Source organism: Nerophis ophidion, linkage group LG01, assembly GCF_033978795.1.
Source record: "Nerophis ophidion isolate RoL-2023_Sa linkage group LG01, RoL_Noph_v1.0, whole genome shotgun sequence".
Classification (NCBI taxonomy): Eukaryota; Metazoa; Chordata; class Actinopteri; order Syngnathiformes; family Syngnathidae; genus Nerophis; species Nerophis ophidion.
Window position 1 is genome coordinate 43,516,228 of NC_084611.1, and position 288,358 is coordinate 43,804,585.

The 288,358-nt window shown below is 39.7% G+C and overlaps 7 protein-coding genes across 19 annotated transcripts in view; 2 read left to right on the top strand and 5 right to left on the bottom strand.

The window, feature by feature from the left end:
- Positions 1 to 2,778: 2,778 nt before the first annotated feature.
- On the bottom strand, positions 2,779 to 11,673 carry LOC133555099 (histone H2A.V). The gene is made up of 4 exons (XM_061904586.1): positions 11,518 to 11,673; positions 5,432 to 5,623; positions 5,237 to 5,366; positions 2,779 to 3,630 (listed from the first exon to the last, which is right to left on the bottom strand). Exons 1-4 carry the CDS (start codon positions 11,518 to 11,520, stop codon positions 3,569 to 3,571), a joined length of 387 nt encoding a protein of 128 aa, XP_061760570.1. The 5' UTR covers positions 11,521 to 11,673; the 3' UTR covers positions 2,779 to 3,568.
- A 3,435-nt stretch (positions 11,674 to 15,108) lies between these two features.
- Positions 15,109 to 20,685, top strand: LOC133555050 (transcriptional activator protein Pur-beta-like). Its single transcript, XM_061904483.1, has one exon. The coding sequence runs from the start codon at positions 15,118 to 15,120 to the stop codon at positions 16,189 to 16,191; it is 1,074 nt and encodes a 357-aa protein (XP_061760467.1). The 5' UTR covers positions 15,109 to 15,117; the 3' UTR covers positions 16,192 to 20,685.
- An 18,002-nt stretch (positions 20,686 to 38,687) lies between these two features.
- Positions 38,688 to 67,792, bottom strand: ckap2l (cytoskeleton associated protein 2-like). Of its 4 annotated transcripts, none has more exons than XM_061904512.1 (10): positions 67,671 to 67,792; positions 67,482 to 67,578; positions 53,280 to 53,346; positions 53,092 to 53,152; positions 51,585 to 52,618; positions 49,879 to 50,074; positions 48,547 to 48,705; positions 48,379 to 48,451; positions 46,889 to 47,060; positions 38,688 to 39,629 (listed from the first exon to the last, which is right to left on the bottom strand). In XM_061904512.1, the coding sequence occupies exons 2-10, from the start codon at positions 67,489 to 67,491 to the stop codon at positions 39,308 to 39,310; spliced, it is 2,094 nt and encodes a 697-aa protein (XP_061760496.1). In that variant the 5' UTR covers positions 67,492 to 67,578; positions 67,671 to 67,792; the 3' UTR covers positions 38,688 to 39,307. The 4 variants fall into 4 exon arrangements, with proteins under 4 accessions (XP_061760496.1, XP_061760506.1, XP_061760488.1 ...); XM_061904522.1 differs by lacking the exons at positions 67,482 to 67,578; positions 67,671 to 67,792 and adding exons at positions 62,681 to 62,773; positions 64,376 to 64,533; XM_061904504.1 differs by lacking the exons at positions 67,482 to 67,578; positions 67,671 to 67,792 and adding an exon at positions 64,376 to 64,563 and having other exon boundaries at positions 48,391 to 48,451.
- Positions 67,793 to 67,809: 17 nt separating this feature from the next.
- On the bottom strand, positions 67,810 to 76,806 carry il1b (interleukin 1, beta). Its single transcript, XM_061904536.1, has 4 exons — positions 76,504 to 76,806; positions 71,830 to 71,994; positions 69,858 to 69,991; positions 67,810 to 68,731 (listed from the first exon to the last, which is right to left on the bottom strand). Exons 1-4 carry the CDS (start codon positions 76,700 to 76,702, stop codon positions 68,510 to 68,512), a joined length of 720 nt encoding a protein of 239 aa, XP_061760520.1. The 5' UTR covers positions 76,703 to 76,806; the 3' UTR covers positions 67,810 to 68,509.
- A 25,424-nt stretch (positions 76,807 to 102,230) lies between these two features.
- On the bottom strand, positions 102,231 to 233,937 carry LOC133555080 (metal transporter CNNM4-like). 4 transcript variants are annotated; one of them, XM_061904549.1, is made up of 9 exons: positions 232,492 to 233,937; positions 177,856 to 177,999; positions 177,631 to 177,765; positions 166,724 to 166,893; positions 144,800 to 144,896; positions 135,202 to 135,264; positions 122,589 to 122,645; positions 112,056 to 112,237; positions 102,231 to 107,290 (listed from the first exon to the last, which is right to left on the bottom strand). In XM_061904549.1, the coding sequence occupies exons 1-9, from the start codon at positions 233,921 to 233,923 to the stop codon at positions 107,033 to 107,035; spliced, it is 2,538 nt and encodes an 845-aa protein (XP_061760533.1). In that variant the 5' UTR covers positions 233,924 to 233,937; the 3' UTR covers positions 102,231 to 107,032. The 4 variants fall into 4 exon arrangements, with proteins under 4 accessions (XP_061760533.1, XP_061760539.1, XP_061760549.1 ...); XM_061904555.1 differs by lacking the exon at positions 122,589 to 122,645; XM_061904565.1 differs by lacking the exons at positions 122,589 to 122,645; positions 135,202 to 135,264.
- A 7,237-nt stretch (positions 233,938 to 241,174) lies between these two features.
- Positions 241,175 to 263,171, top strand: cfap157 (cilia and flagella associated protein 157). The gene is made up of 7 exons (XM_061904662.1): positions 241,175 to 241,378; positions 247,692 to 247,963; positions 252,449 to 252,602; positions 252,702 to 252,957; positions 261,853 to 261,974; positions 262,341 to 262,479; positions 262,540 to 263,171. The coding sequence occupies exons 1-7, from the start codon at positions 241,221 to 241,223 to the stop codon at positions 262,660 to 262,662; spliced, it is 1,224 nt and encodes a 407-aa protein (XP_061760646.1). The 5' UTR covers positions 241,175 to 241,220; the 3' UTR covers positions 262,663 to 263,171.
- Positions 263,172 to 265,117: 1,946 nt separating this feature from the next.
- Positions 265,118 to 288,358, bottom strand: part of kank1a (KN motif and ankyrin repeat domains 1a) — a 120,134-nt gene continuing 96,893 nt past the window's right edge. For all 7 annotated transcript variants that reach the window (XM_061904650.1, XM_061904617.1, XM_061904606.1 and 4 more), the window contains 8 exons: positions 280,111 to 280,207; positions 279,820 to 280,041; positions 279,637 to 279,724; positions 275,135 to 275,354; positions 274,631 to 274,773; positions 270,571 to 270,771; positions 266,493 to 266,591; positions 265,118 to 265,622 (listed from right to left, as the gene is read on the bottom strand). In XM_061904650.1, the coding sequence (XP_061760634.1) occupies positions 265,560 to 265,622; positions 266,493 to 266,591; positions 270,571 to 270,771; positions 274,631 to 274,773; positions 275,135 to 275,354; positions 279,637 to 279,724; positions 279,820 to 280,041; positions 280,111 to 280,207 (1,133 nt within the window). In that variant the 3' untranslated portion in view covers positions 265,118 to 265,559. The remainder of the gene's footprint in view (positions 265,623 to 266,492; positions 266,592 to 270,570; positions 270,772 to 274,630; positions 274,774 to 275,134; positions 275,355 to 279,636; positions 279,725 to 279,819; positions 280,042 to 280,110; positions 280,208 to 288,358) is intronic.

The window sequence follows — 288,358 nt, forward strand, 5'->3', positions numbered from 1 at the left end:
TATGTATGTATATATATATATATATATTTATATATATATATATATATATATATATATATATATATATATATATATATATATATAGATAGATATATAGATATATAGATATATAGATATCTGCCACAATTATCCCAGTACCCAAGAAAGCTGCCACAAACAACCAAACAACCTCAATAACTATCGCCCAGTAGCACTCAGACCTGTCATCATGAAGTGCTTCGAGAGCCTGCCCCTATGATTAGATTTTTTAATATTTAACGTAGGGAAGCAATTTTTTTTTATGGGTGAATGAGTGAATCTCCCATGGGAGAGGGGTGGGGGGGTTAAACATTGTGCTATGCAGTCTGCTGAAAATGATGGAAAACCTACATCGCAACTGATGCTTTGGACAAAACACATTTTAAATATACAACACTCTACTGCCATCTGGCTGCTTAAGTGGATAATGCAACAACCCAATTTGTCTCGTTTCATGTGTCGGGTAAACCGCGACAAACGGCTCCCCTTCATATTGTGTAATTGCTACTTTCGTGTTTTATATCATCATTTTACTTTACAATCACAATCACTTTACTTACCACTGTAATTACCAGACTACACAACTCTTCATTCAATGACCGTACATAATGTAAAAAATAATGTAAAATCACTTTACTTATCCCTGTAATTACCAGACTACAATCCTCTTCATTCAATTACTTTAAATAATGTAAAAAAGAATGTAAAATCACTTTACTTACCATTGTAATTACCAGACTACAATAGTGTAAATAATGTAAAAACAAGAGTATAAAGAAGTCATACTTTTCCATTATTTTGTTCATACTACTGTCACTACTCAACTGCCAACTTGTAGACACCTTAATATGTGTTGCTTCCTGTACTGTACATATTGTATATACTGTTATATTGTTTGATATTGCACTGGTACTGTATTTGACTACTGTACTTCTACTTGTACCGATACTTCTAGCATAACTTCTGTGACTTATTGTGCAACTTAATTGTCTTGTAATTAATGTACATCAGAGATATTAAATTTATTGTATTTAGTGTATTAGATTCTGTAACTAGTGTTTGGACCCAACTGTACGCAATATCTGAAGAGCATGGAAAAAAGCATTTCACTGGGGTGTAGTCTGCATGTGACCAATAAACTTTGAACCTTGAACTTGAAAGACAAAGGATAGCTAATTTCGACAATATATAAAAAACACAATATATGAAAACACTAGGGATGTGACGATACACAAACATTTCGGTTCGGTACGTACCTCGGTTCAGAGGTCACGGTTTGGTTAATTTTCGGTACAGTAAGAAAACAACAAAATATTTTTTGGGTTATTTATTTACCAAATTTGCAAAATCTTCAAACCATCCATCCATTTCCTACCGCTTATTACTACCTTTGGGGTGGCAGGGGGCGGTGGTGCCTATCTCAGCTCCAATCGAGCGGAAGGCGGTGTACACCCTGGACAAGTCGCCACCTCAACGCAGGGCCAACACAGATAGACAATTCAGTTGAACAAAATTATAGGTATAAAATAGGTTCATCTGTTTAAATAACGCAGGAACTTTTTAGTATCGGCTTGAAAAAACAACAACATTGTGCATCCCTACTTTTTAGCGCCAACATTTAATTTTTTTCTCGTTGCTTTACACATCTTTTATTCCACTTTTTATTTGCAAACTTTCCCTTTTTTATGCAAAAGGTAAGGGGCGCCTAAAGTGCATAAACAACAGTCAAGTGTCTTTTGAACAAAATTATAGGTATAAAAAAAGGTTCATTTGTTTAAATGACACAGGAACTTAGTATCGGCTTGAAAAAAACACATTGTGCATCCCTACTTTTTAGCCTTCCACCAAATATTGTTTTCTTAGTGGAATATTTGATGTGAAGTAATGGGAACCTTGAATAGGTCAATAATTCATAAAAACATTGATTTTGATTCAATATTATGAGCAGTGACAGTTTGAAAAAAAAACTAAACAGCTTTGTTTTATTAGTCAACATTGCAACTTTTTCTAAATTACATTTAACCTTCAAGCTTTTTTATTTCACTTTTGTTAGGTTTTTGTTTATTTTAATATTATTTTTAGAATGTGCCGTGGGCCTTTTAAAACATTAGCTGTGGGCCGCAAATGGCCTCCGGGGCACACTTTTGACACCCCTGCTAGAGATAATAAAAAATTCAATCTGATAAATCAATGTATAAAAAGCAGAACCTGGCGACGCATGCGCGTTTATCACAACCATCTCGCTCTCTGCCCCTCCCTCACGAATGCTGCTGTTGCGCGCACTTTGTGTGTTGTTTTAAACCCCTTCTTAACCCTGAACGTACATTGTTATTACACGCAACCATAACTCAAAATGCCGGACATTTGAGGCATTTAAGAAACTCCGCCCGGACAGCCCCGCAAAAGAGGACATGTCCGGTGCTAGCAGCGACCGAGCTAGGATAGACTGACCATACGTCCTCTTTTCACCGGACATGTCTTCTTTTGCGGGGCTGTCAGGGCGGAGTTTCTTAAATGCCTCAAATGTCCGGCATTTTGAGTATTGTTTACGCTACTTGATATATCCGTCTGAAAACTCGATCGGTTCACCTCCGCGCCGAACCGAAACGGTTCAATACAAATACACGTATCGTTACACTCCTTGAAAACACCAAAGCCCCCACGGAGTCTACTGAGAGGAATTTAGTCCAATATATTTTAAAAAGATGAACGAACATGTAACCAGACATTCCGGTTTCAAATAAAAAGGTTGGTCAGTAATCGCATACAAAGGGATTTTATTTAAAAAGACAAAATAGTCAAGTTCTTTAACACAGATTGTACAAAAGAAGAAATGATTGTGATTTTCATTCAAAGAAAGTCATGGAGTTGAATTCAGGTGTCATACTCACACACACACACAAAGACGCACAAACGTAAACACAATGAGTGCTAAAGCCCTGCTGAGGTTCAGGAAACGTCGCGATATGTCACAGTGAGGCCACACCTGCAGGGTTCAGTGCCAACAAATATTCAAGTTTTTTGTAATACTTTTGCACTCCAAATACAATTGCTCTCACAATTTTTCATTTCAATGTCATAAAAAAAAGGTCTTTATACTTATAAAATTTTGCGGATCAGAAAACAAAAAGGTGAAAAGCACTGTTGCACATTTAAGTGTTATTCTGTAAAGCGCCGTTCAAAAATATTGTGCACTATAGTAAATATCATCAAAATAGTAACCGTAAAACAAATTTCAGTTAGATATACATATAAAACGCTTTTAACAATTTTTTCTTTCAATACAAAACATAACAGGCCAATCAAACAAATTCACTGTCGCTGTTTTTCAACTCCCAGTCAAGCATTCTAACCACACACACAAAGGCTCATTAAGTCTTTCTTTGTCCTAATTGAGTGGGGGGTGGGGGGACAAACCCTGACACTCACTCTTGGTTTGCCGTCATAAAACATTAATAGTAAAAATAATAACAACAACAAGAAGAAGGACAATTGTGAACCTCTGGTCCAATCAAAAGCCAAGGCCAGGGAAGGAAGGTGAAGGGGGCGTTTAAACCGTCTTCTGTTGGCCCTTCTTGCCGATGAGGGACTTGTGGATGTGGGGGATGACGCCTGGAAACACGCAGGAACAAACAGAAGTGAGGTCACACATGAAAAGATTCTCTATTACGCAAAAGTGACTTTTCTATGACTCTTGTAAGAAACTTACTTTATTCGTCGCCATGGAGACCAGGATTAGTGATTTATAAGTATCTAAAATACTGCAGACTGCGGCTGCACATTAACCGCTAGCGAGCTAGCCATGTCTTAAAGCAGTTCTTCCTGAGGGTGTTTCAGTGTTATAACTTCACATTTATCTTTACTTTTTAAGCCAAAATGTGTCCATTCTCCCTTTTCTGTCTACACACTGTGTCTGATTGTAAGTACTGTGTGTGTGCGCTGCCGAATATGCTCCTCTGCTAGTAAAACCAGCAATGTCATGCCTGTTAAAAAAAAAAAAAGGGAGGCGGGGACCGGTACTTTTTCGAGGCCGTATAGTACCGAATATGATTCATTAGTATTGCGGTACTATACTAACACCGGTATACTGTACTACCCTAATAGCTAGATGAGTCTATTTCTTGTTAGGGCTGGACATTTATGGCATAAATAATATTTATCATTATTTTCATTGATCTTCAAGTCGCAATTAATAACACAATTATTCATTAGTTTGACAACATATTTATTTGTTGAACCACCAAAACTGAACTTTAAATATATTTTAAAAGAATGGATATAATTTAGTAACAAACAAGTAAAATAATAACCATAATATGAATAACAATACATTAAAATAATAATAGCAATTTAATAAAACAATAACATTCAATTTTTGCCCGTTTTAACTTTTACACTTATTTTACTACCAATACAGTGTGTGCTTATTTGTCATAAATACATCCTTCTATCCATTTCCTACCGCTTGTCCCTTTTGGGGTCGCGTGGGGTGCTGGAGCCTATCTCAGCTGCATTCGGGTGGAAGGCGGGATACACCCTGGACAAGTCACTATCTCATCGCAGGGGCAACACAGGTAGACACAACATTCACAAACTAGGGACCATTTAGTGTTGCCAATCAACCTATTCCCAGGTGCATGTCTTTGAAGGTGGGAGGGGCCTATCCCCAGGTGCATGTCTTTGGAGGTGGGAGGGGCCTATCCCCAGGTGCATGGCTTTGGAGGTGGGAGAGAACCCACGCAGTCACGGAGAGAACATGCAAACTCCACACAGAAAGATCCCAAACCCGGGATTTAACTCAGGACCTTCGTATTGTGAGGCACATGCACTAACCCCTGTTCCACCGTACAATTTTATACAGTAAAATGCAAAAATCTTAATGTATTTGTGCAATACAGCTTTTGACAATTTTGACCAATATTTTAAGTCAAAGCCTGCGATGAGGTGGCGACTTGTCCGGGGTGTACACCGACTTCCGCCCAATTGTAGCTGAGATAGGCACCAGCGCCCCCCGCGACTCCAAAGGGAATAAGCGGTAGAAAATGGATGGATGGATGGATAGATTTTAAGTCAAAGCACAATAATGTTGTGCTTTACGTACATTTTTCTTGTGTAAGGTACATTTATTGAAAGCTAGTTTTATGCCTAATCTTACATTACATGTCCTCTTATTCACAACACGTGAAATGTGGGCATAAAACCAACAACTTTGGCTCACCTCCGCCAGCGATGGTGGCCTTGATGAGCGAGTCCAACTCCTCGTCGCCACGGATGGCTAGTTGCAAGTGACGAGGAGTGATACGCTTCACCTTCAAGTCTTTGGACGCGTTGCCTGCCAACTCCAGCACCTGTGGCAAGGAGAGAAAGTGGCCAGGTAAAATGAGACAAACGGCACAAGAACACCTATACGTACTTCAGCCGTGAGGTACTCCAGGATGGCAGCACTGTACACCGCTGCTGTGGCTCCAACGCGACCATGGCTGGTGGTGCGGGTCTTCAAGTGCCTGTGAATGCGACCCACTGGGAACTGAAGTCCGGCCCTCTGCGAGCGAGACACCGCTTTGGCCTTGGCTTTTCCGCTGTCTTTTCCTGCCTTGCCACCAGCCTGCCATGACGATATACACAACTATTTACTCAGTACTATGACTTCACATCATAACAAGAAAGTGTGAGAAGTATAGTCAGTCAACCATCAATTACGAAGAGGAATTATTAGGGACCGAATGTCCCTTTGGGACAGAGGACCCTATTGAATTTCTAAGGTTTTATTGACCCCCTTAACAAGCTTCAAATCTCACCAAATTTAACACACACATCAGGACTGGGGAAAATTGCAATCTAATCAAAAAAACATAACTCAAAATTGTGCTCTAGCGCCCCCTAGGAAAAAACAGACAAAACTGCTTGTAACTTCCGTTAGGAATGTCGTAAAGACATGAAACAAAAACCTCTATGTAAGTTTGACTTAGACCTAAATTTCATACACTGACCTCCTTCAGCCATAATCAACAGAAAGTTGGCAAAAACCCCTTCAAAACAAAATGTTCCTAAAAAATATTTTTACCTCTTTGAGCTGTAATTTTACCCCCTTAAAACGCTTCAAAACTCACCAAACGAACACACATCAGGACTGGTGAAAATTGCGATCTAATTAAAAAAATAAAAATAAAAACTCAAAATTGCGCTCTAGCCCCCCTAGGAATAAAACACAGACAAAACTACTTTTGGGAAGAAAACATAGACAAAACTGCTTGTAACTTCCGATAGGAATGTCGTAGAGACATTAAACAAAAAAACTCTATGTATGTCTCACTTAGACCTACATTTCATGCATTTACATTCTTCAGCAAAAATCAACAGCAAGTTGGCAATTACCCCTTCAAAACTAAAGTTTTGTAAAAACCTGTCACCTTTTTTCAAACATTATCTCCTCTGAGCGCATTTGTAGTGTCAGCTTCAAACTCGCACAGGAGAAAGATCGAACCCTTCTGATTAAAAGTTGACAAAAGAGTTTTAATAACCGTTCCGGTTTTGATTTTACGAGCCTTCAAAGAAACGCTACGCTGATGGTGCTGCGCTGCTGCCGTCTCAAGATGGTCGCTTAAAAGCAGGAAGCACCAGCGTGACCACACAATGCAGAGAAGGTAGTTACTGTGCGGGTAAAGATATGTTGACTCGGTGAAAGAAGGAGGCACCAGTTTGACACCGGGATGCAGAGAAGGTAGGTAATGTGCAGGTAAAGATATGTTGTCTGGGTAATGGCAGGAAGCACCACCGTGTATGGGTGACAGAAAGAAGCACCAGTGTGACCCCAGGATGCAGGGAAGATAGGTAATGTGCAGGTAAAGATATGTTGAATGGGTAAAGGCAGGAAACACTAGCAAAAGTCGGTCCCGTCCATCGCTGCTTGCAGCTTTAATTTTACTTGAACCTGCAACAACAACCTTAACGCGGGTTAAATATATTGCATAATTAAACCAATAAATAACAGCTTAATTTAGGGACAATTTCAGGTCATTTATTTCACATATCATTTTAAATATTTACGCAAATAAATTTAAAAAATCCAATCCTGCCATGTTAACTTTAGTTATATTTAAAGACAAAAGTCATTAAAATGACACAAAAAATGCTTTGGAAAATCCGTTCTTTGGGCGCTGTTGTTTATCTTACTTAGAAATTGCTGTAAATCATATTTTTTATTTCACTCTGCACCTCTGAGAATAAGAAAATATAAGAAAAGAAACAAATGTAACTAAATTGCTGTCACTCGTAGGTGGTGAATCGATTTAAATATTAACAGTAATGATGCCAAAATCAACATCAGGATCTGATCAATATGAGCGTAATAATGTTTATTGAGTTTATCTGTTAAGTTTATTTTCAGAAATATCTCTTTTGTTGTTTATATTGCTACTTTGGTATTCATAGATTATATTACCTTGTTTATGGGAAACAGGAGAACTTTAAATAGAAAATATTTTGTGGTATTTACTTTTCTTGAGTTTTTTGTGTTAAAACAATAATGAATAATGTAACAAAGGAAATAAAATTTAATAATTTTGTTGATATGGTTACCCGGGCCACAACAATCAATTTGATTAGAATAAAGCATAGATTTATGTTATGTTGCAGCGATTAATTTTTTGAGTGCAACTGATGAACATTTTGTAAAAAAAAAGGTAAATCAAAGCTGAATACAAGGTCAAAGGTAAGTAGCAAATAATGGAAGTGAATTAAAAGGTAAAATAGGGCAAAAAAAGTCAAATAGAATGGGCCAAAAGGTAAATACAAGGTGGAAGAAGGACTAAAGGAAAGGTAAAAGAAGACATGGAAGAGGTCAAATAGGATGAAAAGGGGTAAAAGAAGGTCAAAAAAGGTAAAACAAGGAATAGGTCAATATAAAGGTAGAAAAGATTAATAAAAGGTCAAATACGATGATTAAAAAGTAAAGAGAGGGACAATAAAAAGTAAATAGAAGGAATAAAAATAAGTTGAATTGAAGATGAATAAAAAGGTATAGGAATAAATATAAAAAAGGTAAAAGAAAATCAAACATGGTAAAGACGGTAAATTAAAGATCAAATAAGTTAAAAGACTTAAGTTTAATAGAAGGGAATATAGAAGATAAAACAAGATAAAATACTGTTAAAGAAGGTAAGCGAAACGTATTGAAGTGGGTTGTATCTGATTACTCGATTAATCGAACAAACTAATCTATTACTACAAATAATCGACAGCTGCTGCCCAAATTGTTACATTGACTAATACTCTTGAATCTCCAGTAGATATCGATTATGTTAGGAGTATCGATAAAACTATTGCCCTGGCATTACAAGCCTGATAAATAAATGGTCTGCAACATCAGTATCACTATCAGTCGATACCGGCCTTCAATTTAAATGTGCAACTTAATGCCAAAAAAACGGAAATGCTGATTATCGGTCCTGCTAGACACCGACCTCTATTTAATAATACAACTTTAACATTTGACAACCAAATAATAAAACAAGGTGACTCTGTAAAAAATCTGGGTATTATCTTCGACCCAACTCTCTCCTTTGAGTCACACATTAAAAGCGTTACTAAAACCGCCTTCTTTCATCTCCGTAATATCGCTAAAATTCGCTCCATTTTGTCCACTAAAGACGCCGAGATCATTATCCATGCGTTTGTTACGTCTCGTCTCGATTACTGTAACGTATTATTTTCGGGTCTCCCCATGTCTAGCATTAAAAGATTACAGCTGGTACAAAATGCGGCTGCTAGACTTTTGACAAGAACAAGAAAGTTTGATCATATTACGCCTGTACTGGCTCACCTGCACTGGCTTCCTGTGCACTTAAGATGTGACTTTAAGGTTTTACTACTTACGTATAAAATACTACACGGTCTAGCTCCAGCCTATCTTGCCGATTGTATTGTACCGTATGTCCCGGCAAGAAATCTGCGTTCAAAAGACTCCGGCTTATTAGTGATTTCTAGAGCCCAAAAAAAGTCTGCGGGCTATAGAGCGTTTTCCGTTCGGGCTCCAGTACTCTGGAATGCCCTCCCGGTAACAGTTCGAGATGCTACCTCAGTAGAAGCATTTAAGTCTCACCTTAAAACTCATTTGTATACTGTAGCCTTTAAATAGACCTCCTTTTTAGACCAGTTGATCTGCCGCTTCTTTTCTTTCTCCTATGTCCCCCCCTCCCTTGTGGAGGGGGTCCGGTCCGATGACCATGGATGAAGTACTGGCTGTCCAGAGTCGAGACCCAGGATGGACCGCTCGTCGGGACCCAGGATGGACCGCTCGCCTGTATCGGTTGGGGACATCTCTACGCTGCTGATCCGCTTGAGATGGTTTCCTGTGGACGTGACTCTCGCTGCTGTCTTGGATCCGCTTGAACTGAACTCTCGCGGCTGTGTTGGAGCCACTATGGATTGAACTTTCACAGTATCATGTTAGACCCGCTCGACATCCATTACTTTCGGTCCCCTATAGAGGGGGGGTTGCCCACATCTGAGGTCCTCTCCAAGGTTTCTCATAGTCAGCATTGTCACTGGCGTCCCACTGGATGTGAATTCTCTCTGCCCACTGGGTGTGAGTTTTCCTTGCCCTTTTGTGGGTTCTTCCGAGGATGTTGTAGTCGTAATGATTTGTGCAGTCCTTTGAGACATTTGTGATTTGGGGCTATATAAATAAACATTGATTGATTGATTGATTGATGTGATACGGAATGTTTTTTTTTTTTCTTTCAATATTCAGTGTTTTATCGTCCGTAGTACATTTCGTAAATCCCACATTTTTCTTGTACATTCTGATTGTCTCATTCAGTAAAAAAAAATAAGACAGTGAATTTTTGTATTAATGTTTGTGAAACTAGGGCACACACACACATGATCGCCCTCTGACACTTGTCACGTGTGCAGGCCGAGGACTGGTCAACGCCTATACGCCAAACACAACCAAAACAAAACAAACGCGCTAGCAAATTAAACGGTGCTCGGAAAAGGTGTGCAGAAACGTTGCATGCCACGCTAATCGCAGCAAAAAACAACAAAAAAACAACACAAACATTTAAGAAACTCAAATCACATGATAGTTGGTTACACTGTCAAAAAGTTCCAACCCTGGTCATTTGAGGTCAATTTGGGGTCTACATTTAAAACTAATTTTGCTTGAGAAAAAAAATGCCTTTTAATATTAAACACAAACGCACGGCATTGATGTGTACCATTTCACTTGTAACCCTTTAAAGTGTATAAACAATGTTATAATGAATGCTTTAGACCGGGAGTGTCCAAACTTTTTCCACAGAGGGCCGCACACGGAAAAATTTAAGCATGAGGGGGCCATTTTGATATTTTTCATTTTCAAACCTTAACAAAATATATGGATTATTTTTTAATCCTTAGGGCTCCTGGGGAGCATAGAGGGTCTCAGTCACTAAAATGTTAAAAATAAGTCAAATTATTATTATTTTTTTTAATTTAATGCTTACAGAAAATCTCTATCAACTTGAGGTGGATAAAAAGTAAAACAAATAAGGTTTTATGCCTTTTCTGTCAAAGACAACTATTTTTTTTATAGTACAACTGAAATATGCAGTATTAGATAGATAGTACTTTATTGATTCCTTCATGAGAGTTCCTTTATTTAGCAATTAAACCCCTCAAAGATCAATAATGCAGGACACCATCCATCCATCCATCCATCCATTTTCTACCGCTTAGTCCCTTTCGGGGTCGCGGGGGGCGCTGGCGCCTATCTCAGCTACAATCGGGCGGAAGGCGGGGTACACCACCATTGATTTTAATTATTTAATATTTATGAGTAATCACAGTGAAAAGTTAAATAAAATCCTACTAAATATATTTTAGATCTGAAAGGTTCCCCACTCATAAAGTGATACATTTTTGTTATTTTTACTTTTAACAGTGAAATTTCAAGATCAACTTCCGATATATCTGTCGATTTTAAGTTTGAACTATTATTTTGTTTGTTTTATGCTCTTTTGTCAAAACTTTGATGTTTTTATATGGCAACCACACAACATATGCAATATTTTTTCCACATAAAACATTTTAAAATGATTTTTTTAAGTAATAATTCAATATAACAGATTTGTTTTGTCCTTTTTTTTGAGCAATGGAAAAAAAAGAAAATTAAGACAAAAGGAACAAAAAAACTGCTTGCATGGCAGCTTTGTGTCAACATTGCCACTTTTTCTCATTAGATTTCACTTCATTCCACTTTTTTCAAATGTTTTTATTTTTATTTTTGCAATACTATCAATTTTAAAATTTTTGCAGAATGTGTGGCGGGCCGGTAAACGATTAGCTGCGGGCCGCACTTTGGACACCCCTGCTTTGAACACTGTTGATGTTAGTGCTAATGCTAGCGCTATAGGCTGTGATTCCCAACAGCACTTTCTCGCTACATGCACGGCCAATAAAACATATTATCCGCGTTCCGCCGCACGCGTATTGCACTAGCAGGAGAGGTGCACCTACCATATCCCACTCTTTATCTGACCGAAGCCTTGCGTGGATAGCAAACCAATTTCAGCTTCCGATGGGAAAAGAAACAATAAATCCCTTCGCGAATCCTTCTACACTCCAACCCGGGTGGCAGCCCGACTCGCCCGGGCGACCAATCAGATGGCGGCTTGCTACTTCGGAGCGTTCGTCTCGGCCAATAGACGCTCGGCTTGCAAGGGGGACATCTTCCCCCCCCCCCCCCCCCAACCCCTCCCCCTCCCTCACAAGAAGCGCCTGCCTTTTGCACACGGAACCAACAAGTAGGCGGGACTTGTGAGTGTCTTTTTGTACATCTTTCTCAAGATGTACAAGGCACATCGTAGTTGTGGAATGTGGACATCGTATTACTGAACCTGACGATCGCCCAATCACCACATTTAGTTATCGATGAACGTTCACACCAAAATAGTCAGAACACTTGTAGCTATATGACTCTTACGGCTGTTTTCTACTGTATATACAATCTGACTGCTTCCGTCACCAAAAGGGGTTGTCTTTTACCTGATGGACAGGAGATTGGCCAATTAAATAGCAGGATGTTACGAGTGGCTTCCAAGGTGGCCAATCACTGGCCAATCCGTAACATCCGCTTTCTTTTCCTCAGTAAACTGGCTAGCAAAATTCAGGCCACAGTTCATATACCCTTCGAAGGATTTTTTTTAAACTTACATTTCACATGGAGGTTTATGGCTGTTATATCTGTGGAGCGGGGGGATTTGATTGGGAGATTATGTTTGTTGTTCAATAAAAAAAATGTATTAAAAAAAAAGTAGGCGGGACTTTTGGAGTGTGTTTCCAGGGGGGGCTCTTTCTCAAAATGTTCAAAATACATCGCAGTTGTGGAATGTAGATATCATATTACTCTAAACGACATTTAAACCTGTCGATCGCCCAATTACCACATTTAGTTATCGATAAACGTTTTCACCCGAAAGGTCAATACACTTGTAGCTTTAACACTCACACTGCTCTTTTCTACTGTGAATACAACCTGACTGCTTACGTCAGGGATGTCCAAAGTGCGGGCCGCAGCTAATTGTTTACCGGCCCGCCACTGCAAAAATAAAAAAGAACATTAAAAATATTGGAATGAGGTGAAATCTATCGAGAAAAAGTTGTAATGTTGACACAAAGCTGCCCTGCAGGCTGTTTTTTTTTCTTTTGTCTTTATTTTACCATGTAAAAAACATCTTTACCATGAATTGATTAACATGGACCTTGACTTAAACAAGTTGAAAAACTAAATTGGGGTGTTACCATTTAGTGGTCAATTGTACAGAATATGTACTGTACTGTGCAATCTACTAATTACAAGTTTCAATCAATCCATTATTTATTTTTTTGCCATTGCTAAAAAAAATGACCAAAAAATCCATGTTATAATGGATTATTTTCAAAGCTCCAATTAGTTCTAATATTTCACTTTAAAATGTTTTATGTGGTAAATATTGCATATATTGTGTAGTTGCCATATAAAAACAAAGTTTTCTTTGACAAAATAGCAAAAAACAAACAAAATAATAGTTTAAACGTAAAATTGACAGATATATCTTAAGTTCATCTCATAACGTAAGTGTTGAAAGTAAAATAAATAAATAAAAATGTACCACTTTATGAGTGGGGCACCTTTTGGATCCCAAATATATTTAGTGGTATTTTAATTATCTTTTCACTGTGATTACTCAAAAATATTAAAGAATTAAAATCAATGGTCTCCTGCATTATTGATCTTTTAGGGCTCTAAATACTAAATACTACATATTTCAGTTTTACTATTAAAAAAACAAAGACGTTTTTGACAGAAAAGCCATAAAACCTTTTTTTTTTTTTTTATATATAAAGTTGATATAGAGCAGGGGTCGGCAACCCAAAATGTTGAAAGAGCCATATTGGACCAAAAATACAAAAACAAATCCGTCTGGAGCCGCAAAAATTTAAAAGCCATATTACATATAGATAGAGTGTCATGAGATATAAATTGAATTAAGAGGACTTAAAGGAAACTAAATGAGCTCAAATATAGCTACAAATGAGGTATAATGATGCAATATGTACATACAGCTAGCCTAAATAGCATGTTAGCATCTATTAGGTTGCATTCATGCAGTCACCAAATGTCTGATTAGCACTCCACACAACTCAATAACATCAACAAAACTCACCTTTGTGCATTCATGCACAACGTTATAAGTTTTGTGGACAAAATGAGACAGAAAAATAAGTGGCATAAAACACGTCTTAGAAAGTCGGAGAAAGTTATGCATGTAAACCAGTGGTTCTTAATCTGTGTTCGATCGAACCCTAGGGGTTCAGTGAGTCGGCCTCAGGGGTTCGGCGGAGGTCAAACCACACCCGACTCATCGTGTAAATACAAACTTCTCCCTATCGGCGTATTACGGATACGGCAAGAGCAGACTGATTTTTGCAGGTGTGTGATTGGTTGTGGGTTTATGCACTATGCTGGTTTTGTTGTTTGAACAAGGTTCATGCACGGTTCATTTTGTGCACCAGTACAAAAAACTTTAGTATGGGGAACATATTCACCATTAAATAGTTGCCTATTAATATGCACATTAGTAACATATTGGCTCTTAACTAGTCATTATTAAGTACTTATTAACGCATTATTCGGCATCGCCTTATTATAACCCTAACCCTGATCCTAACCCTAACCCAAAAACTCTAGTCTTTGTTACTTAGAATATGTTCCCCATACTAAAGTGTTACCAAAAACATAACTTTGTCTTGAATTTAAAAAAAAAAAAACATTTTATTTTTCACTAAAGTAGGGTTGGGTGAATGCGTATATGAAACTGGTGGGGTTCGGTACCTCCAACAAGGTTAAGAACCACTGATGTAAACAAACTACGGTGAGTTCAAGGAATGCCAAAATTAGTAGGACAAAACGGCGCTCGCCAAATACTCAAATCAGTGAAGCATGTTTAATACAAACATTGTGCTTTATAGCAATTAGGGAGTTTAGTGTCATGTTTGTCCTCTGAAAGAAACCATATTAAAACAAAAAATATGTTTTTTCCCGGGCCTGTGATGAGGTGGCGACTTGGCCAGGGTGTACATCGCCTTCCGCCCCATTGTAGCTGAGATAGGCACTAGCGCCCCCTGCGACCCAAAAGGGAATAAGCGGTAGAAAATGGATGAATGGATGTTTTTTCCCCTCATCATTGGCATTTTTCATATATTTTTGAAAAAGCTCCAGAGAGCCACTAGGGCTGAGCTAAAGAGCCGCATGCGGCTCCAGATCCGTGGGTTGCCGACCCCTGATAGAGATTTACTGTAGGCGTTAAATAATAATAATACAAATTTGACTTATTTTTAACAATTTCAATAACTGAGACCCTTTATGGTCCCCGGGACCTCTAAAGGTAAAATACATTTTAAAAATCCATGTATTATTTTATGGTTTGAAAATGATAAATATCAAAATGGCCCCCCGCATGCTTTAATTTTTCCATGTGTGGCCCTCAGTGGAAAAAGTTTGGACACCCCTTGGCCACGTCATTAAGAGGGGCTGGCTTTCCCCTGAGACGGAAGATTGGCCAATTAAAACGCAGGATGTTACGAGTGGCTTCCGGGGCGGCCAATCACTGTCCGATTTGCAGCATCCGGCTTATGTTGCTCAGTAATGTTGCTCGCAGAGGGGTGGTAGTGAAAGCGAGGTGGAGAAACGGGCTGCTGGTGGCGAAGATGGCGGATGGGGACAGTGGAAGTGAGCGCGGTGGCAGCAGCAGCGGAGGGGGAGGAGGCGGCGGCGGAGGCGGAGGAGGAGGAGGCGGCGGAGGCTTCCAGCATTACCAGCGGGAGCCGGAGACCCAGGAGCTGGCCTCCAAGCGGCTGGACATCCAGAACAAACGCTTCTATCTGGACGTGAAGCAAAACGCCAAAGGCCGGTTCATCAAGATCGCCGAGGTCGGCGCCGGAGGATCAAAAAGTCGGCTGACTCTCTCCATGTCAGTGGCGGCGGAGTTCCGCGACTACCTCGGGGATTTCATCGAGCACTACGCGCAGCTGGGGCCTAGCACTCCCGAGCAGATCGCCCAGTCATCGGGCGGCGATGACAGCGGGCCTCGGCGGGCCTTGAAGAGCGAATTCCTGGTGCGCGAGAACCGAAAGTACTACCTCGACCTTAAGGAGAACCAGCGGGGCCGCTTTCTCCGGATCCGCCAGACCGTGAACCGAGGCCCCGGCTTCGGTGTCGGCGGCATGCCTGTAGCCGGCATGCAGGCCGGACAGACCATCGCCCTGCCGGCCCAGGGCTTGATAGAGTTCCGCGACGCCTTGGCCAAGTTGATCGACGACTACGGCGGCGACGACGACGAGCTGGCGGGCGGCGGCGGAGGCACGGCGGGCTTCAGCGAGCTCCCGGAGGGCACCTCCATCATGGTGGACTCCAAGCGCTTCTTCTTCGACGTGGGCTCCAACAAGTACGGCGTCTTCCTGCGGGTGAGCGAGGTCAAGCCCAGCTACCGGAACTCTATCACCATCCCCTTCAAGGCTTGGAGCAAGTTCGGGGGCGCGTTCAGCCGCTACGCCGAGGAGATGAAGGAGATCCAGGAGCGCCACCGGGACAAGGCGTTCGAGCACCGGGCGGCGGAAGAGTCCGAGGGCGACGACGTGGACGACGACTGACTCCTCACTTCTTTGTGTTTGTTCATCCAGCTGACCGGACGATGCAAAGCCAGGGAGATAAAACAAGATCCAGAGTGCATGACTTTTTCAAATTCAGAGTTTAAAAAAAAATCTATATATATTCTAAAACGTAGATGGAGATATAAGTGTGGATCCCTATTGGTTGATTGATTGATATATAATATACATATGTATTGATAAATATATATGTATACATATATGTACATATATGTGTGTATGTATATATACACACAGATATACATATACACACACACACACCTATATATATATATATATATATATATATATATATATATATATATATATATATATATATATATATATATATATATATATATAGGTGCATCTCAATTAGAATATCGGGCAAAAGTTTTTGTTTTCTTTATTTCTGGAGTCAGTTTGGACTCAAAGACCAAATTTCCCTCCATGTAGCGAATGTCTAGAACAGGGGTGTCCAAACATTTTCCAAAGAGGGCCGCACACGAAAAACTTAAGCATGCGGGGGCCATTTTGATATTTTTCATTTTCAAACCATAACAAAATATATGGATTTTTTTTTTTATCACAAAAAATTTTAAAATAAGTCAAATTATTATTTTTTTTTATTTATTTAAGGCTGACAGTAAATCTCTATATCAACTTGAGGTGGATATAAAGTAAAACAAATAAGGTTTTATGCCTTTTCTGTCAAAGACAACTTTGTTTATTAATTGTAAAACTTAAATATGCAGTATTTAGATAGATAGTACTTTATTGATTCCTTCAGGAGAGTTCCTTTATTTAGCAATTAAAGCCTTCAAAGATCAATAATGAAGGACACCATTGATTTGAATTATTTAATATTTTTGAGTAATCACAGTGAAAAGTTAAATAAAATCCTAATTATATTTGAGATCCGAAAGGTTTCCCACTTATAAAGTGATACATTTTTATTAATTGTTTTTGTACTTTTGACACTTAAATTTCAAGATCAACTTCCGATATATCTGTCGATTTTAAGTTTGACATATTGTTTTTTTTTGTTTTATGCTCTTTTGTCAAAACATTGATGTTTTTATATGGCAACCACACAACATATGCAATATTTTTTCCACATAAAACATTTTAAAGTGATAATTTTTAAGTAATAATTAATTAAAACAGATTTTTTTGTCCTTTTTTTTTTTAGCAATGGAAAAAAGAAAATAAAGACAAAAGGAACAAAAAAACTGCCTGCATGGCAGCTTTGTGTCAATATTGCCACTTTTTCTCATTAGATTTCACCTCATTCCACTTTTTTTTAAATGTTTTTTTAAATTTTTGCAACACTATCAATTTTGCTGTTTTTGCAGAATGTGTGGCGGGCCAGTGAACAATTAGCTGCGGGGCGCAAATGGCCCCCGGGCCGCACTTTGGACACCCCTGCTCTGGAATATAAGTAGCATCATGTCTGCACCATCAGCAAAGTAGCCACATTTTAAAGTGCATGCAGAGGCGTAGATTAAAATGGCGACCACTCATACGTAAAATGTTCACGCCAATGTTGGTTGACGCCAATTTGGGAATTTTTTTTGTAGCTCACGAACCTGACGACTATAGAAGACTGAGGTTGATAGAATTAGCGGCCGTAATCGTAGCTTTCCCTGTTTGAGTTTTCTTACTTTGTTAAACCTATTTGCTAATATATAACCTGAGCTGTACTTCGTAAAATCAGCAAAATAATCTGTCACTTTGAAACAAGCATACTTTTAAAAAATATTCTAAATGAGATGCATCATTATGTGACTTGTCTATCCGATAGCAGTACGGTCGAGCAGGCGCACCCTACTTCCTGGTTGAGAGCCAATCAAAAGAGCTCACCTGTCGTTTGTGTTTTGGACGGCGTCAGTCGTGACTTATACCCGCCTCTACGGACCAAGACTGGCCAAATGGAGGGTGTCCAGCTTGGACGGGACATCCCCACCCCCGCCCCGACTCACACACCGGCAGGTGTTCTGTTACAAGCACACGGCCCGTTTGGATTATGTGGACGACGGCCCGACACACACCTGTCCCTTACCTCCATGCTTCTTGGTGTGTGTCCCCTCAAGGTGCTACTTGTTTTAGAACCGGCACATCCCATCTCCACTCTGGAGGACCATGTCCTGTGGGTCAAAGCCGTCATTCGGATCTCTCCACCCGAGGAACTGTTGAATGCCCGATTGTAAGACCAACGAGGTGCTGTGGGAAAACAAAAAGATGCAAAATAACTAAATGTATACTGGGAGAGATTTAAAAAACCCAAAAACAATTATAGATAACATTATTTTTCAAAAAGAGATATTTATCGTCTCAAATGAGACTTTTATTTAAAGAAAAAAGTGGCTTATTTAACAAACACTACACTTTGATATTTCTTCATGCCTGCTTTTGTTTTCCTTTAGAGCGGGGGTGTCCAAATTGTAACTTCAGTTTATTTTTATTCTGAAATGGCACTCAAAATATATATTGTTAATTAGTATAGGTCAGGGGTGTCCAAACTTTTTCCACTGAGGGCAGCACACTGAAAAATCAAAGCACATGGGGGCCATTTTGATATTTTTTTCATTTTCAAAACCAATACAATATACTTTATTTTTGGGGGGGGGCTCCCTCAAGTTAGGTCCTAAGGACCCAGAAGGGTTTCACTCTTAAACAAGGTTCATAATACCATATTTCTTTGAATTGCCGCCGGGGCGCTAATTCATTTAAAACCTCTTCTCACTCCTGCGCTTACCAAAGGCATGCGGTAAAAATTTGAGTGTGATGTAAGCTTGGACCTTAAATCCTACTGAATAGCTCTTAATCTTCTTCCCTTTATGCAATTTCAAATTACCGGTATTGAAATCAGCCTCCTCCATTTTGGAAAATGATGACAGGGGAAGTGTCACTCGTGTCGTCACAAGTTTGACCGGGCGGTAATACTAAGCATGCGCTAATTATTTTGGGAAGCGAGTTTGACCTGACAGTAATTCAAGGCAGGCGCATACTATATGACCTGCGGCAATTCAAGGAAATACGGCAAGTCATATATTATTTTTTTCATAAAACCCTTGAATCTCTAATTCTACTTAATTATTTTTATCACATTTTACAAGCTGTTTGTCGAAACCCTATTTTTTGGGTCAAAAATACAAAATATACAATATTTTTCTCCCAAAAAATTTCAAAGTGGAATATTTGATGTGAAGTAATTTGATGCCTAAATAGGTCAATAAATAATAGCAAAATTGATTAGAATTTATTATCTTTTTTTAAAAAATTTTTAAGCAAAGACAGTTATATTAAATTCCACTAAAATTCTTAGGGATCCAAAAGTGACCCACTCATAAAAAGGTCATGCTTTTTTTTTTTTCATTCAACACTTAAATCTCTATATAAGCTTCAGATAAAATATATTGTAATTGGTTTAGTATATTTATAACAATCATTAGTATAATTAGTATGGCAATTTTTTTTTTCTAATTTTCATATTTTTATGTTTGTTGTATTTTTGTCCTTTTAGTCCTTAAATCAATAATTTATAGCAACATTGATTTTTATTCATTATTATTTTCTGAGAAGTTATTTAAAAAAATGGTGTTATTGGGGTCAACAATGCAACTTTTTCTCGTTGCATTTCACCTATTTGCTCTTTTATTCCACTTTTTATTGTTTAAAAAATATATATATTTTAGTATTTTTACAATGACGTGCTGCGGGCCGGTAAAACATTAGCTGCGGGCCGCAAATGGCCCCCGGGCCACACTTTGGACACCCCTGTTATAGGTTGACCTACATTAAATCATTTTTAAATGTCCCAAGCATGTTTTTTTTTGTTGGATCAAGTTTGCACACCCCTGCCTTAGAGGAAATGTAACAAATTATTGGCACTCCGCAGCACTCCAGCTCACTTTACAGAGCATCAGCACTCCTTTTTTTGTCACCTTTTGTCCTCCATCAGCTTCCAAAAAAACCCCAAAACGCCTCCATCGTCAACTATTTGTTCTTTTACGCCCTACCCCCAACATTTTGGTTTTGCATGCCTTGTGTTCTTTTTCTTTGCGTATACGATGTTGAGTGCTCTATACGATGGTATTTATCCCCCCCCCAAAAAATGTCAGACCATATTGTGTATGACGAGAAAAAAAAAAGTTTATGTCTAAGCTCGATGATATGTTTTAAACAAAATGCGCTTTTGAAGTTTTAAACTCAATGCGCTTTTGGGGAATCACGTCATTGTCCCACTTCCTTTTTGTGTTGAATTTTACTCAAAACAGCGAGAAATGACACACGATAAAATAGTTTTGTTCTTTTCTATTGATATAGGTATAATATATAGATATATTTAGAGATATATAACACATGAGATTGAAAGACATCCATACTTTCTGTACCGTGTTCCGTGAAATGGCAGCTGTTTTGGTCATGTGTGTTCTGCTGTAAAGTTCTTTGCAACCAGAAATAATAATAAAAAAAATGTTTTTTTGCCCATGACACGTGTGGTCATTTCCTTACTCGAACGCAGACCTCCACCAAGGCAACCGAAGAGCAATACTTGAAAAATAAATAAGTAGGGATTAACTGAATACGTGGGTTTTGCTGTCATGAATACCAACAGCTTAGTGACTTTCTCCTGTATGATAATGTCCTTGATACTTTCCAATCCGGCTTTAGGCCTCACTACAGCACTGAAACCGCTCTAATCGAGGTGGCGAATGATATCCGCCTGAACACAGACGCAGCAAAGCCTCAATCCGAGTTCTGCTAGCCCTCAGCACTGCCTTTAACATAATTGACCGTGCTATTTTATGACTGAGGTTAGGGAACTAAGTGGGAATATCTGGTTCTGCTCATAGCTAGTTCAAGTCCTGGCTGGATCACAGGACATATTTTGTTGGAAATAGTAATTGTGTCACTGCGTTTAGATGGCAGCATATGTTGTTCCAAAACCTATATGTACCTTTCAGCATTATTGGTGCCTTCACAGATGTGTAAGTTACCCGTGCCTTGGGTACTAATGCACCTCCATACCATCACAGATGCTGGCTTTGGAACTTTGCTTGGATAACAGTCTGGATGGTTCGCTTCCCCTTTGGTCCGGATGACACGATGTCGAATTTTTCTAAAAAACAATTTGAAATGTGGACTCGTCAGACCACAGAACACTTTTCCACTTTGCATCAGTCCACCTTAGATGATCTCAGGCCCAGAGAAGCCAGCGGCGTTTCTGGATGTTGTTGATAAATGGCTTATCAACTATCAACACCGTATGGTGCAGATGGTGTTCTGCTGACCTCAACTGCGGATGTTGTGGATAGGTGGAAGGAATACTTCGAAGACCTCCTCAATCCCACCAACACGTCTTCCTATGAGGAAGCAGTGCCTGGGGAATCTGTGGTGGACTCTCCTATTTCTGGGGCGGAGGTCGCTGAGGTAGTTAAAAAGCTCCTCGCCCGGAGTTCCTTAAGGCTCTGGATGCTGTGGGGCTGTCTTGGTTGACAAGACTCTGCAGCATCGCATGGACATCGGGGGCGGTACCTCTGGATTGGCAGACCGGGGTGGTGGTTCCTCTCTTTAAGAAGGGGGACCGGAGGGTGTGTTCCAACTATCGTGGGATCACACTCCTCAGCCTTCCCGGTAAAGTTTATTCAGGTGTACTGGAGAGAATGCTACGCCGGACAGTCGAACCTCGGATTCAGGAGGAACAGTGTGGTTTTCGTCCTGGTCGTGGAACTGTGGACCAGCTCTATACTCTGGGCAGGGTTCTTGAGGGTGCATGGGAGTTTGCCCAACCAGTCTACATGTGCTTTGTGGACTTGGAGAAGGCATTCGACCGTGTCCCTCGGGAAGTCCTGTGGGGAGTGCTCAGAGAGTATGGGGTATCGGACTGTCTTATTGTGGCGGTCCGCTCCCTGTATGATCAGTGTCAGAGCTTGGTCCGCATTGCCGGCAGTAAGTCAAACACATTTCCAGTGAGGGTTGGACTCCGCCAAGGCTGTCCTTTGTCACCGATTCTGTTCATAACTTTTATGGACAGAATTTCTAGGCACAGTCAAGGCGTTAAGGGGTTCCGGTTTGGTGACAGCAGGATTAGGTCTCTGCTTTTTGCAGATGATGTGGTCCTGATGGCTTCATCTGACCGGGATCTTCAGCTCTCACTGGATCGGTTTGCAGCCGAGTGTGAAGCGACCGGAATGACAATCAGCACCTCCAAGTCCGAGTCCATGGTTCTCGCCCGGAAAAGGGTGGAGTGCCGTCTCCGGGTTGGGGAGGAGACCCTGCCCCAAGTGGAGGAGTTCAAGTACCTAGGAGTCTTGTTCACGAGTGGGGGAAGAGTGGATCGTGAGATCGACAGGCGGATCGGTGCGGCGTCTTCAGTAATGCGGACGTTGTACCGATCCGTTGTGGTGAAGAAGGAGCTGAGCCGGAAGGCAAAGCTCTCAATTTACCGGTCGATCTACGTTCCCATCTTCACCTATGGTCATGAGCTTTGGGTCATGACCGAAAGGATAAGATCACGGGTACAAGCGGCCGAAATGAGTTCCCTCCGCCGTGTGGCGGGGCTCTCCTTAGAGATAGGGTGAGAAGCTCTGCCATCCGGGAGGACCTCAAAGTAAAGCCGCTGCTCCTTCACATCGAGAAGAGCCAGATGAGGTGGTTCGGGCATCTGGTCAAGATGCCACCCGAACGCCTCCCTAGGGAGGTGTTTAGGGCACGTCCAACCGGTAGGAGGCCACGGGGAAGACCCAGGACACGTTGGGAAGACTATGTCTCCCGGCTGGCTTGGGAACGCCTTGGGATCCCCTGGGAAGAGCTAGACGAAGTGGCTGGGGAGAGGGAAGTCTGGGTTTCCCTGATTAGGCTGTTGCCCCCGCGACCCAACCTCGGATAAGCGGAAGAAGATGGATGGATGGATGGATTTCTCCAGATTTTGTGAACCTTTTGATGATATTATGTACCGTAGATGTTGAAATCCCTAAATTTCTTGCAATTGCACTTTGAGAAACGTTGTTCTTGACTATTTGCTCACGCAGTTGTGGACAAAGGGGTGTACCTCGCCTCATCCTTTCTTGTGAAAGACTAAACATTTTTTGGGAAGCTGTTTTTATACCCAATCATGGCACCCACTTGTTCCCAATTAGCCTGCACACCTGTGGGATGTTCCAAATAAGTGTTTGATGAGCATTCCTCAACTTTATCAGTATTTATTGCCACCTTTCCCAACTTCTTTGTCACGTGTTGCTGGCATCATATTTTAAAGTAAATGATTATTTGCAAAAAAAAAGAAAATGTTTTTGAGTTTGAACATCAAATATGTTGTCTATGTAGCATATTCAACTGAATATGGGTTGAAAATGATTTGCAAATCATTGTATTCCATTTATATTTACATCTAACACAATTTCCCAACTCATATGGAAACGGTGTTTGTAAGTGGGAATACTTGGTTCTGCTCTTAGCTGGTTCAAGTCCTTGTTAGATCACAGGACATATTGTGAGGAATTGTGTGGAATTGGCAATTGTGTCTCTGACCAAATGGTGAGGAACCTTTGGGGTTCCTCAGGAGTCAATCATGGGACCCCTATTGTTCAACTTGTACATGCTAATATGCATCTCCAATGTGTCCTACCACAACTCTACAGATGACACTCAGATCTACGTTTCACTGACTGAAATGTTAATAGAGAAACAGAAATATTTTGGCGGCCAACAATGGGCCCTATTGTTAAAAAAAACACCGGGCTAGACTGATGTAATGGCCTTCTCACTAGGCTCTCTAAACGAGCCACAAAGCAGCTGCAGTACATACGGAATACTGCTGCTCGAGTTCTGACTAGAACCAAGAACTACAACCATATTAGTCCAGTGCTTAAGCCACGGTCAATAAGAGAATATACTTTAAAGGCCTACTGAAATGAGATTTTCTTATTTGAACGGGGATAGCAGGTCCATTCTATGTGTCATACTTGATCATTTCGTGATATTGCCATATTTTTGCTGAAAGGATTTAGTAGAGAACATCGACGATAAAGTTCGCAACTTTTGGTCGCTAATAAAAAAGCCTTGCCTGTACCGGAAGTAGCAGACGATGTGCGCGTGACGTCACGGGTTGTGGAGCTCCTCACATCTGAACATTGTTTACAACCATGGCCACCAGCAGCGAGAGCGATTCGGACCGAGAAAGCGACGATTTTCCCATTCATTTGAGGGAGGTTGAAAAATTTGTGGAAGAGGAAAGTGAGAGTGAAGGAGTAGAAAAAAAACAAAACAAAAAAAAATAACTAGACGACAGAGTGATTCAGATGTTATTAAACAAATTTACTAGGATAATTCTGGAAAATCCCTTATCTGCTCATTGTGTTACTAGTGTTTTAGTGAGATTATATGGTCGTACCTGTAAAACCTGAAAGTCGGAGGGGTGTGGTGACCGCCAGTGTCTCCGAGGGAAGCCACGTTTCTCGACGAGGCGAAGGCAGCCGGGCTGAGGTATATTTTTTTCCCCTCCTCCACGATGTAAGCATTTGACAGTCGGGGGCGGCCGGTGTGAGGAGGCAAGAGACTCCGCAGCTGCAGGAGGGACGACGCAAGCTCTCCGCTCATGTCTACGGTAAGAGCCAACTTATTACCACCATTTTCTCACCGAAACCTGCCGGTTAACATGTGGTAGGGAACCATGTTCGCTTGACCGCTCTGTTCCATAGTAAAGCTTCACCGTCATCTTTCGGGAATGTAAACAAGGAAACACAGGCCGTGTTTGTGTTGCTAAAGGCGGCCGCTATACACCGGTCCCACCTACATCTTTCTTCTTTGACGTCTCCATTATTAATTGAACAAATTGCAAAAGATTCAGCAACACAGATGTCCATAATATTGTGGAATTATGCAGTGAAAAGAGACGACTTATAGCTGGGAACGGTGCTGGACCAAAATGTCCTCTACAATGTGTGACGTCATGCGCACGCGTCATCATACTGCGACGTTTTAGCATGATACTTCCGTGCAAAATTTAAAATTGCAATTTAGTCAACTAAACCGGCCTTATTGGCATGTGTTGCAATGTTAATATTTCATCATTGATATATAAACTATCAGACTGCGTGGTCGGTAGTAGTGGGTTTCAGTAGGCCTTCAAAACAAATACAAAATAGACTTCTTTTGTATTGATCAAATTCTTTCATTTAAGAGAAAAATATATTGTTGACGCCTCCCTATTCTCTGAAACACCAATACAGGAAGTGCAGTGTGAATTATAGGTATTACAGGTCAAGGAGTCTAATTGGGCAGCTTCCAGGGTGTAGTCTTTGAGGTTTTACCCCAACCTGGGGCCAAAAATACACATGGAGGTCAACAGGGCGACACGTGAAAGTCCTGACGGGGTGCGTTTTATTTTAGAGCTAACGAAAGTTAGCCAGCTGTTGTAATCTGTCAAGACGTGCAGAGAGCGGCCACTTTAGGTGCCGGTCATGCCCCACCCACCAAGATCATCTATGTGACAAGAGCGCTCTGCTATTTGTGGGAATCTGCTGCAAAAAGGCCAGTCAAAGATCCTCTGTATAAAAAGGTGTGTTGTTCAGTTTTTTAGGACCTGCTGTAAAAATGCTACTCAAAGATCCTCTATGAAGCAGTTAAGTTTTGCCGTTTTTAGGACCTACTACAAAAACACTGGTCAAAGATCCTTCATATGAAAGGAGCACTGTGCCGTTTTTGACAACCTCAGTGAAATATCCTCTATTACAGACTTCTGATTAATGCACTGCAAATACGCGAGTCAAAGATCATCGATATGACGGGAGTGCTCTGTAGTTTTTTTAGGATCTGCGGTAAAAACCCTCATCAAAAATCCTCTTTATGACAAGAACGCACAGCTGTTTTTTTAAGGTTTGACAACCAACTGAAAAAAAAAACATTAAATCCTCGGTGTATGTGAACGGACTGCTTTTTTTAGGAATGCACTGGGAAAAAAAAAAAAATGCTTCTGAAAAGATCTTTTAGACGGGAGTGTTCTACAATTTTTGAGTAACTGCTGCAAAAGTGCACGTCAAAGATCCTTTATAGACGGGGGTGCTGTGCAGTTTTTGAGGATCTACTGCAGGGGTGCCCATTACGTCGATCGCGATCGACTGGTCGATCTCGGAGGGTGTGTCAGTCGATCTCAAGCCAGGCATTAAAAAATATACATAAAAATGAGCAATCATCAATCATACCAAGACTTCACTTTCGTCAGTTGTTTGACATTCTCGGCACCCGAGGATCTTGTGAGATGACGCTGGCTGCTGCGAGCTCATATTTAAGAAAAAAATCACTAACAGGGCGGACGCAGAGAAACACATTTTATTTCTAGAGACTCCCTACCTACTGTCAAAACTCTAAAGACCGACTGCACAGTTCCTGTCTTCACCATAAAAGACCTGTTTCATCCTGCCTGTGCTAACAAAATAAGACTCTCAGAAAGCTAGCGCGCACAAGCTAGCAAGCTACGGAGTTTGATGCCAATGTATTTCCCCCCCGCCCTCAGCGACCGCTTTCTCACTTGCTTGCCCACCCGCACACTCACTGACGTCACTCACCTGCTGCCAGACATTAAAGGGCCACACACATATGCTACTCTCATAACAAAGTGTTTAAAAACGAGTATGCAAGTTGGACAAATGAGATGCCAAATCCAACCACTTTCATGTGGTATTGGACAGAAAGGAGGACTTTTTTTTTTCCTCCATTTGAAAATGCGGACGTTATCAGCACCACTGTCTAATTCCAATCAATGCAAGTCATCAGAATCAAATACACCAACTTATATTTGTGTCTTCATGAAAGAAAGGAATCTATGTGTGTTAAACATGCTTGTATTATCATTAAACACCATTAACTTGTTAACAAAAATGTTTCTTTCATAAATAAATAAATATAAATTATAAATAGGAATGCGGTAGATCCCCTCGACTTGGTCAATTGAAAAGTAGCTCGCCTGCAGAAAAAGTGTGAGCGCCCCTGATCTACTGCAAAAAGGGCTAGCTCAAAAAAGCTGTCCAAATAACAGGAACATGCGCTGCTGTTTTTGATAAACTACTAAAATCCTCTGACAGGAAATTGTTGCTGTTTTTAGAACTGCACTGCAAAAAAAAAAAACTAGTGAAAGATCCTTTAGTTGACAGAAGTGTTCTGCAATTTTTGAGTAGCTACTGCAAAAATGCTAGTCAAATATATTTTTTTATGGAACAGGAGCACAGTGCTGTTTTTGAGGCTCAAAAAAGTCATTCTCACGACATAAGCCTTCTGCTGTTTTTGCTAAACTGTTGCAAAAACGGTAGTCAATCCTCTTCATGAAAGGAGAGCGCTGCTGTTTTTCTAAAACTTGCTACAAAAATGCTAGTCAAAGATCCTCTATAGTTGAGTTGTACTTTTTTTTAAGAACTACTGCAAAAACACTAGTCAAATATATTTTATATGACAGGTGGTGTTGTGCAGTTTTTGAGGATCTGCTGCAGAAAGGGTAGCTTAAAAAAATCTGTCTAAATAATAGTAACATGCCATGCTGTTTTTGACAACCTATTAAAATCCTCTGTGACAGGGAAATTTTGCTGTTTTTAGAAATGCACTGCAAAAAAATGCTAGTGAAAGATTCCTTTAGATAACGGGAGTGTTCTGCAATTTTTGAGAAGCTACTGCAAAAATGCTAGTCAATTATACATGTTTTTATGGAACAGGAGCACAGTGCTGTTTTTGAGAATCACTACAAAAAAGCCCTTCACACAACATAAGCGTTCTGCTGTTTTTAGTAAACTGCTGCAAACATGGTAGTCAATCCTCTTCATGAAAAGAGAGCTCTGCTGTTCCTCTAGGACTTACTGCAAAAATGCTAGTCATAGTTAAATTGTACTGTATTTATGAACTATTGCAAAAAAACTAATCAAATATATTTTATATGACGGGGGTGCTGTGCAGTTTTTGAGGATCTACTGCAAAAGGGCTAGCTCAAAAAAGCTGTCTATCAGAAACATGCGCTGTTGTTTTGATAACCTACTACAAACAGACAAAGATCCTCTGACAGGAAAATGTTGCTGTTTTTGTAAATGCACTGCAAAAAACGTAAGTGACAGATCCTTTAGATTAGTTAACTAATTTTTGAGTAGCTACTGCAAAAATGCTAGTCAAATATTTTTTAATGGAACAGGAGCACAGTGCTGTTTTTGAGAATCACTACAAAAAAGGCTCTTTACATGACATTCTGCTGTTTTTGGTAAACTGTTGCAAAAATGGTAGTCTATCCTCTTCATGAGAGGAGAGATCTGCTTGATTTTCTAAGACTTACTGCAACAATGCTAGTCAAAGATCCTCTATGGTTGAGTTTACTGGTTTTAGGAAAGTCTGCAAAAACACTAGTCAAAGATCCTCTATATAAGGAGCAAGCTGTTGTTTTTGATGACCGACTAAAGATCAAAAGGCATGATTTCGTTACAAGATAATTCTGTATTTTTAGGAATGTGCTGCAAAAGTGCCAGTAAAAGATCCACTACAAGACCGTTTTTAGGACTTACTGTACCACAAAAAGACTAGTAAGATATTTTTTATGTAACAGGAGTGTTGCCGTTTTTTGAGAATAACTACAAAAAAGCCACTTAAATGCCCTTTAAATGACAGAAGAGTTCTGCAGTTTTTTGGGAACCGGCTTCAAAAACGCGAGTCAAACAGCGCTCAGCTGATTTTCAAAGAACGAGTACAAAAATGCTGGTCAAAGATCCGCTGTGTGAGAGGAGGGATCTGCTGTTTTTCACAACTAAGTATACAACATTGGCTAAAGATCCCCTGTCACAGGGTAATGATGCAGTACAAAATTGATATTCAAAATATATTGTATCAGGAACACACTGCTGTTTTTGAGGACCTACTACAAAAACGTGAGTCAAATATCCAATGTATAACTGTTGAGATTTGTCGTTTTTGATGACTTACAAAGAAAATGTTAATCAAAGATCCTCTATATAATAGCGATTATCAGTTCTGCTCCAAAAACATGAATCAAACACTATCCGCATGAAGGACATGATCGCTTTGCTGTTTTTATTCGAGCCTATACTGCAAAAACCCGAGTCAAAGATCCTCTATAGCAGGGGTCACTAATCTTTTTGAAACCAAGAGCTACTTCTTGGGTACTGATTAATGTGAAGGGCTACCAGTTTGATACACACTTAAATAAATTGCTAGATATAGCCAATTTGCTCAATTTATGTTTAATATATATATATATATATATATATATATATATATATATATATATATATATATATATAATAATGGGCATTTCTGTCTGTCATTCCGTCATACATTTTTTTTCCTCTTACGGAAGGTTTTTTGTAGAGAATAAATGATGGGAAAAAAAACAATTGACCGGTTTAAAAGAGGAGAAAACAGGTAAAAAATGAAAACAACATTTTGAAACATAGTTCATCTTCAATTTCGACTCTTTAAAATTCAAAATTCAACCGAAAAAAAGAAGAGAAAAACTAGCTAATTAGACTTTTGTGAATTTAAAAAAAAAAAGAATTTATGGAACATCATTAGTAATTTTTCCTGATTAAGATTAATCTTAGAATTTTGATGACATGTTTTGAATAGGTTAAAATCCAATCTGCACTTAATTAGAATAGATAACAAATTGGACCAAGCTATATTTCTAACAAAGACATCATTATTTCTTCTAGATTTTCCAGAACAAAAATGTTAAAAAAAAATTCAAAAAACTTTGAAATAAGATTTAAATTTGATTCTACAGATTTTCTAGATTTGCCACAATAATTTTTTAAAATTTTAATCATAATAAGTTTGAAGAAATATTTCAAAAATATTCTTTGTCGAAAAAACAGAAGCTAAAAGGAAGAATTAAATAAAAAAATATTATTTCTTTACAATAAAAAAAAAATGTACTTGAATATTGATTTAAAATTGTCAGGAAAGAAGAAGGAGGAATTTAAAATGTAAAAAGGTATGTGTTTAAAAATCCTAAAATCATTTTTAAGGTTGTATTTTTTTTCTAAAATTGTCTTTCTGAAAGTTATAAGAAGCAAAGTAAAAAAATAAATGAATTTATTTAAACAAGTGAAGACCAAGTCTTTAACATATTTTCTTGGATTTTCAAATTCTACTTGAGTTTTGTCTCTCTTAGAATTAAAAATGTTTAGCAAAGCGAGACCAGCTTGCTAGTAAATAAATAAAATTTAAAAAATAGAGGCAGCTCACTGGTAAGTGCTGCCATTTGAGCTATTTTTAGAACAGGCCAGCGGGCGACTCATCTGGTCCTTACGGGCGACCTGGTTCCCGCGGGCAGCGAGTTGGAGACCCCTGCTCTATAGCCACCTAAGAAAACACTTGACTCTCCAAGTGCCGTGATAATTACCAATATTTGAACATAGTAGCTGAGTAGGCCTAAGTATTCATTTAAACTAGGCAGAGGTTTCATTTAACAAAGTACATTTAATATTTTTGGCCATTGTAACACTATATTGCCAAAAGTATTTGGCCACCTGCCTTGACTCACATATGAAGTTGAAGTGCCATCCCATTCCTAACCATAGGGTTCAATATGCCCTTTTGCAGCTATTACAGCTTCAACTCTTCCGGGAAGGCTGTCCACAAGGTTGCAGAGTGTGTTTGTAGGAATTTTCGGCCATTCTTCCAAAAGCGCATTGGTCTGATGTTGGTGGAGAAGGCCTGGCTCTCAGTCTCCGTTCCAATTCATCCCAAAGGTGTTCTGTCGGGTTCAAGTCAGGACTCTGTGCAGGCCAGTCAAGCTCATCCACACCAGACTCTGTCATCCATGTCTTTATGGACCTCGCTTTGTGCACTGGTGCACAGTCATGTTGGAAGAAGAAGGGGCCCGCTCCAAACGGTTTCTACAAGGTTGGGAGCATGGAATTGTCCAAAATGTTTTGGTATCCTGGAGCATTCAAAAGGTTCCTTTCACTGGAACTAAGGAGCCAAGCCCAACTCCCGAAAAACAACCCCATACCATAATTCCTCCTTGGTACAATGCAATCCGAAATGTAGCGTTCCCCTGGCAATTTACAATCCAGACTGGTCCATCAGATTGCCAGATGGAAAAGTGTGATTCATCACTCTGGAGAAGGCGTCTCCACTGCTCTAGAGTCTAGTAGTGACGTGCTTTACACCACTGCATCCCACGCTTTGCATTGCACTTGGTGATGTGTGGCTTAGAAACAGCTGCTCGGCCATGGAAACCCATTCCATGAAGCTCTCTGCGTACTGTACGTGGGCTAATTGGAAGGTCACATGAAATTTGGAGCTCTGTAGCACTATGCGGTGATCCCTCTCTCTCAGTTTACGTGGCCTACCACTTAGTAGCTGAGTTGCTGTTGTTCCCAAACTTTTCAATTTTCTTAGAATAAAGCCAACAGTTGACTTTGGAATATTTAGGAGCGAGGATATTTCATGACTGGATTTGTCGCACATGTGGCATCCCAATACAGTTCCACGCTGGAAATCACTGAGAGCAGCCCATTCTTTCACAAATGTTTGTAGAAAAAGTCTCCATGACCAGGTGCTTGATTTGATACACCTGTGGCCGGGCCAAGTGATTAGTACACCTGATTCTTATCATTTGGATGGGTGGCCTAATACTTTTAGTAATATAGTGTATGTACAGACTTCTTTGGCCTACCACAGTTTGAGAATCTCTGCATCATAGGACAGAAGCTATGTGCTTTTTTTCAGATTCTGCTACGAAAATGATGTTTGCGTTTTTGAAAAGTCATTATTATCATGACTAATATTCTAGCTATGATATAATAATAATATAATATTTTAGCCGTATTTCCGTATGTGCCTGCCTAGAAATACTGCCGGGTCAAACTCATTTAGCAACATAATTAGCGCATGCTTAGCATTACCGCCGGCTCAGGATTAACGCCGGGTCAAACTCGTTTCGCAAAATATTTTTTTTAGCGCGTCTAGAATTTCCGCCGGGTCAAACCCGTTTCGCAAAATAATTAGCATATGCCTAGAATTTCCGCCGGGTCAAACTCGTCACGTCACGAGTGACACTTCACCTGTCATCATTTTCAAAATGGAGGAGGCTGATTTCAATCATTTGAAATCGCATAAAGGGAAGAAGATTAAGAGCTATTAAGTAGGATTTAAGGTCCAAGCTATTGAATATGCTAAAAAGAACAGTAAACAGCTATGTTTTATTAATATACCGTAGCTGCGTGTGTCAAATATGAGTCATTAATTGACTCCCGCCTCCTGGTGGTAGAGGGCGCTAGTGATCCTTCTTGCGACTACTCGGCTGCAGAAGAAGTGACAACAAGCAGCAAGAGTGAGCAGCGATCGTTTATTTTTTCCTCTCGCTTGCACTTTTAACATGGAGGATTACATATCTAAAATAAAACAGTTTTCTAAACTGGACTTTCAATCAAAGCAGGAGGTAATAAAGGAAGATCTCCATCGAGACAGAGAGACTTTTAAAACTGAAGAAAGATAAGGAAGACTTCTATAAACAAGTTATTGAAGCTTTTGATCAGAAGAAGCTGCGCATGGACTTCATTTGTAAGTAAAAGTAAGACCATAATAAAGTTCTTTTTATAAAAATGTGCTTTTCATGATGGTATCCTTACATCACACTCAAATTCATAAGCGCAGGCCTAAATTTACCGCATGCCGTTGGTAAGCGCCGGAGTGAGAAGATGTTTTAAATTAATTAGCGCCCCGGCGGCAATTCAAGGAAATATGGTATATGGAATGAGAATTGTCCATGGATATTTGATAGTACTGGGTCAACATGACATCAAAGTGTGCTCGCACGCATCATTCAATTAGCTATTTTTAGCCAGTGTTGCCATGCGTAAAGAATGGCGAAAAAGAAAAAAAAATGCATTATAGTATTTGCACATTGATCCAAATGTGCATCTGGTCTAAGATGGGGGAGTTGGACACCTGTGGTCTACACGCACACACTTAAGAGTTCATTGGATGTGGGATCTGAGCCGAGGATGTCGTTGTGGCTTGTGCAGCCCTTTCAGACACTCCTGATTTAGGGCTATATAAGTAAACATTGATTGATTGATTGATTGATTGATTGATAATCACGCTTCTCCAAAGTGATAGTTAGTATATATTGCAAAGCCGGAGAGCGTACTTTAACGTGTTCTTTTGATGTCCCCAGTTGACCCCCAGTGCAGTACTAAACCTATATGACCACACGAGGGCAGCAGAGTTCAAGTGACTATAGAACTGCATTAATTATTATACAAAAACTATCCATCCATCCATCCATCCATTTTCTACCGCTTATTCCCTTTCAGGGTTGCGGGGGGCGCTGGCGCCTATCTCAGTTACAATCGGGCGGAAGGCGGGGTACACCCTGGACAAGTCGCCACCTCATCGCAGGGCCAACACAAATAGACAGACAACATTCACCCTCACATTCACACACTAGGGCCAATTTAGTGTTGCCAATCAACCTATCCCCAGGTGCATGTCTTTGGAAGTGGGAGGAAGCCGGAGTACCCGGAGGGAACCCACGCATTCACGGGGAGAACATGGAAACTCCACACAGAAAGATCTCGAGCCTGGATTTGAACCCAGGACTGCAGGACCTTCGTATTGTGAGGCAGACGCACTAACCCCTCTGCCACCGTGAAAACTAATGATGCAAATACAATATTTTGTATTCCAATTGATTTGCTTTATTCCAAACAACAATTTTGACAGGGTGTACTCTTATTTGATTCAAAATGAAACCCTGAAATTAAAGAATGCATGATCATATTGCATAATGACTGTAGTTATAATGGTACAGTTGTGTTCAAAATAGTAGCAGTCCCACATCACTAGCAAGATAAATCGCTGTTTTTGTTATGATTTCAACTTCTACACTGCAAGTACGTTTCTAAAAGGTTTAGTAAATGCATTGAAAACCAACAGATCTAACAGGCATGACATGCATGCTGCTGATTTTGTGAAACTGAATCATTTACTAAAAAGGGCATGTTCAAAAAACATAGCAGTGCTGAGTTCAATTAGTGAGGTCATTGATTATGTGGAAAAAAAAAGGTTGCCTAACAGGTGGACCTTATTTAAAGGTCAAGGCAAATGACGCTACATACGCTGGCTGTGCATTTGTCCTTAAAAAACAGAGTAAAATGGATCGTTCCAGACACTGTTCAAAAGAAGAGCGTTCTTTGATTAAGAAGTTAATAAAAGAGGGGAAAACCTATAAAGAAGTGCAGAAAATTATACCCTGTTCAGCTAAAATGATATCAAACGCTTTAAAATGGCAGCCAAAACCAGAAAGGCGAGGAAGAAAAAGAAAAACGACTATTCGAATGGATCGGAGTATAACCAAAATGGCAAAGGCTCAGCCAATGATCACCTCCAGGAGGATCAAAGTAGATCAAAGATTGCCTGTGAGTACTGTAACAATCAGACCACGTCTATGTGAAGCCAAGCTACCAGCAAGAAGCCCCCGCAAAGTCCCATTGTTAAAAAAAAGACATGTGCTGAAGCGGTTACAATTTGCCAAAGAACACATTGACTGGCCTAAAAAGGAATGGCGTAATATTTTGTGGACTGATGAGAGTAAGATTGTTCTTTTCGGGTCCAAGGGCCACAGACAGTTTGTCAAATGTCCTGCAAGCACTGAATTCAAGCCCCAGTACACAGTGAAGACGGTGAAGCATGGTGGTGCAAGCATCATGAAATGGGGATGTTTCTCCTACAATGGTGTTGGTCCTATATATCGCATGCCAGGGATCACGGATCAGTTTGAGTACATCAGAATACTGGAAGAAGTCATGTTGCCGTATGCTCAAGAGGAAATGCCCTTGAAATGGGTGTTTCAACAAGACAATGACCCTAAACACACCAGCAAGCGAGCAAAATCATGGTTTCAGACAAGCAGAATTCAAGTAATGAAAGCACAATCCCCGGACCTTAATCCCATTGAAAACTTTTGGGCTGACATAAAAAATGCAGTTCATGAGGCAAAGCCAAGAAATGCAGAGGAATTGTGGAATGTAGTACAATTTTCCTGGGCTGCAATACTTGTTGACTGGTGCCAGAAGTTGGTGGACTCCATGTGCCACAGATGTGAAGCAGTTATCAGAAACCGTGGTTATGGAACTGAATATTAATGATTCTCAAGAAAGTTGAATATAAGTATTTCTTAGTTTATACAATAAATTTGATTTTTGTAAAGAAATATGCCAACACTGCTATTTTTTTGTTTTAATACTTATTGACTTTCTGTAAAATATTATCAAATTTAATTACTTTTTTCTAATTGTATGGCTTTGAAATAGAACGTGCAGTGTCCCCAATGCATTTGTGTTCATTAAAATACAATTTATTTAAAATTTTTTTAGGTTTACTCACCTTTTTAAACACACTGCTATTATTATGAACATAACTGTAGTCAATGGGAATTTTTAGTCCCCATTATACCACACCGCCATAAGGTTTGTAATCTAACCCAGCAAAAAATAAAACAATGCATCGACAATTAATGTAATTATCAATCTTAGATCTGATCTTTGCCTCTTTGCCCACAGTACCTCAGCCCTTTAACATTTTTTAAATGAATAACTGTTTTATGCAAATTTTTAACCACAAAAAAACTGACATTAAATAAAATGGGCTTTCAAAATTTTAAAATAAATTACAAACATTGCATGTTTACTATTTTTAAAGTAAAGTATTTATTTTTTTAAAGTAATCCCTACAGTGTTATTAATAGTTCCATATATTAAACAAACCCCATTTCCATATGAGTTGGGAAATTGTGTTAGATGTAAATATAAACGGAATACAATGATTTGCGAGTCATTTTCAACCCATATTCAGTTGAATATGCTACCTGGACAACATATTAGATGTTCAAACTGAAAAACATTTTTTTTTGTGTGCAAATAATCATTAACTTTAGAATTTGATGCCAGCAACACGTGACAAAGAAGTTGGGGAAAGGTGGCAATAAATACTGATAAAGTTGAGGAATGCTCATCAAACACTTATTTGGAACATCCCACAGGTGTGCAGGCTAATTGGGAACAGGTGGGTGCCATGATTGGGTATAAAAGCAGCTTCCATGAAAAGCTAAGTAATTCACAAACAAGAATGTGGTAAGGGTCAACACTTTGTAAGCAAATTGTCGAACAGTTTTAGAACAACATTTTTCAACAAGCTACTGCAAGGAATTTAGGGATTTTACCATCTACGGTCCGTAAAATCATCAAAAAGTTTAGAGAATCTGGAGAAATCACTGCATGTAAGTGATGATATCACGGACTTTTGGTCCCTCAGGCAGTACTGCATTAAAAACTGACAGTGTGTAAAGAATATCACCACATGGGCTCAGGAACACTTCATAAAACCACTGTCAGTAACTACAGTTGGTCGCTACATCTGTAAGTGCAAGTTAAAACTCTACTATGCAAAGCCAAACCCATTTATCAACAAAATCCTGAAACGCCGCCGGCTTGGCTGGGCCCAAAGCTCACCTAAGATGGAGTGATGCAAAGTGGAAAAGTGTTCTGTGGTCTGACGAGTCCACATTTCAAATTATATTTGGAAACACAGGATGTGGTGTCCTCCAGAACAGAGAGGAAAATAACCATTAGGATTGTTATAGGCGCAAAGTTCAAAAGCCAGCATCTGTGATGGTATGGGGGTGTATTAGTGCCCGGGGCATGTGTAACTTACACATCTGCGACGGCACCATTAGTGCTGAAAGGTACATACAGGTTTTGGAGCAACATATGTTGTCATCCAAGCAACGTTATCATGGACGCCCCTGCTTTTTTCAGAAAGACAAGTGTTACAACAGCTTGGCTTCGTAAAAAAAAGAGTGTGGGTACTTTCCTGGCCCGCCTGCAGTCCAGACCTGTCTCCCATCGAAAATGTGTGGCACATAATGAAGCGTAAAATACGACAGCGGAGACCCCGGACTGTTGAACGACTGAAGCTCTATAAAACAAGAATGGGAAAGAATTCCACCTTCAAAGCTTCAACAATTAGTTTCTTCAGTTCCCAAACATTTATTGTTGTTAAAAGAAAAGGTGATGTAACACAGTGGTGAACATGCCCTTTCCCAACTACTTTGGCACGTGTTGCAGCCATGAAATTCTAAGTTAATTATTTGCAAAACAAAATAAAGTTTATGAGTTTGAACATCAAATATCTTATCTTTGTAGTACATTCAATTGAATATGGGTTGAAAATGATTTGCAAATCATTGTATTCCATTTATATTTACATCTAACACAATTTCCCAACTCATATGAAAACAGGGTTTGTATTTTCATTTTCATTACTGAAGTATAACAATGTAATCATTAACAATTTTATTGATGAGCCTATTAATAAATAAAACATTAATAACTGTGTTCATCAAATGTATACTAATATGTATGTTGTAAACATGCTTTATAAATGACGAATTTAGGGTTTACTAATGCTTAATAGTGTGTAATTATAATAACGTGTTACAGAAAGTTGCCCTAATAATCTTAAGAAACATTTTCTCTGAGAACATAAACACAATGTTACAAACATACATATTTTCAGTACAAACCCTAAAACTGGGCAACCTTGGAATTAAGTTGTAATTCTAAAATTAATTTAAAAAAAAATAATAATCACAATATGCATTATTTTGAGCATCCAGATTACAGTAAATGTTAAAACGAGTTCACAATAGTCAAAGAATAAACTTAACAGCATAATGTTGTAATTGTATGAGCAAAATAAACCCTTTTCACATGAATAGTCAGATTATTATGATCTGAAATACATTAGTCGAGTAAAACTGCATTACAATATTTTTGAGTCAAAATTAAAACGAGCAAACAAATGAAAGGAAACAAACATCCCACTTAATTATTTGTATTGTAGAAAGAACGACCTGCAGTCTCTTATTTTAAGTAAAATGTGTCCGTTTTTTTCAAAGCACATATTGCATAAAATAAGGATCCAACACAAATTTCCCTTTTTGTTTCAGAGCCGAGGTTATTTATGATATTTTTGTTGACATTTTTGTCACGGCCTGTCTTGTGTTTTCTTATTTTTTGTATTTCGTTCCTCTTTAGCGCTTTTATTTTTGTTCACTTCCTGTCTGGTTTCGCCACGCTGGCCCTGCGCTCTGTCTCCTGGCTTCACCTGTCCTTGATTGGCAACCTGGGCCCACCTGGTAACGGTTGCCAATCAGGCTTCCTTATAAGCCTGTTTGCCCCACCGTCAGGACTGGAAATGTGTCTTTGTTACTGCCATGTGTAGTGTGCTCTTAAGTTATTATAATTAAAAAGCTTATTTTACCTGCAAGTCCTTGTTTTACCTGGAGGCCAGTTCACAAAAGTATCGACGTCGGCAAAACAAGCCCTGTATTTACTTGGTATCATATCTATATCAAAGCTCCCAGTATCTCCCCCCTTTATTTAATCAAATTGTCATTTTTAGAAACATCCATGTTGTAAATGAATGGACGCCTCCCATGTATAACCTTTAATGACTCGATTAAAGCAACATTCTTTACCTGTCATACGAACTTAAAACAAGGTCAAGCAATGAGTTTTAAGAGATATTACAAAAAGTACTCACCCTTCAAAGAGGACACATGATGGAAAGGTAACAGGAAGTTTGGTAAAATCAGATGTCATTATTTAGGGTTCCGCTTCTCCTTAGGAAATTAAACATCATTTGCTAACATAAAATATTTTATTAACAGCTCAGGTAACATTTGAACAACTACCACAACATTGCAAAAAGTGTTAAACAAGAATGAAAAACTATGAAGTAACTCACCCTTTGAAAAGGACATGCAGCGAACAAGGTATTTGCGGGACTATACTGTCACCTAGTGGTCTTTTATAGGCAATTCTTTTGAAGTTGACACCAAGTGAATGTGCTTGGTACAAATGGTGTAGTAAATTGTATTGCTCTTCATCATTGCCAAGGTTTATCAATGCCTTCGACAGTTTAAATTTTCACTTGACTTCCGAGGCATTTACTTCATAAAGTATCCTGTTCTTTTTGGACCCTGAAAGGTAAAAACATTTTGTTGTTGTCATAAAAATACTTAAAACTGTCATCGGCAGGTGTACCAAAGCAGTTAGGACTCCTGCTCCCCCAGAAGCTGGACACATATTTTGTCTTCCAGCGCCTCGTTCTCCCGGTAGATGTACATGAGCGAACCGTCCTTGGAGCTCGTTTCGCCGCCTGTCTGTTTTTTAACGTCCATTTTCTCCTCCTCTTCCTCCTCTTCGGCGGCCAGCAGGTCACTGAACGAGGCCACACAACGGTCATGCTCCTGGAGGCATGCCGGGTACTTCAGCGACGTCTTCTGGATGCGCACAGAGCGCCTCACCGGTGTGAAGAAGAGCACTTTCTGGCCGTCGACTTGCCTGGGCTCCTTCTGCTGGCTTAAAGGGCCCCTGCAGGAAGGTGGAAAATTCATTGTTGGATCCCATATTCTTTTTCTAAACAATTTTAAACCCTAATTCTGACATGTGCCACAAGGGCAACTACAGTGATAAAAAAAGGAAACTGAGAAAAAAAGAATACAATTTCTATCATGTAATGCAGTGGTCACCAACGCGGTGCCCACGTGCACCAGGTTGGTGGCAAAATATCCACATATACGGTGTATCGTACGGGTCACCAACGCGGTGCCCTTGGGCATTAAGTAGCCCGTAAGGATCAGATGAGTCGCCCGCTGGCCTGTTCTAAAAATAGCTCAAATAGCAGCCCTTATTAGTGAGCTGCCTCTATTTTTTTAATTTTATTTATTTACTAGCAAGCTGGTCTCGCTTTGCTCAACATTTTTAATTCTAAGAGAGACAAAACTCAAATAGAATTTGAAAATCCAAGAAAATATTTGAAAGACTTGGTCTTCATTTGTTTAAATAAATTCTTTTTTTTTTTTTTTACTTTGCTTCTAATAACTTTCAGAAAGAATTTTAGAGAAAAAAATACAACCTTAAAAATTATTTGGGGATTTTTAAACACATATACCTCTTTACCTTTTAAATTCCTTGCTCTTCTTTCCTGACAATTTAAATCAATGTTCAAGTAAATTTATTTTTTTTATTGTAAAGAATAATGAATACATTTTTATTTAATTCTTAATTTTAGCTTCTGTTATTTCGACGAAGAATATTTGTGAAATATTTCTTCAAACTTGTGATTAAAATTAAAAAAATCTATGTCTGTTAGAAATATAGCTTGGTCCAATTTGTTATATATTCTAACAAAGTGCTGATCGGATTTTAACCTATTAAAAACATGTCATTAAAATTATAAAATTAATCTTAATTAGGAAAAATTACTAATAATGTTCCATAAATTATTTTTTAAATCTTTTTCAAAAAGATTCAAATTAGCTAGTTTTCTCTTCTTTTTCTTCGGTTGAATTTTTACTTTTAAAGAGTCGAAATATATTTATAAAAATATTTATCTGTTTCTGTATATATTTATTGTGAGAAATCATTAAAATGATCAGTGTTTTCACAAAGAAAAATGTCATTAATTATTAATAATAAGATAGAGTTAAAGGTAAATTGAGCAAATTGCCTATTTCTGGCAATTTATTTAAGTGTGTATCAAACTGGTTCCCATTAATCAGTACCTAAGAAGTAGCTCTTGGTTTCAAAAAGGTTGGTGACCCCTGCTCTAAAGTATCAGACATTTTTTTGTTTTGAATAGTAGATCATTTACCAACATTATCATCATTGAAAATGTAGTGTAAAATTATAAGACATGCATGCAAAGAACTCAGAAAACATTTTTGACAACTCTATCCTGTAGCCACGCCCCCTCGGGTAATAAACATCCGGTGTTGTGACCTCTGTTTACATCCATCCATCCATTTCTACCGCTTATTCCCTTTTGGGGTCGCGGGGGGCGCTGGTGCCCATCCGAGCTACAATTGGGCGGAAGGTGGTGTACACCCTGGACAAGTCGCCACCTCATCGCAGGGCCAACACAGATAGACAGACAACATTCACACTCACATTCAGACACTAGGGTCTATTTACTGTTGCCAATCAACCTATCCCCAGGTGCATGACTTTGGAGGTGGGAGGAAGCCTGAGTAGCCGGAGGGAACCCACGCATTCACGGGGAGAACATGCAAACTCCACACAGAAAAGATCCCCTAACCCCTCTACCACCGTGTAGCCCGTTTACATCAATCACGTCAAAAATATAACTTCTCGCTGGCGTCTAATAAATACTCTAGAGCAAGGGTGTCCAACTCATTTTAGCTCCGGGGCCGCATGGAGGAAAATCTGTGCAGACGCGGGCCTGACTATTAAAATCATGGCATACAAACTACAAAATAAAGACAAATTCAGATTGATTTCCTTGTCTTACTTTGGCCAAAAATAGAACAAACACATTCTGAAAATATTACAATGAAAACAACCGAGCTATACCGGGCGGTATAGCTCGGTTGGTAGAGCGGCCATGCCAGCAACTTGAGGGTTCCAGGTTCGATCCTTGCTTCCACCATCCTAGTCACTGCCGTTGTGTCCTTGGGCAAGACACTTTACCCACCTGTTCCCAGTGCCACCCACACTGGTTTAGATGTAACTTAGATATTGGGTTTCACGATGTAAAGCGCTTTGAGTCACTAGAGAAAAAGTGCTATATAAATATAATTCACTTCACATAGAAGAAAATACAGGCAGCGGTAAAGTTTAGATCCATGAAGGAAAGAAGAAAGTGAATGAATTTTTATAACTGAATACCATACATTTGTTTTCTTTTGTATTATTTTTTTTTTTAGGAATGAAGTAACGTTTATTACAACCTTTTTGCAAAACACACTATAGCAGTGGTCCCCAACCACCGATTGGTACCGGGCCGCAGAAGAATTTTTTATATTAAATAAAAAAAATAAATAAATAATATTTTTTTTTATTAAATCAACATAAAAAAAATCAATATACACTTACAATTAGTGCAAAAACCACAAAAACCTCCCTTTTTCATGACAAAAACGTCCCTTTTTTTAAGACAAAAAAAAGGGACCCCCCCCGGGCCGCAGGACAAATTATTAAGCGTTGACCGGTCTGCGGATACAAAAAGGTTGGGGACCACTGCACTATAGAATGTGAGATATAACAGGATAATGCTTTACATTTATAATTTGTTTTCAAAACGCTTACAAAAAAGGGGGATCCCAAAAATGTACTCAATGCGGCGTTTAGGCAAGTGGAAGAGCGAGCACCTGCAGCTGAGGCGAGCGTTCAACCAATTTTGTTTAGATCCTATTTTTAGTTTCTTTGAACAAACGCAGAAGTTATATTTTGACACACAAATGAATGTTTAAAAACGGGGACTTATATCTAAACAACCAATGACACTTTTTGACAATTTATATTCTTCGGTTAACAGATCTTCTATTTTATTTTCTGTTACGCCCCTCCAGGAAGAAAAAAACATTTCACGTCCCCCGCCCAGCTCACTACCGCACCTATAAAAAGTATAATTTGTCAATAAAATTGTTATAAGTACACTTCGGCATAACGTCGATCCATTCGTTTTATACCGCTTTCTCTGCATAACATTGTATCTTTACTAAAATTAAAGAAAAGCAAGATATAGATCACCTTACATTACAGGGGTGTCAAACTAATTTTTAGCTCAGGGACCACATGGAGGAAAAATCTGTTCCCACATGGGCCAGACGGGTAAAGCCATGGCATAATAACTTATAACTACAACTACAACAACTTCAGATTGTTTTCTTTCTTTTACTTTGGCCCAAAATAGAACAGGCACATTCTGAAAATGTACATATCACAAATAATCCTTGACAATATACTTCAAGTGAGTTGAAAATTCTGAGGCAAGAAATAGTCCAGTTTCAAAAACACCATGAAGAACACAATGCTTTTAGATTTAATCTCAGTGTATCTACAAAAAAAATTAACTTTAAGTCACTGTCCGTCAAGAGATTAAACAAAAAACTAAATAAAGCATTAATAAAAATGCTTTTATGTACAAACCTCGTTTCCATATGAGTTGGGAAATTGTGTTAGATGTAAATATCAACGGAATACAATGATTTGCAAATCCTTTTCAACCCATATTCAGTTTAATGCACTACAAAGACAAGATATTTGATGTTCAAACTCGTAATTTTTTTTTTTGTGCAAATAATTAACATAGAATTTCATGGCTGCAACACGTGCCAAAGTAGTTGGAAAAGGGCATGTTTACCACTGTTTTATATCACCTTTTCTTTTACAACACTCAAACCTTTGGGAACTGAGGAAACTAATTGTTGAAGCTTAGAAAGTGGAATTCTTTCTCATTCTTGTTTTATGTAGAGCTTTAGTCGTTTAACAGTCTGGGGTCTCCGCTGTCGTATTTTACGCTTTATAATGCGCCACACATTTTCGATGGGAGACAGGTCTGGACTGCAGGCGGGCCAGGAAAGTACCCGCACTCTTTTACTACGAAACTACGCTGTTGTAACAGGTGGCTTGGCATTGTCTTGGTGAAATAAGCAGGGGCGTCCACGATAACTTTGCTTGGATGACAACATATGTTGTTCCAAAACCTGTATGGACCATTCAGCATTAATGGTGCCTTCACAGATGTGTAAGTTACTCAAGCCTTGGGCACTAATACACCCCCATGCCGTCACAGATGCTGGGTTTTGAACTTTGTACCTATAACAAGCCGGATGGTTATTTTCCTCTATGTTCCGGAGGACACCACGTCCACAGTTTCCAAATATAATTTGAAATGTGGACTTGTCAGACCACAGAACACTTTTCCACTTTGCATCGGTCCCAGTCCCAGCGAAGCCAGCGGTGTTCCTTGGTGTTGTTGACAAATGGGTTTTGCTTTGCATAGCAGTTTTAACTTGCACTTACAGATGTAGCAACCAACTGTAGTTAGTGACAGTGGTTTTATGAAGTGTTCCTGAGCCCATGTGGTGATATGCTTTACACACTGATGTCTGTTTTTGATGCAGTACCGCCTGAGGGATCAAAGGTCCGTAATATCATCGCTCACGTGCAGGGATTTCTCCAGATTCTCTGAACCTTTTGATGATTTTACGGACCGTAGATGGTAAAATCCCTAAATTCCTTGCAATAGCTCGTTGATAAATGTTCTAAAACTGTTCGACAATTTGCTTACAAATTAGTGACCCTCGCTCCGTCCTTGTTTGTGAATTACTTAACATTTCATGGACGCTGCTTTTATACCCAATCATGGCACCCACCTGTTCCCAATTAGCCTGCACACCTGTGGGATGTTCCAAATAAGTGTTTGATGAGAATTCCTCGGCGGCAGTGATGACCAAGAAGAACGCAGAGTTGGAATATAATTACAACACTTTATCTACATATTTATATAATATTTACATATTTATATAATATGTAACTATAAGCTCCATTCACAGACAGATTCCCATTGCTTTTATGAGCGGTCGAGCGAGTCAAAAGTATTTAAATAAGCAGGGTTTCCCACACATTCATTTATTTGTGGCGGCCGTAATTCTTTTGTGGCGGGCCGCCACAAATAAATGAATGTGTGGGAAACCCTGCTTATTTAAATATTTTTTTTTACCAACTTGAACAATTTGACACTGAAAAGTAAAATCGAATAAACTCAAAAAAAAAAAAAAATCTAATTGACCAGCAACCTTAACTCAGGAGCACAATATATAAAACACTTGAACTTACAAAACAAATTGAATACAACTTTTTTAAAGCAAAATTAGGAAATAAGAATTAATGGCTACAATGAACACGTTTGGTAGTGCGCAGCTTTTCAAAACCAGGTTTCAAGCATGATACTGATAAAGGACGTTCCCTAGGGGTCACCGCCCCAACCGCAGTATTTTTGAAAAACAGAAATACCTTAACATGCATACAGTTGTGATCAAAATTATTCAACCCCCACACAATTTTGGTGTTTTAGCAAGTTGGACATTTATTCCGTATTTTGTTTATAGTCATATCAAATAAAGATGTGTCAAATAGACAAATGCAACTTAAATTGTAACACTGTATTTTACAAAATACCAAAAAAGTACATTTTTCCTAATATCTCATTGACAAAATTATTCAACCCCCTAGTTACATGCATCTTTAGTACTTAGTAGAACACCCTTTGGCAGTAATTACATCCTTCAAACGTGATACATAACCGGACACAAGCTTCTTGCAACGATCTACAGGTATTTTAGCCCATTCCTCTTGGGCAAAGGCCTCCAGTTCATTCATATTCTTGGGCTTGCGTGCTGCAACTGCCTTCTTCAAGTCCCACCACAGGTTTTCTATAGGACTTAGGTCTGGCGACTGTAAAGGCCACTCCAGAGTCTTCCAGCCCTTCTTCTGCAACCACTCTGATGTTGATTTGGAGGTATGCTTGGGATCGTTGTCCTGTTGGAAGGTCCAACGTCTCCCAAGCCTCAGCTTCGTCACTGACTTCATGACATTTGCAGCTAATATATCCTGGTAGGAAATAGAATTCATAATGCCTTGAACGTGCTGGAGATTCCCGGTACCTGAGGCAGAGAAACAGCCCCAGAGCATGATTGACCCCCCACCATGCTTAACAGTAGGAAAGGTGTTCTTCTCTTTGTAAGCTTCATTTTTTTTCCTCCAGACATAACGTTGATTCATAGGCCCAAAGAGTTCCAGTTTTGTCTCATCACTCCATTGAACAGTTTCCCAAAACCTTTGGAGTTTGTCCAGATGATTTTTGGCATACTGGGGTCTATTTTTGTTGTGCCTGGTAGTCAGAAGTGGGGTGCGCCTGGGAGCTCTGGCATGGAGGCCTTCATCTCGTAGTGCGCGCCTTATTGTCTGGGACGAAACCTGCGTTCCCCCCTCTGCAATGTCCTGTTGTAGTTCCTCAGCTGTTACCCGGGGGTTTTTCACCACTGTACACTTCACAGTATCCTCTTTCTACCACGCCCAGGTAGTGTTTCTACTGTGTCTTTAGCTTTAAACTTGCGAATTATGCTCCCAACTGTGTCTCTTGGAATGTGTAATGTCTTTGCTATTTTCTTATATCCATATCATTTCTTATGAAGAGAAATTACCTCCTCTCTTGACTTTTTTGACCACTCCCTGGACTTCACCATGTTGCAAATACACCATTGACCATCTACAAGAAGCTGAGCGTCAGTCTTTTTCAATCAGTTTAATTGTTGCTCGTTATGGTTCTAATCACATCTACAGGTGTTTTCAACACCTGATTGAAAAAACCTTATTCAAATTCTGTTCTTAAAAGTTACGATCTTCAAGGGGTTGAATAATTTTGTCAATGAGATATTAAGAGAAATGACACTGTTTGATATGTTACAAAACATAATGTTGTAATTCAAGTTGCATTTGTCTATTTAATGCATCTTTAATTGATATGACTATAAACAAAATACAGAATAAATGTCCAACTTGCTAAAACACCAAAATTGTGTGGGGGTTGAATAATTTTGATCACAACTGTATAGATATTTTTTAGTACAAAGTGGTGGGGCGGGTTTTGCGGCAGTTTAAAGTTCCCTAGAAAGGAAATTTTTCCTTTAAAAAGTGTTTTACTTCATCTTTTGTCAAAAGTGAAGGAAAGAAGTGTGGGACATAATACAATTCTTCTTCTGTTTGGTGTTCATAAACAGGCTATTTAACAATAAAAAGTAAGTTTTGAGTATTCGAGTACTCACCCAGGAGTGACTGTGATCTTGTACTTGACGACAGACGAGGAGCTCTTCTCCCCCCAGATGATGGCTCTGACAGGTTCCGGGGGAGTTACCATGGGGTGGTTGTCGTCACTCTCAGCTGCACTTTCCACTTTGCTTGGAGTTTGGCATTCTTCCTTCTCGTCGTCCTCACAGGCTGAGACGGGCAAATATTAATAAAGGAGAAATGGCAAACAATAACAATGCAGGCGAACAAGGAGGCAAGAGGAAAGGTGCAGAAAAGTGCAGACAGACACTGTTTTGCATTGTCCAAATGCCAGGGCTGACGTTGGCAAGCGCTTTTGTCCTCTCTTGCCACGTATAATAGTGGTGAGTGAGTACAGTCAGCGCTGTACAGTGTGAGCATTTTACTCGCATTTGGGAGCAGAAATAGGTTGTGTGAGCATTGAAAAAAACCTTTTGTGCAGCATGTTGGAAATAAACTTGAACCCAGTGTTAGTGACAGTGCTCACACAATTTAGGGATGCTCTCGGTGTTTGAGCGTTACAGTAGGCTTTATGGTGGCATTGTGTTTATATGTATGAATACTAAGGGTGTGGGGAAAAAATTGATCCGAATTTGAATCGCGATTCAGAATCGATTCTATTTTAAAAAAATAGATTTTTTTTATCAACCTAACAAAACAATACACAGCTATACCATTACAATGCAATCCAATTCCATAACCAAACCTGACCCAGCAACACTCAGAAATGCAATAGAAAGAGCAATTGAGGAGACACAAACAGGACACAGAACAAACCAAAAGTAGTGAAACAAAAATAAGTATATTATCAACAACAGTATCAATATTAGTTATAATTTCAGCATAGCAGTGATTAAAAATCCCTCATTGACATTATCATTAGACATTTATTTCAAAAAAAAAAAAAAAAAAAAAAAAGAACAATAGTGTCACAGTGGCTTATACTTGCATCGCATCTCATAAGCTTGACAACACACTGTGTCCAATGTTTTCACAAAGATAAAATAGGTCATATTTTTGGTTCGTTTAATAGTTGAAACAAATTTACATTATTGCAATCAGTTGATAAACCATTATCCTTTACAATTATAAAAGCTTTTTACAAAAATCTACTACTCTGCTTGCATGTCAGCAGACTGGGGTAGATCCTGCTGAAATCCTATGTATTGAATGAATATAGAATCCTTTAAAATCCGGAAAAAAATTGTTTTTGAATCGAGAATCGTGTTGAATTGAAAAAAATCGTTTTTGAATCGAATCGTGACCCCAAGAATCGATATTGAATCCAATCGTGGGACACCCAGAGATTGGCAGCCCTAATGAGTGCACATGTGTACCTTGTTAAAGTGCTGACAATTAAATTGTGATAACAAATCCATTTCATATTGCTCCAAATTGTTTTGGGTTTAGAAGTAGTAGTGAAAAAGCTAACCTTACAGCCCTGACAATCGTGACATGTAGCTTGTGTAATATTAGGAAAACGCTTCACCATCACAGCCACCTTGGGTCTTGTCCTTTTTCTTCAAGATGTCAAAGACCACCGTGCGCAACTCGTCCACAGGCTGCAGTAGGCAGACAAAGACACAAAACAAAACAGTGTACACTTTTTGCAATGAGCTGAAAGATCTCAACCGTCTCCACAATGGCGACCGCTTACTTCCAAGACAACTTTGACGGCCTCCTCAAACATGGGCAGGACGTCCAGGTCGCCCTCTTGCTCCATCAGGCGGGCCTTAAGGATCCAGAATTTGACAAACTTCCGGCAGACGGGGGGAAGCCGGGAGAGGACCTCCTTCACCCGGTGGGTTTGGCAGCTCTGCGTTGCAAAGACAGTCTCACTACCTTCACATAACACCAGAGGAAATGACTCATTGAATGCTTGATTGGCATTTGGCTGAAACAATATGATGGTAGTAAGCTAGTCAGCATTAGCTGTTATGTAAAAGTCAGTAGGGCTGTGTCAATAAAACGATACCAATATACATTACAGGCCAAAAGTTTGGACACACCTCATTCAATGCGTTTTTTAATTTTTATGACTATTTACATTGTAGATTGTGACTGAAGGCATCAAAACTATGAATGAACACATGTGGAGTTATAGACTTAACAAAAAGGTGTAATAAATGAAAACATGTTTTATATTCTAGTTTCTTCAAAATAGCCACCCTTTGGGTTAGGGTGGTTAGGCGCGGCCGGACGGCTTCCCGGCCTGCGCTTGGCGTTGGAGGTATGTGGAGGGGGGCGTGGCCTGCAAGCCTGCCACGGAACAGTGTGTTGCCAGGACTGGCCTCGAAGACAGCGACAGGTGCCCATCCATCCATCCATTTTCTACCGCTTATTCCCTTTTGGGGTCGCCATTTTGTTTTAAAAACAGCAATAATAATAAGCAATGGAAAAAAGTTTTTTTTTGTAGCCATGAACATATTTACTTCGCTTTTAATATTTTTACTCACATTTTGCAAATGCGTCATGGCCAGCAGTACAAAATTTGCAAATTCGACGATTACGTCATTACATCACTGTGGAGGGGGGCCTGGTCGGCGCACATCCTGCGGAAGGGAGTGTGTATGGCCCGGCTTCGAAGCTCAGCTGCCAGGTGAGTAGATTGCCCAGCTGGGGGAAGGTTTCTAATAACCGGTGTCCTTTCTCAGCAGCGTCCGAGGCCATGAGGGGGAAAATAAATCACTGCACTACCTCCACAAATAGATTACTCTGTGGAGTCCTTAATGAAAACTTACATAAAATGTCTACATTCCAGAATCTAGGCAAGATTTTTGGACAACACACTATTTGGGCACTTCCCAGGCACCTTTAGTGAGTGGAAAATAGCATAATATGTCACCTTTCACAAGTTCTATGCTGGCAACAGCTTTTTAAAATGGGACCAAATTAGGACAATTCCCAACACAAGGCGAGCATTGAGAGTCATGTCACACGGGCGCAGCACGACAGCAGACAGTGAAAGTAAGTGATTACTTGTCAATACCTCAGCAAGCAGTTTAATGCAGTCGGACAGGGATCTGTCCACGGCTTGGACAAACAGGCCAGCGTCGTCCTCCGCCTTTTTGGTGGTCCAGAAAGGTTCAGGCAAAGCCACAGCTCGCTTGACCGGGGGCTTGATTGTCATCGGAGGGCGCTTGTAGGAAATACCTTTGGCTTCCCGCCAGGCCTGCAGTTTCTTTCTTAAAACCACAGAAACACAGCTCACATAAATCATCCGATCCTCAGTCAAGTTTGGAGTTGGAAAATATGCAGCAAAATGTAGATACAGTATGTTGAAAAAACAGTCAAAAGTGTAAACAAGTGTTCCCATTTTTTTCCTAAACTTAACTCAAAGATCCAAAACCTTTTCTACAAAAAGAAAATAAGCCTCCAGACTATAAATTGCTATTCGTTTTAACCTTGCGGCTTATAAACCGGTGTGGCTAACAGCCATAATGCAAATAGTTTTTGTTCAACACAGGCAGAGACTTTGAAAAAGTGTTATTGTTTGTGCTAAGGCGCCATCTTTTGGACAGGTTTGCTCACTTCAGGGTGAACGTCTACAGTATTTCCTTCTGTTTAGTGCTTTAAACCGGAAGTATAAGTACCGTTCCGTCTTCTAGTCGTCCACAGCGTTTCTACTCCTATGGATTCGTCATACATCACGCCAAACAAGGTTTGTAAGTTTTACAATATATCTAAAACTATTAATTCGCTATTTAGAACCCGTGCCAGCAACTTGAGGGTTCCAGGTGCGATTCCAGCTTCCGTCATCCTAGTCCCGGCTATTGTGTCCTTGGGCAAAACACTTCACCCTTGCTCCTGATGGGTCGTGGTTAGCCCCTTGCATGGTAGCTTTCGCCATCAGTGCGTGTGAATGGGTGACTGTGGGTATCATTCCGGGTATAGTAAAGTGCGATATAAAATGCAGACCATTTTACGGTTTATACTTACTAAACCGTCTCATGTGTGATGTCTGTGGGAGTAGGAGTATTTTCATGCATACTATAGGTTCATGCGAAAGTAATGCAATGAAACTAGCATTGTTAGCGTTATCTATTATGCTAATGACATGTATTGGAATCGAAAGCACTTTTTAACGGTCCTATATAACAAAAGGTGTTAAAACAATTGCCAGTGAGTCAACTTGTTATATTTCGTCAAGGGACAATACAATATGATACAAAGTCAACATGGCTATACATTAGTCACTGTACAGTTTGTAAAGCAGTATCGATTTACTTTTGCTCTGTTTAGACACCTTGCACTCAATCCACCCTCATCTTGGGATTGCCCTCCTATGATCAATAGGGTTTAAATGTGGAGGAGACATACTTATGGAGGTATGTTTGGACTTAAAGCGCTGTCAGAATGTCTCAAAACCTGTTGGAATTTGTCTTTCCCTTCAATGAACCGCAGCTCTCCCAGTGACGCCGCCACTCGTGCAGCCCCGACCGTGAGGCTACCAGCACTATGTGTGACTGCAGGCAAGACACAATTATCTTGCCAATCACATGTGTTGCCAACCATTTAAACCATAATGTGTGTGTGTTGACTCATGTACATCTGTGCTGCTATACAAGCTGTACACTGTCTACTCTAAAGTATATCCAAGTTTATATTTTGTAGAATTTTCTCTTGAACAGGATATTCGGTAAAGTACAACCAGCGGTCAGATACAGTATGTGTAATTGTTTTTTCTCTACTTACGTTCTCTCCTCTTGTTCAGCAGTAACTTTTTTGTCCACAGTTCGGGACTTTGGCGCTTTCGTAGCAGGAGCGGGCTTCGGTTGGCTGATCGCAGTGGCGGTCTGTGGCACCGGAGCGTTTCTTCTCTTTGGAGCAGTCTTAATGGAGGCATCCGCCACCTTATTTGCAGCCTCTCTGCCCGTCTTGGGTTTCTCCACTCGTGCCACAGCTGGAGGGGCTTTACCGTCTATCTTGGCAACGCACCTGCTCGCCGCCACTCCGCCATGGACGTTGGGCCGCTGGCTCGTCTTCCTGGCTTCGAGCTCAGGTCTCTGCTTTGCCGCCTGAGCGTGTGGTGCTGTGCGCAACGAGGAGGTGGTGAATGTTGATTTCAGTTTAAAAGAAGGCGCCTGCGACTGTCTGGCGAGGATGGCTTTGTGGCGAGACTCCTGAGTCTTGTTGGCAGTCAAACAACAGACAGCTGGTCTTTGGTGTAGTGGGATTTTGGAGACGGGACAGGAAGATGAGACGCCGGATCGCAAAGGAGCGGATTTCTGAGTCCGTACTGGTTCAGAGACTCTGTGTATGATCATGGTGGGAATGAGGCCAGTCCTGGTTTTGACCATTTGTCCCAAACTCATCCTGTCGGTGTAAGTCGTAGCCGGGAAGGAAGCAGCTTTATGTGTCGCAGCCCTGAGGGTGCCTTTCGGGTTCTTCATAACTGAAAAGTTGACATTGGAAGAGGCTTTCCCTATAGGCGGCTTCCTGACTTTGGTCTGATTTGTGGGATGACTGTCTGCTTTTAGGAGGGACTTGGAGGAAAGCCTGTATGTCGCCTTAAAAGCTGGCTTTTCAGCGAGTGTGGAACAACCACTAAGCGAACCTCTGGATTTCTGTGGTTCAGTCCGGATGCTGCTTTGTAGATTCTCTTTGTTTCGAACCACAAAAGTTTTTCTGCCCAGGTTTTGTTTGGCAAGAGGAGCCAAAGGTTGAGCGTTTTTGTCTTTCTGTCTAAAATTGCTGACGGGGGCTTTGTTTTCTTTTCCCTTGATGAGCTGCAAAGAGAAGACAAGAGACAATCATATTATTAACTGCCTCTTAGAACCTTTGTATATTTGCTCTGTTGACATCAAAGTATTTCTTTGTACTGTTTTTCCATCCATCCATCCATTTTCTACCGCTTATTCCCTTTTGGGGTCGTGGGGGCGCTGGCGCCTATCTCAGCTACAATAAGGCGGGAGGCGGCGTACACCCTGGACAAGTCGCCACCTCCTCGCAGGGCCAACACAAATGGACAGACAAAATTCACACTCACATTCACACACTAGGGCCAATTTAGTGTTGCCAATCAACCTATCCCCAGGTGCATGTCTTTGGAGGTGGGAGGAAGCTGGAGTACCCGGAGGGAACCCACGCATTCATGGGGAGAACATGCAAACTCCACACAGAAAGATCCCGAGCCTGGGATTGAACCCAGGACTGCAGGACCTTCGTACTTGTACTGTTTTTAAAAAACTTAAAAGCACACCTGGAGTGAAGATGGTCGTGCAGGTTCAGACTTCTTCACCGGACCATCAGCGACGTTTGGCCTGTGGTGTGAAAAGTGTTCATTCATTTAAATATTTAAAGACCTTTAGGTTGTTTGGTCTGAAAACATGACACGGTCACCTGAGTCAAGAAAAGAACAAACTATTGGTAATAATGCAGATATCTTACTTTGATCCGGGCAATTTGGATTTTCCTTTCATTGTCAAATACTCCATCAGCTTCTGCTTGCGCAGCTCTGTGACAAAATCAATCAGTAAAATAAATTAAAAAACAAAATGAAAAAAGATGTTTTGTAAATAATCCATTCCCAGTGTTTCCCATTCATTCATTCAAATGCAGCAGGAGGGATCAGTGTTGCCAACTTTGCGATTGGGTTATAAACCACTGTACACCAAAACAACCCGTCATCCAACAGTTTGTCCCCAGGCTGATGAACGCTGTGAAATAACTATGGAAGTAATAGGTCACTGTGAATGTACTAACTCATGGTTACGTGATCAGCTTTTTGCTTTTGCTCTATTCACCACTGCACTATTATGTATTAGCCTTGCACATATTTGTTGGATAAGTAGTTAAATACTATGTATTTTTAGATGAGACAGTCTACCAAGTCTAATTCCTCCTGTTTTAAACATACTTGGCCCAAAAAATCTGATTTTGATATCTCTAAATCTAGCAAGTATTCAGACCTCTGTCAATAATCAGGGTGCAATGGTAAACATTCATAGTTTTCATCAGCCTTTGTTTCAGTACAGAAGCATTCCGAACTCCCACGCAATACGCATTAAAAGTAATTTTTATCTCAGTTTTGTGAACCCAAAATATAGAGTATTGTATTGTAGAGGTGGGGGAAATAATCGATTTTCAGATGCATTGCAACTCGGACGATTATAAAATCGATTAGTAAAAGTCAATGATCGATAATCCGATGATTTATTGTAAATAAAGTAATGCAGACTAGGGCTGGGCGATATATCGATATAAACGATATAGCGCAGGTTTGTCTCTGTGCGATATAGAAAATGATTATATTGTAATATTCGATTAAATGTTCTCCCACACTTGCTTTTAGCTGCGTGCATTACATTACTGGCGTTTCTCACTCCTCGTCTCTCCTCCTCACAGCGACATAAAACAAGCCCGCCTTGTTACATACGTCACATACTGTCGCGCATGTAGCGTCATACGCTCTTGCCCACCAGAGAGGTAACAGCATGGCTAACGTTAGCTGAAGCATGTCGAGCGAAGCGGAGCTTGTGGCAATACAAGAGAATGAAGGTGTGAAACTGATCATAAATGGAGGAAGAACAATAAATGCCCAAAATAAAGAGCAGGGGGTCCATCATCTGGCGGTGGTTTGGCTTCAAGTGGGAAGATATTCAGCAGACAACAGCAATATGCAAAGTATGCAGCAGAAATGTTACTACAAAAATGTAGCAACATTATTAATTTGTTCTTTCATTTAAAAAGTCACCCGCATAAGAATGAAGAGTATATAATAAACACACTTTTGGTCAATTGACTTAGTTGTGATTTCCCTCTCTGCATGAAAGTTTAAAATGAGCATATATGAATGCAGTATGAAGAAGAATGTTTTAATGTAGACACATAGAATCATCATACTGCTGTGATTATATGCATCAAGTGTTCATTCAAGGCCAAGGCAAAATATCGTAATATATATCGTATATCCAGGCATGAGATTTGACCACGATGAAAAAGACTGAAAACATTTCCGGGGGCCTGGGGGACGAAGGCCCCCAGCCAGGTCCAGGGCGGTGCCCTGATGAGGAGACAAGGGGGGCAACATCCACCCCAGCTCCTGGTTTGTCACCAATTTAACATGCTAAAATTAACAAACACAGCACCATTTGAAGAAAATATTTTTGTGTTTAAAGACATGAAAACATCATTAATTGAAAATACATACCCCAATTATCCTAATAAATCACTGTATATGGTTCAGTCCCAACAGTATTTAGTCACTAATATTTACATCTTGTGTTCATTTCACATCCACAGGTGTAACATTGATCAGGGTTATTATCTACAGTTTATTTACAGTATTACCACATTACTTCAGTTCACTTCACACATTTACTTGCTCGGAGAGCCCTAACATGAGCTTTCCTTGCAAATTACTGAGCAGCCTGCATTTTCCTTTTGGTCTCTGCTTTTGAAGCTCCTTTTTTGGATTTCACTGCCAACTTCTGTCTCTAGTATTATATGCAAATTTATTTCAAATAAATTGTAACTGGAATCAATAATGCGACTCTTTGAATTTCTGTAATTTCATAATATATTTTCACGTGGCTTTTTATTTTTAGAAAAAACCATTTATATTTCGCAAAGCAATAATTGGTTAATATTAAAACAAACATGCGTATTTCGCAAGCAAATATTTTTTAGCTTACCTCATTATTAACTACCCTGTCTGCAACTGAAGTGGGTTGTTTGGGTGGATCTTTCCTCTCGATGTCTACGGCAGTTGTCGATGTAAACAAAGGATGAAGTCCGTAAGGTTTGCACACTTTCGGTTGACATCCAAAAGTACCAGCTAGTGAAAAGTTTGTTTTCCTTGCTTCAAGTTGTTTCATATGTTTTTGGCGTTTCGCATGTACTTCCGAAGCCTTGAAACCACGTGATCCATAGTCAATATTATCACGACACCGCATGCACAAAACTTTTCCGGGACGATCGATTTTCCGAATAAAATCGCCGAACGAAATCGTAACTTCCTTCTTCCCAACAGTATCAGTGACTTCCCTTTCCATCCAGTCCCATCGAAACGTATTTTTGACATGTTTATCAATTTCTTTTACTCGTGAAGTGTCCTTTCTCTCGAGAATCGACATCGATTACATTTGGAAAATTGCGGTGATAACGTCATCATTCATAACAGATGTCCTGATTGGTCACAAAGAACATATCGACCAATCAACTACGGCGTATTATATTACATTACGCCGTAGTTGATTGGTCGACACTTTTTTTCTCCCCGAGATTAAAGACGGAATTCCTACTTTAGACGGAAAAATCACATGCCTGTACATCACAATATGGCATAAAAATATCACAATATTAATAAAAGCCAATATTGCCCAGCTCTAATGCAGACAGTTCTAAAATTTGGCTGACTGCCACCTCAAAGAGAGATCCGACCAGCTTCGTTATCTAAAGGCCTACTGAAATGCGATTTTCTTATTCAAACGGGAATAGCAGGTCCATTCTATGTGTCATACTTGATCATTTCGCGATATTGCCATATTTTTGGTGAAAGGATTTAGTAGAGAACATCGACTATAACATTCGCAACTTTTGGTGCTGATTAAAAAGCCTTGCTTGTACCGGAAATAACCGACGATGTGCGCGTGACATAACGGGTTGTGGAGCTCCTCACATCTGAACATTGTTTACAATCATGGCCATCAGCAGCGAGAGCGATTCGAACAGAGAAAGCGACGATTTCCCCATTAATTTGAGTGCGAATGAAAGATTTGTGGATGAGGAAAGTGAGAGTGAAGAACCACCTACAGCTTTCTTCTTTACTCTCTCCATTGTTCATAGAACAAATTGCAAAAGATTCACCAACACAGTTGTCCAGAATACTGTGGAATTTTGCGATGAAAACAGACTACTTAATAGCTGGCCACCATGCTGTCCCAAAATGTCCTCTACAATCCGTGACGTCACGCGCAGGCGTCATCATACCGAAACGTTTTCAGCAGGATATTTCGCCGCGAAATTTAAAATTGCACTTTAGTAAGCTAAGCTGTATTGGCATGTGTTGCAATGTTAAGATTTCATCATTGATATATAAACTATCAGACTGCGTGGTCGGTAGTAGTGGGTTTCAGTAGGCCTTTAAGGGTACTTATGTTCCAGTTTTCCACACATTTCCATTAATTTAGAATTAATTTAAATGTTTGTTATTACAAACGCTCTGGATTTTTATGTAATGCATTACATTCTATCGTATGCATGTTCGAAATATACTGGAAATAAACTGAACTGCACTGAATTGACAAGTGGAAGTTAGCCAGCCGCAAGGGTCGCCAGACCTGAGGGACATTCTTTGAAGAATGTTGGCTGACTTTTGACGATGTGGAATAAAAATATATTATTTTATGTGTTTGTTAAACACTTATAACGTTATCCTAACGTCAGCACGCTAACATTATCTGCGGAAATCATAAAAAATACATAAGAAATATTTCCCTTCGGTCTGCATTCCCTTTGAAGAGCTTTCAAACTTCTGTTTTGTTTCGGTAAGATGCAACACTTCTCTCATGCGGTTGTTTCAGGGATTTGTGTGCGTCAACGGCATTTAAGCTTTTTGTTTTTAATCTTGCAGCGTTTATGACATTGGAGCACTTTCCTGGTTGCATGTGTTTTTATGGCCTTAAGGTGTCGTCTGTGCATTTTGTCTGACTTTTCTGCTGTATTCGCTGTCAGCCATTGTTCTTTCTTTTTTACAGTGATAATTTTGAACATTTGTGATCCATCATCCTTATCTATATGATCATGCAATAAAAATAGAACGCAAACTGAAATCAAGCGGATCACAATTTTATTGCTGATTTTTTTTAAGTTGCAAGTGATTAACGCTTATTTAGTGAAATGAAAAGAAATGTAAAACTGCATCAATATATATATATGAAATATAGATGCATCAATAATCGATGTTTAATCGGATCGTAGCTCCTGAATCTTAATCGAACCGTGAGGTGCACTCTAGTGAGATCTGACTGACCGCACAGCAGTTAAGGTAAAAAAAATGCTTATACGGTCAAAATAAATTGCATGATTAATCTAAGTGTGCACATTTTCTTGTGATTAATCACATGACTTATCTCATTAATTTTGACAGCCCTACTTTAATTATATGTAACATTATTTTAGCCTTATTAAAAATTACTGTATATGTATTGGAGCAGCAGTTTAATTCTGTTGTACGATGTAGTTTTTATCATCTAAGACTTTTTGCAAAAGTTTAATCAGTTTTATCTTTGAACGACTTTGAGCGGGTAATCCATGCTTTTAGTTCATCACGTTTGGACTACTGCAACACCCTCTACTTTGGAATGAACCAGGCTTCAATCGCTGGATTGCATTTAGCACAAAATGCTCCAGCTCGCCTTTTAACTGGCACTAAAAAACATGAACACATTACTCCAGTTTTAGAATCCCTTCACTGGCTCCCAGTTCAATTTAGAATTTGTTTTAAAATATTGTGGTTTGTTTTTAAATCTCTTGACAGACCTTTTAAAAATCTACATCCCTACAAGGTCTCTGAGGTCAGCTGATCAGTTTCTTCTTGTCGTCCCAAAAACCCGTTTAAAGTCCAGAGATGATGGTGCATTTTCTACTTTAGCTCCAAAACTTTGGAAACATATCCCTCTTCCTATTAAGACCGCTACCTCTTTAATGACTTATTAATCACGTCTTAAAAACATATTTTTACTTTTTGGCTTTCAAACCAGCTTGACAGTTGTGTGATTTTAGTCTATTTTGGTGCAGAATAGCTCAGTTGGTAGAGTGGATGCGTCACTGCCGTTGTGTCCTTGGGCAAGACACTTTATACCTAGTGTCACCCACATTGGTTTAAATGTAACTTAGATATTGGCTTTCGCTATGTAAAGCGCTTTGAGTCACTAGAGAAAAGCGCTATATAAATATAATTCATTTCACTTATTTTAATCCCTCTGATGTATTTTATGTATTTACTATTTTATAGTTGTTTTATATATTACAGACTCTTCTACACAACCAAAGAACGAGATTCCTCTACAGAATCTCCTCTATGGTCAACAAAAGCACCTTGAAGATTCTAGCCGGAACTCTCATTCAACCCTTTTTCAATTACGCTTGCACCTCCTGGTACCCCAGCACCTCCAAAACCCTCAAATTTAGACTCCAAATATCCCAGAACAAGCTAGTCTGGTTACTTTTAAGCCTACACCCCAGATCACATCTCACTCCAACCCACTTCTCCAAAGTGGGCTGGCTCAGGGTGGAGGACAGAGTAAAACAACTTGCACTGAGCCTAGTCTATAAAATCCGCTACACCTCCCTGATACCGAAGTACATGTCAAACTATTTCCTTAACGTAAATGACCGCCATAACCACAACACCAGAAGGACCTCCACAAACCACTTTAAACCCAGATTCCGATCTAACAAAGGTCTTAAGTCATTCTCTTTCTATGCCACATATATGTGGAATGCACTCCCAACAGGTGTAAAAGTAAGTGCATCTCTATCCTCCTTCAAAAGCGCTCTAAAACAACACCTCCAGGCAACTTTAACCCTTTACTAATACCCTCCTCATTCACATCCCATCTCCTCAGATTGTAAAAAACCTAATGTAAATAATCAAATGTACTTCTAATGTATATACTTGTTCTTATGCTATCTGAACTCACTATGTTCTCTGCTCGCTGTACATATCCTGCTAAGTAAGACCTACACTGTTTCAATGTCCATTTCTCTGTTGATGAGATTGTTGATGACTGAAGTACTGATATCAACCAAAGCCCCGGATTGTAAATAATTCAATGTATATACTATGATGATTAACTTGTGTGATGACTATATTATGCTGATAGTATATATTTGTACCATGAATTGATTAACGTGGACCCCGACTTAAAAAATTTGAAAAACTTATTCGGGTGTTACCATTTAGTGGTCAATTGTACGGAATATGTACTGAACTGTGCAATCTACTAATAAAAGTTTCAATCAATCTAATATGTTTGTCTTAGCTTCTGTGCAGCACTTTGTGAAACTTCTATAATTTTTTGGTAATGTGCTCTATAAATTAAAATGGATTGGATGTGCACGTGCCATTGATAAATATGAAAATTAGATCATTCAATTGATCCAAAATTTGACCCACAAACAAAGAATCGAAATTGCAATCTAATTGATTCCTAACTTTTTTTCATGCAAATTTAAGCAGTCAAACCAAAAGAGCAGCATTTTCTTTTTTTAAGGATAATGAAAAAAGTATGCACGTTGGAGTTCATAACTTTTATGGACAGAATTTCTAGGCGCAGTCAGGGCGTTGAGGGTATCTGGTTTTGGTGGCTGCAGGATTAGGTCTCGGCTTTTTGCAGATGATGTGGTCCTGATGGCTTCATCTGGCCAGGTTCTTCAGCTCTCACTGGATCGGTTCGCAGCCGAGTGTGAAGCGACTGGAATGAGAATCAGCACCTCCAAGTCCAAATCCATGGTTCTCGCCAGGAAAAGGGTGGAGTGCCATCTCCGAGTTGGGGAAGAGGAGTTCCAAGTACCTCAGAGTCTTGTTCACTAGCGGGGGAAGAGTGGATCGTGAAATCGACAGGTGCGGTATCTTCAGTAATGCGGACGTTGTATCGATCCGTTGTGGTGAAGAAGGAGCTGAGCCGGAAGGGAAAGCTCTCAATCTACCGCTCAATCTACGTTCCCATCTTCACCTATGGTCATGAGCTTTGGGTCATGACCGAAAGGACAAGATCACGGGTACAAGCGGCCGAAATGAGTTTCCTCAGCCGGGTGGTGGGGCTCTCCCTTAGAGATAGGGTGAGAAGCTCTGTCATCTGGGAGGAGTTCAAAGTAAAGCTGCTGCTCCTCCACATGGAGAGGAGCCAGATGTGGTCGTTCGGGCATCTGGTCAGGATGCCACCCGAACGCCTCCCTAGGGAGGTGTTTAGGGCACGTCCGACCGGTAGAAGGCCATGGGGAAGACCCAGGATACGTTGGGAAGACTATGTCTCCCGGCTGGCCTGAGAACTTCTCGGGATCCCCCAGGAAGAGCTGGACGAAGTGGCTGGGGAGAGGGAAGTGTGGGCTTCTCTGCTTTTCCCGCAACCCGACCTTGGATAAGCGGAAAAAGATGGATGGATGGAAAAAAGTATGTGTGTATCCTTAAACTATTAAGTGTATACTACCACTTCACCTATTATAGAAGGGTGTGCTTTCTTTAAAGGCCTACTGAAACCCACTACTACCGACCACGCAGTCTAATAGTTTATATATCAATGATGAAATCTTAACATTGCAACACATGCCAATACCACCGGTTTAGTTTACTAAATTGCAATTTTAAATTTCGGAAGTATCATGCTAAAACGTCGCAGTATGATGATGCGTGCGCGTGACGTCACGCATTGTAGAGGACATTTTGTTCAAGCACCGTTCACAGCTATAAGTAGTCTCTTTTCATCGCATAATTCCACAGTATTATGGACTGTCTGTGTTGCTGAACCTTTGGCAATTTGTTCAATGAATAATGGAGACGTCAAAGAAGAAAGCTGTAGGTGGGAAGCGGTGTATTGCGGCCGCCTTTAGCAACAAAAACACAGCCAGTTTTTCATTGTTTACATTCCCGAAAGATGACGGTGAAGCTTTACTATGGAACAGAGCGGTCAAGCGAACACGGTTGGATTGGACCACACACACATAGTACAGTGTATTATGCAGCGATCATTTCAAAAGATCGTGTTTCGAAGAAGGTCTTTTGCGAAGGCCAGAGATGGGCATCGACACCACCCGTCGACTGGTTCTGAAGAAAGGTGCGGGGTCGACCTTCAGGTTGTACAGGTACGACCATATAATCTCACTAAATCACTAGTAACACAATAAGCAGAAAAGGGATTTTCCAGAATTATCCTAGTAAATTTGTCTAATAACATCTGAATCGCTCCCACTGTATAGTCTTTTTTTCCCCTAGTCCTTCACTCTTATTTTCCTCATCCACAAATCTTTCATCCTTGCTCAAATTGATGGGGAAATCGTCGCTTTCTTGGGCTGAATCGCTCTTGCTGCTGGTGGCCATGATTATAAACAATGTGAGGATGTGATGAGCCCTACAACCCGTGACGTCACACGCACATCGTCTGCTACTTCCGGTACAGGCAAGGCTTTTTTATTAGCGACCAAAAGTTGCGAACTTTATCGTCGATGTTCTCTACTAAATCCTTTCAGCAAAAATATGGCAATATCGCGAAATGATCAAGTATGACACATAGAATGGACCTGCTATCCCCGTTTGAATAAGAAAATCTCATTGGTAGCAGTGGGTTTCAGTAGGCCTTTTAAGGCCTACTGAAGCCCACTACTACCAACCACGCAGTCTGATAGTTTATATATCAATGATGAAATCTTAACATTGCAACACATGCCAATACGGCCGGTTTAGTTCACTAAATTACAATTTTAAATATCCCGCAAAGTGTCAGTTGACGCGTGCTCGTGACGTTATTGGTTAGAGTGGACATTTTATCCCAGCACCACTCACAGCTAAAAGTCGTCCGATTTAATCGCATAATTACACAGTATTTTGGACATCTGTGTTGCTGAATCTTTTGCAATTTGTTCAATTAATAATGGAGACTATAAAGAAGAATGCTAATGGTGGAAAGCGGTGGACTGCAGCTGCCTTTAGCAACCAAAACACAGCTGGTGTTTCTTTGTTTGTTGTGAAGCTTTAATATGGAACAGAGCGGTCAAGCAAACATGTTTCTCTACCACATGTCCACCCGCAGGTTTCGGTGAGAAAATTGTAGTAATATGTTGGCTCTTACCGGAGACATGAGCGGAGCTTGCGTCCTCCTGCAGCAGCTGTCAAAGACACAGCTACGACTTTCTTGGCTCCTCCATGGCTTTCATCTGAGACACTGGCGGTCAACACACCCCTCTGACTTTTAGGTATGACTTTATAATCTCATTCAAACAGTAGTAACACAATAAGCAGATAAGGGATTTTTCAGAATTATCCCAGTAAATGTGTCTAATAACATCTGAATCGCTCCCACTGCTGTCGCCTTTTTTTCTTTTCTAGTGCTTCACTGACTTTCTTCAACCACGAATCTTTCATCCTCGCTCAAATTAATGGGAAAATCGTGGCTTTTTCTGTCCCAATCACTCTCGCTGCTGGTGGCCATCATTGTAAGCAATGTGAGGATGTGAGGCGCTCCAAAACCTGTGACGTCACGCGCACATTGTCTGCTACTTCCGTAACAGGCAAGGCTTTTTTTATTACCGACCAAAAGTTGCAAACTTTATCGTCGATGTTCTCTACTAAATTATTTCAGCACAAATATGGCAATATCGCGAAATGATCAAGTATGACACATAGAATGGACCTGCTATCCCTGTTTGAATAAGAAAAACTCATTTCAGTAAGCATTTATAAAACAATGATGAAATCTTAACATTGCAACACATCCCAATACGGCCGGTTTAGTTTACTAAATTGCAATTTTAAATTTCCCGCTAAGTGTCTGTAGAAAACGTTGCGGAATGATGACGCTTATGTTGACGCGTGCTAGTGACGCTATTGGTTGGAGCGGACATTTTACCCCAGCACCACTCACGGCTAAAAGTTGTCCGATTTAATCGCATAATTACCCAGTATTTTGGACATCTGTGTTGATGAATCCTTTGCAATTTGTTCAATTAATAATGGAGACTATAAAGAAGAATGTTGTTGGTGGAAAGCGGTGGATTGCAGCTGCCTTTAGCAACCAAAACACAGCCGGTGTTTCTTTGTTTGTTGTGAAGCTTTAATATGGAACAGAGCGGTCAAGCGAACATGATTCTCTACCACATGTCAACCGGCAGGTTTCGGTGAGAAAATTGTGGTAATAAGTCGGCTCTTACCGGAAACATGAGCAGAGCTTGCGTCTTCCTGCAGCTCACAAAACACCAGTAACACAATAAGCAGATAAGGGATTTCCAGAATGATCCTAGTAAATGTGTCTAATAACATCTGAAGTGCTCCCACTGCCGTCGTCCTTTTTTTTCTGTCTAGTGCTTCACTCTAACTTTCCTCATCCACTAATCTTTCATCCTCGCTCAAATTAATGGGGAAATCGTCGCTTTCTCGGTCTGAATCGCTCTCGCTGCTGGTGGCCATCATTGTAAACAATGTGAGGAGCTCCACAACCTGTGACGTCATGTGCACATCGTCTGCTACTTCCAGTACAGGCAAGGCGTTTTTATCACCGACCAAAAGTTGCGAACTTTATCGTTGATGTTCTCTACTAAATCCTTTCAGCAAAAATATGGCAATATCGAAAAATGATCAAGTATGACACATAGAATGGACCTGCTATCCCCGTTTGAATAAGAAAATCTCATTTCAGTAGGCCTTTAATTGAACAGCTAGCATGACAAACATGTCCATTGAGTAATGCTAACTGCTTGGCTAGCTAGCTAGCATCTGGCGCAAACGCATCGTAACGTTATTGAAATGACAAAAACATTCACGTTCAGACCTTTCCTTAGTGCCATAGACGCCGCGGGGTCTTCTTCGTCCATATCCCGTCAAACTGTTGACTCCACTTTGACCAAGCGTGATGTTTGAATTATATTTCCCTTAGCTGGAAAACAACCGGGTTGTGTTAGTTTTGAAAGTACCGGTTTGGGGTGCTGGGCTCATTGCTCCTCTCTGATTGGACAGTTTCGAATTTATGAACGTGCCCTTGAGCAAGAAGCCGACAGCTGATTGGAGGAGATTTTATCAACGGAATGTGATTGCCCAATCACGGTGTACAATATCACGTACACATTTTAACTCTATTTGTTGGAATTAGAAGAGATGTCAAAGTGAGAATTTGAACATTTACAAATGTAAGCACATCTTTGGATGCCAGTTAATTGTGCTATGGTTGAAAAAAATAACTTTTCACTTATTCTTGTGAGATAATCATACAATTGTGTGCAAAGGAAATTAGCAAATGTCCTGCGACGAGATAGCGACTTGTCCAGGGCGTACACCGCCTTCCGCCCGATTGTAGCTGAGATAGGCACCAGCGCCCTCTGCGACACCAAAGGGGATAAGCGGTAGAAAATGGTTGAATGGATAAATAATAATTGGTGAAGTTGTACAAACCCTGTTTCCATATGAGTTGGGAAATTGTGTTAGATGTAAATATAAACGGAATACAATGATTTGCAAATCCTTTTCAACCCGTATTCAATTGAATGCACTACAAAGACAAGATATTTGATGTTCAAACTCATAAACTTTTTTTTTTGTGCAAATAATAATTAATTTCGAATTTCATGGTTGCAACACATGCCAAAGTAGTTGGGAAAGGACATGTTCACCACTGTGTTACATCACCTTTTCTTTTAACAGCACTCAATAAACGTTTCCACCAACTGAGGAAACTAATTGTTGAAGCTTTAAAGTGGAATTATTTCCCATCCTTGTTTTATGTAGAACTTCAGTCGTTCAACATTCCGGGGTCTCCGCTGTCGTATTTTACGCTTCATAATGCGCCACACATTTTCGATGGGAGACAGGTCTGGACTGCAGGCTGGCCAGGAAAGTACCCGTACTCTTTTTTTTACAAAGCCACGCTGTTGTAACACTTGTCTGGCTGAAATAAGCAGGGGCGTGCGTCCATGATAACGTTGCTTGGATGACAACATATGTTGTTCCAAAAGCTGTATGGGACCTTTCAGCATTAATGGTGCCTTCACAGATGTGTAAGTTACCCATGCCTTGGGCGCTAATACACCCCCATACCATCACAGATGCTGGCTTTTTTTTTGCGCCTATAAAAATCCGAATGGTTATTTTCCTCTTTGTTCTGGAGGACACCATGTCCTCTGTTTCCAAATATAATTTGAAATGTGAACTCTTCAGACCACAGAACACTTTTCCGCTCAGTCCATCCTAGATGACCTCGGGCCCAGCCAAGCCGGCGGCATTTAAGGATATTGTTGATAAATGGGTTTGGCTTTGCATAGTAGAGTTTTAACTTGCACCTACAGATGTAGCGACCAACTGTAGTTACTGACAGTGGTTTTATGAAGTGTTCCTGAGCCCATGTGGTGATATCCTTTACACACTGATGTCAGTTTTTGATGCAGTACCGCCTGAGGGATCAAAAGTGTTATATCATCGCTTACGTGCAGTGATTTCTCCAGATTCTCTGAACTTTTTGATGATTTTACGGACCGTAGATGGTAAAATCCCTAAATTCCTTGCAATAGCTCGTTGAGAAATGTTGTTCTAAAAATGTTCGACAATTTGCCTACAAAGTGGTGACCCTTACCCCATCGTTGTTTGTGAATTACTTAGCATTTTATGGAAGCTGTTTTTATACCCAATCATGGCACCCACCTGTTCCCAATTAGCCTCCACTCCTGTGGGATATTCCATATAAGTGTTTGATGAGCATTTCTCAACTTTATCAGTATTTATTGCCACCTCTCCTAACTTCTTTGTCACGTGTTGCTGGCATCAAATTCTAAAGGTAATGATTATTTGCAAAAAAAAAAAACGTTTATCAGTTTGAACATCAAATATGTTGTCTTTGTAGCATATTCAACTAAATATGAGTTGAAAATGACTCGCAAATCATTGTATTCCTTTTATATTTACATCTAACACAATTTCCCAACTCATATGGAAACGGGGTTTGTATTTCATACTGTGAGATGAGTAAGATTATCTTGAAAATGAATGGATGGATGAATGAAATAAATTCAGAATGTTTATCATGGTTGTGATTGATTACTTGCAAAGGCACAGCTGGATCAGACATCATTCCTGACTGAAAAACAAACAAACGCCATAAAACAATTACAATTGACAAATGCTGCAAATTAAAAGTTGTTACACTACAGAAAAAAAAAAAAAAAAACACAAACGAAAAATGCTTTAAAGGCCAAAAAAGAACCACACAAACCGCCAAAACAATTGCATGAGAGAAATGTTGAAAATTCACACAGAGAACAACGGATACAATTGCTATGATATGAAAAGGGGTAGGTCAAAATAAGATCTGCTTCTTCCTACTCCTTTTCGGACATGCTGTAATGAAACAATTGGAAATATCTAATGCATTACATTGTATTGCATGCATGTTCGAAATAAATTGAACTGCACTGAATTGAAAAGTGGAAGTTAGCCATGCAGCCACAAGGGTCGCCAGACCTGAGGGACATTTTTTGAAGAAGGCTGGATAACTTTTGACGATGCGGAATAAAAATATTTTCATTCATGTCTTTGTTAAGCACTTATTATGTTATCTTAATGCCAGCACGCTAACATTAGCTGCGGAAATCGTTAAAAATACACAAGAAATATTTCCCTTCGGTCTGCATTCCCTTTGAAGAGCTTTCAAACTTCTGTTTTGTTTCGGGAACTTGCAACACTTCTCTCATGCGTTTTTTTCAGGGATTTATGTGTGTCTGGGGCATTTACACTTTAGTTGTTGTTTTTTTAGCCTTGCAGCGCTTATGACATTGCAGCATTTTCCTGGTTGCATGCGTTTTTATGGCCTTTGGATGTTGAGAGAGGACGGCGTGGCGAAGTTGGTAAAGTGGCTGCGCCAGCAATCTGAGGGTTACGGGTTCAATCCTCACCTTCTTCCATCCTAGTAACGTCCGTTGTGTCCTTGGGCAAGACATTTCACCCTTGCTCCTGATGGGTCCTGGTGAGCGCCTTGCATGGCAGCTCCCACTGTGAATGGGTGAATGTGAAAATACTGTTAAAGCGCTTTGGGCTCCTTTAAAAAGGGGTAGAAAAGAACTATACAAGTACAACCCATTTACCATTTGTTGGTGCATTTTGTCTGACTTTTTATCGCGTTTTCTGTCGGCCATTGTTCTTTCTCTTTAACAGTGATCCTTTTGAACATTTGTGGTCCATCATCCCGATCTATATGATCATGCAATAAAATAGAATGCAAACTGAAACACAAATCACAATTTTATTGTGCATGGCTGATCCAAAGTTTGAAGCATTTGTACAAAAGCAGACTTCTGCATAAATACATGGTGGTGTACACATTGATTTTCAATAATTAAATAAATAATTACAATAAATAAATACATAAATAACTGAATAAATACATAAATAATAGAAAGCTTGCAGATACCAATCCAAGTTGCTCTACTGATCAAGATGTGCTTTCACACTTTTTCGTCCTTGTTTCATTCCTCCCCCTTTGATGCATATTTTGCTTTGTCACTGACATCAACAGTTGTATAACAATGTTGATGCTAAACATGTCACGTTAGCGGTTAGCATGTCACGGCTTATACTGAAGTGGCCCACCTTTTCACCGTGTGAATTAGGATAATTTGCTCAGAAATTCCACACATCTACTTTCTCCATATCACTATTCAAGTTATCGGCAAACATTGTTTCGCCGTCGTTTTTTTTTGGGCACCGTGGTAGTAATTTGACCCGCTCATACAGCCGACCTTCTTCCGGTTTACATTCTTTTGACCAATTAGAGAGGCGAGCAATGTCACGTGACCTGCTGTGGTGCGCTCGGATTTTTAAAGGTGTAATCAGGTAACGCATCAAAGGGGGTAAAAAAAAATCGATTTTAAAAAGTGAACTGTAAGTGTAAAAAAACACTTTTAAGGACAGTTCTTTTCCGGCTTTAACTTTGCCTCTGGATGTTGAAGGTGATGTAGCGGTTGGCAGTCCGCTGGCACATTTCCACCGGCATGCTGTCCTCCTCCGCAGTGCTGACGAACCAGTTGGGGAATTGTGCAGACATGAGGGTGCTGTTGCTCACCCCCGAGTCCCGTTTGTAGAAGAGGAAGCGAACCATCTCGCTATCGGAATTGATCCTTGTCAAACTGCTGCCGTCCTGCAGCGTCTGGAGAAAGAAGAAGTCAGCAGGCTTTTTAATTGTTTTCATTTTCATCACTTTATTAAAAAAAATAATTCCACAAGTACAACTTAATATGTGACAGCTGGTAACTGTTAGTGTGCTAACATTAGCATGCTAGCACACTAACATTAAATTGCTATCTGTTTTTTTTTTTAGCTCATTCAATACACCTTGCGGTCATATAACTTGGTATGAAACGAGCTAACTGCTAGCACGTTAACGTTAGCATGCTAGAATGCTAGCATTAAAGTGCTAACTTTTTCATGTCATTCGATTTCACCTTGCAATCGTATAACTTGGTATGTGAAACAAGCTAACTGTTAGCATGTAACATTAGCATGCTAGCACGCTAACAATAAAGTGCTAACTTTTATTTATCTCAGTCGATACACCTCGCGGTCATATAACTTGGTATGTGTAACAAGCCAACTGTTAGCATGTAACATTAGCATACAAGCACAATAACAATATAGTGCTAACTTTTTTTTATCTAATTCGATTCACCCAGCGGTCACATAACTTGGTATATGAAACTAGCCAATTGTTACAATGTTAATGTTAGCATGCTAGCAGGCTAGCATTAAACTGCTAACTGTTTTATCTCATTCGATTACCCTTGTGGTCATATAACTTGATATGTGAAACAAACCAACTGTTAGCAAGTTAACGTTAGAATGCTAGCACTCTAACAATAAAGTGCTAACTTTTTTTTATCTCATTCAATTCACCTTGCGGTCATATAACTTGGTATGTGAAACTAGCCAACTGTTAGCATGTTAACGTTAGCATGCTAGCACGCTAGCATTTAACTGCTAACTTTTTTATCTCATTCGATTTCCCTTGTGGTCATATAACTTGGTATGTGAAACAAACCAACTGTTAACAAGTTAACGTTAGCATGCTAGCACGCTAACAATAAAGTGCTAACTTTTTTTTAATCTCATTCGATACACCTCGCGGTCATATAACTTGGTATGTGAAACAAGCCAACTGTTTGCATGTTAACGTTAGCATGCTAGCATTAAAGTGCGAGTTTGAGATAGGCTCCAGCACCTCCCGCAACCTTGATAGGGACAAGCGGTAGAAAATGGATGGATAATTGTCCATTTACCTCCAAGTGTAGAGTGGGCCTGTCCCCGTCCTGGTGGCAGGACAGGTAAAGACTTGTGCCCTTGATGCCCAGAGCCACTGGTCGGGCCTCAGTGTTGGGGGACGGGCGCACGTAGGTGGACATGTTCAGGAGCACTGCAAGGACAGCAACAATAAATTAGACCCAAGGTGACATGATGGTATTAAAACGGGTGTCAAACGTACGGCCCGCTAACAGGTTTTACCCGGCCCGTGTGATAATGAATTTGCCAAGTATTAAAATGAGCTGCATTTTTTAAAATTTATTTAAAAAATAAATTATTTATTCATTTGATAGGGAAATCATAATACAGGTACTGAGAAAATACACTTTTTTTGTCCCCTACCCCCCCAAAAAAAAATAAAAAATAAAAATAATAAAAGTAAAATTATGACACCCCCGCCCACACCTGTCCTACATTTCAGTCACAGTGGGTAGCAATGTACTGCCTTCCTTTAGCAGATAGAGAATCACAATAACTGACTAAAAGTTAAAAAAAAAAAAAAAGGTAACAAGAGAAATCAAAATCAAACATCCGTTGAAACAAGTGTCACTGAATAAAAACAACAAAGAAAAAGAGTTGAGGTAATAGGTTCATTGTCACATTTATCATTTTAGATCGGGGGCCACATGGAGAAAAATCTACTCCCAAGTGTCATAGATTTTGGTATTTCATTAATGCTAAATGTAAACATGTTAGCACATGTTAACATGTTTTTAAACTCATTTTACTCCTATTTGTTGCATACCGTATTTCCTTGAATTGCCGCCGGGTATATAGTATGCGCCTGCCTAGAATTACTGCCGGGTCAAACTCGTTTCTCAAAATAATTAGCGCATGCTTAGCATTACCGCCGGCTCAGGATTAACGCCGGGTCAAACTCGTTTCGAAAAATATTATTTTTATTAGCGCATGTCTAGAATTTTCGCCGGGTCAAACTCGTCACGTCACGAGTGACACTTCACCTGTCATCATTTTCAAAATGGAGGAGGCTGATTACAATCATTTGAAATCGCATAAAGGGAAGAAGATTAAGAGCTATTCAGTAGGATTTAAGGTCCAAACTATTGAATATGCTATAAAGAACAGTAGGCAGCTATGTTTTATTAATATACCGTAGCTGCGTGTGTCGAATATGAGTCATTAAATGACTCCCGCCTCCTGGTGGTAGAGGGCGCTAGTGATCCTTCTTGCGACTACTTGGCTGCAGAAGAAGTGACAACAAGCAGCAGGAGTGAGCAGCGATTGTTTATTTTTTCCTCTCGCTTGCACTTTTAACATGGAAGATTACATATCTAAAATAAAACAGTTTTCTAAACTTGACTTTCAATCGAAGCAGGAGGTAATAAAGGAAGACCTCCATTGATTGATTGATTGATACTTTTATTAGTAGATTGCACAGTTCAGTACATATTCCGTACAATTGACCACTGAATGGTAACACCCGAATACGTTTTTCAAGTTGTTTAAGTCGGGGTCCACGTAAATCAATTCATGGTAAAGAGACAAAGATACTTTTTAAAACTAAAGAAAGATAAGGAAGACTTCTATAAACAAGTTATCGATGCTTTCGATCAGAAGGAGCCGCGCATGGACTTCATTTATAAGTAAAAGTAAGAAAAAAATAATGTTTTTTTAATTAAATGTGCTTTTCATAATGGTATCCTTACATCACACTCAAATTTATAAGCGCAGGCCTAAATTTACCGCGCCGGAGTGAGAAGAGGTTTTAAAATAATTAGCGCATGCTTGCCTTTACCGCATGCCTTTGGTAAACGCCGGAGTGAGAAAAGGTTTTAAAGTAATTTGCGCCCCAGTGGCAATTCAAGGAAATACGGTACTTGACACTATCTGTCCAGCGTGCTCACTGTTAGCATTTCATTACAGCTTTGGCTCTTTTCAGCAGTCACACTAAATTTCTACTAAAATTGCATTTTGGTAGCGCGGACACACCTTTGCGATGGCTGCTTCCTCCCTGCAGCGTGACGGCGTGCAGCTCCATGCTGTCATGGACCACCACCAAACTCTTCTTCTGGCTGTCGGTTACGCTGCACTGGTACTGGCCCGTCCTGCTGAACTGGTTGGGTCGAGACGGCCTACTCTCGGGCATGTTGATCACTGATAGAGGATGAAATGGCCATTAGTCAAGGACACACCTCCGCCACACCAGGGGGCGATACCCCGGCAACAAAAACTACAGGCAGGTCAACGCACTCTGTTCACTTAGAAAATTGCGTCAATTACCTGTATCGGCATCATTATCTACATAAGTAAGTGAAAGCTGAAAAATGTCCCTAAATTGGTTATTATGTTAACCCGAATATAAGACGACTTCCCTTTTCTTTAAGAACAAATCAAAGACCAGACAATCAACATTTTTAGGGACCGAGGACCCTATTGAATTTCTAAGGTTTTATTATTATTATTATTAGGTTGCATACAAAATGCATCTTTTTTTGTGTATGTTTGTTGTTATGATCACGTCCACAGACCACTCACTACAAGACGACTGATACTTTGCAGACATTTTATTTGACAAGATTCCGTCTTATATACACCTTAACCATGCTACAGTAATGCAATGGTTGGGCAATATTAATGTAAACAAAGGACAAACTCATGCCCGTGGGCACCAGGTTGCCCGTAAGGACCAGATGAGTAGCCCGCTGGCCTGTTCTAAAAATAGTTCAAATAGCAGCACTTACCAAGTTACCAGTGAGGTGCCTCTATTTTCTAAATTTTATTTATTTACTAGCAAGCTGGTCTCACTTTGTTTGACATTTTTTTAATTCAAAGAGAGACAAAACTCAAATAGAATTTGAAAATCCAAGAAAATATTCTAAAGACTTGGTCTTCATTTGTTTAAATAAATTAATTTATTTTTTTACTTTGCTTCTTATAACTTTCAGAAAGACAATTTTAGAAAAAAAATATAACCTTAAAAATGATTTTAGGATTTTTAAACACATATACCTTTTTACCTTTTAAATTCCTTCCTCTTCTTTCAATGATCTATTGCTAACGATGGACTCTGATGCGTCATCTATGTTGCTGCTCCTCGATCTTAGCGCTGCTTTCGATACCGTCGATCATAATATTTTATTAGAGCGTATCAAAATACGAATTGGTATGTCAGACTCAGCCCTGTCATGGTTTAACTCTTATCTTACTGATAGGATGCAGTGCGTCTCCTATAACAGTGTGACCTCGGACTATGTTAAGGTAACGTGTGGAGTTCCCCAGGGTTCGGTCCTTGGCCCTGTACTCTTCAGCATCTACATGCTGCCGCTAGGTGACGTCATACGCAAATACGGTATTAGCTTTCACTGTTATGCTGATGACACCCAACTTTACATGCCCCTAAAGCTGACCAACACGCCGGACTGTAGTCAGTTGGAAGCGTGTCTTAATGAAATTAAACAATGGATGTCCGCTAACTTTTTGCAACTTAATGCCAAAAAAACGGAAATGCTGATTATCGGTCCTGCTAGACACCGACCTCTATTTAATAATACAACTTTAACATTTGACAACCAAATAATAAAACAAGGTGACTCTGTAAAAAATCTGGGTATTATCTTCGACCCAACTCTCTCCTTTGAGTCACACATTAAAAGCGTTACTAAAACGGCCTTCTTTCATCTCCGTAATATCGCTAAAATTCGCTCCATTTTGTCCACTAAAGACGCCGAGATCATTATCCATGCGTTTGTTACGTCTCGTCTCGATTACTGTAACGTATTATTTTCGGGTCTCCCCATGTCTAGCATTAAAAGATTACAGTTGGTACAAAATGCGGCTGCTAGACTTTTGACAAGAACAAGAAAGTTTGATCATATTACGCCTGTACTGGCTCACCTGCACTGGCTTCCTGTGCACTTAAGATGTGACTTTAAGGTTTTATTACTTACGTATAAAATACTACACGGTCTAGCTCCAGCCTATCTTGCCGATTGTATTGTACCGTATGTCCCGGCAAGAAATCTGCGTTCAAAAGACTCCGGCTTGTTAGTGATTCCTAGAGCTCAAAAAAAGTCTGCGGGCTATAGAGCGTTTTCCGTTCGGGCTCCAGTACTCTGGAATGCCCTCCCGGTAACAGTTCGAGATGCTACCTCAGTAGAAGCATTTAAGTCTCATCTTAAAACTCATTTGTATACTCTAGCCTTTAAATAGACCTCCTTTTTAGACCAGTTGATCTGCCGCTTCTTTTCTTTCTCCTATGTCCCCCCCTCCCTTGTGGAGGGGGTCCGGTCCGATGACCATGGATGAAGTACTGACTGTCCAGAGTCGAGACCCAGGATGGACCGCTCGTCGGGACCCAGGATGGACTGCTCGCCTGTATCGGTTGGGGACACCTCTACGCTGCTGATCCGCTTCAGATGGTTTCCTGTGGACGGGACTCTCGCTGCTGTCTTGGAGCCACTATGGATTGAACTTTCACAGTATCATGTTGGACCCGCTCGACATCCATTGCTTTCGGTCCCCTAGAGGGGGGGGGTTGCCCACATCTGAGGTCCTCTCCAAGGTTTCTCATAGTCAGCATTGTCGCTGGCGTCCCACTGAATGTGAATTCTCCCTGCCCACTGGGTGTGAGTTTTCCTTGCCCTTTTGTGGGTTCTTCCGAGGATGTTGTAGTCGTAATGATTTGTGCAGTCCTTTGAGACATTTGTGATTTGGGGCTATATAAATAAACATTGATGATGATGATGATTTCCTGACAATTTAAATCAATGTTCAAGTATTTTTTTAAATTTTTTTATTATGAGGAATAATAAATACATTTTAATTTAATTCTTCATTTTAGCTTCTGTTTTTTCGACATAGAATATTTGTGAAATATTTCTTCAATCTTATTATGATTCAAAAAAATTCAAAAACATTATTATGGCAAATCTAGAAAATCTTTAGAATCAAATTTAAATCTTATTTCAAATTTTTTTTAATTTCTTTTAAAATTTTTGTTCTGGAAAATCTAGAAGAAAATGATTTGTCTGTTAGAAATATAGCTTTGTCCAATTTGTTATATATTCTAACAAAATGCAGATTGGATTTTAACCTATTTAAAACATGTAATCAAAATTCTAAAATTAATCTTAATTAGGAAAAATTACTAATGATGTTCCTTAAATCGTTTTTTTTTATTTTTTCAAAAAGATTCGAATTAGCTAGTTTTTCTCTTAATTTTTTTAGGTTGAATTTTGAATTTTAAAGAGTCGAAATTGAAGATAAACTATGTTTCAAAATTTAATTTTCTTTTTTTTCGTGTTTTCTTCTCTTTTAAACCGTTCAATTAAGTGTCATTTATTCTCTACAAAAAACCTTCCGTAAAAGTAAAAAAAAAATACGACGGAATGACAGACAGAAATACCCATTTATATATATATATATATATATATATATATATATATATATATATATATATATATATATGTATATATATATATATGTGTATATATATATATATATATATGTATTGATTGGATTATCCAGAGAATAGTGCTCGATACCGTGGTAGAGCGCAATATGTAGGAGATTCTCTCCTGATGATTGAGGGAACCCCTCATGAAACAGTTCTGTAGAGATGAAGTAGTCTTGTGATTTTTTCCCACACCTACATATATATATATATATATATATATATATATATATATATATCCAACCCATCCATTTTCTACCGCTTATTCCCTTTCGGGGTCGCGGGGGGCGCTGGCGCCTATCTCAGCTATATATATTTATTAAAGGTAAATTGAGCAAATTGGCTATTTCTGGCAATGTATTTAAGTGTGTATCAAACTGGTAGCCCTTCGCATTAATCAGTACCCAAGAAGTAGCTCTTGGTTTCAAAAAGGTTGGTGACCCCTGATCTATATAATGAATCACATTTCTTAGCCGTTTCTCAACTGTTGACGGTTTTGCTTCATTGGCACCGTTAGCTAAAACCTAGCATCATAACTCCCTCTTTGTTGACAGGAAAAAAAACACTGTCTTATATACGGGTCACTATAAGAGCATACAAAATATATGATTGTTTTAATAGTTTTTGTATTTAACGAGCAAAAACAAGATTCAGCAAAAAAAAAAAATGTATTCTTTAGAATATATTTTTAAATGAAATAAATAACTATACAAATCAATATAATACATTTTAAACATACATATATATAAGAAAATATATTAAAAAAATATGTATATATATTAAAAAAAATATATATTTAAAAAAATATATATAAATAATTATATATATATATATGTATATATATATATATAAAATAAAAAAAAATATATATATCAAAAAACATTTTTTTTAAACTGTTTTTTTAAGATATGCAGTGTTAACAGAACCTGCATAAAAGCCTGATTTGATATGATGGATACAAAGTGCCATTTTTAGCCTAAAGCTATTTTTTCATTGGTTTTGGCATACTGTAAAAATATAGTGACCACATTTTTATTAAATATTTCACTCTTTTACTTTGTCACCTGTTCGAACAAGCCGAGATGAAGATGTTTAGTTCAGTTAGCTTACATATTGCCTTACATCGGATGGGTTTTAGCATCTTTACTGTACAAAATGTATCAAAGCATCTTTTCATTTTTACTGTATGAATGATGGCTAGCAAAGCATACCTTCAACAACGTCCTCCATCATGATGTTGAGGAGGTTCTCCTCCGAGAATTCGGTGCCCAGCGCCGTCTGGCAGCTTTTGCCCTTTAACCTCTCCATGGCGACCACCAGGTTGACCACGCGCCTCATGGTCAGGGGGTGGCGGGACACCTCCAGGCCCAGTCCGGCGGGCAGCTTGTTGCATGTCATCTCAGCGGTCATCTTTTCAAGTGGAGCTTGTTATTTCTCTGAGTATATTTTGGTTTTACAGATCTCAGCTCGTGTCGCTTCTGTTCTGCCTTCGTGTCGAGACGTGAAGGCTTTTATGCACCTTACACACCTTACGCTGCAGGGAATTCCCCACAGACGCAGGAAGTGGCCCAGTCTGTGTGGCAATACTGTACTTCGGGCAGCGTATAGGATGATGATGTGCAACAGGAAGTCAATCAGATATGGATAACAGCTCAGGAATGACGATCATCCGATGACAATTTGCCATAAAGATAACGGATGCCTTTAAAAAAAAAAAAGATTGTTTTTGGCACCAGGCAACTTTTTTATGTTAACTCAGAAATATACGGAATGAAAAAAAAACCTCAAAAATAGTGATGGCACTTTTGACAAGGAAAAAAATCCTTATTTATTGCATTCATTTTGCATCTTATTATTAAGATTATTAGTGCTATTATTATTCTAAAAACTTGCCCAAAACAAATACAATTGTAGTTGTTATGTATTTGTCAAAATACTAAATTGAAACAAAAAAAAATAATTTTTCCAAACACATACACATAATAATATTCACATTTTTAGTATTATTTAAAACAGGGGCAAGTTTTCAATAAGAGCAATGTCGCTGTTATGGCTGTCCTGTAACAGTAAATAACATATGAAAATAAATGTACAGCACAGCGTAATGATTAGCCTCATGACATTTGTACAGAATTGTCTAAACCAATGGCTCTCAAACTTTTTTTTTTTTCCACCAAGTACCACCTCAGAAAACACTCGGCTCTCCAAGTGTGTCAATCAATCAATCAATCGATCAATCAATCAATGTTTATTTATGTAGCCCTAAGTTCTCACTATCAGATTGACAATGTTCTGGGGGGCGGTACATAACAACCAGGTATAGAGGCAGCGGTGTGACTGACCTCATAGTAAGCACCTCAAACGATTTATATGTGTTATTTAAGTTGGGACTAAGGTTAAAGTTTTTGTTGTATATTAGTGCGACCCCCCCACCCTTTTTAAGGGGACGGGCAATATTCGCATTCGTATAGTTAGGAGGAGATGCCTCATTTAGCACAAAAAAGTCGTCTGGTTTAAGCCAGGTTTTGCTGAGACCGATGACGTTAAGATTGTTGTCTCTAATGACTTCATTAACTAATAACGTTTTGGGAGACAATGATCTTATGTTTAAAAAGCCCATATTATAGGTAGTGGGCTGTTTTAAGGAGTTTTTGATCAAATTATCCGTAGTAGCAATATTAATAATGTTGCGTTTATTATGCGTAGTGCACTTAAAATAATTACGACCATATCTAGGAATTGATATGACGGGAATTTTCAGATTGTTTGCTTGGTGCTGCGATAAACTGAACGCATCATAATTTGCCACATCAGTAGAACGCATGTCCGACTCTGACACAGTCATAGCAGAAAAAACATTATGTGAGTTGTGTATTATTCTAAGAAAATTGCTATGTGTGCAGGGATTATCCAGCCTGGTGCTGGCTAGTTTTAATTTAACTGACTCCTCACCCAGACTAGCAGGCTCTGTAATTGCCTGTGACCGGGCTTGCTCTAGTGCAGTTAGTCAACTGTGACTCAAACAGAAATCTATGTTCCTAGGCAAGATGATAGTTCCATCCCGGTTAGGGCGAAGGCCGTCTCTCATCAGCAAGCCAGGTTTGCCCCAGAAAAAGGGCCAATTATCAATATACGTTAGTCCCTGTTGTCTACAGAAGCTAGCCAGCCACTTATTAAGCGAGACTAATCTGCTATATCTCTCATCATTGCCTCTCGTAGGCAGGGGGCCAGAGACAATTACTCGATGCCTGGACATCTTTCTAGCAAGATCACAAGTCCTGGCTATGTTTCTCTTTGTTATCTCTGACTGTCTCATCCTAGTGTCATTGGAGCCAATGTGTACAACTATGTTCGCATAACTAGTGGTGCGATTAGCCTGTTGTACGTGTTTACTAGGCCTGTTGCGAGTTAGCTCCCTAAGATTAGCGTCAATGTCAGGCGCTCTGGCCCCGGGAATACACTTAATTGTGGCTGGTTTGCTAAGCTTTACGTTTCGGGTGATGGAGTCCCCTTTGACTAAAGTGTGGTACTCGGTGGACTGGGGTGTAGGACTAGCTAATGGGCTGAATCTGTTTTGTGTGAATTATATTTATATAGCGCTTTTCTCTAGTGACTAAAAAAACTTTTACAAAGTGAAAGCCATTATTTAAGTTACATTTAAAGCAGTGTGGGTAAAGTGTCTTGCCCAAGGACACAACGGCAGTGACTAGGATGGCGGAAGCGGGGATCGAACCTGTAACCCTTAATTTGCTGGAACGACCGCTCTACCAACAAAGATATACCGCCCCATTACCACCATAATGACCAACATTATACTACAGTAGCGTCCTAGGCCTAAGTATTCATTAAATACAAGCCAGGGGGTTTACTTTAATGAATATATTTGTAACATTACACACAGTTTGAACAGTAACACTGGGTTTGAATATAGGAAAATAAAACACTGTACTTGAATAATGAATCAAATCTTTGGCTAGAAGGAGCCCACGTACCACAGTTTGAGAATCACATATTGACTATTACGATATATATATATTTTTTTTACGTACACTGTAAGAAAAATAAAAATCTGTAGATTTCACAATAAGTATGGTCACCAGCTCAGTCACCAGAATTTATATGTAAAAATGATGATGTTTTTTTACAGCATATTACTAAAAATGGAAAAAGAGTAGCAACATTTTTTCATTTCTGGCGACCGAGTTTTTCACCGTAAAATCTACGGTTGTTGTTTTTTTGCGGTGTATTATTGTAAATCAATTTTAAGGTAAAATCTGGTGACTGAGTTGACATTTTTTTTACCGTTAAAAGTAAATTTTAAAGGAGACAATTTGATGTATAATTTGCTTTGGAATCATAAGTCAAGCAGATATTAAAGTATTTCTTTTTATTTTAATTTAACAAATGTATGCATGAAAACGTGTGAGGTATATTTTTGTTACCTTATTATATGTTATTCAAGTTTAAAGTACTTTTACAGCCAAAATGAAAATAATTCATATATTTAGTGAGCAATGATAAAGTACTTTATTATGTATTATATTATTTCCAGGTTTCCGTGGGCCAGATACAATGATGAGTTGGAGTTTGACACCTGTGATTTGAAACGTTGCCTGTACACTTCAAGGGTTTTATGATGGCTACAGTTTGACACTGGAACATATATTTTTTTAGAATAATTCCTGTTGCAGTATAATATATATACAGTATATAGGATAAATATATGTCCAGTGTAATATATTCATGCTCTTAATACAGTATATGTTCAATATAACATACCGGTATTTATATACTATAAATGTATTTCCAGTAATATGTATTTATATTACAAATATACATGTAGTATACTAAAAATATCCAATTTAATCCAATTCACATGATCTTTATATTACTATTAACAACAAAACTGAGCGCTCCATATATAACAAACAATAAGAAATAAAAAAAAACACATTTAAAATAACTATAGATAAAATAATAAAATCAATTCAAAGATACAATAATATATTAAAAATAAAGAAAAGTAAAAAACACCGAAATAGGAAAATACTAATTTATAAAATAGAATATGAAATAAGAATATGTATGTCCAGTGTAATATATATTTTTATTATAAATATATTTCTCGGATAACATAATCATACTAGAACTATACTTACTGTATATAATAATATACTAAAAACATCCATTTTAATTATAAAAACAAAACTGTTTCCAGAGTGCTGCATATTAAACAAACAATAACAAATGATAATTTAAAAGCATTCAAAATACCAAGGTATAGAATAATAAAATCAATTAAAAGATAAAATAATATAAACAAATACAATTATAATACTACCAACATAGGAAAAAACAATCTATAAAATAGAACACAACATAGAAAATATATCTTTATTTTTAAATATACAATATATTTAACATATACTATATCTGCCCAGTATAATATATTCATACTTTAAATTTAATTAAATCCACTTAATTATATAAGACTATTAACAAAAAAACTGTTTCCAGAGTGCTGCATATAAAACAAACAATAACACATATTCAATTAAAAGCATTCAAAATAAGAACAGATAAAATAATAAAATCAATTAAAAGATTAAATAATGTAAAAATACAATAATAATAATAAAAACACCAATATAGGAGAGAAAAAAATAGAATATAACATAGAAAATATACCTTTACTTTTAAAAATAAATTATATATCTGCCCAGTGTAATATATTCATACTGTAAAAATATTTCCAGTAGTATTTATAAATATGCTATAAATATACGTATAGAACAATATCCTAAAAATATATCCAGTATATTTATATTATAAATACCTTTAGTATAACCATAGTATAAATATGACAACTGATTATTTTCACCTGTGACTCACGCACCTGTTTCAATCATGACATTATTATTTAAGCCTGTTTTGCCAGTGAGTCGTCATGGCAACATTACTCTGTTCTTGCTATGTGCAACTCTGATTTTGCTGTTCATGCCATTGATTCATGCAGGTTTTGTTTCATGTCCATAGTTTCTGCCCATGTGTTAGTTTTGTTCCCTGCGCCAAGTTGTGTTCCTCCGCTGTGAGTGCCTTTTGTTTGTACCCTTTTGTAGTTTTTAGTAAAAAATTTAATCATGTTCCTACCTTCAAGCGATATCTGATATAGTCCGTTTGCATCATCGGAAAACAATCCTCGCAGTAAGCTGTGAAAAAGTCCACGTCTTGACATATATGTCATGTATCTATCGGATAAATATATTGTATGTCCAATATAATGTATTAATCATATAAGTTTGTCATGTATACCGTATTTCCTTGAATTGCCGCCGGGTATATAGTATGCGCCTGCCTAGAATTACTGCCGGGTCAAACTCGTTTCGCAAAATAATTAGCGCATGCTTAGCATTACCGCCGGCTCAGGATTAACGCCGGGTCAAACTCGTTTCGCAAAATATTCTTTTTATTAGTACATGCCTAGAATTTCTGCTGGGTCAAACTCATTTCGCTAAATAATTAGCATATGCCTAGAATTTCAGCCGGGTCAAACTCGTCACGTCACAAGTGAAACTTCACCTGTCATCATTTTCAAAATGGAGGAGGCTGATTTCAATCATTTCAAATCTCATAAAGGGAAGAAGATTAAGAGCTATTCAGTAGGATTTAAGGTCCAAGCTATTGAATATGCTAAAAAGAACAGTAAGCAGCTATGTTTTATTAATATACCGTAGCTGCGTGTGTCAAATATGAGTCATTAAATGACTCTCGCCCCCTGGTGGTAGGGGGCGCTAGTGATGCTTTTCGCGTCTACTCGAGTATAGAAGAAGTGACAACAAGCAGCAAAAGTGAGCAGCGTGTGTTTATTTTTTCCTCTCGCTTGCACTTTTAACATGGAGGATTACATATCTAAAATAAAACAGTTTTCTAAACAGGACTTTCAATTGAAGCAGGGGGTAATAAAGGAAGATCTCCATCGAGACAGAGAGACTTTTACAACTGAAGAAAGATAAGGAAGAATTCTATAAACAAGTTATCAATGCTTTTGATCAAAAGGAGCCGCGCATGGACTTCATTAATAAGTAAAGGTAAGACCACAATAACGTTTTTTTAAGTAAATGTGCTTTTCATGATGGTATCCTTACATCACTCAATTTTTAAGAGGAGGCCTAAATTTACTGCATGCCTTTGGTAAGCGCCGGAGTGAGAAGAGGTTTTAAAATAATTAGCGCATCCTTGCCTTTACCGCATGCCTTTGGTAAACGCCGGAGTGAGAAGAGGTTTTAAATTAATTAGTGCCCCGGCGGCAATTCAAGGAAATACGGTAACATAGTTATTGGATAAATAAATGGCCAGTTGAATATGTTCATAGTATAAAAATATTAGTTGTATATTTAGAGGACAAGTATACAACATATTTATATATGTATCCATTCTGTATGATATATTATTAGTATGAAGATACTTCCTGTTTTACTTCCTCATACCAGGAAAAGAGTTTTGCTTTGATGTCAGTAAAAATTCCTCCTGCCTCAGAGGAAAAGTTTATTGAGATGTTGCAGAACTGCGGCAATGTTTGCTATTTCATAATTTTCTTCTTTTGTCATGGTGTTGTGTGTCAGCGCGTGCACGCTGCGCCTGGGAGCAGGAAGTGATGACGGTGGACTTTTCTTGCAACAGGAAGACACGCTGAGGTGGCGTCGCTGCAAATGTGTCAAGTCGTCAAAAGAACGGCAACGTGAGCTTGCACCTTGGCAACGGAGGCCAGGAAAAACTGTCTGCCTTGACCAGGGACATGCCATGTGAAATCCTGCTGCCTTTTTGCATAAAGTTCAAATTTAGTTGCTCGCTGTCACATAATTGGAGTACAACCGCCGTCACGCCTCATGAGATATATGTTCTAAAGCGACACGAGAAAGACGGGAGTCAATGTAGTTGTTCACTGTCACACTAATCTAATTGACCTTCTATGAACTAGGAGCATAAGAAATAACCATTTTCATTTTTGATAGTCCAAGATGGCTGCCAAGATTTAATGTAGTTGTTCACTGTCATGTCTGACAGAATCATCGAAAGGTAGTTGTTCACTGTCACAAATGTATAATCCGATTGTCGGTTTCATGTAGTTGTTTACTATAAGATTGACAGTGTTTCATGTAGTTGTTCACTATGAGATAGACACTAATGTTTCACGTAGTTGTTCACTATTAGATTGACACAGTTTCATGTAGTTGTTTACTATCAAATTGACACTAATTTTTCATGTAGTTGTTCACTATCAGATTGACACTAATGTTTCATGTAATCGTTCACTATCAGATTGAAACTAATATTTCATGTAATTATTCACCATCAGATAGACCAAGGGCCACTCTGATGTGGCTCAGTTGCATAATAGCCGACCCCCCCGATTCTTCGGGGGGGTTTCCGGATTTTGGTGCCTCTCCCGGACATCACCCGGGGTTAACATTCTCCAATTTTTCACTTGGACTACAATATGGAGGGTGTGCCGTGATGGCTTTACTTTTCACGTCCTCTACAACAGTGGTCCCCAACCACCGGGCCCGATGGGTACTGGGCCGCAGAAGAATTTTTTATAAAAAAAAATAAAAATAATTTATTTATTTTGTTTATTTTTATTAAATCAACATAAAAAACACAATATACACTTACAAATAGTGCACCAACCACAAAAAACTCCCTTTTTCATGACAAAGAAGAAAAAAAAAAAAAAAAGAAAAAAAAAGGAAAACCCCCCCAGGCCGCGGGACAAATTATTAAGCGTTGACCGGTCCGCGGATACAAAAAGGTTGGGGAACACTGCTCTACAACATGTCATCGCCCGCCTTTACACCATCCTATCTGCGTGCAGGCTGGACACATGCATCTCACTGCTTCCATCGTCACACGTACGAGATTGCAAGGCATATAGTCAACAGCCACACAGGTTACACTGAAGGTTTTGATACAAACAACTTTAACACTCTTACTAATATGCGCCACACTGTGAACCCACATCCAACAAGAATGACAAACACATTTCGGGAGAACATCCTCACAGTAACACAACATAAACGCAACATAACAATTACCCAGAATCCCAAGCATCCATGACTATTCCAGGCTAAATTATACACCCCCGCACCCCCAACCCCCAACCCGCCCACCTCAACCGACGCACAGCGGTTTGGTGCTAGTAGGGTGTAAAATATAGCCTGGAATAGTCATGGATGCTTGGGATTCTGGGTAATTTTTATGTTGCGTTTAAAATGTGTTACTGTGAGGATGTTCTCCCGAAATGTGTTTGGCATTCTTGTTTGGTGTGGGTTCACAGTGTGGCGCATATTAGTAAGAGTGTTAAAGTTGTTTATATCACAACCTTCAGTGTAACCTGTGTGGCTGTTGACTATATGCCTTGCAGTCATGTACGTGTATCAACGGGAGCCACGTACAACATGTTACTGGGCTGGCAAGCAGTTTGTATACATTGTAGAAAGCGCCAAAGGCAATGCTTCATGGCACGACCGTAATATTGTTATATGGGTGACCATCAGCAGATATAAGCGAGAAAGGTTGCGGCTCCCATTATCTTCTTTATTTCGTGAAACAGGTCAAAATGGCTCTTTGAGTGGTAAAGGTTGCCGACCCCTGAGATAGACACTAATGTTTCATATAGTTGTTTACTATCAGATTGACATGTTTCATGTAGTGGTTCACTATCAGATTGACACGTTTCATGTAGTTGTTCACTATCAGATTGACACTAATATTTCATGTAGTTGTTCACTATTAGATCAACACTAATATTTCATGTAGTTGTTCACTATCAGATCGACACTAATATTTCATGTAATTGTTCACTATCAGATTGACACCAATATTTCATGTAGTCGTTCACTATCAGATTGACACTAATATTTCATGTGATTTTTCACTATCAGATTGAAACTAATATTTCATGTAATTGTTGACTATCAGATTGACACTAATATTTCATGTAGTTGTTCACTATCAGATTAACACTAATGTTACATGTAGTTGTTTACAATCAGATTGACACTGTTTCATGTAGTTGTTTACTATCATATTGACACTGTTTCATGTAGTTGTTTACTATCAGATTGACACTGTTTCGTGTAGTTGTTCACTATCAGATTGACACTAATGTTTCATGTAGTTGTTCACTATCAGATTGACACTAATGTTTCATGTAGTTGTTCACTATCAGATCGACTCTGTTTCATGTAGTTGTTCACTATCAGATTGACACTGATATTTCATGTAATTTTTCACTATCAGATCGACTCTGTTTCATGTAGTTGTTCACTATCAGATTGACACTGATATTTAATGTAATTTTTCACTATCAGATTGAAACTAATGTTTCATGTAATTGTTCACGATAAAATTAAAATTAATATTTCATGTAATTGTTGACTATCAGATCAACACTAATATTTCATTTAGTTGTTCACTATCAGATTGACACTAATGTTTCATGTAGTTGTTTACTATCATATTGACACTAATGTTTCATGTAGTTGTTTACTATCAGATTGACACTAATATGTCATGTAGTTGTTCACTATCAGATTGACACTAATATTTAATGTAGTTATTGACTATCAGATTGACACTAATGTTTCATGTAGTTGTTCACTATCAGATTGACACTAATATTTCATGTAATTGTTCACTATAAAATTGAAACTTATATTTCATGTAATTGTTGACTGTCGGATCGACACTAATACTTCATGTATTTGTTCACTATCAGATAGACACTAATGTTACATGTAGTTGTTCACTAATAGATTGACACTAATGTTTCATGTAGTTGTTTACTATCATATTGACACTGTTTCATGTAGTTGTTTACTATCAGATTGACACTAATGTTTCATGTTGTTGTTCACTATCAGATTGACACTAATGTCTCGTGTAGTGGTTCACTATGAGATTGACACTAATGTTTCATGTAGTTGTTCACTATCAGATTGACACTAAAGTTTTTTTAGTTGTTGTTCTAATGTTTCATGTAATTGTTCACTATAAAATTGAAATTAATATTTCATGTAATTGTTGACTATCAGATCGACACTAATATTTCATTTAGTTGTTCACTATCAGATTGACACTAATGTTACATGTAGTTGTTTACTATCACATTGACACTGTTTCATGTAGTTGTTTACTATCAGATTGACACTGTTTCATGTAGTTGTTTACTATCATATTGACACTGTTTCATGTAGTTGTTTACTGTCAGATTGACACTGTTTCATGTAGTTGTTCACCATCAGATTGACACTGTTTCGTGTAGTTGTTCACTATCAGATTGATACTAATGTTTCATGTAGTTGTTCACTATCAGATTGACACTAATGTTTCATGTAGTTGTTCACTATCAGATCGACTCTGTTTCATGTAGTTGTTCACTATCAGATTGACACTGATATTTCATGTAATTTTTCACTATTAGACTGAAACTAATGTTTTATGTAATTGTTCACTATAAAATTAAAATTAATATTTCATGTAATGGCTTTACGGTGGAAGAGGGGTTAGTGCGTCTGCCTCACAATAAGAAGTTCCTGCAGTCCTGGGTTAAAATCCAGGCTCGGGATCTTTCTGTGTGGAGTTTGCATGTTCTCCCCTGTGAATGCGTGGGTTCCCTCCGGGTACTCCGGCTTCCTCCCTCTTCAAAAGACATGCACCTGGGGATAGGTTGATTGGAAACACTAAATTGGCCCTAGTGTGTGAGTGTGAATGTTGTCTGTCTATCTGTGTTGGCCGTGCGATGAGATGGCGACTTGTCCAGGGTGTACCCCTCCTTCCGCCCGATTGTAGCTGAGATAGGCGCCAGCGCCCCCGCGACCCCAAAAGGGAATAAGCGGTAGAAAATGGATGGATGGACGGATTTCATGTAATTGTTGACTATCAGATCAACACTAATATTTCATTTAGTTGTTCACTATCAGATTGACACTAATGTTTCATGTAGTTGTTTACTATCATATTAACACTAATGTTTCATGTAGTTGTTTACTATCAGATTGACACTAATATTTCATGTAGTTGTTCACTATCAGATTGGCAATAATATTTAATGTAGTTGTTGACTATCAGATTGACACTAATGTTTCATGTAGTTGTTCACTATCAGATTGACACTAATATTTCATGTAATTGTTCACTATAAAATTGAAACTTATATTTCATGTAATTGTTGACTGTCACATCGACACTAATATTTAATGTAGTTGTTCACTATCAGATTGACACTAATGTTACATGTAGTTGTTCACTATCAGATTGACACTAATGTTTCATGCAGTTGTTTACTATCATATTGACACTGTTTCATGTAGTTGTTTACTATCAGATTGACAATAATGTTTCATGTTGTTGTTCACTATCAGATTGACACTAATGTTTCGTGTAGTGGTTCACTATCAGATTGACACTAATGTTCCATGTAGTTGTTCACTATAGGATTGACACAAATGTTTCATGTAGTTGTTCACTATCAGATTGACACTAATATTTCATGTAATTGTTCACTATAAAATTTAAATTAATATTTCATGTAATTGTTGATTATCAGATCGACACTAATTTTTCATTTAGTTGTTCACTATTAGATTGACACAAATGTTTCATGTAGTTGTTTACTATCATATTGACACTAATGTTTCATGTAGTTGTTTACTATCAGATTGACACTAATGTTTCATGTTGTTGTTCACTATCAGATTGACACTAATGTTTCATGTAGTTGTTCACTATCAGATTGACACTGATATTTCATGTAATTTTTCACTATCAGACTGAAACTAATGTTTTATGTAATTGTTCACTATAAAATGAAAATTAATATTTCATGTAATGGCTTTACGGTGGCAGAGGGGTTAGTGCGTCTGCCTCACAATAAGAAGTTCCTGCAGTCCTGGGTTAAAATCTAGGCTCGGGATCTTTCTGTGTGGAGTTTGCATGTTCTCCCCGTGAATGCGTGGGTTCCCTCCGGGTACTCCGGCTTCCTCCCACTTCAAAAGACATGCACCTGGGGATAGGTTGATTGGAAACACTAAATTGGCCCTAGTGTGTGAGTGTGAATGTTGTCTGTCTATCTGTGTTGGCCGTGCGATGAGATGGCGACTTGTCCAGGGTGTACCCCGCCTTCCGCCCGATTGTAGCTGAGATAGGCGCCAGCGCCCCCGCGACCCCAAAAGGGAATAAGCGGTAGGAAAAAGGGTGGATGGATGGATTTCATGTAATTGTTGACTATCAGATCAACACTAATATTTCATTTAGTTGTTCACTATCAGATTGACACTAATGTTTCATGTAGTTGTTTACTATCATATTAACACTAATGTTTCATGTAGTTGTTTACTATCAGATTGACACTAATATTTCATGTAGTTGTTCACTATCAGATTGACAATAATATTTAATGTAGTTGTTGACTATCAGATTGACACTAATGTTTCATGTAGTTGTTCACTATCAGATTGACACTAATATTTCATGTAATTGTTCACTATAAAATTGAAACTTATATTTCATGTAATTGTTGACTGTCACATCGACACTAATATTTCATGTAGTTGTTCACTATCAGATTGACACTAATGTTACATGTAGTTGTTCACTATCAGATTGACACTAATGTTCCATGTAGTTGTTTACTATCATATTGACACTGTTTCATGTAGTTGTTTACTATCATATTGACACTGTTTCATGTAGTTGTTTACTATCAGATTGACAATAATGTTTCATGTTGTTGTTCACTATCAGATTGACACTAATGTTTCGTGTAGTGGTTCACTATCAGATTGACACTAATGTTTCATGTAGTTGTTCACTATAGGATTGACACAAATGTTTCATGTAGTTGTTCACTATCAGATTGACACTAATATTTCATGTAATTGTTCACTATAAAATTTAAATTAATATTTCATGTAATTGTTGACTATCAGATCGACACTAATATTTCATTTAGTTGTTCATTATCAGATTGACACTAATGTTTCATGTAGTTGTTTACTATCATATTGACACTAATGTTTCATGTAGTTGTTTACTATCAGATTGACACTAATGTTTCATGTTGTTGTTCACTATCAGATTGACACTAATGTTTCATGTAGTTGTTCACTATCAGATTGACACTAATATTTCATGTAATTGTTCACTATAAAATTTAAATTAATATTTCATGTAATTGTTGACTATCAGATCGACACTAATATTTCATTTAGTTGTTCACTATCAGATTGACACTAATGTTACATGTAGTTGTTTACTATCAGATTGACACTGTTTCATGTAGTTGTTCACTATCAGATTGACACTGTTTCATGTAGTTGTTTACTATCAGATTGACACTAATGTTTCGTGTAGTTGTTCACTATCAGATTGACACTAATGTTTCGTGTAGTTGTTCACTATCAGATTGACACTTATATTCAATGTAATTGTTCACTATAAAATTGAAACCTATATTTCATGTATTTGTTGACCATCAGATCGACACTAATATTTCATGTAGTTGTTCACTATCAGATTGACACTAATGTTACATGTAGTTGTTCACTATCAGATTGACACTGTTTCATGTACTTGTTTACTATCAGATTGACACTAATGTTTCATGTTGTTTTCACTATCATATTGACACTAATGTTTTGTGTAGTTGTTCACTATCAGATTGACACTAATGTTTCATGTAGTTGTTCACCATCAGATTGACACTGATTCATGCAGTTGTTCACTATCAGATCGACTCTGTTTCATGTAGATATTCACTATCAAATTGACACTAATATTTCATGTATTTTTTCACTATCAGATTGAAACTAATATTTCATGTAATGTTCACTATAAAATTTAAATTAATATTTCATGTAGTTGTTGAGTATCAAATCGACACTAATGTTACATGTAGTTGTTCACTATCAGATTGACACCAATGTTTCATGTAGTAGTTAACTATCATATTGACACTAATGTTTCATGAAGTTGTTTACTATCAGATTGACACTAATGTTTCATGTAGTTGTTCACTATCAGATTGACACTGTTTCGTGTAGTTGTTCACTATCAGATTGACACTGTTTCATGTAGTTATTCACTATCAGATTGACACTAAAGTTGTTTTAGTTGTTCACTATCAGATTGACACTGATTCATGTAGTTGTTCACTATCAGATTGACACTAATGTTTCATGTAGTTGTTCACTATAAGATTGACTCTAATGTTTCATGTAGTTGTTCACTATCAGATTGACTCAGTTTTATGTAGTTGTTCACTATCAAATCTACACTGTTTCATGTAGGTGTTCACTATCAGATTGACACCGTTTCCCTTAGTTGTTCACTATCAGATTGACACTAAAGTTGTATGTAGTTGTTCACTATCAGATGGACATCAATGTTCATGCAGTTGTTCACTATCATATCGACACTGTTTCCTTTAGTTGTTCACTATCAGATTGACACTAAAGTTGTATGTAGTTGTTCACTATCAGATGGACACTAATGTTCATGCAGTTGTTCACTATCAGATCGACACAAATATTTAATGTAGTTGTTCACTATCAGATCAACACTAATGTTTCATGTAATTGTTCACTATCAGATTGACACTACAGTTTCATGTAATTGTTCACTATCAGATTGACACCGTTTCATGCAGTTGTTCACTATCAGATTAACACTGTTTCGTGTAATTGTTGACTATCAGATCGACACTAATATTTCATTTAGTTGTTCACTATCAGATTGACACTAATGTTTCATGTAGTTGTTTACTATCATATTGACACTAATGTTTCATGTAGTTGTTTACTATCAGATTGACACTAATGTTTCATGTAGTTGTTCACTATCAGATTGACACTGTTTTGTGTAGTTGTTCCCTATCAGACTGACACTAGTTTTTTAGTTGTTCACTCTCAGATTGACACTGATTCATGTAGTTGTTCACTATCAGATTGACATTAATGTTTCATGTAGTAATGTTTCATGTAGTTGTTCACTATAAGATTGACTAATGTTTTATGTAGTTGTTCACTATCATATTGACTCTGTTCCATGTAGTTGTTCACTATCAGATCTACACTGTTTCATGTATGTGTTCACTATCAAATTGACACTGTTTCCTTTAGTTGTTCACTATCAGATTGACACTAAAGTTGTATGTAGTTGTTCACTATCAGATGGACACTAATGTTCATGCAGTTGTTCACTATCTGATTGACACTAAAGTTGTATGTAGTTGTTCACTATCAGATGGACAGTAATGTTCATGCAGTTGTTCACTATCAGATTGACACTAATGTTTCATGTAGGTGTTCACTATCAGATTGACACTAATATTTAATGTAGTTGTTCACTATCAGATCAACACTAATGTTTCATGTAATTGTTCACCATCAGATTGACATTACCGTTCCATGTAATTGTTCACTATCAGATTGACACTGTTTCATATAGTTGTTCAGTATCAGATTGACACAAATTTTTTATGTAGTTGTTCACTATCAGATTGACACCAATGTTTCATGTAATTGTTCACTATCAGATTGACACTACTGTTTCATGTAGTTGTTCACTATCAGATTGACACTACATTTTTATTTTTTGACTATCAGATTGACACTGCTTTATGTAGTTGTCCACTATCAGAATTGACACTGTTTCATGTAGTTGTTCACTATCAGAATTGACACTAATGTTTCATGTAGTTGTTCACTATCAGATTAACACTAATGTTTCATGTAGGTGTTCACTATCAGATTGACACTACTGTTTTGTGTAGTTGTTCACTATCAGATTGACACAACATTTTTATGTAGTTGTTCACTATCAGATTGACAATGCTTCATGTAGTGGTTCACTATCAGATTGACATGAATGTAACATGTAATTGTTCACTATCAGATTTACGCTAATGTTTCAAGTAATTGTTCACTATCAGATTGACACTAATATTTCATGTAGTTGTTCACTATCAGATTGACACTAATATTTCATGTAGTCGTTCACTATCAGATTGACACTAATATTTCATGTAATTGTTCACTATCAGATTGAACCTAATGTTTCATGTAGTTGTTCACTATCAGATTGACACTAATATGTCATGTAATTGTTCACTATGCGATTGACACTAATATTTCATGTAGTTTTTGACCATCAGATTGACACTAATATTTCATGTAATTGTTCACTATCAGATAGACGCTAAAGTTTCATGTAGTTGTTTACTATCAGATTGACACAGTTTCATGTAGTTGTTCACTATCAGACACTAATGTTTCATGTAGTTGTTCAATATCAGATTGACACTAATATTTCATGTAATTGTTCACTATCAGATTGACACTAATGTTTCATGTAGTTGTTCACTATCAGATTGACACTAATATGTCATGTAGTTGTTCACTATCAGATTGACACTAATATTTCATGTAGTTTTTGACCATCAGATTGACACTAATATTTCATGTAATTGTTCCCTATCAGATTGACGCTAAAGTTTCATGTAGTTGTTTACTATCAGATTGACACAGTTTCATGTAGTTGTTCACTATCAGACACTAACGTTTCATGTAGTTGTTCAATATCAGATTGACACTAATATGTCATGTAGTTGTTCACTATCAGACTGACACTTATGTTTCATTTAGTTGTTTACTATCAGATGGACAATAATATTTAATGTAATTGTTTACTGTCAGATTGACAATAGCATTTCATGTATGTGTTTACTATCAAATTGACACCAATATTTCATGTAATTGTTCACTATCAGATTGACACTTATGTTTCATGTAGTTGTTTACTATCAGATTGACACCGTTTCATGTAGTTGTTCACTATCAGATTGGCACTAATATTTCATGTAATTGTTCACTTTCGAATTAACACTAATATTTCATGTACTTGTTGACTATCAGATTGACATTAATATTTAATGTAGTTGTTCACTATCAAATTGACACTAATGTTTCATGTAGTTGTTTACTAACAGATTGACACTGTTTCATGAAGTTGTTCACTATCAGATTGACTTTAATGTTTCATGTTGTTGTTCACTATCAGATTGACACTATTTTTCATGTAGTTGTTCACTATCAGATTGACATTAATATTTCATGTAGTTGTTCACTATCACTTGCAATTGTTATGTAATTTTCATCGCATATCCCGAGGCTTTTTGTTTGAAAGCCCCACAAGCGAGAACCTGGTCTACTATTTCTCACGTCTTGCTCAAGGTGCATTACGAGATGAAATGTAGTTGTTTACTACTGCCGAGTAGAAAGGTGTGTTGCACCACCTGTGTTTGTTATCGTTGTTCCTGCAGCTCCTTCATGTCTCAGCAGGCCAGTTTCCGAAATTCCCAGTGATGCAACAACAAAAAAAGGAGTTTCGCTTCCTGGTCTTTGTGTCCCGCCTGGAAACGAGCGGCAGGAGTGGTTTTGTTATCTTCTTTAACGTTTCCAGCGCCCCCTCCATTCCCGCACGCGCTATGTGACGTCTTCCCATCATGCATTTTTTGGCCACGACAGCCAATAGAAAAAAGAAACAGGCCAATTAAATTTGCAACTATATTTAAACGATGACTTACGCTTGTAATATCAAGGAGGAGCCTAAAACGCTCAACTTTTCTACTGAAGTCTTGAACTGGATCTGCTTTATTTTTTCAAGCATGTACAGGCCAGGGGCGTCACTAGACCTAATACTGTACTGGGGCACACCTGGGGCACAAATAATTCATGTGAGCGTGCAAAGCGCGCAAGCAAAAATATTTTTTAGCACTTATTTATCATAAAAAATACATAAATAGTGCTTTAAACTATGAAATCATATCAGATTATGTTGTATGGATCTTTGATTAACCACCTGAAATTAACTAATGCATTTGACCTACTTGTGCACTTTTTTACTCCAGACTTCTAAACTGCTACTGGTAAAAGCAAAAAGGAAGAGCAATGAATCTTTTTGAAATATATATTGCAGTAATCTTCTGCAAATTTAACATCTACAAAAGTAAAACAAAAAATAAAGCACACCTACATCTCTGGGTTCTTTTATATTATTTAATTTCCATTTATGGCAATGTGGCGAATCCTATTTCAGATACACAAAACTATAAAATATACACACAACAATAAAGCCACAGTAGTAGAATAAATGAACAACTGTTGTGTGTCTGTTCAGGGAATCATTTTCTGAGAAGTAAACTGTAACGTCTCGTTTTCATTTTTGCAAAGTGGTCAATCACTCTGGACAGACATGGAAATATTACAGTAACTGTTATACAGTTGACCAGTGGTTCCCAACTGCTGGGTCGTGACATAAAAGTGGTTGTGCGTAATTTTCAGTGAGTCGCAGTCAGATGTGTGCATGAAAAAAAAAAAGTTTAGGGAGAGAAAAATCAAATTGTGGCAACAAAACCAGATATTTTTAGCCATTTTTCTAGTGACTATTAGTGAGTATTTTAGCAAAAGGCAAACCGACTAACAAGTTGGAGGAGGACTCAGGACAGACATGGACATATATGTTTTAAAAATCTAAATGGGGGGCAACAAAACCCGATATTTTCAGCCATCTTTCTGAAAACAAATACAGAAATGTTACTATTTTTTCTGGAAACAAAACCAGATGCTTTAGCTGTAGCCATTGTTCTGGTGACAAAACAAGATTATTTTAGTCAAAGTCACACCGATTAACAAGACAAGTCTACTGTGCTATTTGTCTGTGAAATAAACTTGAATGATTTAAGAATTTGGCTTACGACTTGATGATATGGGAAAATGTTTTTCTTCCTGAAGATAAACCATTTGAGAAGCACTCAACTCACACATGCTTACTCCAAATCATCATTGATGCAGAACCAGCAGACAATAATCAACATTATGTTTCATGTTCATTGGAAATTCCCCCGACAGCTAATACAGCAAATGAATATGTTTGTCTTGATACAAGGAATAATGTTAGCTAACTTAGCATCAACTTAAGACAATGATGTTGCCTAGCTAGCTAGGACTTCACTTACATCTCTCATTCCTGCTGCTTCTTCTCTGCTGCGGGCGAATAACTTTCTGATATCCATCTAGGAGTTACAGTTTGAGTCAAATCAAAATCAAAATAATGTAATTAACAAATTGTTGTTGGCTAACGTTACCTACCTCACGCAGTGATTCGCATTCCGTCTCTCTCTCTCTCTCTCTCTCTCTCTCTCTCTCTCTCAACTGAAGTCTCGATCCACACGTGAATAAATTACCATATTAAATAGCCATGTGCTCATTGTTAGGAATACAGTAGCAATCAATTACCACACTAAGTAATATGTTCGCTGTTGTCTATGTTATGTAGACTTAAAACTCTGAAGCGTTTTTTTTTAATTGGTGAAATTTTCACTGGGGCACTGCAGATCAACAGTGGGGCACGTGCCCCAGTGAAATATGTCTGGCGATGCCCCTGATACAGGCAAAAAAAAGTTGCCATAAAAAAAAAAAAAAAAAGGTATGTTGGGTAGAAAAGTACTGTGTTTGCAAGTACGGACTTGTAAAAGTTGTTTATTTTAGCTTGTATTTACCCCGAAAATAAGACAGTCATTACAATAGTCCAAAGCCATGACTTAGACTTAAACAAACTTTATTGATCCGCATGGGTATATTTGCTGTGTAGCCATTTGCCAGAGGTCTTTCAAAAATCGTCTTATATTGGGCCCGTGCTGTAATATGAATCATGTTGGAATTTTTTTCTACAAAAACAAGCTGATATTACACTAATGAAGCTATGCAGCCAGGAGGAGCCTAAAACGCTCCACTTTCCTATGGAAATATTGAACTGGATCTGTCTAATGACGTAGCATGAACAGGCGAAAAAAGTTGCGATAAAAAAAAAAAAAGGTATGTTGGGTAGCAAAGTACCGACTTTGCAAATACCGAGTATTAAAAGTTGTAAATTTTAACTCGTATTTACCCGAATATAAGACGGTCATTCCAATAGTCTGAAGCGATGACTTAGACTTAGACACACTTTATTGATCCACAAGGGTATATTTGCTGTGTAGCCATTTGCCGCAGGTCTTTAAAAAAAATCGTCTTATATTTGGGGACGTGCTGTAACATGAATTGGGTCCTAAAACAGTTACGGGTTCCATTTTTTTCAAGAAAAACAAGCTGATATTACACTAATGAAGCCTAAAACGCTTCACTTTTCTATGGAAGTCTTGAACTGGATCTGGCTAATGACGTAGCATGAACAGGCAAAAAAAGTTACGAAAAAATACATTAAAAAAAAGGTATGTTGGGTAGCAAAGTACCGAGTTTGCAAGTACGGCGTTGTAAAAGTTCTATATTTTGGCTCATATTTACTCCGGATATAAGACGGTCATTCCAATAGTCCGAAACGACGACTCAGACTTAGACTCAGACAAACTTTATTGATCCACAAGGTTATATCCGCTGTGTAGCCATTTGCCACAGGTCTTAAAAAAATTGGCTTATATTTGGGCCCGTGCTGTAATATGAATCATGTTGGAATTTTTTTCTACAAAAACAAGCTGATATTACACTAATGAAGCTATGCAGCCAGGAGGAGTCTAAAACGCTCCACTTTCTTATGGACGTCTTGAACTGGATCTGGCAAATGACGTAGCATGAACAGGCAAAAAAAGTTGCGATTAAAAAAAAAAAAGGTATGTTGGGTAGCAAAGTACCGACTTTGCAAATACAGAGTATTAAAAGTTGTAAATTTTAACTCGTATTTACCCGAATATAAGACGGTCATTAAAATAGTCTGAAGCGATGACTTAGACTTAGACAAACTTTATTGATCCACAAGGGTATATTTGCTGTGTAGCCATTTGCCGCAGGTCTTTAAAAAAAAAATTGTCTTATATTTAGGGACGTGCTGTAACATAAATTGGGTTCTAAAACAGTTACGGGTTCCATTTTTTTCAAGAAAAACAAGCTGATTTTACATTAATGAAGCCTAAAACGCTCCACTTTTCAATGGAAGTCTTGAACTGGATCTGGCTAATGACGTAGCATAAACAGGCGAAAAAAGTTACGAAAAAATACATTAAAAAAAAGGTATGTTGGGTAGCAAAGTACCGTGTTTGCAAGTATGGCGTTGTAAAAGTTGTATATTTTAGCTCGTATTTACTCCGAATATAAGACGGACATTACAATAGTCCGAAGCGACGACTCAGACTTAGACTTAGACAAACTTTATTGATCCACAAGGTTATATTTGCTGTGTAGCCATTTGCCAGAGGTCTTTAAAAAATCGTCTTATATTTGGGCCCGTGCTGTAATATGAATCATGTTGGAATTTTTTTCTACAAAAACAAGCTGATATTACACTAATGAAGCTATGCAGCCAGGAGGAGTCTACAACGCTCCACTTTTTTATGGAAGTCTTGAACTGGATCTGGCTGACGTAGCATGAACAGGTGAAAAAAATTGCGATAAAAATAAAGGTATGTCGGGTAGCAAAGTCATTACTATAGTCCGAAGCGATGACTTAGACTTAGACAAACTTTATTGATCCACAAGGGTATATTTGCTGTGTAGCCATTTGCCACAGGTCTTTAAAAAAAATTGTCTTATATTTGGGTACGTGCTGTAACATGAATTCGGTCCTAAAACAGTTACGGGTTCCATTTTTTTCAAGAAAAACAAGCTGATATTAAACTAATGAAGCTATGCAGCCAGGAGGAGCCTAAAATGCTCCACTTTTCTATGGAAGTCTTGAACTGGATCTGGCTAATGACGTAGCATGAACAGGCAAAAAAGTTACGAAAAAATACATTAAAAAAAGGTATGTTGGGTAGCAAAGTACAGAGTTTGCAAGTACGGACTTTTAAAAATGTTATATTTTAGCTCGTATTTACTCCGAATATAAGACGGTCATTACAATAGTCCGAAGCGACGACTCAGATTTAGACAAACTTTATTGATCCACAAGGGTATATTTGCTGTGTAGCCATTTGCCACAGGTCTTTAAAAAAATCGTCTTATATTTGGGCCCATGCTGTAATATGAATCAGGTTGGAATTTTTTTCTACAAAAACAAGCTGATATTACAGTAATGAAGCTATGCAGCCAGGAGGAGCCTAAAACGCTCCACTTTTTTATGGAAGTCTTGAACTGGATCTGGCTAATGACGTAGCATGAACAGGTGAAAAAAGTTGCGAAAAAAATAGATTTAAAAAAAGTTATGTTGGCTAGCAAAGTACTGAGTTTGCAAGTACATAGTTGTAAAAGTTGTATATTTTCGCTTGTATTTACCCCGAATATAAGACGGTCATTACAATAGTTTGAAGCGATGATTTAGATTTACACCTAGACAAACTTTATTGATCCACAAAGGTATATTTGCTTTGTAGCCATTTGCCAGAGGTCTTTAAAAAAAAAAAAAGTTTTATATTTGGGTCCATGCTGTAACAGGAATTGGGTCCTAAAACAGTTAAGGGTACAAACAATTTCAACAAAAACAAGCTGATATTACACTAATGAAGCTATGCAGTCTGGAGGAGTCTAAAACGCTCCACTTTTCTATGGAAGTCTTGAACTGGATCTGTCTAATGATGTAGCATGAACAGGTGAAAAAAGTTGCGGGAAAAAAAACGAAGGTATGTTGGGTAGCAAAGTACCGAGTTTGCAAGTATGGAGTTGTAAAAGTTGTATATTTTAGCTGGTATTTACCCGGAATATAAGACAGTCATTACAATAGTCCAAAGCCATGACTTAGACTTAGACAAACTTTATTGATCGACGAGGGTATATCTGCTGTGTAGCCATTTACCAGAGGTCTTGAAAAAAATTGTCTTATATTTGGGCCCGTGCTGTAATATAAATCAGGTTGGAATTTTTTTCTACAAAAACAAGCTGATATTACACTAATGAAGCTATGTAGTCAGGAAGAGCCTAAAACGCTCCACTTTTCTATGGAAGTCTTGAACTGGATCTGGCAAATGACGTAGCATGAACAGGTGAAAAAAGTTGCGAAAAAAAAAAAAAAAAAAAAAAAAAAAAGGTATGTACGCTAGCAAAGTACCGAGTTTGCAAGAACGGCGTTGTAAAAGTTGTATATTTTAGCTCGTATTTACCCCAAATATATTACAATAGTCTAAAGCGATGAGTCGTCTTATATTTGCTGTGTAGAGATCCTATAACATCATGATTGGAATTTTTAAAAACAAAAATAACCAGACATCACGCGAGAATAAAGTTAATTTCTGCCTTTTTTAATTTGTAGTTCCCACTTATGTGGGTTATTAAAGTATTGACTTTTCAGATACCCGGGGGGTAAAAATGCTACACTTTATCGCCAGCGCCATGTTGTATTCACCCAGGATATAAGACGGCCATTTTAACGCCTCAGGAAAACAGTCGTAAAAGACGCGGACTTACCCAGGCCTTGCCACTGGTCTTGGAAAAAAAGATCATCTTGTATTCGAAGTCGTCTTGTATTTGGGTCAGTGCGACAATATGAATCAGGTCTCCTAAAATGAGGGGTGGAATTTTTTAAAGAGAAAAATAATACTTCCGAGAATAACACGATGCAGCAATGAGGAGCGGAAAAAGGAAGACTTTTAGATAGAAGTCTTGAATTGGATGGGGTTTGTAGCGCTGAAGCTAATAAAAAAGCATTATTAGCAGGAAAGAGTCAGGATTAAAGGACGACATGTTTTATTCTGACTTTTGAAAAAAAAAAAGAGAGTTGCCATTGACATGGGTGATGGTAACTGCATATGAATATTTCATGCCAGTACCACATCGTATATACCCCAAATATAAGACAGTAATGTTCCCACTAAAGAAAAGATGTGTGTCAGCATAAATGTATCCAAGTTATCACAAAACTTTGTGATTGCCATGAGTTCCCGGCGTCAAACTCCACTGTGTATGATGGAAAGCGACATGAAGGTGTCCGTTTCTTTGGTTTATGTAATCCACAGAAAGATTTCGTCTTCACCTGAGATCTGCAAAGCGGAGAGTAGTAGGACCTGACCCCCCTCCAGGCACCTTTTCTTTGAACTGCTTTGTAACCAGAGGCAATGACTGTTTAGGACCCCCCTTCCCTTAGAAATAGCTGTTGCCATGTTAATCAGGGAAAGTCCAAATAAAAGAGGCGGCGTACAATCTTTGGTCAGAGCGTGGTGGAAGACTGTACAAAGAATACAGCCCAGACGTTAATCCTCAATTGAGCTAAATTGAATTCTGTCTCTGTTTAATTCCTTACTTCTTTGTCTGTTTAATAGATGTCATCAGTGTTTGAAACTGACAATGTGCCGTCTTATATCTGCTGTGTAGTGTTTCATACAGGCCTTGGTAGGGGTCTTGAAAAAGGGTTTTTTGTCTTATTTTCGGGGTCGTCCTATATTTGGGTCAGTGCGGTGATGTGAATCAGATCCTACAACCGCATTGAGGGATTATTTCAAAAAAGGACAATAACATGATAGTACTGCCAGACTAAAACTATGCAACAAGGAGGAGCCTAAAATGGCTAAATATGACTCATTGAAGTAACACTGCTGACAGTAACAGGAGTGAGTTATTAGCAAATTATTAGCAAATACATGTCATATATGATTGATGATAATAGCCTGTTGGCACTAAGTACAGAACAGTCACTCAAAAGAAATGTGCTGAGATTTAACCCAGTCCCTATTATCCTTGGAATGTCTCACACACACACACACACACACACACACACATATATATATATATATATATATATATATATATATATATAAAAATAAAAATAAGGTAAATGGGTTATACTTGTATAGCGCTTTTCTACCTACAAGGTAGTCAAAGCGCTTTGACACTATTTCCACATTCAACTATTTTCACACACACTGATGGCGGGAGTTGCCATGCAAGGCCCTAACCACCACCCATCAGGAGCAAGGGTGAAGTGTCTTGCTCGAGGACACAACAGACGTGACGAGGTTGGTAGAAGGTGGAGATCGAACCAGGAAGCCTCAGGTAGCTGGCACAACCACTCTCCCAGCTGCGCCATGCCGTCCCCATATGTAAATACATATACTGTACATATACATACAGTATATATATATATACATACATAAATGTTTGTATATATACATATATATGTTAATATATATACATACATATATACCGAATATATACCTATATATACATGTATATATATTTACGTATATATAATATACATGCGTATGAATATATGTATAAAACATATATACATACATACATATATATGTATATATACATGTATATATACATATATACACACACATTATATATATATACATATATATATATATATATATATATAAAATTAGCCTTGCAGAGGTTCTCTCTGATCCTCCGGTGGACCATGTGACTTTTCAGAGGGGGTAACAGCACTGAGTGAGAACGACTAAAATTTGAATTTCTTTTCAAATTATTAACTGCAACACATCTGAGGAGGTTTGAAGAGTGAGACAAATACGTAGAAGTTACCAATTCGGAGGGATTTCAATTTGACTGTGAAGTCTAATTTAGGTCAGCAGGGACAGGCAACAAATGGCAATTTTGTTCACCGTTTACATTCATATTTTAAATTGTATTTATCAAATCAGATCAAGGTGAAGGGTGGTAATCAAACCTTTTTTACAGTTAATATTTAATTTCCTTTTGAAGCAAATGGCAAATGTTTGGTGGAAAGGCGGCAAAACCAGGACAATAACATTGTAAAACAAAGCTGTGATTTTATGACTTTTTGTCTGGCCTCTAAAAAACATATTTGGCATTTTATTACATTTACACCTTGCTTATTGTCATTTTATTACATATCCTCTTTACATTTACACCTTGCTTTGCAATTTTGTCTCCCGATTTCATGCAACACCCCCCCAAAAAAATCCCAGCACCAAGCGTCATCATAGAGAAATAGATCTCAGGTTTATTAATAATAACATCCATCATCATCATCATCATCATAAAAACTCATTAAGACAGGAAATTATAAAACACTATTTACACCTTTCATTTGGGGATTTCTTAATAAAGCGCACCGTCGGGAATGAAGGACAGTTTTGTGTGTTTTTTTTTTTTTTTGGTGAAGTTTTTTTTTTCCGTTCGGCATTCCCGCTGTTCCCGATCAGTGTGGAAACAACTTTAGCGACCACGAAAACTAAAACAAGAAAAAAAAATAGAAGGTATTCGGCATCAGACAATCATCATCGACAGTGTTGTTTTTTGAGGTACAAAAACATTCAGGCACCCGGAACAAAAAAAAACAACAGTTTGATTTCATTGAAAGCAGGTAAGAAAGTGTCAAAATGACAAAGGGACAGTGAAGGCAACACAATGGTGAATAATTGCTTGGGGGAAAAAAAGCAGTTTCATTTTGAAATTGTGATAAAATCCTGGAGAGTACTTTTTTTCCATTATTGCGACATAAAAACTTTGGCATATTTGTGGCTTTTTTTTTTAGGATGTGGTAGTCGACGAGGTTGCTAATAAAGTGCTTTTAAACACAACAAGAGGCTCTCTTCGTAAAAGTACTGCAAGGTACTTTTAGTGTTCCCTTAAAGGCAGCGTGACGCCTGACGTACAAAAATATCCAAAATAAAACGACTCTTTGGCAAAATACTCCCGCAGTATTGACACACAAAAAAATACTGAGCAAAAGTCACCAGTGGATGTTGTTGACTTCTTTGTTAGCGAGCAGGCTAATTACTCCCTGTTCAAGACCAGGGCGTAGATATGCTTACGTCGATGCCAAAAAATGTAGATTCTCGAGTTCCAGTATCGACATTTTGCTGGGATTGATCTAATGTTATTTTTATTGAGTGGATACTTCTAAATTAATATTAAAAAAAGGCTTATTGACATTGTATTGGGAGGATCTAGTTTTCCTTCCGCCTCCTATTTTAAGTAGCTATTTTAGCAATACGTGCCCACAATAATGTTAGTACTGCATACGCGTAGACTATCATTTATTTTCTATACCCACATGACTAACTGAGTTACTTAAAAGCTTTCAAAGAAGTAATTATGGCAGGGGTGTCCAAACTTTTTCCACTGAGGGCCGCCCACTGAAAAATCAAATCAAGCGGGGCCCATTTTCATAATTTTTATTTTAAAAACCAATACAATATATGTATAAAAAAATATACATTTAGGCCTCCACTCAGTTATGATCCCGGGGACCCCAAAGGGTTTGGTCCCCAAAAAATATAAAAAATGTGTCATTATTCAGTATTATTATTTTTATTATTATTATTCAAGTTTTAAACATCCAGATCAACATTAGAAAAAAAGAAGGAAAAAACACAAAATATGCAATATTTTCACCCAATAACTTTTTTAGGTGGAATATTTGAGATTATATAATAATTGGAGCCTTAATTTTGGATTTTGATTCATTATTATTTTTTGAGCAATGACCATTAAAAACAAATGACACCAAAATTATTGGGGATCCAAAAGTGTCCTACTCATTAAAGTGTTAAAAAATAAATAATACATTTTTTTTACTGTTTACTTTTAGTACAATAATCTCGAGATCAGCTTCAGATATATCCATCAATTTTAAGTTTTATTGTTGTTTATGTTTTTTGTTTGTTTGTTTTAGGCCCTTCTTTAAAAAAAAAAAACAGCTCAGTTTTTTTATATTGCAAAACACAAAATATGCAATATTTTCCCCCAAAAATATCTCAAAGTGGAATATTTAACGTGACGTAATTGAAGCCTTGAATAGGTCAATAATTCAAAATGACATTGATTTTGATTCATTATTATTTTTTAAAGAAAGAAAAAGCCTGCATGGCAGCTTTGTGTTATCAAAGCATTGCAACATTTTCTTGTTACATTTCACCTGTTTGCGCTTTTATACCACTTTTTATGTTTTTTTATTTTTTTCAATTGTATTTTCAAAATGTGCCGTGGGGCCGTTAAAGAATGACCTGCGGGCCCCAAGTGGCCCCCGGGCCGCACTTTAGACACCCCTGCATTTTGGTGATTTTATTGTATTGCTGAGAATATTACAAACAGGTTTACAGCCGTTTTCTTTGGCCCATGTACCACACAAGTGTTTTATTTCTTGATAATATTCAACAACACGTGCAAAATATAACATTTTATGCCGAGGGAAAGCGGCAAAATATTACAGTTCATGCCGAGGGAAAGCGCCAAAAAACGTCAAAATGGCCCCCGCTTGCTTTGATTTTTCAGTCTGTGGCCCTAAGTGGAAAAAGTTTGGACACCCCTGGCGTAGAATATCATTTTATTTTCTATACCCGCACGACTAACTGAGTTACTTAAAAGTTTTCAAAGAAGTCATTATGGTGATTCATTGTATTGCTGAGAATATTACAAACAGGTTTACAGCCGTTTTCTTTGGCCCATGTACCACACAAGTGTTTTATTTCTTGATAATATTCAACAACACGTGCAAAATATTACGTTTTATGCCAAGGGAAAGCGGCGAAAAACGTGTAAGTCGCAGAATGAAACAATACATGGACTTTTGCACAGTACTGGATGTTAATATGCACACTAATGCAATTTAATGAGTTTTTAATGTACCATTCATTCGACAAAAAGGTGATGCTGCATTAAAAAAACAAAAACAATTCACAGTCAACTGGAAAGGCCAACGTTTACAACCCGGAAAAATCCCACAATGCCCTGTGATCATTAGACATAAATTTACCTGCCAATTAAAAAAATAAAAATAAAAAGGAGAGCAGCAGCAGCCTTCTTCTGTTGTCAGTGTCTCACCAAGGGAAGCCATTATCATCGTTATCATTATTATTATTATTATTATTATTATTTGTAGGAATTACAGTTGCAAGCAAAGAAAGCACAATGCTCGTCGTTGTTGTTGTTGTGTTCCTTTAAGAAGTTACAGTCAAACCAAAAAGTTGGAGTGTGTGTCATCGTCTCACATTTCAACGACGAACCCCCCATAACCCCCCCCCCCCCCCAAAAAACATCTCACCGTGAGGCATAAGAAATGATATCACATTTCGCACAAAAATACGGTGCTTTTCAAAAGTACTACGAGGGCCACACTGAGAAGAGTGCAAAAAAAAAGAAGAGTAAAAAAAAAATAAGAAAAATGTCACAATAATTAATGTGGAATATTAATTCCATTTTGTGTCGTACTATTGCGAAAATGTGTCAAAAATTTTTACAAAAATAGAACTGACATATTTACTGGAGTAATATTTCAATGTCTTATCACATACTGATGAGTATCATGTTGAAATATTAAAGAAGAAAAGTTGTAACTTCACGAGGAAAAAGTCGTAATTTAGCGAGGAAAAATCAAAAATGAGAATATGATGCTAATATTGTAAGGAGAAAAGTATGCGTTTAACGGGATTCAAGTTGAACTATGGCGAAATAATCGAAATTTTACGATGGAAAAGTTGCCATTTTGTGTCGTACTATTGCGATATGTTTTCTAAATTTTTTTACCCCCCCAAAAATTGACATCACTACTAGAGTAATATTTCAATGTCGTATTATGTTCTAATGAGTACTATGTTGAAATTTTATTGAAGAAAAGATGTAACTTTACGAGGAAAAAGTCGCAATTTAACGAGGAAAAAGCAAAAATGAGAATATGATGCCAAGGAGAAAAGTATTCGATTAACAGGATTTAAGTTGAACTATGGCAAAATAATTGTAATTTTACGACTGAAAAGTTGCCATTTTGTGTCAAACTATTGCGAACATTTTTATAAATGTTTTACCCCCCCAAAAATTGACACCACTACTGGAGTAATATTTCAATGTCATATTATGTACTAATGAATATAATGTTGAAATATTACAGAAGTAAAGTTGTAACTTCACGAGGAAAAAGTCGTAATTGAATGAGGAAAAAGCAAAAATGACAATGAGATGCTAATAATGTCAGGGGAAAAGTATTCATTTTATGAGAAAAGAGTTGCGGGGATAAAGTATTATTTTTCTGATGACAAAGTAGCTTCTACGATAAAAACATCATAGCAATAATCCGATAGATGTGAAATATTCCGTGGAGATTTGTCATTTTCACCACATTAAAGTGAGATGCTAATGTTGCGACTACTTAAAAGTCCTCTTTTTTTACGTTATTCTCCTGACATGGTGACTTTTTCCTCGCAATATTTACAACTTTACTCTCGGGAAATTAGTTCTTGTAAGGTAGCGACTAACAACTCTTCCTGCTCGCTCGCCGCAGTGTGGCCCCGTAACGCTCGCAGCAAATAAATGAAATTTGCGATCTCTTAAAGCCAACTAACTGGACACATTTTGCTTCCTGTGACGCACGAACACACCAACGCTACATTCATCATCGCACTGATTGTCACCAACAATAAAACTCTCTACGGAATATTGGACAATTTCGATTGGACTTCAGCTGTGCGGACGAAGCGGGACTTCCATTTTGTGGGCGGGGCAAGCAAACAACACGACGCTTTCGGCCACACACACGATGTGCGATGAGGGGGCGGAGTCTCCCTGAGTCTCGTCGTCCGGGAAAAGGGAAGAGGCGGCATGACGTGCGAGGGGGAGGAGCTTAGTGGTCCAATCACAAGAAGGGAACCGAGGATAAATGAAGGCGGGGTTTGTGACTCCTCCCCTCCCCGGCAAACGTCCAATCATAATAGTGCATGCGTGCAAACGTGCGCGGGTCAGGGCGGGGTGATGGTGGGGGCATGGCCGGGGGGGCGGAGCCTCACAGGCTGTTCTCCTGCTGGCTGTGGTTGTTGGCGGCGTGGGCCAAGTTCTGCTCGTTGAGGAGCAGCAGCGTGGTCTCGTCGGGCCCGTTCTCCGTGATGGCGGCGTCCACCCCTAGGTCGTTGAGGGCGTTGTTGGAGGTGGCGGCGGGCGTGTTCAAGGCCACGCGAGCCAGTTGGTGGACGCTCTCGGGAGACTGCGGCGTGCTTTCCAGGCGGGACGCCATCAGGCCGTTCTGGTACTGCGAGCGTGTGATCTGAAGACGTTACATGTTAGTCTGTCATTGACCACTTTTCATGCTGTTACCTCCGCCAAGGCTCCAAACAACACTTTTGTATTTAATACAGAAAAGTGAGTGGGTTCCTTCCTTCAGGACCTGCTGAGAACACACTCGTCACACACCCCGCGTGACACGGGAGATATCTTCTGCTTTTGACAACAAATCAAGTTAGTCAAAGATCCTCTATGAGAGGAACATTTTGCTTTTTTTAGGAATATGCACTTCAAAAACGCTAGTCAAAGATCCTCATTTGAGTTGTGCTGTTTTTGGGACCTACTACAAACTAGTCACAAAACCTCTAAAGACAGGAGCACTCGACTCAAAAACAGTAGTCAAAGATCCTCTATGATAATATAATCAAGCTGTTTTTAGGAATGCACTTCAAAAACGCGAGTCAAAGATCCTCTATATGACATTTGAGTGGTGCTGTTTTTGGGACCTACTACAAACTAGTCACAAAACCTCTAAATGACAGGAGAGCTCGACTAAAAACACTCAAAGATCCTCTTTGACAGGATAACTTCCATTTTTAGGAACGCACTTCAAAAACGTGAGTCAAAGATACTCTATATGACATTTAAGTTGTGCTGTTTTTGGGACCTACTACAAACTAGTCACAAAACCTCTAAAAGACAGCAGCACTCGACTTAAAAACAGTAGTCAAAGATCCTCAATGACAGGAGAATTTTGCTGTTTTTAGGAATATGCATTTAAAAACGCTAGTCAAAGATCCTTTATATGACATTTGTGTTGTGCTGTTTTTGGGACCAACTACAAAAGTAGTCACAAAACCTCTAAAAGACAGCAGGACTCAACTAAAAAATCAGTAGTCAAAGATCCTCCATGACAGGAGAATTTAGCTGTTTTTAGGAATATGCATTTAAAAAACGCCTGTCAAAGACCCTTTGTATGACATTTAAGTTGTGCTGTTGTTGGGACCTACTACAAACTAGTCACAAAACCTCTAAATGACAGGACTACTCGGCTAAAAACACTCAAAGATCCTCTTTGACAGGATAACTCTTAAATTTTTAGGAATGCACTTCAAAAATGCTACTCAAAGAGCCTCAATATGACATTTGAGTTGTGCATTTTTTGGCACCTACTACAAACTTGTCACAAAACCTCTAAATGACAGGAGAGCTCGACTAAAAACACTCAAAGATCCTCTTTGACAGGATAACTTCCATTTTTAGGAACGCACTTCAAAAACGTGAGTCAAAGATACTCTATATGACATTTAAGTTGTGCTGTTTTTGGGACCTACTACAAACTAGTCACAAAACCTCTAAAAGACAGCAGCACTCGACTAAAAAACAGTATTCAAAGATCCTCTATGACAGGAGAATTTTGCTGTTTTTAGGAATATGCATTTAAAAACGCTAGTCAAAGATCCTTTATATGGCATTTGAGTTGTGCTATTTTTGGGACCTATTACAAATTTGTCACAAAACCTCTAAATGACAGGAGCACTCGACTAAAAAACAGTAGTCAAAGATCCTCAATGACAGGATATTTTTGCTGTTTTTAGGAATATGCATTTAAAAAACGCTAGTCAAAGATCCTTTATATGACATTTCAGTTGTGCTGTTTTTGGGACCCACTACAAACTAGTCACAAAACCTCTAAAAGACAGCAGGACTCAACTAAAAAACAGTAGTCAAAGATCCTCCATGACAGGAGAATTTTGCTGTTTTTAGGAATATGCATTTAAAAAAGGCTTGTCAAAGACCCTTTGTATGACATTTAAGTAGTGCTGTTTTTGGGACCTACTACAAACTAGTCACAAAACCTCTAAATGACAGGACTACTCGGCTAAAAACACTCAAAGATCCTCTTTGACAGGATAACTCTTACATTTTTAGGAATGCACTTCAAAAACGCTACTCAAAGAGCCTCAATATGACATTTGAGTTGTGCTGTTTTTGGCACCTACTACAAACTTGTCACAAAACCTCTAAATGACAGAACTACTCGACTAAAAAAACAGAGGTCAAAGATCCTCTATGATAGTATAATTGTGCTGTTTTTAGGAATGCACTTCAAAAATGCGAGTCAAAGATCCTCTATATGACATTTGAGTTGTGCTGTTTTTGGGACCTACTACAAACTAGTCACAAAACCTCTAAAAGACAGGAGCACTCGACTAAAAAATATTAGTCAAAGATCCTTTATGCAAGGAAAATCTTGCTGTTTTAAGAATATGCGCTTCGAATAAAACGCTAGTCAAAGATCCTTTATATGACGTTTGAGTTGTGCTGTTTTTGGGAGCTACTACAAACTAGTCACAAAACCTCTAAATGATAAGAGTACCTAACTAAAAACATTAGTCAAAGATCCTCTATAATAGGGTAATTCTGATGTTTGTAGGAATGCACTTCAAAAACGCAAGTCAAAGATCCTCTATATGACGTTTGAGTTGTGCTGTTTTTGGCACCTACTACAAACTTGTCACAAAACCTCTAAATGACAGAATTACTCGACCAGAAAACAGTAGTCAAAGATCCTCTATGATAGGATAATTCTGCTGTTTTTAGGAATGCGCTTCAAAAACGCAAGTCAAAGATCCTCTACAAGACAATTGAGTTGTGCTGTTTTTGGGACCTACTACAAACTAGTCACAAAACCTCTAAAAGACAGGAGCACTCGAACAAAAAATATTAGTCAAAGATCCTTTATGCGAGGGAAATTTTGGTGTTTTGAGAATATGCACTTTGAATAAAACGCTAGTCAAAGATCCTCTATATGACATTTGAGTTGTGCTGTTTTTAGGACCTACTACAAGCTAGTACAAAACCTCTATATGACAGGAGCACTAGACTAAAACATGAGTCAAAGATCCTCTTTGACAGGATAATTCTGCCGTTTTTAGGAATGCACTTCAAAAACGCTAGTTAAAGATCCTCCATATGATATTTGAGTTGTGTTGTTTTTGGGACCTACTACAAACTAGTCACAAAACCTCTATATGACAGGAGCAGTCGACTTAAAACTATTAGTCAAAGATCCTCTATGATGGGAAAGTGTTGCTGTTTTCAATAGTAAGCATTTAAAAACGCTTTTTAAAGATCCTCTATATCAGTGGTCCCCAACCACCGGGCCGCAGAATAATTATCTATTAATTATTATTTAAAAAAAAAAAAAAAAAAAGTTTTATTTTCTTTAATTTTTTTTTATGAAATCAACATAAAAAACACAATATACACTTACGATTAGTGCACCAACCACAAAAACCTCCCTTTTTCATGACAAAGAAAAAAATAAAACATTTTTAAAAAAAGGACACCCCCCCCACACCCGGGCCGCGGGACAAATTATTAAGCGTGACATTTGAGTATTTAAAAATTCTCAGTGTGACAGTAATGCTCTGCTGTTTTTGGGGATGCAATGAAAAAACGCTATTTGAAGATACTCTCTCAGGAGGGTGCTGCTGTTTTTGAGGAGCTACAAAAAATACACTTGATCCTCTATAAAAAAAAAAGTTTCGCTTTGCTGTTTTCAAGGACCTACTACAAAAAAAAACACTAGTCAAAGATCCTCTATGACAGGAAAATAGACCAGAAACACACTAATCAAAGATCCTGTATGACAGGAACATTCTGCTGTATTAAGAAATGCATGTCGGAAACGCTAATCAAAGATCCTGTATGACAAAAAAATTCTGCAGTTTACAGAAATGCATTTCAAAAACTGTTTTTGGAGACGAACTAACAAAAAAACAAAGTTTTTAAAGATCACCTCTATGATAGCATCTTTCTGCTGTTTTTGACGACCTACTAAAACACTAGTCAAAGACCCTTTGTTGGACAGTCGAGCTTATACACTATTTAAACATGTTCAATGTGACAGTAATGCTCTGCTGTTTTTGGGGATGCAATGAAAAAAAGCTATTTGAAGATACTCTCTATGACAGGAGGGTGCTGCTGTTTTTGACGACCTACACAAAAATACACTTCATCCTCTATAAAAAAAAGTTGCGCTTTGCTGTTTTCAAGGACCTACTACAAAAAAACACTAGTCAAAGATCCTCTATGACAGAAAAATGTTGCTGTTTTTATAAATACACTACAAAAACAGGATAGTAATCAAAGATCCTCCCTGACAGGAAAATGTTGCTGTTTTTATAAATACACTACTAAAACACTAATCAAAGATTCTGTATGACGGGAACATTCTGCTGTATTAAGAAATGCATGTCGAAAACAATAATCAAAGATCCTGTATGACAAGAAAATTCAGCTGTTTTGAGAAATGCACTTCAAAAACTGTTTTTGGGGACATACTGACAAAAAAAAACGTTTTTAAAAATCCCCTCTTGGATAGCAGCTTTCTGCTGTTTTTGACAACCTACTAAAAACACTAGTCAAAGACCTTCTATCAAACAGTCAAGAGTGGAACATACTGCCACCTACAGGACTGGAGTGGAACATACTGCCACCTACAAGACCGGAGTGGAACATACTGCCACCTACAGGACCGGAGTGGAACATACTGCCACCTACAGGACCGGAGTGGAACATACTGCCACTTACAGGACCGGAGTGGAACATACTGCCACCTACAGGATTGGAGTGGAACATAGTGCCACCTACAAGACCGGAGCGGAGCATACTGCCACCTACAGGACCGGAGTGGAACATACTGCCACCTACAGGACCGGAGTGGAAGAGTATGGTTCCTCCTGACTTGGGTTTTGGGCCCTGGCGAAGGTCCCCCCCTTGGCGCCCCGGGTGTCACGTACCTTGACGTACTGCAGGTCGGTGAGGGCGCGCACGTAGAAGTCGGGTATGTACTGCTGTGTCAAGGTGACGCTGCAGTTGAGCTGGTTGTTGCTGCCGCTGACCGACAGCGAGTCGGTGCGGTCGGCGCCGCTCAGCGAGGACGTGCGGTTCAGGCCGCTGAGGTGGGACGGCGAGCGGAAATCTGCAGGTGTGCACGCACAAGGGAGACAGAGCGCAGAGGTCATGTGGAGGCGGAGGTGGTGGCGGACACATTGGGACTTCAACACCAGGAGCCACAGCGTGAAGAGGACTTCCAACACTAAATTGTGTTATTCCATTCACACAAGTGGCAGTGATGCAAGGATTGTGTTATTCCATTCACACAAGTGTCAGCGATGCAATGATTGTGTTACTCCATTCACACGAGTGGCAGTGATGCAAGGATTGTGTTACTCCATTCACACGAGTGGCAGTGATGCAATGCTTGTGTTATTCCATTCACACAAGTGTCAGTGATGCAGCGATTGTGTTACTCATTTCACACATGTGGCAGTGATGCAGTGCTTGTGTTATTCCATTCACACAAGTGGAAGTGATGCAATGCTTGTGTCATTCCATTCACACAAGTGGAATTAATGCAATGCTTGTGTTATTCCATTCGCACAAGTGTCAGTGATGCAATGCTTGTGTCATTCCATTCACACAAGTGGCATTAATGCAATGCTTGTGTTATTCCATTCACACAAGTGGCAGTGATGCAATGCTTGTGTTATTCCATTCACACAAGTGTTAGTGATGCAAGGATTGTGTTATTCCATTCACACAAGTGGCAGTGATGCAATGATTGTGTTATTCCATTCACACAAGTGTCAGTGATGCAAGGATTGTGTTGTTCCATTCACACATAGGTGCATTGTTTTAATTGTTTTTATATAGCTTATTACTAGCCCAGTCAGCAACTTGCTGGGCGAAGGTTATGTACAGCCGAAACGATTTGTTGGAGATTGGATTGCGGTCTGAGCAGGCTATTTCGGTGGATTTTACAAGCCGACACAACATCCCGGAGGAGTTAGCACGTAGCCCTGGAGCTCCATGGCTACCGTGCGCGGCGAGGAGGAGGCGGAGGCGAAAACTCCGAGGCCGAAGGGGCGGCGTGTTAGCCAGACTAAAAATGAAGCCAAACAGACCAGCAATACCAAGTCTATTCCTGGCTAATCAATCAATCAATGTTTATTTATATAGCCCCAAATCACAAATGTCTCAAAGGACTGCACAAATCATTACGACTACAACATCCTTGGAAGAACCCACAAAAGGGCAAGGAAAACTCACACCCAGTGGGCAGGGAGAAATCACATCCAGTGGGACGCCAGTGACAATGCTGACTATGAGAAACCTTGGAGAGGACATCAAATGTGGGCAACCCCCCCCCCTCTAGGGGGATGAAAGCAATGGATGTCGAGCGGGTCTAACATGATACTGTGAAAGTTCAATCCATAGTGGCTCCAACACAGCCGCGAGAGTTCAGTTCAAGCGGATCCAAGACAGCAGCGAGAGTCCCGTCCACAGGAGACCATCTCAAGCGGAGGCGGATCAGCAGCGTAGAGATGTCCCCAACCGATACAGGCGAGCGGTCCATCCTGGGTCCCGACGAGCGGTCCATCCTGGGTCTCGACTCTGGACAGCCAGTACTTCATCCATGGTCATCGGACCAGACCCCCTCCACAAGGGAGGGGGGGACATAGGAGAAAGAAAAGAAGCGGCAGATCAACTGGTCTAAAAAGGAGGTCTATTTAAAGGCTAGAGTATACAGATGAGTTTTAAGGTGAGACTTAAATGCTTCTACTGAGGTAGCATCTCAAACTGTTACCGGGAGGGCATTCCAGAGTACTGGAGCCCGAACAGAAAACGCTCTATAGCCCGCAGACTTTTTTGGGGCTCTAGAAATCACTAATAAGCCGGAGTCTTTTGAACGCAGATTTCTTGCCGGGACATATGGTACAATACAATCGGCAAGATAGGCTGGAGCTAGACCGTGTAGTATTTTATACGTAAGTAGTAAAACCTTAAAGTCACATCTTAAGTGCACAGGAAGCCAGTGCAGGTGAGCCAGTACAGGCGTAATATGATCAAACTTTCTTGTTCTTGTCAAAAGTCTAGCAGCCGCATTTTGTACCAACTGTAATCTTTTAATGCTAGACATGGGGAGACCCGAAAATAATACGTTACAGTAATCGAGACGAGACGTAACAAACGCATGGATAATGATCTCGGCGTCTTTAGTGGACAAAATGGAGCGAATTTTAGCGATATTACGGAGATGAAAGAAGGCCGTTTTAGTAACGCTTTTAATGTGTGACTCAAAGGAGAGAGTTGGGTTGAAGATAATACCCAGATTTTTTACCGAGTCACCTTGTTTTATTATTTGGTTGTCAAATGTTAAAGTTGTATTATTAAATAGAGGTCGGTGTCTAGCAGGACCGATAATCAGCATTTCCGTTTTTTTGGCGTTAAGTTGCAAAAAGTTAGCGGACATCCATTGTTTGATTTCATTAAGACACGCTTCCAACTGACTACAGTCCGGCGTGTTGGTCAGCTTTAGGGGCATGTAGAGTTGGGTGTCATCAGCATAGCAGTGAAAGCTAATACCGTATTTGCGTATGACGTCACCCAGCGGCAGCATGTAGATGCTGAAGAGTACAGAGCCAAGGACCGAACCCTGGGGAACTCCACACGTTACCTTAACATAGTCCGAGGTCACATTGTTATGGGAGACGCACTGCATCCTATCAGTAAGATAAGAGTTAAACCATGACAGGGCTGAGTCTGACATACCAAATCGTGTTTTGATACGCTCTAATAAAATATTATGATCGACGGTATCGAAAGCAGCGCTAAGATCGAGGAGCAGCAACATAGATGACGCATCAGAGTCCATCGTTAGCAATAGATCATTAGTCAATTTTGCGAGGGTTGTCTCAGTCGAGTGATTTGCCCTGAGACCGGAATGAAAGGTTTCACATAGATTGTTAAACGCTAAGTGTTCATTTAGCTGCTCTGCAACAATTTTTTCGAGGATTTTCGAAATAAAGGGAAGGTGAGACACCGGTCGGTAGTTTACCTTGAGGTCAGGATCGAGGTTAGGTCTTTTAAGGAGAAGATGAATAACCGCTTTTTTGAATGCTAGGGGAACAGTGCCCGAGGAAAGTGATAAGTTTATATTATTTAGCACTGATGGACCTAATGATACAAAAAGCTCCTTGATAAGTTTCCCAGGAAGTGGGTCAAGTAAACATGTTGTTTGTTTTATTCCATTTACACGTTGTAACAATTCTTCTAATGTTATTTTATCAAAACGAGAGAAATTATTTTGGATATTTGCAGTATCCGCCGTATATACAGTCGTATCTGTGTTACTATAACCCAGTTGTAGCTGGGACGCATTGTTTTTAATCTCCTTTCTAATAAGTTAAATTTTCTTATTAAAGAACTTCATAAAGTCATCTGCCGAATGGGTGGAGCTACTGGAAGGAGTCCCTTGTTGCTACTGTACTAAACAAAAATTTTGGATTGTTTTTATTAATGCGGATGAGATTTGAGTAATAATTAGTTTTAGCTAAGGTAAGCATGCGTTTATAAGTTATTAAACTATCACTCCATGCTTGATGGTGCCCCTCAAGTTTAGTCGTGCGCAATTTGCATTCCAGCTTTCTACATAATAATTTCTGAGCTCTAGTTTCTTCTGTAAACCATGGCGTACGCCTTTTTGGAGCCTTTTTTAACTTCAGCGGTGCTATACTATCAATGGTTTCGCGCAGGGCGTTGTTAAAGTTGTTAGTGAGGTTATCAATAGAGCCCACATACTTTGGGAACGGTGCCATTACCGAGGGCAGTAGGTCAGCAAGAGTCGTCGTTGTGGCAGCATTAATGTTGCGGCTGCTATAGCAGTTATTATTATTATTAGCTTGCCGAACATGAGTCTGAACTTCGAATTTTATAAGGTAATGATCGGACATTACTTTAGTATACGGGAGTATCATAACTTTGGAAACGGTGATACCTCTGACAAGCACTAGGTTTATCGTATTACCGCTGCGATGCGTCGGTTCATTTATTATTTGTGTAAGACCACAGCTATCAATTATAGTCTGGAGCGCCACGCACGGTGGGTCCAATGGGGTATTCATATGGATATTAAAGTTCCCCATTATAATTATATTATCGGCGTGCGTCACTAGATCAGCAACAAACTCTGAGAATTCACTAATAAAGTCCGAATAGGACCCTGGGGGGCGGTAGATAACGGCCAGGCACAGAGGCAGAGGTGTGGCAGACTTCATAGAAAGCACCTCAAACGATTTATATTTATTATTTAAGTTAGGACTAAAGTTAAAGTTTTCGTTGTATATTAGTGCGACCCCCCCCTCCCCTTTTAAGGGGACGGGCAATATGCGCATTCGTATAGTTAGGAGGGGATGCCTCATTTATCGCAAAAAAGTCGTCTGGTTTAAGCCAGGTTTCGCTAAGACCGATGACGTTAAGGTTGTTGTCTCGAATGACCTCATTAACTAATAACGTTTTGGGAGACAAAGATCTAATGTTTAGAAAGCCCATATTATAGGTAGTGGGCTGTTTTAAGGAGGTGTTGATAAAATTATCCGTAGTAGCATTATTAATAATGTTGCGTTTATTATGCGCAGTGTACTTAAAATAATTACGACCATATCTAGGAATTGATATGACGGGAATTTTCAGATTGTCTACTTGGCGCTGCGATAAACTGAACGCATCATAATTTGCCACCTCAGTAGAACGCATGTCTTACTCTGACGTAGCCATAGTCATAGCAGAAAAAACATTTTGTGAGTTGTGTATTATTCTACGAAAATTGCTTTGTGTACAGGGATCATCCAGCCTGGCGCTGGCTAGTTCTAACTTAACTGACTCCATACCCAGGCTAGCAGGCTCTGTAATTGCCTGTGACCGGGCTTGCTCTAGTGCAGTTAGTCAAATGTGGCTCAATGCGAAATCTATGTTCCGAGACAAGAGGATAGCGAGGTCGCTCGCTCCTCGTGGTGAAGAGGAAAAGATGGACGAGGTGAGGCTCTGTGTAGCACAAAACACCGTGATGGACAGCTGCGCCCTATTGTTTACGGAAACCTGGCTAACGTCTTCAATCCCAGACGCTAGCATGGAGTTAACCGGTCACACAGCACACAGACAGGACAGAAACGCAGAGTCTACCGGCAAGCGGCGTGGGGGTGGATTGCTAACCTACCTAAACAACAAGTGGACTTCTGATTCAAAGGTAGTTAACAGCCACTGTTCCCAAGATCTGGAATATATTACAGTTAAATGCCGACCCTTCCATCTAGCCAGGGAGCACTCTGCTGTCCTGATCACAAATGTGTATATAGATCCCGATGCTAACGCTTGCACGGCGCTAGCTCTGCTGCACGATACAATCACTGCACAACAAAACAAATATCCCGACGCCATCCACATCATAGCGGGGGACTTTAATCATGTCGACCTGAAAAAAGTGCTCCCCAAACTTCACCAGCATGTGAAGTGTGCTACGAGGGGAGCTAACAAACTGGACAAAGTCTATTCCAACATAAAAAATGGATATAGAGCCAAACAACTTCCCCAATTAGGCAAGTCTGACCACATGTCCCTGCTCCTTTTGCCAGCTCACATACCAATAAGAAAAAGTGCTCCTATCACAACCAAAACGGTCAGAACATGGCCGGAGGGAGCCATGGAACAGCTGCAGGACTGCTTTGATACAACAGACTGGTCAGTTTTTGAAAACCCAGAATTGGAGCAGTACACAGAAGCGGTCCTGGGGTACATAAAACACTGCATAGACACTGTCACAGTGGACAAGCGCATCCAGGTCTACCCCAACAGGAAGCCCAGGATGAAAAAAACAGTCTAGGGCTTACTCAAAGAGAGAGACAGCGCCTTTAAAGCGCAGGACCAGGCACTCAACAGTTCTGCCAGAGCCAATCTGAAGAGAGGCATCAGAGAAGCAAAAGCCGAACACAGGAGGAAAATGGAAGCCCACCTGCAGAGCAGCAACACCAAGGAGGTATGGAAAGGAATAGAAGACATGACCAACTTCGGACCCAGTAACCCTTCGGCTGACGGCGACGCCTCTCGAGCGGGAGAGTTAAACAACTTCTTCGCCCGATTCCAGAGAAAAACACCTGCAGCCGTCACAACACCCCCACCCAACACCCACAGCAGCTGCACCCTTATACTGGAGGAGCATGAGGTGAGACGCACGCTGAAGGTAGTGAACCCGAGGAAGGCTACGGGCCCAGATGGAGTCCCGGGACAGGTACTAAGAGACTGTGCAGACCAGCTGGCCGGAGTATTTACGAATATCTTCACCCAGTCCCTCTCTCAGGCCGTCATCCCATCATGCCTGAAGACCTCCACAATAATCCCGGTGCCGAAGAAGAACTCTGTCAGCTGCATGAATGACTACCGTCCAGTGGCACTTACACCTATAGCTATGAAGTGCTTCGAGAAGCTGGTACGGACCCATACCACCTCCGTCCTCCCTCCTGAGCTCGACCCACACCAGTTTGCCTACAGAGCCAACAGGTCCACAGAGGACGCCATCGGCACAGCCCTACACTCCTCCCTGGGTCACCTGGAGACGGGGGGAGCTACGTGCGGCTGCTTTTTGTGGATTATAATTCGGCATTTAACACCATTATACCTGATAGACTGGTGTCCAAACTGTCGGACCTGGGTCTATCGAACTCCATCTGCATGTGGATTAAGGACTTCTTATCCAACCTCCCCCAGAGGGTGCAGTTTGGTCGCCACATGTCATCGAGCCTGTACCTCAGTACCGGCTCTCCACAAGGCTGCGTGCTGAGCCTCCTTCTCTACTCCATCCACACATACGACTGCACACCTGCCCACTCCAGCAAGTCCATCATCAAATTTGCGGATGACACCACCGTAGTGGGGCTCATCTCGGAGGGAGACGAGGCTGCATATCGGGACGAGGTGGAGAAGCTGTCGGATTGGTGCAAAGTCAACATCCTGGCCCTGAACACCTCCAAGACCAAGGAGCTGGTCATAGACTTCAGGAGGAAAAAAACGGACATCCTGCCCCTGATCATCAGTGGTGACTGTGTGGAGAGGGTCTCCGACTTCCGCTTCCTGGGAGTCCACCCGGCCGACGACCTATCCTAGAGCACCAACACCACGGCTACCATCAAGAAGGCACACCAGAGATTGCACTTCCTGAGAATACTCAGGAACAACCACCTCTCACAGGAACTGCTGGTGTCCTATCGGTGCTCCATTGAGAGCATACTGACCTACTGCATCTGCGTGTGGTTCAGCAGCTGCACGGCCGCAGAGAGAACGGCGCCCCAGAGAGTCATAAAGACCGCCCAGAAGATCCTGTACAGCTCTCGCTGTCTCAGGAAAGCACAGAGCATCCTGAAAGACCCATTCCACCCCGGGCACAGCCACCTGGAACTACTACCCTCAGGCAGACGCTACAGGGTGCTAAAAGCGAGCACCAATAGACTAAAAAACAGCTTTTACCCAAGAGCCATAGTAACATTAAACAGGCACTGAGTGAGCACAATATGTCCATCATGTCCTCATGTGTAATGTTTAAGTTTGTTTCTATTTTTTTGGACTACAATGTGCAATAATGTTATATGTATGTGTGTATATATATTCATATGCATGCATATATGCATCTGTGTGGATATATATACATATACATAGATACATCTCTCATATCTATCTTTTTTTTTACTATTTATATTACCATATTGTATATGCATCTTAGGAGGAACTGCTCCAATTTCGTTGTTCTTTGAACCTGTTCATTGCAATAATGACAATAAAACTCTATTCTATTGTATTCTATTCACATGTCGCAGTGATGCAATGCTTGTGTTATTCCATTCACACAAGTGGCAGTGATGCAATGATTGTGTTATTCCATCCACACAAGTCTCAGTCATGCAATGCTTGTGTTATTCCATTCACACAAGTGTCAGTGATGCAAGGATTGTGTTATTCCATTCACACAAGTGGTAGTGATGCAATGCTTGTGTTATTCCATTCACACAAGTGGCAGTGATGCAAGGATTGTGTTATTCCATTCACACACGTGGCAGTGATGCAAGGATTGTGTTTTTCCATTCACACACGTGGCAGTGATGCAGTGCTTGTGTTATTCCATTCACACACGTGGCAGTAATGCAAGGATTGTGTTATTCCATTCACACACTTGGCAGTGATGCAAGGATTGAGTTATTCCATTCACACACGTGGCAGTGATGCAATGCTTGTGGTCAGTGACATGCACAGCGACCTCACACAGCAGTAAAACAATAAAACAGTAAAATAAAATAAATGCATTAATATTCAAAATGTCACCAGCAAAAAGCAGCTACATCTTTGGTGGTTTCACACCACCCCAAAATGACATTCAAAAGTTGTGTTTCAATGAAATTTTTTTAAATTTATCTTGTTATGTAGTCGTAAACACATTTTTCTTGTTGTTGTAGGTTTGTGTTTCAATTAAATATTTTTTTCAACTATTGTAACTGGGAGAAAAAAATAATCCTACTTAAAAAAATATTTATTAGATAAAGGTCAATAAAATATTTATGTCATAAAAAACAAGAAATAAGAATACTATAAAAAAAGTATTTGAAAAAAAAGGAAACATGTAATATTGTTACTATTATTATGATTATTTTAATGTATACATTTAGTGTTTGTATATTTCACTTTCAATTTATTAAAAATTTTTTTTATCAAGTTGTTTTTGAAGATTATTCAACTATTTGAAGATAATTATTACTTACTTTTTGAGTAAAGGTCAATCAAAAAATAAAATAAATAAAAGACAAGCAAATACTATGGTTGTAATAAACAATACAATTCTGAACTCCACATTTTATCAACATTCGGTTGTCAAAATCTCTTTCAAAGTCGTTACACTGCACTTGAGTAAATTAATTTTGATACTTAAATAAATACGTATAAAATAATATATATATATTACATAGTATATACAGTATATTATATATACTATTATACATTATATGCATACATATATACATATACAAATATATATACATATACACCCATATATATATATATATATATATATATATATATATATATATATATATATATATATATATATACATATATATCTACATATACACATACACATTGATACACATATAGGTGTGTGTGTATATATATATATATATATATATATATGTATACAAAAATATATGTATATAAACATACACACATATATATATATACATATACACACATATATACATACATAAGTACATATATGCACATATGTGTGTGTGTATATATATGTATATATACATATACATATATATACATATATACACACACATTATATATATATATATATATATATATATATATATATATATATATATATACATATATATACATACATTTTTATTAATTTATTTTTTAGTTTATTTTTATACTTTGATCTGATCAAAATGTTATTATCGTTTAAGGGAAATTTAACAGGATGAGGGTTGTTTTATATTTTTAAATAAAATACTTTTCAAATAAAGCTTGATTAATAATTTGTATAATTCATAACAATGAATTAAAAAATTTTTTTAGGAGGAGTACATACCCACTTACCCATAACGATGCGATATAGAAAATGGATGGACGGAATAATGATTGCAATAAATATTACTATTTAAATATTAAATAAATATATATATATTTTTCCTATGGAGTGCATTTTACTACTTTGTACTGTTGTATTAAGTTGAAGCCATTATAGTCGACAATATTGAAATTAAATGAATGAAACACAATGGATTTAAATACATAAAAATGTCGAAAACAACAGTAAATCATCCCATTTACATTTTTTTGTTCATTTGTTCGGTTACAATTTTTGGAAGACGTGAAAAACTAATAGTCGCTATTTGTTTTCTGGTGATGTCTGTCACAATTTGTTTCCTTCAAATGATTGAAAGATGTGAAAAACAACAGTGACGACATCTCTGCTGATGTCTGTCACACAATGTGTTTCCTTCAAATGATTGAAAGACGTGAAAAACAAATAGTGACTGAGCTTGGAGTGACGTTTGTCACACAATCCGCTTTGTTCAAACGATTGGAAGACGTAAAAACAAAGTGACTACATTTCTGCTGATGTCTGTCACACAATTAGTCACAAATATTCATTCAAACGATTGGAAGGCGTGAAAACTTTAACAAAGTGACTACATTTCTGCTGATGTCTGTCACACAATTAGTCACGAATATTCATTTCAGCCTTTAAAGATGGCCTGGAGGCCTGCAAGTCATGTGTGGTAATTTTCCAAAGCTGCATGACTAAGAAGGGAGAGTGTCATCCGGCTATGTTCTTGCTTTGCTGGTGGGCATGCTGATGCATCCAGACCAGAACAGCGTGCACCGCAGGCAGGGGGCAGGGAGGAGGAGCTAAGCAGGTCACATGCACGATGATGTCTTGTTACCGCTTAACGTGAGTCTTCCAGCAGGTGGCCTCAGTGAGTCATAGGAAACGGTTTTACCTGGGACACGTCAACTTCAATGTTAGCTACACATGGAGTGTCAGCATTAAATAATAAATAAATGGGTTGTACTTGTATAGCGGTTTTTTACCTTCAAGGTACTCAAAGCGCTTTTGAGGGTTAGTTAGTGGTGAGGTCAGTCGGATGTGCTTTAGCACCAAGGAGAGAACTTTTTCATCACTTGCTGGCAGAAATCTTCAACAAGAGTTGGAAGGTTTTGGGGGCTTCAGCTTGTCAGTCGACGGACGCGGTAAAAATGGAACATCTTTCTCACTTGTGTGGCCCACACGCGGTGGCATCTGAACATACCAATAACCTCCTTCCCCCGGCTTCGCTACACATCTTAAAATGATGCCTGCAGCTGTGCCAGCAGTCAGCTACACACAAGTGAGCTCTGAGTTTAGTCAATCTATTTTTTTTTTTCAGCCAAGCATGATGTTGCTGTTTAAATGTGAGAGTAATGCTAGCATGCAGCTCACATAGCTATACGAGTGTTGCTAATAGATGTATATATATGTATATATATATATATATATATATACACACACACACACGGGTCTATCATGTTAGACCCGCTCGACATCCATTGCTTTCCTCCTCTCCAAGGTTCTCATAGTCATCATTGTCACCGACGTCCCACTGGGTGTGAGTTTTCCTTGCCCTTATGTGGGCCTACCGAGGATGTCGTAGTGGTTTGTGTTGTGGTTTGTGCAGCCCTTTGAGACACTAGTGATTTAGGGCTATATGAGTAAACATTGATTGATTGATTAATTTCTATATATACTGTATGTATATATATATATATATATATATATGTATATACATATATATATATATATATATATATATATATATATATATACATATATATATATATATATATATGTATATACATATATATATATATATATATATGTGTATATACATATATATGTATCCAGACAGATAGAGAGATATGGATATATACACACACACATACATACATATACTATACTCATACATATACACACACACATATATATATATATCCATCCATCCATTTTCTACCGCGTATTCCCTTTCGGGGTCGCGGGGGGCGCTGGCGCCTATCTCAGCTACAATTGGGCGGAAGGCGGGGTACACCCTGGACAAGTCGCCACCTCATCGCAGGGCCAACACAGATAGACAGACAACATTCACACTCACATTCACACACTAGGGCCAATTTAGTGTTGCCAATCAACCTATCCCCAGGTGCATGTCTTTGGAAGTGGGAGGAAGCCGGAGTATATATATATATATATATATATATATATATATATATATATATATATATATATATATATATATATATGTATATATATATATATATATATATATATATATATATATATATATATATATATCCAGACAGATAGATGATAGATAGAGAGATATGGATATATACACACACACATACATACATATACTATACGCATACATATACACACACATATATATATGTATATACATATATACATAGACACATATATATACATATACACACATATATATATATACATATGTATATATACTGTATATATGGATATATACACACACATACACATATATATATGGATATATACACATACATACATATATACACACATATATATATGTATATACAGATACACATATATACATATACACACATACATATATATACATATACACACATATATATATACAACTATTTAAGTTAAGTTAATTTAATTTATATATATATAAGTTAAATTAACTTAACTTAAATAGTTGTGTATACATATATATTTATATCTATATATATATGTGTATATGTATATATATATATGTGTGTATATGTATACATGTGTATCTGTATATATATATATATATATATATATATATATATATATATATATATATATATATATATATATATACACATATACACACATATATACGTATATATATGTACACACATATACACATACACACATACATACATATATATATATAAATATGCATATACATATACACATATATACACATTTATATATTTAAGTTAAGTTACCTTAGAGATATACGTATATATTATATATTTTATACACATCCTCACATATATACGTATACATACATATACACACATATATACATATATATATAAATACATATATATACATATGTATATACATATACACATCTAAATATTTAAGTTAATTTAACTTATATATATATATATATATATATATATTATATTTTTTATATATACGCACATATGTACATACATATATACACACACATATGTATACATACATATACACACATCTATATATTTAAATTAAGTTAATTTAGGATATATATATATATATATATATATATATATATATATATATAAATAAATGTGTGTGTGTGTATATATTAGGGCTGTGATTTTTGGGGTCACGATTAGATAATATATCAATTTTTTCAAGTCGATTCGATTCTCGATTCAAAAACGATTCTGTATTCATTCAATACATAGGATTTCAGCAAGATCTACCCCAGTCTGCTGACATGCAAGCAGAGTAGTAGATTAAAAAAAAAAAAAAAGCTTTTATATTTGTAAAGGACAATGTTTTTTCAACTGATTGCAATAATGTAAATTTGTTTTAACTATTAAACGAACCAAAAATATGACTTATTTTATCTTTGTGAAAATATTGGACACAGTGTGTTGTCAAGCTTATGAGATACGATGCAAGTGTAAGCCACTGTGACACTATTGTTCTCTTTTTAATTTTTATAAATGTCTAATGATAATGTCAATGAGGGATTTTTAATCACTGCTATGCCGAAATTATAACTAATATTGATACTGTTGTTGATAATATTCATTTTTGTTTTACTACTTTTGGTTTGTTCTGTGTCGTGTTTGTGTCTTCTCTCAATTGCTCTGTTTATTGCAGTTCTGAGTGTTGCTGGGTCAGGTTTGGTTTTGGAATTGGATTGCATTGTTATGGTATTGCTGTCTAGTGGTTTGTTGGATTATTGAAAAAAAAAAATGTAGAGATTATTTTTAAATGAGAATCGATTCTGACTCGCACAACGTATTCAATTAGATTTTTTTCCATACCCCTAGTTTATATATATATATACACACACACACATATACACACACCTATATATACATACATATACACACATATATACATATACACATATATACACATAGACTTATATATATATATATATATATATATACATATATACAGAAATATACATATATCTACACATTTATATATTTAAGCTAAGTTAATTTATATATATATGTATACATATATGTGTACATATTATATTAATATAATGGCTACAGAATTGATAATCAATTTGACTGTGAAAGTTTGACCTCGACCTTGTTTACTTCCGTGACAATCTCCTTAAAGTTGTGTATTCAATAACAAATATCATACAGCTAAAATGTGCCAAACATGAATACGTGTGGAGAGAGTTTTGCATTATTCCCATCATGCTTTGTTACGGATTTAAATGAGTGTCATTTAAAAGATGTTATGGTGCATGGACGTTTTTTTTTCTAAAAATGTCAACAAAGTTCAGTGAGCAGGTCGTGTTATGACTGACATTGTCTGTTGACATTTTGTGTTGGTTGAAAATTGTTTTGGATTTTTTTTTTACACCATGACCAGAGAATGTTGTTTGCATACTTCCTTTCAGAGCATATTTAAAGGTCGTTAACCTGAATTTCTCACAATGTCCACCAGATGGTGACATAACAGCAGCATCAAATTTACCAGACTATTTCAATGAATGCAATCTCCCTCTGGGTAAAATTCCTTATTTAACTCATGACGTATCGCTCTAAGTGGTCGTCCTCAGTAGCTCAGACCTACTTCCTGATCCTGTCTACAACGCTCAGCCTTCTGGATAACATTGTACATAAACATTTAGCAAGACATCCTCACTTGCTAGTTCACATGTATTTATGTATTTATTTAACCTTTATTTATCCAGAATAAGGCAATTAAGAACAGATTTCCAAAGATAGCATTTCCACGACAGAGTTGTTGAAGTGTGATGATAACCTCTCATCATCTAATCCAGTGGTCCCCAACCACCGGGCCGCAGCCCGGCAACGGGCCATGGCTCGATTGGTACCGGGCCGCAGAAGAATTGTTTTTTCATTTTTATATATATAAAAAAATAAAAAATAAATATATATATATATATATATATATTTTTTTTTTTTTTATTAAATCAACATAAAAAACACAATATACACTTACAATTAGTGCACCAACCACAAAAACCACCCTTTTTCATGCCAAAAACGTCCCTTTTTCATGACAAAAAAAAAAAATAAAATATATAAAAAAAGGACTTTCAATCTAAGCAGGAGGTAATAAAGGAAGATCTCCATTGAGACAGAGAGACTTTTATAACTGAAGAAATATAAGGAAGACTTCTATAAACAAGTTATCGATGCTTTTGATCAGAAGGAGCTGCACATGGACTTCATTTTTAATAAAGGTAAGACCATAATAAAGTTTTTTTTATTAAATGTACTTTTCATGGTGATATCCTTACATCACACTCAAATTTTTAAGCGCAGGCCTAAATTTACCGCATGCCTTTGCCAGAGTGAGAAGAGGTTTCAAATAAATAAGCGCCCCGGCGGCAAATCAAGGAAATACGGTATGTATGTTTTGTATGTATAGGTGACAAAGTAAATTACTGTAATATATAATATGATATGTATATTATACAAACTCCGTTTCCATATGAGTTGGGAAATTGTGTTAAATGTAAATATAAACGGAATACAATGATTTGCAAATCATTTTCAACCCATATTCAGTTTTCATGCTACAAAGACAACATATTTGATGTTCAAACTGATAAACTTTTGTTTTTGTTGCAAATAATCATTAACTTTAGAATTTGATGCCAGCAACACGTGACAAAGAAGTTGGGAAATGTGGCAATAAATACTGATAAAGTTGAGAAATGCTCATCAAACACTTATTTGGAACATCCCACAGGTGTGCAGGCTAATTGGGAACATAAAACAGCTTCCCAGAAAATGCTCAGTCTTTCACAAGAAAGGATGGGGCGAGGTACACCCCTTTGTCCACAACTGCGTGAGCAAATAGTCAAACAGTTTAAGAACAACGTTTCTCAAAGTGCAATTGCAAGAAATATAGGGATTTCAACATCTACGGTACATAATATCATTAGAAGTTTCAGAGAATCTGGAAAAATCACTCCACGTAAGCGGCATGGCCGGAAACCAACATAGAATGACCGTGAACTTCGATACCTCAGGTGGCACTGTATCAAAAACCGACATCAATCTCTAAAGGATATCACCACATGGGCTCAGGAACACTTCATAAAACCACTGTCTTTGAATACAGTTGGTCGCTACATCTGTAAGTGCAAGTTAAAGCTCTACTATGCAAAGTGAAAGTCATTTATCAAAAACACCCAGAAACGCCGCCGGCTTTGTTGGGCCTAAGCTCATCTAATATGGAGTGATGCAAAGTGGAAAAGTGTTCTGTGGTCTGACGAGTCCGCATTTCAGTTTTTTTGGGGAAACTGTGGACGTTGTGTCCTCCGGATCAAAGAGGAAAAGTACAATCCGGATTGTTCTAGGCGCAAAGATGAAAAGCCAGCATGTGTGTTGGTATGGGGGGTGCATTAGTGCCCAAGGCATGGGTAACTTACACATCTGTGAAGGCACCATTAATGCGGTTAGGTACATCCAGCTTTTGGAGAAACATATTTTGCCGTCCAGCAACGTTATCATGGACGCCCCTGCTTATTTCAGCAAGAAAATGCCAAGCTACGTGTTACAACAGCGTGGCTTCGTAGTAAAAAAAGAGTGCGGGTACTAGACTGGCCCGCCTGCAGTCCAGACCTGTCTCCCATCGAAAATGTGTGGCGCATTATGAAGCGTAAAATATGACAGCGGAGATCCCGGATTGTCGAACGACTGAAGCTCTACATAGAACAAGAATGGGAAAGAATTCAACTTTCAAAGCTTCAACAATTAGTTTCCTCAGTTCCCAAACATTTATTGAGTGTTGTTAAAAGAAAAGGTGATGTAACACAGTGGTGAACATGCCCTTTCCCAACTACTTTGGCATGTGTTGCAGCCATGAAATTCTAAGTTAATTATTATTTGCAAAAAAATATATAAATGTTTTGAGTTTGAACATCAAATATCTTGTCTTTGTAGTGCATTCAATTGAATATGGGTTGAAAAGGATTTGCAAATCATTGTATTCGGTTTATATTTACATCTAACACAATTTCCCAACTCATATAGAAACAGGGTTTGTAAACGGGGCGGTATAGCTCGGTTGGTAGAGTGGCCGTGCCAGCAACTTGAGGGTTCCAGGTCCTAGTCATTGCCGTTGTGTCCTTGTGCAAGACACTTGACCCACCTGCTCCCAGTGCCACCAACACTGCTTTAAATGTAACTTAGATATTGGCTTTCACTATGTAAAAGTGCTTTGAGTCACTACAGAAAAGTGCTATCTTAATATAATTCACTTCACTTCACTTAAAATCAATTTTATTTACACAACAAGTAAAAAAAAAGCTATCAATATTGGATCGTGACATCCCTTTTATTGACCAACAAAAATGTAATCTAATAATTTTTTACTATTATGATTTACAATTATTTTAAATAATAATAATGAAAAATAAAATGATAGATAAATAATAATTAATTCAAACAACAATTATTTAAAATAATAATAATATATTCAAACAATTCAGTCATTTGACAATGAGCAATGAGTATGTGCTGCCACTGCCATGTAGTGTTTACTTCTTTATTAATGTAACAATTCAATGTAACAATTAGTATAACAATTTAATAATGTTATATGTGTGTATATATATATATATATATATATATATACATATATATATATATATATACATATATATATATATATGTATGGATATGAGCATGTGTGTGGATATATACATATATTGTATTTTTCGGACTATAAGTCGCAGTTTTATTCATAGTTAGGGTGCGACTTATACTCAGGAGCGACTTATGTGTGAAATTATTAACACATTACCGTAAAATATCAAATAATATCATTTAGCCCTTTGAGGGCTATATAAATAAACATTGCCTGATTGATTAGCCTTAAAGTTACAGACACGCGATATTGCCTTTTTGATGAAAAGTTCCCTACTGGATGTGGAGGAGCACCAATCAGGTCAACTTGTTTTCAGCGAGTTAGTGTGCTACAAGCTACCGGGAGTAAATTTATGATGTTTTTTTCTACAATAAACAAACCCTTTATTGTTATGATTCAAATCTAAAATGATGTCACTACGTGGTGTAAATGTTAGTGGGGGTAATGTGGACAGAGAATGAAGGAGTGAAAACAAAAAAGGACAAGATTTTGCGGCCATCACGGTCCATCATAAAGTGGCAGTACTCATAATCGGGGTTTGGTATGTACCTGGATTTTAAGGCCACCACTCAGTCCACTTAGGCTTCCAAATGCAAAACTGCTTTGCTTTGGAGTAACTGATTTTTAAAAACGGACCATAAATAACTGCAAACTATTAGAAATGCGAAACAAAATGTATTAGCTTTGTTTACATTAAAACATTTTGGACATTTATTTTATTTGAAATAAAAATTACTTTTTGGTCAAAGTGTGGTATTAATAGTTCCATCTTGAATTGAACTATGGCGGCACGCTGCGTTAGTCGTGTACGCTTGTCTTTGTCCGTATTTCACAAGGAATAACGGAGACTTCAAAGAGGGTTTTCGAGCTCTGGCTTCCAGCACTGTATTTGTTGACTTATAGAGTAGACATCCCAGCAGCCACAAGACATTGATACAACCATACATGTCCTTAAAGGCCTACTGAAACCCACTACTACAGACCACGCAGTCTGATAGTTTATATATCAATGATGAAATATTAACATTGCGACACATGCCAATATGGCCGGTGTAGTTTACTAAATTGCAATTTTAAATTTTGCGCGAAGTATCCTGTTGAAAACGTTGCAGTGTTATGACGCGTATGATGACGCGTGCACGTGACGTCACGGATTGTAGCAGACATTTTGTTCCAGCTCCGATCCCAGCCATAAGTCGTCTGCTTTAATTGCATAATTACACAGTATTCTGGACATCTGTGTTGCTGAATCTTTTGCAATTTGTTCAATGAATAATGGAGACGTCAAAGAAGAAAGATGTAGGTGGGAAGCGGTGAATTGCGGCCGCCTTTAAGCCTTTAGCAACACAAACACAGCAGATGTTTCCTTGTCTACATTCCCAAAAGATGACGGTGAAGCTTTACTATGGAACAGAGCGGTCAAGCGAACATGGTTCCCTACCACATGTCAACCGGCAGGTTTCGGTGAGAAAATTGTGGTAATAAGTCGGCTCTTACCATAGACATGAGCGGAGAGCTTGCGTCGTTCCTCGTGCACCTGTCAAAGAGGCAGCTGCGGACTCTCTTGCCTCCTACAACCGGCCACCCCTGAACGTGAGATGGTTCCACCGTGGAGGAGGGGAAAAAAAAAAAATCTCAGCCCAGCCCCAACCGTTGCCTTCGCTTCGCCTCGTCGAGAAACGGGGCTTCCCTCAGAGACACTGGCGGTCACCACACCCGTGGCCACACCCCTCCGACTTTCAGGTACGACCATATAATCTCACTAAAACACTAGTAACACAATAAGCAGATAAGGGATTTTCCAGAATTATCCTCGTAAATGTGTCTAATAACATCTGAATCGCTCCCACTGCCCTCGTCTTTTTTTTTTCTAGTCCTTCACTCTCGCTTTCCTCATCCACGAATCTTTCATCCTCGCTCAAATTAATGGGGAAATCGTCACTTTCTCGGTCCGAATCGCTCTCGCGGCTGTGGCCATGATTGTAAACAATGTGAGGATGTGAGGAGCTCCACAACCCGTGACGTCACGCGCACATCGTCTGCTACTTCTGATACAGGCAAGGCTTCTTTATTAGCGACCAAAAGTTGCGAACTTTATCGTCGATGTTCTCTACCAAATCCTTTCAGCAAAAATATGGCAATATCGCAAAATTATCAAGTATGACACATAGATTGGACCAGCTATCCCCGTTTAATAAAGAAAATCTCATTTCAGTAGGCCTTTAATAGTTCCATCTTGAACTGAACTACGGCGGCACGCTGCTTTAGTCGTATACACTTGTCTTTGTCCGTATTTCACAAGGAATACCGTAGACTTCAAAGAGGGTTTTCGAGCTCTGGCCTCTCCTTGGCACTATCGCTAACTATGAGTAACTAGCACTGTATTTGTTGACTTGTAGAGTAGACACCCCAGCAGGCACAAGACATTATTACAACCATACATGTCCTTAAAATCTGACTTTGAAACAACATTGCAAAATAGTTGTATTTGTCACAACCTGACATTGAAAAAATGTAATTAAAAAGCATGTTGTTTCAACGTTGTAATTGAGTTGTATAATATTGGTTGGGAAATGACCAAAATTCAACGGTCAAATCAACGTCACCACCTGACATAGAATAAACGTTATTAAAAAACATGTTGTTTCAACGTTGTACTTGTGTTGTAGAATATAGGTTGGAAAATGACCATAATTCAACAGTCAAATCAATGTCACAACCTAACATTGAGTAACTTAGTCAAAATCGTTGTATTTGTGTTGTAGAATATTGGTTGGGAAATGACCAAAATCCAACAATCAAATCAACGTCACAACCCGACATTGAATAAACGTCATTAAAAAGCATGTTGTTTCAACGTTGTATTTGTGTTGTAGAATATTGGTTGGGAAATGACCAAAATCCAACAATCAACGTCACAACCCGACATTGAATAAACGTCATTAAAAAGCATGTTGTTTCAACGTTGTATTTGTGTTGTAGAATATAGGTTGGAAAATAACCAAATATCAATATTAAATCAACGTCACAACCTGACATTGATTAAACGTTGTCAAAAAGCATGTTGTTTCAACGTTGTGTTTTTGTTGTAGAATGTAGGTTGGAAAATTACCAAAATGTAATGTTCAAATTAACCATAGAACCCAACATTTATTAAACATAATCAAAAAGCATGTTGTTTCAACGTTGTATTTGTGTTGTAGAATATAGGTTGGGAAATGAACAAAATTCAAAGGTCAAATTAATACAACCTGACATTGAATAAACGCAATTAAAAAGCATGTTGTTTCAACGTTGTATTTGTGTTGTAGAATATTGTTTGGGAAATGACCAAAATTCAATGACAAATCAACGTCAGAACCCAACATTGATTAAACGTCGTCAAAAAGCATGTTGTTTCAACGTTGTATTTGTGTTGTAGAATAGTGGTTGGAAAATGACCAAAATTCAATGTTTAATCAACTTCACAACCTGACTTTGAGTAAACGTCGTCAAAAAGCATGTTGTTTCAACGTTGTAGTTGTGTTGTAGAATATAGGTTGGAAAATTACCAAAAGGTAATGGTCCAATCAACCATAGAACCCAACATTGATTAAACATAATCAAAATGCATGTTGTTTCAACGTTGTATTTGTGTTGTAGAATATAGGTTGGGAAATGACCAACAATCAACGGTCAAATGAACGTGACAACCCGAGATTGATTAAACGTTGCTCCAAAGTTAGGTTTGAGTTGCCCCACATCAGGACCTAATTCAACAAGTTCTCAACCTTGTTTCAATGTCTTGCGCCTGTTGGGATATGAGTGATGAGGTGGTTCCACTTCCTGTCTCTCACTTCATCTACCGTATGGAAAAAAATCAGATTAAAAATAACCCCCAACATCGTCTTGACCCTTTTAGCGCTCTTAGTGGAGTTTGAGCGTGTGGCGTGCAATCTTCCCCCACAACAGTAGAAGCGCTGCTTTCAAAGGCCCTTGTTTGTTGTTCATTAACCTGTTGGCTACCTTTGGCGACAACCAACAATTGTCATTAAAGTGTTGCTGCAGCTGGAACTAATCAAAACTTTTATTGGAAAAGTTGATGCGGAATCAAAGCAGAATTAAAGCTGCAAGCAGCGATGGACGGGACCGATTGGGCTGCTGCCGCTGCGACCCAAGCCCGGATAAGCGGTGGTTCAATCTCTCTCCTGTGCTTATTTGAAGCCGACACGACAAACGGCCTCAGAGGGGATGTTTGAAAAAAGGCAAGGTTTTTTTTGCCATATTTTGTATTTAGGGGGAATTGCACATTTCATGTTGATTTTAGCTGGGGGTTGTCAGTGTATGAAATATAGGTCTAAGTGTAGAAATGTTTTTCAGCGCATAAAAAGAAATTCAACCGGAGCAGAAACATAGGAGGAAACGGGATTAAAACCCGATGCTAACCGCCCATTGAAAATACATGGGTACGGCTAGTAGCTACTATTAGCAAACAGATAGACTTACCAACTGGCCGTAATATCTTAACATCGACACACTCTCTCGTCGCAACTCGGCACCTATAAGTTTACAATTAGTTGTAAAATGTTGGACGATTGTTTTTACGATATGCAGGCAAATGACAACTTTAAAACATACCGGCTTAGCTACGGCACCTGGCAGCCATATTGGTATAGACGATCACAGCCCCTCCCTCACGAATGTTGGTGAGTGCGCACCAGTAGCAGACGGTACGGATAAAAAAAGAGAAAAAAAAACGTCTCCCTCACTGTGTCTGTGCACGGCGGCAATCTTTTAAATGGTTTTCAGCACAGCGGTTCTTTGAAGGCTGATAAAATCAAAACCGTAGCAGTAATTAAAACTCTTTCATCAACTTTTAATCAGAAGGGTTCAATCTCTCTCCTGTGGTATTTTGAAGCCGACACAACAAACGCGCTCAGAGGAGATAATGTTTAAAAAAAGGTGACCGGTTTTTACAAAACTTTTGTTTTGAAGGGGGAATTGCAAACTTCCTTTTGATTTTTGCTGGGGGTTGTCAATATATGAAATGTATGTCTAAGTGAGACCTACATAGAGATTTTTTTTCATGTCTCTACGACATTCCTACTGGAAGTTACAGGCAGTTTTGTCTTTGTTTTCTTCCTAGGAGCAGTTTTGTCTGTGTTTTATTCCTAGGGGGTGTTAGAGCGCAATTTTGAGTTTTGGGGTTAGGTTCTTTTGATTAGATCGCAATTTTCGCCAGTCCTGATGTGTGTGTCCAGTTTGGTGAGTTTTGAAGTATGATAAGGGGGTCAAATTACAGCTCAAAGCTGCAGAATAATAATAAAGAAAGAATAAAACGCTAGAAATTCAATAGGGTCCTCTGTCCCAAAGGGACATTCGGTCCCTAATAATTGCAGCGGTGGGCTGTACAGATTCTGAAGGAGTGATGTCCACAGACGGGGGGATTTTGGGAGACGGGACGGGATGCTTGACATTGACAGAAAAATGGACCCGTGGCCCACTTCAGTACGTCAGTCACAGTTTGACAAACATATGTTACGTCTACATCTAAGGATTGTGTGAGAATTCTAAACTACACCTCTGGCCAACTAATATCTAGGACCAGCTACCCCCCCGTGTTATTAAAAAAAGAACCCAGACATGCCGGAGGTTACCTGGCAACCGAGAGAACAGAGAAAACCTCTTAAAGGAGACGAGGCGAGGATGAGGTGGAGCCACTGAGAGGAGAGAGGGTCAAAAGGTGACGGAGCGGGTGATGAGACAAGGTGCGTGCAAAATTACAGCGAGGGACATTTTGAAGGTGTAGGACTTGGTGCACACACACTATATACATGTTCAGTGTCTCATACTTGGTGCACACACACTATATACATGTTCAGTGTCTCATACTTGGTGTACACACACTATATACATGTTCAGTGTACAAACCCCGTTTCCATATGAGTTGGGAAATTGTGTTAAATGTAAACATAAACGAAACAGAATGATTTGCAAATCTTTTTTAACCCATATTCTATTGAATGCACTACAAAGACAATATATTTGATGTTCAAACTCATAAGCTTTATTTTTTTTTTTGCAAATAATAAATAACTTAGAATTTCATGGCTGCAACACGTGCCAAAGTAGTTGGGAAAGGGCATGTTCACCACTGTGTTACATCACCTTTTCTTTTAACAACACTCAATAAACGTTTGGGAACTGAGGAAACTAATTGTTGAAGTTTTGAAAGTGGAATTATTTCCCATTCTTGTTTTATGTAGAGCTTCAGTCATTCAACAGTCCGGGGTCTCCGCTGTCGTATTTTACACTTCATAATGCGCCACACATTTTCGATGGGAGACAGGTCTGGACTGCAGGCGGGCCAGGAAAGTACCCGCACCCTTTTTTTTACGAAGCCACGGTGTTGTAACACGTGCTGAATAACGCTTGGCATTGTCTTGCTGAAATAAGCAGGGGCGTCCATGAAAAAGATGGCGCTTAGATGGCAGCATATGTTGTTCCAAAACCTATATGTACCTTTCAGCATTAATGGTGCCTTCACAGATGTGTAAGTTACCCATGCCTTGGGCACTAATGCACCCCCACACCATCACAGATGCTGGCTTTTGAACTTTGCGTTGACAACAGTCTGGATGGTTCGCTTCCCCTTTGGTCCGGATGACACGATGTTGAATAGTTCGAAAAACAATTTGAAATGTGGACTCGTCAAAACACAGAATACTTTTCCACTTTGCATCAGTCCATCTTAGATGATCTCGGGCCCAGAGAAGCCAGCGGCGTTTCTGGATGTTGTTGATAAATAGCTTGCATTGTTCTTAAACTGTTTGACTATTTGCTCATGCAGTTGTGGACAAAGGGGTGTACCTCGCTCCATCCTTTCTTTTGAAAGACTGAGCATTTTTTGGGAAGCTGTTTTTATACCCAATCATGGCAACCACCTGTTCCCAATTAGTCTGCACACCTTTGGGATGTTCCAAATAAGTGTTTAAGCATTCCTCAAATTTATCAGTATTTATTGCCACTTTTCCCAACTTCTTTGTCACGTGTTGCTGGCATCAAATTCTAAAGTTAATAATTATTTGCACCAAAAAAAAATGTTTAAATCAGTTTGAACATCAAATATGTTGTCTTTGTAGCATATTCAACTGAATATGGGTTGAAAATGATTTGCAAATCATTGTATTCCGTTTAGTTTTACATCTAACACAAATTCCTAACTCATATGGAAACGGGGTTTGTATATAGTGTTCATACTTTGCACCAGAGGACCCTGCAAGGAGTTAGGGAGGAAGAAAAAGGTAGAAAGAAAAAAAAAGTAGTACTTTTCACTGATAGCAGAGTAACATATTCATCACAGCGTGGACGTCTTCTTCATAGAGCTGGAAAAAATGTACAACTCCATGCAAAAGACATTGGTACTTTTTTCTGATTCTGTTTAACACACTGGCAGAGGTGGAATAAGCCTCAACTTTTGCCTATTCCATTTCAGTACCATCCATTTCCTACCGCTTGTCCCTCTTGGGGTCCACGGGGGGGGTGCTGGAGCCTATCCCAGTTGCAATCGGGTGGGAGGCGGTGTACACACTGGACAAGTCGCCGCCTCACCGCAGGGCCAACACAGATAGACGGACAACATTCACACTCACAATTTATGATAAGTAGGAATTAATGATAAGTTGATTGGCAACAATTTAGTGTTGCCAATCAACTTATCATTAAAAAACTAAAATAATTCTCTTTTTTTCTGTCAAATGTTTTAAATGTCTAAATAAATGAAATGAGGTGGCGACTTATCCAGGGTGTACGCCGCTTTCCGCCCGATTGTAGCTGAGATAGGTGCCAGCGCCCCCCGTGACCCCAAAAGGGAAGAAGCGGTACAAAATGTAAGGGGTGGATAAATGAAACGAGTACACTTAATACAGTGGGCCTATACTGATAAAAACTGTCCACTAGATGGAGCCCTTCTGTCATTTTATCATTGACTGTCACTTCTCATACTTAACAGCATATCCTTTAAATCAGGGGTGTCCAAACTTTTTCCACAGAGGGCCTCACAAGGAAAAATTTTAGCATGCGGGGGCCATTTTGATATTTGTCATTTACAAACCATAACAAAATATATGGAATTTTTTTTATCCTTAGGGCTCCTGGTGAGAATAGAGGGTCTCACTCACTAAAATGTTGAAAATAAGTCAAATTATTATTTTATTTTTTTATTTAATGCTTACAGTAAATCTCTATATCAACTTGAGGTTGATATAAAGTAAAACAAATAAGGTTTTATGCCTTTTCTGTCAAAGACAACTTTGTTTTTTATAGTAAAACTGAAATATGCAGTATTTAGATGGATAGATATTACTTTATTGATTACTTCAGGAGAGTTCCTTTATTTAGCAATTAAAGCCCTCAAAGATCAATAATGCAGGACACCATTGATTTTAATTATTTAATATTTTTGAGTAGTCACAGCGAAAAGTTAAATAAAATCCTACTAAATATATTTGAGATCCAAAAGGTTCCCCACTCATAAAGTGATGCATTTTTATTATTATTTTTTCTTACTTTTAACACTTAAATTTCAAGATCAACTTCCGATATATTTGTCGATTTTAAGTTTGAACTATTATTTTGTTTGTTTTATGCTCTTTTATAGTCAAAACTTTAATGTTTTTATATGGCAACCACACAACATATGCAATATTTTTTCTACATAAAACATTTTAAAGTGATAATTTTTAAGTAATAATTCATAACAAAACATTTTTGGGAGCAATGGAAAAAATAAAAATAAAGGCAAAAGGGAAACAAAAAAACTGCCTGCATGGCAGCTGTGTGTCAACATTGCCACTTTTTCTCATTAGATTACACCTCATTCCACTTTTTTTAAATGTTTATTTTGAATTTTTTCAATACTATCTATTTTGCAATTTTTGCAGAATGTGTGGCGGGCCGGTAAACGATTAGCTGCGGGACGTATATGGCCCCCGGGCCGCACTTTGGACACCCCTGATTTAATTGATTTATACATCATTATTAGAGTGGCAGGGGAGGCGTGGCTCAGATGGTAGAGCAGACAGCCAGAAACTTGGGAGTTCCTGGTTCGATTCCAACTTCCGCCACCCGAGTCACTGCCGTTGGTGTCTTTGGGCAAGACACTTGGGGTGGCATAGCTTGGATGGTCGAGCGGCCGTGCCAGCTACCTCGAGGGTTGTGGGTTCAATGCTCGCTTCTGCCATTCCTAGTCACTGCTTTTGTGCCCGTGAGCAAGGCACTTCACCCACACGGGATTAAATGTAACTTAGATAATGGGTTTCACTATGTAAAGCGCTTTGAGTCACTAGAGAAAAGCGCTATATAAATATAATTCACATTTCACCCACTTTGCTTACAATGTTTCACTGTTCCACATTTTACGTTACAGCCTTATTCCACAGAGGAATTCATTCATTTATCCCCTCAAAATTCTACACACAATACCCCATAATGACGATGTGAAAAATATATTTGTTTTAATTTTGCACATTTGCTAACAATACAAAAATGTGAATCACATCAACATAAGTATTCACAGCCTTTGCTCTATACTTGGTTGATGACCTTTCCCATCATGACAATGAAAAAAGGTTTGTTGTTTTTTTTTTTGATAATTAGCAAATTTGCAATGTTTAAAAATCATTATTTTCCCATTGTCATTATGGGCTATGTGTGGAATTACGAGGGCAGAAATTAATTTACCCTGTTTTATAAAAAGGCTTTGAATATCTTACACATGTACTGTGGCTTAAAAATGTAGCTAATGGCTTTCACGATGTAAAGCGCTTTGAGTAGCAGGAGAGAAAACATTTCTGTATAGATATAACTGAATTTTAAGATGAATAAATACATCTACAAACCCCGTTTCCGTACGAGTTGGGAAATTGTGTTAGATGTAAATATAAAGGGAATAAAATGAATTTGCAAATCCTTTTCAACCCATATTCAGTTGAATATGCTACAAACACAACATATTTGATGTTCAAACTGATAAAAAATGTTTTTGTGCAAATAATCAATAACTTTAGAATTTGATGCCAGCAACACATGACAAAGAAGTTGGGAAAAGTGGCAATAAATACTGATAAAGTTGCGGAATGCTCATCAAATCTTATTTGGAACATCCAACAGGTGTGCAGGCTAATTGGGAACAGGTGGGTGCCATGATTGGGTATAAAAACAGCTTCCCAAAAAATGCTCAGTCTTTCACAAGAAAGGATGGGGCGAGGTACACCCCTTTGTCCACAACTGCGTGAGCAAATAGTCAAACAGTTTAAGAACAACGTTTCTCAAAGTGCAATTGCAAGAAATTTAGGGATTTCAACATCTACGCTCCATAATATCATCAAAAGGTTAAGAGAATCTGGAGAAATCACTCCAAGTAAGCGGCATGGCCGGAAACCAACATTGAATGACCGTGACCTTCTATCCCTCGGACAGCACTGTATCAAAAACCGACATCAATCTCTAAAGGATATCACCACATGGGCAGAGGAACACTTCAGAAAACCACTGTCACTAAATACAGTTCGTCGCTACATCTGTAAATGCAAGTTAAAGCTCTACTACGCAAAGCGAAAGCCATTTATCAACAACATCCAGAAACGCCGCTGGCTTCTCTGGGCCCGAGATCATCTAAGATGGACTGATGCAAAGTGGAAAAGTGTTCTGTGGTTTGACGAGTCCACATTTCAAATTGTTTTTGGAAATATTCGACATTGTGTCATCCGGACCAAAGGGGAAGCGAACCATCCAGACTGTTATCCACGCAAAGTTCAAAAGCCAGCATCTGTGATGGTATGGGGGTGCATTAGTGCCCAAGGCATGGGTAACTTACACATCTGTCAAGGCACCATTAATGCTCAAAGGTACATACAGGTTTTGGAACAACATATGCTGCCATCTAAGCGCCGTCTTTTTCATGGACGTCCCTGCTTATTTCAGCAAAACAATGCCAAGCCACATTCAGCACGTGTTAAAACATCGTGGCGTTGTAAAAAAAAAAAGTGCGGGTACTTTCTTGGCCCACCTGCAGTCCAGACCTGTTTCCTATGGAAAATGTGTGGCGCATTATGAAGCGTAAAATACGACAGCGGAGACCCCGGACTGTTGAACGACTGAAGCTCTACATAAAACAAGAATGGGAAAGAATTCCACTTTCAAAACTTCAACAATTAGTTTCCTCAGTTCCCAAACGTTTATTGAGTGTTGTTAAAAGAAAAGGTGATGTAACACAGTGGTGAACATGCCCTTTCCCAATACTTTGGCACGTGTTGCAGCCATGAAATTCTAAGTTAATTATTAGTAGCAAAAAAAAAAAAAAGTTTATTATTTTACGGACCATCTACAGTCCGTAAAATCATCAGAAAGTTCAGGGAATCTGGAGAAATCACTGCACGTAAGCGATATTACGGACTTTTGATCCCTCAGGCGGTACTGCATCAAAAACCGACATCAGTGTGTAAAGGATATCACCCTTGGGCTCAGGAACACTTCATAAAACCACTGTCAGTAACTACAGTTGATCACTACATCTGTAAGTGCAAGTTAAAACTCTACTATGCAAAGCAAAAGCCATTTATCAACAATATCCTGAAACGCCGCCGGCTTGGCCCGAGCTCACCTAAGATGGACTGATGCAAATTGGAAAGGTGCTCTGTGGTCTGACGAGTCCACATTTCAAATTATATTTTAAAACAGAGGACATGGTGTCCTCCAGGACAAAGAGGAAAATAATCATTCGGATTGTTATAGGCGCAAAGTGTAAAAGGCAGCATGGGTTATGGTATGGGGGTGTATTAGTGCCCAAGGCATGGGTAACTTACACATCTGTGAAGGCACTGTCACGCCAAATTTCTTCCCCTCTACAAAAACCTTCCTCCCGGAAGAAATTTGGCGTGACAGCCCCTCTAATGCCTGAAGGACCCCAATGAGGGTGGAAGGACCTTAAAGAAGCCCACTCAGCTGCCTGTTTTAAAAGCATTATAATTGGCTGATTGTCATTGGTGAAAAATAACCTTTCATGCTAACCTTTCAAGCTATTTTTGCTTCGCTAATTTTGCAGCTGTAATCCTTAAGAGTCATATAACTTGGTATTATCACGCCCTCATTGGGGTCCTTCAGGCATTAGAGGGGCTGTCACGCCAAATGTCTTCCGGGGGGAAGGTTTTTGTAGGGAGGAAGAATTTTGGCGTGACAGCACCATTATTGCTGAAAGGTACATACAGGTTTTGGAGCAACATATGTTGTCATCCAAGCAATATTATCATGGATGTCCCTGCTTATTTCAGCAAGACAAGTGTTACAACAGCGTGGCTTCGTAAAAAAAGAGTGCGGGTACTTTCCTGGCCCGCCTGCAGTCCAGACCTGTCTCCCTTCGAAAATGTGTGGCGCATTATAAAGCGTAAAATACGACAGCGGAGACCCCGGACTGTTGAACGACTGAAGCTCTACATCAGGGGTGTCAAACTCAAATACAGAGTGGGCCAAAATCAATCAATCAATCAATGTTTACTTATATAGCCCTAAATCTATCATGATTCAGATTCGTTGTGGTCGTATTAATGTTGCGGCTGCTATAGCAGTTATTATTATTATTAGTTTGCCGAACATGCGTCTGAACCTCGAATTTTATAAGGTAATGATCGGACAATACTTTAGTATACGGGAGTATCGTAACTTTGGAAACGGTGATACCCCTGACAAGCACTAGGTCTATCGTATTACCGTTGCGATGCGTGGGTTCATTTATTATTTGTGTGAGACCACAGCTATCACTTATAGTCTGGAGCGCCACGCACCGTGGGTCCGATGGGGTATTCATATGGATATTAAAGTCCCCCATTATGATTATATTATCGGCGTGTGTCACTAGATCAGCAACGAACTCTGAGAATTCATTGATAAAGTCCGAATAGGGCCCTGGGGGGCGGTAGATAACAGCAAGGTGTAGAGGCAGCGATGTGACAGACCTCATAGTAAGCACCGCAAACGATTTATATTTATTATTTATGTTAGGAGATATCAGTGCCCCCCCCCCTTTTAAGAGGACGGGCAATATGCGCATGTGTAAAGTTAGGAGGACATGCCTCGTTTAGCGCAAAAAAGTCGTTTGGTTTAAGCCAGGTTTCGCTGAGACCGATGACGTTAAGATTGTTGTCTCTGATGATATCATTAACTAACAAAGTTTTGGGAGACAATGATCTTATGTTTAAAAAACCTATATTATAGGTAGTGGGCTGTTTTACGGAATTTTTGATCAAATTATCCGTAGTAGCAATATTAATAATGTTATGTTTATTATGCCCAGTGCATTTAGTATAATTACGACCATATCTAGGAATTGATACAACGGGAATTTTCCGATTGTTTGTTTGTTGCTTTGATAAACTGCACGCATCATAGTTAGCCACCTCAGTAAAACACATGTCCAACTCTGAAACACTCAAAGCAGAAAAAACTTGTTCTAATTTAACTGACTCCTTACCCAGACCAGTAGTCTTGCATCTTCCATTTAAATCCGGCTTCGGGATGGAGGGAAGTGGTGTTCAGTGGGGATTAGCCTTCTGCTTTGTTTTTAGCCCCGCTCGGCATCCGCGTTTCCGATCACACCGCTGGCGTCTGCTCCGTAGACGGCCCCCGCTGCTACTATACTCCCCTGCTTCACAGGCCGCTGGATGTAGCCGTCGAAATATTCCCGTGCTAGTTAGCAGGTCTAGCAAGCACGTGTCTATCAGTCCAAAACGGCCCGATATGTACACATCCAAAATTGTAAACTGAACAAAGCTGCGGGCCAAGGTTGAACAAATGAACATTTTAATAGGGACCCAAACAAGTTTTGCATTGAATATTGAACAAGCGAGACTTATATAACTTTATAGTGACATGCAAAATTGAGTTTCAAATAATACTAATAATTTAAAAATAGCAATGGCATATCAAATCAAATTTAAATAGAAATTGAATGTCTCTTTTCTATTTGCAGCCTTCTCAGGTAAATATCAAAATAAACTTTTCCCACATGCTAATAATACATTTTTATATTGTAGCGTCCAGGAAGAGGTAGTGCTGCAAGGGATTCTGTGTATTTGTTCTGTTGTGTTTATGTTGTGTTACAGTGCGGATGTTCTCCCGAAATTTGCTTGTCATTCTCGTTTAGTGTTGGTTCACATTGTGGCGCATATTTGTAACAGTCTTAAAGTTGTTTATACGACCACCCTCAGTGTGACCTGTATGGCTGTTGACCAAGCTTGCATTGCATTAGCGTGTGTGTGTGTGTATAAAAGCCACATATATCATTACCAAGGCCGGCACGCTGTTTCTACGTGGGAAAAGCGGACGTGACGAAAGGTTTTAGAGGACGCTTGAGGCAGTGCCTTTAAGGCACGCCCCCAATATTGTTGTCCAGGTGGAAATCGGGATAAATTTGGGAGAATGGTTGCCCCCTGTGATTTTCGTGAGGGGCACTGAAAATACTGAAAATTGGGAGTCTTCTTGGAAAATCGGGGGGGGGGGGGTGTTAGCAAGTATGAGTATTAGCGGTGAATGCGGTGTTACAGCGACACCGCCACTGTATAATACCGGCGGGCCAGCTCTAATGTTAATTTGATATTGCCTCAAGGGCCAAATTTGGCCCGCGGGCCAGAGTTTGACACCCATGCTCTACATAAAACAAGAATGGGAAAGAATTCCACTTTCAAAGCTTCAACAATTAGTTTCCTCAGTTCCCAAACGTTTATTGAGTGTTGTTAAAAGAAAAGGTGATGTAACAGTGGTGAACATGCCCTTTCTCACCTACTTTGGCACGTGTTGCAGCCATGAAATTCTAAGTTAATTATTATTTGCAAAAAAAATTAAGTTTATGAGTTTGAACATCAAATATCTTGTCTTTGTAGTGCATTCAATTGAATATGGGTTGAAAAGGATTTGCAAATCATTGTATTCTGTTTATATTTACATCTAACACAATTTCCCAACTCATATGGAAACAGGGTTTGTAGATTCTTACCAGTTTGAGAATCAGAGGTCAACAACACCTAGAATGTTCACACATTTTTAGAAAGCTAAGAATCTAATTCCTCATTTCAACTTGTCCTACTTCTCCAAATCTTTGAGCTGAAGTCTTTGGGGTGTCCACTTACTAAGAGACAAGTAAGAGATAGTAAATAGCTGAAGGTCATTGGGAGCAGGATCACAAGCAGGGAGATGAGGACTCACCCAGCAAGGGAGCGCTGAGCGCCATGATGCCGTAGTAGGAGAAAGGTCCCGTCTCAAACTTCATGTTCTCGTTGCCGGCCTCCACCTCCACTCGACCCTGACCAAGACACCAGGGAGAGAAATGATGTCTACACCCACTGTATGCAGTGATTTATTACAAATATTTTAAACACAATGTTCCTTCGCCACTTCCACTTCCTGCGGCCTCAGTGCATCGCCCCTTCTATGAACTCGATTCGACATTTCACTGCCAATTTTCATTTTTAAGGTAAAATTGTTTTTAGAGCGTATAAAGTGTTTATAAGGTGGTGTAAAAGCTATGTGGAGGGCTTACAAATACTTTAAATGCTTGTAATGTTCATAAAGATAATTTAAAATTAAAGCTGCAAGCAGCGATGGACGGGACCGCTTTGGCTGCTGCCCCCGCGACCCAAGCCCAGATTTATAAGCGGAAAAAATGGATGGATGGATTATTACACAGAGAAAAAGTTGTATACACATGTGTTATACAGTCTCATAGTAATAACAGTTGTAAAGTGGCTTGGGCATTTTATAAGGACGCCTTGGTGCCGCCATTTTGAGACTCTTATGCATGGTGAATGTAATGCAGTTGTTGTATTGAAGTGGGAATAGCAAACTTCCTGTTGATTTTAGTTGGGGGCGGTCAGTGTATGAAATATAGGTCTCAGTGAGACCTATATTGAGGTTTTTGTTTCATGTGTGTATGACAGTCCTACAGTTTTGTCTGAGCAGAAAGCCACCATGTTGTGAAAAAGTTAAATTATTATGGTACTATATACAACTAAATGAATCTAAAATTGTTTCTGAATCGAATAGTCACCCCAGGAGTCAATTCACACCCGAAATGTGTTTCTGATTCGTTCCGATTCTAAATCAGTTAGTTTTCAAAAATCTTAAAAGTTTTATTAAAATAATATTTAAACAGACATTTTAGACCATCTCCATGCAACCAGAATAAGTTTTACTAGCCTGTTTTGAAAAAGTGTAATTATTATTATTATTATTATTATTATACTAAACGAATCCAAAATTGTTTCTGAATCGATTCGTCACCCCAGGAATCAGATAAAATTAATTGGGTGACCAAAGATCCACAACTTTACATTTTACGGTCTATTGAAAGCTGAAATTATTGGCATTAATAGCTGTGGCTGTAGGCAACCTCTGTGCATTTGTTTTTTGTTCATTACTGCACCCATTTGAAGCACGAGTCGTCCACGTCTATCTACCTCTTCATGCGTTATAAAGTAGCGCTATATAAAAAATATAAAAATAAATAAAATAAAAAATGTTGTGACAACAGCAGAGCGCAATGGTTCTTTGAGGGCTCATAAAATCCAAACCGGGGTAGTAATTTCTCCTTTTGTGTTTCTGCACCCACGGTTCCCACACAAGGTTGCAACATTGTTTGTCAACACTGTCTGCTCTCATTTTATCGCACATTTGACCCACTGATGTTCTGTGTACCTAAACTCTGTCCTCCTCCTGTCTAGGCCTGCTGTGTGTGTGTGTGTGTGTGTGTGTGTGTGTGTGTGTGTGTGTGTGTGTGTGTGTGTGTGTGTGTGTGTGTGTGTGTGTGTGTGTGTGTGTGTGTGTGTGTGTTAAGCATGAGTTATTGTATCTATATTAGTTGTATCTGGTCAATATTTGATTTTAAAATATAGTTAACACATAAGGTTAACATCTTATCATGAGATGTAATATGTTACCTATGTATTTAAATGTTTAAGTGCTCATTTTACTGTCTTTATTAATATTGGAAGCATGAATTATTATTAGGAATGTGTATCTTACAACAACTCACAATTCAATTTATTTCAGAATAATCCGTCCTTGGTTCAAACTTACTTTCACAATATATTATTTTCTCTTAAAATGACAATAAAACATTTTCCAAAAACAAAAAGTGAGTAAGTGTGGAAATAGTCTAAAAACATATTTTTAAAAATGCTTCCTAAAAAATATGTCCACTAAAAAAAAAAAAAAATACAAGTCAAATTAGAATCTGAATGAATAAGAATTGCGATTTTTTTTTCTTCAGCATCCCTAATTGTTCTGGCTAATCAGTAACAATTTTTGATGTAAAAATAGGAAGCTGCTTTTAAAAAACTGCCTTTTAATGTTGTGCTTGTCCTGGGCATCCGGCAGTGGAGGCTCCTCTATGGGGTCTTGGGGCACTAGGAGGTGAACCACTTTACTACTGTTACCCCAGGTGGCCCTTGGCAAAGGCCTAGTACCTGACTGCCCCCTAGCCAGGGATACGGTGAAGACCTCAACAACGGAGCCGGCGGAAGACGGTAGATCTAAGAACTACCACAACGGCCCCGATGGCGGAAGAAGGCTTCAGCAGAAAAGGGTCCCCAGTCGTCTTGGACTCCATGCCACTGGACCCTGACCCAATTCTGTCAAGGATAGTGTGGTGACTGTCTGTGCACCAGTCTAAGCCACGCACAGGCATCCTCCACAAAAGGGATACACCCCTACCAGGATGGTCATACTCGTTTAAGTGACCACCGATGATGGTGGTTACATAACTTGGGCAACAGGGGGAAGTGCAGTGCAGTCAGAACAACATTATTTCCCTCCCGGAACACGACTGAATGGCAGTACAGAAATACATTCGGGGGGTTTTGCAGATGGCGAGGATTTTAAGGAGGCCTCCGCGTTGTTTGTCTGCGCAGTCGGGCCCGAACGGGCTCGCTGGAATGTGTGAACTGCAGCAACAACAACACAGAACAGTTAATCCTCCTTGCCCGCGTCCCTCCACTCACAACAGGTGGCTGGACACAGAAAGAGAGCCGCCGCTCAGGGAGGGGAAACGCCACAAAATGTGATGATTAAGACGGCGGTGTAAAGAAGAAGCGCGGGCTGTAGTGAGACATTTAGCTTTGGGACACTGAATAGTTTATTTATTATAAATAAACGTGCAGAAACAATCGCAGAGTCCACTTGACGTCGGTCGGTCACGCCAACACTGAATGTGTACGCAGAAAAGGTGAAAATATATATTTAATTAAATTTATATGACTCTGCACAGCAGGGAAGGCATTCATATAGCTCCAATCCTGGGTGGATCTCGCGTGAGAGGAAGAGTGGGGGTTAATCAGAGCAACTGACGCTGTGATCGAAGTTGTCATCTGACGGCTAAAGTCAATAGCACACCCTCCTCCTTATTTGTCACGTTTCATGTGTCAGGCAAAGTGTGACGACAAGAACCGTATGTATCCCCTTCCTGCTAGCTACCAAGCATTAATAGCTCATTGTAGTTGTAGTCACAGTACCTGCACTTTAATAGCACACCCTCCTCCTTATTTGTAACGTTTCATCTGTCAGGCAAAGCGTGACGACAAGAACCGTATGAATCTCCTTCCTGCTAGCTACCTAGCATTAATAGCTCATTGTAGTTGTAGTCATAGTACCTGCACTCTATGGGTTTCACATCATCATCATCATAATAATAATAATAATATATTTTATTTGTAAAAAGCACTTTACATTGAGCAAACGGTGCTAAAAAGTGCTACAGTGTATTAAAAAAATAAAAAGATCCATCAATCCATTTTTCTACCGCTTGTCCCTTTTGGGGTAACGGGGGCTGCTGGAGCCTATCTCAATCAATCAATCATCAATCAATGTTTATTTATATAGCCCTAAATCACAAGTGTCTCAAAGGGCTGCACAAGCCACAACAACATCCTCTGTTCAAAGCCCACATAAGGGCAAGGAAAAACTCACAACCCAGTGGGACGTCAACGTGAATGACTATGAGAAACCTTGAAAAGGACCCTCTAGGGGAGACCGGATGCAATGGACGTCGAGTGGGTTTAACATAATATTGTGAAAGCTGACAGCTATCTCAGCTGCATTCAGGCGGAAGGCGGGGTACAACCCGGACAAGTTGCCACCCCATCACAGATGTTGTCTAACTGGGAAGTAGCTTTTTCCAGGAAGCTGAATGGTTAACGTTTCCCCCTACAAAATGTTTGTACTGTAAGAATTATTATTATGACACACCAGCTGTTGAATTGTAACGTTCTTCTTCGTTTAAGTTTTCAATACCAAATTTAGAGGTGTTGAAATTCACCCATCCATTTTCTACCGCTAGTGAATCACCATGTAAAATCGCTAATAGACATTCCACCATTTTTGGCGCTTTGGGGTGGGCACTGAATGCCCAGCAAAGCTTGTGCCGTTTACAGATAATTATAAAAATAAAAAATAAAAACGCAGTTATGTGTCTACGTGGCGGATAATACAAATAAATAAAAATAAAATCTAGAACAGTCTAATAGCTAGAAGTAGCACGCATATATCTTAAAAAAAAAAGTTGCTTTAAAAAAAAGGGGTTTTAAGCTTTTTTTAAAAAGCATGCACAGTCTGTGGTGCCCTCAGGTGGTCAGGGGAGAGCGTTCCACAGACTGGGAGCAGCGGACCAAAAATCCTGGTCTCCCATTGTTCATAGCTTTGTCCTCGGAGGTTGGTAGAGGTTAGCCTGTCCGGAGTGGAGGTGTCGTGTGGAGGATATGGGGGTGAGCAGTTCTTTGAGGTAGAGGGGGGGCATTTCCATGGAGGCACTGGTGGGTTAACAGGGAGACTTTGTATTCAATCCTGAGTGGAACAGGAAGCCAGTGAAGGGACTTGAGAAGCGTTGTGATGTGGTCGTATTTCCGCACTCTCATCAGGATCCCAGCAGCACGATTCTGTGAGTACTGCAGCTTCTGGATCTTCTTGCTGGGGATCCCCACAAGAAGTGAATTGCGGTAGTCTGGCCTGAAGGAGACAAAGGCGTGGACGAGTCTCTCAGCATCAGAGAGAGCGAGTGAGGGGCGGAGTTTTGCAATGTTGGTAGTAGGAGGTCTTGCACAGTTTTATGTGAGCCTCAAAGGTCAGGTGAGGTTCCATTCATCAATAAATACAGAGCTAATTAAAGCTGCTGGACATGGATCCCTTATGATACCTCTAAACTAGCTGCTGCCATCCAAAAAAACAAAACACTACATCAGGAGGTTGCCTACAGCCACAGTAGAGAGGTACAAAGCCTGTTTCCATATGAGTTGGGAAATTGTGTTCGATGTAAATATAAACAGAATACAATGATTTGCAAATCCTTTTCAACCCATATTCAGTTGAATGCGCTACAAAGGCAACATATTTGATGTTCAAACTCATAAACGTTATTTTTTTTTTGCAAATACTTATTACTTAGAATTTAATGGGTGCAACACGTGCCAATGTAGATGGGAAATTGTTCAACAGTCCGGGGTCTTGTTGTCGTATTTTACGCTTCATAATGCGCCACACATTTTCGATGGGAGACATGTCTGGACTGCAGGTGAGCCAGGAAAGTACCCACACTCTTTTACTATGAAGCCATGCTGTTGTAACACATAGCTTCGCATTGTTTTGCTGAAATAAGCAGGGGCGTCCATGATAACGTTGCTTGGATGACAACATATGTTGCTCCAAAACCTGTATGGACCATTCAGCATTAATGGGGCCTTCACAGATGTGTAAGTTACCCATGCCTTGGGCATTAATACACCCCCATACCATCACAGATGCTGGCTTTTGAACTTTGCGCCTATAACAATCCGGATGGTTATTTTCCTCTTTGTTCCGGAGAACACCACGTCCACAGTTTCCAAATATAATTTGAAATATGGACTCGTCAGACCACAGAACACTTTTCCGCTTTGCATCAGTCCATCTTAGATGAGCTTGGGCCCAGCGAAGCCGGCGGCGTTCCTGGGTGTTGTTGATAAATGGCTTTTGCTTTGCATAGTAGAGTTTTAACTTGCACTTACAGATGTAGCGACCAACTGTAGTTACTGACAGTGGTTTTAAAAAGTGTTACTGAGCCCATGTGGTGATATCCTTTAAACACTGATGTCGGTTTTTGATTCAGTACCGCCTGAGGGATCAAAGGTCCGTAATATCATCACTTAGGTGCAGTGATTTTTCCAGATTCTCTGAACCGTTTGATGATTTTGTGGACCGTAGATGGTAAAATCCCTAAATTCTTTGCAATAGCTTGTTGAGAAATGTTGTTCTAAAACTGTTTGCCAATTTGCTTACAAAGTGGTGACCCTCAACCCATCCTTGTTTGTGAATTATTTAACATTTCATGGAAGCTGTTTTTATACCCAATCATGGTACCCACCTGTTCCCATTAGCCTGCACACCTGTGGGATGTTCCTAATAAGTGTTTGATGAGCATTCCTCAACTTTATCAGTATGTATTGCCACCTTTCCCAACTTCTTTGTCACGTGTTGCTGGCATCAAATTCTAAAGTTAATGATTATTTGCACAAAAAAAATGTTCATCAGTTTGAACATCAAATATGTTGTCTTTGTAGCATATTCAACTGAATATGGGTTGAAAAGGATTTGCAAATCATTGTATTCCGTTTATATTTACAGCTAACACAATTTCCCAACTCATATGGAAACAGGGTTTGTACTTGTGATAACATTTATTTAGTTGAGATGTTTTCAGGAGCGGTGTTGAAGTGTATTGCCTTTGAATGTTCAACAGTTGGTGTGCTGAGGCGTGTGTGGGGGGAGTGGCCCGCCTCAGAAGCAGGTCAAAGTTCAAAACAGTACTTTATGACTCAGGGCATGAGGACAACTCAAGTGTCAAATGCACATGACTCTGCATTGTGTGTGTGTTGTGAAACTAAACACTTGAGTATGCGAGTCTTCCACAGGTTCCAGGCCAAGGACCCCCCAGGACTGATGAAGGGGTGGAGAGGAGACTTCCTACTTTCATATCTTGTATAAGATTGTGTTTGAAATCCCTTTTGGACAAATAATTGTGAACTGTGAACAAGAACTGCATGTGATTGTAACCCTGTACAGTATGCGTGTTCCAATGACTAAACCAGCTGGTCCTAAAGCAGGGGTCTCAAACTCAATTTACCTGAGGGCCACTGAATGCAGAAACTGGGTGAGGCTGGGCCGCAAGAAAGGATGTTTTAAAAAAATCTAACATGCACTTTTTAATGAATTCACCTTCCTTGAATGGCTTTCCCGTCCTAGCAAAATACTTGCTGACTCTCGTGATTTTTCCAGGAAACAGTGCCCCTCCCGTCAATCTCCCGGGGCAATCATTCTCCCGGTTTTCACCCGGACAGCAATAGTAAAGGGCGTGTGTTGTGATGGCACTGCCTTTAGCGTCCTCTACCACCTGCTGTCTCGTTCACTTTTCCACCATTCAAACAGTATGCAGACCCAGTCACTTATTGTATGAGGCTTCTGAAAACCCACGGAAGTGACTGCAAGACATATTTGATCAACAGCCATACAAGTCACACTGAGGGTGGCCGTATAAACAGCTTTATCACTGTTACAAATATGCGCCACACTGTGAACCCACACTAAACAAGATTGACAAACACATTTTGGGAGAACGTCCAAAGCACAACAGAACAAATACCCAGAATCCAATGCATCCCTTACTCTTCCGGGCTACAATAGAGGGCAGGGTTAGGGAGGGCCGGGGTGTATATTGTAGCCCGGAAGAGTTAGGGCTGCATGGTATTCTGGGTATTTGTTCTGTTGTGTTTATGTTGTGTTACGATGCGGATGTTCTCCCAAAATGTGTTTGTCATTCTTGTTTGGAGTGGGTTCACAGTGTGGCACATATTTGAAACAGTGTTAAAGTTGTTTATACAGCCACCCTCAGTGTGACCTGTATGGCTGTTGATCAACTATGTCTTGCAGTCGCTGACTCCGTCCTGGAATACTGACTACAACATGTGGCTGGGCTGGCAGGCTGTTCATACGGGTTGATGAGGACTTTTAAGGCAGTGCCTTCACGGTGCTCTCTTACTATTGCAGTTATTGCTGTTAAGGTGAAATTCGAGAGGATGATTATCCCAGGAGGGGCACTGACATTGGTAGTCTCCCGGAAAAATCGAGGGTATAAAAGTATGACGTTGTAAAGCTCCATTTATGTAAAAGGCGCGGGCCGCACCAACATTAAATTTTCACGTCAAGTTGCGGGCTGCAAAATGACGTCTCGTGGGCCGCAATTGGCCTGCGGGCCGCATGTTTTGAGACCCCTGTCCTAAAGGTACCTTGGCTGCTACTCTGCTAGTGTTTTCTTTTTGTCATGTAGAAAAAACATCCCTTTTTCTTATTTAAAAACGTAAACATAAATGAATTGCGAGTTGAGAATGAGCGCCGGGCCTATTACAGGGAAGTTAAACAGAGCCTTGTGATTGGCTCAGCAGGGTTTGGGGTGGGTCCTCCTTGTTAGAGTAGAGGGACAGGTAAATAAACATATTGCTGGGTATTGTGGCCAAACAGCTCCATTTTTGTTTCATCTGACCACAGAACTTTCCTCCAGAAGGTCTTATCTTTGTCCATGTGATGTCAGATGAAACAAAAATGGAGCTGTTCGGCCACAATACCCAGCAATGTGTTTGGAGGAGAAAAGGTGAGGCCTTTAATCCCAGGAACACCAAACCTACCGTCAAGCAAGGTGGTGGTAGTATTATAATCTGAGCCTTTTTTGCTACCAATGGGACTGCTGATTTACAGAGAGTACATGGGACAATGAAAAAGGAGGATTACCTCCAAATTCTTCAGGACAAGCTAAAATCATCAGCCCGGAGGTTGGGTCTTGGGCGCAGTCGGGTGTTCCAACAGGACAATGACCCCAAACACCCCTCAAAAGCGGTAAAGTAATGGCTAAATCAGGCTAGAATGATGGTTTTGCAGCTCATGGAGAGAATGCCAAGAGTGTGCGAAGCAGTAATCAGAGCTAAGGGTGGCTATTTTGAAGAAACTAGAATATAAAACATGTTTTCAGTTATTTCACCTTTTTTTATTATTAAGTACATTACATTAAGTACATTAAGCCCATTACAGCTACCGTAGTCAGAGATAAAAGTATTAGATAGATAGATAGTACTTTATTGATTCCTTCAGGAGAGTTCCTTCAGGAAAATTAAAATTCCAGCAGCAGTGTAGAGAGTTGAGATCAATTTAAAAAAAAGTAAAAAGTAAATAATGGGGGTTTAAAAGGAAACAAAAAAAAGAAATATTACAAAAAGAATAAAAACAATGGGAATAACAATATAACAGTAAAATAAGAATATAACAAGTCAAAGTAGGCAGTAGTGACCATGTTATGAAAACGTATTGCACTGTTAATGTTTTGCATCCCCTGTCATCCTAATACCCCCCGTCCCCCGTCCCAGAGAGGAGTTGTACAGTCTAATGGCGTATGGGACAAAGGAGTTCTTGAGTCTATTAGTCCTGCACTTGGGATGAAGCAGTCTAGCACTGAACAGGCTTCTCTGGCTACTGATAACGCTATGCAGAGGGTGACTGGCATCATCCAGGATGCTCACTAGTTTGTCAACAGTCCTCTTCTCTGCCACCGTCACCAGTGAGTCAAGTTTCATTCCCATTGTAGAACCGGCCCGCCTGATCAGTTTCTCAAGTCTGGAGCTGTCCTTCTTAGATGTACTGCCCCCCCAGCATACTACCATGTAGAACAGAACACTGGCAACCACAGACTGGTAGTACATCCACAGGAGTTTTCTACAAATGTTGAAGGAGTGCAGTCTCCTGAGGAAATACAGCCTGCTCTGTCCTTTCTTGTACTGGTGGTCCATGTTAACAGTCCAGTCCAGCTTATTGTCCACCCAAATCCTGAGGTACTTGAATGAGTCCACGGTCTGTACCTCAACTCCCTCGATCACAATAGGTTGTGACCGTGGACTCGACCTCCCAAAGTCAATGACCAGCTCCTTGGTCTTTGACGGATTGAGCTGCAAGAGGTTCGTGTGGCACCAGACAACAAAGTCCCTCACCAGGTTCCGAAACTCCTCCTCTCTGCCGTCCCTGATGCACCCGACGATGGCTGTGTCATCCGCGTACTTCTGGATGTGACACAGCTCTGAGTTGTAGCAGAAGTCAGCGGTGTACAGGGTGAAGAGAAGAGGGGCCAGCACCGTTCCCTGCGGTGCTCCGGTGCTGCTGATCACAGTGTCAGATGTGATGTCCTTCAGTCTGACGTACTGTGGCCTGTCGGTGAGGTAGTTCGAAATTCAGGCAACCAGGCAGGGGTCCACTTGCATTTTTTAGAGCTTGTGCTGAAGGAGGCGGGGCTGGATGGTATTAAAGGCACTCGAGAAGTCCAGGAACAGGATCCTCACAGTGCCATTTCCCTTATCCAGGTGTGAGTGGGCTCGATGCAGCAGGTAAAGGATAGCATCCTCCACACCAACGCCTTCCTGGTACGCAAACTGCAGGCTGTCCTGGGCATGTTGCACCTGTGGTCTGAGGAGGCTGAGAAATAGCCGCTCCAATGTCTTCATTAGATGAGAGGTGAGCGCCACTGGTCTGTAGTCGTTCAGCTCACTGGGGTAGTTCTTTTTGGGAACTGGAACGATGCATGACGTCTTCCAGAGGGTGGGCACTCTTCCTAGCAGCAGGCTGAGGTTGAAGATCCTTTGAAGTGGTTCACCCAGTTCTGCAGCAGAGGTCTTCAGGAGTCGGGGGCACAGCTTGTCTGGGCCTGCTGCTTTCCTTGGCTGTAGCTTCCTCAGTTGACCTCTGACCTGGTCCGCAGAGATGACTAATGTCTGCGTAGAGGTGGTGGAGGGGGGTGCTGCCATGGCTGGGGGGGAGGTGCGTTGAGGGGAGTAGTAGAGGGGGTGGCTGTGATGGGGAGTGGGGGACGGAGAGGACACGGGTTGGTTAAACCGGTTAAAGAAATTATTAATCTCATTGGCCCTCTCTATTGTCCCCACAACAGCTCTGCTCTTTGTCTTGTGGCCTGTGATGGTTTTCACACCTTCCCAGACCTCCCTCATGTTGTTCTGCTGCAGCTTCTGCTCCAGCTTCTTCCTGTAGCTGTCCTTAGCCTCCCCTCATGCGTCGTTTCACCTCACGCTGTGCTGCTCCCATTGCCTCCTTGTCTCCACTCCTGAAGGCAGCTTTCTTCTTGTTGAGGACAGCTTTAACTTCTTGTGTTACCCAGGGTTTGTTATTAGGGTAGCACCGAATAGTCTTAGCAGGGCAGATCACATCCACGCAGAAGTTAAGGTAATCTGCGAGACAGTGAGTCAGCCCATCAATGTCCTCACCTTGTGAAAGCAGCACATTCCAGTCTGTGGTATTGTAGCAGTCTCTGAGGGCATCTTCCAATTCAGGGGACCACTTCCTCACACAGCAAGTGTTAACAGGCTGTCTTTGGACCATGGGGGTGTATTTTGGCCGCAAATGAACAAGATTGTGGTCAGACTTCCCTAGTGGGGGTAGGGGTGTGACCTTGTATGCATCCCTGACATTAGAATACAGTAGGTCAATTGTCCTGTTGTTTCTCGTGGGACAATCCACAGCCTGGTAAAAAGCAGCTAACGTTGAGTCCAAAGTAGCATGATTGAAGTCCCCAGAAAGCCTCAGGATGTTTTGTCTGTAGCCTTGATATGATGGTGTGGATCATCTCACATGCATTGGCAGCATCTGCCCTCGGGGGAATGTAAACACAGAGGGAGATCACGTGACTGAACTCCCTCGGCAGATAGTATGGCCGAAGGCTAACAGCTGGTAGCTCCAGGTCCGGGCAACACAAGACTTTCTTCACAGAGATGTGTCCTGGGTTACACCAGCGGTTGTTAACATATACGATGAGCCCCCCACCTTTTCTTTTCCCGCATGCTTTCGTGTCTCTGTCAGCTCTCACTGTGGTGAATCCCTGCAGGTCCACGTTAGCATCCGGTACCAGGTGGTTTAGCCATGTTTCCGTGAAGATGAGCAGGCTGCTCTCGATACGCACGCTGTTTTTTTAGTCCATGAAGCTCATCGATCTTGTTCGGCAGCGAGTTCACATTCCCCATGATGACGGAAGGAATGGATGGTTTGTAGCGCCGTCGATTTTCCTCACGCTTAGCCTTTAGCTTAGCTCCCGCTTTGCAGCCCCGAGGATTCTTCCTTAGCTCCGCTGGAATGGAGTGTCGAACACCATTTCGCCCCATCATTTTCAGACTGAGCAGTTCCTCTCTCGAATAAGAAAGAAAGCTGCTTCCTGGTCTTTTAAAACTGCCAAAAGTATCCATTGGATATATACAGGGATTCACTGTCTTCAAGGAAAACATAAAAAAGATAAAAGATAAAAGATAAAAGATCAAATATATGTTTGTAAGATATAATAAATAATAATTATAATTAAAGATAAAATATAAGATAAAAGATAGGTCTAAAAGATGTACCACTACAGAGCTACTGGAGATGCAGCCGCCTTCCACAGCGCAAGCAGCAAAAAAAGATTACTATGGTGTGTGTATAAGGACCGCAAAATGGCACCCATTAGCAGACATATTCTCTGGCGTTTTGTTTCGCAATATTATGCCAAACCAACCAGAATGTAAGAAAAGTAGCGGCGAGCGTACAATTTGCGCACATCAGCCACTGTAGTCTGTGACGATTCTATAGTCAATTAGCTTGCCACTTTAAATATAAAGTAGCAAAAAGTTCTAACTTATATCTTGCTATGGAAACGCTAAAAACTACCGGTCTAGTGAGTTTACGAAATTCACCCAAGGAACTTTAGTTACTAGAGAGTTCAGGTTGGACGGTTTTTCATGGGAAACATTTCGGGCATCGTTGTTGCACTAGTGAGCCACGGATGAGGAGATGCTGCTCTGTCATTGATTCAAGTAAAGTCTGAATGTAATTAAAACAGTTAGCGCCATCTTTTGACACTTCTTCCACACCCGTCCTTGCACCGCTACGACTAAGATGACGGGGAGAAGACGCTGTCCAAGGTGAGCCACGTAAATGAGACCGCCCACAAAATGGCGCGTCCTGAAGCGACTGTCAGAAGATAATGTGTAAAACATCAATGCAACATTTTGAGCAAAGAACCACCATTACATGTTATGTAGACCACAAGGAAGTCTTTTACATTTAAAATAAAAACATAATATGACCCCATTAATGAGCCTTTTGTATAATGTAGAGGTTGCCCTCTTGTGGGTTCTTCAGACCACCACAGACTACCAGAATTCAGGATGTAACGGTTTTATATTTATCCAATGGCGCAAAGTCTTTTGCTTTTGAGCATAGTGTTTCCCAGCAGCACCTCCAACTACCACCACTCCTTTCATCACGGCTGCTCCTAATAAAGGTAATTAGCTAACAGGGGCCCACCTGGGCCATCCACGCACTTGTCGCTGTCTTCGAAGCCGGTCCTGACACACCCCTTTTCGCGGCAGGCCCACAGGCCACGCCCCCCTCAAAATATGAAAATAGACCTGAATAGACCCGCTCATTGGCAGTGCGCCTAATGCCTACGGTCCAGAAAATAGGGTAAGAAAGCATCATCAACCAATAATTCCATGACCAACCATGCAGAAGCACTCCAAAACCCCTGTTGGAGACCTCAACTTTAGTCAATTGTGGACACACAAAGCACAAGAATGGTGCCGTCTAATTAGTGGAAGGTAGTTTGTCTGAAAGGGTTAACGCTGAGAAAGCATGCCTGGAAGAATCACACTTTGTTATATCAACTCAAGAAAAATGCACACCAGCACATTCATTGTCATGGGAGAGGAACGAGCGTGTGGTGTGGACTTAACCAAAAGTTGAGTCCCACACTCGTTTATCCATTACATGGGCAGCCATTTTTCACTTCACTGTAGGTGTCCGAAAAGTTGTTTTTATTCCCATACTAAATTAGTCACACTTTTTGTGTGCCAAAAAAAAAAGCAAACTTGCCACCCTTTGGTTTGCACAACAAACATGAGCAGAAGGCAAAGAGGTAAATGAATGCACGACCACACGAAGCATGTACAGCTGTGTTTGGGCATGGTGCAGACTGTTATAAAGACAACAAATATGCTACATTACAGGTCCACACACCATTTAAAGGGCACATTAAATTACATACATTAGAAGTGTACAGGCCATTTAGATGATACATTACAGGCACACAGACCATTTATAGAGTGCATTAAATATGATGCATCCACTTACATGATACATTACATGCGCAAAGGCCATTTATATGGTATATTACTAGGGGTGTAACGGTACGTGTATTTGTATTGAACCGTTTCGGTACGGGGGTTCCTGTTCGGTTCGGAGGTGTACCGAACGAGTTTCCACACGAACATATGAAGTAAGCGCCTAAGCTAAAGTCTTAACAAGCTGCTCCGCTCTGTTCTGCCTCTGACTCCTACACAGCACCCAGCATTGTCCCACCCACACAACCATCTGATTGGTTACAACCATAGCGGTAACAGCCAATCAGCAGTGTGTATTCAAAACGCATGTCGTCAGCGCTTCACCGTGGAGCAGATAGGTGTTTAGCAGGTGAGCAGCGGACTCTCCCAAAATTATAATAACCACCTCCCAGTCAAAGTTCTAGATGACGTTCTAGAAACAAACTGCAGCTCAGCTCGCTTGCAGTCCTGGCTTGAGGTGAAGGCTAATTAACTTTTAGTGTAACGTTAGCTCATTGTGCGGTGTGTGTGTGTGTGCGTGCGTGTGTGTATGCTAGTGATATAATAATGTAAGTGCATCATTAAGCCTCCATGAACTCCATGGTGTTCAGGGATGAATAGTCTCTCCTATTGCTATCGTGCTATTTTTTCAGCTATAGTTACATGAATCATTAGTAATGTAGCAGCCTAGTTTTGAATGACAGGGTCCCTGCTATCACATGTTTACTTGATAAAAATCAACTACAGCCTTCCCAAATGCTGTAATAAATTAAGCATGATGAGTTGACTTGAAACTGTTAAATGTTGCACTTTTTATATGTGGAAAAAAGGTTTTGTCTTTTTATGTCATCTGAGCAACAAGTCGGGGCAGTTTAATGTGGATTAACGCGGGCAGAATTATTATACTGTTCCAAATGTTAAAAGGATAAAGCCATTGTTTACAAATGTGGTAAATAAATAACCCAAAAATTTATATTTTGTTGTTTTCTTACTGTACCGAAAATGAACCGAACCGTGACATTTAAACCGAGGTACATACCGAACCAAAATTGTTGTGTACCCTTACACCCCTATATATTACACACGCACAGACCATGTATATGCTGTATTAAATATGGTGCAATTCAGGTGCACGGACCATTTATAGGCCGTTTTAAATGTGTTACATTAAATGTGATACTGTACATTAAAGGTGCACATGCAGGCCGTTTATATGATGTCATAAATATTGAACATTAGAGGCGCACAGGTCATTTATATATATATAAATAGTCGGTACACAGCTAATGTACCAGATACATTTTATATGGTACAGTAGAGGCCCACAGGCCGTTTATATAGAACATGGAGGCACACAGATCATGTTCAGTATATGGTACATTACAGGTGCACTGACTGTTTGTATAGTACATTACAGGCAACGAGACCATTAAAAGCTAACAGACCATTTATATGGTACATTATAGGTGCCTAGGCCATTTATATTATACATTAGAGCAGGGGTCACCAACCTTTTTGAAACCAAGAGCTACTTCTTGGGTACTGATTAATGCGAAGGGCTACCAGTTTGATGCACACTTAAATAAATTGCCAGAAATAGCCAATTTGCTCAATTTACCTTTAACTCTATGTTATTATTAATAATTAATTATATTTATCTTTGTGGAAACACTGATCATCTTAATGATTCCTCACAATAAGTAACGTATTTCCTTGAATTGCCGCAGGGCATATAGTATGCGCCTGCCTTGAATTACTGCCGGGTCAAACTCGCTTCACAAAATAATTAGCGCATGCTTAGTGTTACCGTCGGGTCAAACTCGTGACGTCACAAGTGACACTTCCCTTGTCATCATTTTCAAAATGGAGGAGGCTGATTTCAATACCGGTAATTTGAAATCGCATTAAGGGAAGAAGATTAAGAGCTATTCCGTAGGATTTAAGGTCCAAGCTATTGAATACCGGTATGCTAAAAAGAACAGTAAGCAGCTATGTTTTATTAATATACCTGTGGAGCCGACGTTCCGACAGACAGGCAGGGCACGTTGGAGTTGGTGGCGTGGGAATTCGGTGCTCTCTCCCTCGTCACGTGACGAGGGAGAGAGCACAGAGTTCCCAAAGAGTAAATAGAGCAAGAGCATACCAGTCACTTCCTTCTACCGGCATACAACTACAGCTGATTGGACTGTGGCGGTCACGTGACTAGGAAGCAAGCAAAGAGTAAATAGAAAGGTAAGAGCCTAATAGTCTCCACAAATGTATGTATGTATTTGACACATGCGTTACATAAATTAAATGTGCTTTTCATCACACTCAAATTTTTACTGCATGTCTTTGGTAAGCGCAGGAGTCAGAAGAGGTTTTAAATTAATTAGCGCATGCTTACTTTTACCACATGCCTTTGGTAAGCGCAGGGGTGAGAAGAGGTTTTAAATCAATTAGCGCCCCGGCGACAATTCAAGGATATACGGTATATATAGAAACAGATAAATATTTTTATAAATATATTTCGACTCTTTAAAATTCAAAATTCAACCGAAAAAAAAGAGAAAAACTAGCTAATTCGAATCTTTTTGAAAAAATAAAGAAAATAATTTATGGAACATCATTAGTAATTTTTCCTGATTAAGATTAACTTTAGAATTTGGATTACATGTTTTAAATAGGTTAAAACACAATCAGCACTTTGTTGGAATATATAACAAATTGGACCAAGCTATATTTTTAACGAAGACAAATATTTTAAATTTTAATCATAATAAGTTTGAAGAAATATTTCTCAAATATTCTTCGTCGAAAAAACAGAAGCTAAAATTAAGAATTAAATTAACATTTATTTTTTATTCTTTACAATAAAATAAAATAAAAATTACTTGAACATTGATTTGAATTGTTAGGAAAGAAGAGGAAGGAATTTAAAAGGTAAAGAGGTATATGTGTTTAAAAATCCTAATATAATTTTTAAGGTTGTATTTTTTCTCTAAAATTGTCTTTCTGAAAGTTATAAGAAGCAAAGTAAAAAAATAAATGAATTTATTTAAACAAGTGAAGACCAAGTCTTTAAAATATTTTCTTGGATTTTCAAATTCTATTTGAGTTTTGTCTCTCTTGGAATAAAAATGTCGAGCAAAGCGAGACCAGCTTGTTAGTAAATAAATACAATTTTAAAAATAGAGGCAGCTCTCTTGTAAGTGCTGCTATTTGAGCTATTTTTAGAACAGGCCAGCGGGCGACTCATCTGGTCCTTAAAGGGCACCGCGTTAGTGACCCCTGCATTAGAGGCTAACAGACAATTTATATGGTATATTACAAATGCACAGACCATTTATATGGTACAAACCCCGTTTCCATATGAGTTGGGAAATTGTGTTAGATGTAAATATAATTGGAATACAATGATTTGCAAATCATTTTCAACCCATATTCAGCTGAATATGCTACAAAGACAACATATTTGATGTTCAAACTGATGAACATTTTTTTTTTTGCAAATAATCATTAACTTTAGAATTTGATGCCAGCAACAAGTGACAAAGAAGTTGGGAAAGGTGGCAATAAATACTGATAAAGTTGAGGAATGCTCGTCAAACACTTATATGGAACATCCCACAGGTGTGCAGGCTAATTGGGAACAGTTGGGTGCCATGATTGGGTATAAAAGCAGCTTCCATGAAATACTAAGTCATTCACAAACAAGGATGGGGTGAGGGTCACCACTTTGTAAGCAAATTGTCGAACAGTTTTAGAACAACATTTCTCAACGAGCTATTGCAAGGAATCTAGGGATTTTACCATCTACGGTCCGTAAAATCATCAAAAAGTTCAGAGAATCTGGAGAAATCACTGCACGTAAGCGATGATATTACGGACTTTTGATCCCTCAGGCGGTACTGCATCAAAAACCGACATCAGTGTGTAAACGATATCACCACATGGCTGAGGAACACTTCATAAAACCACTGTCAGTAACTACAGTTGGTCGCTACATCTGTAAGTGCAAGTTAAAACTCTATTATGCAAAGCAAAAGCTATTTATCAACAATATCAATCCAATCCACTTTATTTATATAGCACATTTAAACAACAATAACGTTTCCAAAGTGCTGCACAGGTATGTTAAAAACAATATAAAAAAAAACAATATTATGCTCCACCAGTGACTGAATAAAAACAAAAAATAAATAAATATAAAACCAATATAAAAAAAAAACAATATAAAACAAATATGATTAAAAACTATTTTAAACGGCAAAATCAATTAAAACAGTTAAATAGAAATCAAAGTGTATAAAAAACACAGAGGACAACAAAGGACAGAGGACCACACAACTCACGTAATGTTAAAAGCCAAAGAATAAAAGTGGGTCTTAAGACGAGACTTAAAACACTCCACTGTGGAAGCCGTTTGCACATGGAGGGACAGAGTGTTCCAGAGCTTAGGGCCGACCACAGAGAAGGCCCTGTCTCCCCTGGTCTTAAGTCTGGTCTTGGGCACCACGAGCTGGATATGGCTCTCGGACCTCAGAGCACGCGCAGTAATGTAAATTTGGATGAGGTCCGAGATATATTGAGGTGGCAGTCCATGTAAAGATTTAAAAACAAACAGCAATGTTTTAAAATCAATTCTAAAATGAACAGGGAGCCGGTGCAAACTCTCAAGGATTGGGGTTATATGCTGGCGTTTCCTGGCCCTTGTTAAAAGTCGTGCTGCCGCATTCTGGACTAACTGCAACCGGGAGAGAGCCTTTTGGCTAATGCCAGCATAAAGTGCATTGCAGTAGTCCAGGCGACTTGAAATAAAAGCATGCACGACTTGTTCAAAAAGGTTAAAAGATAAAAACGGTTTAACCTTTACTAAAAGACAAAGGTGATAAAAACACGATTTTAAGACGCCATTGACTTGTTTGTCTAGTTTAAAATCGCTGTCTATATTGACGCCAAGGCTGGTGACTTTGGGACGCACATAATTTTGCAAGGGTCCCAAGTCAGTGAGGGCCGGACCAAAAACTAAAATTTCCGTTTTTCCTTCATTCATTATTAAAAAATTCTGGGATAACCAAGCCTTGACGTCGCATAGACAGTTAAGAAGGGGTGTCAGGGGGCCGTGGCCTTTTGAAATCGGCATATACATTTGGCAGTCATCTGCATAAAAGTGATAAAACACTCCATGTTTCTTAAAAATATCTCCAAGAGGGAAGAGATAAAGAGCGAACAGGATGGGGCCTAAAATAGATCCCTGGGGGACACCACAGTAAAGCGGGGCAGAAGAAGAGGTGGCGTCCCCCAGCCTGACAGAGAAGGACCTCTCAGACAGGTAAGATCCGAACCACTCTAACGCAGTCCCCCTGACACCCACACAGTCTCTCAGGCGGTCTAAAAGAATTAAGTGGTCGACTGTGTCAAAGGCAGCAGTAAGATCTAAAAGCACTAAAATGGCAGAGCTGCCAGAATCAGACATTAAAAGCATCCATCCATCCATCCATTTTCTACCGCTTATTCCCTTTCGGGGTCGCGGGGGGCGCTGGCGCCTATCTCAGCTACAATCGGGCGGAAGGCAGGGGACACCCTGGACAAGTCGCCACCTCATCGCAGGGCCAACACAGATAGACAGACAACATTCACACTCACATTCACACACTAGGGCCAATTTAGTGTTGCCAATCAACCTATCCCCAGGTGCATGCCTGTGGAAGTGGGAGGAAGCCGGAGTACCCGGAGGGAACCCACGCATTCACGGGGAGAACATGCAAACTCCACACAGAAAGATCCCGAGCCTGGATTTGAACCCAGGACTGCAGGAACTTCGTATTGTGAGGCAGACGCACTAACCCCTCTGCCACCGTGAAGCCCCAAGTCATTAAAAACCTTTAAAAGTGCAGATTCAGTACTGTGCAAAGTATCCTGAAACGCCGCCGGCTTCGCTGGGCCCGAGCTCACCTAAGATGGACTGATGTAAAGTGGAAAGGTGTTCTGTGGTGTGACGAGTCCACATTTCAAATTATATTTGGAAACAGAGGACTTGGTGTCCACCAGGACAAAGAGGAAAATAACCATTCGGATTGTTATAGGCGCAAAGTGTAAAAGGCAGCATGTGTGATGGTATGGGGGTGTATTAGTGCCCAAGACATGGGTAACTTACACATTTGTGAAGGCACCATTAATGCTGAAAGGTCCATACAGGTTTTGGAGCAACATATGTTGTCATCCAAGCAATGATATCATGGACGTCCCTGCTTGGCGCAGTGGAAGAGTGGCCGTGCGCAACCCGAGGGGCCCTGGTTCAATCCCCACCTAGTACCAACCTCGTCACGTCCGTTGTGCCCTGAGCAAGACATTTCACCCTTGCTCCTGATGGGTGTTGGTTAGCGCCTTGCATGGCAGCTCCCTCCATTAGTGTGTGAATGTGTGTGTGAATGGGTAAATGTGGAAGTAGTGTCAAAGCGCTTTGAGTACCTTGAAGGTAGAAAAGCGCTATACAAGTACAACCCATTCATCATTTATTATTCATTTATTTCAGCAAAACAAATGATACAACAGCGTGGCTATATAAAGAAAGAGTGCGGGTACTTTCCTGGCCAGCCTCCGTTCCAGACCTGTCTCCCATCGAAAATGTGTGGCGCATTATAAAGCGTAAAATACGACAGCGGAGACCCCGGAATTTTGAACGACTGAAGCTCTACATAAAACAACAATGGGAAAGAATTCCACTTTCAAAGCTTCAACAATTAGTTTCCTCAGTTCCCAAACGTTTATTGAGTGTTGTTAAAAGAAAAGGTGATGTAACACAGTGGTGAACATGTCCTTTCCCAACTACTTTGGCACTTGTTGCAGCCATGAAATTCTAAGTTGATTATTATTTGCAAAAAAAAGAAAAGTTTATGAGTGTGAACATCAAATATCTTGTCTTTGTAGTGCATTCAATTGAATATGGGTTGAAAAGGATTTGCAAATCATTGTATTCCGTTTATATTTACATCTAACACATTTTCCCAACTCATATGGAAACGGGGTTTGTACATTACAGACACACATACCATGTATATGGTACATTATAGGCGCACAAACTGTTTATATGGTACATTAGAGGCACACTGACAATTTATATGGTACATAAGAGGCGTACAGACCACGTCTTTGTATATTCAAAACGGACAAACCATTTATATGGTACATTAGAGACGCACCGACCTATTATATTGTACATTAAAGGTGCACCGACCATTTATTTGGTACATTAGACCATTAAAATGAAATATTAGAAGTACAATGTATGAATTGTGATGTAAATGTGGTACATTATAGGTATGTTAAATACAATGCATTAAATATGATCAGTGTTGTGGTACAATAGATATGATGCAATATGGTATATTAGAGGTAAATGAAATGTGATCATGACATGATGGTGCGCCTCTCTTCCCCCACAGTAAACGTCTTCCCCAACAGGGATGAATAAGTGTTCTTTACAGAACCGTGACCGCCCCCCCCAGGCCCCGACTGTGCTCCCCATGAGGGGCAACAGCTGTGTACATCCTGGCTGGCCTTCTCCACCTACACTCAGCTGGAAAACAAAACCATTAGAACTGAGAAGGTTTTGTTTTCCTGAATGTTGATGTTATAAAAGACTTAAAATACGGCGTAACTAATATGGGAACCTAAACAATAATTTGGTGAATGGCATGAGAACCAACAACAACTTGGGATTTTGTAATACAAGTGGAAATTTGAGACGCAGTTGAGCTGATCAGAGCTACCATTATATTTCTGTTTTATGGCCGCTTTTCTACCACTCAGACTTAGGGGGAAACAACTAAATAGCTGCAAGGGAGGCAATCTGTCCCTTTATAATGAAAATGATCGATACTTTTGTGGCACAGGAGACATTTTTGACACATGGTATTGAACAAAAAACTGGTAGAGTGCGGCCGTGATGCCGACTTACCTGCAGGATGAGGATGAAGTAGTCGACGTGCTTGCCCCTCTGGTAGACGTAGTGATGCGGCGAGCACTTTTCGCTCTCGTTGAACTTGATCTCCTGGATCACGTCAGGGTGGCGAAGGATTCGCAGCAGGACCTTCTCTGAGATCTGTGTCGGGTTGAAGAAGGCCACCTCTACACAAAACAGAATAAAACTGGTTGGTGTTGTCAAATACAACTTCTACTATCAGACCATATTGACGGGGTAGAAAGACAAAACATGATCGGTTGCAATAAATAAGTAAATACATTTTACTCTGCTTACCGTATTTCCTTGAAATGCCGCCGGGTATATAGTATGCACCTGCCTAGAATTACTGCCGGGTCAAACTCGTTTCGCAAAATATGATTTTTGTTAGCGCATGTCTAGAATTTCCGCCGGGTCAAACTAATTTCGCAAAATAATTAGCATATGCCTACAATTTCCGCCGGGTCAAACTCGTCACGTCACGAGTGACACTTCACCTGTCATCATTTTCAAAATGGAGGAGGCTGATTTCAATCATTTGAAATTGCATAAAGGGAAGAAGATTAAGAGCTATTCAGTAGGATTTAAGGTCCAAGCTATTGAATATGCTAAAAAGAACAGTAAGCAGCTATACATTATTAATATACCGTAGCTGCGTGTGTCAAGTATGAGTCATTAAATGACTCCCGCCTCCTGGTGGTAGAGGGCGCTAGTGATCTTTCTTGCGACTACTCGCCTGCAGAAGAAGTGACAACAAGCAGCAAGAGTGAGCAGCGATCATTTAATATTTCCTCTTGCTTGCACTTTTAAGATGTAGGATTACATATCTAAAATAAAACAGTTTTCTAAACTGGACTTTCAATCGAAGTAAGAGGTAATAAAGGAAGATCTCCATCGAGACAGAGAGACTTTTAAAACTGAAGAAAGATAAGGAAGACTTCTATAAACAAGTTATCGATGCTTTTGATCGGAAGGAGCTGCGCATGGACTTCATTTATAAGTAAAGGTAAGAACATAATAACGTTGTTTTTATTAAATGTGCTTTTCATGATGGTATCCTTACATAACACTCAAATTTATAAGCGGAGGCCTAAATTTACCACATGCCTTTGGAGTTAGAAGAGGTTTTAAAGTAATTAGTGCAAGCTTGCCTTTGGTAAAAGCCGGAGTGAGAAGAGGTTTTAAATTAATTAGCGCCCCGGCGGCAATTCAAGGAAATACGGTGTTTGGAATCACAGCTTAGAGCAAGTTTGCAAAGATTTAAAAGTGTGCATGGTCGGGGAAAAAAATTACCATAGAATTTTAAGCACAGGTATTTTTGTCATGAGACCAAAGACAATCTTACAGTAAACATAAAGCATCAACATGATTGGACAAGCGCGATGCCTTATTATACACCCAGTGTTGGCGCGAATAAATTTTCAAAATGGGGTACCGGGGACCCCATTAAGTCATAAAAAATGGGGTCCAACAGTACATTTTTGGGGTCCCACTTTTTTGTAACCGTTTTAAAAACAAATGATCAATCAATTAATGTTTAATTATATAGCCATAAATCACGAGTGTCTCAAAGGGCTGCACAAGCCACAACGACATCCTCGGTTCAGATCCCACATCAGGGCAAGGAAAAACTTAACCCAGTGAGAGGACAATGAAAAACCTTGGAGAGGACCGCAGATGTAGGTGGTACACTAAGGCAATGCCTTTAAAGTTTATGCCGCTCTGTACTTCTCCCTACATCCGTGTACCACTCCGTACAGCGGTGTTTTAAAAAGTCATACATTTAACTTTTTGAAACCAATACCGATAATTTCCAATATTACATTTTAAAACATTTATCGGCCAATAATATCGGCAGTCCGATATTATTGGACTTCTCTATTATTTACCATGAATTGATTAACGTGGACCCCGACTTAAACAAGTTGAAAAACTTATTCGGGTGTTACCATTTAGTGGTCAATTGTACGGAATATGTACTGTACTGTGCAATCTACTAATAAAAGTATCAATCAATCAATCAATCAATCAATTTACAGCACTTCACTTTTTCCACATTTCTACATCTTCCAGCCTTATTCCAAAATAAAATAAGTTCAGTTTAGTCCACCGGATTCTACACAAAATACCCCATAATGACAAAGTGAAAAAAAAAAACAATAATAATCACATGTATATAAGTATTCACAGCCTCTGTTGATGCACCTTTGGCAGCAATTACAGCTTCAAGTATTTTTAAATATCATGCCACGAGCTTGGCATACCTACTTTTGGGCAGTCTCAACTATTTTTCTTTGCAGCACCATCTGGTTGGTTGGGAAATATTGGCTTTCATCCTGGATGTCTACATACATTGCTGCATTCATCTTTCCCTCTATCCAGATCTCCCAGTTCCTGCCATTGGACCGCTCGCCTGTGCATTGGTTGGGGACATCTTTGCGCTGCTGACCTGTCTCCGCTCGGGATGGTTTCCTGCTGGCCCCACTATGGACTGGACTCTCACTATTATGTTGGATCCACTATGGACTGGACTCTCACTATTAACTACATCCACTATGGACTGTACCCTCACAATTATGTTAGATCCACTATGGACTGGACTCTCACTATTATGTTAGATCCACTATGGACTGGACTCTCACACAATTATGTTAGATCCACTATGGACTAGACTCTCACTATTATGTTAGTTCCACTATTGACTGGACTCTCACACTATTATGTTAGATCCACTATGGACTGGACTCTCACAATATTATGTTAGATCCACTATGGACTGGACTCTCACTATTATGTTAGATCCACTATGGACTGGACTCTCACACTATTATGTTAGATCCACTATGGACTGGACTCTCACACTATTATGTTAGATTCAATATGGACTGAATCATCACACTATTATGTTAGATCCACTATGGACTGGACTCTCACACTATTATTGACTACAATTGACCACTAAATGGTAACACCCCAATAAGTTTTTCAACTTGTTTAAGTAGGGGTCCACGTTCATTAATTCACGCTACAGAGTTCTAATTTGTGTCATCAGAGCAAAGAATGTTGTTGCCTTATGGTCTCAAAGTCTTTCAGGTGCATTTTTGGTAAACCTTTTACTTAGAAATGTCTTTTGTCGGGCCATTATTGTGTGGAGAGTTTTGGAAACAAAAATGAATGGAATCCCTAATGAGGCTGTCTCATAAAGTGCAAAAAGTGAAGCGCTGTGAATACTTTCCGGATGCACTGTATAAAAAAGTATGATAAACTCTTCATTTAATCCAGGGGTGTCCAAACTTTATCCACTGAGGGCCACACACTGAAAAATCTAAGCAAGCGGGGGCCATTTTGATATTTTTTATTTTAAAAAACAATCCAATATATTGTATGTATAAAAAATATACATTTAGGCCTCCACTCAGGCTTGGTCTCAAGGACCCCAAAGGGTTTTGGCCAAAAAAATATTAAAAATGTGTCATTATTCAGTATTATTATTTTTATTATTATTCAAGTTTTAAATATCTAGATCTACATTAGGTCTATCTGTCAATATAATGATTTTAAAGATTTAAGTTGTATGCTCTTTTTGTCACAAAAAAAACCTTTTTTTTTTAATTGAAAAAATCACAAAATATGCAATAATCCACCCAATAGTTTTTTTAAGCGGAATATTTGAGATTATATAATAATTGGAGCATTTAAAAGGTCAATAATTCATAACACCATTGATTTTGGTCAGTTATTATTTTTTTGAGCAATGACACATAAAAACAAATCACACTAAAATTATTGGGGATCCAAAAGGGTCCTACTCATTAAAGTGTTAGTAAATCAATTCTAATTTTTTTTAATGTTTACTTTTAACACAATAATCTCAAGATCAACTTAAGATCAATTATAAGTTTTATTGTTGTTTATGTTTTTTGTTTGTTCATTTTAGGCCCTTCTTTAAAAAACAGCTCAGTTTTTTATATGGCAAACACAAAATATGCAACATTTTCCCCCAAAAATATCTCAAAGTGGAAAATTTTACGTGACGTATTTGCAGCCTTGAATAGGTCAATAATTCATAATGACATTGATTTTGATTCATTATTATTTTTTAAAGAAAGAAACAGCCTGCATGGCAGCTTTGTGTTTTTAGACTAAACATTGCAACATTTTCTTGTTACATTTCACCCATTTGCTCTTTTATATCACTTTTTACGTTTTAAAAATGTTTCTATCGTATTTTTAAAATGTGCTTTGGGGTCGTTAAAAAATTACCTGCGGGCTGCAAATGGCCCCCGGGCTGCACTTTGTACACCCCTGATTTAATCAATTGCTAGTTACCTATTTTGGCATATAAAGAATAAAGATATTCTCAAGTTGTCAATAGTCTCTCAGGCGGGTAGGGCATGAAAAAAAAACGGACAGAAAGTAATTGATCTCCAGGGGTCGGCAACCCAAAATGTTGAAAGAGCCATATTGGACTAAAAATACAAAAACAAATCTGTCTGGAGCCGCAAAAATTTAAAAGTTGTATTACCCTATTGTATTTCTAAGGTATGTCATGAGATATAAATTGAATTATGAGGACTTAAAGGAAACGAAATGAGCGCAAATATAGCTACAAATGAGGCATAATGATGCAATATGTACATATAGCTAGCCTAAATAGCATTTTAGCATCGATTAGCTTACAGTCAAGCAAAGACCAAATATGTCTGATTAGCACTCTACATAAGTCAATAACATAAACAAAACTCACCTTTGTGCATTAATGCGCAACCTTATAAGTTTGGTGGACAAAGTCAGACAGAAAAAGAAGTGGCATAAATCACGTCTGAGAAAGTCAGAGAAAGTTATGCATGTAAACGAACTAGGGTGAGTTCAAGGACCGCCAAAGTTAGTAGGACAAAACGGCACTCGCCAATAACTCGAATCAGTGAAGCATGTTTAATATAAACAGTGTGCTTTTGTCATGTTTGTCCTCCTACAGAAACCAAATTAAAACAAAAAATATATTTTTTTCCCTATTTCCATTTTTCATATATTTTTAAAAAAGCTCCAGAGAGCCACTAGGGCGGCGCTAAAGAGCCGCATGCGGCTCCGAAGCCGCGGGTTACCGACCCCTGTCATAGATTCATTGAAGCCATAATCTTGGAAACATGTGAGTGCTGCCACACGTCATGACTAACTTATCTAACGCAAACACGGTTCAAGGCAGCAGGACAACGGGCTGGGCTGTTGCAATAAGGCGGGGCTACAAGTTCCTTGGACCACACCCCGGCCTGCCAACAAAGAACCAGTCTGCCTTGCAAACACAAGTGTGTCCACACACACACACACACACACACACACACACACACACACACACACTGGTGTGACTGAATCCATCACCTTTTCAAAGCAAACACACTTCTTTCCTTTGGGTTGACGTATTAAATCACGGGCTCGGCCAACGCAGCCACTCTTAAGTTCCTGCTGCTCCTTTCATCTTTTACATTCTTTGCCAGTTTTTCTTAAGCACCCGTACGACGTCAAGGAAGTAACGCAACACGTTGCGGAGTAAATAGAAAACGTGCTGAGACACATGTTGACATTGAGCGCTACGTCATGCGAGCGTTGTCGCGTGCTCAGACAGGCAGGCAGAAACCTTTAATGGAAATAGGTTTTGCAGGTCAAATAAACTTGAGTGTTACTCGGTGGGGCGGAAACCTGCGCCGAGGACCAAAATCAAAATGAGGCTCAGTACATAAGAGTACCTGCATTTGACTACTGTACATTCCAGACTATAACCCGCTACTTTTTACTTACGCTTTGAACCATGCGGCTTATAAGACGGTGCGGCTATTTTAAGGATTTTTCTCCCATAACAGCCATGTAAAAATAGTCTAAAAAAGTGTTTTGTTGTTTGTGCTATGGCACCATTTTATGGACCAAGACAATCACTGCATGTGTCTTTCCATTCACGGATAGTGCAATTTTTAGGGAGGACCCTATTGAATTTCCAAGGTTTTATTATTATTATTAGGGACCGAATGTCCCTTTGGGACAGAGGACCCTATTGTATTTCTAAGGTTTTATTATTATTATACCACCGCCTCTTTGAGCTGTAATTTGACCCCCTTAACATGCTTCATAACTCACCAAATTTAACACACACACATCAGGACTGGTGAAAATGGTGATCTAATCAAAAAACCAAAACCCAAAACTCAAAATTGCGCTCTAGCGCCCCCTAGGAAAAAACAGACAAAACTGCTTGTAACTTCCGATAGAAATGTCATAGAGACATGAAACAAAAACCACTACGTAGGTCTCAGTTAGACCTATATTTCATCCACTGGAAGTTTGCTATTCCCAGTTCAATACAAAAGTTGGCTAAAAAATGTTGCTTTTTTTCAAATATTATCGCCTCTGAGGCCATTTGTCGTTTCGGCTTCAAATAAGCACAGAATAGAGATTGAACCCTTCTGATTAAAAGTTAGGGAAAGAGTTTTAATTACTACCCCGGTTTGGATTTTAAGATCCCGCAAAGAACCATTGCGCTGCTGCTGTTGTCACAAAAAAGCGGCTTTCTGCTCAGGCAAAATTGTAGGACTGTCATACACACATGAAACAAAAACCTCAATATAGGTCTCACTGAGACCTATATTTCATACACTAACCGCCCCCAACTAAAATCAATAGGAAGTTTGCAATTCCCGCTTCAATACAACAACTGCAATACATTCACCATGCATTAGAGTCTTAAAATGGCGGCACTAAGGCGTCCTTATAAAATGCCCAAGCCACTTTACAACTTTTATTACTATGAGACTGATGTATAACACATGTGTATACAACTTTTTCTCTGTGTAATAATCCATCCATCCATCTTCTACTGCTTATCTGGGCTTGGGTCACGGGGGCAGCAGCCAAAGCGGTCCCGTCCATCGCTGCTTGCAGCTTTAATTATTTTTGTTTTTCCAACCAGAGTGCCAAGTTCATCTTCCAGCCAGCCGTCCACAGCATTTCGACTCTTACGCATTCTTCATGAATCATTCCGAGCAACGTTTGTAAGTTTTACAGTACACCTAAAACTGTTTATACTTGCCAAACTGTCCCATGTATGACGTACCATGGTCTACCATGAATTGATTAACGTGGACCCTGACTTAAACAAGTTGAAAAACTTTTTGGGTTGTTATCATTTAGTGGGCAATTGTACGGAATATGTACTGTACTGTGCAATCTACTCATAAAAGTTTCAATGAATGTCTGTAGTAGTGTTTTCATGCATATTTGTACACGCTATCGTAATACAAAACCCAAAACCAGGGAAAGCTGGCACGTTGTGTAAATGGTAAATAAAAACAATACAATCATTACAAATCCGTTTCAACTTATATTCAATTGAATAAACAAGATATTAAATGTTTGAACAGAGAAACTAATCATTAACTTAGACTTTAATGGCAGCAGCACATTGCAAAAAAGTTGTCACAGGAACATTTCTACCACTGTGTTACATGACCTTTCCTTTTATCAACACTCAGTACATGTTTGGCAACTGAGAATACCAATCTTAGATTAGCTTGGACCCAGCAAAGATGGCGGCGATTCTGGGTGTTGTTGATTTCTGGGTGTTGTTGATAAATGGCTTTGGATTTGCATAGTAGTTTTAACTTACACTTACAGCGACCAACTGTAGTTACTGACAGTGGTTTTCGGAAGTGTTCCTGACCTCATGTGGTGATATCCTTTACACACTGAGGTCGGCTTTTGATGTAATACCGCCTGATCGAAAGTCACGGGCATTCAATGTTACGAGCAGTCATTTCTCCAAATTCTCTGGACCTTTTGATGATATTACAGAACCTAGATGGTGAAATGGAAGCTGCTTTTACACCCAGTCATGTCACCCACCATTTCCCAATTAGCCTGTTCACCTGTGGGAGGTTCCAAATAGGTATTTGATGAGCATTCCCCCAGTTTCTCAGTCTGTTTTGCCACTTGTGCCAGCTTAAAAAAAAAAAATATGTTGCAGACTGTAAATTCCAAATGAGGTGATATTTGCAAAAAAAAAAAAAAAAAAAAAAGTTTTTCAGTTCCAATATGAAATATCTTGTCTTTGCAGTCAATTGAAAACAAGTTAAACAGGATTTGCAAATCATTGTATTCTCTTTTTATTTACCATTTTCACAACGTGACAACTTGACTGCTTTTGGCTTTTGTACAAATTCGCGAGCGTCGTTAGCATGAGCTAATACTCTAAGATGTTAGTTTTTTTTAACTCACAATGCCATTTTTTTCCCGGTATTGTTTCAGTTTCACAAAGTCCTTGATAAATTCACCAAAACGTGGAGTTATTGAGTCTGTTTAGCTGATTGGAGAGCTAACCATGACGATAATTTCTGTTTTGCTGGATCAGCCGATTTTCTACCTTGTTACAGACACCGTTCGAAAACAATTAAGGTATGCAAATCAGAATATTTCAGTGTAAATAACTCAATCACAACATATATATCTGAGGCTCATAGTCAGGTGCGCCTATTATATGGAACAATAGTTTTTTTCTTCTGAGATTTAATGGGTGCCGCATATATGCCAGTGCACCTTATAGTCCAGTAAATACGATTTATTGGTCATGGTCATTGTTTTATTCATGTTGAATATGCGGAACAAAGTTTAATTAAGGAACATCACATGTTTACTTGCACAATTCAACATGGAAGAAAAGGAGCAGAAAGAAGCAGAGCTCATTTATTTTCGACGTGGCGAAGTTGGGAGAGTGGCCGTGCCAGCAATCTAAGGGTTCCTGGTTCAATCCCCACCTTCTACCATCCTAGAGACGTCCGTTGTGTACTTGGGAAAGACACTTCACTCTTGCTCCTGATGGCGCCTGGTTAGCGCCTTTCATGGCAGCTCCCGCCATCAGTGTGTGAATGTGTGTGTGAATGGGTGAATGTGGAAATAGTGTCAAAGCGCTTTGGGTTCCTTACAAAAGGGGTAGAAAGGCGCTATACAAGTACAACCATTTACAATTTAATAATACATCTTATCTCTATGTTTCAGCAATAACTGATAGTTTGTTCACTTTCACGTTTGATTTCTAATAACAGGGAGATGAAAGAATGGATACTTAAATAAAACAAATAGACAGAATAACCATAAATTAAAGCTGCCGACTCTTGCTGGCGTTTCCTGCCTTTACCCATTCAAGATATCTTTACCTGCATATTACCTACCTTCCCTGCATCCTGGGGTCATACTGGTGCTTCTTTCTTTCACCCATACACGCTGGTGCTTCCTGCCATCACGCAGACAACATATCTTTACCTGCACATTACCTACCTTCTCTGCATCCTGGGGTCACACTGTTGTTTCTTTCTGTCACCCAGTCACATATCTTTACCTGCACGTTACCTACCTTCTCTGCATCCTGGGGTCACACTGGTGTTTCTTTCTGTCACCCAGTCACATATCTTTACCTGCACAGTACGTACCTTCTCTGCATTGTGTGTCATGCTGGTGCCTCCTGCTTTTAAACGGCCATCTTGAGACGGCATCTACACAGCAGCGTCAGCGCAGCGGTTCTTTGAAGGCTTGTAATATCAAAACCGGAGCACTTAGAAAAACTCTTTAATCAACTTTTAATTAGAAGGGTTCAATCTCTTTCCTGTGCTAGTTTGAAGCAGACACAACAAATGCGCTCAGGGGAGATAGTTTGAAAAAAGGTGACAGGTTTTTACAAAGATTTTGTTTTGAAGGGGTAATTGCCAACTTCCTGTTGATTTTTGCGGAAGGATGTCAATGAATGAAATAAAGGTTTAAGTGAGACCTACATGGAGGTTTCCATGTCTCTATGACATTCCTACCAGAAGTTACAAGCAGTTTTATCTGTGTTTTCTTCCCAAAAGCAGTTTTGTCTGTGTTTTATTCCTAGGGGGCGCTAGAGCGCAATTTTGAGTATTGTTGTTTTTTTTTTTGTTTTTTTTTTTATTAGATCGGAATTTTCACCAGTCCTGATGTGTGTGTCCAGTTTGGTGAGTTTTGAAGAGTTTTAAGGGGGTCAAATTACAGCTCAAAGAGGCAAAAATTACATTTTTAGGAAACTTTTGTTTTGAAGGGGTTTTTGCCAACTTTGTGTTGATTTTTGCTGAAGGATGTTAGTGTATGAAATCTAGGTCTAAGTCAGACCTACAAAGAGGTTTTCGTTTCATGTCTCTACGACATTCCTAACGGAAGTTACAAACGGTTTTGTCTGTGTTTTTTCCTAGGGGGCTCTAGAGCGCAATTTTGAGTTTTGGGGATTGGTTTTTTATTAGATGGCAATTTTCACCAGTCCTGATGTGTGTGTCAAATTTGGTGAGTTTTGAAGCATGTTAAGGGGGTCAAATTACAGCTCAAAGAGGCAGTGGAATAATAAAGAATAATAAAAACTTTAGAAATACACTAGGGTCCTCTGTCCCAAAGGGTCATCGGTCCCTAAAATAAAGAAAGTAAAAAAATACAGAAAACATATGACAAATGAATGATGCAGATGAAGGAATGTTTAACGATCAATAAATACAATTTAAATTGCTCAATGTTGAAATTGGCACACATGCACCTGCTGTTGAATGAATAATTGTCACCTATTATCAGATTTAGTTTTTCCTGTATTATTCCTCCGTGTAGGAAGAAGTGAATTATATTTATATAGCGCTTTTCTCTAGTGACTCAAAGCGCTTTACATAGTGAAAGCCAATATCTAAGTGAGATTTAAAGCAGTGTGGGTGGCACTAGGAGCAGGCGGGTCAGGGACACAACGGCAGTGACTCGGATGGCAGAAGCGGAAATCGAACCTGGAACCATCAAGTTGCTGGCACGGCCGGTCTACCAACCGAGCTATACCGCCCCAAGAAAGCCTCCATACATTCATGTAGTGTATTTCCCACCTGTAGCCAGGAAGCGATGGGCGGCCAGCAGCAGCTGCGGAGAGACCTTGACCTTGGACTCGCTCTCGTGCTTGAAAGCCGAGAAGTCCCTCTTGTTCTTGTTAGGTGCCACCTTCTTCCTCGTACGATTGTCAGCTGAGCAGCGGAAAGAGTGATGGACAAACGGCGTCATCATGACAGTTCAGGGGCCACAAACGTGGGTGCACATTTGGATTATGCACTCACTGAATTGGTCTGACTCATCCAGAATCTCTGATTTGATGATCTCCTCGATCACGTCCTCCAGCGTGACCAAGCCCAACACCTCGTAGAAAGGATCCCCGTCGCCCTCGTTGTTCACCTTCTGCACGATGGCCAAGTGGGACTTCCCTAAATGGGAAAAGAAACAAAAATAAAATGCAATTAACTGAATACCGTAAATGCTCCGATTCCAAACGTGGTCGCCGAGTGCGGTGTCCACAGAATCAAATAACTGCTTAGGTCACTAATTAGCGCTGAGTCAAAAAATATTTGGTGTTGAAGGCCTACTGAAATGAGATTTTCTTATTTAAAAGGGGATAGCAGGTCCATTCTATGTCTCATACTTGATCATTTTGCGATATTGCCATATTTTTGTTGAAAGGATTTAGTAGATAACATCGACGATAAGGTTCGCAACTTTTGGTCGCTAATAAAAAAGCCTTGCCTGTACCGGAAGTAGCAGACGATGTGCGCGTGACGTCACGGGTTGTGGAGCTCCTCACATCTGAACACTGTTTACAATCATGGCCACCAGCAGCGAGAGTGATTCGGACCGAGAAAGCAACGATTTCCCCATTAATTTGAGCGAGGATGAAAGATTCGTGGATGAGGAAAGTGAGAGTAAAGGACTAGAAAAAAAACAAAAACAAAGGCTATACAGTGGGAGCGATTCAGATGTTATTAGACAAATTTACTAGGATAATTCTTGAAAATCCCTTATTGGGTTACTAGTGTTTTAGTGAGATTATATGGTCGTACCTGTACAACCTGAGGGTCGGCCCCGCACCTTTCTTCAGTACCAGTCGACGGGTGGTGGCGATGCCCATCTCTGCCCTTCGCAAGGGACGCTCTTCGAAACACGATCTTTCGAAATGATCGCTGCATAATACACTGTACTTAGTGTGTGTGGTCCAATCCAATAGCAATAGTATGCGGCAAGGAAGTGGCGTAAACCTGGAACTTTTGTTTACGGAATTTGGCACAGCAGGGGGGAAAAAAGCCTGAGGGGTGTGGCCACGGGTGTGGTGACCACCAGTGTCTCAGAGGGAAGGCACGTTTTTCGACGAGGCGAAGGCAGCCGGTGGGTCCGGGCTGAGATTTTTTTATTTTATTTTCCCTCCTCCACGGTGGAAGCATCCGACGGTCGGGGGCGGCCGGTGGGAGGAGGCAAGAGAGTCCGCAGCTGCTTCTTTGACAGGTGCAGGAGGAACGACGCAAGCTACGATAAGAGCCGACTTATTACCACCAATTTCTCACCGAAACCTGCTGGCTGGCATGTGGTAGGGAACCGTGTTCACTTGACCGCTCTGTTCCATAGTAAAGCTTCACAGTCATCTTTCGGGAATGTAAACAATGAAACACCGGCTGTGTTTGTGTTGCTAAAGCGGCTGCAATACACCGCTTCCCCCCTACAGCTTTCTTCTCTGACGTCTCCATAATTCATTGAACAAATTGCAAAAGATTCATCAACACAGATGTCCATAATACTGTGGAATTATGCAATAAAAACAGATAACTTATAGCTGTGAACGGTGCTGGAACAAAATGTCCTCTACAATGCGTGACGTTACATGCACGCGTCATCATACCGCAACGTTTTAGCAGGATACTTACGCGCGAAATTTAAAATTGCAATTTAGTAAACTTAACCAGCTGTATTGGCATGTGTTGCAATGTTAAGACTTCATCATTGCTGTATAAACTATCAGACTGCGTGGTCGGTAGTAGTGGGTTTCATTAGGACTGCCTTTGCGTCACATAATATCTACGGCTTTTCACACACACACACACACACACACACACACACACACACACACACACACACACACACACACACACACACACACACACACACACACACACACAAGTGAATGCAAGGCATTATTGGTCAACGGCCATACAGGTCACCGTGAGGGTGGCCGTATAAACAACTTTAACACTGTAACAAATATGCGCCACACTGTGAACCCACACCAAACAAGAATGACAAACACATTTCGGGAAAACATCCGCACCGTAACACAACGGAACAAATACCCAGAATCCGTTGCAGTACAAACTCTTCCGGGACGCTACAATATACCCCACCTCAACTCTATTCCAATAGAACATGCATACCTGATAGAAAACACTTAAACGTACAGTTAAGCTCCACTTTTAAAAATGCACAAGCTTGATGCTAATTTACATTGGATTTGCCATAGACAGGCTGCCGATTAGCATTTGCAATTTTACATGGTGATTCCAACAACCCCTAATTTTATTATAAAAACTACAATTAACATGCACATTACAATCAAACAACAGATGTGTAATAAGTACAATACTTAACATATAAACACGTAAATGGAAAAGACTGCTTCCTGACTACACAACACACAGTAGCCTATATACTATTGCCAATTATGTCCTGGAATTGCATTTGCATGCAAAGTCTACAATATATTACTTGCAAATTGGAATTTAAGATATAAAAACTGCACAGCATTGTTATCATTATCAGCTCACTGTTAAATATTAAATAAATAAAAATATTATCAGACAAATTAACGTTTCTTGGCACACGAATACACTCAAAAGAAAGGAAAATTAATACAGTTAAGAACCAGTATTGATACCCGGCTACCAGGAATTGATACTGTATCGATTCAAATGTGAGAGGAACTGATCCGTAATTGTAATGTTAACAATGAATTTCATCAGTTTGCTACTACAGCAATTACAACATTGGTTCTGTTGCTGATGTGTTGTGCAATACACTTGTTTGGACATGACCATGTCTTAAACGAGAGCTACGTTGTCATTAGCTCATTCAATTTTTTTAAAATGGACTTGTCATTAAGGTTGGGCATTAGGCATCTATGGCAGGGGTGCCAAACTTTTTCCACTGAGGGCCGTACACTTAAAAATCAAAGCAAGCGGGGGCCCATCCATTTTCTACCGCTTATTCCCTTTCGGGGTCGCGGGGGGCGCTGGCGCCTATCTCAGCTACAATCGGGCGGAAGGCGGGGTACACCCTGGACAAGTCGCCAACTCATCGCAGGGCCAACACAGATAGACAGACAACATTCACACTCACATTCACACACTAGGGCCAATTTAGTGTTGCCAATCAACCTATCCCCAGGTGCATGTCTTTGGAAGTGGGAGGAAGCCGGAGTACCCGGAGGGAACCCACGCATTCACGGGGAGAACATGCAAACTCCACACAGAAAGATCCCGAGCCTGGATTTGAACCCAGGACTGCAGGAACTTCGTATTGTGAGGCAGACGCACTAACCCCTCTGCCACCATTTATTTTAAAAACCAATGCAATATATGAATAAAAAATATACATTACCACACTGGTTTAAATGTAACTTAGATATTGGGTGTCACTATGTAAAGTGCTTTGAGTCACTGGAGAAAAAGCGCTATATAAATATATAATTCACTTCACTACATTTAAGCCTCCACTCAGGCTTTATCCCGGGAACCCCAAAGGGTTTTGGTAAAAAAAATTAAATGTTAAAAATGTGTCATTATTCAGTATTATTATTTTAATTATTATTCAAGTTTTAAATCTCTAGATCAACATTATGTCTATCTGTCAATATGACGTTTTTAAAGATTAAAGTTGTATGCTCTTTTTGTCAAAGAAAACCATGTTTTTTATGGGAAAAAAACAAAATATTGAGTTTTTTTCCCCCCAAATAACATTTTTAAGTAGAATATTTGAGATTATATAATAATTGAAGCCGTAAAAAGGTCAACAACTCATAACACCATTGATTTTAATTCACTATATTTTTTTTGTGCAATGACATTTAAAAACAAAACACACTGATCCAAAAAGGTCCTACTCATTAAAGTGTTAAAAAATAAATTCAGATTTTTTTTTTTTTTACTGTTTACTTTCGGAATAATAATAATAATTTTTATTATTAGATGAGGGCTTCACGGTGGCAGAGGGGTTAGTGCGTCTGCCTCACAATACGAAGTTCCTGCAGTCCTGGTTCCAAACCCAGAATCGGGATCCTTCTGTGTGGAGTTTGCATGTTCTCCCCGTGAATGCGTGGGTTCCCTCCGGGTACTCCGGCTTCCTCCCACTTCCAAAGACATGCACCTGGGGATAGGTTGATTGGCAACACTAAATTGGCCCTAGTGTGTGAATGTGAGTGTGAATGTTGTCTGTCTATCTGTGTTGGCCCTGCGATGAGGTGGCGACTTGTCCAGGGTGTACCCTGCCTTTCGCCCGATTGTAGCTGAGATAGGCGCCAGCGCCCCCCATGACCCCGAAAGGGAATAAGCGGTAGAAAATGGATGGATGTTTACTTTTAACACAAAGGGTTTAGAGATCAACTTCAGATCCATCCGTCAATTATAAGTTTTTAAGTCGTTTATGTTTTTTGTTTGTTCGTCTTCGGCCATCCTTTAAAAAAAAAGAGCTCAGTTTTTTACATGGCAAACACAAAATATCCGACATTTGCCCCAAAAAATATCTCAAAGTGGAATATTTCTTGTGACGTAATTGGAGCCTTGAATTGGTCAATAATTCATAACTGATTTTGATTGACTATTTTTATTTTTTTTTAAAGAACGAAACAGCCTGCATGGCAGCTTTGTGTTATTAGAGTAAACATTGCAACATGTTCTTGTTAAATTTCACCTGTTTGCTCTTTTATACCACTTTAAATTTTTTTCCATAGTATTTTTAAAATGTGCCGTGGGGCCAGTAAAAAATGACCTGCGGTCCACAAATGGCCCCCGGGCCGCACTTTGGACACCCCTGAACTATGGCAACTACTACCAACATTCCGATTCTTAGACTTAGACAAACTTTATTGATCCACAAGGGAATTGCTCAAGTTGTTTGGTTTTGGTTCTTAGTTTCGATGCCGGACCAGAAGTAAGAGGAAATAAACAGTGCCTATACAGAAGAAGCAGCAGGACTCAGGACAATAACAATCACGGTCAGTGTTCCGAAGCACTGAAAAGTTTGGCTTAACTTTGCAAGGAGGGTGCTTGACGAATATAGAACACTTTCAGGATATATAGTGTGGAAATTAGAGTGCCCTGTATTTGACACGCAGCAATGGCCTTGTTCCACTAACCCAGGGGTGTCAAACTCATTTCCACCATGGACCACAGCGCAGCCATGGAAGCCTTCAGAGGGCCACGTCTGCCACGACCTGTCAAAACAGGTCTGATATGGTTTCCTTATTTTCTTTATTAATTTCTTCTTCCTGGAGGCACTAACTATTACACAATTGCCTCGTCATTGGACTATTATCATTGTTTACCAAAAAACTGATGGAAAATCTGGAATCAGAAGTCAAAATGACAGTTTTTTTTTTTAGTTTGGCTAGTGTGTAATTTACAAAACCCCGTTTCCATATGAGTTGGGAAATTGTGTTAGATGTAAATATAAACGGAATACAATGATTTGCAAATCCTTTTCAACTCATATTCAATTGAATGCACTACAAAGACAAGATATTTGATGTTCAAACTCATAAACTTAATTTTTTTTTTTTTGCAAATAATAATTAACCTAGAATTTCATGGCTGCAACACGTGCCAAAGTATTTGGGAATGGGCATGTTCACCACTGTGTTACATCACCTTTTCTTTTAACAACACTCAATAAATGTTTGGGAACTGAGGAAAGTAATTGTTGAAGCTTTGAAAGTGGAATTATTCCCCATTCTTGTTTTATGTAGAGCTTCAGTCGTTCAACAGTCCGGGGTCTTCGCTGTCGTATTTTACGTTTCATAATGCGCCACACATTTTCGAGGGCAGACACGTCTGGACTGGGCTTCACGGTGGAGGAAGGGTTAGTGCGTCTGCCTCACAATACAAAGTTCCTGCAGTCCTGGGTTCAAATCCAGGCTCGGGATCTTTCTGTGTGGAGTTTGCATGTTCTCCCCGTGAATGCGTGGGTTCCCTCCGGGTACTCCGGCTTCCTCCCACTTCCACAGGCATGCACCTGGGGATAGGTTGATTGGCAACACTAAATTGGCCCTAGTGTGTGAATGTGAGTGTGAATGTTGTCTGTCTATCTGTGTTGGCCCTGCGACGAGGTGGCGACTTGTCCAGGGTGTACCCTGCCTTCCGCCCGATTGTAGCTGAGATAGGCGCCAGCGCCCCCCGCGACCCCACAAGGGAATAAGTGGTAGAAAATGGATAGATGGACACGTCTGGACTGCAGGCGGGCCAGGAAAGTACCCGCGCTCTTTTTTACGAAGCCACGCTGTTGTAACACGTGCTGAATGTGGCTTGGAATTGTCTTGCTGAAATAAGCAAGGGCGTCCCCAATTAGCCTGCACACCTGTGGGATGTTCCAAATAAGTGTTTGATGAGCATTCCTCAACTTTATCAGTATTTATTGCCACCTTTCCCAACTTCTTTGTCACGTGTTGCTGGCATTAAAATCCAAAGTTAATGATTATTTGCAAAAAAAAAATGTTTATCAGTTTGAACAGCAAATACGTTGTCTTTGTAGCATATTCAACTGAATATGGGTTGAAAAAGATTAGCAAATCATTGTATTCCGTTTATATTTACATCCAACGCAATTTCCCAACTCATATGGAAACAGGGTTTGTAATTTAAAAAAGGGCTTCAATGGCAACAAAAAGGTTGGAATAGCTTGTTGTATCAAAAAATATCAAGTTAAGAACTGTAATTGCATGTATTACATTTTTATATTACTCAAGAAAGATGAAATGCCGTAGTGACACATATTATTTCCAGGCTTTTGCGGGCCACATGAAATGATGTGGCGGATGATGAGAGTTTGACACCTGTGCTTAGACCAGTCAGAATCAGGGAAGTAAAACAATAAATGAGGTGTCTTGGAGGCAGCAAACAAATGATACAAGTGTTGCTGCTGATACGGTGGGTCAACCCAAATATCAGCATCAGACAGTCAACACATAAAGAATACATTTAAATGTTTTTCATGAGGTTTTCAAGGTAAGCACTTCACACGATATCGCAATAACATGAACACCAAAACATGGCAGAGAAGAGAAAAACTAAGTATATAAATAAACCAGAGACTGTTCTATAATAGTCTCATTCTTGTTTGAGATATTTTTATCAGTCAGAACGACCGGTCTGTGAATATTGTTCCTGGTTAGGTAAGTAACGTATATTTTTACATTTTCTGTCTTATTTCTTTTTTAAAGTGGGCATTTTTGTCTATTCAATAAAGGGGACATTTCCAAAAAATAACTCATTTAAACCAAGCAACCTTTTATGAGGACTTTTGTCTGTTTAAGAATCAGAATCCGGAATCGTTGGGAGCCGAAATAGAAACCAGTAATCACAATCGGAACTGTAATCGTTCAAATTCAAACGTTGCCCAACCTTTGTAATGCAGAAGCTTCTCAAAAAAGGTGCAAAAGTATTTTTTATGAGTTAAATTCAGACCAATTAAAGGCTCAGGAAGTTTTGAGAGTTGATTTGCTGATTAGAGCACAAACCATCCATCCATCCATCCATCCATCCATCCATCCATCCATCCATCCTTGGAATTGCAACCGCATGCAAAGTCTACTATATAAAACTTGCAAATTGGAAATTAAGATATAAAAACTGGACATAATTGTTATCATTATCAGCTCACTGTTAAATATTAAATAAGTACAAATATTATCAGACAAATTAATGTTTATTAGCACACGAACACACACAAAGGTACGGAAAATTGATGGCATCCATCTATCTATCTTCTTCCGCTTATCCGAGGTCGAGTCGCGGGGGCAGCAGCCAAAGCAAGAAAGCCCAGACTTCCCTCTCCCCAGCCACTTGGTCCGGCTCCTCCCGGGGGATCCCGAGGCGTTCCCAGGCCAGCCGGGAGACATAGTATTCCCAATGTGTCCTGGGTCTTCCCCGTGGCCTGCTGCCGGTCGGACGTGCCCTAAACATCTCCCTGAGGGAGCCGTTTGGGTGGCATCCTGAGCAAATGCCCGAACCACCTCATCTGGCTCCTCTCCATGTGGAGGAGCAGCGGCTTTACTTTGAGTTCCTCCCGAATGACAGAGCTTCTCACCCTCTCTAAGGGAGAGACCTGGAAACTCATTTGGGCTGCTTGTACCCGTGATCTTGTCCTTTCGGTCATGACCCAAAGCTCATGACCACAGGTGAGGATGGAAACGTGGATCGACCGGTAAATTGAGAGCTTTGTCTTCCGGCTCAGCTCCTTCTTCACCACAACGGATAGGTACAGCGTCCGCATTACTGAAGACGCCACACCGATCCGCCTGTCGATCTCACCATCCACTCTTTCCTCACTCGCGAACAAGACTCCGAGGTACTTGAACTCCTCCACTTGGGGCAAGATCTCCTCCCCAAACCGGAGATGGCACTCCACCCTTTTCCGGGCGAGAACCATGGACTCGAACTTGGCGGTGCTGATTCTCATTCCAGTCGCTTCACACTCGGCTGCAAACCGATCCAGTGAGAGCTGAAGATCCTGGCCAGATTAAGCCATCAGGACCACATCATCTGCAAAAAGCAGCGACCTAATACCGCGGCCACCAAACCGGAACCCCTCAACGTCTTGACAGCGCCTAGAAATTCTGTCCATAAAAGTTATGAACAGAATGGGTGACAAGGCAGCCTTGGCGCAGTCCAACCCTCACTGGAAACGTGTGCGACTTACTGCCGTTAATGCGGACCAAGCTCTGACACTGATCATACAGGGAGCGGACCGCCACAATCAGACAGTCCGACACCCCATACTCTCTGAGCCCTCCCCACAGGACTTCCCAGGGTACACGGTCTACAAAGCACATGTAGACTGGTTGGGCAAACTCCCATGCACCCTCAAGGACCCTGCCGAGAGTATAGAACTGGTCCACAGTTCCACGACCAGGACAAAAACCACACTGTTTCTCCTGGATCCGAGGTTCGACTATCCGGCGTAGCATCCTCTCCACTACACCTGAATAGACCTTAGCGGGAAGGCTGAGGAGTGTGATCCCACGATAGTTGGGACACACCCTCCGGTCCCCCTTCTCAAAGAGAGGGACCACCATCGCGATCTGCCAATCCAGAGGTACCGCCCCCGATGTCCACACGATGCTGCAGAGTCTTGTCAACCAAGACAGCCCCACAGCATCCAGAGCCTTAAGGAACTCTGGGCGGATCTCATCCACCCCCCGGGGCCTTGCCACCAAGGAGCTTTTTTAACTACCTCAGCAACCTCAGCCCCAGAAATAGGAGAGCCCACCACAGATTCCCCAGGCACTGCTTCCTCTTAAGAAGATGTGTTGGTGGGATTGAGGAGGTCTTCGAAGTATTCCTTCCACCGATCCACAACATCCGCAGTCGAGGTCAGCAGAACACCATCCGCACCATACATACGGTACACTTTTTCGAGTTGAACTGCAGAAAACTTTTCAAAGATATTCTAATTCGCACCTTTTAGTTATAAATGAGTTCCTCCAACTACTGCCAGCTGGCAGTTAACACTGCACCCATCTTTGCGGTTTAGCTAAAAAAATGCAGCAATAAATAAATAAAGCATTTAAAGTCAGTAGAACCCCAATGTCACTAATTTCTAAGGACATTTTGAAGGACTTTTTGTCCATAATAATAAAATACATTAAGAGTGTCAATCATGAGACGCACTGGGGACCTGCAATGCGTTTTATGTCACATATTCGACAGGACTGTGGTGAAACTTGTGGTCCAACTCGTAACCTTTCAACGGGTTCCCTACCTGAACAAAGTCCCGAATGGCCTTGAGTCAGTTGAGTGCCTCGGCTGAGGTGTGTTATATGACTGCATTGAATTCCGGACATTAAAACGGTATGTATTATTAATGTGAGAACTTCAAAGACGTCTCACTGAGAGGTCTAAATTGCTTGGGTTGTTCCTGTAAAACACGATGCAGACCTTGACGACCCAACGTATCGATGGATTTCTATTTTCTACCACGTGCAGGTCTAACAATAAGCTATGGGACTTACACCACACATACAGTTAATGTGTACACTCAGTCCTTACATATACCTGGGGTGGGTCCAGACTTTGACCACCAAGGTTACGCAGCTGGGACACAAAAATAGTACACACACACGCACGCACACAAAACTCACGTCCTCCACAGATGGGCTAAATTATTAATAACGCAGCACTGCCGGCACTCCAATCATTAGGTACACCTGCACAATGGGCCCATATGGATGGAGGTGACTGTCACGTGGGCGTGGGTGTGGCTGTGTGCTTACTTGTACACAAAAGGAATGAACGACGCACAATCACCAGTGTCAGGCAGGAAATTGGAGGGGAAGACAAGGTTAGGAGGCCATGCACAAAAGTGCACTTTATTTGTTTTAAATTATTGTAGCGGCGTTCTGTACAAAAAGTGCACTTTTAATTTAGTGTTGTTTTGATATGTCATCTTAGTAACATCATGCACAAAAGTGCACTAGTAGCTTGTTTTAAAATGTCTCTGACAATCTTGCACTTTCTGGTTTTGGAAATGACTTGAATGTTTGTGCCACTGCTTGATAACTGTTTCATAAATACACTTATGGTTGTGCTTTCCCTCTCTGCATGAGAGTTTAAAAGTAGCATATATGAATGCAGTATGAAGAAGAATGTTTGAATGTAGACACATAGAATCATCATACTGCTGTGATTATATGCATCAAGTGTTCATTCAAGGCTAAGGCAAAATATCCACATATATATGGTGTATCGCAGGGGTCACCAACGCGGTGCCCGTGGGCACCAAGTAGCCTGTAAGGACCAGATGAGTCGCCCGCTGGCCTGTTCTAAAAATAGCTCAGATAGCAGCACTTACCAGTGAGCTGCCTCTATTTTTTTTATTTTATTTATTTACTAGCAAGCTGGTCTCGCTTTGCTCGACATTTTTAATTCTAAGAGAGACAAAATTCAAATAGAATTTGAAAATCCAAGAAAATATTTTAAAGACTTGGTCTTCACTTGTTTAAATAAATCATTTATTTTTTTACTTACGGTGTAGCTCGGTTGGTAGAGTGGCCGTGCCAGCAACTTGAGGGTTGCAGGTTCGATTCCCGCTTCCGCCATCCCAGTCACTGCCGTTGTGTCCTTGGGCAAGACACTTTACCCACATGCTCCCAGTGCCACCCACACTGGTTTAAATGTAACTTAGATATTGGGTTTCACTATGTAAAGCGCTTTGAGTCCCTAGAGAAAAGCGCTATATAAATATAATTCACTTCACTTCACTACTTTGCTTCTTATAACTTTCAGAAAGACAATTTTAGAGAAAAAATACAACCTTAAAAATGATTTTCAAACACATATACCTTTTTACGTTTTAAATTCCTTCCTCTTCTTTCCTGACAATTTAAATCAATGTTCAAATTATTTTTATTTTATTTTTATTGTAAATAATAAATACATTTTAATTGAATTCTTCATTTTAGCTTCTGTTTTTCGACAAAGAATATTTGTGAAATATTTCTTCAAACTTATTACGATTAAAATTCCCAAAAATTATTCTGACAAATCTAGAAAAGCTTTAGAATCACATTTAAATCTTATTTCAAAGTCTTTTGAATTTCTTTTAAAATTTTTGTTGTGGAAAATGTAGAAGAAATAATGATTTGTCTTTTGTTAGAAATATAGCTCGGTCCAATTTGTTATATATTCTAACAAAATGCAGATTGGATTTTAACCTATTTAAAACATGTCATCAAAATTCTAAAATTAATTTTAATCAGGAAAAATTACTAATGATGTTCCATAAATTCTGTTTTTAATTTTTTCAAAAAGATTCAAAATTAGCTAGTTTTTCTCTTCTTTTTTTTTTGGTTGAATTTTGAATTTTAAAGAGTCGAAATTGAAAATTAACTATGTTTCAAAATTAAATTTTCATTTTTTTCCTGTTTTCTCCTCTTTTAAACCGTTCAATTAAGTGTTTTTTTCATCATTAATTCTCTACAAAAAACCTTCCGTAAAAGTAAAAAAAAATGTACAACAGAATGACCGACAGAAATACCCATTTTTTATATTATATATATATATATATAGATTTATTTATTAAAGGTAAATTGAGCAAATTGGCTATTTCTGGCAATTTATTTAAGTGTGTATCCAACTGGTAGCCCTTCGGATTAATCAGTACCCAAGATGTAGCTCTTGGTTTCCAAAAGGTTGGTGACCTCTGGTGTATCGTGACATGGCCTAAAAATATACAGATATTTAAAAAAGGCCATGTCGCCCAGCCCTACTTTAGACAAAAAATAAGTGCATAATATGCAATTATGCAAGATATTCAATGACGGCATATTGACGATGCCCCGGTCACGCCCCCACCACCACAAATAGACACAATTTGCTGGACACGGCACCATTATACTTACCACAATCACGGTCACAGTTTGCCTTCCTGGTTTCATCTGGTTGCTGTGATTACGACGTGTTTTATCAAATCCACCATAAATGGAGTGTGGAGTCAGCATATCTGACAAGCTGTCATTCAAGCTGGAAGAACCCATTCCCACCTCAACAAAAGTTGGTACAAACAACCATTACTTCCAAAAAGACCTCTTCAGAAGCATCAAATAAAGATTCATACAGTGAACAAAACACAAATTGTCTTTGGGCGAAGAATCACAAGTCATCTTGTTGGGTTTAAAGGATGAAAAGGAGATGGAAGGCAGAACAGGCGGTCTTTATGACTGCACAGAAGCCAGGAGATCAAGTGGCGTCCTCACGCGGCTCATGTGAGCGGCGGTTAGCAAAAGACCAAAGTGGTTTTTGTTTTGTTTCCGTGACACATCACGGCAGCCCAAACCACACAAAGCGCAAGCGTCGCTACGGGCAAACTGCATTAAAGGGAAATTACAGCTGAGGTTCGCTGCGCATCTCCATTCAGGCCAACAAGACGGTCCAGGGTAATCAGAGGTGGGTAGAGTAGCCAGAAATTGTACTCAAGTAAGAGTACTGTTACTTTAGAGATGTATTACTCAAATAAAAGTAAGGAGTATTCACCCAAATATTTACTTGAGTAAAAGTAAAAAGTATGTTGTGAAAAAACTACTCAAGTACTGAGTAACTGATGAGTAACCTGTTTGTTTAGTGATGATGGCAACAAGTAATGCACAAAAACATGAAAATAGCAATGAACAAATTCAGAGCCAGGAATATTTCTTAAGCAACTAAAACAATGATATACATTAAATAATAAATATTTGGTTTTACACTGTATTGAAAACAAATTTGAAAATGAATTTTACCTTTGCAACCTCATGATACTATTGGCTAAGTTTTATATTCATAAATGTAAGTTTCTCAATACCCGACCTGTTTTTTTGTGCCTTTAAAAAAGATTTAAAACTCTACATTAAAACATTCTACCTCTAACAACCAAAAAGCTGTGAAAACGATGATGCTGTGTTCCAAATTTAAGTTATTTACTGATTGAGTGAGCCTATGGCTTTGCACTTTGTTCATTTTATATATATATATTTTTCCATTCTATTTTAGTTACTTTGAATTTACAACCCCCTGGCGCTGTTTTGTACGGTTTTTATACTGTTTTGTACTGTTTTTGTACTTACTTTGAGTACTATTTTCAACTGCTTGTAAATGTTAAAATTTATAAATAAAGGTTCATCAAAAAAAAAAGTGCAGTTCATCAAGTGACCGCCTGGCTCTGTTTGATTGGTGAAACGGAGTCAAACGTCACCAGTGACTGCATTTGATTGGTGAAACGGAGTCAAACGTCACCAGTGACTGCATTTGATTGGTGAAACGGAGTCATACGTCACCAGTGACTGCATTTGATTGGTGAAACGGAGTCAAACGTCACCAGTGACTGCATTTGATTGGTGAAACGCAGGCATGTGATGGATCCTACTTTTAAGGTCTGTCTGACAAACCAAAACAAACAAAGCGTGCATTAACAGATCGATAAAAATCAGTAGCGAGTAGCGAGCTGAATGTAGATAAATGGAGCGGAGTAAAAGTAGCGTTTCTTTTCTATAAATATACTCAAGTAAAAGTAAAAGTATGTTGCATTAAAACTACTCTTAGAAGTACAATTCATCCCAAAAGTTACTCAATTTGATGTAACGGAGTAAATGTAGCGCGTTACTACCCACCTCTGAGGGTAATTGATAGTAGCGTGGCGCCATAGCAAAATAAAAGCCGCCACACCCTAACAACAAGGGTAATTATCGTGAGAACTGATGAAAGTGATATTGTATGGAAGGATATTTATAGCTTATTATTTACGCACTGATGACTAGCGATGCACCGAAAACACGGCCACCGTAAGCCTTTGATAACGGAAACAGCACCACCAAAAGAGGATGATGTTGTGATGACGCAAACAAGTTGCACGCAATTGTCTCGAGCGGAAGAAGCATCTCTGCAATGTGAATGTACATATACATTTTGCAAATATACTGTACCCGCGGACAGCAATCTACAAAATGTGAACTGTGCAAATATTAGGGACTGTGCCGCGGGGGTGGTGTCGGTGGTAACACTGAGACGCCACAAGTGTGGTCCCGCCACCTGTACCTTGGAGCCAATACTTGTCCCCAGGTTAGGGATCTGACTTGCAGACTTCCCTTACCCGCCTTGTTCTAACATACCAGAGGCTGTTCACCTCCCCTCACCTCCTAGGGGGTGATAAAGGGTAATGGATCAAATGCAAAGAATAATTTTGCCACATCTAGTAGGTGTGTGACAATCATTGGTACTTTAACTTTACCTTGGAGACCCTCTAAGGCAGGGGTGTCCAAACTTTTTCCACAGAGGGCCGCACATGGAAAAATTTAAGCATGCGGGGGCCATTTTGATATTTGTCATTTTCAAACCATAACAAAATATATGGATTTTTTTTTTTTAATCCTTAGGGCTCCTGGGGAGCATAGAGGGTCTCAGTCACTAAAATGTTAAAAATAGGTCAAATTATTATTTTTTTTTATTATTTAATGCTTACAGTAAATCTCTATATCAACTTGAGGTTGATATAAAGTAAAACAAATAAGGTTTTATGCCTTTACTGTCAAAGACAATTTTGTTATTTATAGTAAAACTGAAATATGCAGTATTTAGATGGATAGTACTTTATTTATTCCTTCAGGAGAGTTCCTTTATTTAGCAATTAAAACCCTCAAAGATCAATAATGCAGGACACCATTGATTTTAATTATTTAATATTTTTGAGTATTCACAGTGAAAAGTTAAATAAAATCCTACTAAATATATTTGACGTCCGAGAAGTTCCCCACTCATAAAGTGATATATTTTTATTAGTTTTTTTTTTAACTTGTAATACTTAAATTTCAAAATCAACTTCTGATATATCTGTCGATTTTAAGTTTGAATTATTATTTTGGTTTGTTTTATTTGTCAAAACTTTGATGTTTTTATATGGCAACCACGCAAGATATGCAATATTTTTTCCACATGAAACATTTCAAAGTGATAATTTTCAAGTAATAATTCCTTATAACATATATTGTTTTGTCTTTTTTATTTGAGCAATGGGAAAAAAAAGAAAATAAAGACAAAAGGAAAAAAAACACTTGCCTGCATGACAGCTTTGTGTCAACATTATCACTTTTTCTCATTAGATTTAATTTCATTCCACATTTTTTTAATTTTTACAGAATGTGTGGCGGGCCGCTAAATGATTAGTTGCGGGCCGCAAATGGCCCCCGGGCCGCACTTTGGATACCCCTGATCTAAGGTATGGGTACAGTATATGCCCTGTGTTACATTGCACTATGAGCAGCAACAATTGAAAAATAAAGCAAAACAATACAAGAAAAAAGTATGTTAATTGATGAATTACTAGGGCTTCAGAGTGGAAGAGGGGTTAGTGCGTCTGCCTCACAATACGAAGGTCCTGAGTAGTCCTGGGTTCAATCCCGGGTTCGGGATCTTTCTGTGTGGAGTTTGCATGTTCTTCCCGTGACTGCGTGGGTTCCCTCTGGGTACTCCTGCTTCCTCCCACCTCCAAAGACATGCACCTGGGGATAGGCCCCTCCCACCTCCAAAGACATGCACCTGGGGCGTAGGCCCCTCCCACCTCCAAAGACATGTACCTGGGGATAAGCCCCTCCCACCTCCAAAGACATGCACCTGGGGATAGGCCCCTCCCACCTCCAAAGACATGCACCTGGGGATAGGCCCATCCCACCTCCAAAGACATGCACCTGGGGATAGGCCCGTCCTACCTCCAAAGACATGCACCTGGGGATAGGTTGATTGGCAACACTAAATGGCCCCTAGTGTGTGAATGTGAGTGTGAATGTTGTCTGTCTATCTATGTTGGCTGCGATGAGGTGGCGACTTGTCCAGGGTTTACGCCGCCTTCCACTCGATTGTAGCTGCGATAGGCACCGCGACACCAAAGGGAATAAGCGGTAGAAAATGGACGGACGGATGGATGAATTACTAACAACTTAGATTTGTTTTTAAATGTACATATATTAGTTTTTAGCCTTTTTAAAGAAAATCTGCGCATCTTTGCTTCATCAGCGATTATGCAAATGATATGATGACGTTACATTCACCCCACCCCTAGCCACTCCCCTACCGCCACAAGTATATTGGCGATCCGCTTAATTTACATCAAAACACTTAAAGGTGTATTCCAAAACAACAAGTGGCGTTATAATCACTAAGCTTAAAAACCTCAAAAGGCCCAATCTGTTTGTTTACATGCTTTTTTTTTTTTTTCTCTTTGCTATTTGGAATTATTGGACCCTAATTACAATAAAAACTAAGAATCATCTTTTTACGTCCCACTGGGTGTGAGTTTTCCTTGCCCTTATGTGGGCCTACCGAGGATGTCGTAGTGGTTTGTGCAGCCCTTTGAGACACTAGTGATTTAGGGCTATATAGGTAAACATTGATTGATTGATATGATGTATTTAATCCATAAGTAACAAACATGTACTTCATGTTAAGTGACATGCTAATTCCTATTTTTACACTTTTTTTTCCAAATTCCATTGTATGTCATACTCTTCTGACACCACCAGATGGCAGTATAAGTGTCCACATAAGTGGCCATAAGACCCCAATTCAGTAGTGTACAGCATTTTGCAAACAAGAGCTAAAAGGTGATGTCCATTCAGGTGGCCAACTAAGCCTTTAGAGGTTTTAAAGAGGAGCTGCACTTTTGGGGGGAATTTTGCCTATCATTCAATCATTTTTTAAAGACATTTTAATGCGTTCTAACTCAACAATAAACAAATAAAAGTCAATGAGGGGTCCCCCCATATCCGCCCATAAAACCCAAATAAAAAAATTTTGAAAGCTATAACAACACTCCATTTACATTTTGTGACTTGAAAATTAACAAGCATGAGTGATATTGTATTACAAGCGTTAACACAGACAAACTATTCATAGCGGCGCCGTGATCAGGAGCTCGTGTGACATGATCAACTGATGAGCTGTTTCCTTGCTCATCAAACTTTATTGCAGATCATAAATCATGAATCTCACCTGGATAGGAGAAGGACGAGGATGTATTCCAACAAGTTGGTACACTTTTGACAGCCAATTTAGACCCGGTAATAGCGAGAACGACACAAAAAGACGCTTGGTTCCATCCGCCTTTCCTTCGCGAGGATTATGAGTCATTTTTCATCAAAAAGGGAATATATGAACATCCTAGCACAGTGGTTCTCAACCTTTTTTCCAGTGATGTACCCCCTGTGAACATTTTTTTAATTCAACTACCCCCTAATCAGAGCAAAGCATTTTTGGTTGAAAAAAAATAAATAAAGAAGTAAAATACAGCACAATGTCATCAGTTTCTGATTTATTAAATTGTATAACAGTGCAAAATATTGCTCATTTGTAGTGGTCTTTTTTGAAATATTTGGAAAAAAACATATAAAAATAAATAAAAACTTGTTTTCAAAAATGAACAATGATTCAATTATAAATAAAGATTTCTACACATAGAAGTAATCATCAACTTTAAGTGCCCTCTTTGGTGATTGTAATAGAGATCCATCTGGATTCATCAACTTCATTCTAAATATTTTTTCATAAAAAAAGAAATCTTTAACATCAATATTTATGGAACATGTCCACAAAAAGATCTAGCTGTCAACACTGAAGATTGCATTGTTGCATTTCTTTTCACAGATTATGAACTTACATTCATATTTTGTTGAAGTATTATTCAATAAATATATTTATAAAGGACTTTTGAATTGTTACTATTTTTAGAATATTGAAAAAAAATCTCACTTACCCCTTGGCATACCTTCAAGTACTCCCAGGGGTACGCGTACCCCCATTTGAGAACCACTGTCCTAGCAGTCTAATGACAGCAGACATTGTACAGTAAGTGATGTTTTATTATGTTTGTTGGCTCTAATGAAGTCTTCAGTGAGTTTTAATCAGTGATGGAGTTTAACAAAGAAGAAAATCTGATGCGTTTTTTAAATTAATACGCTGCATATGCTTAAAATGATCAAAATACATAAATATAACATGTTCAAATTAATGTGCCAGTTACTAAATTACATATATATTTACATCATGTATAAAAAAACCTAATGGAGGTGGTTAGATTAATTTTAAGGGCTTTTTCAGGCAGAATAGAGCGGCGTCGATAGGCTCCATTGTAAATTGATTTTTGATCACAATAATTTTCTATTTAGAATGTAGTAAAAAAAATAAAATAAAAAAAAATACATCCATCGTCATGTCCATCCATTTCCAATCCCCAGGTGCATGTCTTTGGAGGTGGGAGGGGCCTATCCCCAGGTGCATGTCTTTGGAGGTGGGAGGAAGCCAGAGTACCAGGAGGGAACCCACGCTGTCATGTTGTTCATAATTGTGAACGATAAGCAACATTTCAAAAAATTTGAAGTTCTCCTTCTAGGTGCATCTTAGCCAATAAGAACCCAGGAGAAAATCTTTTCAGGACAAGGCAAAAAAACAACAACAACAAGAAAAAAAGAATTGTACGTTTTCCAATTAACACCACCAGACTCTACTGATAGTCATCAATCAATCAATGAATGTTTACTTATATAGCCCTAAATCACGAGTGTCTCAAAGGGCTGAACAAGCCACAACGACATCCTCGGCTCAGATACCACAAAAGCAAATAACTCTTGCAGTATATAATTAGTCCCAGTCAAAAATAAAATAGTACTCATAGCTGTGGCTGTAGGCAACCTCCTGATTTTTTTTTTTTTTTAAACACTTTTATTACCTGCATGCAGCGGGTCCCTGTACATGTGCTACCAAATGTTGCTGTGAAAGTTAAGCAAAATAACTGTGATTATATGAACAGGAGCCTGAATCTCACTCAAGTGATGTCATGTGCTGGAAAAGATTCCATTAGAGTTCACTTTGATGACGACGGGTTTAAGTCAACAAGGTCCCACAGCGGGGAACGCTGTTCATTAGTCACAGCGGATCACTGTAGCAACCAAAATAGAGACATTGTGTAATGGAAAAGGCACTCCGAGTGTGTGTGTGTCTTCCCCCTGTGGTGTTGAGTCAATATTTCAGAGGAAGCGAGACCCCTGGGGGATAAACTCTCACCCCGAGTTACCGGAGAGTCACTTGAACTTCTAGTGAGAAAAGGCCTGGCGTCTGACCCATGTCAGCTGAGTCCACAAATAAAACACAAAGTCACGCTGCCGATGCGCCGGCTCACTTTCTGGCAAGAAGTGATTGGCACTCAAACGCAGGACAAGCACACGACACAAGACAAGGCGTCGCCCACAGCTGTCACTCAAGCAGCTGGAAAAGTCACCCGACATGTCTGGAGACTATTTGGGATTATGATCACAAGTTTAAATATGTATTTATTTACTACACAATTTTAGTTTTTTTATTACATTTTACTTTTGTTACTGCAACGCAGCCAAAGAATTTCCCAATTATGGTGTAATTCAAGTTTATCCTATCGTATCCGATCTTATCTATTTGTCGATTGGTCATTCCAAAACTACACACCAAATTTCTCCAAAAATACAAACCCCGTTTCCATATGAGTTGAGAAATTGTGTTAGATGTAAACATAAACGGAATACAATGATTTGCAAATCCTTTTCAACCCATATTCAGTTGAATGCACTACAAAGACAAAACATTTGATGTTTAAACTCATAAACTTTTTTAAAATAATAATTAACTTAGAATTTCTTGGCTGCAACACGTGCCAAAGTAGTTGGGAAAGGCCATGTTCACCACTGTTACATCACCTTTTCTTTTAAAAACACTCAATAAACGTTTTGGCAACTGAGGAAACAAATTGTTGAAGCTTTGAAAGTGGAATTCTTTCTCATTCCTGTTTTATGTAGAGCTTTAGTCGTTCAACAGTCCAGGGTCTCCGCTGTCGTATTTTACGCTTCATAATGCGCCACACGGGCTTCACGGTGGAAGAGGGGTCAGTGCCTCTGCCTCCCAATACGAAGGTCCTGCAGTCCTGGGTTCAATCCCAGGCTCGGGATCTTTCTGTGTGGAGTTTGCATGTCCTCCCCGTGAATGCGTGGGTTCCCTCCGGGTACTCCGGCTTCCTCCCACTTCCAAAGACATGCACCTGGGGATAGGTTGATTGGCAACACTAAATTGGCCCTAGAGTGTGAATGTTGTCTGTCTATCTGTGTTGGCCCTACGATGAGGTAGCGACTTGTCCAGGGTGTTAACCGCCTTCCGCCCGATTGTAGCTGAGATAGGCGCCAGCGCCCCCCGCGACCTCAAAGGGAATAAGCGGTAGAAAATGGATAATGCACCACACTTGTTCTATGGGAGACAGGTCTGGACTGCAGGCGGGCCAGGAAAGTACCCGCACTCTTTTACTACGAAACCACGCTGTTGTAACACGTGGCTTGGCATTGTCTTGCTGAAATAAGCAGGGGCGTCCATGATAATGTTGCTTGGATGACAACATATGATGCTCCAAAACCTGTATGGACCTTTCAGCATTAATGGTGCCTTCACAGATGTGTAAGTTACCCATGCCTTAGGCACTAATACACCCCCATATCATCACAGATGCTGGCTTTTGAACTTTGCGCCTATAACAATCCGGATGGTTATTTTCCTCTTTGTTACGGAGGACACCACGTCCACAGTTTCCAAATATAATTTGAAATGTGGACTCGTCAGACCAAAGAACTGTTTTCCACTTTGCATCAGTCCATCTTAGGTGAGATCGGGCCCAGCGAAGCCAGCGGCGTTCCTTGGTGTTGTTGATAAATGGGTTTTGCTTTGCATAGCAGAGTTTTAACTTGCACTTACAGATGTAGCGACCAACTGTATTTACTGACAGTGGTTTTATGAAGTGTTCCTGAGCCCATGTGGTGATATCATTTACACACTGATGTGGGTTTTTGATGCAGTACCGCCTGAGGGATCAAAAGTCCGTAATATCATCGCTTACGTGCAGTGATTTCTCCAGATTCTCTGAAGCTTTTTGATGATTTTACGGACCGTAGATGGTAAAATCCCTAAATTCCTTGTAATAGTTCGTTGAGAAATGTTGTTCTAAAACTGTTCGACAATTTGCTTACAAATTGGTGACCCTCACCCCATCCTTGTTTGTGAATTACTTAGCATTTCATGGAAGCTGCTTTTTTACCCAATCATGGCACCCACCTGTTCCCAATTAGTCTGCACACCTGTGGGATGGTCCAAATAAGTGTTTGATGAGTATTTCTCAACTTTATCAGTATTTATTGCCACATTTACCAAATTCTTTGTCATGTGTTGCTGGCATCAAATTCCAAAGTTAATGATTATTTGCAAAAAAAAAAAAAAAAGTTTATCAGTTTGAATATCAAATATGTTGTCTTTGTAGCATATTCAACTGAATATGGGTTGAAAATGATTTGCAAATCATTGTATTCCGTTTATATTTACATCTAACACAATTTCCCAACTCATATGGAAACGGGGTTTGTACATCAACTAACTTTACAAATAGGGTGCATTACAAATTCCACACCAAATTTCAAGGCAGTTTGAGATTTAGTATGGGTATCATGATTACAAGTTAATCCATTTGTCAAATAGCAGGTCTGCCGTATCAAAGCTACACACTGGATTTATTGACACATTTTGGAGTTTGAATGGTCAGTTGGAGTTTATGAAAGAACATGCAAGTCCAGTTCCTGATTCAAATCTGGATCGCAGTTCCAACCAAGTACTGTGTTTTCCGCACCTCAAATTTTTTTAAAAGCTGACAGCGCGCCTTATAATCCGGGGCGCCTTATATATGGACCAATATTGAGCCACAATAAGCAGTAAAAAATGGATGGATGAATGGAGGTCTCGGAACTACGGTAAGCAGCCGCCAACTTCATTTTCCCCCGGAGAAGAAGAAGTGCGCTTCTTCTTCTACGGTAAGCAGCCGCCAACCTTATTTTCCCCCGTAGAAGAAGAAGTGCGCGGTGCATGCTGGGATATATGACTGCGGGAGGCGTGCCGTTTCTGTGTGTTTATGTAAAGACCCCAAAATGCCTCCTATTAAGAGACACGCTTACGACGCAGAGTTTAAACTCAAGGCGATCAGTCACACAGTAGAAGATGGGAATAGAGCAGCAGCGAGAGAATTTAACATTAACAGCAGCGACACTGACTCCTTTAATGATGACTTCGACGAGATGCCATATTCGCCCAACTGTTTGATTCGAACACTGAAGAAAAAGAATTTGAGGGATTCGTGGATGAGGAATAACTTAATAAAGTGAGCTTTACATCTTGTTTTTGTGTGTTGTGTGACATTATCATTTGAGCAACGTTCAGTAATTGATATATTATTGCTTTGCACTATTTCGAGTGTTACTAAATTGTGATTGCACAAACGTTTGATTTGCTGTAACAGTATCAGACTGTTTTTTACATGTTTATTGAATCGGGGAAAATAATAAAACAGCTGTTTATTCATTTTGGGAGTGAACAGAGTTGTCAGAAGACTGGTTTGTAATCTATTAATAAAGTTTGACTGACCTATCTGACTGTTTTGTTGACATTTCCTTTAGCGCAGCTCCATCTAAAGGATGCATAACGTAACCCCAGCCTCTACTTTTGCGTCTATTCTATGTGCCTTATAATGCGTTGCGCCTTATATATGAACAACGTTTTAAAATAGGCCATTCCTTAGAGGTGCGCCTTATAATCCGGTGCGATTTATAATCCGGTGCGTTTTAGTGCGGAAAATACGGTACGTTGGTGTTGCAAGTCAAGTTTCAAATTTCAGACACAAATTACAAACAATATGATAATATACCTATCCACCAAATTTTAATATAGATCTTCTGTGTCAGGATAACTATAACAAAATTAATCCATTTGCCGATTCGGAGTTAGATTCAATGACAAATTTTGGAGTTTAAAACCACAGTTAAAGTTTTTTGAAAAATTGTGAGTCTGGATTCTTTATTCAAATCTTGATTACAATGATTAACATAACATATATATTTGCTAATTCTTCATATCAAAGCTGTACATCATATTCACTTACAAATCTCTTGAGTTTTGGTTCGATTTGTCGTCTAAATCGGTTTGCAATTTTTTTTTTTTCTATCATGTTTTCAACACGAAAAAGACGAGGAAGTGGTTGAATATTCTGGAATCTCGATCCTGATCAAAAAGTGGGGTTGCAGGGACATGTAAAGATGTGTGGACGTAGCGTGTGTAATCAATTAAGTAAGTGTGCTTCGGTTTGCAGAAGAACTTCATTTCGTAAATGTTGAAATGACAACTTTTGCACCAACTATGCCGCTGAGTATACCTACAACGACACAAACCAAAACCGAAAATGAGAAGAAGCTTGTTGAGAAAAGGTCACTGAATATGTGAGCGAATGAATGACAGCTAGCTAGCTAGTAGGCTAGGGGACGTTGCTGTCTGGTTGTCTGCCCTCTGGCTCTCCTCTCACCAGAAAGCCGGCCAACTTGTTTGTTGACACAAAAAACACCGGGCGACAAAGCCACCAGGGCACTGTGATGAGTCCATATGGGAAAGGAATGTCGCTCGCATACCACAAACACAAACACACACACACACAGACGCGCGCGCGCACACACACACACACACTCTCAGGACCTTCGTATTGTGATGCAGACGCACAAACTCCTCTGCCACCGTGAAGCCCTGTGTATTATTTATATATATAGATATATATATATATATATCTATATATATAGATATAGATATAGATATAGATACATACATATATATGTATACATACTTACATACATACATACACACAAATATATATATATATATATATATATATATATATATATATATATATATATATACACACACATATATACATATATATATATTTTAGCAAAAGTTATATTATATATACATCAATTATAGTCTACTATTTACGCACTATTGACAATAATTAGTTTGAAAATATATCAAATATCATAAAAATGTTCCTCTATGCTTTATTTTGAAAAACGTGCATCTTAATCTCTGACAACAGGTCGCGCATCTGATTGGCCCTGAAACGGAGTTGGCACTCTGCAAACGTAGAGAAGGAAAAATAGAAAGGTATTTCAAGTTATTTCATGCATTTCTTGTTCAAGCCAGCGCAAACCACCCTAATGTTGACCTTATTACCAACACCACGGTCCAACTTTGGGCCGTGTGGAGTGTGTGTGTGTGTGTGTGTGTGTGTGTGTGTGTGTGGGGGGGGGGGGGGGGGGGGGGGGGGTTGGGGGGGGGTGCTGGAGCCTATCTCAGCTGCATTTGAGCGGCATCGTGCCATTTTGCAAAAATATGCATGTAAATTGCCCATAAATATAAATGATTTTTTTTCTATTATGTGTCAATCAACTGGCCTTGCTAATTTTCCTCAGCATGTCAATGAGCTGGACCATTGTACGTTAGCCTGAAGCTAAACTCCATCCTGCATAACTGTAGTGCCTTTTTCACTTCATTACAAACTACAGTAATAATTTTAGCTGATTCCTACATGTATGTGCACTTCATGTTTATATATGTACTTTTCTTAATGTGCTTGGTTTTACAGGGACCTCATTGTGGAGAATATCAGTAAAGCGCCTCATATATATATATATTTTTCCATCTGTTTACATATTTGGTAAAGTAAATTCCAAGATTCAGGGAGGGCAGGATACAATGCAGCATGTGTTACATTATACAATAATTAGCAACACTTGAAAAATGAAGCAAAATCAATGACATTTCTTAGATTTTTTTAAAGGAAAATAAGTGTCATCGCTAATTATGCAAATTATATGATGGCCACACCCCTAGCCACAACTATATTGGCAATCTGGGGGAAAGTCTGTACTATACTAGGTATAAATAGTATCGACATCTGACTCAAACACCCCTCCTTTACGTTGAAGTTTTAGCACTTAGTTTCTTGTATTGTCTTGCTCGGTGTGTGTAGCATGCTTAGCCATTATTTTTCCTCTACTCCTCCAGTGATGATGTTACGTGGAAGAAACTGTTAATTTCACGCCATGGTGGTGAAGATTAGTATCTTAGAAGCGGCTATGCACTGTGGATGGACAACGCGTCCGTCGCAGCTCCCTCTCACACTGGATCCGGTGTTCTGGCAAGACATGCATTGTCCAGGAATTCTAGCAACTCCTGAATGCGTGTAATAAGGTAACCCTTGTGTCTCCCTGAGCGTGCATCCCTTTTGAAATAATGAAGGAATCTTTCACGCGAGAACAATTTTGAGTCATGTAAACACTGGGACACAGCTGCGCCTGCCTAGAATTACTGCCGGGTCAAACTCGTTTCGCAAAATAATTTGCGTATGCTTAGCATTACCGCCGGCTCAGGATTAACGCCAGGTCAAACTCGTTTCGCAAAATATTATTTTTATTAGCGCATGTCTAGTTATTTTCGCCGGGTCAAACTCATTTCGCAAAATAATTAGCAAATGCCTAGAATTTCCGCCCGATCAAACTCGTCACGTCACGAGTGACACTTCCCCTGTCATCATTTTCAAAATGGAGGAGGCTGATTTCAATAATTTGAAATTGAATAAAGGGAAAAAGATTAAGAGCTATTCAGTAGGATTTAAGGTCCAAGCTATTGAATAAGCTAAAAAGAACAGTAAGCAGCTATGTTTTATTAATATACCGTAGCTGTGTGCGTGAAATATAAGTCATTAAATGACTCCCGCCTCCTGGTGGTAGAGGGCGCTAGTGATCCTTCTTGCGACTACTCGGCTGCAGAAGAAGTGACACAAGCAGCAAGAGTGAGCAGCGATCGTTTATTTTTTCCTCTCACTTGCACTTTTAAGATGTAGGATTACATATCTAAAATAAAACAGTTTTCTAAACTGGACTTTCAATCGAAGCAGGAGGTAATAAAGGAAGATCTCCATCGAGACAGAGAGACTTTTAAAATTGAAGAACGATAAGGAAGACTTCTATAAACAAGTTATATAAGCTTTTGATCAGAAGGAGCTGCGCATGGATTTCATTTATAAGTAAAGGTAAGACTATAATAACGTTTTTTTTATTAAATGTGCTTTTCATGATGGTATCCTTAAATCACACTCAAATTTATAAGCGCAGGCCTAAATTTACTGCATGCCTTTGGTAAGCGCCGGAGTGAGAAGAGGTTTTAAAATAATTAGCGCATGCTTGCCTTTACTGTATGCCTTTGGTAAACGCCAGAGTGAGAAGGTTTTAAATTAATTAGCGCCCCGGCGGCAATTCAAGGAAATACGCTATTAAGTCTTGATTCGAACCCGTGATGACATATATAAAATCAGCACATCTACATGGGTTGGTGTTAGCCATTTTGTTCAATTATGGGGATTATTTAGTTTATACTGTATGTGGAAATGATTGCATTGGTTGTAATCGGTTTTATTTACCTAACAGTTGAACACATCACACAGCGTGTCTTTGAAAAGGCAGAAAAACAATGCGGTAGGCTGGCGGTCACGCCCGCTTTACAAAAGCAGGTGCAGGTGCTCCCCGACAGGTCGTCTGTTTAAACTGGCTAATCTTTTCACGTTAAGGAAAAAAACTGACACAAGCTGTCTTACCGATACGTTAAAACAAGGCTAACAATTGCTGATACAAATACGACATTGATAATTTAGCCATGCAACAGCTATAGAAAATTCATGCATAGTACGCTATCATTACCAAGAGGGGTGTAACAGTTCATGTATTCAGATGTTCGGTACAGTACAGAGGTGTACGAAGGTACCACACAGGAAGAGTAATTGCTTTGTGACATAAACACACATTTTTACTGTAAACACATATAGTAGAGCCCAGCTTTAGGCTAACAATAGTGCCAAGGAGAAGCCAAAGCTTGAAAAGCCTCTTCTGTTCTTGGGAACACTCCTTGTGACCCTTGTAAACAGAGAAAGACAAGAGTTTGGGAACGGGAATACAAACTGAAACTATTAATGCTGTCCTTCCACCAATAAGGAACTCTCGTTTTCTAAAAATAAAATAATCATTCGCGCTCTTCAAAAAGTACAAATCAAACCGGCTTTTCTTGTTTTATGCAAAAATAGATGCTTATAATCAACATGTGCATTTGATAAAATATGCTCCTCATATAGATAATACAAACCCCATTTCCATATGAGTTGGGAAATTGTGTTAGATATAAATATAAACGGAATACAATGATTTGCAAATCATTTTCAACCCATACTCAATTGAATGCACTACAAAGACAAGATATTTGATGTTCAAACTGATTAACATTCTTTTTTTCCAAATAATCATTAACTTTAGAATTTGATGCCAGCAACACGTGCCAAAGAAGTTGGGAAAAGTGGCAATAAATACTGATAAAGTTGAGGAATGCTCATCAAACACTTATTTGGAACATCCCACAGGTGTGCAGGCTAATTGGGAACAGGTGGGTGCCATGATCGGGTATAAAAACACCATTCTCAAAAAATGCTCAGTCTTTCACAAAAAAAGGATGGGGGCGAGGTACACCCCTTTGTCCACAACTGCGTGAGTAAATAGTCAAACAGTTTAGGAACAACGTTTCTCAAAGTGCAATTGCAATAAATTTAGGGATTTCAAAATCTATGGCCCATAATATCATCAAAAGGTTCAGAGAATCTGGAGAAATCACTCCACTTAAGCGGCATGGCCGGAAACCAACACTGAATGACCGTGACTTTCGATCCCTCAAAAACCGAAATCAATCTCTAAAGGATATCACCACATGGGCTCAGGAACACTTCAGAAAACCACTGTCACTAAATACAGTTTGTCGCTACATCTGTAAGTGCAAGTTAAAGCTCTACTATGCAAAGCGAAAGCCATTTATCAACAACATCCAGAAACGCCGCCGGCTTCTCTGGGCCCGAGATCATCTAAGAGGGACTGATGCAAAGTGGAAAAGTGTTCTGTGGTCTGACGAGTCCACATTTCAATTTTTGGGGGGAAAAATTCAACATTGTGTCATCCGAACCAAAGGCGAAGTGAACCATCCAGACTGTTACCGACGCAAAGTTCAAAAACCAGCATCTGTGGTGGTATGGGGGTGCATTAGTGCCCAAGAGATGGGTAACTTACACATCTGTGAAGGCACCATTAATGCTGAAAGGTACAGACAGGTTTTGGAACAACATATGCTGCCATCCAAACGCTGTCTCTTTCATGGACGCCCCTGCTTATTTCAACAAGACAATGCCAAGCCACATTCAGCACGTGTTACAATAGCGTGGCTTCGTAAAAAATGAGCGCGGGTACTTTCCTGGCCCGCCTGCAGTCCAGACCTGTCTCCCATCGAAAATGTGTGGCGCATTATGAAGCGTAAAATACGACAGTGGAGACTGAACGACTGAAGCTCTACATAAAACAAGAATGGGAAGTAATTCCACTTTCAAAGCTTCAACAATTAGTTTCCTCAGTTCCCAAACGTTTATTGAGTGTTGTTAAAAGAAAAGGTGATGTAACACAGTGGTGAACATGCCCTATCCTAACTACTTTGGCACGTGTTGCAGCCATGAAATTTTAAGTTAATTATCATTTGCAAAAAAAAAATAAAGTTTGAGTTTGAACATCAAATATCTTGTCTTTGTAGTGCATTCAATTGAATATGGGTTGAAAAGGATTTGCAAATCATTGTATTCCGTTTATATTTACATCCAACACAATTTCCCAACTCATATGGAAACGCGGTTTGTATAATCAATATGCAAGTATAGAAATACGGCGAGGCTTGAGAGGTTACAAAGAACAGTGAAGTGAGCCAGTTTAGTCAGAATGCACGCTCAAATAGATACTTATTAATAAGCGGCGGAAGGAAAAGTAGTTCCGCCCAACATGATATCAGAAAGACTCTGTAGCCTTTTACCATTTGTGTTTCTTATCAACAAGACATGGCTGAAATCGGATTCTCTCACGACACATCTGACACAAATGTGTCCAAATATTCACACCGTCATGGTAAATGGTAAATAGGTTATGCTTGTATAGCGCTTTTCTACCTTCAAGGTGCTCAAAGCGCTTTGACACTTTCCACATTCACCCATTCACACACACATTCACACACCGATGGCGGGAGCTGCCGTGCAAGGCGCTAACCATCACTCATCAGGAGCAAGGGTGAAGTGTTTTGCTCAAGGACACAGGGGACGTGGGGCGGTTGATAGAAGGTGGGGATCGAACCAGGAACCCTCAGGTTGCTGGCACAGCCACTCTCCCAACGGCGCCACGCCGGCATGTGAGAATCTGTATCAGAATCCTTGATATAGACTAAGGGTGTCAAAGTTGTTTTGATGGAGGGCCACACGGCAGTCATGACTGCCCTCAGAGGGCCGCTTGTGAGAGTGAATGTAAGAATATAAAAGTATAATTGCCTCATTATATTATTGCCTATGCATTTGGTTATTAGATTTTTGTATGTACAAAATGATGGATAACTTGCTTTGAAATGTTAAGTCAAGGTGACAAGCAGATATTTAACCATTATTGTTATTTACAGACTATCATACAGTATATAATAATTAGGGGCGTTAAAAAATGTTTTTTTAATCACACTCCAATACCAATTTTTTTTTTTTTAGCATTTTTTTTAGCATTTTTCAAAAATCGAATTTATGTTATTTCTTTGGATGAATTAATACAAAATAAAAAACGTTTTTTAGGCAATCTCTATGATTACTTGGTGCATGTACAGTATGTGTCACATGTCAGCAACCAAAAGGAGGTTTTATAATCTGTAAGCTGTTTTGTTAAGGTGTTGTTATTATTATACCAAATAATATTTTGCAAAAATCAGTTTGAATCGAGAATCGGGCTGAATTAAGTATCAATTATGAATTGAATCCTCACCCCGAGAATCTGAATCGAATGGCGCGGTGCACAAAGATTCACAGCAATAACAATTGAACATGATGATGGGTTGTACTTGTATAGTGCTTTTCTACCTCAAGGTACTCAAAGCGCTTTGACACTACTTCCACAATTATCCATTAACACACACATTCACACACTGATGGAGGGAGCTGCTATGCAAGGCGCTAACCAGCACCCATCAGGAGCAAGGGTGAAGTGTCTTGCTCAGGACACAACGGACGTGACGAGGTTGGTACTAGGTGGGGATTGAACCAGTATATACACTATATTGCCAAAAGTATTTGGCCACCCATCCAAATAATCGGAATCAGCGATCCTAATCACTTGGCCCGGCCACAGGTGTATCAAATCAAGCACCTGGGCATGGAGACTGTTTCTACAAACATTTGTGAAAGAATGGGCCGCTCTCAGCGATTTCCAGCATGGAACTGTCATAGGATGCCAACCCAACCTAACCCCCCGCCCAAACTCCCACCACATCCCCCTCCCCAGATTGTAAATAAAGTACATAATTCAATGTATATACTCTGATGATTAAATTGTGTGATGACTGTATTATACTGATAGTATATATTTGTATCATTAACGTGGACCCCGACTTAAACAAGTTGAAAAACTTATTCAGGTGTTACCATTTAGTGGTCAATTGTACGGAATATGTACTGTACTGTGCAATCTACTAATAAAAGTTTCAATCAATCAAACAAAAACCTGTGCACTAGAGATGCGCGGATAGGCAATTATATCAACCGCAACCGCATCACCAAAGTTGTCATCCACCCGCCATTCACCCGAACCAACATTTTATCAGAACTGCAACCGCCCGCCACCCGCCCGTTGAAATACATCAGAGGTCGGCCACCATTACCACTCAGAGAGCTATCTAAACCCGTTTCACAGAGTTAAGAAGACAATGGGAGCCGCCAACGTTCTCGAGAATATCCAATGGTGTTCATCCTGATAACAAGATTAAGGGCGTGTTGTGAAGCCATTACCTTTGACACCTTCAACAATATGTAAAAAACGATTATTAGTCCAGCAACATGTTGTATGCAGCTTCCGCAATCACACGTACAAGATTGAAAGGCATACTGAGTGATACAGAGTACACTGATGGTTGTGATATAAACAATTTTAACACTCTTACTAATATGCGCCACGCTGTGAAGCCACACCAAACAAGAATGACAAACACATTTCGGGAGAACATCCTCACAGTAACACAACATAAACGCAACACAACAACACCTGAATATATTTTACACCCCCGCGCCCCCAACACCGCCCACCCCTTCCTCTTCCAACATGACTGTGCACCAGAGCACAAAGCAAGGTCCATAAAGACATGGATGACAGAGTATGGTGTGGATGAGCTTGACTGGCCTGCACAGAGTCCTGACCTGAACGCGATAGAACACCTTTGGGATGCATTAGAACGGAGACTGAGTGCATGTGCCTCACAATACGAAGTTCGATCCCGGGCTTGGGATCTTTCTGTGTGGAGTTTGCATGTTCTCCTCGTGACTGTGTGGGTTCCCTCCGGGTACTTTGGATACACTCTCACCTCCAAAGACATGCACCTGGGGATAGGCCCCTCCCACCTCCAAAGACATGCACTTGGGGATAAGTTGATTGGCAACACTAAATGGTCCCTAGTGTGTGAATGTGAGTGTGAATGTTGTCTGTATATCTGTGTTGGCCCTAAGATGAGGTGGTGACTTGTCCAGGGTGTACACCGCCTTGCGCCCGAATGCAGCTTAGATAGGCTCCAGCACCCCCCGTGACCACGAATGGGACAAGCGGTAAAAATTGGATGGATGGACTGAGAGCCAGGCCTTCTTGACCAACATCAGTCTGTGACTTTACCGATGCGCTTTTGGAAGAATGGTGGAAAATTCCTATAAAGACACTCGGCAACCTTGTGGACAGCCTTCCCAGAAGCGTTGAAGCTGTAATAGCTGCAAAAGGTGGACCCACATCATATTGTACCCTATGGGTTAGGAATGGGATGGCACTTCAAGTTCATAGGTGAGTCAAGGCAGGTGGCCAAATAATTTTGGCAATATAGTGTCTATCAAAGTTTAAAACACATGAAATTTCATGTATATTTTTTTCTGTCAAAATGGAAACAACGAAAACATTTACTAAGAAAGATGAAGTATCCGCATAATTCCCAGGCTTTCTCGAGCCACATTAAATGACTTGAGTTGGACACCTTTGATTATGAATATTTTTGGTATTGGTTAAATCAGGGGTGTCCAAACTTTTTCCACAGAGGGCCGCACACGGAAAAATTTAAGCATGCGTGGGCCATTTTGATATTTTTCATTTTCAAACCATAAAAAAAGATATGGATTTTTTTTTTAGTCCTGAAGGCTCCTGGGGAACATATAGGGTCTCAGTCACTAAAATGTTAAAAATAAGTCAAATTATTATTTTTATTTTTTTATTTAATGCTTACAGTAAATCTCTATATCAACTTGAGGTTGATTAAAAAGTAAAACAAATAAGGTTTTATGCATTTTCTGTCAAAGACAACTTTGTTTTTTTATAGTAAAACTGAAATATGCAGTATTTAGATGGATAGTACTTTATTGATTCCTTCAGGAGAGTTCCGTTATTTAGCAATTAAAGCCCTCAAAGATCAATAATGCAGAACACCATTGATTTTAATTATTTAATAGTTTTGAGTAATCACAGTGAAAAGTTAAATAAAATCCTACTAAATATATTTGAGATCCAAAAGGTTCCCCAATCATAAAATGATGCATTTTTATTATTTTTTTTTTTTTTACTTTTAACACTTAAATTTCAAGATCAACTTCCGATATATCTGTCGATTTTAAGTTTGAACTATTATTTTGTTTGTTTTATGCTCTTTTGTCAAAACTTTGATGTTTTTATATGGCAACCATACCACATATACAATATTTTTTTCCACATAAAACATTTTAAAGTGATAATTTTTAGGTAATAATTCATTATAACATGGATTTTTTGTCCTTTTTTACTATCAATACTATCAATTTTGCAATTTTTGCAGAATGTGTGGCGGGCCGGTAAACGGTTAGCTGCGGGCCGCAAATGGCCTCCGGGCCGCACTTTGGACACCCCTGGGTTAAATAAAATAAAGTGAAGAGTGTCAAGAAGGAGACACAGTTTGGTGGCCACCACTCAGATGAGAAAGCTGCGCCTGAAGGCTTGGTATGGGTGGGGTCAGGGTACAAAGGTGACTGCGGACAAAGTGTCGGGGAATGTTTGAATAGAACCGAAGAAAAATAAGCGGCGATGACGCACAGGTGAACACACGCGCACAGCATGTGTTGTCGAAACAGAAAAAACATACGCAAATTGGGATGAGAAAGAGTAGTGTGTTGTTAAAAAAACAGCGCTACAGTTGCAGATGGTTATCTTGCCTTTCTCACAATTAGAATTATATTTACGCAACTCGGATTCGACAAATACCGAGGTCAAAAATTGGTTGTTTAAGAAAAACTTTGAAAGGCAGAAATCATGTGTATCCCAGCACCATATACGTCATATTACATCGAGCAACACAATATTTCCAGAATAACAAAAGCTTTCAGTTGAGGAAGAACTATCAGGCATTATATTATTTAACCCAGGGGTGTCAAACATACGGCCCGCGAACAGGTTTTATCCAGCCCACAGGATGAGTTTACTAAGTATTAAAATTAACCAAAATTTTGGAATGAAAGAAACTGCTGTTCTAATTGTGTCCACTAGATGTCGCAATAGCAATTCTTTGTCGATGATGCTACATATGTAAAAATAAACCACATGATTTTAGTGCACCAGTGGAGGAACATGAGCAGACTACTTAAACAACATCCCGTAATTTCATTTTGATATCATTTTTTCATCTTGATAGATTGAAAATTAACACCAATGAGTTGACAGATGAACCACATAATTTATTCAGAAAGTATAAATAACGACAAATAAAGATAGAATACTATTAACCGCAACATTTAAGTGTAAAAAAAAAACAAAAAACATAATTTGGACATTTTTTAGAATGTGCTTGTTCTATTTTTAAGCAAAGAAAACAATCTGAAGTATATATATATATATATATATATATATATATATATATATATATATATATATATATATATATATATATCTATTAGGGCTGCGAATCTTTGGGTGTCCCACGATTCAATTCAATATCGATTGTTGGGGTCACATTTCGATATTATATAGATGTTTTCGATTCGATTCGATTCTCGATTCAAAAACGTATTTTTCCGATTCAAAACGATTCTGTATTCATTCAATACATTAGATTTCAGCAGGATCTACCCCAGTCTGCTGACATGCAAGCAGAGTAGTAGATTTAAAAAAAAAAAAAAGCTTTTATAATTGTAAAGGATAATTTTTTATCAACTGATTGCAATAACATAAATTTGTTTTAACTATTAAACGAACCAAAAATATGACTTATTTTATCTTTGTGAAAATATTGGACACAGTGTGTTGTCAAGCTTATGAGATGCGATGCAAGTGTAAGCCACTGTGACACTATTGTTCTTTTATTTTATTTTTATCCCACTGGGTCCCACTGCGTCATCATTGTCACCGACGTCCCACTGGGTGTGAGTTTTCCTTGCCCTTAAGTGGGCCTACCAAGGATGTCGTAGTGGTTTGTGTTGTGGTTTGTGCAGCCCCTTGAGACACTAGTGATTTAGGGCTATATAAATGAACATTGACTGATTGATTGATTGATTTTATAAATGTCTAATGATAATGTTAATGAGGTATTTTTAATCACTGCTATGCTGAAATTATAACTAATATTGATACTGTTGTTGATAATATTCATTTTTGTTTCACTACTTTTGGTTTGTTCTGTGTCGTGTTTGTGTCTTCTTAATTGCTCTATTTATTGCAGTTCTGAGTGTTGCTGGGTCAGGTTTGGTTTTGTAATTGGATTGCATTGTTATGGTATTGCTGTGTAGTGGTTTATTGGATTGATAAAAAAACAGCCCCAAAGCATGATGTTTCCACCCCCATGCTTCACAGTAGGTATGGTGTTCTTGGGATGCAACTCAGTATTCTTCTTCCTCCTCCCAACACGACGAGTTGAGTTTATACCAATCGTGAGATTTTGAGCTAAAACCTCCTTCCATCAGTGAGAGCTTTCAATGGTTGACCAAATACTTATTTTCCACCATAATTTACAAATAAATTATTTAAAATTCCTACAATGTGAATTCCTGGATTTTTTTTCACATTCTGTCTCTCACAGTTGAAGTGTACCTATGATGAAAATTACAGACAGTGTTTCCCACAGGTCATTCATCTATTTGTGGTGGTGTGGTCGGGCGGCGGCGGCCGTGGGGGGTGGGGCGTGGCGGAGACCAAGAAAAACACGGAATTGGAATATAATTACAACACTTTATATATATATTTATATACATATTTATATAATATTTACATATTTCAATCAATTATATTAGAATTATATTTACGCAACTCGGATTCGACAAATACCGAGGTCAAAAATTGAAAGTCAATGTTTATTTATATAGTCCCAAATCACAAATGTCTCAAAGGACTGCACAAATCATTACGACTCGGAAGAACCCACAAAAGGGCAAGGAAAACTCACACCCAGTGGGCAGGGAGAATTCACATCCAGTGGGACGCCAGTGACAATGCTGACTATGAGAAACCTTGGAGAGGACCTCAGATGTGGGCAACCCCCCCCCTCTATTTATATAATATGTAACTACAAGCTCCATTCACAGACAGAGTCCCACTGCTTATATGAGCGGTCAAGCGAGTCAAAAGCCGGAAAAAAAAAAAGGAAAAAAAAAAATCTTTTTTTTAAATTTTATTTTATTTTTTTATTTTTCTATTTGTGGCGGCCGTAATTCTTTCGTGGCGGGTCGCCACAAATAAATGAATGTGTGGGAAACCCTGGACCTCTGTCATCATTTTAAGTGGGAGAACTTGCACAATCGGTGGCTGACTAAATACTTTTTTGCCCTACTGTGTATATATATATATATATATATATATATACGTATATATATATATATATATATATATATATATATATATATATATATATATATATATATACACATATACGTATATATATATATATATATATATATATATATATATACATATACGTATATATATATATATATACTCCTCTCTGAGCTGCTACCTTACCGTGGTAGAGGAGTTTGCGTGTCCCAATGATCCTAGGAGCTATGTTGTCTGGGGGCTTTCATGCCCCCTGGTAGGGTCTCCCAAGACAAACAGGTCCTAGGTGAGTGATCAGACAAAGAGCAGCTCAAAGACTTCTATGGAATTACAACGAAATGAACCCAGATTTCCCTCGCCCGGACGTGGGTCACCGGGGCCCCGCTCTGGAGCCAGGCCCGGAGTTGGGGCACGATGGCGAGCGCCTGGTGGTCGGGCCTGTCCCCATGGGGCCCGGCCGGGCACAGCCCGAAGAGGCAACGTGGGTCATCCCTCCAATGGGCTCACCACTCATAGCTGGGGCCATAGAGGTCGGGTGCATTGTGAGCTGGGCGGCAGCCGAAGGCAGGGCAATTGGCGGTCCGATCCTCGGCTACAGAAGCTAGCTCTTGGGACGTGGAACGTCACGTCACTGGGGGGAAGGAGCCTGAGCTAGTGCGCGAGGTAGAGAAGTTCCGGCTGGATATAGTCGGACTCACCTCGACGCACAGCAAGGGCTCTGGAACCAGTTCTCTCGAGAGGGACTGGACCCTCTTCCACTCTGGCGTTGCCGGCAGTGAGAGGCGACGTGCTGGGGTGGCAATTCTCGTTGCCCCCCGGCTCAAAGCCTGCACGTTTGAGTTCAACCCAGTGGACGAGAGGGTAGCTTCCCTTCGCCTTCGGGTGGGGGGACGGGTCCTGACTGTTGTTTGTGCTTACGCACCAAACAGCAGTTCAGAATACCCACCCTTTTTGGGTACACTCGAGGGAGTACTGGAAAGTGCTCCCCCGGGTGATTCCCTTGTCCTACTGGGAGACTTCAACGCTCATGTTGGCAACGACAGTGAAACCTGGAGAGGCGTGATTGGGAAGAATGGTCGCCCGGATCTAAACCCGAGTGGTGTTTTGTTATTGGACTTTTGTGCTCGTCACAGTTTGTCGATAACAAACACCATGTTCAAACATAAGGGTGTCCATATGTGCACTTGGCACCAGGACACCCTAGGCCGCAGTTCCATGATCGACTTTGTAGTTGTGTCATCGGATTTGCGGCCTCATGTTTTGGACACTCGGGTGAAGAGAGGGGCGGAGCTTTCTACCGATCACCACCTGGTGGTGAGTTGGCTGCGATGGTGGGGGAGGATGCCGGACAGACCTGGCAGGCCCAAGCGCATTGTGAGGGTCTGCTGGGAACGTCTGGCAGAGTCTCCTGTCAGAGAGAGTTTCAATTCACACCTCCGGGAGAACTTTGAACATGTCACGAGGGAGGTGCGGGACATTGAGTCCGAGTGGACCATGTTCCGAACCTCTATTGTCGAGGCGGCTGATTGGAGCTGTGGCCGCAAGGTTGTTGGTGCCTGTCGTGGCGGTAATCCCAGAACCCGTTGGTGGACACCAGCAGTGAGGGATGCTGTCAAGCTGAAGAAGGAGTCCTATCGGGTTCTTTTGGCTCATAGGACTCCGGAGGCAGTGGACGGGTACCGACGGGCCAAGCGGTGTGCAGCTTTAGCGGTCGCGGAGGCAAAAACTCGGACATGGGAAGAGTTCGGGGAAGCCATGGAAAACGACTTCCGGACAGCTTCGAAGCGATTCTGGACCACCATACGGCGCCTCAGGAAGGGGAAGCAGTGCACTATCAACACCGTGTATGGTGCGGATGGTGTTCTGCTGACTTCGACTGCGGATGTTGTGGATCGGTGGAGGGAATACTTCGAAGACCTCCTCAATCCCACCAACACGTCTTTCTTTGAGGAAGCGGTGCCTGGGGAATCTGTGGTGGACTCTCCTATTTCTGGGGCTGAGGTCGCTGAGGTAGTTAAAAAGCTCCTCGGCGGCAAGGGTCGGGGGTGGATGAGATCCGCCCGGAGTTCCTTAAGGCTCTGGATGCTGTGGGGCTGTCTTGGTTGACAAGACTCTGCAGCATCGCGTGGACATCGGGGGCGGTACCTCTGGATTGGCAGACCGGGGTGGTGGTCCCTCTCTTTAAGAAGGGGGACCGGAGGGTGTGTTCCAACTATCGTGGGATCACACTCCTCAGCCTTCCCGGTAAGGTTTATTCAGGTGTACTGGAGAGGAGGCTTCGCCGGATAGTCGAACCTCGGATTCAGGAGGAACAGTGTGGTTTTCGTCCTGGTCGTGGAACTGTGGACCAGCTCTATACTCTCGGCAGGGTTCTTGAGGGTGCATGGGAGTTTGCCCAACCAGTCTACATGTGCTTTGTGGACTTGGAGAAGGCATTCGACCGTGTCCCTCGGGAAGTCCTGTGGGGAGTGCTCAGAGAGTATGGGGTATCGGAATGTCTTATTGTGGCGGTCCGCTCCCTGTATGATCAGTGTCAGAGCTTGGTCCGCATTGCTGGCAGTAAGTCGGACACGTTTCCAGTGAGGGTTGGACTCCGCCAAGGCTGTCCTTTGTCACCGATTCTGTTCATAACTTTTATGGACAGAATTTCTAGGCGCAGCCAAGGCGTTGAGGGGTTCCGGTTTGGTGGCCACGGGATTAGGTCTCTGCTTTTTGCAGATGATGTAGTCCTGATGGCTTCATCTGGCCGGGATCTTCAGCTCTCACTGGATCGGTTCGCAGCCGACTGTGAAGCGACCGGAATGAGAATCAGCACCTCCAAGTCCGAGTCCATGGTTCTCGCCCGGAAAAGGGTGGAGTGCCATCTCCGGGTTGGGGAGGAGACCCTGCCCCAAGTGGAGGAGTTCAAGTACCTAGGAGTCTTGTTCACGAGTGGGGGAAGAGTGGATCGTGAGATCGACAGGCGGATCGGTGCGGCGTCTTCAGTAATGCGGACGTTGTATCGATCCGTTGTGGTGAAGAAGGAGCTGAGCCGGAAGGCAAAGCTCTCAATTTACCGGTCGATCTACGTTCCCATCCTCACCTATGGTCATGAGCTTTGGGTCATGACCGAAAGGATAAGATCACGGGTACAAGCGGCCGAAATGAGTTTTCTCCGCCGGGTGGCGGGGCTCTCCCTTAGAGATAGGGTGAGAAGCTCTGCCATCCGGGAGGAGCTCAACGTAAAGCCGCTGCTCCTCCACATCGAGAGGAGCCAGATGAAGTGGTTCGGGCATCTGGTCAGGATGCCACCCGAACGCCTCCCTAGGGATGTGTTTAGGGCACGTCCAGCTGGTAGGAGGCCACGGGGAAGACCCAGGACACGTTGGAAAGACTATGTCTACCGGCTGGCCTGGGAACGCCTCGGGATCCCCCGGGAAGAGCTAGACGAAGTGGCTGGAAATAGGGAAGTCTGGGCTTCCCTGCTTAGGCTGCTGCCCCCGCGACCCGACCTCGGATGAGCGGAAGAGGATGGATGGATGGATGGATGGATATATATATATATATATATACATATACGTATATATATATATATATATATATATATATATATATACATATACGTATATTCAAAATGAATTTCAAATTTTCTCTCCAAAAAAAAAAAAAAAAATATATATATATATATATATATATATATATACATATACGTATATATATATATATATATATATATATATATATATATATACATATACGTATACATATATATATATATATATATATATATATATATATATATCCATCCATCCATCCATTTTCTACCGCTTATTCCCTTTCGGGGTCGCGGGGGGCGCTGGCGCCTATCTCAGCTACAATCGGGCGGAAGGCGGGGTACACCCTGGACAAGTCGCCACCTCATCGCAGGGCCAACACAGATAGACAGACAACATTCATACTCACATTCACACACTAGGGCCAATTTAGTGTTGCCAATCAACCTATCCCCAGGTGCATGTATATATATATATATATATATATATTTTTTTTTTTTTTTTGGAGAGAAAATTTGAAATTCATTTTGAATTGGGATGAATAAGAATCGTAATTGAAATGTGAACTGATTTTCTGCACTCCTAGTTAAGAATGACTGTAAGTCTTTTTAATGTGAACGAACACTTTGACTTGGGAGCTAATTCGATGTCCTGTGTGTTCAAAACAAGCTTGGTTTAAACCTGCCTAATTTACATCCAACAAATCATTTAAAAAATGGCTGTGTGTTAACCTGTGGCAGCTGTGTTTCATCAGCTGGATTACTTTTCTTTATAGTCGTCAACAAACACGGACTAGACAAAAATAGCCAGGTAGAAACAAAACAAAAGAACACACATACACACACTCTCTTGCTCTGTGTTGTTTATGTGGGGGATCAAATGCAAAGAATCATAAAATGAAAACCAGCATCTGAGGGAGGTCATGTGACCGTCAGCACTGTAGCCACGAGGCTTCTATTGTGTTTTATATATATAACAACTACACACAATGACTTTCATGGCATTTTATCACCAACGCACACTGCTCCTTGTGCACTTTTTTTTATATTTAATTACCTGCTCTGACATGTTTTAAAGAAATGACAACCTTGCAAGGGAGCTTTCACTCCCATTTTAGCAGTAGGTCCTTAAAAACAGCAGAGCGATCTTTGACTACCTTTAACCTATGGATTTGCATATTAAAATTAGGGCTGTCAAAGTTAACGCATGCGATTTTTACAGAAAACAAACAAAACAAAAAAACGCATTTATCATACATAAAAGCAGATTGATCAAACAGTTTTTATTTTGCAGGCACATGATCCTTTACCTTAGCTGTTAAGTGTCTAAAAGGTGGTGTGGGTTCCTATACAAAACTGTTTGATCAAATAAATGACATACATTTAAAAATATTTATCATGTATGACATTCTGACTGTAAAATTGCATTTGCGTTAAAGATGCTTAGGTCTAGAGATGTCCAATAATATCGGACTGTCGATATTATTGGCCGATAAATGCTTTAAAATGTAAAATCGGAAATTATCGTATCGGTTTCAAAAAGTAAAAGTTATGACTTTATAAAACGCCGCTGTATGGAGCGGTACACGGACGTAGGGAGAAATACAGAGCAGTTGCGTCTCCCAGTCAGCAGCCCCTCCCCCACACACAACACAGGAGATGCAGCACGACTGCACCATGAGAGGCTTACTTGCGACGCTTGATGACCTCATCAAACTGCCGCCAGCGCAACATAACAACAAGAGTGTGTTGTTGCCGGTGCTGTAGCCGTGGCTAACAAGCCAGCTCGCTCGGTGACTCACTAACGACATGGTTTGGGATCATCTTAAAAAAGTGTCTCTGACGGATAAAAAACTGGCAATTTGCAATGACTGCAACAAGTTGGTTATGGGAGGAGGGATCAAGACGTCTTCCTTTCATACAAGCAATTTGATCTCCCACCTTTTCGAGAATCATAAGGAGATACACGATGAATACAAGCGGGAGATGGATGAAAAGCAAACAGCGGAAAAAAGTAGTAAGACTCGGCCGAGAAAAAACAAAAATAAAATAAAAAAACACCCCTGTCTCAACGCAGCATTTCAGAAGCCCTCACTGACTGCTCAGCCACTTCAAGCACTCACCACTAGCTTGGAGCACATTTGTATAACTCATACAAATACGTTAGAGCAGGGCAGATTGAGTTCCAGTTTATAATCTCCTGTTATACAGTACACTAGGCAGTCTTGCACTAAAGGAGGACTATGTTATTGTGTACTTTATTACTGTAGTATACTCTGGACTGAAGCTGTGTGTCTTCATTGTTTTTGTAGCTGTTGTTTTGAGGCATGTTTAAAAAAATAAATAATAAGATCAATCAATCAATCAATATTTATTTATATAGCCCTAAATCACAAATGTCTCAAAGGACTGTACAAACCATTATGACTACAACATCCTCGGAAGAACCCACAAAAGGGCAAGGAAAACTCACACCCAGTGGGCAGGGAGAATTCACACCCAGTGGGACGCCAGTGACAATGCTGACTATGAGAAACCTTGGAGAGGTGCACTTTGTGAAAGTCAAAGTGTAGTATTTCCCATAGTTGTAGTGGGTATCAGGGAGAGCATGTCCCAAATTCTAAACTGCTGTTTTGAGGCATGTTAAAAAAAATTATACACTTTGTGACTTCAATAATAAATATGGCAGTGCCATATTGGCATTTTTTTCACATAACTTGTGTTGATTTATTTTGGAAAAACTTGTTACATTGTTTAATGCATCCAGCGGGGCATCACAACAAAATGAGGCATAATAATGTGTTCATTCCACCACTGTAAATATCGGTATCGGTTCATATCGGAATCGATAATTAAGAGTTGGACAATATCAAAATATCGGCAAAAAAGCTATTATCGGACATCTTTATTTTGAACCTTAATTTAAAGAGGTTATTGGTGTTTATTGTCATTTTAAAATGTTGTTTACGTTGATTGTTTTCCAAGGTTATGTTCACATTTCCTATCCTTTCTGCCTTCATAGCTGTGGGATTATAATCCGAGAAAATTTAAATATTAACATTTCTTTTTTTTTTCTCTCATGGTCAATATATTTCGTTGGTCATAAAAAATATCAATAATTATCGATACATAGGTTGATTGGCAACACTAAATGGTCCCTAGTGTGTGAATGTGAGTGTGAATGTTGTCTATCTGTGTTGGCCCTGCGATGAGGTAGCGACTTGTCCTGGGTGTACCCCACCTTCCGCCCGATTGTAGCTGAGACAGGCACCAGCGCAGCGCCCCCCGGCACCCCAAAGGGAATAAGCGGTAGAGAATGGATGGAGGGATGGATAAAAATACTTATGGCAGCACGGTGAAACAGGGGTTTGTGCATGTGCTTCAGAATACGAAGGTCCTGAGTAGTCCTGAGTTCAATCCCGGGTTTGGGATCTTTCTGTGTGGAGTTTGCATGTTCTCCCCGTGACTGCGTGAGTTCCCTCTGGGTTCTCTGGCTTCCTCCCACCTCCAAAGACATGCACCTGGAGATAGGCCCCACCCACCCCCATAGACATGCACCTGGGGATAGGCCCCTCCCACCTCCAAAGACATGCACCTGGGAATAGATTGATTGGTAACACTAAATGGTCCCTAGTGTGTGAATGTTGTCTGTCTATCTGTGTTGGCCCTGTGATGAGGTGAGGACTTGTCCAGGGTGAACCCTGCCTTCCGCCCGAATGCAGCTGAGATAGGCTCCAGCACCCCCCGCAACCCCAAAAGGGACAAGCGGTAGAAAATGGATGGATGGATAAAAAACTTATTTTGTGATACAGGTCTCAGCTGCTGCTCGCTGCGAGAGTCATTAACATTTCATGACACCTAATGAGGCGTCGCCGACTCAAAAAGGTCACCTTGCACTCCCAACCACCCGGGAGGGGAGAGACCCTTTCTTGTAATTCAGAACCGACAAACCTTTTTTGGGTGTGTGTGTGTGTGTGTTGCATGCCATCACCACGGTAACAGACGCCAAGCAGCAAGAGATTGGAACCTCGAGAAGCAAACGGGGGGGTCGGAGGGATGGGAGGTGAGGACTGTCAATCACGCAGCGGGTCTCACCTTAGACCGCCACTGCAAGGGAACAGAAAAACACCCCTTTTCGCTTTTTCTACGCTGACTCCTCTTAAGTGTAGCCAAGTTTACTTTTTATAATATTGTCCCTCGACAAGATGCTTGTTGATTGTGCGATCTGGTACAAACCCCGTTTCCATAGGAGTTGGGAAATTGTGTTAGACGTAAATATAAACGGAGTACAATCATTTTCAACCCATATTCAGTTGAATATGCTACAAAGACAACATATTTGATGTTCAAACTCAAACTTTTTTTTTTTTGCAAAAAATCATAAACTTGATGAATTTGGTGCCGGCAACACGTGACAAAGAAGTTGGCAAAGGTGGCAATACATACTAATAAAGTTGATGAATGCTCATCAAACACTTATTTGGAACATCCCACAGGTGTGCAGGCTAATTGGGAACAAGTGGGTGCCATGATCGGGTATAAAAACAGCTTCCCAAAAAATGCTCAGTCTTTCACAAGAAAGGATGGGGCGAGGTACACCCCTTTGTCCACAACTGCTCGAGAAAATAGTCAAACAGTTTAAAAACAATGTTTTTCACGTGGCGCAGTGGGAGAGTGGCCGTGCGCAACCCGAGGGTCCCGGGTTCAAATCCCACCTAGTACCAACCTCGTCACGTCCGTTGTTTCCTGAGCAAGACACTTCACCCTTGCTCCTGATGGGTTCTGGTTGGCGCCTTGCATGGCAGCTCCCTCCATCAGTGTGTGAATGTGTGTGTGAATGGGTAAATGTGGAAGTAATGTCAAAGCGCTTTGAGTACCTTCAAGGTAGAAAAGCGCTATACAAGTACAACCCATTTATCATTTATTTATCAAAGTGCAATTGCAAGAAATTTAGTGATTTCAACATCTGCGGTCCATAATATCACCAAAAGTTTCAGACAATCTGGAGAAATCACTCCACGTAAGCGGCATGGCCGGAAACCAACACTGAATTACCGTGACCTTCGATCCCTCAGACGGCACTGTATCAAAAACCGACATCAATCTCTAAAGGATATCACCACATGGGCTCAGGAACACTTCAGAAAACCACTGTCACTAAATACAGTTGGTCGCTAAATCTGAAAGTGCATGTTAAAGCTCTATGCAAAGCAAAAGCCATTTATCAACAACATCCAGAAACGCCGCCGGCTTCTCTGGGCCCGAGATCATCTAAGATGGACTGATGCAAAGTGGAAAAGTGTTCTGTGGTCTGACGAATTCACATTTCAAATTCTTTTTGGAAATCTTCGACATCGTGTCATCCGGACCAAAGGGGAAGCGAACCATTCAGACTGTTATCGACGCAAAGTTCAGAAGCCACCATCTGTGATGGTATGGGGGTGCATTAGTGCCCAAGGCATGGGTAACTTACACATCTGTGAAGGCCCTATTAATGCTGAAAGGCACATACAGGTTTTGGAACCACATATGCTGCTATCTCAGCGCCGTCTTTTTCATGGAGACTCCTGCTTATTTCAGCAAGACAATGCCAAACTACATTCAGCACGTGTTACAGCAGCGTGGCTTCGTAAAAAAAAAAAAAAAGAGTGTTGGTACTTTCCTGGACCGCCTGCAGTCCAGACCTGTCTCCTATCAAAAATGTGGGCATATTATGAAGCGTAAAATATGACATTGGAGACCCCGGATTGTTGAATGACTGAAGCTCTACATAAAACAAAAATGGGAAAGAATTCCACATTCAAAGCTTCTACATTTAGTTTCCTCAGTTCCAAAACGTTTATTGGTGAACATGCCCTTTCCCAACTACTTTGGCATGTGTTGCAGCCATGAAATTCTAAGTTAATTATTACCTGCAAAAAAAAAAATGTTTATGATTTTGAACATCAAATATGTTGTCTTTGTAGTGCATTCAATTGAATATGAGTTCAAAAGGATTTGTAAATCATTGTATTCCGTTTATATTTACCTCTAACACAATTTCCCAACTCATATGGAAACGGGGTTTGTACAACACTACTTGTGGTAATCACAATCATAATAAAAGCTTGCTGTCAACTCATAACTTCTTGTGTGTGTGTTTGTGTGTGTGTGTGTGTGTGTGTGTGTGTGTGTATAAACAGCGGCGTTCTGGCAATCCCTCTCACCTCGCCAGTCTCCGAAGATGCCCAACGGAGCTTTCTGTTGGCCCGGTGCCACCTTGCAGAGTGCAAGGTGGCACCACCGCCGCTGTCAAGGACATCAACAACCACCACCACCACAACACGACAGGAAGTGACTCCTTCGACACACACTTGGCAGTATCATGGCAAAATGTGCATACCCCCCATGAAAGGAGAAAAAAACCCACACGATATTTAAAAGAATGACAACAGCACATTATAACCTTCAGACAATAAGTCTGAGAGGAAGTGCATGTGTGTGTGTGTGTGTGTGTGTGTGTGTGTGTGTGTGTGAGTGTGTAGCGCACGTGGCAGAAGTAAAAAGAGGGAAGTGTTTTGACTGAGACGCCATCGTGCCTTCATCGTAAACATACCTGATTTGTTTCAGTCATTTGCTGGCTTCTTTCTAAGAGTTTTTAAAAGAGTTTAACTAAAATTTTGAGAAAAAAATGTGTTTGGGGGCCGGTATATCTATTTTTAGGAACACTAATGTATATTCTCACAATAATGTCTGATTGAATGCTAAAAACAATATGACAGGCCGCCTTAAAAAAAAAAAAAATTCATAGTTTTTTTTTACTGAATGAGACACCCAGAATGTACCGTACTTTTCGGACTATAAGTAGCAGTTTTTTTTCATAGTTTGGCCGGGGGTGCGACTTATACTCAGGAGCGACTTATGTGTGAAATTATTAACACATTACAGAAAAATATCAAATAATATAATTTAGCTCATTCACGTAAGAGACTAGACGTATAAGATTTCATGGGATTTAGCGATTAGGAGTGACACATTGTTTGGTAAAGGTACGGTGGAAGAGGGGTTAGTGCGTCTGACTCACAATACGAAGGTCCTGCAGTCTTGGGTTCAATCCCAGGCTCGGTATCTTTCTGTGTGGAGTTTGCATGTTTTCCCCGTGAATGCGTGGGTTCCCTCCGGCTTCCTCCCACTTCCAAAGACATGCACCTGGGAATAGGTTGATTGGCAACACTGAATTGGCCCTAGTGTGTGAATGTGAGTGTGAATGTTGTCTGTCTATCTGTGTTGGCCCTGCGACAAGGTTGCGACTTGTCCAGGGTGTACCCCGCCTTCCGCCAGATTGTAGCTGAGATAGGCGCCAGCGCCCCCCGCGACCCCAAAAGGGAATAAGCGGTAGAAAATGGATGGATGGATGGATGTTCTATATGTTATAATTATTTGAATGACTCTTACCATAATATGTTACATTAACATACCAGGCACCTTCTCAGTTGGTTATTTATGCGTCATATAACGTACACTTATTCAGCATGTTGTTCACTATTCTGAATTTATTTTAAATTGCCTTTCAACTATCTATTCTTCCTGATAGGTTTTATCAAATAAATTTCCCCAAAAAATGCGACTTATATTACAGTGTGACTTATATATGTTTTTTTCCTTCTTTATCATGCATTCTCGGCAGGTGCGACTTACACACCGGAGCGACTTATACGCCGAAAAATACAGTACATGAAAATAATGAATGTGGGATTTACAATATTAACTATGAAGGATAAAACACTGAATATTGACAACACATTAAAGTTAAAGTTCTAATGATTGTCACACACACTAGGTGTGGTGAAATTTGTCCTCTGCATTTGACCCATCCCCTTGATCACCCCCTGGGAGGTGAGGGGAGCAGCGGTGCCGCGCCCGGAAATCATTTTTGTTGATTTAACCCCTAATTCCAACCCCTTGATGCTGAGTGCCAAGCAGGATACGATCAGGTGTGCCGTGGGAGATGATCTAATTTCACCTATTTGGGGTAAAAAAAACATTTTTTGCAAACCAGTAATTGTAATCTGCAAATGATGTGTTGTTTTTGAGTGTCGGTGTTGTCTAGAATAACCATGTAATACTCTTCCATATCAGTAAGTGGGAGCCGGGAGCTAATTGCTTTGTAGATGTTGGATACAGCAGGAGGCAGTGTGGGGGTAAAAACGATATTTAATGCTTAAAAAAATAAATAAACAAAAGGTGAGTGCCACTAAGAAAAGGCATTGAAGCTTAGGGAAGGCTATGCGGAACAAAACTAAAACTGAACTACAAAGTAAACAAAACCAGAATGCTGGACGACAGCAAAGACTTACTGCGGAGCAAAGACGGCGTCCACAATGTACATCCGTACATGACAATCAACAATGTCCCCACAAAGAAGGATAATCCATCCATTTTGTACCGGTTATTCCCTTCGGGATCACGGGGGGCACTGGAGCCTATCTCAGCTACAATCGGGTGGAAGGCGGCGTACACCCTGGACAAGTCGCCACCTCAGGGTAAAAACAAATGAAATATTCTTGATTGCCAAAACAAAGTAGATGCGGGAAATATCGCTGAGAGGAAGACATGAAACTGCTACAGGAAAATGCCAAAAAAGCGCAAGACAAGAACAAACACTACACACAGGAAAACAGCAAAAAAGTCCAATTAAGTCAGGGTGTGATATGACAGGTGGTGACAATACACCTATTTTGAGACAAGAGCTACAGTTGTGATCAAAATTATTCAACTCCCACACAATTTTGGTGTTTTAGCAAGTTGGACATTTATTCCGTAGTTTGTTTATAGTCATATCAAATAAAGATGCATTAAATAGAAAAATGCAACTTGAATTACAACATTATATTTTGTAACATACCAAACAGTGTCATTTCTCTTAATATCTCATTGACAAAATTATTCAACCCCTTGAAGATCATAACTCTTAAGAACAGAATTTGAATAAGGTCTTTTCAATCAGGTGTTGAAAACACCTGTAGATGTGATTAAAACCATAACGAGCAACCATTAAACTGATTGAAAAAGACTGTGACGCTCAGCTTCTTGTAGATGGTCAATGGTGTATTTGCAACATGGTGAAGTCCAGGGAGTGGTCAAAGAAGTCAAGAAAGGAGGTAATTTCTCTTCATAAAAAAGGATATGGATATAAGAAAATAGCAAATACATTACACATTCCAAGAGACACAGTTGGGAGCATAATTCGCAAGTTTAAAGCTAAAGGCACAGTGGAAACACTACCTGGGCGTGGTAGAAAGAGGATGCTGTGTGCAACTGCTGTCCGGTATTTGAAGCGTACAGTGGTGAAAAACCCCCGGGTAACAGCTGAGGAACTACAACAGGACATTGCAAAGGGGGGAACGCAGGTTTCGTCCCAGACAATAAGGCGCGCACTACGAGATGAAGGCCTCCATGCCAGAACTCCCAGGCGCACCCCACTTCTGACTACCAGGCACAACAAAAATAGACTCCAGTATGCCAAAAATCATCTGGACAAACCCCAAATGTTTTGGGAAACTGTTCTATGGAGTGATGAGACAAAGCTGGAACCCTTTGGGCCTATGAATCAACGTTATGTCTAGAGGAGAAAAAATGAAGCTTACAAAGAGAAGAACACCTTTCTTACTGTTAAGCATGGTGGGGGGTCAATCATGCTCTGGGGCTGTTTCTCTGCCTCAGGTACCGGGAATCTCCAGCGCGTTCAAGGCATTATGAATTTTATTTCCTACCAGGATATATTAGCTGCAAATGTCATGAAGTCAGTGACGAAGCTGAGGCTTGGGAGACGTTGGACCTTCCAACAGGACAACGATCCCAAGCATACCTCCAAATCAACATCAGAGTGGTTGCAGAAGAAGGGCTGGAAGACTCTGGAGTGGCCTTCACAGTCGCCAGACCTAAGTCCTATAGAAAACCTGTGGTGGGACTTGAAGAAGGCAGTTGCAGCACCCAAGCCCAAGAATATGAATGAACTGGAGGCCTTTGCCCAAGAGGAATGGGCTAAAATACCTGTAGATCGTTGCAAGAAGCTTGTGTCCGGTTATGTATCACGTTTGAAGGATGTAATTACTGCCAAAGGGTGTTCTACTAAGTACTAAAGATGCATGTAACTAGGGGGTTGAATAATTTGTCAATGAGATATTACGAAAAATTTCCTTTTTTGGTATTTTGTAAAATACAGTGTTACAATTCAAGTTGCATTTGTCTATTTGACACATCTTTATTTGATATGACTATAAACAAAATACGGAATAAATGTCCAACTTGCTAAAACACCAAAATTGTGTGGGGTTTGAATAATTTTGATCATAACTGTATAGTGATGCATGCTTGGTTATGCTTTGAAAGTCATATCCAACAATTGCGAAGATGACTTTTTACTGTCAACTGAGTTTAGTTTTTTAGTGATTTCGGCTGGTGGTGTGCCTCCGGGGTTTTCCAATGCAAAAAAATGTGCCTTGGCTCAAAAAAGGTTGAAAAACACTGCACTCGGCCACTGAGTAGGTTATATGAACATCACACCACCTCTCGATCGACATATTTTATAATCAAGCCTAACGCAACAAAAATGCAACAAACACAGCGAAATATGAACGTGAAGGGTAAAAAACCCCTCCTACTATCTGATACATCTGATATAACACTAATCTTTAGAACTTTGTTGTAAAAATCTCCTTCCACGTCTGTCCCTGACACCCACATTTCAGGCTCTGAGAACACTGTGGAAACGCTCCAAACCCACACTGCTTGGTGCCTCGTCTGAGCTGCTGTGACATAGATGACCATAGTAACTAATTAGATGACCATAGTAACTGGTATATCATGCAAAAGCCCTGATTCCAACCATTGAAATACTTTGTACAGTACCATGAATTGATTTACGTGGACCCCGACTTAAACAAGTTGAAAAACTTATTCGGGTGTTACCATTTAGTGGTCAATTGTACGGAATATGTACTGTACTGTGCAATTTACTAATAAAAGTTTCAATCAATCAATCAATTCAAGACTTATAGTAATTAGAAAACATCACTGGACATCATGATGGCAGCTACACTTTCCATCTTAAAGATCTAAAAAAATATTTGGGAATGTCCGGCAGGCCAGATTGAAAAGCTTAACTTAACAGCATGCGGCCCCCAGGCCTTGATTCCCCCAGGTCTGGGGTACGGGAAGTGTGCAATCTCAATTTGACACTGGAATTTAGACAGTTTTAACAGTTTTGTGTGTCTGTAGCTTTGGGCTATGTTCACACTGCAGGGTCAGGTGTACAATTGGGATTTTTTCGTCAAATTTGATCTAAATTGGATTTCTAATGTGAATGCATTCTGACCCGCATGTGAACACGAAGTCACAGTGTATACCGAAGTTAATATGGCTTCAACTGTAGCCGGCCTCAGTACTGGCGCATTTGTGGCAATTTCAAGGATTTTGTGCAATCAAAGTCAACACTTTCTGAACAAAATTATTGCTCGTGGAAGATTAGTATTTTAGCTATGGCAGTTTTACGGGATAATTTGCTTCAATGTCTCCGGACATTGAAGCAAGGAGTGGTGGAACCTTCACGTAAGTTCCTAAAACATTTTATTTTCACCTGTTTTCTGCACTATATATTTTAAAACTGTCTATTATGACGTTATCGCTGTTTGATGAAGTTCTGATTGTTACCAGAGCGCAGATTAAGGACGCATCACATATACAGTACGGGCCAAAAGTTTGGAAACACCTTCTCATTTCAATGTGTTTTCTTTATTTTCATGACTTTTTACATTGTAGATTGTCACTAAAGTCATCACAACTATGAATGAACACATGTGGAATTATGCACTTAACACAAAAAGGTGAAATAACAGAAAACGTGTTTTGTATTCTACTTTTTTTTTTTTTTTTTTTCAAAATAGCCACTCTTTGCTCTGATTACGGCTTTGCACACTCTTGGCATTGTCTTCAAGAGGTAGTCACCTGAAATGGTTTTCACTTCACAGGTGTGCTTGAAGCTCATTGTGGGAATGCCAAGAGTGCGCAAAGCAGCAATCAGAGCAAAGGGGAGCTATTTTGAAGAAACTGGAATATAAAAAATGTTTTCAGGTTTTTTTCCAATTTTTTTTAAGTACATAACTCCATATGTGTTCATTCATAGTTTTGATGCCTTCAGTGACAATCTACAACGTAAATAGTCATGAAAATAAAGAAAACACACTGAATGAGAAGGGGCGTCCAAACTTTTGGCCCGGACTGTATATACATGTACCTTTTATATACATATATATATATATATATATATATATACACATACATATATATATATATATATATATATATATATATATACACACACACATATATATATATACATATATATACATACATATATACATATATATATACATACATATATTATATATATATACATATATACACAGATATACATATATACATATATATATATACATACATATATATACATATATACATATATATACATATACATATATATACATATATATACACATATATATATACATATATATACATACATATATATATATATATATACATACACACATACATATATATATACACATATTATATATATATATATATATATATATGCGCCACGCGGACGGCGTGGCGCAGTGGGAGAGTGGCCGTGCGCAAACCGGGGGTCCCTGGTTCAAATCCCACCTAGTACCAACCTCGTCACGTCCGTTGTGTCCTGAGCAAGACACTTCACCCTTGCTCCTGATGGGTGCTGGTTAGCGCCTTGCATGGCAGCTCCCTCCATCAGTGTGTGAATGTGTGCGTGAATGGGTAATGTGGAAGTAGTGTCAAAGCGCTTTGAGTACCTTGAAGGTAGAAAAGCGCTATACAAGTACAACCCACTTATATATATATATATATATATATATATATATATATATATATATATATATATATATATATATATATACATACACACATACATATATATATACACATATATATATATATATATATATATATATATATGTATATATATATATATATCTTGATTGGATACAATCCGCCATTCAGCAAAGACGTCTCAACCAACATCGGCCGCAAGTTCCTCACTCTGATCGACAAACACTTCCCCAAAGGCAACACCCTAAGAAAAATATTTAACAAGAACAACATTAAATTGAGCTACAGCTGTATGAATAACATGCAACAAATCATTTCAAACCACAACAAAGCAATTGCAAAAGGACTGCCTACCCCCAGACTAAACGACTCTGAAACCAATAATGAATGTAACTGTCGCAAGAAACCTGATTGCCCTCTCAACGGAAGGTGCTTACAGACATCAGTCGTTTACCAAGCAAAGGTAATACGCAAGGACATTAACACATCCGACACGTACGTAGGATTAACCGAAGGAGCGTTCAAAACAAGATGGAATAATCACAACGCCTCCTTTAGAAACCAGACTTTGCAGAATTCTACAGAACTCAGCAAACACATTTGGAACCTCAAAGACAATAATGTTGAATGTTCAATAACATGGCAAATTCTTGCATCCAGCACACCTTACAACAGTGGTAATAAAAGATGCAACCTATGCTTAAAAGAGAAACTGTTTATTATATATCATCCAGATCTATCATCTCTCAACAAGCGCAGTGAAATCATTTCAACATGCCGCCATAGACGGAAACACCTCCTAGGTAACACATGAGCCAATCACCACACCCTACGCCTGCTTGTACCCACCCACTCTGTGCTCTATATAAACCATTGTATGTGAATGCTTCCATTAAAATCTCCTGATGATTGAGGGAACCCCTCATGAAACAGATCTGTAGAGATGAAGTAGTCTTGTGATTTTTTCCCACACCTACATATATATATATATATATATTTATATTTTTTTTTCTTTTTTTTTTTCTGGGGGTTATGAGTTGATTTAGATTCAGCATGAATAAAATTTGCAATGTGGACGTTAATAATGGATTTTTTGTGCACCCACAATATTTATACTACCTCCTCATTCTCTTGAGCAAAACAAAGTCAATAGCAGACGACAACTACAACAAATCTACTGCTCTTTTAAAACCTTTGGTGTTTTCCCTCAAAACTCTCATGCATCCAGAGAACTATTAACAAAAACAAAAAATACAAATTATTTTGAGAAAATAAAGGTACTGACTTCAGCACTCGAGCATCGTTCTCATACTGATACTACCCTTGGTTTTGACACCACCAATTTATGGATCGATCGGCCCTCCTTACACATCGTGTACCCACTGCAATTGGGTACACAATGTTGTTATTATAACTATAATCTCTAACTCTTCCTAATTGTATTGTTAATTTACTGTTAATTGCTTATTTTCTGCTGAGACGTAGTTCATTCTACATCTCCTCAACATTACTAAGCACTTATTTAGATCAGCTATGATCATAATTGCTCCGGGCTTGATCCCCCCAGTGATAATGCTACTTGAAACACAAAGAAAGGCAGTTTATTTGCAGTAATGGGGATGATTGTTGTTAGCTTAGGAGAGCGGAGACACATAATTTAGCTGCTAGCCGCCTGCCAACCGGGGGACTAAAAATAAACAGGGGATCGCCATTAAAAGCATATAATTGGCAACTGCAATTTTTCACGAAAATCGTCACACTCCTGGCTTCCTGGTAGTGCATCTCACCTGACGGTGTTCCTAATGAAGTGGCCAAAAGACGCCGAAGAGGTCCAAGGTCTCAGTGAACAGAGAAAACGTGTTTGCCACCCACCTTTCTTGAACTCCTCCAGCATGGAGTCCAGCTTGGTGTCGTGGAAGACAAAGTGCACCGGGTGGTTGTAGAACTTGGTGATGGTCTTCAGCGTGGTGCTGTCGTCCGGGTCCACGAAGGCCAGGTCCTTGACGAAGAGGACGTCTACGATGTTGGAGCGCTCGCCCTCGTACACGGGGATCCTGGTGTAGCCGCTCTCCATGATCTCCGACATGGTGTTGAAGTCCAGCACGGCGTCGCTGTGGATCATGAAGCAGTTGCCGATCGGCGTCATCACGTCCTCCACTGTTTTGGTCCGCAGCTCCAGGGCGCCCTGGATCATATTGAGCTCCTCCTTCACCAGGTCGTTGTAGGGCTCGGTGACCCGCAGCATCTCCACCAGCTTCTCCCGGTTGTAGACGGTGCCGATCTCCTGGCCCAGGACGCAGTCCAGCAGCTTGCTGATGGGCCAGGAAAGCGGGAACGTGAGGAGCATGAAAAGTTTGGTGACCAGGATGGTGTTGGCGCCCACCGCCAGGCCGTGGCGGGAGCACAGCGCCTGGGGCACGATCTCGCCGAAGATGACGATGCCCACGGTGGAGGCGATGACGGCGCCGAAGCCCGACTTGGTGAGGTCGTCCAGGAGGATGGTGAGCGTGGTGTTGACCAGGACGTTGCCCAGCAACAGCGAGCACAGAAGGTAGTTGCCCTTCCGGCGGATGGGCTCGATCTTGCGGGCGTACCTCTTCTCCTTCTCGGTGCCGCAGCTCTGCACGATGCGGAGCTCCATGGGGTCCAGCGCCATCAGGCCCAGGTTGAGCCCGCTGAACATGCCCGACAGCACCAGCAGGAAGGAGATGAGGATGATCTGCAGCCAGATGGGCAACAGGGACTTCTTCACCTCCACCACCCGCACTCGGCCGTCCTGCTCGTCCAGCAGGGACCAGGTATCTGCGGCCTGGAGTGGGTCTCGCACGCACAGGCCGAACACCTTCACCACCTCACTTTTGCGGAGCTGCTTGACAGTGACGTTCAGCAGCCCGGAGGTGTTCCCGTTCCTCACCCGCATGGAGCCCTTCACCACCAGGTCTTTGGTGTCCTCGGCACACGTCAGGTTCTGCACCTCCACGGCGCCGTGGTCGTCGTCCTCCTGCTCGCTGGAGTAAAGTTCCGTGAACCTGACGAGCGCCGAGCTGTTGGGGAACAGGTGGAGCCCATAGAACCTGACCAGGATGTCGCTGCCCTCGGTCACCTGGATGATCCCCCGCTCGGTCGTCTCGGCCGGCGTGTCGCTCCTCTCCAGCCTCATTCCGAGTATCCGCGTCGGGGGCCGCGGCTTTGACTCCCCCGTCTGGGCTCGGCTGCCCGCCACCAGGCAGCAAAAGAGCATTAAAGTTCTCATGAAGCCGCGTCCATTCCACTCCGTCGCCATGTTTGTTTCGCTCTCTGTCATCCGGAGGGGGGGAACTGACGTCACCGAGTATTCTTGCACAGGACCGCCCATCTCATTTACATATAGCCCGTGCGGCCAATAAGGTGCTGAGACGTCACGTGAGGCGCTTAACCGAGCCCCCTCAAAGTTTTTGTTTTCAAACTGAACCCGAGTGCTGCCTTCGACACGTCGTGCGTTTCGGAAATTAGCATTAGCGTATATACAGTAGACCAGCGGTCCCCAACCACAGGACCGATTTGTACCGGGGCGCACAAGAAATAAAAAAAATATATAAATAATTAAATAAATAAAATAAAATAAAATAAAATAAAATAAATATATATATATATATATATATATATATATATATATATATATATATATATATATATACACATTTATATATATATATATTTTTTTTTTAATTATTAAATCAACATAAAAAACACAATATATACATTATATATCAATATAGATTAATACCGTCTGCAGGGATACAGTCCGTATGCACACATGATTGTATTTCTTTATGAAACCCCCCGCTGTGTAATAGACTGTATTTATATTATTCAAATGTGAATAATGCAGTATAATGGACTGTATTTACATGTGAATAATGCTGTATAATAGACCTCATTTATGCTATTCACCTGTGAATAATGCTGTATGATAGACTGTATTTATGTTATTCACATGTGAATAATGCTGTATAATAGACTGTATTTATGTTATTCAGATGTGAATAATGCTATATAATAGACCGCATTTATACTATTCACATGTAAATAATGCTGTATAATCAACAATATTTATATAATTCACATGTGAATAATGCTGAATAATAGACTGTATTTATGTTATTCACATGTGAATAATGCTGTATAATAGACTTTATTTATATTATTTACATGTGAATAATGCTGTATAATAGACTGTATTTATGTTATTCACATGTGAATAATGCTGTATAATAAACTGTATTTATATTATCTACACGTGAATAATGCTGTATAACAGACTGTATTTACATGTGAATAATGCTGTATGATAGACCGTATTTATGTTATTCACATGTGAATAATGCTGTATTATAGACCGTATTTATGTTATTCACATGTGAATAATGCTGTATAATAGACCGTATTTATATTAATCACATGTGAATAATGCTGTATAATAGACCGTATTTATGTTATTCACATATGAATAATGCTGTATAATAGACCGTATTTATATCATTCACATGTGAATAATGCTCTATAATAGACCGCATTTATATTATTCACATGTGAATAATGCTGTATAATAGACCGTATTTATATTAGTCACATGTGAATAATGCCGTATAAGAGACTGTATTTATATTATTCACATGTGAATAATGCTGTATAATAGACTGTATTTATATTATTCACATGTAAAAAAAAAAATACCTAAATGTTTATTGTCTATTGTGAACGAACTGTGGTGCTGAATTTCCCCCAGGGATCAATGAAGTACTTTCTATTCTATTCTATTCTATTCTATTCTATTCTATTCTATTCTATTCTATTCTATTCTTTACGGAGCTAAATCAGGGTTAGGAGTTGTTTTTTTAAATTAAACAACAAACATACATTTATAAGTCACTCAACAGTCAAGGCACTCTCGGCAACAAGCAAAGAAAACAAAAGAAAATACAGATAGAGTATTAGATATTAATAATTAATTTAAAAAAATGTTTTTTTAAAGACAAAAAGGGCTACCGAAATCACTTTAAATGTTTTTAACAAATATATCAATTTGAGGGCTTTTGTACTCTTTAGTCATTCTCCAATATTGTATTGATAATTGTAAACCATTAGGCCAATTAGACAATGTAGGCCTTACTTTTATGAATCGACATTTATGTAAAATTTTGTTTTTGCCTGGAGCATAGTAATGTTGAAAAACATTTCGAAGTTACAGGCATTCATAGAAATACCAAATTTGATCTCCACACCCCTGTGTCTCAGCCAAACTCTGAAAATCAATGTTAGAAAGTTTGTACTTGATAAAATAAAATTTAAAACTGAAAAATTTGATGTTGAATTTTGAAAAATGCGTGTTCACACTTTTCTTTCTAGGAAAATAATTACGATTCATTCCGGTAATCATTTTATACGCATTCTTTATTTTAATTTTTCACTTACACACATTTTAATGTTTTAGCTTCTGTTTACTGTCAGTTTTTTTTTTTTTTTTGTTCAAGTTATTTTTCAGATTCAACTCTTATTCTTTCCATTTTTTTTTTTTCTTTAAGTTCAGATCGAACCTTTTCAGAATCAATTTTTTTCCAGATTCAGACTCAGGGACTGCACTTGTTTTAGTTTGAATAAACTGCTGTATTTTTTAACTTTTAAAATCAACACTTGAAAAATATAACTTTAAAAATTAAAGCTCAAGTACAAAACTTTTGGCCGTAATTTAGTTCCACATGTTTTGTAGCAATAATTTGCTTGAATATACCCAAACTTTTAATGTTTATCCAGGAATCATGTTTATCCATCCATCCATCCATCATCTTCCGCTTATCCGAGGTCGGGTCACGGGGGCAGCAGTTTAAGCAGGGAAGCCCAGACTTCCCTCTCACCAGCCACTTCGTCTACCTCTTCCCGGGGGATCCCGAGGCGTTCCCAGGCCAGCCGGGAGACATAGTCTTCCCAACGTGTCCTGGGTCTTCCCCGTGGCCTCCTACCGGCTGGACGTGCCCTAAACACCTCCCTAGGGAGGCATTCGGGTGGCATCCTGACCAGATGCCCGAACGTCCTCATCTGGCTCCTCTCGATGTGGAGGAGCAGCGGCTTTACTTTGAGTTCCTCCCGGATGGCAGAGCTTCTCACCCTATCTCTAAGGGAGAGCCCCGCCACCCGGCGGAGGAAACTCATTTCGGCCGCTTGTACCCGTGATCTTATCCTTTCGGTCATGACCCAAAGCTCATGACCATAGTTGAGGATGGGAACGTAGATCGATCGGTAAATTGAGAGCTTTGCCTTCCGGCTCAGCTCCTTCTTCCCCACAACGGAGCGATACAACGTTTGCATTACTGAAGACGCCGCACCGATTCGCCTGTCGATCTCACGATCCACTCTTCCCCCACTCGTGAACAAGACTCCTAGGTACTTGAACTCCTCCACTTGGGGCAGGGTCTCCTCCTCAACCCGGAGATGGCACTCCACCCTTTTCCGGGCGAGAACCATGGACTCGGACTTGGAGGTGCTGATTCTCATTCCGGTCGCTTCACACTCGGCTGCGAACCGATCCAGCGAGAGCTGAAGATCCCGGCCAGATGAAGCCAACAGGACCACATCATCTGCAAAAAGCAGAGACCCAATCCCGCGGCCACCAAACCGGAACCCCTCAACGCCTTGGCTGCGCCTAGAAATTCTGTCCATAAAAGTTATGAACAGAATCGGTGACAAAGGACAGCTTTGGCGGAGTCCAACCCTCACTGGAAACGTGTCCGACTTACTGCCAGCAATGCGGACCAAGCTCTGACACTGATCATACAGGGAGCGGACCGCCACAATAAGACAGTCCGGTACTCCATACTCTCTGAGCACTCCCCACAAGACTTCCCGAGGGACACGGTCGAATGCCTTCTCCAAGTCCACAAAGCACATGTAGACTGGTTGGGCAAACTCCCATGCACCCTCAAGAACCCTGCCGAGAGTATAGAGCTGGTCCACAGTTCCACGACCAGGACGAAAACCACACTGTTCCTCCTGAATCCGAGGTTCGACTATCCGGCGAAGCCTCCTCTCCAGTACACCTGAATAAACCTTACCGGGAAGGCTGAGGAGTGTGATCCCACGATAGTTGGAACACACCCTCCGGTCCCCCTTCTTGAAGAGAGGGACCACCACCCCGGTCTGCCAATCCAGAGGTACCGCCCCCGATGTCCACGCGATGATGCAGAGTCTTGTCAACCAAGACAGCCCCACAGCATCCAGAGCCTTAAGGAACTCCGGGCGGTTCTCATCTACCCCCAGGGCCTTGCCGCCGAGGAGCTTTTTGACTACCTCAGCAACCTCATCCCCAGAAATAGGAGAGCCCACCACAGATTCCCCAGGCACCGCTTCCTCAAAGGAAGACGTGTTGGTGGGATTGAGGAGATCTTCGAAGTATTCCTTCCACCGATCCACCACATCCACAGTCGAAGTCAGCAGAACACCATCCGCACCATACACGGTGTTGATAGTGCACTGCTTCCCCTTCCTGAGGTGGCGTATGGTGGTCCAGAATCGCTTCGAAACCGTCCGGAAGTCGTTTTCCATGGCTTCCCCGAACTCTTCCCATGTCCGAGTTTTTGCCTCCGCGACCGCTAAAGCTGCACACCGTTTGGCCCGTCGGTACCCGTCCACTGCCTCCGGAGTCCTATGAGCCAAAAGAACCCGATAGGACTCCTTCTTCAGCTTGACGGCATCCCTCACTGCTGGTGTCCACCAACGGGTTCTGGGATTACCGTCACGACAGGCGCCAACAACCTTACGGCCACAGCTCCAATCAGCTGCCTCGACAATAGAGGACCGGAACATAGTCCACTCGGACTCAATGTCCCGCACCTCCCTCGTGACATGTTCAAAGTTCTCCCGGAGGTGTGAATTGAAACTCTCTCTGACAGGAGACTCTGCCAGACGTTCCCAGCAGACCCTCACAATGCGTTTGGGCCTGCCAGGTCTGTCCGGCATCCTCCCCCAGCATCGCAGCCAACTCACCACCAGGTGGTGATCGGTAGAAAGCTCTGCCCCTCTCTTCACCCGAGTGTCCAAAACATCCATCCATCCATTTTCTACCGCTTATTCCCTTTTGGGGTCGCGGGGGGCATTGGCGCCTATCTCAGCTACAATCGGGCGGAAGGCGGTGTACACCCTGGACAAGTCGCCACCTCATCGCAGGGCCAACACAGATAGACAGACAACATTCACACTCACATTCACACACTAGGACCAATTTAGTGTTGCCAATCAACCTATCCCCAGGTGCATGTCTTTGGAAGTGGGAGGAAGCCGGAGTACCCAGAGGGAACCCACGCATTCACGGGGAGAACATGCAAACTCCACACAGAAAGATCCCGAGCCTGGATTTGAACCCAGGACTGCAGGACCTTCGTATTGTGAGGCAGACGCACTAACCCCTCTGCCACCGTGAAACATGAGGCCGCAAATCCGATGACACAACTACAAAGTCGATCATGGAACTGCGGCCTAGGGTGTCCTGGTGCCAAGTGCACATATGGACACCCTTATGTTTGAACATGGTGTTTGTTATGGACAATTCGTGACGAGCACAAAAGTCCAATAACAAAACACCACTCGGGTTTAGATCCGGAAAACCATTCTTCCCAATCACGTCTCTCCAGGTTTCACTGTCGTTGCCAACATGAGCGTTGAAGTCCCCCAGTAGGACAAGGGAATCACCCGGGGGAGCACTTTCCAGTACTCCCTCGAGTGTACCCAAAAAGGGTGGGTACTCTGAACTGCTGTTTGGTGCGTAAGCACAAACAACAGTCAGGACCCGTCCCCCCACCCGAAGGCGGAGGGAAGCTACCCTCTCGTCCACTGGGTTGAACTCCAACGTGCAGGCTTAGAGCCGGGGGGCACGAGAATTGCCACTCCAGCCCGTCGCCTCTCACTGCCGGCAACGCCAGAGTGGAAGAGAGTCCAGTCCCTCTCGAGAGAACTGGTTCCAGAGCCCTTGCTGTGCGTCGAGGTGAGTCCGACTATATCCAGCCGGAACTTCTCTACCTCGCGCACTAGCTCAGGCTCTTTCCCCCCCAGTGAGGTGACGTTCCACGTCCCAAGAGCTAGCTTCTGTAGCCAAGGATCGGACCGCCAAGTGCCCTGCCTTCGGCTGTCGCCCAGCTCACAATGCACCCGACCTCTATGGCCCCTCCTATGAGTGGTGAGCCCATTGTAGGGATGACCCACGTTGCCTCTTCGGGACAGGCCCGGCCACCAGGCGCTCGCCATCGTGCCCCAACTCCGGGCCTGGCTCCAGAGCGGGGCCCCGGTGACCCGCGTCCGGGCAAGGGAAATCTGAGTTCATTTTGTTGTAATTCCTTTGAGCTGCTCTTTGTCTGATCACTCACCTAGGACCTGTTTGTCTTGGGAGACCCTACCAGGGGGCTTAAAGCCCCCAGACAACATAGCTCCTAGGATCATTGGGACACATAAACTCCTGTACCACGGTAAGGTAGCAGCTCAGAGAGGAGATCATGTTTATTTTCCATTATTTTGATATTCTCTAAAAACATTGCTCTTAAACCTGTTGAAAATTAATACACTGGGAGAATACAATATCCAACAAAATGATGCATAAAACATATAAAATTTGTTTTTTTTAATCAAACAACATTCAAAATAGAGTTGTAAATAGAGAAAGTAATTATAACCTACAATGAACTGAGATTTTAAAACATCTAGATTTAAAACTGTGAAACATAAGAATTAAAAAAAAGATGACAATATATGTCTTTGAGTAAGCTGATGTTTTGCTTTATTTTTGATGTTGTATGGCATAAAAAAAGTTATACTTATTAGGGGTCAGATACACTTTTTTTTTTTAAAATTTATCTCATTTTCTTTCGTGGTTTATTTCATTGCTGTGTCAACTCCTTGCTGATCATTGAATGTGCATCCTTGCTGAAAACGTCAAACTATCAGATAAACGTTATTATTTTAAGCTTTTTGGTTGCAGCTATACGTTGTTGTGTTAAAATGTAAGCCATGTATCACAAAACATACACAATTTAATATTATTGACTGAATGTGAGTGTGAGTGTTGTCTGACTATCGGCCCTGTGATGAGGTGGCGACTTGTCCAGGGTGTACCCGCCTTCCACCCAAATGCAGCAAAAGGGACAAGCAGTAGTAAATGAATGAATGGATATATGCAGTTACTGTGCCCTCTGCAACAATAGTGAGGCCAAACGTAGGTCACGGTGTCCTCTTGTGGTCAAATTACAGCAGCACACAAATTAGTTGTTGGCTTCATGGTGGCTTCTTTTGTGTCGTTCTTTTCACGGTCTAGACTTTCTATAGACAGCTTGTCAATGAAAGCGGTTCAGGATGACATAGTGTGGATAATTATTACCCATTAGGATTTTTTGCACATTTTCCAGCATTATGCCACAATCATTTTCCAATTGTGTTGAGTATTTCTTGTAAAATAAAGTAGCGTTGTTCCCTGAAGTGTGCATCAAAAGTCTCCTTTCCCCGGCGTCCGTGAATGCATCATTGCCTAGCAACCAGTCGCACGGCTCGCCCAAGTTAACTTTGCCTCATTTTACTTTCCCGCGATGCCCAAAAAGAAGGAGAAGAATAACGGCGAAAGGCAAGATGAAGACAAGAAGAAAACGAAGAAAAAACAAAGCCAGTCGCTTCCCGTGGAAGAAAACGACAAAGAAAAAGATTTGTATCTCATTCAAATTCGATTTTTAAACGAACAGCTGGAGAGGTGAGTCAGACTTGGAAGTTAGCTTGCTAGCTAACTAGCTATCTAATAGGCTAATTAATATATTACGTTTTAACCGTTGTATTAATATTATTAAACAACTTGAAGAGGTAATTCATGAAGGAATTGTGTGTGAATGCTCCAATGCTGAAGTTGAAGTGAAATGTTGACAGAATGTAGTAATAAAGGCCTACTGAAAAAAAAAAAGTTTGCAACTTTTGGTCGCTAATAAAAAAAGCCTTAACTGTACCGGAAGTAGCAGACGATGTGCGCGTGACGTCACGGGTTGTGGAGCTCCTCACATCTGAACATTGTTTACAATCATGGCCACCAGCAGCGAGAGCGATTCAGACCGAGAAAGCGACAATTTCCCCATTAATTTGAGCGAGGATGAAAGATTCGTGCATGAGGAAAGTGAGAGTGAAGGACTAGAAAAAAAAAAGACGCCAGAGCGATTCAGATGTTATGAGACAAATTTACTAGGATAATTCTGGAAAATCCCTTATCTGCTTATTGTGTTACTAGTGTTTTAGTGAGATTATATGGTCGTACCTGTACAACCTGAAGGTCGGAGGGGTGTGGCCACGGGTGTGGTGACCGCCAGTGTCTCTGAGGCAAGCCAAGTTTCTCAACGAGGCGAAGGCAGCTGATGCTTCCTCTATGTTGGAAGCATCCGATGGTCGGGGGCGGCCCGTGGGAGGAGGCAAGATAGTCCGCAGCTGCCTCTTTGACAGGTGCAGGACGACGCGGGCTCTTCGCTCATGTCTACGGTAAGAGCCGACTTATTACCACCATCTTCTCACCGAAACCTGGTAGGGAGCCATGTTCGCTTGACCGCTCTGTTCTATAGTAAAGCTTCACCGTCATCTTTCGGGAATGTAACAATGAAACACCGGCTGTGTTTGTGTTGCTAAAGGCGGCCGCAATACACCGCTTCCCACCTACATCTTTATTCTTTGACGTCTCCATTATTAATTGAACAAATTGCAAAAGATTCAGCAACACAGAGTCCATAATACTGTGGAATTATGCGATAAAAAGACTCAACTTATAGCTGTGAACGTTACTGGACCAAAATGTCCTCTACAATGTGTGACGTCATGCGCACGCGTCATCATACCGCGACGTTTTAGCATGTTACTTCCGCGCAAAATTTAAAATTGCAATTTAGTAAACTAAACCGGCCGTATTGGCATGTGTTTCAATGTTAAGATTTCATCATTGATATATAAACTATTAGACTGCGTGGTCGGTAGTAGTGGCTTTCAGAAGGCCTTTAATGTAAGAATAGTTTAAACGTTGCAATGGTTTCAATGTTGAAGAGTTTGAAATTCCAGGAAAAACGTAATTTGGTTTCGAACTTGGGAAAGTGTTAGTTTGAATGTCCAGGTTGAGTGGAGTGTGTTGATGTTGGAATGATTGGAAAAGCTTGAAAAATGTGGGAATTGTGCAACTTGGAAAAATGTCCCATTCATTTCAATGGGAACTTCTTGGAAATTTGTGAATTTTGAGAAAAGCGGGTATTTTTTTCAGAAAATAATTAGGAATAAGCTTAGTTGTTTGGTGTTGGAATGATTTAAATCGGGCAAGAAATGTTGAAGTAGTAAATGGTGTTAAGGAATTTTGGGAAAATGGGGACATTTTTGAACTTGGAAAAAGGGTAGTTTGATTTTCCAGAAAGGTGCAATTTTTTAAAGGTGGACTGGGTTGCGGCTTCACTGTGGCAGACGGTTTAGTGCGTCTGCCTCACAGTACGAAGGTCCTGCAGTCCTGGGTTCAATCCCAGGCTCGGGATCTTTCTGTGTGGAGTTTACATGTTTTCCCTGTGAATGCGTGGGTTCCCTCCGGGTACTCCGGCTTCCTTACACTTCCAAAGACATGCACCTGGGGATAGGTTGATTTGCAACACTAAATTGGCCCTAGTGTGTGAATGTGAGTGTGAATGTTGTCTGTCTATCTGTGTTGGCCCTGCGATAAGGTGGCGACTTGTCCAGGGTGTACCCCGCCTTCCGCCTGATTGTTGCTGAGATAGGCGCCAGCGCCCCCTGCGACCCTGTCATGCCCGCTCTGCCGGTTAGTGTTTGGGGCACTTTGGTCCTCCGACCCGCAGGTGGAGCTGTCATGACCGGCTCTGCCGGTTAGTGTTTGGGGCACTTTGGTCCTCCGACCCGCAGGTGGAGCTGGTCTGTGAAGACGTGCAACATCTCAGAGGGCTGCTGATTGGGCGGCCTATAAAAGGCCTCCCATCAGCATGCTCTCTCTCTCATGCTCTCTCTCTCTCTCTCTCTCTCTCGTCCCACAGGCACATTCGTTTGGTGACCGTATGGTCACGGCAACGACGGCCGGGATTAGCACCACACTTGCACCCTTTTGGGACAACACTCATTTACTGATACATTCCTTGGTTAATTCACATTACTGATCACTGATACATGTTGTAAATAAAAGATCTGTTGGCTAAAATGTACAAATCGGTGTGGTCTCCCTTAATGTTACAGCCACTAACAAGCCAGTGGTTGTGACATATGGGGGCTCGTCCGATCTTTGGTAGTAACTTTAGGCTATGGTAATTCCTTCTACTGGCTATGGCAGCGTAGGAAGGTGCGTAGAGCTCTTTGTATTGAGTATTCCTTCTACTGGCTTTTGGAGCGTAGGAAGGCTAGTAGAGCTGAGTTACTAATTGTGAACTGCTGATAGTCAGTTGGGGCCTGTTATCAGTTAGTTAATAGGGGGATCTACTGATTTGTACTTTTGAGGCTTTGTTTGACCGTGCAAGTGTAGGTAGACACTGAATTGTTTGTTCCAGCCATCTTGGTTTAGTTTCATTGCAGTTTGTAGCATTGCATTCAGCCTCTTAGGAGCTGTCGCCTTTATCCCCATCTAGTACGGGTTCTAGGTTCCTGCTGTCACAGAGCCTGGGCGAGGGCACCGCCTTGGAGAAACGGCTGAATCGGCTTTGTCGGGATGGTACGTCTCCACAGGTATTGGTGAGTAAATGATCCTCGTCCTCGGGCTCTGTGTGAAAATAGATTAGTCTAGTGGGGGGAAAATGTTTAGGGGGATGCTCCGAGGTTAGTTTGCTGTGTTAACATAACTGTAATGTTTTAGAGACCTGGTTAGATTGGTTGGAGAGAGAGAGCCTAGCGTAATTAGAGCTAGTTTTTGGTTGGGTTGTTTTTTCAGTAGTTTCATTGTTGGTTTGGTACAGTAGCCAGATTGGTACTGACGGCCTGGGTTGAGCAGGATGGAGGCTTTTGTGGAAGCACCATCTGAGAAATTGTTGTTTGCCCTTAATAAGGAACAGTTGTTGCAATTGGCAGAAAAGTATGGCATGGAATTGTCATCAGCCATTAGAACTGGTAAGAAGGGACCCTTGCGTGACTCCATTCACGAGTTTTTGTGTGAGCAGAGCATTTTACCTTCAGGAAAAGGTGGTGACGCTCATGTGAAGGGTATGTCAGAGCCTATGCAGTCAGAGAGGGTAGGCATACTGACTTTTGAGCAACAAAGAGAGATGAAGGCACTTGAATTTGAGTGGGCGCAACAGGCTAAGGAGAAAGAACGTCTTTTTGAACTGGAAAAAATCAAATTAGAACGAGAATTGCAACAGCAAGCAGATATGGAGAAACTCAAATTTGAAAAAGAAATGGATTTGAAAAAAGGTGAAATGGACCTTACAGTACAGCTTGAGAAAATTAAAATTGAACAGGATCGTTTGAAACTAATGTCAGAAGGTAAGATTAGTGGAAATCTGTCCGGGTCAAAGGGAATAAGCGGTAGAAAATGGATGAATGGATGGAATGGGTTGAAGAATGTGGGAATTGTGGAAGTTTGGAAAATGTCCAATTAATTTTGAATGGGGAAAATGCACCCCCCCACTCCCCCCCAAAGAAAAAGGAATTATGGAAAATGTGTGAATTTTTGTAATTTGTCAAGGGAAAGCCGGCGATTCCCGAATAGGCTGAACAATTCGAAGTTGGAACGGTTTGAATCGTATGAAAAATATGGAAGTTGAGGAACTTTGAAGAATGTCCCATTGATTTCAATGGGAATTTCGGGAAAAGCAGGATTTTTTGGGAAAATGGTGAAAAACTTGGATGGTCTAAATGAGTTGAAATGGTTGGTGTTGGAATTTTTCAAATCGGTCGAGAAATGTGGAAGTAGTAACATGTTGAATTGAGAAATGATATTACGGAATTCCTGGAATTTCGGGAAATCTGGAAATTTTTCCAGTTCAAAAAACAACTTTGTTTTTTGTCCTGATTAAGGGGTATGTTTTGACGGTGGAACAGTTGAAGTGGGTTGAAAAATGCGGACGGAGTAGTCGTCACAAAAAAGGGTGGAAATAGGGCTTTGGAAAAGCAGGAATTCAGAAAAATCCTGGATTTTTTTTTAATTTGGAGAAATGATAGTTTGAATTTCCAGAATGGTGCAAATTTTTAAAGGTGGAATGGGTTGAAGAATGTGGAAATTGTGGAAGTTTGAAAAATGTCCAATTAATTTTGAATGGGGAAAATGCCCCAAAAAAAAGGAATTATGGGATTTTCGGGAATTTTTTTTTTCAAAGTGTTGAAGTAGAGCACACAATTCCTGAACAGGCTGAATATTTAGAAGTTGGAACAGTTTGAATCAGATGAAAAATCTGGAAGTTGTGGAACTTTGAAGAATGTCCCATTGAATTTTGGTAAAAACGGGAATTTTTTGGAAAATGGTAAAAAAAAAACTTGAATGTTCTGAATGAGTTGAAATGGTTGGTGATGGGATTTTTCAAATCAGTCGAGAAATGTTGAAGTAGTAACATGTTGAATTGAGAAATGGTATTATGGAATTCCTAGAATTTCGGGAAAACCGCAATTTTTTCTAGTTCGAAAAACATCTTTGTTTTTTTCCTGATTAAGAGGAGTGTTTGACTGTGGAACAGTTGTAGGGGGTTGAAAAATACGGAAGGATTAGTCGTCAGAAAAAAGGGTGGAAATAGGGCTTTGGATAAGCAGGAATTCTGGAAAATCCTTGAATTTTTCTGAACATGGAAAAAGGATCGTTTGAATTTCCAAGTTGGTGGAATGTGGTGAAGGTGGAATGGTTTGAATAGGTTGAAAAAAGTGGAAATGGTGACAAATCTTATTGGGGAAAAATTTCCCGGAAATCTGGGAATTTGGGGAATTTTTCAAGGGAATGTCGGCGATTCTGGAATAGGCTGAACAGTTTAAAGTTGGAATGGTTTGAATCGGATGAAAAATGTGGAAGTTGTGGAACTTTGAAGAATGTCCCATTGATTTCAATAGGAATTTCGGGAAAATCTGGAATTTTTTGGAAAATGGTGAAAAACTTGAATGGTCTGAATGAGTTGAAATGGTTGTTTTTTTTCCAGATTAAGAAGAATGTTTTCACTTTGGAACAGTTGAAGGGGGTTGAAAAATGTGGAAGGAGTAGTCGTCAGAAAAAAGGGTGGAAATAGGGCTTTGGAAAAGCAGGATTTCTGGAAAATCCTGGAATTTTTTTTAACTTGGAGAAATGATAGTTTGAATTTCCAGAATGGCGGAATGTGGTGAAGGCGGAATGGTATGAATAGGTTAAAACATTTGGAAATTGTGAACATTTTGAATGGGGAAAAATGTCCGGGGAAAGCTGAGAATTTTTGGAATTTGTCAAGGGAAAGCCTGCGATTCCCGAATAGGCTGAACAGTTTGAAGTTGGAACGGTTTGAATCGGGTGAAAAACGTGGAAGGTAGAGCGCGCCAAAATCTGGTGAAGAATAATAATAATAAGTTGAATAAATAGATGAATTTTGGTGTAGAAAAGCATGTGTGAATGCTTTGGAGCATTCACACAATGAAATAGCACCATATAAAAAAAGTGTATTTAAAGTGTATTTCTTTTTAACGAACAACATAAAAAAGTGTATTTAAAGTGTTTTTCTTTTAAACGAACAACACAAAAAAGTGTATTTAAAGTGTATTTCTTTTAAACGAACAACACAAAAAAGTTTATTTAAAGTGTATTTCTTTTAAACGAACAACACAAAAAGTGTATTTAAAGTGTTTTTCTTTTAAACGAACAACACAAAAAAGTGTATTTAAAGTGTATTTCTTTTAAACGAACAACACAAAAAAGTGTATTTAAAGTGTATTTCTTTTAAACGAACAACATAAAAGCAGTGTACCCACAAGTTTAGAGCTAACAATGCTAACGTCTAACACTACATAACATTTTGGCAATATTGATTTGAATTTGCAAGCAGTAGCTTGCTGACAACATGTCAGTTTTAATCACTTCCCCCCTACATCTGTGTCTTTTTATTGTATTTTTTTTGAAGATATCAGCTGAAATGTAAGGAAATGACCAATGAGAAGAAGGCCTTGACGTCTCAGTGCAGCTTTCTGGAGAAGGAGAAGGAGGACATTGTGGACTTTCTCAAGCGCTCCCTGCTGGAGAAAGAGGAGGAGCTGGACGACACGTCCGAGCGTCTGCGGGCTCTGCGGCAAGAGGCCGACCAGGGCATGGATGCTCTGCGACGGCAGCTGGCTCGGGAGCGACAGGAAGTGGTGAAGCGCAGTGACGAGCTTGCGGAACAGAATGTGAAGCTAGGTAGCTGGGAGGTTCTCTTCGAGGTTCCTCTCTTAGTTGGCATAAGGAAGATTCTTCGCATGACACGGGTGTTCCGTTTTGCCCCTCAAAGATCGTTGAAATGACAGAAGTGTTATTCTCTTTTTAAGGATAAAATATATCAGTTCTAGTCAAAGATTTTTGATATGACAGGAGTGTTATTCTCTTTTTAAGGATTAAATACATCAATTGTACTCAAAGATCTTTGATATGACAGGAGTGTTATTCTCTTTTTAAAGATGAAATATATCAGTTCTAGTCAAATATCTTTGATATGACAGTAGTGTTATTCTCTTTTTAAGGATTAAATGTATCAGTTCTAGTCAAAGATCTTTGATATGACAGGAGTGTTATTCTCTTTTTAATAATTAAATATATCAGTTCTAGTCAAAGATCTTTGATACTACAGGAGTGTTATTCTCTTTTTAAGGATTAAATACATCAATTCTAGTCAAAGATCTTTGATATGACAGGAGTATTACTCTCTTTTTAAGGATTAAATACAATACATCAATTGTAGTCAAAGATCCTTGATACGACAGAAGTGTTATTCTCTTTTAAAGGATTAAATACATCAATTCTAGTCAAATATCTTTGATCTGCTGTTTTTAGTAATATACCACAATATGGTAATTAAAGATCCCCTAAATGACAGGTGCACTCTGGTGTTTTTAATAACCTACTGCAAAGACGCTAGTAAAAGATGTTCTACCACAAGAGCGCTTAACTGTTTTTTAGGAATCTATCACAAATATTGCCAAAGACCATTTATATGACAGAAGTGTTCAGCTGTTTTTAGGAATCTGCCGCAGAACAGCTAGTCAAAGAGCCTCCATACGACCACTGTACTCTGCGGTTTTTAAGGAAATACAAAAATGCTAGTCAAAGATCTTTGATTTGATAGGAACGGTCTGCTGTTTTTTAGTAATCTACTAACAAAAATAGCTACTTTACGATCCTCTTTATAACAGGTACACTGGTCACAGATCCTCTATGACAGTTCTGTACTGTTTTAGGAATCTACCACAAAAACACGAGTCAAAGATCCTCTGACAACACTGCTCTGCTGTTTTTAAGGATTAAACTCAAAAACACTATCTAGAGATCCTCTATATGACAAGACTACTCTGCTGTTTTTAAGGTTTAAATTAAAAAAATGCTAGTCAAAGATCCTTGTATATTCCCTAAAAACAACAGTCAAAGATCCTCTAAATGACAGGTGCACTCGAATTTAAGAGACTGTAAAAAACATCAAAGATCCTCTATGACAGGAGTGATCTGTTATATTGCAGTATATTCCCTAAAAACAACAGTCCAAGATCCTCTATATCAGTGGTCCTCAATTGCCGGGCCGTGGCCCGATTGGTACCGGCCGCAGAAGAATTTTTATTAAAAAAAAAAGAAAAAATAATTTTTATTTTTTATTTTTTTTTAAATTAAATCAACATAAAAAACACGGCCGGGCACAGCCCGAAGAGGCAACATGGGTCATCCCTCCAATGGGCTCACCACTCATAGGAGGGGCCGTAGAGGTCGGGTGCATTGTGAGCTGGGTGGCAGCCGAAGGCAGGGCACTTTTGGCGGTCTGATCCTCGGCTACAGAAGCTAGCTCTTGGGACGTGGAACGTCACCTCACTGGGGGGGAAGGTGCCTGAGCTAGTCCGCAAGGTAGAGAAGTTCCGGCTGGATATAGTCGGACTCACCTCGACGCACAGCAAGGGCTCTGGAACCAGTTCTCTCGAGAGGGACTGGACCCTCTTCCACTCTGGCGTTGCCAGTGAGAGGCGACGGGCTGGGGTGGCAATTCTCGTTGCCCCCCGGCTCAAAGCCTGCACGTTTGAGTTCAACCCAGTGGACGAGAGGCTAGCTTCCCTTCGCCTTCGGGTGGGGGGACAGGTCCTGACTGTTGTTTGTGCTTACGCACCAAACAACAGTTCAGAATACCCACCCTTTTTGGGTACACTCGAGGGAGTACTGGAAAGTGCTCCCCCGGGTGATTCCCTTGTCCTACTGGGGGACTTCAACGCTCATGTTGGCAACAACAGTGAAACCTGGAGAGGCGTGATTGGGAAGAATGGTCACCCGGATCTAAACCCGAGTGGTGTTTTGTTATTGGACTTTTGTGCTCGTCACGGATTGTCCATAACAAACACCATGTTCAAACATAAGGGTGTCCATATGTGCACTTGGCACCAGGACACCCTAGGCCGCAGTTCCATGATCGACTTTGTAGTTGTGTCATCGGATTTGCGGCCTCATGTTCTGGACACTCGGGTGAAGAGAGGGGCGGAGCTTTCTACCGATCACCACCTGGTTGCGATGGTGGGGGAGGATGCCGGACAGACCTGGCAGGCCCAAACGCATTGTGAGGGTCTGCTGGGAACATCTGGCAGAGTCTCCTGTCAGAGAGAGTTTCAATTCACACCTCCGGGAGAACTTTGAACATGTCACGAGGGAGGTGCGGGACATTGAGTCCGAGAGGACCATGTTCCGAACCTCTATTGTCGAGGCGGCTGATTGGAGCTGTGGCCGCAAGGTTGTTGGTGCCTGTCGTGGCGGTAATCCCAGAACCTGTTGGTGGACACCAGCAGTGAGGGATGCCGTCAAGCTGAAGAAGGAGTCCTATCGGGTTCTTTTTTCGCTCATAGGACTCCGGAGGCAGTGGACGGGTACCGACGGGCCAAGCGGTGTGCAGCTTTAGCGGTCGCGGAGGCAAAAACTCGGACATGGGAAGAGTTCGGGGAAGCCATGGAAAACGACTTCCGGACGGCTTCGAAGCGATTCTGGACCACCATACGCCGCCTCAGGAAGGGGAAGCAGTGCACTATCAACACCGTGTATGGTGCGGATGGTGTTCTGCTGACTTCGACTGCGGATGTTGTGGATAGGTGGAGGGAATACTTCGAAGACCTCCTCAATCCCACCAACACGTTTTCCTTTGAGGAAGCGGTGCCTGGGGTATCTGTGGTGGACTCTCCTATTTCTGGGGCTGAGGTAGTTAAAAAGCTCCTCGGCGGCAAGGCCCCGGGGGTGGATGAGATCGCCCGGAGTTCCTTAAGGCTCTGGATGCTGTGGGGCTGTCTTGGTTGACAAGACTCTGCAGCATCGCGTGGACATCGGGGGCGGTACCTCTGGATTGGCAGACCGGGGTGGTGGTCCCTCTCTTTAAGAAGGGGGACCGGAGGGTGTGTTCCAACTATCGTGGGATCACACTCCTCAGCCTTCCCGGTAAGGTTTATTCAGGTGTACTGGAGAGGAGGCTTCGCCGGATAGTCGAACCTCGGATTCAGGAGGAACAGTGTGGTTTTCGTCCTGGTCGTGGAACTGTGGACCAGCTCTATACTCTCGGCAGGGTTCTTGAGGGTGCATGGGAGTTTGCCCAACCAGTCTACATGTGCTTTGTGGACTTGGAGAAGGCATTCGACTGTGTCCCTCGGGAAGTCCTGTGGGGAGTGCTCAGAGAGTATGGGGTACCGGACTGTCTTATTGTGGCAGTCCGCTCCCTGTATGATCAGTGTCAGAGCTTGGTCCGCATTGCTGGCAGTAAGTCGGACACGTTTCCAGTGAGGGTTGGACTCCGCTAAGGCTGTCCTTTGTCACCGATTCTGTTCATAACTTTTATGGACAGAATTTCTAGGCGCAGCCAAGGCGTTGAGGGGATCCGGTTTGGTTGACCGGTCCGCGGATACAAAAAGGTTGGGGACCACTGCTCTATATGACAGGTGCAGTTGGATTGAAGCAATGACTGTGAAAAACGTCAAAGATCCTCTATGACAGGAGTGATCTGGCATTTTTACAATATGGGGGGAGGATTATTATTATTTTTTTTTGTCATGAAAAAGTGAGGGGTTTTCGTCATGAAAAAGGGAGGTTTTGGGGGTTGGTGCACAAATTTTAAGTGTATCTTGTATTGTTTTTTTTACGTTGATTTAATAAAAAAAAAAAAAAATTATAAAAATTATTCTGCGGCTCGGTGGTTGGGAACTACTGCTCCATATGACAGGTGCAGTTGGATTTAAGAGACGACTGTGAAAAACGTCAAAGATCCTATATGACAGGAGTGATCTGGCATTTTTACAGTACATTCCCTAAAAACAACAGTTAAAGATAATCTATTTGACAGGTGCACTAGAATGTAAGAGAAGACTGCGAAAAACGTCAAAGATCCTCTATGACAGGAGTGATCTGACATTTTTACAGTATATTCCCTAAAAACAACAGTCAAAGATCATCTATGTTACAGGTGCAGTTGGATTTAAGAGACGACTGTGAAAAACGTCAAAGATCTTCTATGACAGGAGTGATCTGACATTTTTACAGTATATTCCCTAAAAACAATAGTAAAGGATCCTTTCTATGACAGGAGTGTGCTGCTGTTTTTAGGAATCAACAGCGTTTTCCTCACCCAGGTTGCCGGTGAAATACTGCCACTTAAAAGTGAAGGTGTATTTCTCTTGCGCCCCCTAGTGGCCAGACTGACTGCTGTGGAGGAGTTTGAGAGGCAGAAAGAGCAGATGATGTCCAAGATGACGGCGCTGGAGAAGCGGCTGAGCAGTCAGGAGGAGGCACACGCCGCTGCCGTGCACGCCGTGGAGATGAAGGCTCTGCTGGAAAAGAGCAGGTGGGGGGGGGAAACGCTGACACAGCACAGCCTCCAAGTTGTTCTTGCCTGCTCCAAGATGGCCGCCACAGTTGACCTTTCCCTTCCTCGGGTGGACAGGCTAGCGAGTCAGATGGAGGTGCAGGCGGTGGAGTTGGAGCGCGTGGCGGAGAGCAAACTGCCCGAGACCACCAGGGGGACCCTGCAGGAGAACCAGGAGATCAAGGTGCGATACGGCGTGCTCTCTGAGAGGGCTCACGACCTCGCCCAGGAGAACGCCGCCCTGCGGGACCAGAAGACCAAGCTGGCTGCAGACGTGGACGTCTTGGAGGAGACCATCAGGGAAATGTCTCGTCAAAGTTGTGTCCGCAAGAAGGTGAGAGCAACAATCTGTTAGATCTTCTCATTTTACATCAAAACACAAACACAACCATGTGTTGGCGTACCAATCATTCATTCATTTTGCATGCCGCAGTCTGTGTGTGTATATATATGTGTGTGTATGTATATGTATATGTATATATATATGTATATATATATATATATATATATATATATATATATATATATATACATATATATATGTATATATATATATATATATATATATATATATATATACATATATATATATGTATACATATAAGGGGTGTGGGAAAAAATAGATTCGAATTTGAATCACAATTCTGATGTTGTGCAATTCAGAATCGATTCTCATTTTTAAAAAATCTATTTTTTATTTTTTTTAATCAATCCAACAAAACACTACACAGCAATACCATAACAATACAATACAATTCCAAAACCAAACCTGACCCAGCAACACTCAGAACTGCAATAAACAGAGAAAAGTGAAACAAAAATGTATATTATCAACAACAGTATCAATATTAGTTATAATTTCAGCATAGCAGTGATTAAAAATCCCTCATTAACATTATCATTAGACATTTATAAAAAAAATAAAAGAACAATAGTGTCACTGTGGCTTACACTTGCATCGCATCTCATAAGCTTGACAACACACTGTGTCCAACATTTTTACAAACATAAAATAAGTCATATTTTTGGTTCGTTTAATACTTAAAACAAACTTACATCATTGCAATCAGTTGATAAAACATTGTCCTTTTTACAAAAATCTACTACTCTGCTAGCATGTCAGCAGACTGGGGTAGATCCTGCTGAAATCCTATGTATTGAATGAATACAGAATCCTTTTAAATCGAGAATCGTGTTAAATTGAAAAAAAAAAAAATCGATTTTGAATCAAATCGTGACCCCAAGAATCGATATTGAATCGAATCGTGGGACACCCAAAGATTCGCAACCCTAATAAATATACAGTATATACATATATGTATGTATATATATATATATATATATATATATATATATATATATATATATATATATATATATATATATATATATATATACATATATATATATACACATACATACAGTACACACATATATACCTAGACATTATATACCTAGACATTATATACCTAGACATACAGTCGTGGTCAAAAGTGTATGTACACTTTTGACCACGACATCATGTCATGGATGTCTTGACATTCCAATCATTTCTACAACTCTTATTTTTGTTGTGATGTAGTGATTGGAGAACATAGCTGTTGTTCACAAAAAACATTTATTAAGTTAGCTTCTTTTATGAATTAACTATTGCTCTACTGAAAATGTGAGGGTCAAAAGTATACATACAGCAATGTTAATATTTGCTTACATTCCCTTGGCAAGTTTCACTGCAATAAGGCACTTGTGCTAGCCATCCACAAGCCTCTGCTACATTTTTGTGCACTCCTCTTGACAAAATTGGTGCAGTTCAGCTAAATGTGTTGGTTTTCTGACATGGACTTGTTTCTTCAGCATTGTTCACACCTTTAAGTCAGGACTCTAGGGAGGCCATTCTAAAACTTTCATTCTAGCCTGATTTAGACATTTCTTTACCACTTTTGATATGTGTTTGTGATCATTGTCCTGTTGGAACACCCAACTGCGACCAAGACCCAACCTCCGGGCTGATGATTTTAGCTTGTCCTGACGAATTTGGAGCTAATCCCCTTTCATTGTCCCGTTTACTCTCTGTAAAGCACCAGTTCCATTGGCAACAGAACAGGTCCAGAGCATAATACAGTACTATCATCACCATGCTTGACAGTAGGAATGGTGTTCTAAAGGCCTCACCTTATACATACATACACACATTAGATTTTATATATATATATATATATATATATATATATATATATATATATACATACATATATATACATATATATATGTATGTATACATATATATGTGTATATATATACATATGTGTATACATACATATATATCTATGTATACATATATGTATATATATGTATGTATACATATATATATACGTAAGTATATGTATGTATACATATATATGTGTATATATATACATATATGTGTATACATACATATATATCTATGTATACATATATATGTATATATATACACACATATATATATATAAACATATATATATATATACATATATATATGTATATAAATACACACATATATATATGTGTATATATACACATATATATATGTATATATATACATGTATACATACATACATATATGTATATATAAAAATATATATATGTATGTATGTATGTATGTATACATATATATGTATATATGTATATATAAGTATACATACATACATACAGACACACACACACACCCAAATTATATGTATATATATATATATATGTATATATATATATATATATATATATACATACATATATATACGTAAGTATATATATGTATGTATACATATATATATATATATATATGTATGTATATATATACACATGTATACATACGCACATATATGTATATAAACATATATATGTATGTATGTATACATATATATATATGTGTGTATATGTATATATATGTATGTATATATAAGTACACATATATACATGCAGACACACACACACACACCCAAATTAGATATATATATATATCTCATGTATGTATATACATACATACACACACATGTACATACTATATATATATATATATATATATATATATATATATATATATATATATATATATATCCATCCATTCATTTTCTACCGCTTATTCCCTTTTGGGGGTATATGTATATGCAGGGTTTCCCACACATTTATTTATTTGTGGCGGCCTGCCACGAAAGAATTACGGCCGCCACAAATAGAAAAAAATAAATAATAATATCCATCCATCCATCCATCCATCATCTTCCGCTTATCCGAGGTCGGGTCGCGGGGGCAACAGCCTAAGCAGGGAAACCCAGACTTCCCTCTCCCCAGCCACTTTGTCTAGCTCTTCCCGGGGGATCCCGAGGCGTTCCCAGGCCAGCCGGGAGACATAGTCTTCCCAACGTGTCCTGGGTCTTCCCCGTGGCCTCCTACCGGTTGGACGTGCCCTAAACACCTCCCTAGGGAGGCGTTCGGGTGGCATCCTGACCAGATGCCCGAACCACCTCATCTGGCTCCTCTCGATGTGAAGGAGCAGCGGCTTTACTTTGAGTTCCTCCCGGATGGCAGAGCTTCTCACCCTATCTCTAAGGGAGAGCCCCGCCACACGGCGGAGGAAACTCATTTCGGCTGCTTGTACCCGTGATCTTATCCTTTCGGTCATGACCCAAAGCTCATGACCATAGGTGAGGATGGGAACGTAGATCGACCGGTAAATTGAGAGCTTTACCTTCCGGCTCAGCTCCTTCTTCACCACAACGGACCGGTACAACGTCCGCATTACTGAAGACGCCACACCGATCCGCCTGTCGATCTCACGATCCACTCTTCCCTCACTCGTGAACAAGACTCCTAGGTACTTGAACTCCTCCACTTGGGGCAGGGTCTCCTCCCCAACCCGGAGATGGCACTCCACCCTTTTCCGGGCGAGAACCATGGACTCGGACTTGGAGGTGCTGATTCTCATTCCGGTCGCTTCACACTCGGCTGCGAAACGATCCAGCGAGAGCTGAAGATCCCGGTCAGATGAAGCCATCAGGACCACATCATCTGCAAAAAGCAGAGACCTAATCCTGCGGTTACCAAACCGGAACCCCTCAACGCCTTGACTGCGCCTAGAAATTCTGTCCATAAAAGTTATGAACAGAATCGGTGACAAAGGACAGCCTTGGCGGAGTCCAACCCTCACTGGAAATGTGTTCGACTTACTGCCGGCGATGCGGACCAAGCTCTGGCACTGATCGTACAGGGAACGGACCGCCACAATAAGACAGTCCGATACCCCATACTCTCTGAGCACTCCCCACAGGACTTCCCGAGGGACACGGTCGAATGCCTTCTCCAAGTCCACAAAGCACATGTAGACTGGTTGGGCAAACTCCCATGCACCCTCAAGAACCCTGCCGAGAGTATAGAGCTGGTCCACAGTTCCACGACCAGGACGAAAACCACACTGTTCCTCCTGAATCCGAGGTTCGACTATCCGGCGAAGCCTCCTCTCCAGTACACCTGAATAAACCTTACCGGGAAGGCTGAGGAGTGTGATCCCACGATAGTTGGAACACACCCTCCGGTCCCCCTTCTTAAAGAGAGGAACCACCACCCCGGTCTGCCAATCCAGAGGTACCGCCCCCGATGTCCACGCGATGCTGCAAAGTCTTGTCAACCAAGACAGCCCCACAGCATCCAGAGCCTTAAGGAACTCCGGGGAATCACCCGGGGGGGCACTTTCCAGTACTCCCTCGAGCGTTATATATATATATATATTTTTTTTTCGGTTTTTGACTCGGTCGGCCGCTCATAAAAGCAATGGGATTCTGTCTGTCAAGGGAGCTTGTAGTTACATATTATATAAATATGTACATATATAAATATGTATATAAATATGTACATAAAGTGTTGTAATTATATTCCAACTCTGTGTTCTTCTTGGCCATCGCAACCGCGCTCCAGCGGCCGTGTTCATTCATTGTCTTTACTGTATCATAAAAATGCAGATGGCCTTAGAACGCCACAATACTCAGTCACCATATTTAAGTACCCAAAATAAAGACTCGACATAAATATAAATTCAATCGGATCAGAAACATCGGAGGAAACGGGATTAAAACCCGATGCTAACCGCCTATAGAAAATACATTGCTAGTAGCTACTATTAGCAAACAAATTTACTTACCAAGTTATCTTTCCTCTTAATACCTCAACATCGACACACTCTTTCATCGCAACTCGGCCCTGATGGTCGGCACCTATAAGTTTGCAATTAGTTGTAAAATGTTGGACGGTTGTTTTTACAATATGCAGGCAAACGACAACTTTAAAACATTCAGTTTTAAACTTCAGATGCCCTCAGGCCTAGCTTGGTCACAAGAATGATCTCTGGGATCACAAGCATCCTCTACCACCAGGAGGCGAGCCTCACACAGTGCGTCTTCGCAGCCATTTTATGATTGCCCAGCATAAGAAATATGTTACACACATACAGTTGTTGAAAAAATACACTGTACATTATATACCTCAGCTAACTAAACTATGGAAATGTATAATATAATTCATATAGCAATACGTTCTCACTGCACAGCAGCCAGCAGTTAGCAGTCATTGCGCAATCAATGGAGAGGCTCAACTGGCTGTGACTCACCGCAAGTCTCTTCTCAGTATTTGAACGGCAAATGCGAAAATTCAGCGATTTTGAATAAAAATAATCTAAAACTGGTGAAGTTATAGTATAATCACTCGATACATATAACAAATAATTTTTTTTTCTTTTCACATTTTTTTTCTTTCCATGATGGCACGTGAGGCCCCGCCTCACCTGCCTCCCCTGACTGCACGTCACTGCTGAGACTACGTCTCATGTGGTGGCAGTGAGCCAGACAATGATGTGTCATGTGCAGCTCACGTGACCACACTGTCACGTTTGCTTGGAAACATTCGAAAAATGGCGTTGGAAAACAGTACGGATAGTTCAGCGGAGAAACATCTCGAGGTTATTGCTTCAATGGAGAGAAGTGTACGACCTAAGTCGTCAAAAGTATCGGAACACTTTACTTTAAAGACTTTAAAGAAGACATTTCCTGCAAAACTTGCAGCATGGACATTGCGTGGCACGGACATTACTTCGCAGCACCTGAAGAGGAGCCATGGATGAATGGAACAACTCACGGTACGTAACTTTTTTAAGTCCATAGTCCGAGTATATTGAACTGAATTGAAATATTTATTTCAAACCTGCACAGTACAACTAAACACAGGTTTTTTTTTTGGTTTTTTTTACATTTTGGCAGAGATATTTATGCAGGGTTTGAAAAGGGGTTGGATGAAGCAAATGCTTATAATAGCCCAACCCCTCTCACTCATTCCACATTTAACATAAACAATATAATACAAGAACAATACTCTATAAACAAAAACAAGAAAAACTCCTGTACACTAACAATACTATGAGACAAGACAAGACGAGACAAAACACACACACACACACACACACACACACACACACACACACACACACACACACACACACACACACACATACACACACAGGCCCAAACACTCTGACCATACACCTCTCTCCCATGGCTCTGTGCTGAGGGCATCACTCTCTTTCCTCATCATACTTCTTCAGTACTTCTTTTTTAAACAGTGTTTTGAATTGAATCATGTTAAAACACGTTTTTAACTTGTCCCCTAAGTTGTTCCACAGACTGACTCCACGCACTGAAATGCACATTGATTTTAAAGTTGTTCTAAATTTAGGCAAATATAATTTGTTGTTTCCTCTTAAACTGTAACTATGGTGACCATCTCTATCATGGAATAGGTTCTGTATATTGGATGGTAGAAAGTTTTGGGATGCCCTAAACATAATTTGAGCAGTTTTAAAGTTAATAACATGATTCAGTTTAAGTTGCTTTAAGTCCATAAATAGTGGATTTGAATGATGTCTATAGTGAACATTGGACACAATCCTGATGGCCTTTTTCTGCAGAGTGACTAAAGGCTGTAGATGTGATTTATAACAATTTCCCCAGACTTCAACACAATAGTTTAAATATGACATAATAAATTATAGAAACAATAACAGCAGAGCATTGGTGTTCAATACATGACATGATCTCCTCACCATTCCAACACATTTAGCAACTTTGGTACGTCTTTGTGTGTTACTAATCTTTTGTTAAAGAGATTTTTTTTAAGAAAACGCAGAAGCAACTGTTATGTAATAACTTTCAGAGTGTTAGGAACTTTTTGGATAGTGCGGCGACTTAATTTTCTGTGTTGTTATGAGCGGCAACAGGCATTCATAAGTTCAGCTTTTTTATGTGTAACGTTAATGTTATGTCTTTGTTGCAACACAGGGCTGATAATATGTCTCCGGCACATTTGACTCCGTATTGAGAGAGAAAGCGCACGTTTAACAATTTGGAAATGAACGTAACGGACATAAATATCTCAGGTTGGTTTCATAATGGAACAATGTAGCCAATAAAGCTATATAAATCTATTTAGACTTGAGTGACGCTTTAGTATAGCTAAACGTTCTGAAGGTGCTGGAATATTTCATGCTATGATTCAGAGGTAGCCTAAAGTTAATCCTTTATTAGAACCGAAACATGTACTATATCTGATCCAGTTTTGATCTGATGAGTTACATTTCTGTGTTCTTATTGGTGCATTCTGCAACTCCGATGTCCATTTATTTAATTTATAATTTTTTTTTAATGTGGTGGCATATTTGTCAGAAATTATTAATTAAATCAACTGGGTATGTAGTGAGTTACATGTAAATGATGCTACTATGTACGTTCATAATATGGTTTCTTTCATTTCAGAAAGAAACAAGTCAGCATTAGCGACTTGGTACAAAGGAAGGTCCGCAAACCACGGCAAGCGGCTGCACTGACTGATGCTATCCTGAATATGTTGCTAGCTGACATGAGGCCACTATCAATGGTGGAGGATGAAGGTTTTAGACAAATGATTCACGTCCTCAACCCTGGTTACACTGTTCCCTCGAGGAACCATTTTACCAAACTGATTGAGAGGAAGTACTAGCAGACATTCCATGCAGTGTAGACTGACATAAAAGCCACCCAGAGCAAAATTGCTCTCACTATTGATGTGTGGACAAGTGTAGCCTACCTTGGCAATACATGCCACTACATTGGAGATGAATGGAACATAAAGTCAATCTGCCTTACCACCATGCCACTAGAGGAAAGACATTCAGCATCCAACATTGCAGAATAGGTAATAGCCAGGTTTGAAATTCCTCTAAGCAAAATTATTGCTATTGTGCAGGACAATGGTGCACTTTATAAAAATTAAAAATCAAATTGTAACACTTGCCTTGTTTTATTTGGCAAGTCGAAAGGACATTGTGCCAGTATGCTGTTTTTTTAAATAAAGTATTGGAAAGGATAGAAATGTAGTTTGTCGCTTTTATCCGATTATTAATCAATTAATCGAAATAATAATCGACAGATTAATCGATTATCAAATTAATCGTTAGTTGTATCCCTTTTATATATATGTACATATATATGTATGTATATACATATATACATTGAGTGTGTATATATATGTACACACACATAAATACATACACATATGTATTATATATATACAAATATGTATATATGTAATAACACACACAACACACCACACACACACACGATGTGCAAACCTTTCCTTAAACAGGGACTTTTGTGGAGGCTAGAACCAATTATTCATGTTTACATTGGTTCTTAGGGTGAACTCGGCTTCACTATACAAACTTTTTACAGCAACCAATTAAGTTTGTAAAATGAGGTTCCACTGTAATTAGAAATCTTTTAAATTAAAAAAAAAAAAAAAAATATTGGATTTTTTCCCCCACAAGTTTTCTAAATATCCATCTATCCAACCATTTTCTACCGCTTAATCCCTTTGGGGTCACGGCGGGTGCTGGTGTTATTTTTACCTGAAAAACATTGTTGGGAAGTTCCTAACATTTTACTTTAAAGCAAATAATTAAATACATCCTTGACAACTTAATCTTTTTTTTCTTAAACTTTTTCTTTCACACTTTTAAATCAGCGTTTGTTTTTTTCCGTTTTTCTTTTACTAAAAACTAGATTTAAATGTAATTTTTCTTTTCAGATTCAACTTTTTATATGTATAAAAAAAAAGTTATTTTATCTATCTTTTGTCTTATTTGTATTTAGCTGTGTTGACGTCGTTCCTCCACCAGGTGGCGGAGCAGCTGACCTCAAAGTGCCAGCAGCTGCAGACCCAGCTGAAGGAGAGCAGCCATGACTTGGAGCAACTTGGGAGCAAACATGAGAAAGTCTGTGGCCAACTGGAGGAACTCAGGTTAAAGAACACAACAAATAAATAAATAAATGGGTTGTACTTGTATAGCACTTTTCTACCTTCAAGGTACTCAAAGCGCTTTGACACTACTTCCACATTTACCCATTCACACACACATTCACACACTGATGGAGGGAGCTGCCATGCAGGGCGCTAACCACCACACATGTCGTAAATGCTCGGCTTTTTTTTCTTTTTAAACTTTAATAATGGCTTGGAGTGCATAAGAAAGCACCATAGTGGAATGACTGACTGGTTATTTATAAAAAGTGAACATAATGCAACTCATACTTCAAAACGCAACAAGCCACAGCTGCTAAAAACGTTATTTGGAGGATTTATGGTAAAACTTTTCCTCCTCTCCAGAGTCAGCCATACCATCGCCATCAAGCAGTCCAGCAAAAACCGTGCTTTGGCGGTGCGTCTGGAGGCGGAGCTACAGCAGGAGAGGGAGAGAAGGTCAAAAATGCAGGAAGCTGTGGCTGCTGTCAGACATGTTGTCATGGTGATGAAGACGCATCCTGTCATCCGGTCTTCTGCAGGTCTTCATTGTAACTTTGTGCAGGAAGCACATCAGAACCCGGAGGCGGTCCGGTGGAATCAGCTGATGCAGAAGCTTCTGGTCATCCTGGAAGGCCCCGCCTCCTCGATGCGCGACACCAGCAAGCTCACCTTTGACAAGCGGTAAAAACCACCAGGAAATGTTTGTACCAAGGTTTACTGCAGTGTAGTTTGCTCCTTGTCTCCCAAACAGGACAGAGACGTCCAGTTTCCACTTCCAGTTGTCACGACCCACTTTGAAAGCCAAACATGCTCCCTCCAGAGGACAAAAACATTGAAAACCCCGACAGAAAACTGTGTGGTGAGTCAAGTTGATCAGGCTGAAAAACTAATTCATTGCTTTTATCGTCCAATCAGATCGCTTTGATGACATTCATATGTTCCTCATTACGCACTTGGAATGTGTGCATGACTTTGCTGTGCGAATAATCTTCAACTTTTGTTTCATTTGGAGTTGAAAAAGCTACATATTCATTCTTGTTATCACATGACAGCACATTTAGACATTCATGAAAAAAAAAGTGGTATAATATACTCTTAATTTGAAATAAGTCTTCATCTTAACACTTTTTTTTTAAACATGTAGCAATATTAGCTTTTTTGCTCAAAGATATTTTTTTTTACCATAGACCAGTATATCGCTTGAATTTATTATAAACATCTTTTTCCAGTATATCGCTTGAATTTATTCTAAACATCTTTTTTTATTATAAGTTTTTGTTCAAATTTTATAAATATATTTTAATTTTACCTAAACTTATTTTTCAATGCTGGGAATTAGCATATATGTAACATTAAGATTTCTGTCTTGCCTCTTGGTGAGGGCGGTCACATTTTTCTACGCTCCCTCCTTCCCTGCTTGCTTTCTGTGTCCTTGTCTTTGAACTTTTCTGAAGCCTCTTTCTTTGAGCTGTCCTCTTATCTAAACATCAAATATGAATATGATTAGATGGACTCTCGACGCAATTGACTGTCTTTTCGACAAGAAAAAGAGGTTCGGGGGAGCCTGGCTGCCCTGATGGAACCACTGCTGCAGGGTACGTGAGAGACTCCTGGCATAAATGGAGAATCATGTGCCCCTCAGCCCTTTCCATCAAATACGTGGAAGACATCTACCTATTTGGAACTGTGATCGCGGGGCACCTGCTGATTGGGTTGGGCATTGCTCTGGTATTTCGTCAAATTCGGAAGACGATGGCAGCCACTCAAGGGGGCCAACGGCTGTTCAACGCAATGGAAGGATTGGGTCGGGCTGTGGGAACACAAACTGGAGCGATTTCTGATTTGAATCGCAAAATAGATCTCATCTTGGAGAAGTTTGCTGACAAGGAATAATTAAATTGGAATTGGAGAATCCAGCATGGACACACAGAGAAGGCAAGTCACTGTTTAGTCTTCTCGAAGAAAAACAACTTCTTAATCTACGATTTGATTCCCTCGAATGGCCCACAAGCAAACAGGAACAGGCTGTTCTGAAGAACTCCCCCTAGGACTCCTCAAAGATGGACGCTTTTGACCTTCCTTTTTTTCAACAACACCTGGTGTCGAACTTTGAGATCGGCCCCAGTCCACAAAAACATTTCAACATCTCACCCAAGTTAATTGGGCATACATGCACGCACATGCCTCTCCCCAAATCAACGCCTTCACCACTGCTTAATTCCTCTGGGGTTGTGGATGGCTGAGTAGCGCTCTATAGCAGCGGCCAGCCTCCAGGGCTTCAAATCACCCCCTTCCCTCTGTTGCAATTTGGTGTGATTATACGTACCATGTTTATGTGTGCCATGCTATGTAAGGTTTTTTCCTTGGACTCAGTCTGTACCCTTCCTGAGGGTCTAGCCTTACACTGATATATATATTTTTTTACTTGTACATGTTAAGAATGGACAAAATAAAGCTTGTCAATGTCATTATCACAAACACTTTTTTTTGGCAGCATCATTATCCAAATTTATTTTTCTAATTTCATATTTTATTTTACAATAAACTTTTTTTTCCCCCATACAAGAACAACAAGATTGCGGATGATCCATTAGGAGCAAAACTTCTGTTATTACATGCTGGGAATTAGTATGTAATGGTTATTGTTACTATCACAATAGCATAATCATATTTTTTATGTATTTTGTAATTACCTTTTGTTCAAATGTAATATTTCTTTTTTTTTGTATGTGTATACAACATTGTAGCTATTAAGTAGTTTTATAATCCATGATGAAAAATGATTAAAAAAATGTTTTATTGTAATATACTGTATAAATGATTGTAAATGTAAAATCTCAGCAATTTAGTATCAAAGTTTATTTATACAGCTCTTAATCACAAGTGTCTCAAAGGGCTGCGAGTACACATTGTTGCATACATTTTCATAATATACTTTGTTAATTATTAAGGTGTTTATTCTACAATTTTATCGATTCGAATATATCATTGTATCAAATCTGTTATTCTCACCTTCAGCCGTCATGCACAGTTGATGATTACTTTTTATTTCAATTAAATGATTATTCAGTGGGCTCTTTAGAAGTCGTACCTCATTTTTCCTGTTATTAATACAAGCTACTAAAAAGAAAAACAAAGAATATCTTTTAATGGATGTTTATTGTTACATGGTGACGTCGAGGTCAATTTAAAAAGGACACAAAGTGGAAAGGAGACGAAAAGAAAGTGGCGTTGAGCTAGCGGTATGTACAATGAAATACATAGATCTGCTTCAAAAACTATACCTTGATAAATACAGAACTTCATGGATCAATATTTGTAATAATAATTATAGGAAATATTGAAAATACTGTAGTTTCTTTTAAATAGATACAAAGGATTTGTATAAAAGTGGAGCTCATTGGCTGATGTTGGACTTGAGATCAAAATATGTACACAACTTTACTACTCGGGGCGAAAAATAGAAAATATCATTTGTTGGATTGCAACAAAAAAAAGGAGGGAAAAGTTGAAAAAGAGTCAGGAGGTCACCTGCTGGTACATTCACATTAAGGCCTCTCTCATAAGGCCAACGTGGGCACACTAATCAAACGCACCTCTGCCAGTGGGGCTGGGCGACGTCTTTCGGCCCAGTCGAGGCGTTCCCTGAAAGGGCGACACGCACGTATGAGGGGCCGTTAGGGACATTATTCAGAATTACCTCTTACATACACTACTGAAATGCTCTCACATAAACAATTGAAATGTTTTTCTCTCACACACACGCCTGAAACTCTCTCATACACACTACTGAAATGCTCTCACACACACCACTAAAACACTCTTATACGCACGACTGAAACGCTCTCTTACACACTACTGAAATGCTCTCACACACTACTGAAACACTCATACACACTACTGAAATGCTCTCACATACAGTACACTACTGAAATGCTCTCACATAGACTACTGAAATGCTCTCACATAGACTACTGAAATGCTCTCACTTACACAACTAAAATGCTCTCACATACACTACTGAAATGCTCTCACATAGACTACTGAAATGCTCTCACATACACTACTGAAATACTCTCACATAAACAATTGAAATGTTTTTCTCTCACACACACGCCTGAAACTCTCTCATACACACTACTGAAATGCTCTCACACACACCACTAAAACACTCTTATACGCACGACTGAAACGCTCTCTTACACACTACTGAAATGCTCTCACATACAGTACACTACTGAAATGCTCTCACATAGACTACTGAAATGCTCTCACTTACACAACTGAAATGCTCTCACATACACTACTGAAATGCTCTCACATAGACTACTGAAATGCTCTCACATACACAACTGAAATGCTCTCACATACACAACTGAAATGCTCTCACATACACTACTGAAATGCTCTCACATACACTACTGAAATGCTCTCACATACACTACACACACACAATTAATGGAAGCTCAGGAAGGTCAAAAGATCAAATGAAAGAATAAAAATGCTAGGACTCACTGGTGACTGAGCTTTGGAGAAGTTGACGTGTGCATAGAGCAGGACAGCGATGTCCTTGTGTCCTGCCTCCAGAGAGATGGACAGAGCGTTACTCTCATCCTGGAGCAGATAAATCAAAGCATTGATTACAAATCAATCATATAATATCAGAAAAGTACAAACCCCATTTCCATATGAGTTGGGAAATTGTGTTGGATGTAAACGGAATACAATGATTTGCAAATCCTTTTGAACCCACATTCAATTGAATGCACTACAAAGACAACATGTTTTATGTTCAAACTGATAAACTTTTTTTTGTTGTTGTTGCAAATAATCATTAACTTTATAATTTGATGCCAGCAACACATGACAAAGAAGTTGGGAAAGGTGGCAATAAATACTGATAAAGTTGAGGAATGCTCATCAAACACTTATTTGGAACATCCCACAGGTGTGCAGGCTAATTGGGAACAGGTGGGTGCCATGATTGGGTATAAAAGCAGCTTCCATGAAATGCTAAGTAATTCACAAACAAGGATGGGGCGAGGGTCACCACTTTGTAAGCAAATTGTCGAACAGTTTTAGAACATTTCTCAACGAGCTATTGCAAGGAATTTAGGGATTTTACCATCTACGGTCCGTAAAATCATCAAAAGGTTCAGAGAATCTGGAGAAATCACTGCACGTAGGCAATGATATTACGGACTTTTGATCCCTCAGGCGGAACTGCATCAAAAACCGACATCAGTGTGTAAAGGATATCACCAAATGGGCTCAGGGACACTTCATAAAACCACTGCCAGTAAGTACAGTTGGTCACTACATCTGTAAGTGCAAGTTAAAACTCTACTACGCAAAGCAAAACCCATTTATCAACAACACCAAGGAACGCCGCTGGCTTCTCTGGGCCTGAGCTCATCTAAGATGGACTGATGCAAAGTGGAAAAGAGTTCTGTGGTCTGACGAGTCCACATTTCAAATTATATTTGGAAACTGTGGACGTGGTGTCCTCCGGAACAAAGAGGAAAACAACCATTCAGATGGTTGTAGGCGCAAAGTTGAAAAGCCAGCATCTGTGATGGTATGGGGGTGTATTAGTGCCCAAGGCATGGGTAACTTACACATCTGTGAAGGCACCATTAATACTGAATGGTCCATACAGGTTTTGGAGCAACATATGTTGTCAACCAAGCAACGTTATCATGGACGCCCCTGCTTATTTCACCAAGACAATGCCAAGCCACGTGTTACAACAGCGTGGCTTCGTTGTAAAAGAGTGCGGGTACTTTCCTGGCCCTCATCGAAAAGGTGTGGCACAGTATGAAGCGTAAAATACGTCAGCGGTTAAACAACTTAAGCTCTACATAAAACAAGAATGAGAAAGAATTCCACTTTAAAAGCTTCAACAATTAGTTTCCTCAGTTCCCAAACGTTTATTTAGTGTTGTTAAAAGAAAAGGTGATGTAACACAGTGGTGAACATGCCCTTTCCCAACTACTTTGGCACATGTTGCAGCAACGAAATTCTAAGTGAATTTTTATTTGCAAAAAAAAAAAAGTTTATGAGTTTGAACATCAAATATCTTGTCTTTGTAGCATATTCAACTTAATATGGGTTGAAAAGGGTTTTCAAATCATTGTATTCCGTTTATATTTACATCTAACACAATTTCCAAACTCATATGGAAACGCGGTTTGTAGAAGAAATCCCCCCAATGTCAGAGTCTAATTGCCCTACATTTCAATCAATCAATGTGTATTCATACAGCCCTAAACCACAAGTGTCTCAAAGGGCTGCAAAAGCCACAACGACATCCTCGGTTCAGATCTCAGGGCAAGAAAAAACTCAACCCAATAGGATAACAATGAGAAACCTTGGAGAGGACCGCATATGTATATTATATTGTGAGAATCTAGTCCACAGTGGATCCAACATAATAGTGCAAGTCCAGTCCACAGTGGATCTAACATATTAGTGTGAGAGTCCAGTCCATAGTGGATCTAACATAACAGTGAGAGTCCAGCCCATAGTGGATCTAACATAATAGTGTGAGAGTCCAGTCCATAGTAGATCTAACATAATAGTGAGAGTTCAGTCCATAGTGGATCTAACATAATTGTGAGAGTTCAGTCCATAGTGGATCTAACATAATAGTGTGAGAGTCCAGTCCATAGTGGATCTAACATAATAGTGTGAGAGTCAAGTCCATAGTGGATTTAACATAATGGTGAGGGTTCAGTCCATAGTAGATCTAACATAATAGTGTAAGAGTTCAGTCCATAGTGGATCTAACATAATAGTGTGAGAGTTCAGTCCATAGTGGATCTAACATAATAGTGTGAGAGTCAAGTCCATAGTGGATTTAACATAATAGTGAGGGTTCAGTCCATAGTAGATCTAACATAATAGTGTAAGAGTTCAGTCCATAGTGGATCTAACATAATAGTGTGAGAGTCCAGTCCATAGTGGATCTAACATAATAGTGTGAGAGTCAAGTCCATAGTGGATTTAACATAATAGTGAGGGTTCAGTCCATAGTGAATCTAACGTAATAGTGTGAGAGTCCAGTCCATAGTGGATCTAACATAATAGTGTGAGAGTCCAGTCCATAGTGGATTTAACATAATAGTGAAAGGTCAGTCCATAGTGGATCTAACATAATAGTGTAAGAGTTCAGTCCATAGTGGATCTAACATAATAGTGTAAGAGTTCAGTCCATAGTGGATCTAACATAATAGTGTGAGAGTCCAGTCCATAGTGGATTTAACATAATAGTGAAAGGTCAGTCCATAGTGGATCTAACATAATAGTGTAAGAGTTCAGTCCATAGTGGATCTAACATAATAGTGAGAGTTCAGTCCATAGTGGATCTAACATAATAGTGAAAGTTCAGTCCATAGTGGATCTAACATAATAGTGAGAGTTCAGTCCATAGTGGATCTAACATTATAGTGAGAGTCCAGTCCATAGTGGATCTAACATAATAGTGAGAGTTCAGTTCATAGTGGATCTAACATAATAGTGTAAGAGTTCAGTCCATAGTGGCTCCAACATAATAGTGAGAGTCCAGTCCATAGTGGATCTAACATAATAGTGTGAGAGTCCAGTCCATAGTGGATCTAACATAATAGTGTGAGAGTCCAGTCCAGAGTGGATTCAACATAATAGTGAGAGTTCAGTCCATACTGGATCTAACATAAGTGTGAGAGTCCAGTCCATAGTGGATCTAACATTATAGTGAGAGTCCAGTCCATAGTGGATCTAACATAATAGTGAGAGTTCAGTCCATAGTGGATCTAACATAATAGTGAGTACAGTCCATTGCTGGCATAATTGTTTTAAAAAATGCTGAAAATGAGGATAAATTGAAGATTAGCAATAAAGTTTATTATACATGTTTAGTATTACACCCAATTTTATAACTTTATCGTAAATAAAACAAATTACAAAAAAAAAATAGAATTAAAAATAAATGTATACAAACGTAAAATAAGTTTTATGTAAATAAGAAATAGCTGTAAAATGTAAACACATTCATCATTAAGAATTTAATGAACATTTGTTTCTTGCTTTATATTTATACTTAATAAAATACTTTCTGTACAGTTTGTTCTCATAAATATATATTTTTAATTCTTAAAAAACATGAATATTTACTTAAATGTGTCAAATTGGTATTTTTTTGCTCGATTCCTTTAAATTTTTCTGAAATTTCACTGAAAAGTATTCTACATCAACTACTTCAGTTTTACCACACCTATTTTTTATCAAATGCTATTTTCCGCTCACCTCGACACTGAATTATAATTACATTTCTTGCTGTAAATGAGCTGAAATAATATAATTAAATACATCAATTTTTTACTTTTTTGGGCCAAATCTAGTATACATTTAACCATGTATTTATAATGGCTATTGTAATGTAACTATTTTTCGACTCCAAACAAAGTATGATTGACCACCTTTAAAGAAGTATTTTTTCCCTTCACAATTTCTGAAAAAAGAAGTAGTGTTCAAACAGCAGTGGAGTGTGTGTCAGACAAGTGTGTGTGTGTGTAGAATATTTCAAGGTGATGACGCGGCGTTGTTGACTCACGCTGTCGCTGAGCGTGGCGTCGCAGTCGGGTTGTGCCAGCAGCAGCTTGACGATCTCCACGTGCCCATGCTCGCTGGCACACATGAGCGCCGTGGAGCCCTCATCGTCCTGCACGTTGACGTCGGCGCCGTGAGCCAGCAAGGCGCGAACCATATCCATCCTGCCGTGGCTGACTGCCAGCATCAGACCCGTCTGACCCGCCTGCAGGAGAGAACACATTCCTTAGGAACTTGAAAACATCCTGAAATGGAACATTTTTTTTGCCATTCAGACTTTATCAAATTTACATGTTTTTTTTTTAAATGACTAATTATACTTTGTCATGTTCCGAAATTAGCTTAAAATTATATCTTAATTCCACATTTATTTTAAATACAATCTTATGTGTACATTTCAATTTAAATGACTGGCTTTCAATGATGCAGTTTTACATTTGTCCACCAAATGGTGCCATTTTCTCCAAAATGTCAACGTTATAGCTGAGATAGGCGCCAGCGCCCCCCGAGACCCCGAAAGGGAATAAGCAGAGGTGGGTAGTAACACGCTACATTTACTCCGTTACATCTACTTGAGTAACTTTTGGGATAAATTGTACTTCTCAGAGTAGTTTTTATGCAACATACTTTTACTTTTACTTGAGTAAATTTATAGAGAAGAAACGCTACTTTTACGCCGCTCCATTTATCAACAATCAGCTCGTTACTCGCTACTTTTTTAATCGATTTGTTAATGCACGCTTTGTTTGTTTTGATTTTGTCAGATACGCATTCAAAGTAGGAACTAGACGCATGCTTGCGTTTCACCAATCAAATGCAGTCACTGGTGACGTTGGACCAAACAAAACCAGGCGGTCACGTGACCGTCACAAGTCGATTTCGCCCTAAAAAAGCTGAAAACTAATTGGGGTGTTACCATTTAGTGGTCAATTGTACAGAATATGTACTGTACTGTGCAATCTACTAATACGAGTTTCAATCAATCAATCAATAGTGTAAAGGAAAAAAGACACTTTTTATTTCAACCGTACTTCCCGTCAAAAGCCTAAAGACTGATCCCACAGTTCCTGTCTTCACAATAAAAGCGCCGCTCCATCGCGCCTGCGCTAACAAAATAAGTCTCCAAAAGCCAGAGCAAACAAGCTATCAAGATACAGAGTTTTCCGCCAATGTATTTCTTGTAAAGTGTATAAAAACGAATATGGAAGCTGGACAAATAAGATGCCAAAAACCAACGACTTTCATGTGGTATTAGACAGAAAAGAGGAACTTTTTTCTTCTCCATTTGAAAAAGTGGACATTATCAGCACTGTAATGTCTGATTCCAATCAATACAAGTCATCAGTATCAGGTAATACACCAACTTATATTCTTGTCTTCATGAAAGATAGGAATCTATGTGTTAAACATGCATGTTTATTCATTAAAACACCTTTGACATGTCAACAAAAACGGCAAAATAAATAACTGTAAATTATATACTGTATATATATGTGTGTGTGTATGTATATGTATATATGAGGTAGATCACCTCGACTTGGTCATTTATTAAGTAATTGATTGATGTTGAAAAACTTATTGGGGTGTTACCATTTAGTGGTCAATTGTACGGAATATGGACTGTACTGTGCAATCTACTAATAAAAGTTTCAATCAATCGATGAATGCCTACTGAGCCTATGGTGCTGTTAAGTTATTGTGGCTCAATTTGCCTTAATTTTTTTTATTTTAATGTATTATTATTTAATATATATTATTGTTTTAGTTGCTTAAGAGATATTCCTGGCTCTGAATTTGCTCATTGCTATTTTTATGTTTTTGTGCATTATTTGTTGCCGTAATCATTAAACAGGTTACTCATCAGTTACTCAGTACTTGAGTAGTTTTTTCACAACATACTTTTTACTTTTACTCAAGTAAATATTTGGATGACTATTCCTTACTTTTACTTGAGTAATAAATCTCTAAAGTAACTGTACTCTTACTTGAGTACAATTTTTGGCTACTCTACCCACCTCTGGGAATAGGCGGTAGGAAATGGATGGATGGACATCCTAAAAGGGACTGATTGATTGAAACTTTTATTAGTAGATTGCGCAGTTCAGTACATATTCCGTACAATTGACCACTAAATGGTAACACCCGAATAAGTTTTTCAACTTGTTTAAGTCAGGGTCCACGTTAATCAATTCATGGTAAATTACATTTTATGCCATTCAGATATGTTGTCAAATTTACAATGTATATTATATTTTAAAATACTACTTTTTAATCTTCCTGAAATTGGCCCAAAATGATATTTAAAATTACTTTTTTAATCCCACATTTATCTCAAATACAATATTTTGTGTTTACATTACAAACTGAATGACTGGCTTTCAATGATGCAGTTTTACATTTGTCCACCAGAGGGTGCCAATTTCTCCCAACTGTTAACGTAGTGGTTCTTAACCTTGTTGGAGGTACCGAACCCCACCAGTTTCATTTGTGCATTCATTAAACCCTTTTTTAGTGAAAAATAAAATGTTTTGTTATACATTTTTAATCATAATTCCTAAATATTAATCATGAAATGATGTTATTATATTAAATTAATACTAATAAAGATATATTTCACAAACAGAGAGTTACAGGAGTGTACGCATGATCCCATGTTTACATCTCATTGTGCAACATGTGAATGTTTTAGTGGAAACGAAATGCCATATCTGAAAGGGGTACAAATTATGAAAAACAATATTTTTTTATTATTGTCATAGTAAGTGGGTCAAAATACTTATATTAGAAAATAATCTCAGGGAAATGACTACTGCCATTTGATTATAACAATAAAACAAGATATTTTAGAAAATAATCTCAGGGAAATGACATTGTTAGGGGGTATCCATGATACGCCAATAGGAAGAAGTTTTTATTTACACGATGAGTCGGGTGTGTCTTCACCTCCACGGCGGAGGCTCCGCCGAACCCCTGAGGCTTGATCGAACCCAGGTTAAGAATTACTGTGTTAACGTTATAAACTCACTACATCCTAGTAGGGACATTTTATGCCATTCAGATGTGTTGTCAAATTTAAAAGATTATATTTTAAAACCACTAATATTACTTTGTAATCTTACTGAAATTGGAGTAAAATATTCAAAATGATATTTTTAGTCCCACATTTATTTAAAAAGCAATTTAATGTGTTTACATTTCAATTTAGATGTCTGACTTTCAATGATGCAGTTTTACATTTGTCCACCAGATGGTGCCATTTTCTCCCAAATGTTAACGTTATAAACTTCAGTAGATCCTAAAAAGGGACATTTACGCCATTCAGATGTGTTGTCAAATTTACAAGATGATATATTATATTTTAAAATCACTAATACTACTTTGTAATCTTCCTGAAATAAAATGAGGGGTGTTTTTACTTGTTTAAAAAAAAAAAATAAAAAAAAATGGGATTACGTTTAACTACACTTCCATGGATTACAAATTACAGAATGCAAATATTTGACACGTGCATATCATGCAGAAATTATTTTGAAAAATACATTTGTTTTTAGTAGGGGAAAATATTGAAATATTTTTATAGCTGTTTTTCGGAAGTGGACATTTGAGTGTAGGTTTTGTTTAAACCAAAATAATATGCATAATCCAAACAATGTTCCACCCAGTCTTTGACCAATGTCAGTGCTTAATAATCCGAAACATTCATTAAAAAAATCAACAGGAATTATGTCATTCAAGAGGGCTAAATCCGCCAAAAATGAAATTAATAAATATGTACAATTCATGATAACGGTTTTAAAAGACTTACTCTTATTTGATTTTTTTTACAGCAGTTTTGGTTGATTTTTTTTTTACAGCAGTTTTGGTTAATTTTTTGTCATTGGAGTTGAAAAGTAGTCCGCATTAAAATCAAATTATTTCCGTTTTCCACCAGCAAGTGGTGCCACAACACAGCAAAGTTCCGGCTAATAAACCAGCAACCGCAACACAGTGGCCACCCTTGTGCCCCCCCGCTGACCTCTGACCTCCGACCCCGGGTGGGGGGGGGGAACAGTTTCCACACCCACCTGACTGGCTCGGGCGTTGACGTCGCCTTTGCCGAAGAGCTCCTCCACGATCTGCATGTCTTTGGGTGTTTCCACGGCAGCCAGCGCTGCGAGCATGATGGGTGTGTAGCCCGCCTTGTTCTGCTGGTTGACGTTACACATGTCTACAACACACACACACACACACACACACACACACACACACACACACACACACACACACACACACACACACACACACACACACACACACACACACACACACACACACACACACACACACACACACACACACACACACACACACACACACACACACACACACACAGTCATGAAACGCTGTCTTTGAAAGTCCACACGCTTCCTTCCGTCAATCACTTGTCCGCCAAGGATGCCATTGTGGCCCTGCCTCTGTCTTGAAAAGGATCTTTGCAGGGAGGCTCCAATGGGGCCGCACACACAAAAGAGCCAAAAGCCTTTGAAGCCCAGTTGGGCTGAGTGTCATGTGACCTCTTGGCGACCCACCTGCGTCCAGCAGCTTCTTCACCACCCTGAAGTTGGAGTGAGACACGCTGTAGTGCAGCGCCGTGTTGCCGTTGCCATCCGCCATGTTGACCACGTGGCGCAGCACGGCCGGCGACACGGCGCCGAAGGCCGCCAGGTAGTCTGCCACCGCGCTGGCCGTCGCCGCCTTCTGGCTGGAAACGCGGAACCACTCGTGCTGCACCGTGTTCAGGCACGCCCTCTGTGGACACATGCAGCACAGCGCTCCTGTCATATAGATGATCTTTACTGGCGTACAAGCGGGTCACAAATACATTGACAGGATCTTTGACGAGCGTCTTTGCAGTAGATCATAAACAACAGAGTACTCCTGTCAAAAAAAGGATTTTTGACAAGGATTTTTGCAGTAAATTTTTGAAAACAGAGTACTAATGCCAAAATATGGATCTTTGACAAGCATTTTGGCAGTAGATCTTTAAAAACACAGTACTCCTGTCAAAAAAAGGATCTTTGACAAGCATTTTGGCAGTAGATCTTTAAAAACACAGTACTCATATCAAAAAAGGATCTTTGACAAGGATTTTTCAGGAGATTTTTAAAAAGAGAGTACTCCTGTCAAAATATAAATCATTGACAAGCATTTTTGCAGCAGATCTTCAAAAGCAGAGTACTCATGTAAAAAAAGGATATTTAATAATAAATAATAAATAAATGGGTTGTACTTGTATAGCGCTTTTCTACCTTCAAGGTACTCAAAGCGCTTTGACACTACTTCCACATTTACCCATTCACACACACATTCACATTTGACAAGGATTTTGGCAGTAGATCTTTAAAAACACAGTACTCCTGTCAAAAAAAGGATCTTTGACAAGGATTTTGGAACTAGATTATGAAAAACAGAGTACTCATGTCAAAATATGGATCTTTGACAAGCATTTTGGCAGTAGATCTTTAAAAACAGAGTACTCCTGTCAAAAAAAGGATCTTTGACAAGGATTTTGGCATTAGATTATTAAAAACAGAGTACTCCTGTCAAAATATAGATCTTTGACATGCATTTTCGCAGTAGATCTTCAAAAGCAGAGTACCCATGTCAAAAAAAGGATCTTTGACAAGGATTTTTGCAGTAAATTTTTGAAAACAGAGCACTCATGTCAAAATATGGATCTTTGACAAGCATTTTGGCAGTAGGTCTTTAAAAACAGAGTACTCCTGTCAAAAAAAGGATCTTTGACAAGGATTTTGGAATTAGATTATGAAAAACAGAGTACTCATGTCAAAAAAAGGATCTTTGACAAGGATTTTGGCAGTAGATCTTTAAAAACAGAGTTCCTGTCAAAAAAAGGATCTTTGACAAGGATTTTTCAGGAGATTTTTAAAAACAAGAGTACTCCTGTCAAAATATAAATCATTGACAAGCATTTTTGCAGTAGATCTTCAAAAGCAGAGTACTCATGTCAAAAAAAGGATCTTTGACAAGGATTATGGCAGTAGATCTTTAAAAACAGAGTACTCCTGTCAAAAAAAGGATCTTTGACAAGGATTTTGGCATTAGATTAAAAACAGAGTACTCCTATCAAAATATGGATCTTTGACATGCATTTTCGCAGTAGATCTTCAAAAGCAGAGTACCCATGTCAAAAAAAGGATCTTTGACAAGGATTTTTGCGGTAAATTTTTGAAAACAGAGCACTCATGTCAAAATATGGATCTTTGACAAGCATTTTGGAATTAGATTATGAAAAACAGAGTACTCATGTCAAAAAAAGGATCGTTGACAAGGATTTTTGCAGTTGATTAAAAACAGAGTACTTTTATCAAAATATGGATCTTTGACAATAATTTTGTCAGTAGATATTTAAAACAGGAGTACTCCTGTCAAAATATGGATCTATGACAAGCATTTTGGCAGTAAATCTTTAAAAACCCAGTACTCTTGTCTTAAATGATCTAGGACAATTATTTTTGCAGTAAATCTGTAGAAACAGTGAACTCCAGTCAAAATATGGATCTTTGACAAGCATTTTGGCAGTAGATTATGAAAAGCAGTACCCCTGTCAAAAAAAGGGTCTTTGACAAGGATTTTTGCAGTAGAGATTTAAAACCAGAGTACTCATGTCAAAAAAAGGATCTTTGACGAGGATTTTTGCAGTAGATCTTTAAAACCAGAGTACTCTTATCAAAATATGGATCTTTGACAAGCATTTTTGCAGTAGATCTTTATAAACAGAGTACTCATGTCAAAAAAGGATCTTTGACAAATATTTTTGCAATAGATTATGAAAAACAGAGTACTCCTGTCAAAAAAAGGATCTTCGACAGGGATTTTTGCAGTAAATTTTCAAAAACAGAGTACTCATGTCAAAATGTGGATCTTTGACAAGCAGTTTGGCAGTAGATCTTTAAAAACAGAGTGCTCCTGTCAAAATATGGATCTTTGACAAGCATTTTTGCAGTAGATCTTTAAAAACAGAGTACTCCTGTCAAAAAAGGATCTTTGACAAAGATTTTTGCAATAGTTTATGAAAAACAGAGTACTCCTGTCAAAAAAAGGATATTTGACAAAGATTTTGCCAGTAGATTATGAAAAACAGAATACTCTTGTCAAAAAAAGGATCTTTGACAGAGATTTTTGCAGTAGATTATTAAAAACAGTACTCCTGTCAAAATATGGATCTTTGACAAATATTTTTGCAATAGAGTATGAAAAACAGAGTACTCCTGTCAAAAAGGATATTTGGCAATGATTTGTGCAGTAGATCTTGAAAAACAGCAGCATAGTCAAAATACTGTTTAAATAAACTTAGTTCCATTTTTTTCATGTACAATTTGATGAAAATCTTGCTTTGAAAGCATAAGTTAAGCAGATATTTAAGTATTTATTTGAATTTTCACCATAAAAGTTGGATAATATAATATTTGTTGCAATATTGGACACTATTTTTTTCCCGTCAAACTAGAAAAAAAAAACCCTAATACCTTTAGTAAAGAATAAGAATGTAGAGAAAGAACATAAGGTTTTTTATTGACACACATTATTTCCAAGCTTTTGCGGGCCACATGAAAGGACCTGGAAGGCCATATCTGTCCTGCGGGCCTTGAGTTTGACACCTAGGCACCAGACACACCAACGATGTACAATAACACTCCTCCTAGGAAGTTGCAATTTGTTCCAACTGTGTGACATGCTACATTGCACATTAGTCAACATATCAAATATAAGTGTGACAGATTGGAGCCAAAGGCTGATTTCCACCAGCATCTCAGTGCAAAGAAACAAGTCCAGGGCTCCCACTAATTCTGCGTTACAGTGATTTGTATTTTTGCCACTCCCTGAAAATAATGCCTCCATTAAAATGGTGCTAAAAAGGCTGGGAACCACTGATATAGAGGATCTTTGACTAGCATAAATAGCTTGTTTCAAGGTATGCTTTGATGTATTAGCCATCGGGTGAAGTCAAATACTCCAAGTATGACAGAGCCTTGCAATGAAGACTAAATACAAATTAAAGCTGCAAGCAGCGATGGACGTGACCGCTTTGGATGCTGCCCCCGCAACCCAAGCCCAGATAAGCGGTGACAGATGGATGGATGGATTATTACACAGAGAAAAAGTTGTATACACATGTGTTATACAGTCTCATAGTAATAACAGTTGTAAAGTGGCTTGGGCATTTTATAAGGACGCCTTGGTGCCGCCATTTTAAGACTCTAATGCATGGTGAATGTAATGCAGTTGTTGTATTGAAGTGGGAATTGCAAACTTCCTGTTGATTTTAGTTGGAGGCGGTCAGTGTATGAAATATAGGTCTCAGTGAGACCTATATTGAGGTTTTTGTTTCATGTGTGTATGACAGTCTTACAGTTTTGTCTGAGCAGAAAGCCGCCATTTTGTGACAACAGCAGCAGCGCAATGGTTCTTTGCGGGCTCATAAAATCCAAACCGGGGTATTAATTAAAACTCTTTAACTTTTAATCAGAAGGGTTCAATCTCTTTTCTGTGCTTATTTGAAGCCGAAACGACAAACGGTCTCAGAGGAGATAAAGTTTGAAAAAATGCTACATTTTTTAGCCAACTTTTGTATTTAATGGGAATAGCAAACTTCCTGTTGATTTTAGCCAGGGGGTGTCCATGGATGAAATATAGGTCTAACTGAGACCTATGTAGTGGTTTTTTTTTCATGTTTCTACTACATTCCTACTGGAAGTTACATACATTCTTGTCTGTGTTTTCTTCCTAGGGGGCGCTAGAGCGCAATTTTGAGTTTTGGGGTTTAGTTTTTTGATTATATCGCAATTTTCGCCAGTCCTGATGTGTGTGTCAAATTTGGTGAGTTTTAAAACATGTTAAGGGGGTCAAATCACAGCTCAAAGAGGCGGCGGTATAATAATAAATAATAATAATAATAATAATAATAATAATAATAATAAAACCTTAGAATTTCAATAGGGTCCTTTCTTTGTCCCAAAAGGACATCGGTCCCTAAATAAAAAATGGATGTGAAGAAAAACATTCTCACCATCTCTTTACTGCCAACCTCCATGGGGTCGCTGAGGTGACTTTGGAGGACCTTGCACGCAGCCAACATCTTCTCGCTGAGCTCCTGCCTTCAGAAGGAGCGTCACATGGTCACATGGTCACTTGGTCACTTGGTCCGTCAACAACATCATCTCCAGCTGAAGCACATCAGACATGTCCTTACCTTTCTCTCGTCTCCAAACGTCCTTCCTCGGTCACGTTCACGTCCTCCGCTCCCTCCGGCTGGAACTCATCCCTCACACTCTTCTCCTCCTCCTCCTCCTCTTCCACCTCCTCTAACTTGCGGAATCCCCCCGTTTCTTTCCCATCCTCCTCCTCCTCCTCGTCCTCGGAGGAGGAGCTGCTGTCCTCCGAGCTGGAGTCGTCGCTGGACGTAGTCTCATACCTGATCCACAAGAGGGCGACACCCAAGTAAAGCTCACAGAGGAAGGAGTGCATTTACACTGGTACTCACCCTCCGTTCACGCCCACAAACTGCAGGTTCTTCTTGGTGCTGCTGGAGTCCGGGCGGCCGTCTTTTTTCTTCATGATGGACTTTAGTGATGGCTGACCTTGAGGAGCACGAGACAAAAGCTATGCTTGAGTCACCAATTACGCAACATTTTTCTTTTCTTATGGTGTTCGTAGGGCTCTGTTACAATATAACTACAACTACCGTATTTCTTTGAATTGCCACCGGGGCGCTAATTAATTTAAAACCTCTTCTCACTCCGGCGCTTACCAAATGCGGTAAATTTAGGCCTGCTCTTAAAAATTTGAGTGTGATGTAAGGACACCATCATGAAAAGCACATTTGATAAAAAAACGTTATTATTGTCTTACCTTTACTTATAATTGAAGTCCATGCGCATCAATAACTTGTTTATAGAAGTCTTCCTTATCTTTCTTAAGTTTTAAAAGTCTCTCTGTCTCGATGGAGATCTTCCTTTATTATCTCCTGCTTCGATTGAAAGTCCAGTTTAGAAAACTGTTTTATTTTAAATATGTAATCCTCAATGTTAAAAGTGCAAACGAAAGGAAAAAATAAACATTCGCTGCTTACTCTTGCTGCTTGTTGTCACTTCTTCTGCAGCCGAGTAGTCGCAAGAAGGATCACTAGCGCCCTCTATCACCAGGAGGCGGGAGTCATTTAATGACTCATATTTGACACACGCAGCTACGGTATATTAATAAATCATAGCTGCTTACTGTTCTTTTTAGCATATTCAATAGCTTGGACCTTAAATCCTACTGAATAGTTCTTAATCTTCTTCCCTTTATGCGATTTCAAATGATTGAAATCAGCCTCCTCCATTTTGAAAATGATGACAGGTAAAGTGTCACTCGTGACGTGACAAGTTTGACCCGGCGGAAATTCTAGGCATATGCTAATTGTTTTGCGAAACGAGTTGACCCGGCGGAAAATTCTAGACATGCGCTAATAAAAATAATAGTTTGCAAAACGAGTTTGACCCGGCGTTAATCCTCAGCCGGCGGTAATGCTAAGCATGCGCTAATTATTTTGCGAAACAAGTTTGACCCGGCAGTATTTCTAGGCAGGCGCATACTATATACCCGGAGGCAATTCAAGGAAATATGGTATATGGTGATATTGGAGTATACCTTCTCACATAGCTGCGGGCATTACACTACAGGCTTTTCTCACTCTTGTCTCTCCTTGTCACAGAGACGTAAAACAAGCGTCATATCAATTCCTAGATATGGTCGTAATTATTTTAAGTACACTGCGCATAATAAACGCAACATTATTAATATTGCTACTACGGATAATTTTATCAACAACTCCTTAAAACAGCCCACTACCTATAATATGGGCTTTCTAAACATCAGATCTTTGTCTCCCAAAACGTTATTAGTCAATGAGGTCATTAGAGACAACAACCTTAACGTCATCGGTCTTAGCGAAACCTGGCTTAAACCAGACGACTTTTTTGCGATAAATGAGGCATCCCCTCCTAACTATACGAATGCGCATATTGCCCGTCACCTCAAAAGGGGAGGGGGTGTCGCACTAATATACAACGAAAACTTTAACTTTAGTCCTAACTTAAATGATAAATATAAATCGTTTGAGGTGCTTTCTATGAAGTCTGCCACACCTCTGCCTCTGTGCCTGGCCGTTATCTACCGCCCCCCAGGGCCCTATTCGGACTTTAATAGTGAATTCTCAGAGTTTGTTGCTGATCTAGTGACGCACGCCGATAATATAATTATAATGGGGGACTTTAATATCCATATGAATACCCCATTGGACCGACCGTGCGTGGCGCTCCAGACTATAATTGATAGCTGTGGTCTTACACAAATAATAAATGAACCGACGCATCGCAGCGGTAATACGATAGACCTAGTGCTTGTCAGAGGTATCACCGTCTCCAAAGTTATGATACTCCCGTATACTAAAGTAATGTCCGATCATTACCTTATAAAATTCGAAGTTCAGACTCATGTTCGGCAAGCTAATAATAATAATAACTGCTATAGCAGCCGCAACATTAATGCTGCCACAACGACGACTCTTGCGGACCTACTGCCCTCGGTAATGGCACCGTTCCCAAAGTATGTGGGCTCTATTGATAACCTCACTAACAACTTTAACAACGCCCTGCGCGAAACCATTGATAGTATAGCACGGCTGAAGTTAAAAAAGGCTCCAAAAAGGCGTACGCCATGGTTTACTGAAGAAACTAGAGCTCAGAAATTATTATGTAGAAAGCTGGAACGCAAATGGCGCACGACTAAACTTGAGGTGCACCATCAAGCATGGAGTGATAGTTTAATAACTTATAAACGCATGCTTACCTTAGCTAAAACTAATTATTACTCAAATCTCATCCGCATTAATAAAAACGATCCAAAATTTTTGTTTAGTACAGTAGCATCGCTAACCCAACAAGGGACTCCTTCCAGTAGCTCCACCCATTCGGCAGATTACTTTATGAAGTTCTTTAATAAAATATTGAACTTATTAGAAAGGAGATTAAAGACAATGCGTCCCAGCTACAACGGGGTTATAGTAACACAGATACGATTGTATATACGGCGGATACTGCAAATATCCAAAATAGTTTCTCTCGTTTTGATGAAATAACATTAGAAGGATTGTTACAACGTGTAAATGGAATAAAACAAACAACATGTTTACTTGACCCACTTCCTGGGAAACTTATCAAGGAGCTTTTTGTATTATTAGGTCCATCAGTGCTAAATATTATAAACTTATCACTTTCCCCGGGCACTGTTCCCGTTGCATTCAAAAAAGCGGTTATTCATCCTCTCCTTAAAAGACCTAACCTCGATCCTGACCTCATGGTAAACTACCGACCGGTGTCTCACCTTCCCTTTATTTCGAAAATCCTCGAAAAAATTGTTGCAGAGCAGCTAAATGAGCACTTAGCGTTTAACAATCTATGTGAAACCTTTCAATCCGGTTTCAGGGCAAATCACTCGACTGAGACAGCCCTCGCAAAATTGACTAATGATCTATTGCTAACGATGGACTCTGATGCGTCATCTATGTTGCTGCTCCTCGATCTTAGCGCTGCTTTCGATACCGTCGATCATAATATTTTATTAGAGCGTATCAAAATACGAATTGGTATGTCAGACTCAGCCCTGTCATGGTTTAACTCTTATCTTACTGATAGGATGCAGTGCGTCTCCTATAACAGTGTGACCTCGGACTATGTTAAGGTAACGTGTGGAGTTCCCCAGGGTTCGGTCCTTGGCCCTGTACTCTTCAGCATCTACATGCTGCCGCTAGGTGACGTCATACGCAAATACGGTATTAGCTTTCACTGTTATGCTGATGACACCCAACTTTACATGCCCCTAAAGCTGACCAACACGCCGGACTGTAGTCAGTTGGAAGCGTGTCTTAATGAAATTAAACAATGGATGTCCGCTAACTTTTTGCAACTTAATGCCAAAAAAACGGAAATGCTGATTATCGGTCCTGCTAGACACCGACCTCTATTTAATAATACAACTTTAACATTTGACAACCAAATAATAAAACAAGGTGACTGTAAAAAATCTTGGTATTATCTTCGACCCAACTCTCTCCTTTGAGTCACACATTAAAAGCGTTACTAAAACGGCCTTCTTTCATCTCCGTAATATCGCTAAAATTCGCTCCATTTGGTCCACTAAAGACGCCGAGATCATTATCCATGCGTTTGTTACGTCTCGTCTCGATTACTGTAACGTATTATTTTCAGGTCTCCCCATGTCTAGCATTAAAAGATTACAGTTGGTACAAAATGCGGCTGCTAGACTTTTGACAAGAACAAGAAAGTTTGATCATATTACGCCTGTACTGGCTCACCTGCACTGGCTTCCTGTGCACTTAAGATGTGACTTTAAGGTTTTACTACTTACGTATAAAATACTACACGGTCTAACTCCAGCCTATCTTGCCGATTGTATTGTACCGTATGTCCCGGCAAGAAATCTGCGTTCAAAAGACTCCGGCTTATTAGTGATTCCTAGAGCTCAAAAAAAGTCTGCGGGCTATAGAGCGTTTTCCGTTCGGGCTCCAGTACTCTGGAATGCCCTCCCGGTAACAGTTCGAGATGCTACCTCAGTAGAAGCATTTAAGTCTCATCTTAAAACTCATCTGTATACTCTAGCTTTTAAATAGACCTCATTTTTAGACCAGTTGATCTGCCGCTTCTTTTTTTTCTCCTATGTCCCCCCCTCCCTTGTGGAGGGGGTCCGGTCCGATGACCATGGATGAAGTACTGACTGTCCAGAGTCGAGACCCAGGATGGACCGCTCGTCGGGACCCAGGATGGACCGCTCGCCTGTATCGGTTGGGGACATCTCTACGCTGCTGATCCGCTTGAGATGGTTTCCTGTGGACGGGACTCTCACTGCTGTCTTGGAGCCACTATGGATTGAACTTTCACAGTATCATGTTAGACCCGCTCGACATCCATTGCTTTCGGTCCCCTAGAGGGGGGGGGGGTTGCCCACATCTGAGGTCCTCTCCAAGGTTTCTCATAGTCAGCATTGTCACTGGCGTCCCACTGAATGTAAATTCTCCCTGCCCACTGGGTGTGAGTTTTCCTTGCCCTTTTGTGGGTTCTTCCGAGGATGTTGTAGTCGTAATGATTTGTGCAGTCCTTTGAGACATTTGTAATTTGGGGCTATATAAATAAACATTGATTGATTGATTGATTCTTCTTACATACGTCCCATACTGTCATGTCATACGTCACATACATATACACCCTCGGGGAGCAGAGAGGTAGCGGCATGGGTAATGTTAGCTGTGGTGCGAGTGGTAATACGAGAGAAAGAAGGTGCCAATCTGGTAACAAATGAAGGAATAATTAACTCCCAAGAAAAACTGCAGGGGGGTCCATACTCTGGCAGTCGGTTGGCTTCAAGCAGGAAGATGTTGGACAGACAACTGTAATATGTCAAGTAGGGGTGTAACGGTACACAAAAATTTTGGTTCGGTACGTACCTCGGTTCAGAGGTCACGGTTCGGTTCATTTTCGGTACAGTAAGAAAACAAAATTTAAATATTTTGTTTTTTATTAACCAAATTTGCTAAATCTTCCACCAAAAATATTTTTCTTAGTGGAATATTTGATGTGAAGTAATGGGAACCTTGGATAGGTCAATAATTTATGATGACATTGATTTTGATTTAATATTATGTTTTGAGCAATGACAGTTTGAAAGAAAAAAAAACAGCTTTGTTTTATTAGTCAACGTTGCAACTTTTTCTAAATTACATTCAACCTTCAAGCTTTTTTATTTTACTTTTGTTTATGTTTTTGTTCATTTTAATAGCATCTTTAGAAAGTGACGTGGGCCTTTAAAAAATTAGCTGTGGGCACCCCTGCTTTAGGTTACAAAAAATCAAATCTAAAAAAAAATGGGTAAAACGCAGAGCCTGGCGACGTATGCGCGTATATCATAAGTCTCTCGCTCTCTCTGTCTCTGCCCCTCCCTCACGAATGTTACTGCGTGCACAATTTGTTTGGTTTCTAACCCCTTCTTAACCCTGAACCTACATTGAAAATACACGCAACGCTAACTTAAAATGCCGGACATTTGAGGCATTTAAGAAACTCCACCCGGACAGCCCCGCAAAAGAGGACATGTCTGGTGAAAAGAGGACGTATGGTCAGTCGATTGTAGCTCTGTCGCTGCTAGCATGCCATGTGTTGTGCCTCTATGTGTGTTGTTTACACAACGTGCGGTACGCTAATTAATTAGTCCGTGTGGAAAATCATTCGATACACCTCCGAATCGGACCGAAACCCCCGTACCGAAACAGTTCAATACGAATACACGTACCGTTACACGTCTAATGTCAAGTATACCGACACCCCCAGATGGCAGTATAAGTGTCCACATAAGGGGCCATAAAACCCCAATTCAGTAGTGTACACCATTTTGGAAAAAAGAGCAAAAAGGTGCTGTCCACGCATGTGGACACTAAACCTTTTTAGAACAATTTATATAATTAAATGAAATTGAGAGGCAAATTCCTACTTTATTCACTGTTACAAGCGGCCCTCTGATGGCAGACATTACTGTGATGAAAACCAGTTTGAGCTGGAAGGGAAACTGCTCATTAGCATTAAAGCTACACACAGCAGGGTTGCTACGAAGGCACTTTTTAACTGCCTACATTTTAATGTCATGATTAAATTCGACTATCTTTGGGCCTTTGACATTTATTTAAAATGTGTAAAAAAAACACACACACACATTACATATCTATCTATATATATATATATATATATATATATATATATATATATATATATATATATATATGGGTCCTTTTCATATGGAGACTTGGAAGTGAGGAAAACATTCTAAGTACGGGTCTCCAAGGAGGCAAAAATTCCAGCCGAGAGTTGGTGCATGTGCCAAAACTTGCCTGAGAGAGCCTCACTGGCAGCGAGAAGCAGCATGTTCATGCAGCGGCACGCGGGAATGTTGCACTGTGAAGGAGCTTTGCCATCCTGTCTTCTTGTATTTATTTTATTCTTCAGACAGGGAAAAGTAACTTCCATATGAGGAGGTGTGAACAAGTGATGACATAAATGATGGTCCCAAAAACATTGCATCTAATAGACAATTATCAAAATGAGGGTCGGTTTTAAAAGTGCTCCCCCGCTGGTCAACATATGAAATAACAAGTGTGTGTAAGAAATTGAAACGTGCCCCCTTTGGCCAAAATTAATTAAAAAAAAGTAAAATAAATATGTACATAGAGACATACTGTAATAAAATGAAGTAAATAATGAAGATTAAAAACCAATTACCAAGAAGAAAAATCACTTTTTTATTCTTATTTTTTTTTTAACAAAAAGCAGTCTTTTTTTCACAATGTGTCGGCTTTATTCTTATAAAATTGGGAACAATTACTCATATTTTTTCTGCTTCTGTAACGTTGCAATATTACCTCGTATAATCATTACTGATTATTGCTTTTTATTGCAAAATGGTGACATTTGCCATAAAATCACGATATTGCCAATTTTTGTTGTTGTTCTTGTAAAACTGTGGAATTTCTGGAGTAAAATAATGACTTTTGTCATAATTTTGCCAAGTAAAATTCTGATTATTATTTTAATATTGGCAAAATTGTAAAGTTTGTGACTTTTGCCAAGTTAAGTGACTACTCTTTTCATAAAATTGCCAAAATGTTCAGTTTTTCTTGTAAAATGAGGACCGCCAAAATTCAAAGTTTTACTTGCTGTGAAATTCCAACTATTTTTTAAAATTTGCATAGTATGTATATATTATTATTATTATTACAAGAATGTGTGTGTGTGTGTTCTTGTATTTCCACCTTTCTTAAGACATGAGACGGGAAAGTATCTTCTATATGAGGAGGTGTGAACAAGTGATGTAATAAATCATGGTCCCAATTTCCTTATTTGCACCCCTGCTGGTGACATCTATCTAAATGAGGGTGGTCCCAAAAAGGAGGGATTTTTCACATTGACTGTGTCGCTTTTAAAGGGCTCCCCCTCTGTCATCATATGAAATAACAAGTGTGTGTCAGAAATTGAAATGCGCCCCCTTTGGCTAAAATGAATAAAATAAATATTGCGTATAGGGGCATACTGTAATAACTTCAAATGAATAATGACAATTAAAAAACAATTACCATCCATAAAAAAAAAAATCGCTTTTTTTTTTAAATAAAAAGCATTCTTTTTATCACAATGTATCGAGTTTTTTCTCATAAAATTGGAAACAATTTCTCAAATTTTTTCTGCTTCTGTAACGTTGCAATATTTTCTCGTATAATTACAACTTTTTCATGTAAACTTATTGCTTTTTATTGCAAAACGGTGACATATGTCATAAAATTCTGACTTTTATCACAATATTGCCAAATTTTTGTTGCTGTTTTTGTAAAACAGTGGAATTTTTTGAGTAAAATGATGACTTTTGCCAAGTGGAATTCCCATTATTAATTTAATATTGCCAAAATTGTAAAGTTTGTGACTTTTGTCAAGTAAAATAATGACTTTTTTCATAAAATTGCCAAAATGTGAAGCTTTTCTTGTAAAACTGTGACTTTTATTGAGTAAAATTTACATCTTTCATCATAATATTGCACAAATTTTAAGTTTTTCTTGTAAAATGAGGACTTTTATTATAATACTGCCCAAACTCCAAGCTTTACTTGTGAAATTGTGACCTTTTTCCTGTGAGAT

What these genes read in the sequence shown, in the direction of transcription:
- LOC133555080 (XM_061904549.1), bottom strand. Translation starts at nt 233,923, where the DNA reads ATGACAGAGAGCGAAACAAACATGGCGACGGAGTGGAATGGACGCGGC. An exon ending in GCTGGAGGAGTTCAAGAAAG is followed by an intron (nt 178,000 to 232,491) that starts GTGGGTGGCAAA and finishes TTTCCCATTTAG; the next exon opens with GGAAGTCCCACTTGGCCATC. An exon ending in ACTTCATCCTCATCCTGCAG is followed by an intron (nt 144,897 to 166,723) that starts GTAAGTCGGCAT and finishes TGTCTTGGTCAG; the next exon opens with GGTCGAGTGGAGGTGGAGGC.
- LOC133555099 (XM_061904586.1), bottom strand. An exon ending in TGGAGTACCTCACGGCTGAA is followed by an intron (nt 5,367 to 5,431) that starts GTACGTATAGGT and finishes TCCTTGCCACAG; the next exon opens with GTGCTGGAGTTGGCAGGCAA. An exon ending in GGCCACCATCGCTGGCGGAG is followed by an intron (nt 3,631 to 5,236) that starts GTGAGCCAAAGT and finishes GCGTGTTTCCAG; the next exon opens with GCGTCATCCCCCACATCCAC.
- cfap157 (XM_061904662.1), top strand. Translation starts at nt 241,221, where the DNA reads ATGCCCAAAAAGAAGGAGAAGAATAACGGCGAAAGGCAAGATGAAGAC. An exon ending in GCTCTGCTGGAAAAGAGCAG is followed by an intron (nt 252,603 to 252,701) that starts GTGGGGGGGGGA and finishes TCGGGTGGACAG; the next exon opens with GCTAGCGAGTCAGATGGAGG. An exon ending in AAAGTTGTGTCCGCAAGAAG is followed by an intron (nt 252,958 to 261,852) that starts GTGAGAGCAACA and finishes TTCCTCCACCAG; the next exon opens with GTGGCGGAGCAGCTGACCTC.
- ckap2l (XM_061904496.1), bottom strand. Translation starts at nt 64,418, where the DNA reads ATGGACGAAGAAGACCCCGCGGCGTCTATGGCACTAAGGAAAG. An exon ending in GCATTAAACTGCTTGCTGAG is followed by an intron (nt 48,706 to 49,878) that starts GTATTGACAAGT and finishes TTTGCAACGCAG; the next exon opens with AGCTGCCAAACCCACCGGGT. An exon ending in AAGATCACAGTCACTCCTGG is followed by an intron (nt 39,630 to 46,888) that starts GTGAGTACTCGA and finishes ACCTTCCTGCAG; the next exon opens with GGGCCCTTTAAGCCAGCAGA.
- LOC133555050 (XM_061904483.1), top strand. Translation starts at nt 15,118, where the DNA reads ATGTTACGAGTGGCTTCCGGGGCGGCCAATCACTGTCCGATTTGCAGC.
- il1b (XM_061904536.1), bottom strand. Translation starts at nt 76,702, where the DNA reads ATGACCGCTGAGATGACATGCAACAAGCTGCCCGCCGGACTGGGCCTG. An exon ending in AGGAAGCAGCCATCGCAAAG is followed by an intron (nt 69,992 to 71,829) that starts GTGTGTCCGCGC and finishes CTGTCCTTGCAG; the next exon opens with TGCTCCTGAACATGTCCACC. An exon ending in GGCCCACTCTACACTTGGAG is followed by an intron (nt 68,732 to 69,857) that starts GTAAATGGACAA and finishes TTCTTTCTCCAG; the next exon opens with ACGCTGCAGGACGGCAGCAG.